This window comes from Columba livia, chromosome 3, assembly GCF_036013475.1.
Source record: "Columba livia isolate bColLiv1 breed racing homer chromosome 3, bColLiv1.pat.W.v2, whole genome shotgun sequence".
NCBI lineage: Eukaryota > Metazoa > Chordata > Aves > Columbiformes > Columbidae > Columba > Columba livia.
Genome location: NC_088604.1, coordinates 70,864,112 through 71,122,808, shown reverse-complemented (window position 1 = coordinate 71,122,808; position 258,697 = coordinate 70,864,112). Strand labels below are relative to the sequence as shown.

The 258,697-nt window shown below is 41.6% G+C and overlaps 7 protein-coding genes across 14 annotated transcripts in view; 3 read left to right on the top strand and 4 right to left on the bottom strand.

Moving 5' to 3' along the window:
• Positions 1-47,716: 47,716 nt before the first annotated feature.
• LOC102089381 (plasminogen) lies at positions 47,717-73,513 on the top strand. 2 transcript variants are annotated; one of them, XM_065057563.1, is made up of 19 exons: positions 47,717-47,828; positions 50,551-50,686; positions 51,326-51,432; positions 55,190-55,304; positions 56,339-56,502; positions 57,036-57,165; positions 57,289-57,407; positions 58,826-58,988; positions 59,893-60,023; positions 60,724-60,883; positions 62,344-62,534; positions 63,491-63,639; positions 64,365-64,458; positions 66,374-66,491; positions 67,544-67,618; positions 68,164-68,304; positions 70,204-70,310; positions 72,069-72,214; positions 73,217-73,512. In XM_065057563.1, the coding sequence occupies exons 1-19, from the start codon at positions 47,780-47,782 to the stop codon at positions 73,373-73,375; spliced, it is 2,454 nt and encodes an 817-aa protein (XP_064913635.1). In that variant the 5' UTR covers positions 47,717-47,779; the 3' UTR covers positions 73,376-73,512. The 2 variants fall into 2 exon arrangements, with proteins under 2 accessions (XP_064913635.1, XP_064913636.1); XM_065057564.1 differs by lacking the exons at positions 63,491-63,639; positions 64,365-64,458 and having other exon boundaries at positions 73,217-73,513.
• Positions 73,514-81,153: 7,640 nt separating this feature from the next.
• Positions 81,154-103,923, top strand: PLG (plasminogen). Its single transcript, XM_005507615.4, has 19 exons — positions 81,154-81,292; positions 83,559-83,694; positions 85,441-85,547; positions 88,784-88,898; positions 89,761-89,900; positions 90,581-90,701; positions 90,826-90,944; positions 91,808-91,970; positions 92,567-92,697; positions 93,433-93,598; positions 94,318-94,484; positions 95,388-95,536; positions 96,748-96,841; positions 98,261-98,381; positions 99,958-100,032; positions 100,425-100,565; positions 101,212-101,318; positions 102,196-102,341; positions 103,225-103,923. The coding sequence occupies exons 1-19, from the start codon at positions 81,244-81,246 to the stop codon at positions 103,384-103,386; spliced, it is 2,409 nt and encodes an 802-aa protein (XP_005507672.1). The 5' UTR covers positions 81,154-81,243; the 3' UTR covers positions 103,387-103,923.
• A 4,368-nt stretch (positions 103,924-108,291) lies between these two features.
• On the bottom strand, positions 108,292-138,121 carry SLC22A3 (solute carrier family 22 member 3). Its single transcript, XM_005507617.4, has 11 exons — positions 137,388-138,121; positions 124,873-124,976; positions 122,718-122,872; positions 120,142-120,307; positions 119,001-119,118; positions 113,529-113,626; positions 113,188-113,402; positions 111,171-111,279; positions 110,814-110,926; positions 109,332-109,431; positions 108,292-108,537 (listed from the first exon to the last, which is right to left on the bottom strand). Exons 1-11 carry the CDS (start codon positions 137,799-137,801, stop codon positions 108,480-108,482), a joined length of 1,650 nt encoding a protein of 549 aa, XP_005507674.2. The 5' UTR covers positions 137,802-138,121; the 3' UTR covers positions 108,292-108,479.
• A 16,764-nt stretch (positions 138,122-154,885) lies between these two features.
• Positions 154,886-179,064, top strand: SLC22A2 (solute carrier family 22 member 2). Of its 4 annotated transcripts, none has more exons than XM_065057558.1 (13): positions 154,891-155,240; positions 160,275-160,760; positions 162,310-162,413; positions 165,605-165,759; positions 166,565-166,733; positions 167,382-167,496; positions 168,050-168,156; positions 168,323-168,537; positions 170,411-170,519; positions 171,169-171,281; positions 172,249-172,348; positions 173,715-173,776; positions 176,687-179,064. In XM_065057558.1, the coding sequence occupies exons 2-13, from the start codon at positions 160,350-160,352 to the stop codon at positions 176,737-176,739; spliced, it is 1,713 nt and encodes a 570-aa protein (XP_064913630.1). In that variant the 5' UTR covers positions 154,891-155,240; positions 160,275-160,349; the 3' UTR covers positions 176,740-179,064. The 4 variants fall into 4 exon arrangements, 3 of the variants coding, with proteins under 3 accessions (XP_064913631.1, XP_064913630.1, XP_064913629.1); XM_065057557.1 differs by having other exon boundaries at positions 157,760-160,760; XM_065057559.1 differs by lacking the exon at positions 176,687-179,064 and adding an exon at positions 176,302-176,585 and having other exon boundaries at positions 154,888-160,760.
• Positions 178,082-189,448, bottom strand: LOC102089755 (solute carrier family 22 member 2). Of its 2 annotated transcripts, none has more exons than XM_065057560.1 (10): positions 186,859-189,448; positions 185,677-185,780; positions 184,568-184,722; positions 182,311-182,479; positions 181,207-181,321; positions 180,999-181,108; positions 180,672-180,886; positions 180,133-180,241; positions 179,666-179,778; positions 178,082-178,619 (listed from the first exon to the last, which is right to left on the bottom strand). In XM_065057560.1, exons 1-10 carry the CDS (start codon positions 187,267-187,269, stop codon positions 178,507-178,509), a joined length of 1,614 nt encoding a protein of 537 aa, XP_064913632.1. In that variant the 5' UTR covers positions 187,270-189,448; the 3' UTR covers positions 178,082-178,506. The 2 variants fall into 2 exon arrangements, with proteins under 2 accessions (XP_064913632.1, XP_064913633.1); XM_065057561.1 differs by having other exon boundaries at positions 180,999-181,105.
• A 229-nt stretch (positions 189,449-189,677) lies between these two features.
• On the bottom strand, positions 189,678-248,791 carry IGF2R (insulin like growth factor 2 receptor). 3 transcript variants are annotated; one of them, XM_065057554.1, is made up of 48 exons: positions 248,542-248,791; positions 240,194-240,327; positions 234,252-234,376; positions 232,503-232,601; positions 231,970-232,099; positions 230,753-230,873; positions 228,783-228,897; positions 227,134-227,296; positions 226,801-226,981; positions 225,856-225,959; positions 225,200-225,364; positions 224,717-224,857; positions 224,202-224,348; positions 223,205-223,336; positions 222,660-222,807; positions 221,295-221,472; positions 220,596-220,711; positions 220,032-220,194; positions 218,312-218,491; positions 217,238-217,339; positions 216,454-216,555; positions 215,659-215,833; positions 214,310-214,477; positions 213,705-213,848; positions 212,915-213,093; positions 212,468-212,555; positions 210,785-210,991; positions 210,278-210,408; positions 209,463-209,560; positions 208,490-208,626; positions 207,722-207,912; positions 206,962-207,088; positions 206,468-206,590; positions 205,754-206,016; positions 203,957-204,169; positions 202,402-202,551; positions 201,051-201,212; positions 200,273-200,480; positions 199,725-199,871; positions 199,057-199,291; positions 197,935-198,071; positions 196,794-196,908; positions 195,727-195,873; positions 194,336-194,520; positions 193,649-193,835; positions 192,458-192,622; positions 191,775-191,844; positions 189,678-191,347 (listed from the first exon to the last, which is right to left on the bottom strand). In XM_065057554.1, exons 1-48 carry the CDS (start codon positions 248,691-248,693, stop codon positions 190,946-190,948), a joined length of 7,452 nt encoding a protein of 2,483 aa, XP_064913626.1. In that variant the 5' UTR covers positions 248,694-248,791; the 3' UTR covers positions 189,678-190,945. The 3 variants fall into 3 exon arrangements, with proteins under 3 accessions (XP_064913626.1, XP_064913628.1, XP_064913627.1); XM_065057556.1 differs by lacking the exon at positions 248,542-248,791 and adding an exon at positions 245,226-245,484; XM_065057555.1 differs by lacking the exon at positions 248,542-248,791 and adding an exon at positions 240,523-240,665.
• Positions 248,792-256,829: 8,038 nt separating this feature from the next.
• The window catches only part of MAS1 (MAS1 proto-oncogene, G protein-coupled receptor), a 7,497-nt gene continuing 5,629 nt past the window's right edge, over positions 256,830-258,697 (bottom strand). The window contains exon 1 of the mRNA XM_065057553.1: positions 256,830-258,697. This exon is cut by the window's right edge and continues 5,629 nt beyond it. The gene's annotated coding sequence lies outside the window, so the exon portion shown is untranslated.

Here is a 258,697-nt window from a genome sequence, read left to right as displayed (position 1 = left end):
ACCCATCTGTTTTCTGTGTGTGCCTGACAGTGCAATTTAGTGCACAATTGCATGCAGCTCTGCCTGTTCTCAAGCATCTTGCAAGTTTCAACGCTTGTTTATATTAAAAGTTTTAAAGTTATACTAATTATTTCCAGTAACCCAGAAAGAAAAAAAAAAACAAACAAAACACATGTTCCAGGCTAGATATTTTAATATGTCTAGTTCTGCATCTGAGATTCTTTCTCCTTACATCAGCTGCACTATCCCAGCAGAAAACAGCTGTGAGATCTATATCAAACTTCCCTGCCTAGGGATATCTTCTACAGCTCCTGTCCATCCCTCCTCCTTTCAACAGCTCTTCCTATAAAGTGAGAATAGTCACAGAAAAGCAGTGTATCTGGTGTATTCCTTTACTCCAGCACTTCCTGGCTGTTGCATCAGCTGTATGGAGGTATAAGCAGCCATGAGAAAATTTTTATCTTCATTTAATATTGATTCCTGCAAACATTTATCTACACATCAGTTCACTTATGTAACAGACATGCTGACATCAATGGGACAACCCTGGGAGAACAGTTACTCATCTATAAAAATGTTTATAGGATCCATTTCCTCCTTCTGCTCTGAATCATCTGGAATAATTTATCACCCACAACTTCGCAAGGTGAGTTTCGTGGTCTAATCCTGCTGATGGCTCGGTTCTGGTGAAGAGCAATAGGAAGTAGGATATTCTCCACTTGTCGTAATGCCCCCCTAACTAGAGGACAGCAGTATTGTAACTCATTCTACAACTCCCAGTTGTCTCCAAGTCTGCAATGTTTCAGGTTTTAGCTTACACCTTCACTTCTGTCCACTTCATTACTTATAAAAAGCTGTTACCTCATTGTGAACATAACTATTTTCATCCTTCTAAATTCTTACACAGTTTAAAACACTCTAAATAGACAATTGCCTGTGACATGACAGTATTTCAATGCATTCAGAGTTTTTTGTTCTCATTTTAGTCTTATTGGCCCCTATCATTATTTCTTTAATTGTTTTGGATTTCTCTTCTTGACAGGTATGAATGCTTATTTTAAGACACATCCCTGCTAGGAAACATAGCACACAGCACTTGAAATAGCTGCTGAATGATGTGAGCTGATCTGCTTTCCTGGCAGCAGCAGCCTCTCCTGCTACAGCCAGCTGAGGAATCCAGTTTATGATGCTTGTGTTAGGGAGCTGAGATCTGTGTGACATTCTCTGCTGAGCAACTACAGAAGAGGTAGCCTCCATGCATTTAGCACCTCTGTGAGGCAGTTCAAGAGGAGTCATGGGTGTTAGTTATGAATGACACTACTTCTGAAACATTCCTAGACAAAAATAATGGAGAACCACAAAGTGCAGTGTTGGAATCTCTGGAAGAGCTACGAAAAGCTGGACAGCTCTGACTTTTTCTCTTGCCATGTTAAGCAGCAACCTGTTCATCTCATTAGCCACGAGTCTCACTAAGGTAGTTTAGAGAGGCTTGTGTCTGTTTAGTACTGAGCAGACTAAGTGAGCAGGTAAAGTTTGGTGATCTAACAATTTGGTGATCTAACAATTCCTATTATCCCAGAAGCATAAGAGGGTGGATTAAAAAAAAGTAAATTAATAATCCCAGTTATCTCAACCATGTTAACTGTAAGATCCATAATATATGCAGGCTCTCTCTAAGAGTTTTAGGATTTATTCAGCATGGCCTTTGTGCATTTGTGAGTAAAATAAGATGCTGTATCAAATATATCTGTGTTCATTGCCTTTCTGAAACCTACCTTCAAGTACTCTACATTTTGACCTCTCCTAAGGATAGGTTCAAATAACATGGGTCAGAATTGAAAGCAATACAAAGCTGACTGTCTGAACCACGACCAAAGTTACTGAAGCATTGTGTGGCTTCTGACTTCAGAATTCCTGTATTTTCATCACTAAATTCACAACTGTAGTATTTTGGCACTGGATTGTATGTGTATCATCTTTTGAATGAGACCGCGTATTAGCCAAAACAAAAACCTCAAACATTTGACCAGGTGCTCTATGGAGATGAAGTATTAACATGTATCACGGAATTCAAGTGACGAAATTATTCCAGAACAAATATTTTTAGTGCAAAGACAAGATTTTTTATCCCTGTGGCTGCAGAATCTTCTTATGGAGCACAACAGAATTCTATAGTTGAAATGAGCACAAATCTTACTCCAGTTACAGCTTTTTCTAACATCCTTCTCACCCGTTTGCCTAGGTAATGCTACATGCATCCATCGCAGTTGCAGAGGCTACACAGAACCAGCAGAACTATCTCTGTAAGTGACTTGAAAAAGTTTTGCCTTTGCCATTGGATGCCCTGTGGAGTTTTATAAATTGCTGGTAATCCTATTACCTCACACATGGTATACCAGTTCCTTCTTTTTTAGTTGTTGACAGGAAAATATGTTACAGATAGAGGAAATATAATCTACTTTTAATATGCTGGCTCACACATAATTTAGATTTACCCATGACATGTTTTGAAGAAGGAAAAGAAATTCAGGGAAAATTTGAAAAATATTGTTAGGTGTTATTTTAAGTATTTTTTATTACCATAGCAATGACTTTAGTGAAAGTATGAGAGGGTACATAATTTTATTTTTTTCCCTAGGCTCATAATTTTCCAAAATCTTCACAATGAACCAATACTTTCCAGATTCAGACTCCATTCAAGAAAGGGTTTTGTCCAAATTTGGACAAAATTAATTTAACAATTTGGAATCCCACTCATGTTCTTTCATTCATAAGAAAAAAAAAAACAAACATTATGGATTGTTTTCATCCTTTTTTTCCTACAAACCAGCATTTGAAAGACACCAGTGAAGTGGCATCAAGATAGTCCAGGTGAAGAGCATCTGAAAAAAATCATTTGCCGATATAACCATGTGTGAAAATTTACCTCAGTCTAAGGCCAGTGCAGTTGCTGCTTTGCGGTTGCTGGCATACTAATGCTCAGAGAAGAGTAGAATATCAGGGATGTAATAATTTCAAGTGCATCTGCCAAAGGAAAGTTCAGTAGCAGAATCTGAGACAACAGTGTCTGCTGACAAGCATTAGATGTTTCTATTGTTTTGGTTTAAGAGATGAAGACGAAGTTCCTATTATCTTTATGGGTATACAGTTAGTCTTATCAATATATGACAATGGTATCACTGATACCATGAGTGTGTTTTGCCTGAGAGAGAAAACAAAGTGATGTCACAGATTTTTTAACCAATTAAGATGTTAAAATACTATCTAATCCAAAGATAACTTGTAACTTTATTCTGTTTTTCTTAGCACTGAGAATGCTTTTGAAAATCCTGTTTTTTTAAAAGGTGGTTGCTATCAGTGTCTTTGGGTGGATTTCACTATGACTGTGAGAATACAGTGGGTTTTGTTCTATAAGAGTAACTATTTTAACTCTAAATTGCACTCTGAAGCCATTCAGTTCCACAGCAGTTATCTCAGATGTGGTGATAATCAGAAATACAAACAAAAGTGTCAAAATGTTGTTAGTTCTTGTTTCTATCCAGGGATAATGGAATGAGATAGTGTGTTGGTGGAGAACAGGATGACCTTGTCGAAGCAGAGGATTTGTCATTGCTCAGTTCCTCCTCTCTTACAGGCTGAATACTATGGCATATTTGAGCCCTGTTTCTGCTGTTTATCTATAGGTAGTCTGAAGTCCAGTAGAGGAATTTTCTTCATCCTTAATCCTAGTGCAGTCTAGCAGTCAATTAGTCCTGCTACTTAGCCTAGACATTAAGACACTAACATAAAATATACTGAGCTCAGCTAAAAGACTCCAGCTTTCTAACAGTGCACAGATGTTGCAGCACCTAGAGCTAGGAAAAAAATTGTTATCTGCAGATTCAGCACCCAGCTTCCAACAGGGTGAGCACACACTATTCTTTCAGTAGTACTGGAGAAGGCCTGCTGGCAAGAGCTTGCTTGTTCGCCTGTTGGAAGCATTCAGGATGGGTCAGGTGCAAAACTTTATCACACGTTGCGTAACGGTAGCCTGCCTGCAATGAGATCACAGAGTAATTTGCCTTCTAACTAACTCTTTAGATGGACATTTGAGCTATAGCACATCAGTTCGAGGTGGTCTCTCATGGTCTTCATTAGGCATAGATGACTACTCACAGGACGAGAAGATATGCATTCCATAAGGTATGGAAGATGACTCTAATACATATTATATTTCTAAAGGGACACTTAAGGTTCATATAGGAATAAGACTGTTATTCTTATCTGGATTTAAGAATGTAGAGAAAAAGATTCAGTTAAAATTTTTGCATTAAAATGTAATATTTGCACATTTATAAAACACCTCCAAATGACAGCTGAGTTCTGGGCTCCCCAGCACAAAAGAGACTTGGACATGCTGGAGTGAGTTCAACAAAGGACCACAAAGACAATAAAGTATGTGAAGCATCTGGGATCTGAGGGGAGGCTGAGAGAGCTGGGACTGTTCAGCTTGGAGAAGGCTCAGGAAAGATCTTACCAATGGGATGATGGGGAAGAGTCAAGAATGGAGCCAGGCTCTTCGCAGGGGTGGCTGCTGAAGGGATAAGAGGCAGTGAGAACAAACTAAACCACAGTAAATTCTGTTTAAACATGAGAAAAACTTTCCTCGTGATGAGGATGGTCAAACAATGGCATAGGTTGCTCAGAGAGATTGTGGAGTCTCTGTCCTCGAAGATATTCAAAACCCAACTAGTCGTGGCCCTGAGCAACCTCCTTCTGCTTACCCTGCTTTAAGCAAAGGATTGGGATGATGTGATCTCCAGAGGAACCTTTCCACCTCAACCATTCTATGACTGATCTCACAAATACTTATAAATTACAAGCAATCTCTAATACAATCTCTAATTTTCATACGACTATTTAAAAGCACACAGCACGACAAAACTTTTAATATTATTTATAATTTTGTCACAAATTGTGGGCTTTTTAGATTGTGGATTTTGAATAAAGACAATTGCAGGTAAGAAGTTATTCTAAAATATATAATTCACACTGCTGTTATGTAGCCACTTCTGCATATCAAATTATAACTTCCTGTCAGAAGAAAGTGGTCAAAGACTGTTTATGTGGATGTAAGGACAGCTTTGTGAGCAAGTCCTTTTTCTCCTCCTATTCAAAGTCGTGTCATTTCTTATTAATGAAGTTTTATGGCCAGGCTGACTGTACGATTTTTTTTTTTAATTTTATTTTATACTTGGACTGTAGGTTAGTTAAGAAACTTTTAAAAAACCATTAACATTAACAATGTTTTTTGCTTTTATATTTCAAGTGATACAAGATCCTGATATTCAATTTGTATAAATTATAAACAGTTGCATTTTACATGTGAAATAACTAAGCCTGTCGTCATTTGGATGTGGTCAACTTTACTGGTCTGCAAAAGTGAATGTGACACCCTTATTCATTTGAATGAAGTCAGATTCTGAAAAATCTTAGCCTCCTCTGATTTCAACAGTTGTTTTCCCTCTGTGAGGTTTGCCAAACCAAGAGACAAATTAGTTCTGTGCTATTCCCCATTAATTGAACTGCACCTCAGCTGAGCTTTCTGATGTATTTTAATTATTGCCTTGCCTATATTTGAAAACAGCCTATAAGCGTGTTTAGTGTGGCAAGTACCTAAAGTCCAGTTATATTACCGATATGTTTCATAGTTACATTTCATGCTACATTTATTACAGCTGTTCCAAATCTCCTTGCCGTATCCACAACAGCCTGCCAAACAGAGTGTTGAATAAGGATTTAACGGTGAATGGATCTCTCTCTCTGAAGTAACTAGCTCACATAGACTTCAGAAAGGGATGTTTTGCCTGCCTCATCACTTGTCTAAAAAGGGTAAGGGCAGAGCTATCAAAATTACACTCTGATGTAATGCAGTGAGTATGAGTCTACTAGAAGGCTGCAAGTTGTAGGTGTCACAGCCACAGCTTGTAGCGTTGTCATCACAGAGTCCAGTTTCCTGTGAACTGTAAGGTCAAATGATCTTTATGTGAATTTAAAAGATTTCTGCCTGAGAAAGCAGTAACAAGCAACCAACCTTTAAAATATGCCATTGAATGCTTTTCCTATTTGATCATCAGCATTTTGGTCCACAGCTCAGTAACTAACGTGTGCTGCCAAGTTTTCTTCATATTATACTATTTGCAACATTTAGTGCAAACCAGAAGTGAATCTGATTACTAGCTTGACATCTACAAAGCCTTATATTCATGCATAAATATGAAGATTCAACATAAACAGTTGTGCTCATATTGGTCATCAGAGTCCTAGAAGCTGATTAGGAAAATGCAGGTATTTGCATATAAAAATAATCTGAAATATACTGTTTAAATGTATATTTTCTGTATTCAGAGCTACATAAAGAATCAGCCAGCTTACCTACATGATATTACAAAGCAAGTCTGCTTCTTTTTAACATACTTCATCTTCTATTTTTTTTTTTTAATTTAGAAATATAACACTCTTGTATAATATGGTTGGGGAGGAAATTAAGAAATATGCTTAGATACATGCAATTACAGCCATGACAGGGCACATCCAGATATGATATTTAATGGTAAGTTCTGTTATGAATATTAATCATAGTTATATACAGCAGATATAGAAAGGATGAAACAACAGAAGCAAGAGGTACTGCCTTTCTAGTGTAAACTGAGCCTTATACTAACCTGATTCAAGTATTCATTTAACAACGGTTGAGTGCACTGAATTTAGTTAATTTTTTTAATTAAAATTAAGAAGTCTGCCTTAAAAATAACTTATTGAGGTTATTGTGTCATTTATTACAATGTGTTTATGAGCCATGTTTCTCACCTTTGTATAGTGCTTGATTTTTCTACTTCCACATGTTTGGATTACATAGCACTTTTTTTCAAAGCATTCTCACTCAGAGAGTTCCTAAATTCTGTATGATCTGCCTAGCTGAGAAAGGTTTTCTCGGTGTATTTATATTGGGGAAAACTGACAGAACTATAAATACAGCTCCAGCAGTGCTTATGAGCATAATTGAATCTCTTTCCATTGCAGCATAAAACTGTAATAAAGTGTCCATTTTTTACCAGCATAACTAAATCAATAATGGAGCTGCTACTGGCATACATCATAGACACCCATCATTAGCTTACTGTGAAGGTCTCATTTATTGTGCATACAAGTAGGTTTATTCTTACCAATAAAACAAGACATAGCTTCAGTGCCAGAAAGATGAACATTTTTTTTTTTCTGGATCAAGGAACTCTCTAAGGAACAGGCTGCACAGCTGAGCTGTTGAATGCTCATCCAGCTGCGTGCTCCCCATCTGCCAAATATATTATCAGAACAGTACCCACATTCCCTGTCTATAAACAAAAGCCCGGGTGTTCTCCGTGCCACCAGCAACCCTTGATATTCAAGGTTTATATTTCCTTAAAGTGCTGGATAAGGAAATAAATTTTTCCAAATTTTTCCAATTTCCAAATTTTTCCAAAAGTTTCCCAAATTTTTCCTAACCCACATCCAAGTAAGAAAGGTAATATTAACATTTTTTTCAGCTACTTAAAGTCATTAAACCAAGCTGACCTGTTTTGTATTTTCTGTGTGAAATGCAAAATCACACAGGGAGTTGCAATGTTCAGTGTCTCTGAACACCTTTGCATGGTATGTAGCTATGCATTTAATCTGCATTAGGTAGGGCTTAACCTTAAAGAAAACATTTGCAAAATCAAAGAGCTGCAAATTCAGCCCAGTGACCTGGCAAAGAAGTCCCTGTGGCTTTGCAGGAGGATGAGGTCACAGCAGAAGGCCAGGCATCTCCTAGGCCAGCCTATTTTTGCTGCAGGCCTCCTTGCTCCTGCTCTGCAGAACGCTGACCTGCCATGAGCCAGAGGGGGAATTGCACCGCAGAGCTTCTGCCTGCCTCTCCCTTGCCCAAGTGCTCCCTCCCTTTACTTCCATGGGCAGTAGCAGAGTGCATGGCCCATGCTGACTTGACTTTCAGGTTATTGTGGTGTGAGTCATAGCCCTGCTACACGCTGCATGCTATCTGCAAGGTACAAACAGTGTGACCGGGAAGTTGCTTTGCCTCTTGGTTGGATATAACACTCAGCCACAGGAAGAAAATCCAGAAGAAATCGTTCAGGGATTCTGGTTCTTCCCCCTAAGCTCTCTAGCGTGCTTGGAGGAGTATTCAGGTTACACTTGTTTAGGGAAGCTGTAACCTCTGACTTGGGCTGCCTAGCTGGCTCAACAAGCAGGAACGGGCCAGGGTGATGCAAGCCCTGCCCATGCCCTTCCCTGCCAGACTATTTGTTCCCTCACAGGTATCAAGCAGACTCTGAAGCTTTTAAGCAGCGGGGAGGGTAAAAGACACACAACCATCTTTGAGAGCTACAGAAAAAGATGACCTGGCATTATTACAGTATTTTTACAGAAATACGTTTGGTTAATTTATGTAGGCAAAAGGATGCTCCTGTAAGGCAGAACAATGAATTCGTATGAGCAAGCAGAAGACAGAGCAGGTATTCAGTGACTGGTTATGAACCAATAATCAGATATTATGGTACTAGTACAAGAGTGTTATTTTTCAGCAAAGATCAGTTCAGAGTCTTGAAATAGAAAAAGATGCTAAAACCATTTTATAGAAGGGAAGCTTGATAATCTGCACTATTGAAAAGGCCAATATATTCCCTGTGTATGATTTTGTTTTTGAGGTGTTTCCAGGAAGTATACAATAGTGAATAAAGGGTGGTTCATCCAGAAAAATATATTTGCAAGTGCTCTTAGAAATGAAACAGTCACCAGCTCTAATGACACTGATTGCTTAAAAATGGATCTTTTCAAGGGAAGAAGGACAATAAACCATTCTTGCAGGAAGTCTCAGTTGCTAGCAACATTGTCCAAGTTTAAAATTTGCTGGGAGTAGAAGTTGAGGATGTACTAAATCATTTTGTGCTTAAGGTTACAACAGGACAAGCAATATATTGTTTTCATGTCACTAGACAAAGTTAGTTGTTCTGCTTGTGAGCTGCTTTTAAAATTGCAAAACAAAGCATAAAAACCCTCCCAAATGCGTCACCAATTGGAAGTACTTGTGCAAAACATTCATCAAACAAGTTTAAGCTAATGCCTGTTGCAAGTGTTCCTCAGACTATTTGACATTTATGCCATGATACTCACGTGCTGTGTGACATTCATGATGTATTTGTGCTGCATGAGTAAGTGCCTCACTCAGAAGATTTCTGCTGTTCTGCTGTGGGTTAATTAATGTCACCCCTGTACTGGGAGGCACTGTGCTCTCCTTCTATCAAATCTCTGAAAACAAGGGAAGGTACGAGATGAGTGGTGCTTCCATCCTCTGCTGGTCAGTCCCCTCCCTGGTGACATACCTGTGTTTAAGAAATTTCAGCTACCAGTAGTTTACAATGTCTCAGAACACCAAGAAGAATTCTCCAAGTCCCAGCTCCAGGAGCCATGTTAATTACAGGCAAATATAAACTCAGATTAAATTTCTATGTACATTTTTGGAGGAAAGTTCTTGAATATAGGGCCCAGAAGTATTCTAAAGTTTCAGTAAGCAAAACAAACAGACAGCAAATAAAAAAAGATCTACATACTTAGGCCAGCCTCCTCATTTTGGGGACCTGAATCATGACTTCTGAATGCTTGGGTTAGCAATTCTGTATTTAGCAGTGACCAAAATGTTCAAAAATAGCTTCTCACTATTTATGCAGCTATATTTATGCTTGGTAAAAGCCATGCTAAGATTCTAAAAAAAAAGAAACCCAGACCTTGGCAGTTAGCAGGGCATGTCCACAAAGATCAATATGCAACATTGCCTGTAGAATCTGAAGTTCCCTACTCCACAGTGACAGACTGACAGAAGCTGCTCTGAGACACTCCTCCTCCTCTTCTTCTATCACTTGTCCTTTAAGTGTGATGCATAAAACAACAGTATTCAAATATATTGAACTTCCTAAAGGGCAGGTTCACCAGGCAAAGATCTTATTTCCTTTTAAAGTGAGAAATCCTCTGATCTCATAAGCTACATAATTGGAAAACTGTGGAAAGTGTTCCTGACTGGACTTGCATTTCCTGCTCTTGTCTGCCCTGGTCTGATTTATTTGTTGATCTTATCCAGTCAACATACGTTTTATCTTTTAGACAGCTTTCCTTTTATTTTTTTTTAGACAGTGGTGGATAAGCTGGCTGGATTTTTTCACTTGCTGTATTTTGATTGTTAAATAAATAATAATTTTGGTCAATTTGTAGTCTCAGAGTTGTGTTCAAAGCTATAATAGGAAGCAAGTTAAGTACTGGAAATCAATTTGTTCAGGTCTCTATCAGGTGCCTTCCTCATTCCAGATACAGGGTTTGAGAGCTGACATCTGCAGTGCTACAGATAAGTTTTCTTCTCTATTGTGTGTTCCTTCTGACATATATATGTACTTTAGATGCAAATTAAGACTCGTGTTAAAAATGTGTCCCTCCTGTTCTGTGTTGGCAGTCTCAACACTAAGAAACTCCTTAAAACTCCTCCAGTCCAAATTCTAAATATAGGCACTTCACCGTCCAGAAACAGAACCTGGCCAACCCATACTCAGAGAAGCAACCAGCCTCTTGTCACCCTACTGTGGCTCGTTTAAGTGCCACCCAGGCACAGCCACACCTCCCCAGGGCACCAGCTGCCCCCGCTGTGTGCCAGCCTGGGAGGGCAGGACAGACCACAGGTGGGTCTCTCATTGTACTGATCAGTACAAACCAACCTCTAACCCAAAACCAAAGAAAAATACTATAAAAAGAGAATGCATACTGCTCTAATCAGAACATGGAACTCTTGTGGGACACTCTTTCTCTCTAAAATAAAACAGCAGTATTGCAATATACTGGCCTGCGTGCAAGCCTGTGCCTGCACTATTGCCTTGAAGACACTGTGATGGAAATTTCTCCATGTCTCATTTTGTTTTTCAAGTGACATATTCTGCCTAGAATTCCTGCATGTCCTTCCTTTCTAAAACTTGTATCATCCTGTCTCTGTGGTGAAAAATCGTGTGTTGTGTCATTTGAGCTATTTATTGCTATCAGTGCATTTCTCATTTGTTCATACCTATGTGAATATGTTACATATGCTTTAATGGGACGTGTTTGTAAAATATACATGTGTATGCAACTCTGCTCATGAATCTAAAGATTAACAGGTTTAAAACTATGCCAAAGGTCTTCTGGATTACTATATTTGCCAAATGTAGCTAGCTGTGTAATGATGTTTTGATAGCTGCTACATGACAGATTCTTGCACATTATTCAATAGAGCTTAACTTTTCATTAGATATGTACAAGAAGGACATGGAAGCATCCCTGATTTTTATCTCTCTAGTGTCCTTCAGGAATCAGCTGCCGTTGTTCTGGATTATATGGGTGACAGGATCTTAGAATACTCCATTTTACACCATTAGTGCATCAGTGAGAGGTTAGGACATATTGCCAATTAATGTACCTGGTTAGTGTTAGAAATCACAACTATGTGTAAGATAAAGTGTGCAGTGTGAACTGTGCAAATAACTATGCCATGTGGCCCACCACAGCAATCCTTCTGCATTCAGTTCCTCTGAAGTCCTTCTGTCATCTGAGAAGTTGTACTTCGTCCCCAACTTCCACCCTCCCCTCCCCTCAGGGACAACCAGCTGCCTCAGCAGCAAGACACTGAAAAGCAAACAGGTCCAAGCCCCACAAGAAACAGAAGGGGGTTTCTGTCCTTCTACGAGTTAGGTCTGTAGAAGTGAAATCCTGCTCTTCAGTCAACATTCACACCGGCTACCTGGGGAATCACCCTTTCAAGATTACCCACAAAAACAACAGTAAGAGCTTTTCAGTTGAGTTCTTTCAGCCTGTTGCTGAGATATATATATATCTTTTTTTTCAGACGTATAAATATTGAAAAAGAGATATAAAAATTGCAAAATACTTGGCTGTACTTTTTTGATATTTGTATATTCAGTAGCTCTGTCATTTTAGAAAAAAAAAATTAAAATCTTTATTAATGGTAACTGCTATTATGCTGCTCAGTTGCCCAATGAACTGCTTTAGAGTGAAATGCAATACCCACATGCTCTTCCAGAAGATTTTAAAAATGTGATTATAATAACACACAGTCTGTTTGTCAGTCCAACTTCCAACCCAGTACCCAGCAGGAAAAGTCACAGTGAACGTAAGCATGGAAAAAAATATGTAAAAGGTCCTTGCTAGTATTACATTTGTGCATCTGTAGGGACAAGGATGACAGCCAAGTGCCCTGAACACTCAGTTTCTCCTTTGAGAGAAACTGTGTTCACAGTTTTTTCTCCACAAAGACGCCTCTGAGCTTGGATTCTTTCCTATGGTGCTGAATGCAAGCTTGTTCTGCAAAGAAAAGGAAGGGATTTAAAAGGACATGAAGCTAAAAGGATGACTTCTGGATAGATGGGCAATCACAACAAACGAAAGTTTGCATTATCTAGAGAAGCAGAACTTCTTACTTCATTGCAGTATGTGCACAAGATCATTTTATTTCTGTTAAATCATTTCTCTTGCTTGTAATGCCCTTCTTGTGTCCTAAGTGACTACCTCTGAAACTGAACAGAAGTTAGAATAGCAGGAGGCGGCCCTCATAAAAATTGTATGACGCAGCTTATTTTTTTTTTCTTGTAATAAGACAATATGACCGTGAGAGACCGGCTGAAAGTGTAGAAGACTTTTCTGCAGTTCTTGATACCTGTGAAGTGTTTGCACTATTTATTTTTATTGTCTGTGTTAGACCTCTTGGTTCCCTCCCAGTTTGTTCTTCACTGCTTAGCCCTGGGGTGGAACATCCTGAGGCAGAACTGGCACCAGCAGCACAGCCCAGGCTTTTATTGCCCTCAGCGAAACAGATGGGCTTCTTGGTTCAGCTTGTCCACCCAACTTCCCCTGCACTGACAGGTCAGAGCAGCCCCACAGGCTCCTGGAGCTGCAGCTCCGCACTCAAGCCAGGAGAATTTGCACCTTTGTCCATTTCCATCCAAACCCATCACACACCAAGGACAACTCATTTTCCTCAGACCCTATCACAAGTCAAATAAGAGCCAGGCTTGCTGTATGTTTGCTTTTACTCTCTGGGGAATGATTTACTGCCTGACTCTTTTTTGGGCAGCAGCCCTCCTGGGCAGAGGGAGACAGCTGAGGTATCCCAGACAGATGGACACCCCCTGGGTGGCTGGGCCTGGCATTCACAGGACATGCTGGGGCAGGAGCTGAGCAACCAGCAGCAGAGGGACAATGGAGCAAAGGCGATTTATAGAAAGGAGACTGCTCCTTCCCACGCTGGTCTGTAGCCAGCAGCAAGGCCAGGCAGAGGTGACTCACTGAGGTGACTCAGAGGTGACCTGTGACGGAGTTCACATCTGACAGTGTCTGCTCTTCTGATCAGAGTTATTATGGATGACCAGCTAAGAAGAACAGCCACTGTGGGGCATTCCTCAGCATTGGTAGGAGCTGTGGGGTTGTCTTTGGCATTGGGGAGACTTCACCTCCCTTGCCCTTTGGCACACACCACCCTGCTATCTGCTAGAGAGCACCTCTGGCAGCTGGTCTCCCCAGTTAAACCCCACGTGTGGCTGGAGCCCAGCCCTCAGGCTGTGTGTGTGCAGAGCACTCACAGATCCACTGCTGGGATGTGCGGGAAGGAGCACCCACAGCAGAGGTGTGGGAAGCAGTCACACCTCTGGCCATCAGAGAATGGCCTTATCCCTGTCAGACTGTCAGTCACACAGCCTGGTACGTACCGCAGCCGCTGACTGCTGCTGTAGTCATGTCTGCTACCACCCACTGCAAGTCACACCACCCAGTCTCTTCTGCTGCCTTAGTCACTTCGATCTGCTTTGTAAAGGGAGGTCAGGTGAACTCTTATGATGAGCTGGATTAAAAGATTATCATCCCAGCTGTGTGCTGCTGCTTCACTGCTCCCGTGCTTTTACTGTACAGCTCTTTTGTGAGGTTGTATGAATGAGAAAACAAACAAACCTGTCAATGGCAGAATATGGAGGGATGAATTAATGGTGTGAAGAGTCTTGGGGATAATATAGTTCCAGAGACAGCTGAAACATTTTATCTGGCTGCAATCTAAGTCACGTTTTATTTGGAAACAGCTGTAATGGCTTAAAAAGTGACCATTTCCTAGCTGTCCCTTGCAGTGTACTGTTTTTCTGCAGATGACTACTGCCCATAGATAATTGAGATTTAGGCAGTCAGTTTAGACTGAGACACAGCAGACAGGGCTTTTAAACTCAGCCAAGCAACTTTACCCAGAGGCTGGCATGTAGGACTCAGATAATGTGTTTTTTTAGGAGGGTGTTCCCTGAGAGAAGACAGCCGAAAACAAATGGTCAAAGGTAGGAAATAGTATCATCAAGCACCGAAGTTGTTTGTATCATAAAGGTTAAGTCATCCTGTTTGGCACTTTAAATTCCAGATTATCTGAATTTTATATGTACTTGTAAAAGGAATGTTTTAATAATCAATAAAAGTAGCTTTACAAAAGCGAAACATATTTTGAGTATTTTGTGGATATAGAATGATTTTTTTATGTTTGACCTCATATACCTCTGAAAATTTCCCATTTGTACGTATTGCATATATCACTCAGAAAAGCTGAAGTAGACCACATTGGATTTATTTGCCAGCAAAATCCCCTCAAAATGCTGAAATTATTTAAGTTCTAACTGCACTGAGATAAAATTGATGGTTTGCTAACTTTATGTAAATAACTGTAATATTGCACAATAATAATATACAGGAACTTCAGTCATTTTTTCTAGGATGCAGAGGGCACTCTGAAATTTTCAGATGACAGAGTCTGATTGCTTGTTCTCATCCATAGGGTAACAAATACACATCCCAAACACCAAGGAAAGAAAAAAAGAAAAAAGAAAATTATTATCTGACTTCTCCTAAGAAACAGTTCCCAACTTAGCCTAAAGCACCTCTGGAAATGTACAACATCATTCAGGCTCCCCAGATTAGGAAAGCATGAACAACCAGAAAATCATATTTCTCGATCAGAAGAGGAGACTTCACTTTCTACTGAAAATACAGAGGTTAAACTCAGTCCTGCACTCACGTGGACAAAATCATAGAGGCTAGTCATTTAAAATACCAGCTTCCCCACATGTTCAGCAGGAACACATCTTGAGGCGCACCAGTAACCCTGAGCATGTAGGCAATATTTTTAATTTTTAAAGCTGTTAACAAGTACAAACTCATTACCCAGAATCAAGGAAGCAGGTAGGCACTTGTTGTCACCCTCATTTTACTCACAGGGACCATAAACGCTGCTATATCCAAAGTGGGTTGTCAGGTGCTGGGGTTAAGCATGCAGGACGCAGGGTGCTGGCCCCAGCTGGTGGTGCCACCCCACAGGGGCTCCTGGGCCGGGGGTGCCCATAGAGGGTGGCAACTCCCCTCTGCCTCCTCCACTCTCACACCCTGGTGATGGAAAGGGTGGTGGTGTGGAGTTGTGAGAGATGTTATGTGAGAAAAACAAACAGTGAGCTACAACAAGCATAAGTGACCATGGGGTTTGGCCTTGCAACTCTCTTGTTGCCTAGCCTTGGAAACTTCTTTTTTTTTTTTTTTTAATTCTTCATACCTCCATCTCACCTTCAAGGCCCTTTTTTCCTGGCCTGCTTGGCTATACAACACCAAGCCCTGGATCCCAATCTCTGCCAAGAAAGCTCATAGCAATACTAATCAGGATGACAATAATGACTAAGAGGAGATAATTCTTTTGAATGTGACATCTTGCATAACAGAAGAAAAAAGACCTACCAAAGCAATCAAAAAACTCAGGCAAGACTGGAACCCAAAGAAAGCAAACCACAAACAAACAAAACCACCTCTCCCCCCAAACAAACAAAACCCCCAAACAAACAAACAAACAGAAAAACAAGATCCAAAACAAGCAAATAGCGCCCCCAAAAACAAACAAACAAACAAACAAACAAAAACTTGTCTACTTACTGCATATATAATTGCTTCTTCCAGAATTGTGCTGTGCCAAACATATACTGAGGTCCAGTGGCTTGGGTGGAGTGACAGAGAGTAAGAAACAAACTGCAGAAGTAGCAGGAACAGATTTAAAGGTCACCAAGCTCATTCACTTTGGAAAACAAGTGAACACTGCGATACTGCGAACAACACTGTGCCTACTGTCTATTACACCACTCCCCGTGACTGCTATCCTACTCCTTTTTCACTGCCATTACAATATATTTCTCAGTGGAGAACTGTGAAATATCAGATAACAGAGGAAAAAATGCAGAGTAACAAAGGAAGTAGCTTGAATATGTGTCTGTGGTGGAAGGGCAATGAGCAGGTACTAACACTTCATGGAGACCATGACTTGCTGCTGGCTCCATATTACAAGTCAGACTGAGAATGTATTTGTACCCAATGAAGAGGTGGGTATTGAAATAATTTTTCCTACCCTAATAAAATACGTTTTAAATGGAAGCTGTGTCTCATTTTCCATTTACTTGTCTTAAAAATACTGCTGTTCCCTTTTATGTTCCCTATACTCATTTTTCCTCCAAGGTCCTGCAAATCTGTTCTAAGGCATGAACACCAGACAACAAAAGGCTTGGCAGAAAGTCCATGGAAGCTGCTGGAAGTAGTTCCTTGCCACTGCCTTATGGTATTTGGTGAAATATTATAACTCAGTAAGGGAAAGGGAGCCCCAAACCCAGCTCCTGACGGGGCTGTCACAGGGCAGCTTATGGGCATCATGGGCCAGGTGGGAAACCCATCCAGATGAGCCAAGGGCTGGGGGACTCTCCCCAGAGCACTTTCAGATTGAAGAGAGGTTACTGCTTAGGGAGCACGAGACTCATGACGGCATGCAGGGGAAGAACATCTTAGGTTTGTACAAGACTTATTTTGGGGTGCTTAGGGGAGGAAACAAAGGCAGGGGATGGGAGGTTTTAATGTCATTTGGGGAGGAACAAGTGTGGCAAAATAGAGGGAAAAGAGGAAAAAAAGGAGCTGATAGTGTGTAAACGGGTGGGTGGTCAGTACATTTGTCTAGCCATGCTCTGTACCTGATCAGTACTGCCTGTCCTGTCTTCCCATTAAACTCCATTTCTATTTTTCGGGGTGAGGGAGTCTCTATTCTGTGTGCACATATGTGTATGAAGGTTTAAGTGCAGCAACTGGAGTGGGAGCATGGGTCATAGTGGCAAATCGAGAGAGCAGTGTGTGTATATTGTGCATGAGTGTCCATGTCAGTGTGTAGTCAACAGTGAATATCAAGCCTGACTAGCCAGTAAGAAGGGTAAGAGGCTTGGGAGCTAGTTATCATAGCAGATATCAACCTGGGCCTGTTACTGGAGAGATCAGAGAGGCTGAGAGCTGGTTACCAGGAGGACAAAAAGGTCCCATGATATGTGTATATATGTAAATGTATATGTGGTTGTGTGCGTGTTGGGAATATATGCTCAGCCTCACTCCTGGCTGGACAGGCAGCAGCTCTGTCAGGCTAATGGATTTGGCAACCGCTAACAATAAGTATATATACCTGTGTTTAAAGTCAGTGAAACAAAGCTGAATCATATTTCCTATTGATAAATTGTTCTGAATCCTCATCTTTCCCTCTGATACACCTCATCATATACTTCACATTAATTTGCTGCAGTTATTGTGAAATTTAGAGTCAGATTTTTGTGAGCAAGTTTTAAGAACTCATAAAATTCATTTGAGACCCTCAAATACATGTCTTTTCATTTCTCTCATTGTTTTTTCCCTAAAATATCTTACACATTAAATAAAATGTTAATGCACCTTTTGGAATTCATGGGTACTGAGGTCTTCTAGTTCAAATTGGTCTGAAAGCTTGATTTTTGGCCTGCTTTTTTTAAGCATTTCATAGCATTTTCATAGCTTCGTCTCTTTTTGCCCTTTTGTTGTCAATGTCTGTATCATTGCTTTCCTAATTACTTTGTCTTCTACTTTTTATTTCGTGTTTGCTCCTCTTTTCTCACCTGTGTTATTGAAGAAGGAATCTAGGAATATATTTACTAGGGTCAAAATTTTGCACCCTCAAGAGTAGGACGAATTGAAGGCAAAGCTATCCTGAATATTTCTCGTTTTCATAATCAGTTACTTTCCTATGGAGAGAAAGTGCCAGTGATTTAGTTATATGGATTTCAAGCTGCAAGATATGAGCAAGACCTTGAATCTTCTTACATTTACTTGGACCTTCCTCATTGCTGTTGCTCGGTTTATTGTTGCAGGCTGGTTCAAATTATCAAGACACCATTTGTGTTATGGGAGCAATCCAGCTCTGGAAATAATGACCACAGTTCTCTGCAACATTCCTATTATGACTTTGCAAATGAAAACAGGTGAAAGTCTGTCTCTGAGTATCATGTTTAAATTCTCCATTGCACAGATCTCCTGTCTTTCCAACAGCACTGACATTTCAATCTTGAATCACTTCTTTTCCTTTATGGTCCTTTTAATCATTTCAACAAGGGAGAAAGAAGCAGAAGGAAAAGAGAAGGGACTGGAATCAAGTTTCCGTATAAATTTAGCTCAGTGGAATGGGCAAGGAAATAGCAAAGGAGTTGTGAACTAGCTCAGTTAATAACCAAATACATCCTGCCCATGTGCAACAATGTAGTTACTGGGATCTTTATAATTTTGGATCTTGTGATGTTATACCTTTTTTTTTTTTCAAATAAAATATCATAAGCAGCACTCTTCCAGACATCCACAAACAGCACTTTTTAAAAGACAGCTTGTACAGAAGTACTGTAAGATCAAAGGACAGATTGGATCAGCAAAAATTCAGTTTTGATACTTTTAAAAGCAAAACCTATTTTAACTTCCATCCCTTTGGCTGGTCTGGAGACCGCAGCAGATTGAGTGGCAAAAATGTTTCAGGACTATCTTCTGCTCAAATTGCAGTATGATTTCAGATCATATGTCTATACTTATACTGTAAGACTTTTTGCTGCCTAAGGACAAAAATCTGGCTCCCAAGTTTCTTATATAATGCTCAGTTAATTGCAACCACAGTATAATATTTTGTAAATTGGAGGCAGACCAATTAGAAGGTACATGGAAGGTACATGCATTTTATTCCTATTTTTGCTTTTTCCCTCAGGAAGTAAAAACAATTTGTGGAGGAGGAAATTTTCATTGACGTTGCACATTCTTGAGCTGTGATTTTCAGTCCTCACTGTCTGCAGTGACAAACAGCAAATACAGTGGGCATGACAGAGAAATGATATAGGTTAAAAAAAAAAAAAAAAAAAGAAAGTATAACTGTTGAAATGAAAGAGTATCAATGGAAGTTAGCCATGTGTGTGTTAATGCCATACCTGTGTGGCCTTAAATTGAGAGATCTGCAGAGGGATCTGGATAGACTGGAAAAAAGGGCTGATTCCAATGGGATGAAGTTCAATAAGGCCAAATGCCAGGTGCTGCACTTTGGTCACAACAACCCCCTGGGACCTGGGGGTACTAATTGACAGGAAGCTCGACATGAGCCATCAGTGTGCCCAGGTGGCCAAGAAGGCCAACGGTATCCTGTCCTGTATCAAAAACAGCATGGTCAGCAGGACAAGGGAAGTGATCCTTCCCCTGTACTCTGCATTGGTGAGGCCACACCTGGAGTATTGTGTTCAGTTCTGGGCCCCTCAGTTCAGGAAAGACATTGAAGTGCTGGAGTGGGTCCAGAGAAGAGCAACACGACTGGTGAAGGGACTTGAACATAAGACCTATGGGGAGAGGCTGAGGGAGCTGGGGTTGTTTAGTCTAGAGAAGAGGAGGCTTAGAGGTGACCTCATCACTCTCTATAACTACCTGAAGGGAAGTTATAGCCAGGTGGGGATTGGTCTCTTCTCCCAGGCAGTTAGCAATAGGACAAGGGGGCATGGGCTTAAACTCTGCCAGGGGAAATTTAGGCTGGATATTAGAAAGAAATTCTTTACAGAGAGAGTGGTCAGGCATTGGAATGGCCTGCCCAGGGAGGTGGTGGACTCGCCGTCCCTGGAGGTTTTTAAACTGAGATTGGACATGGCACTTAGTGCCATGATCTAGTAAATGGACTAGAGTTGGACCAAGGGTTGGACTCAATGATCTCTGAGGTCTTTTCCAACCCAGTCGATTCTGTGATTCTGTGATTCTGTGATCTCCAGCTTCCTTGAAAGAAGAGGATCTTCTTCCTTATAGACTTCACATGCTGCCTGCCAGAAAAGACCTGAGCTTATATCTATGTGTCTGTGTTTCCAGTGGAAAAAAAAAATACTTTGAGACTCAGACTTGATTCCTGGAAGAGATATTGAGAAGATTTCAGAAAGATGTCTGTAATTTCTCAGTCCAGTACCCCATACATACAGTAAAAGAATAGATAAAAGGGGCAACCGAGATTTTTGTCTTATTTGTGGAGACTGACTCAAGACATCCTGAAACACAAAAACTGAATTTGCCCACAAAGAGGTATATTAATAATACACAGGCTGTTTTAATATCAGGATAAATATTCTCAATAGCAGCAGTGTACACTATTATTCTAAGGAAACAAATGATGGATGATAATGTCTAAGAGATCTTTGTGGCCTAACTTGAGTTTTACAGGTGTGCATGAGTTTCAGTTTGGATGGCATACCTTAGATGGTAGATATATTCTTGAGAAAATAGAGTATTTTTGTTAACAGCCTCATAATTATGCTTTAGTAGAAGCATAAAAAATTACATTACTATGAACTGAGAATACTGATATATCATTGCAAATAGATCTGGTATTATTCACTTTCTTTTATTGACAGAAATACATTTTAAAATCTGCTCAGCTGTATGTACCATATTGCTGAAGATGATATTTTGACCTCATTGAAGTCTGTGGCAACTCCCCTTGATTACAGTGGCACTTTGATGATCTCATTTTCCTGTACACATTGAATGACATATAGCACTCTTCATTTATTTGCCTGTTTAGCATTTTTATTTTGGTTTGTGCAGAGGAAAGAAATTCTAACCAGTTAACGATATGTCAATAAAAAGCTAAATAATAAAAAGAATAAAGTGATGAGTGATAACAAATGGAAATGTCAAAAAACCTGTTTTGATAGTGTGAACATATCTGTAACATGGAAAATGAGGAATCTTTGTCCAAGTGTGATAAGTGCCACTAGCATGGAAAATTGTATAAATGAATGCTATATCAATTGCACATCCTGACTCAAGACTTTGAGTGGCGAAGCTCCTTAGATATTGCAAGGGAACATACTTCACTTTGTTGTTCTCTCAGTTAAATTCTGCTACCTGGTTTTTAGGTAGTTGTCTGCTTATAACTTAATGACATGGCTGAAGCATTAGGCTGCCTAGGCAGGAGAAAGAAGAAACATCAATAAAAATAGAAACGTAGCACACAGAACAGTTTCATATACAAAAGCTTGCATTATGGCAGAAGAGACTGCTTGAGTACCTTATCCAAACAAAGGATGTGTGGTCACAGCCTCCCAAACACAAGGATCTTGAAGACAAATCCATGCTCCTTTGTCTCTCAACAGAAAAAAAAAAAAAAAAAAAAAGAAGAAAGAAAAAAAGAAAAGAAAAAAAAAGAAGAAAGAAAAGAAAAGAAAAGAAAAGAAAAGAAAAGAAAAGAAAAGAAAAGAAAAGAAAAGAAAAGAAAAGAAAAGAAAAGAAAAGAAAAGAAAAGAAAAGAAAAGAAAAGAAAAGAAAAGAAAAGAAAAGAAAAGAAAGAAAAGAAAAGAAAAGAAAAGAGTAAATAAAAAGTTCCCGAAGTTTTTCCCATGTCATTAATGGTGAACATGTTGAAGTGGAAGAACTTGTTCAGCATTTTCTTGAGAACAGATGGAAGTAAAGTAAGCTCTCTGAATTTCAGTGGGACTATGTGCACTTTGGGTGGATTTATCTGATCAAATAGAGAGATCTACAGTGTAGATGTCTCCTGCCAATTTCATCACACACTAAATCCTATTTGTAGTTAATGAGAAAAATGAGAATTCCCAGGATGTGGCTCATCCCAAAGTAGACATTTATGTTTAGTCAGACAAATTATTTCCAAATACATATCCCTCAACTGATTGGAAAGGGAATCTGAAGGGTGAGTAATCAATCATAGACTAGTTAGAAGTCAGCATTTACCTAATATCTTAAGAAAGTTGAATTCCACTCTGCATTGCTTTTCTACTAGGAGCAAGACTCCCAAAGAATGGTGCTGCCATTTCACCTGATTGTGTGATTGTGTCTGGAGCAGAGGTACTGAGTTTCAGAAAGTCCATCTATTAATCTCTCTTTTGGAGAGTCCCTACAGCCTCCTCTTCATTTTCCATGGTTGATCCTCTGTAGTAATCCTAAGATCCACTATTTGAACTTGGTGACTTCAGTAAAAAAAAAAATAAAAAGAAATCTTATTTTAGTTGTCCTTTCCAAAGCTCAAGTCCAGAGGGTGTACCCTGTTTTTCTGCTAATTTAATTTCCCTGATATCCAGTAACTCCGTAAAATGCTTTCTTAGGGCAGAAGAGGTAAAACATTACAATGGCAAAATGAGCTTGTATGATAAGATACTTGCATTATTAGGCAGCTTGATAACATACAGATGAGTTTCTTGAAATCTCCTCAATAAAATTTGAACCTTCTTCAAAGTTTCAAACTTTGCAGTTTGAACTTTAAACTGGAACAAGGAAATGAGACATGGAGAAGTGGCCCAAGACACAGTGACATCTGTTTTGGAGCTTGTGGTTCCATCCTTGTTCCAAGTGCCAGATAGCACAACTTCCTGGACTTTTGGAATTCCAAAGAGCTAGCCCCAAGATACTAGAAAGTTTTAGAGTAAAATTGGTTATCTGTTCTACTTCCTTGTGCTGCAACAGTACAACTTTTTCTACATCAGTCCTATGAGAAGTTTGTCCAACCCATCCTTAAGACATTTTTTCAGATGATCTATTCCAGGACTTTCTTGTTGTGCCATGGCAGGTTGCTCTTCTTGTTTGTCCTGAGTCTTTCCAATTTAAATTTAAGCTTATCTGTCATGGAAGTTTCTATCATGTCTACCTACTGCCACATAATTTCAACTTTTCTCTTAATGGCAAGAAACCTACATTTTGCAGACTTTCTTCACAGATAATATTTCAAGATAATTGGCCGTTCTTAGTGTACTCTCTCAAACTGTCTTTGGAAATGCTGTGCCAAAACTGGGCAATTTCGATACTAAGCCCTCTTCAGCTTGTGAACAATGGAAATGCTCAGTTTCTTTTTCACAGACTTGCTCTACACCTAGCCATTTTCTACTCCATTTTGCGTAATTATTTTGCCTGGATAAAACTAAGGTCTTGCACTTCCCTTTTTTCTTAACTCTCCTCCAGTTTACGAAAGTAATGCAGAATGCCACTCTTGTCCTCGAGTGTACCTGAACACAGTCAGGCTTCAGGTCAATGTTAATTAGTCCATCAGCTGGGCCATGGAGACTCTATGTACTCCGCGTCTGGTTGACAGAGAAATTTGACCTTTGAGGTCAAATGCCAAGACTATTGTGCATTTTGCAGTGTTTTTAATCCATCCTTGAAAACTGCAGTTGCATAACAGCTACACATTGTCAAGCCAAAGGACAACTGAACATTATGTACTGCTTTTTCTCCCTCTGCTCAGCTGTTTTTCCCAATCTGTGACAAGTCTGGCTTTCAGGTGGCACCTGCCTCCCTAGACTAAAGCATGTCTGTCTGTGGAGCTAGGAACTTCCATAAATGAAAGTCAGTTTTAATAAGCTTCTGGGACTCTGGGGAGACAGGCACTTCTCACCTTTGTCAGGTGCTTTCAAATAGTTTTCAGTGCAAACAAGCTTCTGCTGGGAGTTCCTATTAGAGAAATTTAAATTAGAGAGTTCACTCTAAATTCTGTGAAATTTCACAGTCTTGTGAATAATAGCTCATCCATCTCCTTCCCAATTTACATCAGTCCTTGTTTTCACCAGAGCTGTAAGAGTTAAGAACAGCCTTCCTGGTTGGAGTAGTATGCAGGAGATAAGCTTTCAACATATACAGTTTTACAATGGATTTTGATGATTTTTTATGTGTGATGGCATGGTATAACTCTCCAGTTGCAGGGAATTAGACTGAAGTGCCTTTTCAGTCCTGTATTCCTTATCTTGTAGGTAATCGTTTTGTAGCACAGACAATTGGAGTTGACAATGCAAAGTCCAGGATTCTGCTTAGAGACATTATGCATGATTTTCAGCAATATTATCCACATATTTAGTTAAACAAAATGAGGCATAGCATTTTCAGAACAACAGCATGTTTAGTAAGATGAGAGTGCCTTCACCTTTTTCAGCACCCAGTACAAACATTTAAATATTATTTTATAACATCTTATGTTCCAGGTCATGTTTGGAGGTTAAAAAATTGAGTTTGGAACTGAGGAAATGATTAACTTAATTTACCACATTTGTTTGCTGATGCATAACTCCAGTGGGAATCAATAAAACTTTACGTACTCACTCACACAGCTTCCAGCCCAGCTGGCTGGGCCAAAATGGGGCCGCCTTTCTCTTGCATTTCTATGCTCTGGCAATATTTCTTTGCCTTACATTAGAATTAGTAAAGTTAAAATGAAACATTTTCAAAATCAAGCTTGTGAAGTCAGGTTGTGATTTTCAGATTTGCTGACCATCTGTCACAGTCACTGCAAGAACATCAGACCCATGGTAGCTGAGGACTGCAAAAAATCAAGGACCTTTATCAAGGTGTCTTAAGTTGATATATGTATGTTTGAAGCACAAATGCTGGTAACTTTGTTCCACATCGAAGACTTGTATCATATCAACAGAATCTGTAGCTGTCATCTTGTCTTTGAGAAATATCTTTTGTAGGGGCTGACAGAGGCATGAAAGTGGGGGCCACACTCATAACAAGCTGCTGCAAGGTTCTATATACCTTAGGGATGGGCTTAAGATGCAGAACTTCAGTACCATGCAGTATCAGACTTGAGAAATTAAGCTACAATCAAGGTGACATGAAAATGACTGTTTGGGACAGTGCTAGAGAAACTGCTATATTTGGATATCTTGTTACCCAGAGTCACTTCCTTGGTTATCCCTTTGTAATTACTTTTGGAGAAATGATACAGTCTAGACAAGGATGTCTTTCAGATATTCTTAGAATTAGACTTTAAAAGTCTACGAGAAAGCCCCATTTCATTTCAGCTACAACATATTGAACTCCTTCGAAATGTGGGTTAGGTCCAGTATCTGTTTTTTGCCTCTGTTACTATGAAATATTTCACAATTTAGCAATCCTAATTTTAATCTTCCTTTTCTGAAATAAAAACTTTGAAAAGCAGCATGAGCAAAGGCATAGAACATTCTTTCTTTTGTGTGACTACATTTTCATGAGGCTTTCTTATTGCATTTAAAATGGGAGCAAAACAGGCTTTTAGCAGATTAAAATATAATTTTCAGTTGCTTAGTTGATGCAGGATTTGCTTTTCAATGAAGTATGAGTAGATTTACAGCGTGTTGAGCAATACAGAAAACTTTTAAAAATATATATGTTGCTTTTTAGCTTATCCCTAAAAGTTTTGGGCCTTTGAAGTAAACATTTCAGTGGACACAGTACCATCAGATTTGATGTCACATCAAAAAATGATAACACATTTCATTTAGACATTAGATAAGCCTATTATACTGTTGTAGCTGCCCTTTTAAGATACAGTAACAAATATGTCAATACGTCTTGTACAATTATGTAGTAATTCAGAAATGACATATGACATAAGTATAGAGAAAAAATGATTAAATATAGTGAGAATGTGCTGTGAGTATGCTGGCTTATTAAGGAAGAGTTATATTATCTGATCAACCTTATTACTTACAGATAATGTTGTATAGTGCTTGAGTTGAGCTGCCTTTAAATATTTTGTATTAATCCAAGTTCATTTCTAAGAGAAGTGTCCATAGGCAAATAGATCAGTTTGTTTTTATGGTTGTCCTGATCAATTTTCTTGTGCTATTCCTGTCCTTATAATAGAATGGGCTTCAAACTACAATGACACATATTGCTTATGTTTTGAAATCAGTTTTAAAATTTTTATTTTGAAGTCCTTTTCAGACAGTTTAGGTTACATTTTCCTTCTCTTGCTGCTATTTAGAGACTCAATTAAGTCTCTCTCCCATTTGAGTGTGTATCCCACCCAAATTCTCTTCTGTTCAGCGTGAACCAGCTAGAATACACAGTTCTTCATAAGCAAAAATGAATGAGTAGCTGAACTGGAACCATTTTGAAGAACAAAAGGAATTAGAGATTAGAGATCGAGATAGTCACAGATGGCTTTTTAATTCTGTAAGGGGCTGGTATCTGTCTCACTGTTTAGGTACTTCCAAGGTCCTCCTTGCTATCACATTTGATTAATTCATAACTTTGCATGTATTTATCTTCATGACTCCTCTGTAAACAAGGCATTTAAAAGATAAGGAGCTAACATGTAAGGAAACTACAAGTGAGATCTAAAGGGAATAGTGCAAAGTCTCAGGGCATTGATTGGAAAAACCCTTCTGCCATGCACTAGGCTAATATTTGTTTTCAGAAGCAATACCGTGTACTCCTGAACTCTCTGTCTTTGCCCTGCCTTCTTCTATGTTCCTCACTACGTATTCCAGCAGCACTGTCCTCTAGCATTCCCAGGAGAGCAAGCTTTATTCAGTCTGACACCACTAATACAAATGAAATAACATTTTAATGAAATTATTACATGGGAAGTTTGATGTAAATCACACACTGTCAGAAACAGCCTGAACAAAGTGGCCTGTTTTTCTTTTTATGCTGTCCCCTCTAGGTTTCAACAAGGCCTTCCTGCTGAAAGCAGGACACCTTTAATGAGTTTCCTTATATAAGTACTCTGTTAATACCTCTAATTTTCTTTCATTGATGAGAATGGAATAACATGCACTTTTGTGTAGGACCGAGGTTTGAAATTTGCTAGATATAGTACAACAAGTGCAGAATGCTGGCTAGGTAAGACATATGTGAAGTCATATTGATTTGTCAGCAGTGTATTTTGCTTCAGTTGATCTTTTAAAGCACAAGAAATGAAACGGGGGAGGATTACGGAGGAATAAATGACAGAACTCAGAAGGGGGTACTATGCTAGAAGTGGATGGGTAGCCCATGCTACACATCAACGTTTGGTCTTCTCATATTTGTCTAAATATTATGAAGGATTCTTTCTGGACTATCCATTAATAGTATGCCTTAAGCAATTGTCTACCATAGATTATCAAATATAGTTACTTATTGCTGAGGTTAATTTATATGAATACTTTCCTTCCTATATCTCTCACTCTGACTTTGAGCAAGACAGAAGTGCTTTTAAGACATTGTATTCTGTCCCATTGTGATTAAAATGTCATCATATGCTTCCAGGTTTTGTCGTCCTTGTTCAAACAAAACACTCACTAGGGAAAAATAGCTCTCACTTGGAAAAAAATAACACAATTAAATGGGGCCAGGATTTTGTTATTTAGGTAAGAGATAGAGGTGAAAAATGAAACCAAAATAGTATCATGTTGATGAGTCTTTTCACTGCTAATGTTACTGTTGCTACATGAGAAGTGTGCAAGAAGGTCCATCTGCTCTTTAGGTAGATTCACACAGGGATGGCATTCGTGTTACTGGAAACCCCGTGTTGTTTAGTCAATGTCCTCTCTCCAGATCTTCCAAAGAAAAGGTCGCAGTTATTTGTGTGAATTATTAGTCTTTTAAACCTCGTCAGTTAGAAACAACAGATATGACAATAAAAGTTAAATATGTCAGTTACATGAAAAACACACTTCAAAAGTCTAATTATGTTTGAAAATGTATTACAATGGTAAAATCCTCCCCGCGAAAGTCAGAGTATGTCTCCCCGTAACTGACCCAGTCCAAAATCCACCTGAGATTGTTGAGCATTATAAATATAACCCAGTCTTAGTGGACTAGTCAGCTGTCACTACTCAAACCTTGCAGAAAGTATATTTTACTGCAAGCATAAAGAAGCCGAAGCACGAAAAACTAATCATCTAACATCCAGCCAAAGAACATTTATTACAAGGTTTTCTGATCACTTCTAAACCAGTAGTTTATTGAAATAATGTTTCTCTAGCATGAATGAACAGCAACACTGGATGATGTTTTACCTGTGATGCGGACACTCTAGTAAATAAAACTAATATAAAACTGGCCAGGAAAACACTTTACACCTTCATAAAACAGCTGGTTTCAGACTTCCAGAATGCCATTATTTTGATTCTACATTTCAGGAGTTTAGTTATAAATCATTGTAGGAACCCAGATGGTAAGAGGAGGCCCTGGTGCTATACCACCACTGACACGATGTGACGGTTTTATTATGGCATTCCTCAGTGTCCAGAGACAGCAACAAAAAACCCTGAGAGGATGATGGGGGAGGATACAGCTGTGCTACAGAAGCACAAAATGCAATGTAAGTTGGGTCATTTGTGTTGTTAAAATCTCTAGTAAAACTGCTCACTGCAATTGATTATTGATCTTGTGTGCATGCTGCAAAGCCTTCTCAGTCACGGGTAGAAAGTAGGTCTTTTTGATTGCAGGGGAATAGACACTAGAGGTTTTAAGTCTGCTGATAAACAAATTACAGAGTTCTAGTTTTATTTTCCTATATAAGTAAATACAAGAACTTGTCAGAAATGAACACAACTAAAGATATATGATAAAAATAAAAATACTGGGTACCACTTTTCTTATTGCATGTATTGGGGGTGGCAGAAAGAAGTGAAAATGAGGATGAAAAAAGAAATAAATAAAAGGATATATTTTTTTTCTTTAAAATCCTGAACATTAATCTCCTAAATCTAACTCATGAAAAATCACATTTTAAGAAATTTTAAAGCTGTATGTGAAGGTTTTGCTTCCCTAATACAAACAAATGCAGTGTGTGGAAATGAAATTGAAATTCAAGTGCTCCTACCAAGTACCATCTGTTACATGAAGTCATTCCAGACACCCTTACAAATGCCTTCTGGTCTTTATTCTCAAACATTCCTGTGACTGCTTACTAATCTGATTGATTTTCCTAACTCAGTTTTACCTATTTCCTGAATGCTGTGGAGTTTTGCTTGGTTGGTTTTGGTTTTGGTTTTAATTTAAACACATATATGAAACCAAGGGTTTCTGCGTTCATTACGGATGCTGATCTATCAACACAGTGTTCAAGTCCAGAGGAGTGCTATCAAGAGAGGGAGGCTTGGATTACCATGGAACAGTTCATTTTACTGCTGAGGGAAAGAAATGCCAAGCCTGGAGCTTGGTGATGCCACATCATCACAACAGAACAGCAAGGGATTTCCCAAATGTGTATGTTCGTTCTGCATTTTTTGTTTTGTCTAAGCCAGTTGCTCTTGCTTTCTACTCAGTTGCTTTACAGTACTTAAAAGTAGAAAAGAATGTGCTTGATTAAAAAAAAAAAAAAAAAAAAAAAAAAAAAAAAAAAATTAATGTGTCCAAACATTAAAAATGACCCTTGAAACTTTATTTGTGGACTAAATATAAATAAAGAGGGTCCCTTTAAATTGCCCTTAAAAATTTTAAGAGTTTTTGTTACTCTTCAAGACCATATTGAAGAACAGCCATTCAGACATATGGCAAAATAGCTATCTGCTTTCCAAAACTGTCTCTTTATAAATATTTGAGAGAGCTGCAAAAGCCTTTATAGTGCTTTAGAGAGTAATAGATGGAAGAATTAAACAGCTTGACATTTATCAGTGGCCTGGACTGTATTTTATATGGCAAAGCAATCACAATGGCTAGCAAGCCTTCCCTTAGTTGTAAACTGGAATGGAAATGATAAGACTAATATAATTAGTTTAGCTGACTCCTGTACTTCTCAGCTTTCTCATCTGTCATTTTTTCCAAAATCCTTCCAGTGTATCATTACTTCTTCCCACATAAGTCTCTGTTCAAACCTGTCAACAGCTCATGTCTTGTTTTCTGTTCCATCCCAAATCACACTTTTTAGATCAACATTTGTGTGTGTGTGTGTGTGTGAAAGGTTTCTGTTTGTGAAACTTTTCAAGATTTTGTGATTGTTCTGGTTCAAGATGGAGAAATTAGTTGAGCTTTTTAAAATTCCCGGGGAGAGGAAAACTATTCACCTCACTGTCCCATCCAGCCTTCACTGTGCAAACACTTATGTGGGAAAATGCCCACTGAATTCAGTAGAGCTATTGCTAGATAAGAATCCCTACTGAAATTCACATGCATATATGTTCATGGGTCCTTGGACCTAAAAATTATACGGGACTCATCTGTTTTTTTCTCAGTTTCTGACAACGAAAAGAAAAAATACGGTAAGCTCTTACTTACAAAATATATGGTTCAATTCAAGCGTGAAGGAAAACAAATTGGATATTTTCTGCAGTTGCATGTATATTCTAACTAATGTCAGTAAAGAGAAATACTATGCCATCAGGTGTTACTCAGCCAGCTGGAACATTTGTACAGTCTGCTGTTAAGACGCTACAAACTTTGCTACATTTCGTTAAGAATGACACAGACATTTACACTGCTTCCTGGGAAAGTCATTAGACTCCGTCAGCCCCCACACTCCATCTTGGCATTGTGTGAGACCATGCCAGCCAGCATGAGCCAGAGCTGTGCCAGGGAAGGTGCTAACAATTAAACAGCTTGCACCATCACAGGATGGTGTGCAAGCACAGGTTCTGCCCATGTTTAGTTTCCTAGCATAGATGTAGACTTAGTCCCCTCTTCAACAGATGAAGGACATCTTGATACTGAAACCATTACCAGTCAGGCTGGAAGGACTAGGGTTACTGCAAGCACATTCCAGCATCAGGATGAGTGGGGGACAAGGAGGAGACTATAGGTATTTGTCCAGGGAGTTAGCAGTACACACAGCTCTGGGCATGGACACAGATCACCCTCTGAGATGGGTTGTGGATGTAGTTGCTGAGGTGAAGATGGTCTTTTGGGTGTACTTCTGAGTCAGCAAGTGTGATCTGGGCACCCTGGCAGGTCTGTCAAGAGTGACAGATGACTTAGAATTGGGCAGTGTGTCACAGCAAGGGAGGTGTCACAAGGCATAACCACAGCTTAACAAAATGGAAACAAACTCAGAGACAAACAGAAATCCCTGTCATTCCTCAAATTCACAGGAGCAAAACTCTCAGTGAAGGGGCGGGGGGAGAGGAAGGTAAGATTATCTGAAAAATGACAATATGGCTAACAAAACATTCCCTTTCAGTAGTGCAATAGAGAAAGGTTCTCATACTTAGCCTTTGTTATGCACAAGTATATACGTGCATAATTGTTTATAACTGGCCACCTGGACAATACATCGCACTACTGAAAGGTAGGAGGGAACACAGATGGTGCTATTCTTGCCCTTTGGAGGATGCATCCCTCTGCCTATCAAATGCACCCCTCTTCAGCACTTGTCTCAGGCCCCAAAGCAATTTGTAGAAAGCAGATTTGACTGTAATGTGTGTAGATGTTGAGACAGCAAATGCACTAAAAATAATTCAGGAATTAACTAGGTCAAGTTTCCCGGGATTAAATACAGATTCCTAACCTATTACCACCTTCCTACTACAAACAGCCAGTATGCTTCCCTTCAACTTTGTAGTAGGAAGTTCTTCATCCTAACCCACCAACTGTGCTTATCTTTCCCTATCCTTATTGCAAGGCTGTAGACTTAGAAGTTTATTCTTCTAGCTCTTTGGTCCTGTCAATATATCAACTGTTTTCCTGCATTACTGTTTATGACTGTAGTTCAAGTTTCTGCTCAATGCTCTATGCAAATCCAAATTCTCTGTTAGTCTCTGTAGTTCAGTTCTTAGATTATTACTCAGGTGATATATTCTCTATCATCCACCTAAAATGTAAGACCTGAAAGGTGTGCACTGTGCTTGGTTCTTCCCTTTCTAGTGTTCAAACTATATGACTGAGCACCACATCATACTGTTCTTTTTTTCTGCTAAATGACTGGGAAGACAGGCTGTAGAAAAAGACCACCCCATTACAGCTCTTGACTGCTAAATGATATAAAAGATCTGTCAAAAAACTAATTAGCCATTGCTAATCAGAAATAACCCCAGAGACCTAATGAGGATTCTGGAACCAGTGTCCCTTGTGCCCCACCTGTGATCCTGGGCACACCGCTTGGATACACAGAGGTCCAAAGCCAAGAGGTGCTTGTTGTGCATGTAAGTGTAGGAGTGTGAGCAATAAAGTTTATGAATGAGTTTGAATGGGTACAATGAATGCCTTTAGATGTTTTGTAAAAGAAATCACCTTCTCCTTCTGTGATTTTTGTTACATTGGTCTCCTTCAGTGCAGATTGCAATGCAGTGCAACAACAGCTCCAGGTGAACTTGTGTCAAAACCTGAGCTGCTGCAGTAAGGACTCACTGACTCCTGGGAGCACCACACTAGTGCTGCTGCACCACCTCGGGAGAGGAGCCTGTGTCTTCTCTGGTTTCCAGCAACCATGAAATATGATGCAGGAACATGCTATCTTAGACATGCTCGGGAGAACCTGTGCCAGATGCTGTTAAGGCTAATTACTTTAGCTGCTATATCTTGTTGATATAGATGGCTGCCCTGCTTTTTACTCCAGAGCAGAGTTCAAAGCTCTCCTGGGTGAATCACATATTTGGCAGAGACACCTAGAGGGAGAACAGGGAGGACTGTAAAGGAAGAAAAACAGCCTAACTCATTTCATGCCATTTGCAGAAATAGCCCCTCACATTGTTCTGTAAAAATATGAAATTAAAATATAAAAAGCAATGAAATGAAATGAAAGGCCAGTCTTAGCTCCTGGCTGCCTCTAGAGCTTTTAGCATACCGATTTACAACATTTGTGTAATAGATAGGGAGAAGACTTCTCTAGGTGAAGTTCAGGTTATGCTATTTATTTGCCTTTGTACAGCTGTGGTGATATACTTGCTCGACTTTTGTGCCTCCTTTTTGCACATTACTGAGTACTAATGTACTGGCAGAAGCATATTTACATTCTTTCTTCTTCAGGGAAACAGTGGAAGACCTTTAGTTTGTCTTGTCCAGGACAATTCTGTCCAACATGCACATATCTCTTCAGGTCTTGGTTATGCCCTGCTCAAGAAACTTCCTGTCCTTGACAGAGTTTCTAGTTACACTTGGATTAAGAACTTGATGGGAACTGATCCTGGGAATGGAGTGCCCTCTACTGTTAAACACTATGCATATTCGACATGCGAGATTCCAAGTGCTACGTTAAAATTGTATTAAATTTTAAGAATAAAAAATAAACATGATCCATTATAAGTTACTGTAAACTAACACTCTGATAAGTAGCCAAACTGATTACTTGTTCCCCTCTTTCAGTATGCTCTGTATTTCAGTGCATTCTAAATTAAAAACAGATAAGGCATCCATTCAAAACATCCTGTTCTCACTGAATCTCACACCTATTTCTGGCTCTCATAGAGGTTGTATTGTTCTAGGTCTTTTGTGCTCTCAACAGCTTCACTGACCTCCTGCACTATTAATGGCCACACTTCCAGTTTTCTCTCAGGGCCTCTCAGAGGTCATGAAGACATCAAGCTGAATTGTGAGTGACAGAGATTCTCTCTAGGCAGGTACTGTGAATGCCTTTCAGACAGCAGTGTGTGGCTCTGGTAGTCTCCGTACTCTGGAACTTACCTAACAGCCATCACGGCAATTGCCAAGCATGAGGGTTATTTACTCCTCTAGATACTAGGCAGAGAAAAGAAAAGAGTCAGCAAAGAACCCTTCTATTTTAGAGGTATCTCATACTTCACAATCAGCATTAGGTAGGATTTTCGCAGGGCCTGGTTTGGAGGAAATGGAAGAGACTTTTTCTTCCTTTTTGTGTATGGCAAATTCAGCACCGTTACCGGGTCTCAGTGCTGGAATACACATGGTGCAGTAACGTATCAACTGGCCAGCTCGGAAACTTCTCCGTTGGACAGGTTGATACAAGTCTTCAGAGCTCTTCTGTTGTTGGCAAGCAATTACAGTGCAAAGTAAAAATGGCATCAGAACCTTAGTAACCACCATATTTCAGTGTATAAACATCAAAGGTAGGATTTAACTGTCCCGATATAGATGGCTAAGGTCACTTAGAAATTTTCAGGTTCTGGAGACATGTGGATGGGGCTGGCAAAAATATTAAAGGAAATGGAGAGCCAGTCCTTTCTCAAGTGGCAGCTGAAGTCTCTGGAGCATTCCCTAGGGAGTATAAAAAGGTATTAGATGCTTTACTTAAACAAGTCCCAGCCTAGCTGTAGCTCTTCTGCCATATTTGGAAAGAATTAATATCACAGTGAGGCTAGTGAAGGTTTTTACCATTACCTATGAAGAAACATATATACATTTTACTGCTCCATGATAATTTAAGACATGCAGCAGAGGAAAAGAAAACAAAGAAACTGTAATACATTTGAATCTTTGCCATGCCTTCTAATACTAAACTAAAGAACCATCAGTTCTCACTCTAGCTATATTAATGTTTTGCTTTGCACTGGCACATTCATTCTTAACTAGCCCATTCCATCATGGTCATTCCTGCATCCAAACAATACAATTTCTTTCAGAATGTGCCATAAATAGCATTACTTTATTTCTGACTATATAATGAAGAGCCACCTTTAAGAAAAAACTGATGAGCTGTCTAGAAATGTCAATACACTCAAAAAATCATCTGCATTCATAGCCTCAGGAATAATTTTCACACTGTTTTTAAATAACAGGCACCCTGGACTAGATTCAAATATTCATTGTGCAAGACTTTCATCATCCTGCTCTTCTCCTTAGAGTGCAGAGAATAGATAGAAATCATTTTCAAGGACTTCAAACTGTTTGAGCTGTGAATTTTGCTGCTTGTGGTTTGGTCACATTAATTATAATTTTTTTTTTTTATACATGCTTTGATCATCTCCCTGCAGAGTCAACAAAGATACCAAAGACCAGCCTGACTCTTATTTTTCCTCTTCAGCATCTGTTTTGTACATTCCCCTGACAAAATCTTTATTGGTTACAAGGACATGTGTGGCAGGAAAAGCATTGTTTCTTCCCAGTCCTAAAGCCAGTTTGGCTGTATAATATTATCTGTTAAAATATTACTGTCTTTTATCCCATGTTCTCACTTGCTACTTCTGCTGGTTCACTATTGCTGAGAAAGTTTTTGAGCAATACTCCAGTTATTTCCCACATTGAGTATTCTGTACAGATGAAAAAAGGCAATTGAACAGCTACTCCCTAAAAAATTAGTGTAGAAGTTATTAGATTTATTAAAAAATGCACATTTGTATAGTAGAAACAGAATAATGGCATAGGACAGGTATTAATATTGAGCAATTTTTCTAACAAAATAAAACCCTGACAGCTGTTACCATGCCTGTTATCTTGGCAACAGCTAAGCAGATGATATGTATCAGAGAGAACATTACTGCAACAGTTCATTTTCTAACCAAACAACCAAACTTGCAGTTTTTATTGTTAAAGTATCCACTTTATACCTATATTTCTATGCAGTTTGCATCAGTAGATATACCCACTAGACTCTGGTTGTCTTGTTTGGTTGGATAATATTGTGTTTTCATCACTCATATTATTAGAAGAGTAACAGTAGTCCAACATGAATTTTGCAAGTATCTTGGCTTTCTTGTCTCATAAAGACACAAGGCTAAAACTTCTGTGTTTCTTGACTTACAAAGCTTTCAAACCCAATGCATTAAGGCATTGCAAAACTAATTGTCCATATGACTCCCCTAAAAATATCACCCCTCTTTTGTCTTAATCATTATGCACTTATTGTCTATGATTTCACTTGTGCTGTGCTTAATAATCTTACACGTATGCAACAGAAACTGATACAACTTTTAACTAGGTCTTTCAAGAGCCTGATTTGTTTCGAAGTTGATTCTATCTGCTGTTTTTGCTAAAAGACAATCTAAATAACAAAGACTAGAAGAGGGCAGATATTCTTCCTTTTTTCTTCTCATATGAAAATTCTATAAAATGAAGAGAGACAGGGAGAGAGAGGGAGGAAAAAGCCCAACTCAAATAAAGAAAAATTACTTTGAAAACCAGAAAAATTTGACAAAGGATGGTTTACTTACCCAGGCAGATTTCAGCATCAGTTTACACAATTCACTAGAGAACTAGATGGATTTAAGATTACTAATCCACTTTGGTTTTATGTAATTTTTTTCGTTCTATTTTGCCTTTAAGGACAGAGTACTGTATTAAAGTAGCCTACATATTTCTTCATTATGTATTGATTTAAAAGGCATAGGCTGCATAACTCCATAGTTTTTCATCTTCTGTAGAAGGCAGAAATATTTGACATGTCAGGTGTCATATTAAGGATTTTACACCTGCCTCATAACCCCTTTCTTCATGGTGGGTGCTATAGCATCAGTAACTGGTTTTATTGATTAGTTCATTGAGTTACTGTATTGCATATCTCACCCTTGCCTGTGAACTAAGTTTTCTGGTTTATCATGGTTCTAAATGTGAAATATACAATTATTTTGATAAAGATTTTTTAAAGTTGTTGGTGGCTTTTAAGACAGTTAAAGTTAAAAAAACTCACACCATTACTGTACTGATTTCTTTATAGCAGTTATTGTACATTGGTCACAAAATTGTTCAAAATACTGTTTTGCTCTTAAACAGACATATTCTAGCATTAGTCTCTTTCAACCAGATGGTTTTTGTTTAGAAAAGTTTGGATTAAATCCAGTCAGCAGTTTGGTGTTCTGTGTGTGAGATCACTCCATTAGGGAGAAAGTATTAATCTGTTACAGATTCTGTTTTTCTTAGAAAATGAATGGAAAAGAAAAAAGTGACCAACATTGAAATACACATTGATGTATTATTCCAGGATTGTCTCAACAGTGTTGGTGTTTATATTTACTGTAAAATGGAATTGGTTATCTAGATCAAATGTTAGTATACTGAGTAAGCCTTTCTGAACGGTCTTGCTTCAAGTAAGTAATATGTTCTTACAGTATGTGTGAACCAACCTGCTCTATCTCACTCCTGTGCATCTTTGGTTCTCCTGCTGCCACCAGGGCTGGCCCAGCCTACCACCTTTAGCAGCCCAGCTGGCATGGCTGGAAAAGTTAGATGAGCTTTTAGGCATGTTTATGCTTGTAGCACAAAAAAACTTGCCTAATTTTCACAACTATATTAGTTGATCAAAGAGTAAATATTAACTCCACCTATATATATATTGCTCTGCCTATGTTCTCAGACCACCATCACAGCAAGAGCGAGCAGACAAAAAGCCTTTTCCACTTTATTTGCATGAAGTGGAACTCTGTTCCACAGGATTTTCAGTCCCCCAAATGATTTCCACCTCTTTAGAAGATAACTGAACAAATGGACTTTTCCACCGTAACTGTTCTGATGTAGTTAAACTGACAAAAATACCCCCAAAGTAGGTGCAGTTATGGAAGAGTTCATACTAATGCAGATTCTGGGTGTGCCCCGCCCAGCATAAGCTGCAATTCTATGTACATTTTTTGCTCCTATATATTTATCTTTATGAAGGTTTTTACTGATGTGGCTTTTCTAGCTAAGCTTTGTAAAGGAGATCTATCCACAGCCTACCTGTGACTTTTTGCTTAAGATGTACATAGATAAATCACTATTCTGACCAGGAAAAGTGGGTCCCCTAAAAGTGGATGAAAAAGTCCAGTCTTTGCTCAGTGGGAGGAACAATTTGTTGAGCAAGCCACACAGCTGAGTTGTTGAATTTTAAATAGTTTTCCAGTCCAGCTGCATGTTCTATTTATTTGCCAAACATATTATCATAGCAATGCCAAATATCTTTGGCTATGAACAAAAGCCTGAATGTTGCTTTAGTAGTAATCCTCTTTCCTCCCTTCTTTTTAGCACTAGGTAAGGTTGTTGAAAGAAAACACATTTTTCAAACATAAATAATAGTTTGTGTCCCTGTGTAAGGGGTAATTAAAGATAATATGCTTTCTGGAAGGATTACAAATACAGACAGCTAAATCCACTTCTAGCTCACCAGATCAAGTGCAGTTGTTTTGCTTTATTAATGTGAAGTTCAGGTGCAGAATAGGGATTGCATTTCTACAATGCCTCTGAGCACCAAGGCCTCTTTCCCAGGGTCCCTAAGTATGCATTTAATTGGAAAATGTAGGGCTAAACCTTAAAAAGGCATTTGCAAGTCCCCAAATCTGCAAGTTTTGCAGATGATTAAGGGGCTTCAGTGTAGGGCTCCTGCTTTCTTTACCATTGCCTGAGTCCTCTGTCTCTGGGTTTGTTCCCATACGTGGTTTGCAGGGGAAGAGGAAAGGGACACTTTCTGCAACTGTCCTGCCTTTAGGAAGACAGGTCTTTCATCCCTCTCACCCCAGGCAGCCAATTTAGAAAATTTTTTACACAAATATCTCCTCCTAGTGTCTCTAGCCAAGAAGCAGAACTAGAGATTGTACTGTTTTTGTGTCCTCCAGGAATAAAGCATAGTGTCTGAAGAAGGAAATCTGCATAAGCTGGCAGTCTAAAACTCCAGAAGCAGGGGAGAGGCCAGAGGACAACTTGGGCGACAGCTGCTCTGAGGACAGAGGATCATGGTGCTGAGAAGCTGTTTGCTAACTCACCAGGGAAGAATGTGGCATGACCTCACATCAGAAAAGGGAGGAGAATAAAAATAGTTCATTACAGCATGGGTAGGCCAGTATGTCCTAGTGTAAAGGCCAGTAGCTTCTGCCTGTAGGAATTTAATGTCAAGTTGTTTCCAAGGAAAATAAAACTGTTATTAAAAGGCCCTTTATCCAAACACATATATTCTAAAGTGGTTTTAGAGGTGGAACAGTTTCAACTCTTGTCACTTCCTAAAAACATGTCCTTTACTGGAAAGAGAATAATAAGGGTTTCTTTTTAGTGGAAATTCCAGTTAACAACAACAAAGGCTAAGTTTCAGATTTGCTGGAGGATGGGAGCTGAAGATGTCTTAGATCATTTTAGGCTTACTGTTACAAATGCTATATTTTCATTTTACTGAACAAAGTTAGCTCCTACTTGTGTTCTGAGCTGACTGCTGACAGTTCATTTAAATTATACATATGCAGTCATCACAATTGTTCAGCATTAAATTCATGCTAGTGAATTTCAGTCACCAACAACTGACCTGTGACAGGACATGCAGCTGGTCACTGCACATCTACAGAGGGAAAGGAGGGGTTTGGGTGGGAAGTGTTCCCTTCAGATGGGAAGGAACAAGATTCCCCTCAAAAGGCGGCACAAGTTAGGACAGAAAAATAAATTTAAACATAATATCTGAGGAGTATGGAGGAAACAAGGTGAATTTAGGGTTAAATAGTCCATATGTTGTGCATTTAAGATATTGTCCAGCCTTATAGCTTGCTGTGTCTTATGTACAGTTTTGACATTTACTTTAAATGCAATAAAACATATACTAATAGATGTCATAGCAGATTATTATCTCTGCTCAGTGAAATGCCTCTGCGAAATGAGTGAGTTCTTCCCGAGGGCTTAAGAGGCAATTTCGCCAGTGCTCTCTGTGTCAGTCCAGTGCCCAGTCCTGCACTGTGCAGGAAAAGTCACAGTGGATGTAAGCATGGAAAAAAAATTCAGGAAAAAAGCCCTTTAGTGGTGCTACATTTGTGCATCTGTGGGCACAAAGATAAAGTCCAGTGTCCTGAACTTTCAATTTCTCCACTGAAAGAAGCTGTTCCTACAGATTTTTCATTACAGAAATGCCTCTGAGCTTGGACTCTTCCCCATGGCACTGCTTGCCAGTTTGGTGTGGGGACAGCAGGGAGGGATTTAATAGACATGAAACTCGATGGGCTTATTCTGGACAGATAGCATTTGTAACTAAACAAACTGTGTGCAGAGGAGAGAGACTTCTTAGTTAGGGCACGGGTGCAAGACAGGGAAATAAACTCCTGTTATCTCAGTGCCCTGGCCTGTAGCTGCCAGGGCCCTGATGGCACCATCAGCCCTGACTGTCCCTGCTCGGCCCGCCTGGGGATCTCCCACAGCCCAGAGCCACATGTCAGCCCCCGGGTCCACCAGCCCTTGCCCCAGCAACAGCACAGCAGGGCCAGTCTCTAGCTTCCCACAGCCCTGCTCAGCCGTGGCCCCTCTGAGCCAGGCCCACCCGTGGGCCCATGTCCTAGCCTTGGCCTGTTCCCATCCCCAGGGGGGTGTCCACTGCCCCAATGACCCCAGCTGCTCCTGGCTGGGGTGGGACAGGCCCTGGCTGCCAGGCCCTGCTCCAGCGGACACATGTGGAGTTCCTGAAGGAGCTGAAGGGTTTTCTCCATGGTCCTGGCCATCAGGAAAGGGCTTGTGCCATCCTGTCCGATACACTGCTCACACTTTGGTTCTCTCCAGGTAGTGATTCCCCTGGTGGGTTGAGAAGCGAGTCAGAGCCCGTACAGCATGCACAAGAAGTGTCTCTCTCGTTCAGGTGGGGCAGGTGGAGTGACCAGTTCAGCTCTCCAGTGAAGCATTGTCCCAGCTGGCCAAGCAGAAAAACTTTGCAGATTTTAGGAGCTGTCACACTCTACATTTAGCCCAGCAGTACTTACGCTGTCTCCAGCTTTGTCTGAGCATGTTTCACAACAGGAGTAGGATAGACACCCTCATGTGAAGTCACCCTGAGACTGGCTTTTTCCTGAACTACATTTCTGGAGGAGAGGCCTTAGCCCAAGGTTTACTCTCTGTCAGGGCTGTATTTATCACCTCACACGCCAGAGTGCGGGCAGGCCTAGTTTTGTCTACGGCTACAACAAAGGTGATCTAGGACCACTTGTAGGGCAAAGATAAACATGAACAATGTGGGAAACAGCAGGGCTGTAGCCCTTCTGGCGTTGCCGATGTGCAAGCTTTGTGGGTTTAAGGAGCAGCCTGTCTGGTACAACTGGAGCACAACTGGAGCACAGCTGGAGGAGTCTGGGGCCATATGACACAGGGATGGCTGTAAGACTGTGGCTTGGTAGAGGGCTGTGAGACACAACAGTTGTCTCAATAATGTCAGCTCAGATACTTGCTCTCTAACAGATTTTTGAGCCACTACTGGCATACAACTACTTGCTTTGATAATGCTGAAATTTATAGTTAATAAATAAAGAATATATATTAGTTAAATGACTATGAATTAATATGTACTAGTTATATGTGTTTTACTTGAGTTATTCTGCATGTAGTTCAAACTTAATATTGTATCCAGTTGTCTGAATGCATTTCAAAAAAGCCTGCCATTGTATTTTTAATCTAAACATAATCCATCCGTGCAGAGGAACTACTAGAACTATTAGGCTTATACTATTCTGGGTTATTTTTTACAAATCTGCTGTTCTACTTGATGCCTTGCTGGTTTCTCACATACTGTAAGATGTGAGAGAACTATACTAAAGCAAAAAGCTCTAGGTTAGAGATCAGGAAAGCCTTAACTGTAAGAACAATTGTCAGCTGCTTTCCTGAGAAGGGTGTGGAGTTGCCATCCTGGGAGGTTTTTAATCTGTGGTTGTTCAGGCAGCAGTCAGGAAGGATGTGGTAGAGTTGATTCTTTTTGAGGGAAGGGAGATGGACTAGGTTGCTTCTGGAGATGCATTTCCATCCCTTCAGTTGCTATAGTAAAGGGCACAAATTCACACTTTGTGTGTATGCAGTACATTTCAAGTTAAAGATACAGTTGTTTGTATCCACGTGAAGGAGAAGAAAATATGGGACCAAGCAATTGCAGGAGGAAATGAGCTCCAGCCCTTTGCCTCCAGCCTTCCTAAAAGGCAGCAGTCTATACAGACTTTCAATTTTGGAAGCAGTGAGGCCTAGACAACCAGCTGTTCCTGACTGTTGACAAGGACATTATTCCTCTGAGTATGCTCCATCAGTGCGCTCTGTCCTTTAGGTGGGTCCCAATCATATAGCAATATGTGCAGGTCATGCAGGTCAACATGTTTTTCTGAAACATTTTATTATCTGATAATTTGTTATCTGTCTTTTCCAACTAAAGAGCTTTCAGTGGTGCTGGGAGTGTGCTGGTAACACTTATGGTGTTGACGCTGAGGGAGGCTGGATGGATGAGAGCCTGAGGTGGGAGAGGAATCGCTGGGTGGGAGCCAGAGTGCCAGTTTGGTGGGTGCCAGGACAACACAAACCAGCTGCAGGAGAACTGGCAGAGGACAGGAGATCAGGCCTAAACAAGCCTGATTTGCATGTATTTCTCATCATAGCTGGGGGGCACTCCAGCTAAAAACAACCAAACTGTCAAGGTGAGGCAACTCCAGAAGTTACAATTATATTGTGAAAAGCAGGGGCAAATCAAATGTGCCCAGTGTGCCCCTGGGCAGGGGAAGCTGTCACTTGAATGAAATGATGTTGCTTGTAGGCTCATACTGGAGGTATATTGAGAAAGGAGATTTCTGAGTGTTCCCAAAGCGGTTTGGAGAAGAAAAGAGTTTTCTTTTTTCTCTGAAGGGAGTTATTCTCAATCAGTCTTCCTCGGGCAAGGATTCAATGTGCTGAACTCTTCCCAAAGGACACAAAAATGGTTGAAGAGATCACCTACAGCACTGAACTGCAGCCTCCTAATTGAGCAATGTATGTAGATATAACCAAGGTGGTTAATGGGGACAGTGGCTGCGGGAAGTTCAGTATGTAAAGCTGTGGGATCCTGGAAATGCAACATTTCCTCTTTTCATGTCTATGAGCAGTGAGAGAAGAGCAGTGGAGCAGGAAGGCAGGAGGTACAAAAGCCATCCTGAGAAGAGCAGGATTACTGTCAGTGGTGTGTGGACAGTTGCAATACAACCGTTTTGAGGAATTGTTTAAGTGTCGCAAATCTAATTCACAGAATTAGAAGAAAAAGACAACAAAAAGAGTGGCATAGGAATACATACAGACCCAAAACGTCTGTCAGACACTTATCAAGCCTGTTCCTGAAACTTCCAATCATGAAGATCCTACTAGTCAAAATTCCAGTACTTCACTCTCCTTCACATGAAAGAGATTTTTTTCTATTCTTGATTTTAAATCCATACTGCTTGCATTGTTCTTCACATTATGATGAATAGACTGTCTACTCTTCTTTGTAGTAATCATTATATATGTATATATATATATATGCAGACACATACATACATTATACTAGAAATAAATTTATGTGTCTATATTTGAAAATTCTTCTTAATCATTTCCCTAGTGGTATAATCTCTAGCCAGAACAACCCACTCTCTTTCATTCTGTCTCCCTTCTTCTGACCCACCCCACATGGCTTCCCATCGAGTTCTATCTGATTTGCAGATCTTTAACTTGGAAGGAGTAAGATGTTGCTCTGCCAGACAGCCTTATTTGATTTTTCAAGTGTATGGATGAGGCCTCAAGTCAGTATAAGATTGCAATACTTACCTATAGGTTTTGAACCACACCTGCCCCACAGCCAAGTAAAAGGATTTATGCTTAGCAGTTATGCCATCTTTTCCTTTAGACTCCAAAATAAGCCTGAATTTACTAATCTCACGGCAGACAGGCAGTGAAGTATTTGCTGTCCCTGTTTCATAAACAGGGAATGTGCTGCAGTGTTTTGTCCAGGAGACACTGTCAGTGGGATGGGTGTTAACATGCATATGCCTCAGAAATAGTCCTGAGCTCCTGGTACATTTTAAGCAGACCCATTGCTCCAGATGGGGAAGAAATTAGCTTCTTGTCTTCTCATCCCCTTTCCCACAGACATTCCCTCTGCTAGGTAGAAACTCAAGCAACAGGCCATTGCATGGGAAGCCAAGGGCTCGTATGTAGCAATTTCTGGACCGGGCAGAGGCAATGTGGATTTGTGACTGTGCCACTGCCTTGGCCATGCCATTTCATCAACCTGTGCCTGATTGCAGAGAAAGCTCTTTGGAGCTGAGAAAGTCTCATATCTATCTGAGCACCTAGTGCTTGGGCTCTGACTTTAGGTGTAGGCTCTGATATCAATAGTAATCACCATCATCAGTGGCATCATCTAAAAAAAATGTACGTATCCATGAGAACAAGCAAATGATCGGTAATGGAGCCCCCAATAAATGAGGTATCAAAGTTTATAAAAATGTCTTCTAAATGTTGCAGATGAATGGAGCTGAGTCTTGCTCTGTGCTCATTGTATCTGAACAGTGTCCTAACAGTCTACTTCATTCAGGTTTGTGTCAATGGACACAATCTACCATGAAGCAGGAAACTGTTAGAGAATTAGAGGACACTGCACTCATTCTCCTTGGAAACCAGCTTGAGGTTGGGAATTTTGTGACTAAGCATCGAAGATATCAAACTGAAATATAAACAAATTGGCTAACCAACACAGAACCTGTCCCCACCACTCTCTATCCACTCTATTACTTCTTGTGGTTGTTGTTTCACCTGCTACTCCTATCTATGTGTCTTTATCAGGAAAGGAAAAATAGAGAAAGTACAAAGTTCTATAGAAACTGATTCACCGGAACACATTTGCATCTGAAAGGAAATTATAACTAATCTATATTTCATGGAGCTTGTGACTCACGTATTCAGTTTGGGAAAGTATAGAAATATGGGTTTCAAAGGAATTGTTCTGTTACTATTTACTCATGGAAGGAAGTGTCCTTCATGAAGGATATTTGATTTCTCACTCACTTGTTTGAAGTCGTAATAATTTTATTTTCTATTCCTATATTTTTTTCCTCCCAATAGTCTTTATCTTGATTTTAAGAATTAAAAATTATACAAGGCCTCTCTACAAGCCCTCTGCAGTAAGTAAAAGTATTTATATTCCACTGACAGATTTTACTGGATAAGAGATTGGAAGTATGTCCTCAATTAACTGATAAATCTTTTGTTCACCACTTAAAGAAAATACACACTCCAATACAGCGGAGCAGAGCTGTTAGCAAAGGTGTAGAATGAGCATGACTGTACAAATCTCTCTTTCTCCAAACAGAAAGCCTAATGAAAGTATTTTATAATTTGACACTTGAAATTCAAATTCTTTTTTGTTTTCATTATTGTGCAGCTATATATCTATGTGTTTCCAAATTAATTTAAGAACATTTGTTTGAGGTCACAATTAATTTATTCTTTTTATGTATATTTATTTTCCTTTCCAAGGGACTTACTTCTTCTAATTTTTCTAATTTAGACAAAATCCATGTTATGCTCTCCTAAATTTGTTGTTGTTGTTGTTGTTCCAAATAGGTGCATCTATTTTTCACTGTCATAACCTTTACTATGTTTTTCAGTATCTTACAGTGATAAAGTTACATTTGGCTTTTTTCACTCGCTCTTTTTCATTCTATTTTTTTCTCTGTATTTCATACTTGCATGCTGTCTTTCCTACATGGAATATGGCTTTGAGAAAAATAAAGCTTTTGAACCTATTAATATTATATAAGTTCAAGCCAATCAACTGTAAGCCTAGTTTATTGTGCTGTGAAGGAAAAGAAGGAACTGAGAAAGAAAATAAAATAATATTTGCAGAAGACAAACTTCCTTATAAGCTAGTGCTGTGATATGAGCAACAAAATAATAAATCCCTTGGGATTTTTTCAAGCTTATGGACAAACATCTCCTGATCATGAGTATCATTCATGAGTGCTCACTGACTTCTTCGCTTACGCTGGGGTTTAATGTCACCCACTTTGTCAAAAAGTGTCATCTGCTGCACCCTTCTGGACGTTACTGGGACAGCACATTCTCTAGAAAATCCCAAAGAAAATCAGGTAGGTTTGGAGCATAGTTTTCGTGAACAAAGATGTGGCTTCCACTGTTTCTAATAGAAAATGGGCATAAAATCTCTCAGCCATTGATCGATCTAATATTTAAATGAGATCCAAGTGAATAGACTTTTCCATGCTGTTTGCTAGCAGATCTAGAGCGGCTTCAGTCTTATGCATCTACAGCATATGGCATTTGCTGTCTGAGGGCAGAGCAAGTAATGCAGTCAGTGGCAGAACAAGCAAGGTTTGGCTCCACATGGTTTATAGCCCTGCTCATCATGCCCCTCCCAGACCCGCTCTCCCTCGCATTTCTTGTTGACCCCCCCTTTCTCCTAAATGAAAATGGGAAATCTTCAGGTCCTCCATGCCCTCCTCACTCCCAAATGGTCCCCTGATTCTGCTTCTTCCCATCCATGTCCCCACAATTTCTCTGTGAGGTACTCCTGGCTGCCAGTAGGACAGCATGTCTCTTCCATGTCCATGTGTATGAAGTGGATGTTTCTGGAATTCACCTATGCATGTGCTGGCACGCTGGTTGGAGGGTCCAGACCTGCTGACGGGCCACGCAGAGAAGAATGGTGCTTTCTTCCACTGTGACTGTCATTATGGAAAACAAATTTTGGTTTCTTTTCTCTGTTTGACCACTGATTTTCTGAAGCCTTGTAGGCATATTGGAGTTCCATCCCTCTGCCAGGTGTGGTGGAGTTTGAATGATATGCTCAAAAAGTGACTGTGGAGGTAGGTTTGCAGATGAGCTGTGGATGCAATGGTACATGGAAACAACTGATCACCAAACAGTTACCAAGACCAACCATCTGTTTTCCTATGGGCATCACTATGCCCATCCTGACTACAGGCTACCCACTGGCTCCTGATTGAGAGGCCTCTGCAGTGTCTCAGAGCTGAGGCAGAAAGGCCACTTCACCACTGCCTCCCCACCGGCCCAGGGTGGATTTCCCACCTGTGCCCTGAAAGCACGTACCTTTTGACCACTGCTTTTACCCCAGGGGACTCATCTAGTCACCAGTGCTCACAGGCGTGTGGCTGTTGCACATGGCCTTTCTAGAACCATCATTCTCCTAACACAAAGGTGAATATATGGAACTCCCACCTTGCTCCGAATTTTTATTCTTCTCTGGCCCTCCAACCCTTCTGAAGGCTGTACTGACTTGCCAGGGAAACCAGTTGAAACTCCTGAGGACACTCTGGCTGAGAATGCCTCGTTTGCCTTAGCTGAGCCATGTGGGAGTGATGGAGGTGGTGTTGCTAAAATGCATGGGGCATCTTGCATGCACCGTGTGGTCTGGGCAGATCAGAGGTATCAGGAGCTTTGCCTGGTGGGCAAAGACACATTATACACTGAACCACAGTGAACACTGCCTCCCAAGTCATGAACAACAAAAATGAACACAGAAATGGGGAACAGCTGAGGGAAGGATGCTTCTTTCCCCTGAGAAGGACACTGATGATTGTTGAAAGAAATTCTGATACAGAATTGGCATTATCAAGGTCTGGTTTTGGGGACTGGCTTACACAAAAGCACAGATCAGAAGCAGTTCCAACCTCAGCAGTTGAAGTCTGTGACTGAAAATACCATTGGGACTTAAAGCTGAATATACAAAACTACGTAGAATTAGATTATTTGTGGGTTCCCATACTGCCCACCAGCACGATCCTCATCTTTACCTTAACAAAGTGGGACCAAGCAATCTGAGAACAAAAACATGCTCCACAAAACAAGAGAGTGCCTTCACATTTCCCAGTATCCAGTACAAATGATTGAGTCTGATTTGGTAATCCATCCAATTCAAGGTTGTTTGAATGGCCACAGCAAAGGGGGTCACAGCACAGGAGAATTATTAACTGAACGTACCTGCCTTGTTTGTTTGATGCTGCCTCACTCCAGTGCGAGTCAATAAAACTTTGTGCACTGACACACACAACTTCCAGCACCCGCCAGCTGGGCCAATATGGAGATTAGCAAAGCTGCCTTTCTCTTTCTTTTCTTGCTCAGCTCAGGTAAGAGTCCTTTGCCTTCTGCTTGCCTAGGTGAGATGGGGGCCAAACATTTGCAATTTCCATCTGGTGAAGGTAGGTCCCCAAATCCCCGTGTCACCACTTACCCAGAGCTGCTGTTGAACTAAGCGAGAGCTGTGGTTGCTCCAGTGTTGTGTTTGTTAGAGACATCAGAAGAGCAACAACAGCCTTGGTATCTGTATGGGGAACAAATGCTAAAGCTGTTTTTACTGCCAGGCATCGCTAAGCACAGTGATCCTGATTGTTATCATTTATGACACAAGTTTTAAAGTTTTTAAATTAAATATTTAAAATGAAATTAATTTTTAAAAAAGCTCCATTCTATTCCAGCAATTTCACTTCTTCTGTTGTCAAATACATATAAGAAAATGTTCTCCCTTGTTTTCCTGGGGGTAGTAAGTAGAAATTTAATCTTCAGTAACCTAGATCAGCTTTTCCAGGAATATGCCTAGATTACTTTTTACAAGTCCGAAAAAATATAGGTGTTCAACTAAAGGTAAGATATTATTTTCAAGCTCATCTACAAATTCTGTAAATAAATATTCCACAGGTAGCATTCATTTCAATCAGATTTCAGTCAGATACTCTAGTACTTACACCATATTCTCTAGTACTTAATATTGCAGATCATTGTATGGCCCTTAAGTGACTTTTAAAAAGTACTGTTAAAAATATATCAGTACATTTTTTATGATTTTTTAATAGATCAGACATTTAATGACAGAATAACAAAGATATATCATTGTATGATTGTATTGAGTTATAAAAGACAGATGATAAAGTTATTTTTATTTGCTCACTGTTATCAGCTCTAACTTGCTCCTAAGTGATAGTCCACAAAACTGCCTTAAAATTATTTATGTCTTCTGGATGAGTACTGGTCAAGTCTGGAAAGATACATATGTAAAAGAAGAAATTGGTTTCCTCATATATGTTTGACTATTCTGCTCAGTTATCACGTGTCATGTTTGGCTTTATAAAGACTTGGACTTTAGCCAGAATAATACATTCCCTGCTGCATTTTTAAATCTATTATATTATTTCTTAAGTTTACACTTTGCATTGTTATTTTTTTCAGACAACTAACATCACATTTTCTTTTCTGTTATCTAAGCTTATGCTAATCTGTGCTGTCTTTTATCTTATGCATGTCATCCAAAATCTCATGTGTTCATTCTTAAACCAACTGAAAGAAAACTTGTTTTATGGTCACTGAAAAGGAATAGTATGCAAAGTAGAGCTCTTTGGATAACCATTCAGTTTTAAGATGAGTCAATTAAGTTTGGAAAGTAATATTTTCCTGTTGTAGTCCCCTGCAATTCTGGAACAGCAGACTCAGTTAGCTTAGGAAGAAGGTCAGGAGAGGAAACATTTGTTTGCTGAGTCCATCAGGAGAGCCTGTAATAATAGGATTAGATATGGGAGGCCCCAGTGTCAAGGATTTCTTAAGACATGCGGATTTTGTAGCATTGAGCCAACTCTGCAAGCAGTCACAGCAAATTGTCCTCAGGCAATTAATCATCTTACTTTCATTAGGAGCCCAAATACCTTTTATTATATTTTATATGAATATGTGTCGTGTGGAGGTAGGTGACGGATGACCCATATGTCATGGGAGTTAATTACACTGGAGTGATGTTGCAGTGAATTGAGCCTAAAATGGGTATTTTTATAAAAGAAAGATTCACAACATGACCTGTGAGAATGCTGTAAAGATTATTAATTTACTGTGTCTGTCAATAATAATCTAGCTTGAAAAATGAAATAACTAGCCATATCACTTCTGTAACTTTGTAACCTGATGCTGGATATGGAAATAAACTTCTGTAGAAATTAAGAACAGAAACACAGAATCTTTATAGACATAAAAGGAAAAAAATTGATTAGATGGCAAACTCCATTGTGAGCAAGACCACTTTGGAGCTAAGTGTTAAAAGTATTAGCAGGTACACCATATAAATCTTATACACATATAGCTGTCAGATATAATACTACTAATTTATTTACTAATTTATAATCATGGATTAATTTGTGCATCAGAGATGCAGCCTGGCAGATTCATTAGTAAGTCTGCTCAACCCATTACAACATAAATATTGGTGACCATTGTAAGAGATTATATAGTTATTTAATGATTGGGGTCTATTGGTCCGGGGTAAGACATCTTAAGTTAAACAACAGTTTAGTGACCAGTAAAACTGCAGAGATTGTACCATCCACATGGGAGGTCATAATCTCACATCTTCCAATTAATGTTTTTCCAAAACTTAAGTATTTATATATATCACTTCCCTTCATCTTTCTCTGACTGACTAAATGGTTTGGCACCATTTAGTCCCTCTCTTCTGTCTTTCACTCTTGTTTCACATTCCTTGTTCTCAGCTTCAAACCCGTACATAACTCCATTCAGAGCTACTTCTCTAAATTTCTGCTGGGTTTTTTTGTGGGTTTTTTTTGGTTGGTTTGTTGTTGTGTTTGTGTGTTTGTTTGTTTGTTTGTTAGTTTTGTTTTGTTTCTTTGGCATGTTCCAGTCATACAGCTGTGATTGTGTCAGGAGACAGACATTTCCTCAGAGTTTATCATGTTTTACCCAGAATGAATGGTGCTTTCATCTGTCAGCACTAAATGAAAAATGGCACTCAAAGTCACAGATCTTCCTAACTGCAGTGTTCTGATTTTTAATGTCTGATTCCTTCCCTTGTAGGGAAAGGAGATATACTGGACGACTATTTAAGAACAGATGGCGTTTGGATACTTACTAGAAATAAACAGTTTTACAAGACAAATAATGAAAAAGAATGTGCAGAGAAATGTGAAGCAGAAAGAAATTTTAATTGCAGGTAATTTCTGTTGCATTTTAAAACTATGTCATTGTGGGTGTCTGCATATCGATGATATTTTCCTACCATTGCTCAGAACCAACATCCTCATGCTGCTGCAGCATTGTCCACAACAGTGTTGCCCATGCCTGTGCCTTTAGCTTGTAGCTCATCTCCATGCATAAATTACCACATGGTCAAGTAAAGGGTGGAATTGCTATGTATTACTTATTCTATAGCAAATGCTCAAATTCCTGCTCTTATCCAATGTTAGATGGAGAGCTGCTTATGCCTCTTTAGCTGGATGCTGCCTTGTTTCACAAAAGAATGGTGAGGTGTCTCTAATTCATTGTAGGGAAAAGCAGGAACCCGAGCAGCTAGAATGTTGTTAGTAACATTTTGCCAATTCATTAACTAGCTTCCCACATAGTAACTTAATCACATAGTCATACACCCTGGAAAAGTCAGCCACTTCAGGGCAGTAGAAAACTTCAGTCTCTTACTCAAATATCGAGTGCAGAATTTGAAACATATAGATGCATACCAAACAGTGCTAATAAATTAGTAATTTATAGAAAAATAATTATGAGTTGAATAATTTGAATGGAATTTGAAATATTGCTTCCTATGCTAATATTGCTTCCTTCTCAATTTCAACAGGGCCTTCCTATTCACCAGGAAAAAGCTACAGTGTTTAACACTGGCTGAAAATGCCAAAACGTCAGTGATGTTCAACAGCACGGATGCAGTTCTTTATGAGAAGAAAAGTATGTATATAGCAAGGTAGTAGATATTTACACATTAAGCCTGTTTTAACTGCATCTTTGCAATGCCTGTTGCAGTGCTGGTGCAAATCATTGCAGGTGATGACAGTTGCAGTGAAGCTGGCCTGCATGAATTATGAACTGAACTGAAACTGTTAGAGAATTTCGCATATAGGATTAAGGCTCCATATATTTGAACTTCTATTTTGCCCATTTAGTCATATATTATTGGGACAAGGCAGAATAAACGTACTCCAAAGCAAAAATTATGCATTTTTCTGCCCTTTCAGTATTTGCAGTCCTCTGCTTCATGGAGCTAGCGGAGTCCCTGGTCATGTAAATTTTCAGGACTACAGGATTATCTACTTCTATGTACCCACTTCTCTAATTTTCTGTGTAATAATTCAATCAAGAATTGTTTGACTCAACTATTATATTGGCTTTTATATATTTCAATCAAACCCAAAGTTGATGTTTAGTTAGCTCCTTTTTTATGCTTAATTAATCTTATATTCCAGGCTTAGATAAGGGGTTTGGTTTTAAGATTATTTTTGGCATTAATTAATTAATACTTTGCTAAGTTTTGAATAGATGCTATATAGCTAGCAAAAAATATATATTTTTTTAACTGGACTATCTTCATTAGTTTTGTGGGAACATAAATAATGCAGTCACAAACACTAAATTCAATGTCTTCTGGGAAAAAGGAAGTTCCTATTGCTAAATGGTATGTAAGATGAGTAGTGAACATTTCTTGTAAGAACATTTCAGTTTGTTTGAAAAGACAATTGTTTTCGATGTCTTTACAATCCTGAAGCGTTTGAAAGATATAGAGAAAATTGAAACCGCATGAATAATCATGGTGCAGGTTCCCTTTGCCTTATCAAAGTTTAAAAGAGAAAGTGGTTCATGTCCAAATTCTCAGCTACTATAAATTGATACAATTCTGATGGATTCATTAACTTCTGCTGGAGATCTGGCCCAAATATAACAAAATGCTAGAATGTTAACATTTAAACACCTATATCTGAATTCTTCTGTACTAGACCGGATAATGGATTGCCAGGTTCATGTTATCAGGTGCAACTCGGTTTGTAACAGCTATTTTCAGTAAGTACTATCTTAACCTCCAGCTGATTATCAGCCAGTGACATTTTGTTGTTACAGTGTCAACAGTAAAACCTGCCTGGACACATTCCTGTGTAGCCTCATCTAGGTGTTCCTGCTCCGGCAAGGGTATTGGACTAGATGATCTTTCGAGGTCCCCTCCAATGCCTAACATTCCGTGATTCTGTGATTCTGTGTGTTCCCTGGTGTATTCTTTCTGTGCTAATGAGAAGTGGATTTTCTCAGCAGTTTTCCTGAGCTTGCAGTTTATGTTTAGCTCAGCCTTAAAAGCTAGAAATTGAAGCATACTCCTTGATTCTTCAGTGTTGTTATGATCAGATTCCTTCCTTTTTGTAGTCTCTGGATAATTCACATTGCAGCATTTGCTGTCTGTAGTGGCCCCAATCCACTTCAAACCAGAGATATGTCTCATAAGGCTGCTAAGGTGTATTCTGAAAGTGAGACTCAGCTTCCTAGAAGAAACCTTGTTATCACAGCCAGCATCACCCAACCTGAACCTGCATATGCAAATAAAGACATTCAGTGTCCTTAAGCCTCAGAAAGGTTTTCTGTTGCCACCATGACTCCTCGGTACCAGAAAATAGCTGCTGTAAAACTCCCTTCTGCTGAGATACTATAGAATCTGTTCTGCTTGGAGGAAGCAATCTCCAGAACATTTTACAACTGCCACTCCCTGAGGCACATGTTGACTGTAAAATCTCACCTGTGCCTGAGACCTTGGAGTTCATAACAGCTACTCTGGCACCAGTCTTTGCCAGAGCTTATTTTCCTTGGGATTGGATACAAAGATTTGTACAGAACAGCTACTTCAAAGACAAAAGGTTTACCCTTCTGTGAGTATAAGAGTTTGTCTGGCTGTGCTGGGCCACACAATGTTGTACACTAACATTTTACCCCACGACAGACAATTTGGGATCTATGTGCAGACCATACTTTGGATTGTCCATAGTTACAAAGGCTCCATGAACAGCTGGCAACTACAGTTTTCCTTTCTCTGTGTTAATGGCAAAATCCTGCATGAGGAATCCTCTTCTGATTACAACTTCCTTATTAATATAGGAGTAATCCACAAGGCACAAATGCACAGCTTTTGTAGGCTACACACACTACATTATGTTGAGTCAGATTTCTTCCCACCCACACCTCCAAAAGTGCTTTTTCTTGTGATAATAATTGGCCTCTCAGAGCTTAAGAACCATGGCCCTCTTTATTAGCTCAATGGCCATCTGGGATGCTTACCTTCTTCTGTGGGCAATAATCAAAGATTTTGCACTTGGTCACTGAAAAAATCCTTAAGAAATTGGTTAGAGACTTCTCCCTCTTTACAGAGCAGTTTCCTTAGGCAAACTTTGATTTTGTCTTTACATGTAGCTTGGCTCTTGATCCTATCACTCTTTTGAAGAACACAGACTTTCAGGGGTTATAGGCCAGCACAGTAAAGTCATGTACAGGATGGAAAAGTAAGAGAGACTTTGGGTGTCAAGTGGAAATTTCTGTCTAAGAGGGATCAAATACAAAGGTCTAAATGCATGGTGGTCTCCACGTGTCATTTGAACAGGGAAGTTACTTGCTTGTCTTCATTCCTGACCCAGCTATACAGAGCCTCCACCCCCCCTCCCTAGGTGCCAGATGAGTCTGGCTAAGCATTTAGACATGCTAAAATCATTTAGGAGCTACCTGGCAACATCAGAAAGTCTATGGGCAAGGCTATTGGCCAGAGGTGGTCATGCTGGAACCTGCTACTGGGGTAGCAGTAGTTGAAACAGCAGTGACAAGACTTTTGGGCACTCCAGGAGTACCCAGACAACCAGACAGAAGCTTCAAGAGCATGTGCTGGTAAGACGTGCATCATACACATTTGTAGTCCTAGCCACACTGTGATGACAGTAACTACTGCAAGACACTTGAACAAGCCTCAGCTTTTCCTATGAGACTGGTTTCCTGTTCTGCTCTAACATCTCCATTTTATATTTGAGGGCTCAAAGCATTTCTTCTTGTGTAAAGAAATTGCTGAAAGGAGAAATGAGGATCACTCACCCCAGTAACTGGAGATTTTTCAGTCTGTTGCCAATAGAAGCATCATAAACATGCTTTCCTTCTCTCTGCCTTGGAATCCTGCTAGAAAGTACCTGAGAGTCTGAGGCTAAGAGGAATCAAAGATGTGGGGACCATTTATGTGACAAACATATTGTAATAACTAAGAATTCTCTGGCTTGAAGGGATAGTTGCATGTTACTCATACCGCAAATGTGCTTCTGAACAATAAATTTCAAAGAATCTTGAGCTGCTGGTGAAAGGCCTTCCTTCTTATCCCAGTAGTAGAGTGTATAAACATACATTTTATGCATGTCAACAATTGTGACTTGTTCTGTTTTCTTAAATTTATTTGATTAGCTTTATATAAATGCTTCAGGAATTTTCATCTGTAGTTACCTGCTAGTTGCTAACTAATTTGTTTTAAAATATCTTATAGAAATGCATCTCTCTCTTTGCATGCCCAAGAGGTTCAAAATGTGGGTAAAGCATGGTTCATCATAAACTGATGAACTCCAGACTTATATCTGCAGATTCTCAGTTTCAAGAGGTGCAGTGTTGTAACACCATTGACTTAACAAAGCCAATTCCATTTCAGTTTACCTTCTACAATGTAAAAAAGGGATTGGGAAAGACTACAGAGGAACAGAAGCCAAAACTTGGAGGGGTATTCCATGCCAGAAGTGGGCAGAAAAAACACCTCACAAACCAAAGTATGGCCTTATTTATATTTGTTTTCATGTGGTTCTGAATTTTTTCCAATCTTCCCCAATTTCATGTGTATAAACAACTTTATAGTGCATGTTGTCAAAACCAGTTGTCAGATGACTTTTAAAGACAACTTTATCTTCCTCTGTCTTGTTACTTTTGACTCTACTGGCAGAGAACTGCAATGATCGGGGTAAGGAGAGGGTGCATTGTCAGCTAGAGAAGTTGTGTTTAAATGCTGGTGAAGGTGAAATGCTCTGTCTATCAACCCATGATGAAAATTTTGGCATAATTTCTCTTCTGAATGAAGTGCAAAAAAAAAAAAGTGCTATCTGTCCAGCTTTATGACTTCTTGCCTGCTATCCAGCGGCAGTCAAGAATAAACCTCCAGCAAAACATCTAAGTGCCCAAGGGACCTGCCCGGGTGGATTTTTCTCCGGGCTGGCTGTCACTGGGCTCACTAGAGCACATGTGGAAGCAGATAGCCTATTTTCTCTGATACATGTTGGAGTTTTATCTGTTTAAAAAGTTATTTTTTTGTTGTTATTCTAGTGAAACTTGGATATGCTTCTTTAGATTTTTGTTTAAAAGCCATTTAGTCTTCCCTGGGAGGATTGCTTTAGGAAGAAGCCCAGGTTCACTTGCTTCAAAATCTCTGCAAATTAGGATCCAGTTGTGTTTGGTGAATAGTCTCTAGAGATTCTCCACTTTTAAAGTAGCTGCATTAATAAAAATACATGACAGAGCCACAGGCCACAGTGAGCTGACTAGATCAGCTAGATGCAAGTATTAAACACAATTATTGTCCTTTAAAACTGTCACAGTCCTTACAGCCTGTAAACTCACCCATCATTGGCAACTGGGATCTAGAGAGAAGCTATTAAAAACTGTAGTTATAGAATATTTTTCAGATTTCATTTATGGGTTACAATGAGGAATCTGTCTCATTTTTACTGTGAATGGAGCCCATAGTTAACTTAGCAAGTCTTCTGCTTCACTAAATTTATGGAATTAAAATAGAGTTTTAATACTATTACAGTTATACACCTGAAAAACACCCCAATGCAGGGTTGGATGAAAACTACTGCAGAAATCCTGATGGAGATGAAAATGGACCCTGGTGTTACACAACAGATCCTGCTACCAGATTTGATTACTGTAACATCCCAGAGTGTGAGGGCCAAGTCATGCACACTGGAGAAGGTATATTTGTGTTTCAGAGAAGTTTGAGTGTTTCAGAGTGTTTGAGTAGCTAATGTTATTCCTGCTGTTTGTTCTTGCTTTTTTATTGCAGATTGGTTTCAAATGTAAATTTAGATCAAGCTGGAACTTAAGAAGTCCACAACACAAAGGTTGTTTTCCTAATTGGCTCCAATTATCAAAGTAATTTTGTAAATATAGAAGAACTGAATTTTTAAAGAATTTACTAATAGCGTCCTGCTCTTACCCCTAGACATTGATTTAACAACAGTAAAGACTGATCCAAGTCCTATGTTACTTACAGAACTCCCATTGGTATCAGTACATACAGATATATGACAAAGTCCTCCCTCTAAATGACATGTGTCCCTAAAGCTTTATTCATTTGGTTAGGCTGTAGTGCATGATCTTCTGGATTCCTTTCATCATTTGCTGGAGCAAACCCCTCTTTTCCTTTCAGTGTAGTCTTCCATTAATAGATCAGGATCAGAATTCACAGGCTGGTGTGAACCTTGCTTTGTTTTCATTATGCCTAGGCCCTACAACAGAGTGCATGCAGTGTAATGGTGAAGACTACCATGGAGAAGTTTCCAGAACAAAGTCTGGGCTTGAGTGTCAGCGCTGGGATGCCCAAGAGCCTCATATGCATGGATTTACCCCAAAACAGTGAGTCATGCCCGGTGCTGAATTAATTCCCACAGTGCCTGGGAGACCCTGCCTGCAGACAGCCCAATTGCTGCAGCCAGCCATAGCTGACTCACAAGCTTCTCTTTCATTTTCAATGTGCAGCTTTCCAGAGAAAGATCTGAAGATGAATTATTGCCGTAATCCTGATGGTGAACTTCGGCCCTGGTGTTTCACTACTAGCCCTACTAAACGCTGGGAATATTGCAGCATTCCTCATTGCAGTGAGTCTGATTTACTGAGATCATTCCAGAGGGCGGCTCTTCTCATTAAAGTGATGGAGGAAGGGGAAAGACAAGAAATCACAGTTCTGAATAACTTGAGGAAATCCTTGTGAACCATGCAAAGTGCACATTAATAAGCAGAATCACTCACCAAATTTCTGTTACGTAAACTCATGTAAGGTCAGTGAGGATGCAAGTGTAACAAAGTGCAATAATAGCAGAGGTGTAATGAAAACTGTAATTTGGCTTCAACCACCTTTTTAATTTACCTGAGAGGCAGGATATTCAGGTTAAATCAGCTGACCTGATAACTCATGGAAAACACCTAAACCACCATGTGATATTTTACCTGTGTCTGGCCAGCACAGCCAGCACTGCAAGGGAAGAATCCTGAGAAAAAGAGTTCATGCCTCATGAGAAAAACCTGTCTTATCAGTGAGCTAGCTTAAAACATTGAGCTGAGCACACTAAATCTGGACATTTCCAAACCACTGAATCATAAGATTAGCATTACTGTTTGTAGAACTGGACTGCACTTTGAGAACTATGTTTATGTTTTTATCTCTAGAGCTTGCTTTCTCGTGCATCTGCACTTGCCAGTGCTCTAAGTAGCAGCATGTGTTTGCTAGATGTAGTTCATATCAGCATGCTCAATTACAGGTGGAAGAATTATTATTAATAGGCTTCTGTATGCTAAAGTAAATTATTAAAATTATCATAGCATCTCCATGTTGTGCTTAAAACATAAAGAAAGTTTAAGGAACAGAGTCGTACGTGTCTCCTCAGGAAATTCCAAAAAAGTACATATAATTATTTATAAGTATAAATAAGATGTATGCATTGTAGATTCAATTTCTCTCTGCCCTCTGCAGGTTCTGTGTCTCTGATCATCACTCTTACTAACTTTGCTGTTCCCCACATGCCAGATGAATTCACTTTTTTCCCTCCTCTTTCTGCCTCACTTTCCCGATTCACTGGCTCCATAGGCTCAGCTCTGAAGGTTGTTTTGCTTTCTTTCACAATTTCTTCTTGGCCCTTATCGTCTCTGCCCTTCCACCCTACCCATGTATATTATATGAATGTGGTCCCTTCACCCCACTTGCTTTTGCTTGTACAGGACTACTTACTGACTTTCCAGCTCTGCTCCCAGGGGACTGCAGGCACAAAATCTGACTCAACCCAGCAAACTTATTTGTTGACTGCTGTAAGCGGGCAGACACAGGACATCTGTCTGGCAGCCAGACCGCTTGTGAAAATGTAAACTTTAGTTTTGCCCTGGCTTTCAACCAATGTCACCTCTGCTGAAGGAAAAAATGCATGTTCGACATTACAAAAAATAGAGGGTCTTTTAAAATATATTTGAAAGCACTGTCTAGTTGTGCTTTTTCTTTTATTTTCCTTTTAAAATCCTTTTACAGCTACACACCCACCAGTCTCTGGCCTGGGCTCCCAGTGTCTTTCAGGGAAAGGAGAAGACTATCGAGGCAGGATAGCCATCACTGAATCAGGAAATACTTGCCAACACTGGAACACACAATTTCCTCACAGACATGGCTGGATTCCTGACAGATATCCCTGCAAGTATGCTGAGCCTCATCATTCTAACAAATATGAAAGAACATAGTTATTCCTTATAGATCCAGATGCAGGGGCAAGAGTAGCACAGGTTTTCTGCAGCTACCTTGGTAAGTTGTTTTCTCGCCTTTTGTCAGCTCTCAGTACTTCCACTCAGATCTTGCTCTTAATTTTTTTCAGCATTTCTTTTTATATCAGCTACCTTAGCCTCAGGTACTTATCTCGTCTGTTTCCTGTGCATCCAACTGCAGAGTTATAAATATTTACTACTCTTACATTAAAAATACCCTGGCTATGTTTTGGCATGCTTACAATACATTACTCTTCTGAAGACCAATGTCCCAAGGTCCAAGATGCTCCAATACATCCTCGTGCTCCAGGGTCAGAGGAGCTGCCTTTGCAGAGTATTATCAATGGGCAAGGGTAGCTGGGACTGACCAGGCTTCTAGCTCTGTATTTTGATCCTGTGGATTGTGAAATGAATCCTGCAAGTTTTCCAGGGCATGTGAAACCCTGCCCATTATCACAGGGCATGGATCAGCATGCACTGGTGCTCGTACACAAATGCCTCCAGGATCAGGCTGAGACATCCAGCCTCACCTGGTTCTTACCGTAATGGTCAGGTACACCTGTGGCTTGTGATTTGAAGTCAGCTTTTATGGCCGTATATTGGCCTCAAAAGCAAGAGCAGAAAGTGTAATAATTTGAAAAGTTCTTAATATATTATCAGCATTTAGACTGTAAATTTGAAGGCTGTTGATTAGGCCCAAAATAGTGGTGCATGAGATGATCTCTAAAAAGAAGGAATGTAACCACCGAGTTGAGTTCTGCATGCGGTAGTGTTTAGTAGTCTTGTATGCAACTCTTCTCAATTTCTATAAGTAGTTTAATGCTGGTGTTTCTGTTTCAGGGGCTTAGAGGAAAACTATTGTAGAAACCCTGATGGAGAGAAGAGGCCTTGGTGCTACACCATCAACAGCAGTGTTCGGTGGGAGTATTGTGCCATTCCCCGCTGCGATGGGATAGGACAAGGAATTGCTGGTATGAGTAGTGCACTGTACTTGAGAGAAGGACTTTAAAGCAGTGGGAGTCTTATTGTTTCTCATTGCAAATGCATCAAATATTTTTTTTCCAGTCACTTTGTCACTGTTTTAATACAGTTTTTCTGCTTGGCATATTATAAAACCTGCCAAATGTTGGACTTTCAGTGGTTAAGGAAGTGCAGTGAAGGATGGAAATCACCAGCTGACCCAACAGAAGAATTGCAGGTTTAATTTTTTTCCCAAATGTAAGGTATTTTTAGCAAATTAATTAAAAAAAGAAAAATAAGCTTAAAGGGATAAAAAAAGCACTAAATAAAAGGAAGACCCATTTTTTTAAAGTGGCCATAATAGAGAGGACGGGATCTTCCAAAGTAATAAAAATCTCATCTGAAGCATCTGTCCATTTAAGCACAAAAATAACAAGATCTGATCTTTAATTCAAACGTTCACATATATCAAAACGAAATGGAGGGCATCTGAGCAACATCTGACGTATGAGTGTAACCTGTGAAAGTTTTCTAAATATCTTTGGAAAGGTCTTTCTGCTTTTCATGCTGGCTGTGATGCTCTTGTTGGACACTGTCTGTATAAATAAGTCATTCATTTTTGTCATCTTAGGTGTTCAATGCTTTCTTGCTCCTACTCAGTAAGAACACAAAATGGTGATGCAAAAGATGGGTTTCTGTTGTTTGCTACAGATGTGCCTGTGCAGGTTCCCCTGTCAGAGGAGTGCTACCGAGGCAAAGGCCAGAGTTATCGTGGCACAACTTCCATCACTGTATCAGGAAAGAAATGCCAAGCCTGGAGCTCCATGTTCCCACACAGGCATGAAAAAACCCCAGACAGATTCCCAAATGAGTATGTTTATCTCAACTTTTCTTGCTTTATCAGACAATGACTCTGATTGCTCATTCTATTCTTTTTGCACATCTATGCTGTAAAAGCCTGCCAGGGAATACACCTATAAGTGAGAAAATTTCAAGGATGTGGAAATATCTTCTGTTAGTCTGATTTTTAAAATGCATGTTTTCTTGTTATTTAAATTCTGAGTGTAATACAGCTGTGTCCCTTTACTCTTAAATCTGAGCTTCTGTAACCATCACTGGGAGATTTGTATCCAGAGTCTGAGCATCTGCTGAAATATGCATTTTGTTTATGAGTTTGAGACCTTTGTGGTGGCCTTTCTACTTATTTCATCTGGGGATAACACAGCATTTATGCTGCAAAACACAAAGGCAGATATATTACGATTAGAATGACCATTTAAATGTTCTTTTTAGTTGGAATTGGGCACTCAGAATTGCATATGCTGAATTTTCTCCCTTGATTTTTCTTCTTAAGACTTCCAAAACTAGAGCAGTGATGACTTAGAGAGCTAACCATAATTACTAATGTGCCAGTCATTAACAAGGGTAGGAAAGCAACAAGGCGAAAATTGCTAGGAAATCCATCATTGCCAATACTTTAATATTTTTTTGGCTTTTTTATGATGTCACCCTAAAGATATTAAAAAAAAAAAAATAGTAATATTTTGACATAAGAAATACTGAAACTGGAACATCCTCAGAGGGGATTCTCATTTTCACAAACATTTAAAAAATAGAAATCAAACTGTGAAAATGTAGGATTAACGTGTTGCAGCATATTCAGAAAAATAAAAAAGCATTTCAGTTTTATAATGCTGTGACTGAGATGTGATATAGAATGGGGAAATACTGCAACTCTTCAAATTATTGAAGAGAGCTACTTCCCCCTCCCTCAGCAAGCACAGTCATGGGAGTGCTCCCACTGCATTTAGTAGAAGAGGGTTTTTTTTTGGAAAGGGAGAATAATTTGCGTAAGTATTTATTTGCTGTTGTTCTGAATATGAGAAAGTACCCTTTGACATTTAAAAAATAAAAGTTTTGGAAAAGCATAGATACCTAGCAATAGTATAGATCTTCCTGCATATTTATTACTAATTCGCACATTCACACAATTGTTTATGCTTACATATATGTACTTAGAAATTAAATTATTGACATATCAGGCATTTATTTAGCTAGTCAGTACATTGACATATTAAAGCCAGAATTTAAGCCAGAGGTTGAATTATGTTTCCTCAAATATATTCCTGACACTGATGTACATGTGAACTGTAATTCTCCACTCTAATCACAAACATAAATGTGTTTGCTCGTAATAGGATATCTGGCAACAAGTAAAAAATCAATGAATGTATTTGCTTCTACATATTACAGATCCACGTCTTTTTGGGAAGATATTCCTATGATTACTTTCAGCCTTATGCAGCATGACTATCGCAGCTATTTTTGCAGGGATTTGAGGGACAACTATTGTAGAAACCCAGATGGTGATAGCAGCCCATGGTGTTTCACCACTGACCCCAGCATGAGATGGGACTACTGCAATCTCAAGAGGTGTGACGACTATACACAAGAGCCTGCACCAAATGACCCACCTGCAACAACGGCACAAAATGTTGGCCTGACTATACCCACCACATCTGGTAACAGCTGGCTATAAGTGTCACCTCCTGTAGAATCTGTGCGTAAAGGACATCATAATCTATCAAAATTATTCTTGAGTAAGGTTGCAATATGAGTCATCTCTCCTCCAGCTTTCAGACCTGTACTGTTGAATTTTGCATCAAGTACTCTTTAGTCAGTTCATATCCTGTAACCTATACCATTTTACAGTGCATTCTTTAGGATATCTTTTTAATTTCAGGGAATAAGAGGAAAATAGACAAAATTGCAGGGGTTTCTGTAGCTGTGTGCTATTGAAATACAATCAGAGTGAATTTTGTTGTTATATGCATTTTGCTTGTGCTGTGCTTTGTATTTTCAGAAGGTTGACCTTAACTTGTTGTGTTGTTCATTTTGTTCATGTTTTACAAAATGTATGCATCAAGAGATACAAGGTTTTGCTTTATCCTGCTTTGTTTCTTTCTTAATAGTCCATGTTGATCAAAGTGGTGTAACTTTTCTGAATGTGTAGTAGAGGTCTCCACAGATTATTTACTTTGCAAAAGAAGGTGACAGGTTTGAATGAAAGATATGTTCCTAAATGGAGCTGTGTACTCTTGCTCAGGTTCAGCAGAAGAAAGTACCTAAAGCAATGATGTCCTAGGAAGAAAAAGTTGTCCTTTCAGTCTAATGGGTTGCTAGTTCTGAAATATTCTTCTCTCGTGGAAGGTGCTTCCTGATACAATTTAGCAAGAATCTTGGAGTCTTTTCAGATATTTGTAATATGTTATAGAAAACATTACCCTGAAGTTTCGTGAAATTTCTTCCAAGTCAGTTACTCTGTACATCCAGGAAGACATCCATCTTGACAAACACAGCAGTAGGCACTAGAGAGTATGCAAGTCCTAAAGGTACTTAATCTGGCTTGTTTCTGCTTACCACCACCACATACAGATTCAGCAGCTAACAATAATTCCCTTTTCCTCTTTTTTCACAGACTGCATTAATGGTAATGGTAAAGACTATCGTGGCACAGTAGCAAAAACTGGAACGGGCAGGACTTGTCAAGAGTGGAATTCTCAGAAACCTCATAGCCACAAATATTTCACTCCTGTGACCCATCCAAGATCAGGCTTGGATAAAAATGTAAACAGCTGTTAATGCCATTGGTGTAACTGAACATTATCTCTGTTCTCCATGACCCCTCAGTAAACACTTCATATTCAGTCTTAATAGACCAGGATAAGCATATCTGGAAATCATCATGTTGATAGCTCAGACCTATAACAGCATTGAAGAAGGAAGGATGCATTTTACATTACCTTGGGTATTGGTACTTCAGGCCTAGAAGTATGCCATGGGGTTGATGCTGACAGCAAGCAGCACAAAATAAATCATATAGGGCTTCCCTGATTTCTGCAAACCCCAAAGCGATGCCTTTTGCTGTCTGTCACAAGCTAAGCAGGCTTCTGGGAAATTCTTGGAGCTGACCTAACTTGCTGTCATTGACTTTAGGGGAAGAAGGACTAAGTCAACAATAAATGTTTCAGTGCAAAGCATTTAGTCATCCTGTGTCAAACTTTACTTCTCATGAGGCCTTAAAAAGCACTAGAGAAAGGATGACTCTTGGTTTGAAGAAAAAAATCACAGCAATTTTAACATATTTTTCTTAAATTTCACCTAATGGTTTTAAGATACAGGAAAGAAATTATTTTGTGATCAGAGTAAATAGAAAGCATTTAACATGCAGTGGAAAAGTAGTTGGGGAAATGATTCAAAGTTTTAGTTTAACACTTTTTTAAAAACACACATTTCTTCATTCTGTGGCTAACATTTGGAGTCTTCTTTCTCTGTTTTTGTAATTATTACAGTATTGCAGGAATCCTGATGGAGATGTAAATGGTGTTTGGTGCTTCACAACAGACCCAGAAAAAAAATGGGAGTACTGTGAAATCCCGGACTGCTGTAATTATCCTTAAAGACTTTTCTGTCCTCCCTTTCTAGAACTTGTTATGATAGTTACAAAATGTTTTCAAGCCAACCATACCAAAAAATACATTTGAACTTAGGTCTGCATGGAATTTTAACACAATCAGGCACCTGTAACAGCTGAAGTTTAGATAACCTGGTGCTAAGAATCATTAGTAAAATTTCATAGATAACAGTCTCTATCACATTTGTGGTGAGTAAAGCTAAGCACTCAGAGCTGCTAGCTGAATTTGAAATATCCAGTGAAGCTGTGAAGAGAAGTATCCCTTCCCTAGACTCCTCAAATGCAGGAGAAGATTTCCTTGATATTCATGTTAGTCTTTGTATGCACTTTGTGGCAGGACTAATGCCTCAAGATCCCACTCTTCTACTTTTCCTATTAGTTAGGAGAACCAGAGATTACATCCTTTGAAACCCTTTTCATCCTCTACTGACTCTTGTTTTATTATGATCTGGATGTTAAAACAATCTGTCCCTAGATATTTTGCCTTTGTTTTGGGGTAGGGAGTGAATTTGGTCCTGGATATTTTACACAGATTTTCCTTAGGTGTGCTGGTTGCTGAAAAATTGAGCAGGGCAAGAGATTTTACTTTTTGTGGTTCCCTGGAAATGGGCATCAATAACAGCTGTAACATAGTGGTAGAGCTGCTTGGCACACCTGGCAGTCATCTCATTTGCTTTGCTTTGCCCTTCCCTCCCTTGCCTGCATCTTGATATATATATATATATTTTTTTTTAAATATATCTGTCAGGAATATGAAAAGTCTATTCCTTCTTGGTCTCATGCATCATTTTTACTACAGTAACATCTAGAGGTCAGGTCCCTGCTTGGTTGGGCAACGTAGCAATACAAAATAGTGAAGAGTGGTCACTCCCTCAGGAGTATGTGATATTCTTCACGCTGGACATTGATTGTGTTCCTCTAAGCACCAATGCATTACGATTGTACATGTTAATTCTGTCAACCAGACCTAAGAGCTGAACAGGTAAAAAGAGGGCAAGGTATACAAACAACACGTACCACAGCTGTAAAACCCTGCTCCCTGGAACTGCTGTGCTGGAGCTTCACTTTGAGATCTGATCTCTTTTCAAAACATCCTTTGCATACCAGCTTAACGGTGTAGGGGAACCTTACAGTCTCTTGCCTTTGATTACTTCATTAATTGTCTCATACTGGAACTAACAAATTTAACATCTGTAGTACCATAAGCAGCTCTGGAAAGTGTTACTTGGGTCTTTACTGAGCACCCAAGCTCAATCCATTCTAAAAAGTTCAGAGAGGTCTGGATTAGCAAGAAAGTAGTAGAGTGAGCAGTGTGAGGGTAAAATTGGAATATCTTGTGACAGAGGGACAGTGACTCAATTTTACTTACAATTTAGGGATTATTTGAACTCAACCAAGGTATAGACTTTAATGTTTAAAATAATTTAGAAATTGTTGTAATTGTCTGGGCAATAAATTCTAGTTTCTTCAGCTCTCTTTTCCCTTCAGCTTCTTCCACTTTCTTTAGCTCTCTTTTCCATTCAGATTCCCTACAGATTTTCTTGTGGGGGTGGGGCTCATTGCAATTTTACTTATGTTATTTGACTACATCCAAATGCTTGATGTAATTAACAATTTTTTCCAGATAAATTAATATTTTGTCTTGTCAAATGTGGTACATTTGCTGCAGGTTTAAATGCTCATGGTAATTATAATATAATGGAATATAAAGGTTCTGGCTGTTTTTTTTACCCTTAGTTTCTATTAATCAATATAAAGAGTGAAAACCTAAGGAAGACTGAAAAAAAAAAAAAAGGCTTATGCCTTTCTCTTTTCATCTGATTGCAGTGTGGATGGCATTAAAGTACTGCTTTAAAAATCTCCATTGTAGCTTTTTTCATTCTGTAGCTTCTTCCAAGAATGACTGTGGAAAAGTCCCCACAGAGACTGAGCGAGCCTGTGAGCAATATATCATGTGTGATGCATCTCCAGGATCTTGGCCTTGGCATGTCAGTCTCAGGACGAGGTACTGGTATTATAGTTACTGCATCACCATCTGTGAGAACCAGGGTATCACTGGGAACAGGTGTTAGAAAGACACTGACAGGAAACAATGTGTATGCTTCTGGAGACTGGACTTGGTTTCTATATAAAATGCCTTAGCATGTAAAATGATTTTTTAAAAAAATCATAATGTTGACAGATAGGTACTTATTGGGCCATTAATCCCAAGCTCTCTGCTTTCTCCTGAATCTTTAGAGGACAAACGTGAAATGCAGACATTAAGTACACCTTTATTTACTGAAATGGGGAAGGAATAATTTCCACTGAGGATAATGACAACTAATTGCGTTCCACAGTGAGAGATTTAAGCTGAGGAATAGAGCCACCAACCTGCAATGTGTATGACTGAATTTTGATTATCCCTTTTCACCCAGAATCCAGTCTGGTTCAAATGTAAATTGATGCTGTGACCACCCGAGTTGTGTTCAAAGCCATAGAAAGACCATCACCTCTCAGTATAAAAAAATGATTATGAATAGCATTTCTGTAGTCACAATGAGAGTGGCTGAACAGCAGATTAAGTGCTTACAGAAAGACTATTGAAAATTTCTAGAGTTGTTGACAGTCACCATGATAAATATTATCCCAAGAAAAGTTAAAAGTCCACAGTAATGTTTATTTAAAGAACTAGTCTAAAGCAACGCCACAAATCAGAAGGATGTGTCCTTTTATTAATTGCTCATCAGGACAAACTCACTACATCATAAGTGAAATCATTAAGAGATGTATTTATTTTTATTACATTCCTGAAAGCAAGAGTGCCCTGCTGCAAAAATTGCATCTGGGTGTTAAACTTCTTTTCATGTCTCTTGTGTTCTGGAGCAAATAAAGCTTGTCCTTTGAAAATCTGCATTTGGTTTCTCTTGCCATTGGCAAAAGGCAGACTGCGACTGGTAAAAGTTTTGAATAAGGGACATATTGCAAGTTTGCTAATATTTCCCATTGTGCACAGCATAGATGGTAGAGAATTGACTATGCAGTTTTAAATGAATGTGATTGCCTTCTCTGTTTTAGTACTGACGTGCACCATTGTGCTGGCACTCTGATACATCCACAGTGGATCCTTACTGCAGCTCAGTGCTTGCAAGAGTGAGTATCCAGTAAAATGAGTGACAGGCATTTCCTAAATCTGCACAAGAAAATCAATGAAGGAGCAAGATGTACCCAAAAAGGCATTTTCTTTACTCCTTATTTCCTGTCTTTCTTGCCAGCAAGCTGTTTTTTATCTTCTGCTCCTGTCTCCTTCAAACAGCAGCAGAGCACAACAGAGGTTACTTCTGTCTCTGCCCTCTCCCCTGCTTCAAAGTGTGCCAAAGAAGGTGCTAATGATGTGCTGGTGCTTGGAAAAACTGTGGCCAGCAGCTGGCCCTTAGGGCTTTACAAGCTGTGAACACTGCAAGAAGGTGCTGTATTATTTACAGCCCATAAGATTTTTCACAGTCATAAAAAATCAAACTGTTAAAAAAGTCACATTTTCCCTCTCCCCAAGAATAAATGCGGGCATCTGTGGTCAGAAACAGAAGCCTGACCATCTTGTTAATTGCAGTTCTCCAGAGAAATCACTGAATTGTTTAAGAGTGACATTCCCGATTACAGGTATGGATGTTTAACCTTGCCACTGTCATTTCTTCCAGGTCAGCACAGCCTTCTTCCTACAGGGTGTTTCTTGGGATACAGAATCTCAATGGAGCAGAGCCATCCCTACAAATCCAAAGTGTTCAGAAAGTATTAAAAGAACCAAGTGGAGCAGACATTGCTTTGTTGAAGTTGAACAGGTATGATTTCAGTCAGAGTTTTCCACCCCTAACACCTTTATTCTGAAGTCACAAATTGGCTTAGCTTGGAGTTAGTTCTCAGGTGTGATGGAGGGTGGTATGAGAGTGTGAATCCCTGCGAGTGTTAGCATAGGTTTCTGTTCAAAGGTGCCTTTTGAACATTTCTCCTACTGAATGGCCGCATTGGCAGAACATGTGTGAGCTACTTACACAGTTTAGGAAAGACAAGGACCAGTTAGGATGGAAGGGATCACTATGGAGAATTCCTGCTTGCCACCTGCTAGGAGCAGCTCCACTGAAGCAGGGAAAGTGGAGGCAAACTAAAGAGGAGTCATGTCTGGAGAATCTTCTGCTTGTAGGATGTTCCTGCTGTGAGCCACAGCTGAAGTTTTGGCCAGGAGGCATCACAGCTTCTGCATGGAATGAGTAAAAGGGTTCAGTTTCCCTGGCAGTGCTCCAGGTCAGGCCACATGCAAGTTTCAGGAGCTGCAGACTTGGCCAACAGCTCGGTAAAACCAGATCCTGCTTGTGATATAGTGAAAAATCTAGTGCATAACTGTAATTACCTGAAGCCCTCTTTTGTGTCTTGCTTAGATGTGTGAGCAGTCTGCACTGAAATGTGTGGAGTTATTACAATGTTATTTTTTCCCTTTTGGAATGTTCCTGAAACTTCTGTGCTTACTCATTGTTTTTCCTCTTGTTATTACACTCACCACACATGGATTAAAGATCATGGAAAGCGCATGTTTCACCTAAGAAGACATTTCTTTTTCAAAATTCACCATACAGCTTTAATGAACTTAGGACAACATAACTTAAATTTCGACTCAGGTTCTCTGGTGTTGATTCGTCAAAATCCCATTGACTTGAGGCAAGTAGAGGAACTCATGCTCCACCAGTTTTATTCTTGCTAGGGCTTGTAACTGTGTCATTCAATTCCTCTTTCACTGGGTGCTCTATACACATTTGCACTGTAAATGCATGCTATAGCACTGCAGTCAGTTTTGCATTAGCAGCACTCACCATCTGAACACATTCTGCATGTGAGATGCCATAAATAGCAGATACGGACATTATAGCCTTCAGTTTCTAGCTTAGATCAACTTTGCTTGTTTTCAACTTCATTAAATTCCTCCTTCACATTTGTCTTCATCTTTCTTTGTGGACCTTATTATTTCCAAATCTTCCCTGTCTGTTCATAAAACAGATGATCCAAGAAAATACAATGTGAGAAGACTGGTTGCTACTCCTATACCTACATTTTATGGAAACAGACAAGACTTGTCAGAGACCAGATGCAGCTCTGTGAAGATCTAGACAAAAATCACATTAGTGTGGTATTTACTTTACTGAGGTTCTAGATATACTAATGTGATAAATACTGCATGATATCACCCACAGTTATATCACCAATGATCAGGGGAGAAAGGACTTTTCCACAGCTTCAGCTGTGTTTGCTCATTACTTATTTTTCCATCCTTCACTTCGCCTGTGAAGTCCTTGAAAATGTCCATGACCTCTGAGGCAGGGGGGATCTGAGATAAGTCAGGATCACACCACCTGTAAGGGTTTCTATGGCTGGGCTTGGGCTTGTGCATGTGCCCATACACAGCTCAGGGGTAACCAGAGATCAGCGCCCTAGCACTGTGCTCCAAACACAGTCACACTGTGGCTCTGCCCACAAACAACGTCCCAAAGATTTTCAGTTGCTGTAAGCAACATCTGTTTCACTAAGCGACCAGGCACCATCTTGCAACAGTCTATACAGTTTCAAGGCACCATCATGTTCTCCACCCTTCTCCACACCATTTCCATGCAGAGCCTCCTGACTATGAAGACTGAACAAGCTGATGGTAATCTACCTAAGGATCTTCTAATGATTCTTTTTTTGTTTTCCAGTCCTGTAACAATTACTGATCATGTAAAACCAGTTTGTTTGCCTGAGACCAGTCTGATGGTAGGAAGAAACGCAATATGTTTTCTAACTGCCTGGGGAAAAACAAGAGGTAAAGAACATTCAGTGTGATTGAAAACTTAGGAAAGTTTTCAAATACTACCCCAAAATGTGTGCTGTCATGGAACCTGAAAAAGACATTTTACTAAAGATTTACCTAAGTCAGAGGTCACTAGGCAACATTATTATTTTTATTTCCTTCTCTCAGATCTTGATTTTCCCCTTCATTGCTCACATAAATTGAATTCATTAAACAAGAGAAAAGGGAGAGGAAAAGTAGACTTAAGACTTTGCCACCTTTTATCTCTGTCTATTTATATCTTTCTTCAGCTAGGCTATGCACTGTATTACAGAAAATAAGGACAATATTCAAATAATATCCTTTCCTGTAATTTTGACCTTCAGATATACATTTTTTAACATCCAAATGAAGCATTTGCCTTCCTGTAGTGACATTACTGCCTGTATTGACTTCTGCAGGGACCTACATTCACTCCAGACAGAAAGGATACATGGGCAAGCACTAGCCTTAACACCTTGTATCTGAGATGACAGCCTGGAAACCGTGGTGCCTTTGAGTCAGAGCTTGCTCAAATCCAGCCACCTTTGGGTCGCAAGCAAAATGAATTCAGGATGAAGGTTTTTAATATCAGTAAACCCCAAATGTCAAAAACCTCCACCTGTGCTGAGGGTCGAGAACACCCAACCCTCTTTGATCCACTTTTGCTGCAATAGGAGACAATTCCTCATACCTGTGGCTTCCAGCAGTGATGCCGGCATCTGCCCTCAGTCAGTCCCAGCTCCCACATACACATTTGGCCTTGCTGAACTACATGCAAGGGATGCCTTCCCACCTCCTTTACCAGGCAACACCTTATTAATACTCCACCTGTGAAATTAAGCGAATGATTCCTCTTCATGTGTGGATCCACAGAGTTAAAAAAAAAAAATGAGCAGAATGTGTCCCTGTCTCTGAGTTTTACCATAAAAACCTTTCACATAGGTCGCGGTATCTTTTTCTCCCTCTTGTGTCATTTAGCTACAAAATCGATGCTATGAAAATAATGCTTAAGAATAATCACTTTACTATTAGTGTCACTCATCAATATTATTAAGAAACACTTTTCTCCAGCATAGACAGTATTTACTGGCTTTCCTCTCACTTATTTCTTACCCTGCATTGTTTTTTCTTCTGTTCAGCTTGCCACATGGTGGCAGCTGCCTCCTATGTTCTGGTAATCACAGCCACAAAAAAATGGTACAGGCAAGATCATTAAGATGGAAAAATCAACAAACCCTTGTGGCATTTAGGCAGTAGGAAAGAGGGATGTGACATGTCATGCAACTAGTTCATGAAATTGGCAGGGGAAGGGGAGCAGAGCCAGAGCCCCACATGTAAATAAAATGTGTTTGGGGAAAATTCTGCCTTGGCTTCAGGATAATCCTGCTTGTCTGAAAAATGCTATCTTCAGGCTTGAAGTGGTTTGAATTAACGTAAAGTGAACCCAGGCTAAAATTTTCCCCTGAAACAAGCCATTGCTACTGCACCCTAATGAAAGCCTTTAAAACAAAACAAGGGCTCAGAATCTATTTGTTTTTCAACACTTTGCAAAGAAGAATAACCTCTGCTTGTTGAGTGTTGGTGTGAACCAAGTACAAAGTTGGAAGATTTAATAAGGTACTTCAAGGAGCTCAGAGACTATAGAAGACCTGGGGATGGATCCCAATGCTTTCATTACTGAGGCTTCACTGGAGCACAATGACCTGGCTACCATTCGTAACTGTTATATTTTCTTGGTTGTTCATAAAGGTGCTGATACAGACAACAGATTAAAAGACGTTGAATTCCCCATACTTGAAAACAGAATATGTAATCGCCCTGAATTTCTGAATGGAAGTGTCAAAAATCATGAATTTTGTGGTGGATTTACTTTTGGAAGCATAGGTAACTGCGAGGTAAGAATAATGTAGCTTTGAGCATAAGCAGGTCGAAAGACAATTTATACTTTCAAGGCTTGAAAATAATTTCAGCAATTCAAGGCTTCTATGTGAAATGTAAGGACTGAGGTATGCATAGCATTTTTTTCTTCACTCACACAGTCAATGAGAATAGCAGGGAAACTGTGTATGGGATTTTTGCCTTCCTTTCAGAACTACATGCTGATATATTCTACTTATAGTAGCCTGGTGTTGAGAATACCCCATCCCACCTAAAATGAAGCCTGTGACATGCTACCTGGCCTTCCTTTTGTTCCTAATGACTGTTTCAGGTGCAGCCTGGAGATGTACCACATCTTTATTAAATGAAATGAAATGAAAGTAAATTAACCTTGAAGTGCTTCCAGTTTTCTAATTTTCACAAGCATGTGTTTTTCTTCATGGAAGGTATTGTGTTGGAAGCTTTTCAATAAAAAGCTGGTAGGTATTTAGTGACAGAGTCAGAAAGCAAATGCTGATCTCTCTGAGCAGGCATTCAAGACTGCTGGTGCAAATAAGGCCTTTGAGAGTGTGGACAGTGCATTCATTGATAGGCAGGCAAATCACTGGACATATGTATTCATCTCCTGCCATGCCTAGATTTTAATAAACAGCATTATAACAATTATATTCATTTTGTCCAGGATCAAGCAGGTCAGAGGATGTGGAAAATTGAGAAACTTCCTTTTGGGGGTAATTGGCTTCACAGTGATCTGGGGGTGTTCCCATATCCGTGGCTGATGGTTGGGTCTCTCTTCCTCAGACCAGGGGAACGGCCTGCATGCTTGGAAACAACATTTTCCCCCCTTGTTTTTTACTCCAGCAGGTCTAACAAAACACTCTCCCTCTCTCTACAGCCCTTGCTTTAGTCCTATTTTGAGTCCTTCAGAGTTACCTCAATGTTATTCCTACTGGTATCCTGCTGTTTGCATGTCTAGTGTCTCCTTCACTAGTGACTTTATTCTCCCTTCTCTTCCCTAGGCTGAAGTTGGAGGACCTCTGGTCTGCCAAGATAACGACAGGTTTGTCCAATACGGAGTCACCTCCTGGGGACTGGACTGTACCCAGCCATCAAAACCTGTTTTTGTCCGAATTCCTAGTTTTGTTTCTTGGATCAAGAATGCAATGGTTGCTCATTGAATCTGGATGCAGGCTAGCTTTTATTGGAAAAGAAACAAGTGTCAGAATCAACTTTCAAAATATGTTTTAAAAATTGTAATAATTCATAAGAATCTTAAATAAATATCATTACCACCAGAGCATAAGTAGTTTTTGCAAAGCAATAGCCAAGTTGACCAATTATTGCTGTTTGTCTGTGTGTGTGTGTGTTGTGCCTGGGTAGGTCAACCATGTTGCATGTGGCAGCAGCTGTGAGGTTCCTGCTTCACACCTCTCTTAAAAATATACCCCTTCTACTCTGTGCTCTGACCCGGAGGAGCTGGAAATGATGGTGACTCTCTTCCGCTTTTTCCTATGTGATCAGCTGAACATGGAACAGGCTGTTACAAGGGAGCATGTTTCAGGCTACAACCACTTCTACAGCCTGTTATTACCATTCACCTCACTTAATCAACCTGTGAGACAGTGTTGGAGAAAAACCTCAAGTGTAAACCCAGAAACAGCTCCTTTTACTCTGTCACCAATATAATGCACTCTCTAGTTGCACAAGTTTTTTACTCAAGTGTAGTAATTGGTGCTTCTCTTCCTAGTTCTCCTGTGGTAATACAGGCCCAAAGGCCTTTCTTGAGTTGCATGCTCAGTTTACTTGGAAACTTTCAGAACCCAGTTGAGCGCAAGTTTCCTAGGAGCACATGAAAGGCTTGCTGCCATCTGGCACTTGTTTTCCATTCCCCATGTACTGTTGTTTTTGTAAGTTCTGCCAGTACTGCTGCTCCTTGAAAAAACATTGGCACAAAATCTTTGTAATAAGTGGCCAAACCCAGAAATTGTTCATGTTTCTCTTGGTGCGTGTAAGCCACTCCTCAGTGCCTGTAGGCGCTGCCTGATGGAAACTTCAGCTATTTGATAACATCTTCTACTAGCAGATGCTGCACTATGCCTCCTGGGGACCTGCCGACCTTGCCAATACTGTTGCCTGCAGAGGTTTTGCACAGTCTGCCTGTCACTCACAGATCGCAGCAGCACAGGCACAAGCAGCTGCACGCTCCTCATGGAACCCAACAGCCTCCCACATTTTTCACTGAAATGCTGCTGCCGTTTCACGTAAACCAAAGGCTATTGTTCTTGATTTCAAGGTTTTAAAAAGGCCGTTCTCCCTGGATACTCTTGTCAGAGTACCTTTCAATATTATTTGGTGAAATTCGAGGTGATCATCCATGTAGCTCTCCCTGGACGCTCTAATAAATATGACAGTTTTCATGTTGCTATGGAAATCAGGTTTCTTTCCCAGAAATCCATGTGATAATTAGCAGTCCACTCTCTTGCTAGAGGCTGTTTTCAGGGGCTGAAGACTCTCTTCAGTCTTCACTTTACAATATTCTCTGAATGTTCTTTGACTTCATTCTGCAATTATTTATGTCTTTTTTAGGTGTCATTTTGTGACTTGGGTTTTCAGTATTTTTTTTTAGCATTTGTTGGAGTACGGTCTGGAAATCCTGTACAATTTTCTCCAGCTGAGAAAATGACTGCAGTTTTAGCCGTTCTCTTGCAGCGTGGGAATTCCTGATTTACTATCAGTCAACAGTCTTGGTTTTGGCACATAGTTATATGCTACTTCTGGCAAGGCTTCTTACATTTCCCAGTCTTTTGGTGTGTCTAAATAATAAATCTATTTTTATATTTACGGTGCAATTCATTACTGCTAGGACTGTGTCAATACTTTGTCATAGAAGTTAGGAACTTGAACCCCAATTCTGATAATAATGCCAGCACTTTGTTAATGGATGCCACCATGCACCCTTAGAACACAAGTACCATCCTCTTCATTTTAGACATGCTTCTTGGATTTGCTTCAGTGCACTCTATGTTCTTACTGTGTGACACTTGCAAATGTACCACTGGATTTTTTGTTTTCCTGTACCTTAGGCCTGTAAACAACTGCAGCACTTTGAAACTTTTTGAGTGCTAGAAGTGCATTTTCTTCAAGAAGCTATCTTATACAAGATATTACAAGATTAATGGGCAGTTTGTAACTAGAGAAGGTGCTGCAGACTTTGAATACAAGTTTGGAAAAAAGTTATAAAATGAACTCCAGTTACTCACAGCATCATCTGTTTAAGTTTTCATTCCACTTTCATTCACCTTCCACCTCATTGTTTGTGACGAATCTTATATCTACGCACTTGCTTTGGCAAAAATAGGACATGATATACTACAGTCTTTTGGACACATAACATATGTAAGTGGCATATCTTTCAGAAATTAAAATATATTAGGAACAAACAATAAAGCTGATCAGCAAATTTTCCATGATTTCTAGTGCAAAATTTCCTGATCTTAAGAGTTTGCATGAGTGTCAGGGAAAAACAAAAAACAAACAACACAACTTTTCTAATGCTGCCTCCAGCAAATGCATGCTGTGGAATCTAATCACAAGGTCTTTTTGCATAGGGGCATAAAAATTATTTATGTTATGTTATATATAAAGGATTTTTATACAACATCTATTAAACTGAAACCATCATAAACACTTTAATAAACTGCTTGTAAAGGAAGATGTTATCCTCACATACATAAACATTCACACATGCACACTCGCAGACACACAGTCTGCCAAAATATCTGAAGGTAATATTCTCACCTCACTGACATACTGTTGAAAATCATTGTCTCAAGTGCTTGGACTGATCCCATTCCACACAGTCTTGTATGGAATATAACATCATCGTTTGCTGCCCTGCTCCTCTAGCATTTTATTTCATTAAGATTTAACAGGTTAGAATGTACTTCATTTATGCAAGTTAATGACTCAAGAACAAGCATGGAAATAAGCCTACATGTAAGTGACAAGTAGAAATTGCATTGGTAATTGCAATATATACATTGTGTGGAAAATGGAAGATGCTTGTCCCTCTTTTCTTGAACTGTCATGGAAGCAAGGAGTCATAAACATTCAGTCTATTTCAGTGATGTTTCTAGGCAGCCAATTTCATCGCTAGCTATAACCATCAGTAAACAGTGCACTGTTGCAGGGATCATTGTATAGAACTGTGTAAGTGTGTAAAAAAATACCAGAACAGCACTTTACACATAGCAGGCATTTACTGAGGTCTTTGGAAGCATTTGGCCAATTGTTGGGTAAAATGCAAAACGTCTCCACACATTCTCTCCTCTGCATTTCTAACCAGAAGTGGAGTAATGGTTATGCTTCTTTTCTTCATTTCCTCTTCCACATTCTGCTGCCAAATAGCCTTCATCCAAGGACTCCTCAGTAACTCCAGACGTTGTTAACAGAGTGGTCAAAGGGTTAAGCTGCACCATTACATGTGAGGGGAATAATTGATAAGAGTTCAACAACCCTCCCTCTGCCTGGGCTCCAGAACAGCAGTCACAGCTGAGTCCTGTGATTTGGGGCAGCGGAGACAGGAACTGCTTGCCTGCTAAACCCCAGAAAGTGTCGACATGACCTACCAGGTACCAGTCTTTGAGGAGCCTGAGTACAAACTGATACTCTCTTATAAACTCTTTCAAGCATAAAACAGAATTAAAAAGAAAAATAGACATACGGGTTGAATTTCAGGCCCTATGGTGTGCAGCCTCTCCATTTTTGTTGTTCAGCCCCACATGTAAAGAGTGACTAGCACTTGCAGGCAAGATGGTGATTGCAATACACCAGGAGAATAACAAAATTGAGGAAGGACAAGGTTGTGTGCAGGACGTGTGTTTCCAGTAACAGAAACATGAAGTAGGCTATGGCAGATCACCACAGTGGTTTTGCTGAACTATTTCCCAAAGCAGTGCTAGTGCTGGGCATTACATGCTGGGACACTTGGTCAGGACTCAGAGCTGCCCACTGGGTCACCCTGCTGTACACCATCCTTCATCTTAGCTTTGGTTTCTCTAAAGATCTCTGCCTAGGACCTGGAGAATGCTTTTGACCTCCTGCTTACCAGTGACATGATGAAATTGTCCCTCATGTATGAAGAGTTCTAGCACACTGTGTGCTAAACACCACTGTTGCTGAACTGGGCGCTATTTCTAAGTATTTACAACTGAATTCACTCTTCAGCTGCTTATTTTTAAGGCAGGGAACAGTACAGCATTTTCTCTCAATCGTCTTCAGTAAAGGCTGCTGTTGGATTCTCTATGGCATTAATGCTCTTCACAGCTCTGCTAAGGGAAATTGCAGGGTCCCTGCTTTTCCAGATATTTTTTCAGCATTGCAGAAACCTCAGTAGTTAATTCTTTATATCTTTCTACTATAAATGACACTCAGTTTGTTCATTTGCTAACCACTCTGCTTCTCATATGTCTGTCTGATTTTGTTCTGCTGATCTCTGATATTTGGCAGCAGCCAGAATAAATTAATGTCTCAAAGACTAAAACTTTCACTACTGGAAAAATGTTCTCTCTGTCTCTCCTTACTGTCACCCTCACTTTCCTTTCCTCAGGTACAGTAGTTTCTATGGCCAGAAGTTGCAGAAATGAGCTTATCCACCAGATATTCTGCCCTCTATATTTATTCTAGTCTAGGACAAGGACAGAATTTATTTTTAACTTGGCTACCTTTTTCCTTCCTGAACCCCTTCCCACCTTACCCGCAGGAGCTCCTGCTGCTAGAAGCCATCCACATTATCCCACTGGGGCTGCCACCCAAAGTGTCCCCCAGCTCTACAAATCAGGGCTATATAAGTCTCACTTTGTCACATGTTCTGGTTGTCTTTGAAAAGAAAGCAAACATACCTTCCTTATTTCCCAACTGCCCGTGGATCTATGCCACACCATTACCCTTTGGAGCTCTTACATCAGGTTTTCTAGTTCATGCTCACCCCAGTTTTGCAGCTGTACCCTTTCTTAGAGCAGCCTTTTGAGATTTCACCCCCCAAACACTTGAATCTTGCCTTTGGTCCTTTCTCCTCTTTCCAAAAAGCTGATATCTAAGGGTCTGTTTTTTAACTTTTTCTCATTCTGAAATTTAGGGGAATTAGTTTTATGTGAATTTATTCAATAAGGTGTGACGTGTTCTGACATTGTTTGCAATTTCTTTTGCAGGGCATCTTTCTAAGCTTACAGTAAACCCAATTTCAAGGGTCAACTTCTATTTAAAAAAGCCTCCTACCATTGTTTATATTTTAACCACTGTGCTAACTAATGTACCCTGACTCTGAAATAAGATCTGATAAACTTCCACCTATGGTGGGCCTCACAATGGTCAAATAAAAGAGAACAAACACCACAGAACCAGAGCTGGGGAAAGATTAGGCACTTGGATCTTATGAGGAAAAAAAAGTAAAGAAGGGAAGGCACAAAAGGAGACAGTTTATAACAGGTCATTTCAAACATGATGCCTTGTGAGGTTACGTTCCTGTCACAAAACAGCAGTGGTACATGCCAGTCTGGCAGATGAAAGACACTTCTACTGTTTGGACATATTTGCATGGAAAACCTACAGAATGAGAATTTTTATACCAGGATCAATTGCTAGCAATATCCCCATGTCCAGTTCTCCAGGATCAGATCCATTAAGACAAAGATGTATAATATTTCTCCAAATCCCCATTGTCATCATTGAAAGAAATGGCAATACAAGTGCTTTTCTGTTCTCTCAGAAATAAATCAGGGGTAGCTGCACTGAATCAGATGCATATCAGCCAGGTTTAAGGCAATGAAATTGAGAGAAGGACCAGAACCAAAACTGAAAATGGAAACTGCCGTAGACCTGAAGGAGTATATGTGGACCTCTAACATTAGGAAAGCTTGCAAAAGAATGCTTGCTCACATGACACATACAGAGGCTCCCAAGCTATCCTGGACACAGTGATATGTTCACACACCTTTGGCTACCACAATTAGCTCCTTTGGTTTTGAAAACCTGTAGTAAAAGATGATCTGATTAAAATCTCTAAAACATTGCATTTATCAAAGAGTTTTACGAACTCAATTAAAACCCAAGGCTTTTCAAATCCTCTCCTGCACAGGAGAAACAGCTGCATTTAACCCACATACAGAGCTTTTTTCTTACACTTTAACCACCAGATGTGTACCATAATGCAATAACCCAGTGAATACCTTAGTGGAAATCAGGTATACTAAAGGATGGGGAGGGTGCCAGAGGTGCTGAGGAGGGCAGGGCTCTGCAGAAAACAAATTTTTGCACTGCAGTAGGGAAAAACCCACCATCTGATAATATGTGAGGGGAAGGAGCCACAGAGATTGGTAAGCAGATGCTGGCTGTGGCTGGGGACAAGACGCGGCCAGGGAGTTGGGGGATGTGGAGCAGGAGACAGGGAACCCAGGCGCTGGTATGAGAATTGAAGACGGTGTTAAGATTGTTAAAATTGTGTGGGGCTAAACAAGAACTGAGTAGTTTTCAAAAGCCTGTTTGCTAGCAAAGCCTTATTTGTATTCTGCCCCTTCATTTTATCCTTCTTTCCCCATGAATAATTGTTTCTAAAGCCCAATAAGCCTGAGCCTACATGTAATTGCACAGTATCCAGCCCCTTCTCTCTGTCACACTTTAACTGTTCCTTGAGCTGAGTCCAGCTCCCATCAGTTCCTTTCTTGGCGCATTTGCTTTGCTTCCCTGGCCTGGCATTGGTGATCTCCCAAGCCTCTAAGGATATCCCATGCCTTGCTGTTGTTCACAAGTTGCCTTAAAATAGCTTCTAGCACAGAAGACAACCAGATAACATGGTATTATAGCACCCTGCAGAGGAAAATAGCACAGGGTTACAAGCAGGATCAGCTCTACATTTTTCACATAATCTGTAAAACAGCATCTAATCCGGTTCCCAGACTAGAATGTCTCTAATACATATTTAGTCTTGCACTCTTAGCTTTATCCCGAACCCTCAGTACAGTGCAATTTCTATTTAAGGTAAGTGGAAGTTCCTTTTAGGAGGAACTCATGATTCTATAAACTTTTTGCCTTCAGTTGCAGAAGTCTGAACTGTGTGACCCAGCAGTTTCCATTCAAGCCTGTTTTCCTCATCCAGTATTCAGCCCCCTCCTGCCTCTGGTGAGTCACTAACACATTTGATTCAACAAGTTGTTTTGAAGCAAGACTAGTGACCTAATATGCCAGAGGAGCCATGAAATGGTGCTGCAGTGCAACTTTTCTAAGGCAAAGGCCACTTGGGAAATGCAGAAGGAGCTGATGTGGAAATAAGGATAACACATGGATGAGCAAAGTCTGACACTGGATGAGTTTATGCATGCAGTGTGAGGTTAAATGTCTGGTAAGGAAGAACACTAAGTAGCCATCTGTGGGTGTTACCTTACAGTTATGCTACTGAACCAAAATGAACTCTAAGTCTTGCTCCCAAATATAAGAAAAAAAAGGAAAGCCTATGTCAAGAAAACACAGGAGAGAAGGAATTCTTTAATTAAAATGTAAAATTTAACTGTTTTACAGACTTAATATTATCTGAATCTGATAATCATGATTACTCTGAGATTAAGTGGAAGTTGGTCCTTATAAATTATTAGGTATACATGGCTGAAATTATTATGCCATTGGGACTCTAGTGTCAGGAGATATTAGAATTCTGTTGGACCTACGATTTCGCATGCTTTCCAGCAACATTATTCCTGTCTGCTCTCTAGCAAAGAAAGACCTAACCATTTGAGAACAAAAACATGCTCCACAAAACAAGAGAGTGCCTTCAAGTTTCCCAGTATCCAGTACAAATGATTGCGTCTGATTTGGTAATCCATCCAATTCAAGGTTGTTTGAATGGCCACACCACAGCAAAGGGGGTCACAGCACAGGAGAATTATTAACTGAACGTACCTGCCTTGTTTGTTTGATGCTGCCTCACTCCAGTGCGAGTCAATAAAACTTTGTGCACTGACACACACAACTTCCAGCACCCGCCAGCTGGGCCAATATGGAGATTAGCAAAGCTGCCTTTCTCTTTCTTTTCTTGCTCAGCTCAGGTAAGAGTCCTTTGCCTTCTGCTTGCCTAGGTGAGATGGGGGCCAAACACATGCAATTTCCACCTGGTGAAGGTAGGTCCCCAAATCCCTGTGTCACCACTTACCTGGAAGACAATGGATTTGGGTCTTCCTTGACCACCAAGAGTTGCTGTTGAACTAAGCAAGAGCTGTGGTTGCTCCAGTGTTGTGTTTGTTAGAGACATCAGAAGAGCAACAACAGTCTTGCTGTCTGTGTGGGAAACTAATGGATCCCAGCAAACCTGCCCCATGGCCAGAAATGGGGGCACTCTTGGAAAGGAGCCCCAGAGCCTGTTATAAAGACATGGCTGTCTCTGGTTTTGACAGCCTTTTTTCCTAGCGTTGTTTCTTTTCTCTGTTATTGCCAAGTACTCTAATCCTTATGTTCATTGTTTTAAGATTTGTAAATGCGTTGTGAAAAACAAAACATCAAAGAAAGGAAAAAGTTGTTCTACATGCTAGAGTTTCAGTTTTTTTCATAGTTGCAATCTTAACAGGAAATTTTTCATTCCATGTGATAGGGAGGCCAAAATCTGGTCAGCGTTAGTTTCTGCAGTATTTTTGGTGCTGCAGGACTAGTTTTGTGGAAGGCAGTACAAAATAATTTGTAACACACAAGAACTGAGTAAGGCTTTTTACTTATATCTCCGTCAGTTTAGTAGATTGTAACTCTTTTTGAAATTTGAAATAAATATTCTCTATCCTGAAAACTTTAAACTTAATGAACTATGTGAATCAGATGGCACATCTTCTTTCAGGCCTCTGTATAACTACTCAGTTTGTTGTAATTGCGGTTAAAAATACAGCTATAAGTGTGCCAACACAATAAAAAAACACAATAAAAGACACAAGCATTTTACAGATATAGTTTTAAAATATAGATTAAAACCAAAGGTGACAGAAAGATATAAAGGGTATATTTTAGCTAGAAATATTAGAGATATGACCCAGCATTAAAAATTCTAGTTATTATTTAATGCTAAGAATGATCACTGTAATTTTAATTCTTGTTTGTAAACTTTGTTTTTGCAGAAAATGAGCCTCATTCAAATCAAATACACTTCTCAAATAAGTAAGAATTTTATAAAGGCTAGGAAAAAAAAAGATTTTGGCTTTGTCTGCAAGACTCTGCATTTGTTTGCAAATACTTTTTCAAGTGGCTGTAAATATTTGCATTTTTCTTACAGTAGTATGCCCTGCCATGTAATTATAACAGAAAAGGGGAAAAATATATTTATGACCCAAATCAATTATGACCCTGTAAATATTTTAATAATCAAATGCTGTAATTATAATGACAATATTATTGCAAAGTGTCAAATAGAACAGAATTAAGGTTGCATGGAAGGTGTGCCATAATAGGAATTCTTTACTTGTATTTCTTGTATTTGTGGAGAGTATTGCAGCATCCCTGTGGTACTGTTTTAAGCTAGTTTAATGTTTTCTCCCAAAACTCATTTCTTCTTAATGCCACTTATGTTTTGAAATAACTAGTGGAATCAGTGATTCATGAGCCTGTCACATGAAATTTTATTGGATCCTTTTTCACTTTATCTTTTTTTTTTTTATTTTATTTTATTTTTTTTAAAGCAGCTATCCTTTTCCTTCATGCATTCCTTTAAACTCTCAGCTCTTATAGCCAAACTTTTCCCTAGCCTGTATACAGAAAATTATTAAGTAATTTGAATACAGAGTTATTACAAAAATGATGAACTGAAAGTGGTAACCCCAGTGACTGAGGATGGCTTGTTTCTTTCAAGAGTCAGAGCATTTGAAAGAGGAAGCGATGAGATGTCTGATAATACTGAAGTCGTTACATGTGGGTAGATATCACCAATGGACAATCATTGTTTCACATCCTTCTTGAGTCCCATTTCTCCACTTTCTGCAAAGTATGGGCCGCCAATATTTTGTTTCTGATATACCTCACTTTTTTTCACTCCTTGGGTTGTCTTCTCTGTTCCTATCACTTTATACCCTAGGTTTGTGTTTCTTCTTATGACTTTCAGAATGATACAAAGCACTGTTCAAGCCAGTTCTCCATCCTGTATTACCTTGGCTTTTCAGTGATACTAGCCTTTCTTATACTAGGAAGGCAAGATTAACCCATATTTTGTCACCGTTAACAATTATTCCAGCATATCAATGATGATCTTACTCAACCAAGTGACAACAATTTTAACACAAAAAATTGAAATAATCATATCAGCATTCTCATTTTAACCTCTTTCTCTCTTTTTCCCTGTAGTGGAAGGAAACATACTAGACAACTATGTGAGAACAGAGGGAGCTTGGCTGCTCAACCCAAAGAAGCAACTTTATAAGACAAATAGTAAAGAAGAATGTGCAGAGCGATGTGAAACTGAAATTAAGTTTAACTGCAGGTAATTTCCACTGGTGCACATGTACATCTTTTATTGCACATTATGGGGCAGTTTGCCTTGTGTATGAGCAGTCTGAACTTCTGAGTGATTTCTTGAGAGCATCTGTGTCTGATGTTTGCTGGAAAAACAAAAGGTGTATAGAAACAGTGTCTGGGACAGATTGATAAAGACAGTAGAAAAACAGAAATCAGGAAAATTATGTCGCATTTTTATTGGAAAACATCTTGAAACCTTCATGCACATCTTGGCATACTGAAAACCAGCTTGACATGTTTTTTCAAGACACCTTTTGCAATGAAGAGTCATATTTAATTGCTTGGAAAGTTAGGGCAACAATAATGGCATGGTTTATGCTCATTGCATTACCTCTTGTCATGCAGATACATCCCTTATTCTGAATTTTTATAGATTTTGGACTTGCACATCTTCTATTTACTTTCAGAAAGAGACAGACACCTAAACATTAGCAATCTGAAACCCTACTTCCATCCAAGCCCTCTCTCAGCACTTGAATTTAACAAGTTTCATTTCTTAGCCTCTACCTCACGTCTGAGCCTACCATCATCTGAAGCTGTAATAACATCAGGATTGTGTTTTCCTTGCCTCCCTAATCAATTATATGATATCTATTACAATCAGTGAAGAACAGATGTTCTCTGGCAGGGAAAGATTTAGGGAAAGAAAGGTAAATGTCAGGCAGAGATTGAAGATCAGGCCAATACTGCAACACTCTCACATCAGTGCTCCAGATCAACAATTTCAGATCAGTACTTCAGGCTTGTTGTCCCCCCTTAGCAGTGTGTTGGACCATGCTTGTTCACTACATCCCTTCTTGTAAATCTGAGATTACTGAGAGCTGGGCTTGGATCGGGGGGAACAGTCCCCAGTGTATTTTTGACCCAGGACCATCAGAAATCCCCAGATAACTCATGCACACTGTTCCCAGCAGCCCAGATGTGATCCCTCTCCTCTGGAGAGACTGTGAGAATTTACAAGACCAGGCACAACGGGGTCATACCAGTTGATCTTATGGCTACAGAATGAGCTTTGTCAGTATTTACATTCCTGGTAGAGAGCCACCAATGGAATGCCGTGTTGCTACTGCTCTTTTTTTTTTTTTTTTTGGTTCAGAAAAGTTAGCTGTTGAAATGAGACAGCCTGTAAAGAGTTTTCCTCAGATGCTATTGTGAAGGTCACACTATCTGCTCCGGTTTTGCAGATGTATAAACTAGGTTCTTGCTGAGAAGACAAACGGCAGAGTTTTCCAAAGTGCTTAAATTACTTCACTTATGATGACTCAGAACAGTTATCGCAAGGTAATTTAAGGTCCTGGCTTGTTGCATTGTACCTGTTCCTTGGTAACTGCTGAATACCACAGAATGTCTCATTTCTTGACTGACCACCAGTTTTTTTGAAATAAGGTCAAGGTCCCTTGTACATATATCCTCTTCAACATGTTCTCTTGAGACTCTGGCACATTATAAATCTTCTTTTATCCCTTGTCATAATTGGTTCATGTAGCTCCCTTTCAACCTAAGTCTGGTAGAAAGACTTGAGAGTCAAAATCACCACTGAAAATGGGAGATGTGATACTCAGTGATTTGTGAAACATTACTCAATCTCAAATATCGCTGAAGTGCAGTGCTTGCTAAAATTATAACTGAATACTAGAAAAGGTGTTTAGGACAATAATGCACACATCCAGCTATTGTTTCTTACATTGTCCTCTCCTCTTAATTTCAACAGGGCCTTCTTATTCACCAGTAAAGACCAACAGTGTTTAACATTGGCTGAGAACACCAAAACAGCAGTGATATTCAGAAGAACAAATGCAGTTCTTTATGAAAAAAGAAGTATGTCTGTGTCTATTTCTTTTTTATATTATTTCACTGAGATACACTTTCCAGTGAGACTCATATAACCCTATTGTAAACTGGGGCTGGATCAGATGAAGTGGGTAAGTTAGGCCTTACCTAATACCTGAGTTTTGCCACATTACTAGTATAGCAGCAGTACCATTTTTTCTTCCCCAGATTAGTAATCTAGCATATTTCCTGCTCCCTAAATCCTAGAGTCCACAGGCAAAAAAGAGCACTGTTGCTCAGGGAACACAGAAGGTACTGGGAGATCTGTGTCCAGCTCTGGAGCCCTCAGCACAGGGAAGACATGGTCCTATTAGTGACAGTTCAGAGAAGGCCACAAAACTGATCAGAGGGCTGGAACACCTCTGCTATGAGGACAGGCTGAGAGAGTTGGGGTTGTTCAGGCTGGAGAACAGAAGGCTCTGGGGACACCTTTTGCAATCTTTCAATACTTAAAAGGGGCCTAAGAAAAAGATGGGGACAGACTTTTTAGCAGGGCCGGTTGTGATAAGACAAAGGACAATGGTTTTAAACTAAAGGACGGGAGATTCAGGCTACAAATTAAGAAGAAAATTTTTACAATGAGGGTGGTGAAATGCTGGCACAGGTTGCCCAGAGAGACAGTAGATGTCCCATCCCTGGAAACATTCCAAGCCAGGCTGATGGGGCTCTGAGCAACCTGATCTAGTTGAAGATGTCCCTGCTCATTGCTGGGCGGTTGGACCAGATGGCTTTGAAGGTCCCTTCCAACCCAAACTATTCTATGATTCTATGGTTTTTATTATGTGATTCTATGATTTTTATTACACCCACAAGCTGGTGGGAATATCCCAGAATCATGATTAATTAACGTTAATAGACTTGCAGTTCCTATTGTAGAAGGAAAACTGAATGGATCAATTAACAAGTTACAAAGCTTAGAGACTAAACAAACAACTTTCATGTCAATAATCCTTACTGATTTTGCTTCAGTACTGTGAGCAGGAGATAGATCATGATTCTGGTTTACTGTTGAGACATTCCTTGGATTTGCTGAGGTTAGAACCTGGATGAGAGTCCTGCAATTTTCAGAGAGGATTTGTTACTGCATCCTTTTAAGCTTTTGAGATCATAGGCATGGATACTGGTGTCTTGGAAAACAGAACTCCATCAGTAAAGGTGTGCAAAACTGTAGTTTTACACAACTGAAGTGTCTGAAAATTGCACATCTACTTGAAGAAAACAAAAGATGGACATATACATCATGAACATCAAAACCACATCCTATTGTCCATGTGTCAGGTGTTTTTTGTGTTGTTCATCTCTTCATTTACAGAGAATCTCAAATAATCATGTGTCCGTTCTAATGGTAACATCCATTTAATCTGCTACAGAACAGAATGGAAAATATAGCTGGGCAGATCACATCACTGCCTCCAACTGCTGCTGCTGTCCTGAGACTTCAAGGAAATTCCTTTCCCATGCCCAGATGCTTTTTGTAATACTGTTGTTGAAACCAACATTATTTCTTCAGTTGAAGCAATTACTTGATGAGACCTAATTGCTCTTTATGATTGCATTCAAGGAAAAGCATGACAATTGGTTTAAAATGCAAAGTTTTCGAAATAATTTTTTCTATGGTGTGTTCTATAAAGGAGAAAGTTAACCTTCTCTGGCTTACAGAAAAAGTGACAAGAATTAAAGCTAGCATTTGGGAATAGTTATCCACATAACTGTTTGTAAATAGTTAACCCAAGGAACATGAGTTGATTTTGAGGATCAAAGTTGGTTGTTAGTCATCAGACTGAAAAAAAAAACCTAAAGGTTATATAAACGGTCAAAAGATTATGCAAACACAAGGAGTCAGCACTTGACTGTTTCAATGTTCAGTTATTGAGGTTTTTATGTTAATATATTGCAAAACTGTTTGAGGGATCCAAATGGCTCCCAGCTAAATTTTTCTAGAGTAGACATGCCCATATATACACATTGAAATAAAGACTTGCCTTTAAATACACCTATATATCCAGATCTAAACTACCTATCAGCCCACAGAAGAGCTGGACCTTATTCCAGGTTCAAATATTAATTCTTTTCACTTTTGACAAGACAAATTTGTATTTAAAGGGTGTAACTTTGGTATAACTTTGATGTGAAGAAAAACTGATGCAAAACCGGGTCTCTACAAATATCTGATTTGGACACTGCTTAAAGATATTGAGACAAGTCAGGCCAGAGCCTAAAAGACAGATTGCTTAATTGTAGCAAGAAAGGAGGAACCGGCTGATGAAATATACCTTCTGCATAGAAGAATGTTAAATGAGTTTCCTGCGTAGTTTTCCAAGCCAGAGGACATATGGCCTGACAGTGACTGTCCATAAACTGCAGATGCAGAAGTGCTGGAGGAACGTGCCAAGATCTGTGTTCCTTCAGCGGTGCCTGGGCAGAGCCGCCCCTTGCAAAGCTGCTCTCCCCTCGACAGCCACCAGCTCTTTGCTGGGAAAGGTGATTATTCAGTCCTCCCAGGGAAATCCTAAAGGCTGCAATGGGGTTATGGTTGCTCCCTCCCACTGGGGAAAAAAACGACAGCATCGAGGTTTCAGTTCTCATTTAGCTTATTGATTAATAATTTTATATAAGTTAATGTTTTTAAGGCTACTGATACAACCCTAAGCTTATTCAACATTAAAATTCCCTTTGACTTATATCAAGACAGGATTTCATTGTTCATTCTTTTTCACTCCTTCTTTTTCCTTTTTTCATGAATATACTATTAAGTTCCAGCACCTAAGAGTACAAAAGCATATGTAATATGTATCTTCAAATAACTGCCCATTTTATCTTGTACAACAGAATGTAATTGTTTTAGCATATCATGAATCACTTGAATGAATGAACTTGAATGAAACAATGTCATCCACATTTATATGAACTTAAAAAAAATTGGTTATTTAAGTTGGTAAAATGTTATGCATATGCATCTGTGATTCTGTCCTGTTATCTTCTTCAGCTGAATTCAGGTGTCTCTCTTTTAAGGTCTGATTTTAATTACTGTGCATAACTATAAAAACATCATGGGAGGCAATGAAAGAAAATGTGTTTCTATTTTGTTATAGCACATATTTAAATGTTAATAGCATATTTTATTATTTAAATCTGCTGTTTAAATGTATTAGGATGATTTTTTTATATGTTGAAATCCAGTGGACATGTCATGATACTGATTAATTAAGTACATATAATTTCAGTTTATCTTCTAGAATGCAAGAAGGGAAAAGGAGTGGATTACAGAGGCTCAGAAGCCAAAACTCAGAAAGGTGTGCCATGCCAGAATTGGGCTGATAATTCCCCCCATAAGCCAAAGTAAGGCATTTTTGTGTATGTTTATATGTTTTTTTTCTCAAAATTTGCTAAGTTTGCTAATTTATATGTGCTAGATAGTCTTTGAAGCCATTTGTTCAGTGTTCAAAGTCTTCTGATAAAGTGTTTTTCTACACTTATCTAAAATAAGATAATTCTCTAATCTGAGTTGTAACTCAGAGACCTGCAATTTAGGCTGCATGACCAATAGGGACACTGTCAGTTGCACTTGAATTTTGTGGTCATTATGTGAGCAAAACTCTAGACAGGAAAGCACCTGGTTCTGCTGAAATAAGCATTTTCCATTAATCTCACCAGGGCAAGAACAATGTCTCTTGGCTGAAGATATAACATGTGGCAGATGAGAGAGTGATGCATCAATTTTTCAGTGAATCCACAGACAAATAACAGGGCAGTATTTCTTCAATGAAAAACACCCAACTGGGTTTATTTAGGAACTTCCTATTGAGAAGGCATAGCAACCAGGTTACAGAGAACTCCCACATTTCACCAAACATCTTCTTATTGCATCTCCCAGGGGGAACATGTCCCAGAGGAGACTTTCCTCTATGTGCCACAGGGTACCTCACCTAGGCAAAAGTTACTGGAAACTGAATAGCTGGAGTAAAGGCAAGTACTAAACTCATGACTGGTCTTAGAGGCACCATATTTAGACTACACTTCTAACTCTATAGCTAGGCTACACTTTCAACTCTTCAGCAATGGCACGCTGTAACAATTAGAAGACTTCTAATGAAAAACATCTACAAAATGGTCCTCAGATAAAGATTTAATTTGTAGAGTCCTCAGGTGAACCATTGTGACACTCTCCTTGTTCTCTAATCCTGTTTAAATTCTGTTCCAGTTACACACCTGAAAAATATCCCGATGCAGGACTGGAGGAAAACTACTGCAGAAATCCTGATAATGATGAAAAGGGACCCTGGTGTTACACAACAGATCCTGCTACCAGATTTGATTATTGTAACATCCCAGAGTGTGAAGGTCAGGACACGTACTGATTTCTTTCCCTTTTTGGAAGATATGTTCAAGAATGTGAAGCTGGTCATAGAATCACAGAATCATTTTGGTTGGAAGAGACCCTTAAAATCATGGAGTCCAACCAAAACCTAAATCTAGCACTAAACCATGTCCCTAAGAACCTCATCTATACATCTTCAAACACCTCCATGGATGGTGACTCAACAGATTCCTTTGTTTTTAATTGAATATTTGTTCCAAACTTGAGTTTAGTTCAACCTGATACTTTCCAGAGACATTTTCACCAGCAATCAGGAAGACATCAAAAGCCCTCCAAAACAGATCTGAGAGTATTCATACATCTTAATCCTAGAACTGAACCAAATGACAGTTGCTAGTGTAAAAGTCAATAAAATGTGACAGCAGCAAGGCACAGCTTTTCAATTATAGCTCAGAAGTTTTAATTTAGCTCTTTAAAAAACTATAGTCTGTAATGTTGGGGGGTTTTCTTTAAATGGAATACTATATACACAATCAACTAGTCGCAGTCACCTTACCAAGAAAAATAAGCTTTTACTTTGCCAAAAAATGTCAATCCTTCAGCCTTGTGCTCTGATCAAGCTCTTCAGCTTCATCTGAGATGAGTACGCAGCTTCTCAGGGAGTTTCTGTCTCTCTTGTCCTCATTGTGCCTTGCTCCTACAGTGGAGTGCATGCACTGCAGTGGAGAAAACTACCACGGAGTTGTTGCAACAACAGAGTCTGGGCTTGAGTGCCAGCGCTGGGACTCCCAGCAACCTCATTCTCATGGATACCTTCCGGAAAAGTGAGTCAGACTCTCTGATGGGTTGGTTGTTGTCAATGGTGGCCTGAAGACCACCCAGCCCCAGACCTGATAATTGTTGCAGCTATTAGTGACATTTAAAAAAAACAATATTTTTCCTGTTCAGTTTTCCAGAGAAGGATCTGAAGATGAATTACTGCCGTAATCCTGATGGTGAACCTCGACCCTGGTGTTTCACTACCAGCCCAACTAAACGCTGGGAATATTGTGACATTCCTCGTTGCAGTGAGTCTGACTTCTAGAAACAAAGACATGTAGGCAGCTTCCATTCACGGTGGTGCAAGGAGCTAGAACAAATGGAGGAGGCCTCGAAGATAAAAGAAAGAATAAATCACTGATTACTTTTACCTCAAAGAAAAAAAAAACCACAAAAATATTCCCCAAAAACCCAACCTTGACATGAACCTCCGATGGCTCTTCTGAGGCTAGACATTTCTGTCATAGGCAATTCTGAGCACGTCTCCCTTCCTTGATGTTCAGTGGTCTCCGTTCCTTGATGTTCAGTGGTTCTGGTGTTTCTTCTGATGGTCCTCTTTTAATGTCAAACAGTTTCACTCTTCCTGAAAATCTTTTGGCTTTTGTTTTGCTCTTCCAATTCAATTCTCCACATTTACAATTACCTTCTCCCCTAAAAAGCCTGCCCTTTCCATGATACTTTTCCTTGGGGCTTCTCACCAGACCTCTTCCTTGCTGTCTCTAACTCTGCACCTACACCCGTACCCCAGCACTGAAGGACCTGCCACTTTCCCCCGAGTTTTCTTCATGGTGTTACCACTTGTTCACTTTCCAACTCTGTTCTGGTGGGGCCACTAACACCTGGTTGTGTTGTCTCCTGGCTGCTGTGAAGGAGCAGATGCAAATGCCCTTCTGGCAGTCTGACTGCCTGGAAAGATCTTGAAATAGAAGAACGAAAAGCTAATAAATTTTTAGATCTTTTCTCTACCTTTTGGCCTTTCCAGACATTTTGGTCTTTAAACCTTACCTGCAAAGAAAGTTAAAAGCCTGCTCAATCATAAAGCTCAAAGCGGTTTCGGTTTTTACGATGTCTAGAAGGAACTGCTTAGTTTTAATTCATTTTTCTGCAATAGCAACACCTCCACCAGTTCCTGCTCCGGGTCGTCAATGTCTATCAGGAAGAGGAGAAGACTATCGAGGCACAATATCTATTACTGAGTCAGGAAATACCTGTCAGCGCTGGAGTTCTCAGTCTCCTCACAGACATGCTCGCACTCCTGAAAACTATCCCTGCAAGTAAGTGAAAATCTTCCATTTTTCATTGTCCATTAATTCATTTTTCTTCCACTACATTGCAAAGTTCCTTGGTTACACCAGCATTCATCACCTGCTGGATTCCATCTTTTCTATTTTTCTGCACATTTCTTTTTGTTCACTTCTTTGTTCTTGGATACGAGTGTCTCCTCCTCTGATTTTCAAGAGCTGCTTGATTGACTTTTTCCTTCTTCATTTCCTCTTTTTACGGTATTGTTGCTAAGGTGAAGCAGTGTGGAGTAAGGAATTTACATTATGATATTTGCTTGGGGCTAGATTCTTTCACCCTATGTTTCTGCCATGCTGCTCTTGGCCTCAGAGTGCTACACATACAGTCTCTTAGTAAAGTAGTATAGTCTCTTAGTTCATCCATCAATCTAGCAGGTGACTGGTTAGCACATCTGAAACACCACTGCGTTGCAATTATTCGTCTAGTAAATGGCATCAGTAAATGACAGTAGCAATTACCCACCAGTAAATACAACAGGAAACTAGGCAGCAAGGTACCTTCCCCTGTTGTTCAGAACCTTTACTAGGTTTCCAGGAGAGGCTCTTCTTTGCCAAGTTTTCTGTTTCAGGAGCCTAGAGGAAAACTACTGTAGAAATCCCGATGGTGAGAAGATGCCATGGTGTTACACCACCAACAGAACTGCCCGATGGGAATATTGCACCATCCCCTCCTGTGATGGGACAGAACCAGAGGCACCTGGTAAGAACAACAATAGACATCTGGAAGTGAAGGGTCATCAAGGTTTATTTTGAAAAATCTCAGTTGTATTATTGCTGTAACTCTTGGTACTGCTATGTATCAGCTGAACTCCTGAGCCTTGCGTAGAGCCCAGGCTGGTGTGTTCAGTCTAGTGGATAAGTGCAGAAGGTCTTGAGTTACCTGCTGACCCAGCTCAGGAAAGTTACAGTAACACAGGTCTTCCCATTTTGCCAATTTTTAATTTTTAAATGTTCCATGGAAAAGTTAGTTAGCTTTACATGCCAGCTCCTGAGAAACTGAATCCAAAGCAGAACCCAAGATAATTTAAGAGCACTGAACCAAGATTCCATAAGAAAACAATTAAAAGAAAATTCTCCTTACACAAGGCAGGCTTGTTCCACAGATGCATCTGTGGCAAAGCCACAGACATTCCCCTAGCATGGAGAAGTTTTGATCCATATGTGAACGATTTGGTTCATTAGCTGGAAAAAGTCCCCATGTCTGACAGCAAAATTGATGTACAAGTGCTCTTAATCTAGCCTATCATGACATTTTTACAAACATTTTTTGAAATCTTCCTTCTGATCTATGGTCTGAGAAGTATTCTGTTACAGAGAGTATTACATGGCAGTCAGTGAAATACTCTGGCTTGTTGTTTTCTGTTGCCTTTTTGTGCTCATGTGTAAATATCAAAGTATCAAGATGCAAGGGACTGGTTTCTGTTATTCACTACAGCTGTTGATGTGCCTGAGCAGGCTCAGATTACTGAGGAGTGCTATCAAGGCAATGGTGTGACCTACCGAGGCACAGCTTCCTTTACTCTCACGGGAAAGAAGTGTCAAGCCTGGAGCTCAATGTCACCGCACCGACACAATAAAACAGCAGAGCAGTTCCCAAATGCGTATGTGTATTTCCCATTTCCACATTTCATTGGACAATGACCATTCATAACCTTGTTTTGCTTTGCATCATCTTTACACAACATTGATTTTAAAACTGGGAAAGGAGTGCACTCAATAAAAGTAATCTTTTTTTTTTTTTTTTTTTTAATGTGGAAACATTTTGTATTAACCTCATTTTGAAACAAACCACAGTTGTCACTACATTGCTTCTAAAGGAATTAAGAGTTATCATCATTTTTCCCTTATACTGTAATGAACTCTTTCTATACATGAGCTTCTTCATGAGTTTGTCTTTTGCTTGCTAGTCTGCAGTTCATTAGAGCTTTGAGGAAGGGTTGGGTTATTTTCTTATTCCTAATATTTACTATTTTTTTATTCAAAAATGCAAAACAACTACTTATTCTTAAAAGCTATTAATGTATTTGAAAAAAAGTAAAAATAATCGTATCTTTAATATACATATGTACATTTACTTATCTGGATTTGTATGTAGTATTCTAGAGTATTTTAGTATAAGTGTTAGTTACTGAATAAGTATCTCACATATTTGAATATTCTGCATATGTTTCTTGATTTCTATATGCTGGAGAAAGAAATTCTGTTGCACACTGTACAGGATAAATGGTAACTCTGTAGCAGAGCTGATTTCTAAAATGTTCTTTCAAGTTCTCCTCAGAGCAGTGGCATGGATGGGCATACAATATGCTTACATTTGTAGGGACCTGAGGCAGAATTATTGCAGAAACCCGGATGCTGATACCCGCCCGTGGTGCTACACCACCGACCCCAGTGTGAGATGGGAGTATTGCAATCTGAAGAGGTGTGACATTCACGTACCAGTGACTTTACCAAAACCTCCTCAGACAACACTGGAACCAAATCCTGGTGAGAATACTTTCCAGTTCCCCCAGAAATGCTCAGAACCAGTGTTTTATTAAAACGTCATCAAGAATATAATGAGGATGAAAGACAGGAAACTCTAGATAATTACAGAATTTAATATAACACTGTGTCTATTCTTTTCATTTTCTAAACTTTCTTCTAGATTTTTATACTAGGGTTTCTGCTTTTGATTTTAGATTAATATCACATATTTTATATACTACATCTGGCAACACTGGATACACAAGGAAACAGATGACTAGAAGTCTCCATGCTACTGGGAATGGGCTATTAGTAACGACAGCAAATATAGAAGGAATGGCATTTTGCTGGCAACTGTTCTGAAAAAAAGTCTTTTCCTGTACCATGCATTCACATTTCCAGGGCTCCATTTCCCACCAGAGAACAGCTGGCTTTTTTTATTCAGTTCAGATGCAACTTTTTTATGCAGTAGATGGTTAGAGTGCTGCAACTTTTTTTTTTTGCTATGAGATGTTCTTCTGGTTAGGAGGCTAATCATTTTGGCTGAACATGTATTACTGGTTTTTACCTGCTGTAAAATGTGGCAATGGACAGATATCAGTGTCCATAAGGAAAAGACTTTATGAGGGCATGGTCTTTGTGGTCCTGCCTTCTGGAGTCATGAGGGGTCAACTGAATCTAAGCTTCTTTGATTGGTAACTTTCATGATCATGAAGAAAATGTCTCAAATGCAAGGAAATTAAAATGTGATTGTTAGCCATCATTGACACTACGGTGTCCTTCTTTCCTTGTATACATACTATGTAGGGTATGTAAGTCCTAGTAGCATTTCCTCAAATGTATTTCCGCTTCACCACTATAAAGTGTGGACGTGGCCCGATAGCTCACAGCGAACAATCATTTCCTTTTCCTCTTATTTCACAGACTGCATTAATGGTAACGGTAAGGATTATCGTGGCACAGTAGCAAAAACTGCAAGAGGCAGGACTTGTCAAGAGTGGAGTTCTCAGAAACCTCATAGCCATGACTATTTCACACCCATGACTCATCCAGGGGCAGGTTTGGATAAAAATGTAAGCAACTCTTCATTTAATACTTGCTTTCATTGAGCTTTGCCCATCTTCTTCATGGTTCCTCAGCAAGCACTTCATGCCAGGTCTTTGAAAATTAATTTATTTTTCTCAGCTCAATCCAAGAACCTGATCATGGTAATGCTTGTCAACATGAGCAATCCATACTTCTGTGGGGGACACAGATGCCCAGAAGCTCTGTTGAAGGCCCCCATCCACTACTAATTTGCCTTTCAGTCCTCCAGCTTCTGTGGCAGCCCATCTTACAAGGTTCTACAAGCATCTGACCCATCCTGTAAACCATTCTCCATCTCTAACCTTCATCTCCATACTCATAACACACGTACTCATCACTAGTTCTCTAGACTTTTATCACCCCATATATAATACTTGCTTGGTTTATGACAAGCAATGTAGGCAATAAAAGAGCTTGTTTCATTATTTTAGTTCTTGCTTTAGCCAATCCTCTGGTGGCATCACATACCTTGTATTGAATTCCAGCTCACATTGGGGAAATGCCATCCAAAAAGCTGCCTGTCACAAATGTTTGGTTCTTGTATTTGGCAGAGACTCTTGCGGAAAGGAAGCAAACATCTTCTTTTTTCATAAGAGATGGGATGTGTTTCAGAGTAGGAAAGGGATCTAGAAAAATATCTGGTAGCACACAGTTCTATGAATCAGTATGGCCAGTAAGACCTAAAGAGTGATTCAGCTAACCAGGCACAGCACGTCAGGCTGAGTGCTGCACCCCTGCCCCTGGGACTCATAGGCATCACCAAGTTGTGCAAAAGCAGCTATGCAATAACCACTTCCCCAGAGTCATGCAACCAGAGTGGATGTGAAAAGACCTCAGGGCTGAGCCTACTGCTCCTACAAACTGCAGTGGAAGCAGGAGTAGGAAGTTTAGTGCTTTAGAAAACCCCATCCTGGGTCAAGATCTCCTACTTTTTGAGAGTTCAGAGGTCCAAGCTTGCACTAGTGAACCTTACTGCCTGAAGACAACTTAAGAAGTTTCATTTTTATTATCTTTTTCTAAACTCACAGAGTAAATAGAAAAATGAAACTAATTTTGACAAAAGGAACTGGAAAATACTTATCAGTAAGGAAGCAAAAATAAATATTTCCCAAATTTAATTTGATTTTATTTTGAAACAAGCATTCATAGGCTTTTTTGTCCTGTGGTTAATAGCTGGTGTCATTATTCTTTGTTACAGTATTGCAGGAATCCTGATGGAGATGTGAATGGTCCTTGGTGCTACACAACAGACCCAAGAAAAGCCTGGGAGTACTGTGACATTCCTAAGTGCCGTAATTATTCATTTAAAGACTAGTGTCTCTCTTTCCAGTAATCTTTCATGACAACTGGAGGACATCCAGTGATTAAGACAGTGCAATAACTTTAGATTGGAAATTCAGGCTGTGGAGAAGTGATGTTCAAAATCTGTGTTCGAAGTCGTAAGAATGGTGTTTATTCCTTTGAAGTCACAAACCCACCACAAGTTGTACCTGGAGCCCACTGAAGCTCATGGGGCTTTTGCCGTATGTTTCGAAATAGGTTTGTTCCTGCAGAAGTTTCCCCTGCTCCTGGCTGGTCACTTGGTGTAACTGTGTGTGTGGCCAGGCAGGGGTGCTCTTATCCTAGTAAGATTTTTTCACCCATGCTCCTGTGGCTCTGGTTCTGTCCTGGATATAAAACCAATTTTCCCTCCTCTGATATGGTAACATATCAGATGTCCAGGAAGTGCATCTGGCCCTAAATAGTTAACCAAATTCCATTGCCTTTGTCACTAGTAATCAAGCCATTCAGCACTCTGAGTGAAGTGGTGTGACAAAGTGTACCGTGATAAAGTTCTACAAAATTTTGGGTTGAAGTCCTTCCATATCCATCAACAACAAAAGCTATGCTGGGGAGAGATGTAGTTCCCACTCAGAAGAACAGTGACTTTCTTGCTGCTCTATCCTCTCTGCTGGCATTTTCACATGGTTATATTCATTTTGAAGGTCCAAATTATTTTTAACATTAATATGGGGTTTTTTTTCAGTTGTTCAGGTAAAGAACAGAGAAAACATAGCCTTTCCCTTTAATTTCACGTGTTAGCTCCTTTTGCTGACAAGAAATTCTGAATTCTGTGTTGATAAAGAGTCAGTTGCCCATGGCTAAATAAGAACTACCATTTTTTAATAACTCAGAGACATCTGAAGTACCAAAAGATCCAGCGATTATAGTGGACAAAATTTTGTTCCACAGAGACAGTAATTAAATTTCATGTGCCACAAAGACTAGTTCAAAATCAGCTGCCAGTGCAGCTTTTTCATTGGTGGCATCTGTAAGAGTATATTTAATGATGTTTGGAGAATTTATTTTTTCTTTCTCTCCATTTCTTTCTCCTTCCCCTTCTGTTTTGTTTTGGTTTATGTCTGTGTGGGGTTTTTTTTGTTTATTTGTTTTGTTTGTTGCTTTTTTATGTCTGACTGGAGATGTATTCATGTGTCATTCACTGACTACTGAGAAGTGTATGTGAAAAAAATTTGCCAGGCATTTTAAAGTGTTCCAGATGAAGGTAACCTAACAAAATATAGCTGGTGTGTGGTATACAATTGCCTACAGAGAATCAAAAGCTGAAGTGATAAATGTAACAAGGTTACTTTCTACTCTTCAGAGTGCATAGTAGATGTATAGTGAAGACGCTAAATTACGTTATAGTGATTCTTTTTCTTCTTCTGTAGCTCCTGCTCAGTATGAGTGTGGAAAAGCCAAGTTCAGACCAAAGCTGTGTGCACAAAGGATTGTTGCTGGGTGTATTTCCAATCCACACTCCTGGCCCTGGCAAATCAGTCTACGGACAAGGTATGGCCATTCCCCATTATCTTTATGTGCAAGGAAACTTGGTCTCTTATCGGATGTTATAATCTGTGGTTGCAGAATTCTAAACTTGATTTTAATTAAAAAAAAAAAAAAGCGCTCAAGGATCTGTCTTATGTGTGCTAATCTTAAAGGAAGTCTTTTAAACAATCAAGAATGCTCTGTTTTGTGATAAATACCTATAGAATCGATACAACTGGTAATTTCAAAAACACTTTAACTAAAAGGCAGAATGACTTTATATCTGTCACTATATCCTATGGTAGAATCAGTATCCTATGAGTAGAAGTAACCATTTGAAGTACAGCTAGTACAGATCTTGATCAGTCCTTCTATGTGAGTGTTTGATCCTACTGGTGAAGTCATTAGCAAAACTAGGAATCAAAGCCAGCTTCATCTCTTTCTGTCTGTGATCAGAGCTAGATAAAAGCCAGAATCTCTAAAACGGAATACATCACTGCAAATAAGCGTGTCCAGTAATAGAAATACTGGTTAAGAACACATATTCAGATGTTTTCACACAAGGCCTTGTCACGGAGGCACCCCAAAGTCAGTTCTAGGCAGACAAGTTCCAAACCAGACTTTATTCTAGCCAGAAAAGTGTAGCCAATAAACAGACTAGAAACAGGGTTTATACAATTAGTTAGCACTCCGACAACATAAAATACAGGTTCAGATATCAGTTGAGGAGATTACTGGGGTACAACAACATAAGAATAATGAGGATCCACAACATGCATGAATATACTCACAAGAAACAAAACCAGAGGCCTGTCACTCCAGGGTACCCACAAGAAATAATCACTCGCTTGGGTTGGATGAGGGCCTGTACTTGCTTGGGTTAGGCAAGGACTCATTCAAGGACATATCCAGTAAATAACCATTCAGCCAAACGAGGAGGTGAGGTGCTCTCAATCCTGGGAAGTCTCCTTAGACAGCATCCCAGTCTAAGAGGAGGACTCCAGTTCACAGACTCACTGATTTGAGAAGACATCTCAAAGGGGTCTTTGGCGGGGACCCCATTTTATAACCTGGTCAGATCTGGCTGTGGGCATTACAACATAGTCCAGAAGCTTTGCAACTACCCTGGGCACCTTTTTTGTTAATGGCCCTGTCAATTGACTCAGGGTCCTGTTAAGAACCCTGTCAATTGACCAAGGGCCCCACCCCTCCTGCCCCACCAGCTGAAGTCACCCTGCCCTGGGGTAGGGGAGGATGTGACTATCAGCACCTTGATAACACCCCAGGAGTGTACATGGGGACAGGCACAGTGGGGCACAAAAGGTGCTAAAGAGCATCTTTAAAATGCCCCATTGAAGGCTCCAGATCTCAGGGGGTATGTGCAACTGCCACAGGCCTTAAAAAAAGTCCACACAACACACTACTGTCATTGTAAGAAATATTGTTCAAAGAACGTAAAATGATTCTTAATGAAAACTTGGAATAATGTCTTTAGTTTGTAAAGGTGTACATGTTAGAAAAATTACCAGATGAACTGCAGTAGAATTAACTTTCCCACCTTAAACTAATGCCCTTTTCATGCCTCTCTGCTCTATTACAGTTTTGGCCTGCATTTCTGTGGGGGAACTCTGATAGACCCTCAGTGGGTTCTTACTGCTGCTCACTGCTTAGAAAAGTAAGTATCTGTTATCACCTGCACCTGTTATCACCTGCACAGGATTTTCTCACGTTAGGAAGAAAATCAGAGGAGAAACAAAATGGACCAAACAATCAACCTGAGCTGTACCCAGTTGAGAATTGAGCCAAGTCAATTCATGATTCATTGAAGCAGAGTTTTGACTGAAGAAACAAAGAATAACAAAGTGATAACTTTTCCCAATTTGATTTCATATGCCATAAAAAGGGATTAAGAAATTAAGTTTACACCAAAGCTGTTTTGGTTTTGTGTGGTTTTGTTTTGTTCTGTTTTTTTCTGGTTTTGACAAAAAAGTTGCCCAATAACATCATAAATCATCTACATCCTGTGTGTATGTTCTGTAACTCACCATGTGCCGTCATTTCCAATAGGTCCTCACGGCCATCTGCATATAAAGTATACCTTGGATTACACAGAGAAAGAGCATCAGAGGCATCAGTGCAAAAACGAGATGTTGAGAAATTGTTCAAGGAGCCACACAGAGCAGACATTGCTCTGCTAAAACTGAGCAGGTATGCTTTCACCTGAAGTGTTCCTTCATTCTGATGAGACAACTAGTAGTTGCTGGTGTCAAGGAAATGTGTGTTTCTCTAGATGCTTATGCTGCTTCTGCTTTGTTTTCCACGGCTGCAATGCAGGTCCAAAACAGATGCAGGGTCAGCACAATTCATATGTCTCCTTAATTGAGTCTTAGCTGCACCCAATGGCATGTCAGACTGACTCGGGTTCTGCTGCATACTTAGTGTCCAGTTTGAAAGTGATTTATAAATAGTCAGACTGGATGCAGACAGAGCAAGTTAATACCTGTGTGTTAAATTCCGCTAATTTTTACCCCTGTGTAGCTTTCTAATTAGGATTTGTTGGCTATGCATTAACCTAAGCCAAAGCATTCTCTTAGATTTATATTAGTAATTTTATTATCAAAAGACTCTAACTGTTCACCTTCTCAGATCTTTCCACTTTGTGTACCACATTCTGAGGGATCAGAGCCTAAAACAAAAGGGGCTTCGCACATCAGAAAAACCATTTACCTGAAGCTCAAGATTTAAAAGAAAAAAGACTGACTGTATATACAATCTTTTATAAACCTGAAGGTGGTATCAGGGATAAATGTGCTAATGATTGTTGCTGTACAAGTATCTTGTTTGTTTCTTTCAGCCCAGCAGTCATCACTGATCATGTAATCCCAGTTTGTTTGCCAAAAGAAAACACTGTGTTGGGAGGAAGAGAGGAGTGCTATGTGACAGGCTGGGGGGAAACAAAAGGTGAGACAGCATTAACACAGCTGAAAGCTCTGTGTTTGGAGATTGGTGTATACTTGTATCCAAAGCACATTCACACCCCACACAAGCTTGCAAGCCCACCTATTTCATCAAAATTCATCAGGTACTGCCATTTTTTCCACTGTCTCCCTCTGATTTAGATTCTCCTAAACCACTCAGAGCCATGTGAATTGAAACCACCTAAGCCAATATTAAGGGAGGAGAATCAGACCTAAGAAGCTGCTAACTCTTATCTCTCAGTCTGCTCTACTTTTCCCCAGTCAGCTTTCATGTAGTCGGAAGGAAAGTTTTTCTAGGTTTAGGCTATTTCTTAAGTACATGAAGGTGAGTTTGCTCATTCTCTTGAATGATTGTTTTCTCCCAACTTGCCTTGTTCAGAAGATCTCCCACAAATATAAACATAACTCCCAGTTTCTAAACCTCCCACTCTGTCTTGATTGAGAAGGGCATCAGTACTTCTCTGCCTCCTGACTTCTGCCCATCACACAACTTTTAACTGCTTGCTTCCTACCTTCTTTCTTCCACAGAGAAGAAAATGCAGATACAGAGAAATAAAAGGGCTTGGGAATGACTGCCAGCAGTACCAGTGGGTAGTGGATCCATATGGATGTACTGTGGGAGCAGGAATGTCAATCAGTGCAGCATGGGTTTTGATTGGTGGTAGAGGGCGATAAGTACTATGATACTGATGATGCTTACTGATTTTGATATCACTTCATATTATGCATGGAAAGTATATACATAAGGCATAAAGACTATGCTTATTTTACAGCTCAGATATATCTCTATATTTGTATTGTGAAGATGTTAATTAACCTCTGTCATTTCTTGTGTTTTCTTTTTGTTTTTATTTGCAAAGGAACTGGTGGTGATGGTTACTTGAAGGAAACTGGTTTCCCTGTAATTGAGAATAAAATATGCAACCGCCCTGAATTTTTGAATGGAAGGGTCAAAAAACATGAGCTCTGTGCTGGGAATATTCATGGTGGTACAGATAGCTGCCAGGTAAGAAGGTCTCTGAGCATCAGAGTTGGTTGTAAGCACATTCAAATCAAATAATGCATTGAAAGCAGCCTTGTAGAGAAGGACTTTGGGGTACTGGTGGATGAAAGACTGGACATGAGCTGTGAATGTGTGCTTGCAGACCAGAAGGCCAATTGTATCTTGGGCTACACCAAAAGGAGCATGGCCAGCAGGTCAAGGGAGGTGATTCTGCCCCTCTACTCTGCTCTGATGAGACCCCACCTGGAGTCATGTATCCAGCACTGGAACCCTCAGCACAGGAAAGACATGGACCTGTTGGAGACAGTCCAGAGGAGGTCATAAAAATGATCAGAAGGCTAGAACACCTCTCCTATGAGGATGGGCTGAGAGAGTTGGGATTGTTCAGCCTGGAGAACAGAAGGCTCTCAGGAGACCTTTTGCAACCTTTCAATACTTAAAAGGGGTCTAAGAAAGAGATGGGGACAGACTTTTTAGCAGGGCCTGTTGTGACAGGACAAGGGGTAACGGTTTTAAACTAAAGGAGTGGAGATTCAGGCTACACATGAGGAAGAAAATTTTTACAAAGATGGTGATTAAACACTGACACAGGTTGCCCAGGGAGGTGTTCGAGGCCAGGATGGATGGGGCTCTGAGCAACCTGGTCTAGTTGAAGATGTCCCTGCTCCTTGCAGGGGGGTTGGACCTTTGAAGATCACTTCCAGCCCAAACTGTTCTATGATTCTATGCATAGAGAACCCTGCTCTGGCTAGAGCTCCAGTGTTTGCTTTTAACTTGTGCAGCCCTCACAGGTGATAGTTACTTCTGGTTTTGTGCCTCCTGTGAGAAGGCCAGTCTTGCACTTGGGGCTGTCCATGAAGGAATCATCCTGTTCTTCTCTGTTTAGGGGGACAGTGGAGGACCTCTAGTCTGTCTGAACCAAGACAAATTTGTCCAACATGGAGTGACCTCTTGGGGCCTTGGCTGTGCCCAACCCATGAAACCCGGTGTTTATGTTCGAGTTTCCAATTATATTCCTTGGATTAAAAGTGTAATGGAAAGCTACTGATCCTGGGTATGGACCGCACTCTTCTGGAAAGCAGTATGCACGCTAGAAATACAAGATTCCAAGTGCAATACTAAAGCTACAATCATTCGTAAGAAAGAAAAATAAATATGATCTTCTATTTTAAATTGCTATAAATTAACAGTTATTGCCAAGAAACCCAACTGATGGTGCATTACCCTCTTTCTATATGTTTTATGGTTTGCTGTGTTTGACAATACTCCTAACCACCTCTGAAATATGTGTCAAAATTCCCAGTTTCAAGCATAACTGCACATCTGCCTTTCGATCTTATATTAGGCTCTACAGTGACTTTTCCTTCTAAGGCTGACTTTCCCAAGATGCTGTGCTTCCAGCAAATGAAGAAAGGAGAATACTTCTCTTTTTCTATGAGTTGTATGAGCCTCTTACCAATTTAATGATACAAACCAAAAAAGAATCTCACTGTACATGTCTCATATGAATGTGAAGTTTTGTTAGATAGATATGATAGCATTAAATACACAGGATGGGGAGGTGAAAATAAAAGAAGTAAACATATTTGGTTTGTGTTTTCATATTTTTATTTTCATAGAAATCTGTGCATCAGCAAAAGTACAAATGTTGTATCAGAGATATAAAACAGTTAATAAAAATAGCCTCATCCTAAAGTTAGTCTATAGTGAAGACAGAAAAGTAACTGTCAACCATTAAAGCAAGTAAAGACAATCCATTTAATGTATTATAAAATTTTATTGTTCATAGTACCCATCTGTTTCACTATATAACTTTATCCCACTATATAACCATTAAATGTACATTTTTCTTCTCCAAAAGAAGGTGTTGTACACATGCCTGTGGTTAAAAGAAGTGATAGCTCAGACCTTTAAATGTGCTGTCCAGGGAGATCTTGGCTCACAATTGCTACCTATGAGGCCCTGCTCTCATCCTGCACCCCTTGGATATCAGCCAGAGAGCACCCCACAGGAGCCTGGCAACCCCCGGCTCCACATGGCATCCTTCCTGCATCCCCAGGGTGTGCTTAGTGTGCTCCAAGTAACACAGCTGCTTCCTGGGCTCGAGCTTGTCTCGCTCACTTTCTGCAGTGCAGAGGCCCGCTCCCTGGCATGCCAAGCTGAGCATCATTTAATTTAGACTGTATTTTTATTTTTTTGTATGCATGTAGATACAAAAGGGATGGGTTATGTTCTAGGGGTTCTATTTTTTTTCCCACAGACTTAAATGGAGATAAGGGCTATAAAACAGAGTTAGGTGGCAGGGTGATTCTTAACACTTCTACACCAGGATTCTCATTCTGGGAGAAGCAATGATCTCAGGGCATTGCCTTCCTGAGCAGGAACAGCTCTGATAAAGCATTCCTTACTCACCTCTTTAGCTGAGGGGGTTCACTGGGCACAAATACCCTCCTGCATATTTTCTCTATCTATTAATTTGGATCATTATGTCAGCCAAGAAATCCGCACAGTACTTCCCTAACAAGAAATTCTTTGTTGCATCTTTGATTTGTAAAGCTCTTCCAACATGAACTTTTGCAATTATGGTTAATAATTGATAGGACGAGAGAAAATGGTCTGAGGTAGCACCAGGGGAGGTTTAGATTGGGTATTAGGAAAAAATTGCTTCACGAAAAAAGTCATCTAGCACTGGAACTGGCTGCCCAGAGAAGAGGTTGAGTCACCATCTCTGAAGGTGTTTAGAAGACATATAGATGAGATTCTTAGGGACACGGTTTAATGCAAGTGTTAGGTTAATGTTCGAACTTGATGATTTTGAAGGCCTCTTCAAACTAAAATGATTCTATGATTTTAAAACCTGGCTTGTAGTCAGACAAATCCACCCCTGCTGCCCTCGCCAAACCCACCAGAAACGCTTAGACATACCTGATGGCTACAGAAGTCCCACCTCATAATCTTTTTAATTATGTAACTTGTGATCTTTTCCTTCTGTGAGAGTGACAATGGCAATAAAAATTACCACTTATCACAGACCACTCGCACAGACTAGATGAAGTAACAAGGCACATTTGGTGGCAGCGGTACATTTGGACCAGGTAGCGCATTCACATGCTTGTTGGTCTGGGGAATCTCTTTGCAGGCAGGACGAACGCAGCTCCTGGATTTCTGTGGTCATGTTGAACATGTGCCTTTGGCAGCAATAAGGTGATCTTTTGTGTGCTACACACATCGCATCTCTCTCTGAGCCTCTGAAGTACAACACATGCAGGACAAAGAAAGCTGGCCATGTTTGGCCCCTCCAGAAGACATGCCTCTCAGAGGTGGGTCATGACAGCCATTGTAGAAGTTTGTAGGACTCTCCCATAAGGCTCAATATATTAAGTGGCTGGAGGCACGTGGGAATTTATAACAGCTCCTTTTAAACAAGCAGCCTGTCCAATGGTCTGCAGGACCCTAGCTGGTTTCACCTAGAGTTCTCCCTCCCTGCAGATCTTCCTCCTCCCTCACCCACAAGCAGGTTACTGTCCACATCACAACCTTCATGAGGCAAACCAAAGTTTCACAGAGACAGAAGGATTTTCCATCTTATAAAATCCTTGTTAGGGGTAAGAGATAGCACAGGAGCCATCACCAAATACAAACTCTGCCTGAAGTTGTTAAGTACTTCAATATTAGAATTCAGAACACACACATAGGTTTTCTGCTGCTGTCCTTTACATAATGAATTTTTAGAAAATAAATACATCCAAACTTGTAAGACTGCTCCCAGTCATTTTACAATCTGAAATATCTCACTTATATTCTCTTCTCAGCAGCCCATGATGTTATGTAAAACAAAAAACAGTGTGAAGGGCCAGAAACAAGTCTTTCTGTCTCTCACTTCTCAGCACATTTTAGTTGTCCATCAACAACAGCAGCTGGCAAACAATATTGACAAGTCTTTGGCAAGCTGTAGCTTTTAACAATGTTCACAGTCCTTCTCAGAGTGCTTTAGGGTTTAAGAAACTGATTTAAAAAAAAAATAAATAAATTCACGAAGAACACTAAAAGGAAGAGGGAAGCTCAGTTCATACAACATGGCATCTGACCACCTCAGCTGGGCTCTCCAAGGTCGGTGCCTGCATTGTGGGCCGGACGGCTGTAAGGAAGGCCGGGCTGAGCCCTGCGACCGGGCACCTGAGCTCCCATCCTGCGCTGAGACGTGGCACCTGGCCAGTGCAAGCCCACAGCTTCCAGTCCAGGGCTGCTTTCTGCCAGACAGCCCCAGGGAGTTCACGGTTGTCTGCAGAAGACCGCAGTGGTGTAGGAGAACTCTTCTCTCTGCAGCAGTAGCTCCAGTTTTGGCATGTCTTCTAGATATCACCAATGAGCCAGATATATTATGAGATGCTAATTTAGTTTCGTGTCTTTCAATCACTGCTGGCTTCAGCTAAGCATCTCATTGACCGTACACTATGGCTCAGAGAGAGTTAGAAACAGCCTTGAAAGACAGGCCTTCATCGCTAAGTGCCCTAAGTATGCAAACATTAGACCAAGATTACTGTTAAAGGTGGTGTTTTCTTCCAGCATGGGCAGTTGCTGGCAAAAGGCGTCAGGAGTTGTTAAAATGCACGGTACAGTCCCCACCATAGGAAATACCCTTGTGCAGGCACTTGCTTTATGTGTTTTTCAGATGCTGGGACTGGAGCTGTAGTCATTCAGCTGCACTGACCATAATGTTGACATTTGTGGTATGAACCTTCAGAACTCAGCCCTATATTCGCTTATGCCAAATCACTTATTTTCTGAGCTTATGAGGCCATTTACAAGAGCTCATTTGCTTTCTTTTGTTTATTTAATTCTCTGTTGGTAACAAGATAGCTTTCGAACAGCACATCTCAAGTCCTTCACTGTAAGGAGTATATTGGTTACCTGTCAGTGGCCAGGACCCAATGCCTGATGAAGAAGGTCAGACAGCTGAAAGGGAAGGCAGGCTGTCCCTGCTATCTGCTTGCAGAGACACAGACTCAAGCTATTCTGATACGTGTCAGCTTGGAACAACCAGGACCAGTTAACACTTCGCTCTATAACCAAAGTGCTTGTCTCATCCCTGCTCATCTTCCCAAGACAGCTTAACATCCCCCTCAACAACCCAAATAATTTATCCTCAGGAGAGAAAGATGACAAATAGTAATAATGGACATAAGAGAGAAAGTGAGGGTCACCTTGTCAGTGGTCAGGGAGAAGGAATTTTGTTTGTAGGACTGGGCAGAGAGCATGTTTTAGAAGGTAAAAGATCAGCTCTTGAAAGAGAGAGTTGGAAGAACACCCAGTGGAGGTGAGCAGACACAAACTCTTCCCTCAGGAGACACAGGGGTCCCTGGCTGGGAGACAAGACAATGAGGTGGCACATGAACCCCAAATAGGTCTGCAAGGATATAATAATGGGCAGCAGGATGAACTGACCTGCAGACCTAATGCCCTGTGTGGGATGTAACACCCACATAAAGCCCTGGGAAGGAGAGGAAGAGGACTGCTGCCATATCTCAGAAAAGAGGGAAAGAAGGAAGCAGGAGTTTTGTGGCAGAGGTTTACTGGGGCAGTGGGGCAGAGCAGGGTGAAGGTCTGCTGATGCATGCATTTGATTCTCACCCCTCCCAACCAAATATAGGACCATCCTGATCAGCATCCTCATTCCTGAGCCATCAGATCTTCTGTTTGTCCAGATTCTCCATGGGCAAACAAAAATGGGTTGAAATATTCATCATCTCTTCCTCAAAGTCACCCAGATCTTAAGCAAGCAGTACTGTTACCAACCCTCCTCGCCCAAAGGTAACAATAGGAATGAACAAATTGCTCAAATATATAAAGAAATAAATAAAAGCTCACTGAGCTGGATAGTGCATCTTTTTTTTTTTTAAGCTGTTCTGTTCTCAACCAAGAACCACAGAGCGGTCCCTTCCTGCAAACAGCATACTCAGAAAAAATGAATTTATTACGTATTTATAGAAAAATACACTGCTTGTTTTAAATGTCCTTGTGCTCAGAAGAAGAACATGGAGCTCAATCCATATTCTGCAGCAAATTTTGAAGTAGTGGCAGGTGGAGAACAAATTCCCAGTATGGGAAAATGGTTCTTTGCACAGTGCGGTCCTTCAAAGTTCAAATATAAGAGTTGGTGTCCCGGTGTTTCTGTTTCTTGCCACATTTACCAAAGTGACTGAAGAAACAAAAGGGAAGAGGCTTGTAAGTGTAAAAGAAACAGGAAAATATGTAGACCAAGTCGTAGTCTTAGCTGCAGTACTGAAACATTCACTTTCCACATAGAAAATTTCCTCTTTCTTCTCTTTGTACATTAAAGCAGGCAAAAGTTGTTGATGTAATATGCAAAGCCACTGTTTGAAACATTAATTTATAGCACTAGTTCCTCAAGAAATGCCAAGCTTGCCAAGCAAGCCAAGGTGTCAAGGTTCCCTGCACACCTGGCATGCAGTGAAGAGTATGGCTTGCCATGTGCCAGGAGTGGAAAGTTGTGCCTGTAACTCTTCAGCTATAAATTAATCTTCCACATTACTTTTCAGTGACTTCACAAATCATGGATATGCTACCATGATCAAGGCCCCTTACATCACAGGATGCTTTGAGGTAATGGCTGGTTTTGTTGAGCAGAAAGCTGCAGGTTAGACTTTGCAGTATCTCTCCTACATGCTATTACTTCTGCTTCTAGAAGTGCACAAGAAAACCTTGTGTCTCTATGAAAAAAATATAGATTCTATTCCCATGGAGTTTTTTAACAATCTGCATTAATAATATTGGAAGGTTCACATTTCTATTGAGGAAAATACCACCTGCTCATAACATCAACCTAACCTGGGAATTTACTTTCACACTTGGAAAACATCAATAATTTATGACAGCTGACAAGGTTGGAGGAGAACACCCTCAGAAAACCTCATCCAAGTAAATGTAAAGAAAATACATATCCAGGTAAATGTAAAGAAATACATATCCCACCTTGAAATTTGCTCCACGTCCTCCACTGTCTCTGGTAAGGAGATTCCCTTTGTCTCTGGTAAAAGAAATACTAGGAGCCCACAGACAACTGCAAGAATACCTGCGATGGACATTAAAGAAATATGAAAGAAATAAGGGTTTATCCACTGAGGAAAGTTTATTCAGATTAAGGTTAAAGAGAGATTTTAAGAGTACATCAGCTATTTCTGATTACCTTACTCTTATCAAACACTTTTATTCTACATTAATTTAACCTATTGAAACAGCAACCAATCAACCAACCAACCAACCAACCAACCAAAATCACTTAGGATTAAGGTTTAACTTGCAGCCTGAATTGCCCCAAAAGTGAGATCTTAGAAGACAAAAACTTGAGATAAGTGCATACGGGCAAATCCCTACAAACTGCAAAAAAACCAGGACGGTATTTCTCACATAAGACAAATCCGCCGTTATTCAAGGGGCTCTATCTCATAGATGTATCCATGTTTCTTGAAGCCATTGAGATTTTCCTGAAATACTCTCTTTGTGGCCCAAGTAGATTATGTAATTCAGAATAAAAATTCTTCATTGGGAAAGAACACTCAGGTAGAGAGCCAGTCTGAAGTAGCACATCAAGAATCGTTATTTTGGAATAATTTCTGGCGCAGATACAATTTAAACAATGTAATAAGTCACAAATAGAAAGGCTGGAATTAAAAGTAAAATCTCGGACTGTTGCACAGTCCTCTTTGTTCCTCTCTGATTCTCTACATGTAACTCAATTCAGCAGCAGCAGAATTTTAGAATTAGATAATGTATATACATTATCTCTATACACATCTATTCTTTGAATACTGGTAATTTTTTTAAAATGTCTTTTGTCTTTCTGTTTTTGTTTTCAAGATACAATTTTAATTAGCACCAGTTTCCCTTCTTATTCTATACTATCCCTTCTGCTTTTTTCCCAGTCACATCTATCTTCTGGAAATCTAGTTTAGCCACAGATTCCCACTTCCATGTTAGAAATAACTGATTTTATTCCACAGGATAAAACCACAGGGCTTAGTTTTTCCCAAAGGTAACTGAATAAAAGAGTTTGACAGGAATAAGTAGCTATGAGTAATACAACATCCATGGTCAAAAAACCCAAAGTAATACTTTTTCACAGGACGTTAACGTCTACTGTTGGGAGATAAAGCTTATTTCTCTTCAGTTACAGAAATTAGCTGTAAGGTTTCACAGTCTTAAAGCACCTCACATGGTTTCTTTTATGCTCCTTCAGCCAAGTCACCCAAGCAAACCTGAGCTTATCCATAGTGTGCCATGAAATCACTCCCATTTCATTGATTTTCTGTTCAGCCCTTGCTCTAGGCATGAAGGTTGAGAAGGGCTGGTTTGAGAGGGACATGAAGGCACACACTATACTCTTTTGATGCAACAGAAAAGCTCTGTTATGAGGAGGATATTTAAACCAAAAGTACATTTTAAATCAAATCTTACTGAAAATAATTAGAGGTAGCTCCAACCAAATGGCTGCTAATCGGAAAAGCAGGAACGGGGCTATGATCCCACCTAGGTCACACAAACTCGAGCACAGGGAAACGCCAAAGTTTCTGCAAAAGTAAAACAGTGTCAGACATTTGAGAGGTGCTACCAAACAGATAAACCAACAGTTTAAGGAGAAAAATGTAGACTTAGCTCAAAAATTTTCTCAGCAGAATACACTATCGACATTGAGCAGTGGCTATTCAGTTAGGAAACTCTGGAGAAAATGGAGTTTTACTAAAAGGTTGTGAAATAGGGAATGGGGAAAAGCAGAGGGAAAAGTTGAAAGATTTCTGTGAGCTTTCGACATACCTCAGTGTCGTAGGGTACAGTTCACTGTTCACAAGATAGACAATTTCAAAAGACATGGTGATGCCCAGTCTTCCCAGCGTGGCAACCGTCGTTTTGAGCCATGGCATATCTGTTCATTCAAAAAGAAACCTGGGTGAAGCATGCTTTGCTGCACCAGCAGGGTATTTCTGATAGTCCCAGGCCCTGTCAGCAGAAGCTACGTCACAGAAACACTGGATCAGTGCAAATCAGACTGAAGGGCCACTGCTGTTGGATATCAATCTATACTGGCATTTTTTGCTTTCCAGCATCACATGAGGCTGCTTTGGAGAATCAGAAATCACTTCCAATTGATTGATTCAAGATTCTGGTGTGGCATAACAGCATGTGTGGGGGACTGAATGTTAAAAGCTTCCATGACCACATCCAAATTGTGCTCTGGGAAGGAACATTTATTTATATAGGGAGGTTATGCTGTAAGGAACCCCACTGAGTCACCTTCCAAAGCCTTCTGGTCACAAAGAAGCTACCTGTAAAGGTACATCTGCAGCAACAGCACAATAATTCTCCATAAAGAAGGCCAACTACACTTCATAATTTGTCTAGCCATTGCACATCAGACATGTTCCTAATAATGCTACTCCTGGTCATCCTCCCCCTTCCCTTCCCTGGTGCTTGGCTTTACACATGGGACAACTGGCCCAGGGGCCTTACACTGCCCTGGTGTCTCTGCCTGGCCACCCTGGCTCCACTCGAGCTCTGTTGTGCTGCCAGTGCCATGTACACATCAGCAGGGAGCCCATACAGATCAGCTGGACGTGCGATGGTCACATCCACACTGCAGGGCAGAGCCATCTCATCTCACTCTGTGTGGCTCCTCAGCACTCTGGAGAGCCAGTGACCTCTGGAGGGGCATCATAAAGCATGCAAGAAGCACTTCTGCAATACTCCTAGGAGAGGACAGTCTAACCACAGCTAGGCAGACAGGGAGGCAAGTGAAACAACAAGCCTGAACCTGGCACGAAGGGGACCTCCGCCACCAAACAGGGCTCTGGCAGTGATTGTGTTTTTTCAAAATCTCAACAGGAAGAACAAGAAAACATTTCAGTTTACACTGAACCAAAAAATGAGATGCCTGGGGTAATTTCCCTTACAAAACAACCAAACAAACCCCCATCAGATTTCATCCCATGTTGCAAGACACTGCATTTGCCCTGAAAAGTTCTGTTTTCAAACACTTGTAAAAAAAGCAAAGGCTAGAAAGACAAAGCAAATCCACAGTGTCTCATTGGCATCCCCTTCAGTCCATCAGAGCCCTGAGGTGAGGGTGACATCCATATGCTTCCTTCCTCTGCCAGGGTACTCAAACACTCAAACTGTGTGAGCACCCCAGTGCGACTGATAAACAAACAAACAAACAACACCACAGGATGGAAAACAATTTAAGAAAAAGACAGGAGTGCTGGGAACCCTGTGTGCAATATCAGACCTTTTAGTTGCCCTTGAAACCAGACAAGAATGACTTAATCAAAAGCCATACATTTTTCTCCAGGCCCTGAACACTGTCCAAACCCCGGGGAGACTGAGGGCAGGGCAACAATCCTCACAGTGTCTGCCGCTGCCCCTATATCATGTTGTGGTTTGCATTGCTTTATTGGCAAATGAGAAGACCGCCAAGCTGCCTCAGCTGAATCACTGATTTCTTACATTGTTGTCTTCCAAGTCAGGGAATGTATTTTCCGTTTGTGTTTGTATATGATTCCCTTGCATTTGCCTTCAGAAACAGTACATGGCCTTTATACGCGTTTTTCTTAGACTACACCCAGCTGTTTCTCACCTCACATCAAAAATACAAACATAACATGTCCCAGGGCATTCTATAAGCAAATAAGGTTTGTTGTTCCATGACTGTGATGCTGCTTGCATCAGCAGACAATTTTGCTTTTATCTACAGTTTTGTATGGCCTTCTGTCCTTGCTTGAGGAGTGTCAGAGAGAAGTCATTGACCTAAGGAGCCTGAGGTTGGGAAGGGAATTACCTTCTGGCAAGAAGGCAGTAATGAGGCATGCAATTCCTGCCACAATATTGCTTATTCCAAAGGGAAGACGCCGGCCAATGCGATCAATTGTCAGTAAAATTAGAAGTGCAGCAGGCAGCTCCACTGCTCCTGAGATGAAGAAGTCTAGGTACAGGTTTCCTCCGACAATTCCTAGGCGCATGACAAGCCCTTGGTAGATCAGGGCACTTGTGAACCTAAACAGCAAAGGAAACAAACATTGAGAGGCAAACAAATTACTACAAGCAGCTGGAAAGACCCTAAAAGTCACAAGGGAAAAACTCCCTGCCTTGGTGACAAGGTGGACTGACATGAGCACTCACCATGCGTACATAAAGATGAGCGTGTTTCTTCTCATCCTGGGAGTCCTCACCAGGTCAAGAAAGGAGGGGTTGCTGACTTCCTCATTGCTAATAGTGATCTGAGGAGAAAAGTAAGCAGTAGAGTCAGCTGTCAGTGGTCAGGCAGGTGCTGGGGCAGAGTTTCTATGTAAACATGGTGCTCAGCAATATTCCAGTCCAACAAGCAAATGTGCTGATGAGCCAGCTTGCTGCTTTTAGCACTCCAGAGCAGTGCACAGATACAGGAAATAGCTTATAACTGGACACAGCTGTGGGCTTTCCTTAATGATGATCGTGCAAAAATCAGAAAAAAAGTCCCAAATCTTGACTTGAGAGTGGAAAAATTATTTCCTCATTGTAAACTGAGACAAGTTGACCAGGAATTTCTTGGAAGGTAATAAGCGGTCGTTGTCACATCAGGGTCACTGGGAGCAGAGCTGTCTTCTGCCAGAGGTGACAGAGAGGAGGAGACCGTGGCAGGAAGGGCAAAGCGATGAGCTGTGGGAAGCAGGGAGAGAGGGGGTGAGCAGCAAGCAGTGGGCTTGGGAACACAACCAGTGGCACAGTTGTGCAGCAGGAAGAAAAGAGGAGCGAGAGAATGGGCAGGTCTGTGAAGGCTCTTGGGTGCTACAAAACAGCTGGTGAAATTCAGAGGGTCTTAAAACCCACAAGCACCATGCTGAGTGTGACTCCTACCCTAGAAGAAAAAAATCTTGCAAAGTATGAATTAATGGTGCTCATACTGCCTACAAAGCATAGTAAATCTGTTCATAGCTTCCTCCAATACAGTCACAATGAGGCACTCAATGAAATAATTAGTTAGAAGGTTTAACAATGACAGCAAAGGGCCAGATTTCATACTGTGTTTAAACTTTGGAGTTCATTGCCATAGGATATTATGGATTCAGAATATTAGCAGAGCCAAAAAGGGGTTAAGCACATTGATGGAGGCTGATTTTAAATGTGGCCAGCAGATTTTAACCATGATGCCCAAGCCAGGTGGCAGCCCTTTTGTTTGTATGTTGATTTGGCAGGTGAGGAGGACAAGGAAGAAAAGGCAGAAGTGGTTTTAGGCAGGGGCAAATGGTGAGATTGCCCAAGAACTGGCAGCTGTGGCTGGGATTGCAGTTAACTCTCAAAGCAGCTGTGGGAAACATAGGGTTAAACCTGCTGCGCTCTTTTTAGGAGGATTTCAGGTAGCCTGGCTGCTCTGACTCTCAGTTATTGCCCCCCTCCTGAAAGGACGCCTAAGAAAGCAAAGAGAGGAGTAAATCCCTCTCTACCACCATGGTGCCCACTGCCTGCGTGGGCGCAGGAGCCCAAGGAAACGACCCCAGACAGCAAGGAGATGTGGGTGAAAGGATGGAGAAGCACATGGGAACATGCAGATCTGTGACAAGAACAGGAGTAAAGCCAAGGCATTGCCCAAGGGTCTTCTCAGCTCAGCCAGGGCTACACCCAAAGCTTTTACCCTGTATTCGTTTTTCCTGTCACAAGGTAGCACAGATGTTTTTCAGTGGGATTTGGCTGGATGTATTTATGCAGGACTTTTTCCTAAGTGAGTGACACAAAACCTTGTAAGTGGAGAGAAAAACCTCACATTTATTTGAACTTCCTTCCTATTCCCTCTTGCTTTTCTTCTGTAACCAGAGCCAGAAGATTTCTTCAAAGTGCTGCCACTTCTGCTGCATGCCAGAGCCCTTTCTGGGGCATGCAGAGGTTGCTGTGATTCTGCACTGGTCTGGGACTCTCTCATATTATGGTTATAAACCTGCCACGACTGTGTTTGTAAAAGCAGGCTGCCAGCCATCATTTGTGACTTTGTGCAAATATGGTTTTAGTTTTCCAAAGGACTAAAGATAAATTCAGCATGGCTGCTACCATATATTTTTATGTCTTAATAAAGTCACAATAACCCCAAGCATGACTGAGCACTTTTTTATGGATGAAAAAAAATCACTGCAGAAAGTCAACCCTTCGTCGGGAAAAAATATCCTCTTTTTGCTCTTTGAAGTTAAGGAGAGCTTTGCTATTCACACCAATGCAGTCAGGAATTCAATGACAGGATCCATGTTTCCAAAGATATGCTATCTGAAAACTCTGGAGGAAGTTTCATAACTAACTTCCCTGTCATTTTTATGTCCCACCAAATTACATGTCAGTTTTTCTGCAATAATTTTTAAAGAATTCTCATAACATAGACATATAGTTCTGCACAGGACATTATGTCCATGCATGTCTATAATACATATGCATGTAAGTTAACATATACTAGAAATATATATTTCTATATATCTCTATATAGTAGAAAAATGTATAAAGGGATAGGGGGGTTTGATTTACAGCAATCTCAAGAAGCAGCCTTTACTCAGCTGGTTGCAATCCATCCTGCTTTTGGACAGAGACCAAGAATGAAAAAATTATCTTGGAAAAAAAAAACATGCTAGGGTAATTACAAGTAACTGGGGAAAAAAAGTTTATAATTTATAATAAATTTAATGAGTTCTGGACAGAACTGAACAATACCAGTGCCGTAACCCACAGTAAAAAAAAGAAGCAAATGTTTATCTGTTTTCATACAGAGGTCATCTGTGGTCTCTGCATGCCAAAAAAAATGTAAGGCTGCTACATCCAAAGCCATGTAAGGGACTTGAGCAATGAAATTGTCACAGTCATACTGGAAAATCTTAGCCAAAATGCACTGGTAGACAATGCCTCTCTCTTCTCCCTTCCCCTCCACACCTGCAGCACTTTGCCTGAAATTAAGGAGTTGTTTCGTGAAAGTGAATTCTGACGTGAGTTAATGTGAGAAATACACCTGATCCATGACTAATGTGCTTTCTGGAGATGCTCACTCTCCTCTGGGCACAGTTCCAAGGATTACAGATATTATATACATCTGTAGGAGCAGATCCAGCACAAATCTGGACGCGTGGAGGTTAATCTGCTGCAGCTGTGAGTAGCTTAGGGTCACAAGCAGGGACACTTCTGAAAAAATGTAAATGTAACTTAAAACAAAAAGCAGGGAAAGACACATATCTCCATCCTGATCTGACACCTTGAAAACGCTGATGTTGAGAGAGGGAAAGTGGGTGTAGGAACTCGGGGCTGAACGTAGAGGGGGAGTTGCAGCCGCACAGTCTTCCTACTACGTGTCTCAGGCCACACTCCACAATGGGTAATGCCGATCAGACTGGGGGAATCTCACCAGTGTGTATGCCCCAGCCAAGGACAATAAATGGATTTACCCTTTTTTCTCTTCCTTAGTCTGTCTTTTCATTTTGTTTCTCTTGCACTGGTTTTGGTCTGCAGTCCTCCAGTTGTATAAGATGCTAGTCCAACGTGACTAGAAGAGTTCATTCTGCACTGTGGGACAGCTGAGGGTGATTTCCTAACCTTGGCTGGTATCACAGAGATGTCTTGGCTTCCATCAGAAAAATACTTCACTAATTGCTGGCTTGGCTTGTTGCTGCTCATCAAAACTCCTTCTGTCATGTTGCTCCACTAACGTACAACAATATAATGCTGTTTCTTGGCCAAGTAAGTTATATACACCCTTTTCCCTTGATAAACCCTCCCTTCCCATCATTAACCTTTATGTGGTCCCCTGAGCAACATAACACTCATAGAAATGCCATTATAGCAATGTTATGGCAGTTGAGCAAGTTGTTCATGAGCAATGCAGAGGACTGTGGTAATGTATATTTCATTGTACTCTTCTCTGCTGATAGGTCTAGTTTTGACTCTATAAAATCATTAGTCCAGAGTAATGAATTCCAAGAGGCACAGAATAGGTTAGGGCCCAGCTTCTCTCTGGAACCTGTTGTGTGAACTTTAAGTTGCCAGGACTGTCATTAACACACACTTACTGAAATGGAAAGATAATGGAATATTGGTATAAATCAACTGGCTATTTCGATACTTCTTCTGTTATCATATACCTCTTCATGTGTGCACTTCATGCAAGGTCTATATTTACAGCAGGCTGGTCCTGAATATACAGAGCTACTTGGACTGGCTGGATGATTCATGGAGCCTGTCTCTCACCAAGGGAATGAAATACTATGGATTTGAGAACAGCTATCTGGTGTTTCATAAGAGTGCAAATAATAACTGCTTGGATTTCATCCAGAATTATACCCTATGACTCTGGTGAAACAACACCACTCTTTTAGATAAGCTGGGCTAAATTCTCAGATTCTCCCTTGCTTAAGAAGAGCAACGGGAAAGACCTAGGTAAGATACTGTGCTGTGGGAACCCAGGTTGCCAGCTACCTCTTACAGAGCACACACATCCCTCTCTGACAGAATAGGACACACCAGTCTCCTCCAGACACTGCCATCCCAAAGTCTTTATCTTTAGTCTCAGTGAAAATTTAGTTAAAAGTCACACATCATAATTTTGTATATGTATAAAAATGAATGTCTATGCATATGCATGTATGTAAGCATAAAGGATAGTATTGTGTACTGAAAGACAGACATTTTACATAGGTCATTGCTTTTCAATAAGAACATCCCAGTTTCTTTCTGAAATTATTGTATGTATTCCATATTCCATCTCTGGCCTGCTGTGTGCTAGCAATTTCCAGGTGTTTTCCTTAGTTCAAATAATGATTTCTAACATTACTATAGCTACCATTTAGTCTCCAGACCTGATTTGTTGCAAAACAGGAACCTTGTTCACATCTGTTGTTGTCACTGAACCATAAGGCAAATACCATGGTAAACATGGTCTGAGAGCCAGGTAATGCCACGCAGCACAGAACAAGGCAAATGCTGCAATGACACAACAGCATTATTTGAAACACATCAGTCCTTTCAGTTCCATCAAGACCACTTGTCAAAGGCCAGTAATTCTAATATATATTGTCCTATTTTGTAAATAGTGATCTCAGTGCTTCCTGAGTACAGGGACTAGATGATCTTTCAAGGTCCCTTCCAATCGCTAACGTTCTGTGATTCCATGATTCTATTTTGAACTTTGGGGCATATTTTCCCCCTATTGGGACTGCTTCAAATTTATATTTAAATTCCAATTTTCTACTTCATCTTCTCTTTGAGTCACAAAAGGAAGTTCTAGCGAAGGAGCCAGGGAATTGGATCCTGCTGTGTCCATTCACTTTGTCAGCTAAAATAGCAGCTGCTGTGAAATACTGTTGGTGCTCAGGCTGGTTTCTGATATTTCCTGCAAGTTTTTAAATAGGAGTGTTGCAAATGAAAGACCTGATTCACTCGTTCGCAAACATGTTTTTTCATGCCATATCTTTCCAGCCAGTTCACTTTTACCCTCATGCAATTAGCTAAGCAGGTATGGGACTGACAATCTTGTTCTGGTGTGACACTTGAGGAGTGTTGCCCATCACATAAACAGAATTCATTTTAACACAACTGAATTTTCAAAAGGTTAAGATAGTTTAGGAAAACGCCTCTAGCTCAAACAGATGACAGTACCTCTGAGTAATGTGGTGAGAGATATTTCCCATTGTGTTTTGCAATGTTATGCATGATTTTTAATGCCTTCTCTCCTTTTTTTCGTGTCAGGAGCCAACGTGGAGATTCGGGAACCACCCTGTAAGAACACAGAAGTTGTAAATAGGGATTTTGCCCTTTAACATCACAAACAAAACAAAGTCATTTGCCTTTTGCATGTGTTAATGCACAACACACTGATTTTGCAGTATTTGGGATACAGAAACTCTTTGATGGACTGCTTTTCCAGTTGGTCTCCTTTAAAACACCTGATCCTTTTGGGCAAGAAAAAAGAAAACATGAATACTCTGTGAAGGTGAAAAGTAAGAAATACAACTATTGTATTTGCATAATGGATGTCAAAGGTATGATAACCAATAAGCAAACAGCATGACTGTAGAACAGCAAGGAATAATGGAAGTTAACACTAAACAGATGTAGTACCAAGTACAGGCAGTTCAGGAAATTTCTAGATGTATCATTATAAGAAAAACACACACACAAATGTATACAAATTTTATAAACTGAACACAAAGCAATACTACTGATTAGTGTTTCTAGCCTAGGGTTCAGATGATTCACCATTAAAGCATTCACAACATACAACGTTGTGAATAGTGTGCAGGAAGAGGGTGTGTGGATTAGATTATTTGAATCTAGCCCATGGGATGGCTGCACTTCACTGGCACTGATTTCACCACAGCACAGTGCTCTGCTTTCTCATTAGCTGTACTGTCTGACACATGGGAACTGTAGGGCAAGTTCAGACTTGAACTAAGTACGTAATTAGGGATGAAAGTGGAGTCCCATGGCTGATGGGAAAAGCAGACTTTGGTCAAGTTAACTGGATAAACAGCAAGCCGTGGGCTGAGCAGGAGCAGAGCAGGGTTCTGTGAAGGGGCATCTGTGGCTGACAAGAGAGGCAAACCCTGGGCAGGAAAAGGAAAGTAATGAATGTCTGCAATTTGCTAAAAAGAATCAAAAACCCAAAATCAACAATATGCAAATATCCTCTTTCCAGCCTACAACATCTTGCACACTGGAAACTGGGCACCACAGCAGAAGTCTCAAGATGCTCAAATAGCAATAGCAATAATGACAAGAGCAATGACTGCAACGTTACCAGTAATAGAGCAGGAAGAGGAAGTTGGGTAGTGAAATGACCAGCTGGATCCCCTGCCAGGTGGGAACCAAGTATGCAATTCCAGGGAGAATCATAATTCCCAGGGTGAAGAACACCTGAATCACGATCCCAACAATCCGCTGGTCTGAACCAACAATCTCTGTGACTGAGCAGAGAGAAAGCCAAAATAACCAACACAGAAACAAACTGAACTCAAAAGAAAAATATTAGTGATGGAACATAATGAAAGATAGTTGTATCTCAGATTACAAGTCTGTCTAGCCCAGCATCTTGTCTTCAGCAGTGTAAGCACATCACCAAGGCTGTCCTGGGCAAGCAGACGTGACACAACCTCATCAATTCACCCACTGTTCTTCAGCTAGAAGGGTTTCTGATTGCATGTTTACTAAGGAATTACATCTGGCCAGAACAGGGGTGTGAGACAGCATCATGATCATGCTTAGTGGTAAACTGTTAGCACTCTCCCTGGCACAGTTTTGGCCCATGCCCCAGACTAGAGGATCCTTCCGTCAGTGGCTGCTCCCAGCAGGTAATATGGACAAGGCACCTGTGGGGAAGAGAGTTTAGCCATACCATGCTGGCTGCTCTGAGATATGGGCCACAGTTTGTGCTATTGACCAGAACAAACATGGCCTTTGTTGGGATTTTTTTAATCCTTTGGAGGATTTTTTTATATTGTGAACATGCCTAATCACTTCTGAAACCCCCATAGGACCATATTGCTGTCAATATCCCATGGCCATGAGATCCATAGTTGAGATAAGCAATGAACGAAGAAGTGTCTCTTGTTTGTTTCAAAACTGTCACCACTACCTAGCCTTCAAAGTAAAAGCAGAGGGGTTTACCTTGTTGGTTTTTGTTCATTTGCTTGTTTATGTTTGGTTGGGGTATTTTTGTTGTTTTGTTTGGGGTTTTGTTTGTGTTTGTTTGTTTGTTTTGTTTTGTTTTTTCTTTTGGTGTGGTTTTTGTTTGTTTGTTTATTTGTTTTTTACTGAAGGAGATACAATTTTACAAGTTACAGTGATTTGTTTCAGCTGTCAATGGAGACAGATATGACACCATTACTATTTTTATTGACTATTCATCATGTCTGCATGGCTCAGGGGCAACCCAATGTAGCTGCTCAGCACTAGACCGGGAAGAGCTGAGTTGTATGTAAAAGCAAATGGAGGTTCTTGGGGAAGCCTGTTGTGGTTCTGAAACACAGATCAGTCACTTGGGAGATGTATTAATGGTAACCATCCTCCTAGTGCAACGAAACCAATGATCTGTGTATACCCCTTAAAAGATGTTACATTGGTAAATATTCTGGGTGACCCTGGGACGTCTCGTCTCTAGTAGGATGCTTTCCTCAATGTTATGCTATTTCATGCTCTAGAGAGGAGTTTCCCTTTCTGAATCTGGCTGTCATTCAAGATGTCACAACAATACCATTTTATTGTGAAAAGTAAGGTTGCTATGCTAGGAGCTTCATTGCTGGACCATGACTATAACCTATCAGAAAGTCTGCATGCCTACTGTTTTGATACTATTTATTAAAAAAATCTTTCCTTCCTTATCCCTTTTCAGGAAAAAATAATCCTAATCTGGACCCTGGTGTCCAGCCTGTCACTAAGCAAAGCCTCCCAGCTAAAGAATGAAGAGCAGCCACCCAAGTGTCTGTCTTCCCAGTGATGAAAAACAGTTAATTCCTCTGAGCACTTGCAGAAGATACTCAGATTCTGCTAAAATTAACCACGTCTTTGTTTGTGTATCGGGTTTATTTGGGACTTGCTCTGTAGATTTTGATCCTCTTGGTGATCTTCTAGGTAATAAGAAAACCTTTTTATCTACACATTTCACTCTTCCACCTTTTAATTATTCATGTTAATCCCTCCCTATTGGAGTACGTAGATTAGACAGCCATAAAAGTTCTCAGATAACACCAACAGAAAAGGTTACATTGGTTCTGAGTTGCCTATGGTCAGCTGCTCACAGGCATATCTGAGTTTCACAGTGATGGGTATGAAAGGAGAGCCTGGACAGTTCTGAAGCACATGTCAGTCTTGTTAGTCTGCCCTCATGCATTACTTCTTCCTCACTCTTCTTCATGGAATCCTATGAGATCAGGAAGGCATATGCATGATGCTCATTTCCATCCTATATCAGTCTGAATATCTGAAAGATTTTGCACTTGCTGCCATTCTCAGAGGCCACCTCTGTACCAGTAAATTGGCAGACATTGACAGGTACGGAAACACTATAGTGTTTAGCTGCCAGCAAGGTCCCCAGAACAGTCTGGACAAAGGCCAGTGACTGCTTTCCAAACTTTCAGTTCAGGCATGAGCCCAGATCATGGATGATGTCAAGTTGCAATTTACATTCAGTCACCTTGTCTTGGAAAAACAAATGCATTAACTAGGATGGAGTCGGGTTATTCACTGTGTGCTGACCCCAGGGCTAGTGCTTTGTTCCCAAGAAAAACTATTATGAAGAGCAGATGTAGATAGACTCCTTGTCCTCCAAAAATCCCTCACTTTTCCTAACCAGAAAAGAGAGAAGATAACAGCTCTCACCAATCACGTAGCATGTCATCCAGGTTCCCTTGCCAAACATGCCTTGGAGAAAACGGAAGATCAAAAATACAGTAAAGTTTGGTGAAAATGCCACTATGATACCACATATCCCAACCCCGAGACAGGAGAGCAGGTAGATGAGGAGTCTTCCATATCTATAGAAAAAAAAAAAAAAAACAACACAGTGAAAATCATTAAAAGACACAAAGGTTATTTTTTTCCTGGCATCTCATTTTAATGCTAGATCTAAAAGTGCCTTTTTCAAGACCAGCCTTGTTCCAAAGGAAGGCTGCCTGAATCTTTGTAGGGTTGGCCCTTGGGATATAGGACTCTTTCGCTGTGGTAGTTATCACTGCTTTTATGTCACTAATTTTAAAACTGGTGATGTCCTATCCATGTTCCCTTTTGTTTTAGAAAGCAGTTTTTCTTTTTGTATCTAACCTATGGCCCATGTCTTACAGTTCAGATTTTTGATCTAGCTGCAGTTTCATGAAAACTATGTCCTTGGAATACAACTAGAATTTCCATTCTGTTCTCTTCTCCATTGTTATTGTTGCTGTTTTAAGAAGAAACTGTGGAAACTGATGTAGCTGTTTATCTTACCAAAAAGTATTTGAGAGTATATTTGTTTGTCCAGTTTGCTCAAAAGCTTTTATGAGAACAATTTATATGGGACAAAAAATAGGGTATTTTCAACCAGATCTGTTCTTTTCAAAGCTGTCAAGGAGACAAGAGTCCACTGGTCTGACTGCAGCACATTCCCCCAGTGCTATCAATTTACAACATCCACAGTTGCATGACAATTACATCATGCTTAATACACAAGTACTCCTAGATGTATTTTTTCATTTTAATAATTAGCTGTAGTACCTCTACTCTTACACAGTGCTAAGGTGCTAGTATCATAACTGTCCAGCCAGACACTGATCAGAGATATCTTAAGTTAGTGAGTGCCGTCTTTTCCATCTTACTTTTTTCCTTATTATTATATCCTTGAAAAGATTAGGTTTTCCTTGAAAGTTCAAAATTTGTTATCTGAGACAACATTCCAGTTAATTTTTTAAGTATTCCTGACTATGAAGAAATAATACCTTAAGTTATTATTAATATTATTACAGATAACAAAGAAAAATGAGGCAGAAAGTATTATATGAACTGAAGAAACACGCCCTGCCATTGCAATCATCAGTGGTGGTCTCAGTCAATGCATGGGTTGACTTCTGTTAATTATCAGCACAGAACACAAACCAGGCTCCCTCCTTTACTCTAAGAGGTAGAGCTTATGGGAGCTTCCCATTCGAGGGCAGGTTGGCTGCTCAAGCCTGAATATCACCCACACCTTTTCCTTAGTATTCATCCAGCTCTAATACAGTTGAGGACAGGCTGGAGGGAACTATGACCTTGGTGGTAAGTGTGTGAATGGAGAAAGTTACCATACTGAGTCCCGTCATTCCTTCCTCAAGTAACCGCTCTCTTCTCAATGATGTCTATTGAACATCCTCCAGTAAACACCAGACCATAAACCTCCTCTGAATGCTTGCTTTTCAGTTCTGTGTCCTTCTGCCCTTCCTCAGTCCAGATGTGCTCAGAAAACATTGGAAACAACAAGAAAGCTCTTTTCATGACATTTTAATGTCCAAACAGGATGAGTAAGTAGTATTGCATGAAGTTTCCAGACCAAAAGGAAGCAAAGACTACATTGTCTGGATTTTGATAACCCGGTGTCCTAATTTTGGCTGGGTTAGAGTTAGTTTTCTTCCTAGTCGTTGGTATAGTGCTGTGTTTTTGATTTAGAATGAGAATAACGATACCCTGATATTTGGTTGTTGCTGAGCAGTCAGATTCTCACACTGTGCCAGGTGCACAAGAAGCTGGGAGGAGGCACAGCCAGGACAGCTGACCCCAGCTGACCAAAGGGATATTCCACGTCATATGACATCTCATTCAGTACATATTTTTGGGGAATCTGGCTGTTCGCAGAGGTTCCGAGCAATGGCGTTTGTCTTCCCAAGTAACTGTTATGTGTGATGGAGCCTAGCTTTCCAGGAGATGGCTGAACATCTGCCTGTCCTCCAAAGTGTTGAGGTATGCTTATTGCAGGTGACACTACAAGTGATTCACCTCTGCAAAAAGGACAGCAGTGGTTATACAGTACCTGTCTGCAGCGTAGCCCAGGGTGAATGAGCCGGTCAGAAAGCCCAGACTGAGGATAGCCTGTGAGAGATCCAGCATCCAGGCATTGCTGCACACTAGGTTATACTGTGGGAACAAGGGAGACGCATAAACACCCCTGGTGGGTTACTCATCACCCTCAAAACATTATAGAAATTGCATAGGGCCAGGCAGGAAGGGGAAAGAGAAAAGGAAAGGGGAAGGGGAAGGGGAAGGGGAAGGGGAAGGGGAAGGGAAAGGGGAAGGGGAAGGGAAAGGGGAAGGGGAAGGGGAAGGGGAAAGGGAAGGGGAAGTTCCAATGTGCTTGTTCAACCACAAGCACCTTCCCTGGTCAGGGAAGCGCAGCTGTAGCAAGCGCTCTTCAAGCTATCAAGAAGACAGAGGGAGAGCTTCTCCTTGCCAAAAGGATTCTGTATTTCATACATCAGTTGTCCAGATATGGAAAGTAAACTAAACACAAAGCCGTTAAATATGTTGCCAAGGCAAAGCCATGACTTTGTTTAGTGCAGAATAAGGCAGCGCAGCTATATTCAGTGAAAACATTAACTTACAGAAATAGTTTAATTCTTTTTCTTAGTGCCTTCCAGATAAAGGCAGAACCATGTGGTCTCTGAGGAAACTGAAAACAGATCTCAGATAAGTTTCAGATACATTATATGTATTTTCTTGACAGAACTTCCCCAGACTTCTCTTTTCCTTATATTGTAGCAGCCATAACTCCCTATCACGACATTACATTGGTGCATATCTGAAGAATTCATTAGCAAGGATGGAGATGGGGATGGGCAGGGATGAAGGGAGGAGGAAAGTGGGTGAGAGGAAGACAAAGAGACTAGGAATTAAAACTGAAATGAAACCAAAGTAGTTATCCAGACAGCATGTCATTGGAAATTACTTTAGAGATTCTCTGAGAATAAATACCAACTGCTGCCTGCTGAATTCTGCAGACCTTATGGGAGTTGGGAGGTTTTGGTCCATACCTGGGTTACCTTAAGGACAATGTGGCTTCAGGACCAAGGGAAGCCACAGACAATAGCAGTTGCCAGCATTTAGCCTAGAGAGACCCTTTTGCCTTCGGACATGAGTTGTAAGAAATCTTTTTATCACTAGCAAGGTGCTGGTTGCTGAAGCACACACAGCGTGTCACATTTGTGCTCGCCAGCATGTGTACCACAATACTAGTTCTCAAACACTGTGCTGGGATGGGGTAGCCATGGGGTGGGTTAGAGAGAAGATTAACATTCTCTTCTGTCACTCACAGTTCTCCAGACTCTGAAATTTAGTGTCACAAGCCTGAGTTCCATCTTAGCCCATGTGCATGCTGTAATGGTCAGCCTGGGACTGGGACTTGGATTTTGAAGGTGTTTGTGCAGGAGAGACAGAGGACACCCAGAATAGGATTTCACTGAGCCTGAATCTGACCAGAAGCCATAAAGTAATACTCTTAAATGTTTATTTATGTACCTAAAGAAGAAATCATTTATTTCAATATTCTGAAATCCACACAAGTGCCATCCACACTAGTATCTATGGATTATTCTTCACTTTTATAAATTAAGCTCCTCTGTTTTGGTTCCAGATAAACTATTAGCACTGTCACTGACAGCAGAATCACTGTTTTTTGGGATTTTTTTTGAAGCTGCCAGTCTGGGAAATCTCTGACTGAGATCTGCAGTTTCCAGCTCTTGCAACTGTGAAGAAAAACTTGGCTAGTGACCTCTTAGGTTCCCAACATGATAGATGTTCCACGCCCAATGACTTTAAACAAAGTCATGGCTTTGATGTCAATCCAATTAATCTGGGGACTCTGACTGGCCACCTTTCAGTCAAGCCAGGCCATCAGAATCTGGCTTCTACTTCTGTAAATCTTAAGCAAGAGCTGCAGAAACCTCAGCTTCCTCTGAGATGACTAAAACCTGCTCTCAGCCATCATAGTTAAGAGCTATTGCAATGCTTTCCTAAAATAGCCTGAACATGGAGAAGCACTTTCAGACTTCAAGTGTTTCTTAACCTAGTGCTTTTTGAAACTATGACAACCTTGGCAAATAGTAACAAAAGATGCAGCTTTGCAAAGCAGAGCTTTTTCACGAGAATGGCCATTAAAAGAAGATTTTAGAAGGCAATGCAATTGACTGTGCTGATGGCAGAGGTTGAGGCTCTCAGAGGAGCATCTGCAGCCACCTACAATACAGCTTACCAGAGGGCTCAAAAAACAGCTGCAAAAAAATACCAGCTTCAAAAGTGTGCTGCTGGTGTGATGGAGAAAGAAATTATCACATGGAGAGATAGGCAGAGAGGGCAAGCAAAAGGAGTGGCCTCACATGAGCTCAAGGAAACCTCCCGAACTTAGCCAGAGCTGTATTTAGCTAGATGCCTCACAGGACACATGCCTGGTGCAGGTTCCACAGGCAAGACCCATGCTGGACACACTAATGCTGCCATGTATGCACCATGGGGACCAACAAGACAGCTGCTGGACTTGTATATGCATGGAGAGGTACATACATTGCAAGGTCAGCAGGTCACTGGCACATCTTCTCTAGCCGGCTTGGCTTGAATTTCAGGTGCAGGTGAGACATTCAGGTGCTGAATGTTGCTGATCAGCTGAGTTTTCGCACCATGGAGCAACAGTTCCCCCAGGACCTCAAAGCACAGCATAGACCTTTCACTCTCTTTGCCTGTCTCACCACATAGCTGCACCCTTCCCTGTGGGTTTTTGGTCAGACCAGTACTAGCAGGAGATGCCCCATGCTCTGCTGTGCAGATGACAGCTCTAGTGAGAGGTCAGAGCCCAATGCCACAGGCTGTTTTACAAAATGTTCTGTCATCTCATGTCATTTTTTACTGGTGGCTTCAGAGTTGGCTATGATGCACTGGCTTTTCCCAGCACTTTACAGCGATGGAGTGTGACAGAGGTCAGTCAGCTTCAGCCTGTCTGTGCTCCAGCTCTGAACACTGCTTAACACAAACCTTCGCACCATTATTTTTGGCTTCCAGCAGAGGCTGTGGAGTGACCCTGGGAGCACCATTCCCCAGAGAGGCAGAGAGGAGCCCTCATACCTCTCTCCTAGCAGTACCCAGGAATAACAGAGATCTGAGCACCTGGGCTGCAGGCTGAGTCATCTCCCAGTGAAGGTTAATATCACTCAGCATCTCATAAGTAGCTTGGATCTTTGACAGATCAAAATCTTGGAGAGAAATATCAGGCTGATTGATAGATCAGCAGGGAGGGCTTCAGATAAGACCAGGTTTAAGAGCCCTTCATAGAATTACCCAAGTCAGAGAGCAAAACATTCTCTGACGGTTATGATTGCTCCTGAAGAACACGGTCATGAGCAAAGACTCTCTCTCAAAAGCCAAAAAAACTAGGAGAGAAAGGGGAAGGAGTAAGAGTATTATTGCTTTGCCAGAAACAGCAATAGATTAGTGCGAGAACAAAATTTAAATGGGCATGTAATAACAAAAGCACTATAGCAATGTCAAACTGAGATGATGCTTACACTGACATAAAATCTGTAAATATAAACACTGTAGATCACTTAAAATCCACTCGTCCCTAATTTCAGTTGTTGATTTCAGAGACCAAACCCCAGATTTCTAACACCTATAAGCTTCATGGGGATTACAGCTCCCCTTGAGCTGACACATGAGGTTTCCCAAGACCCAGGAAGCTGTCCTGGCAGCCCAAGTGATGGCAAAGGGAGTGCCAGGACATTTCCCGCCCTGCCGTGGGACAGTGCCGGCTCAGTACCTTCAGTGCACTGCAGAACTGCTCTCCCGAGAAAGGAACCTGTGCTTGGAGGAACAAAGGGGAAGCTACAAAGCTGCAAAGGCAGCAGAGGAGATCAGGTTGTGGGTGGCGGCGCTGGAGTGGTGCCCATGCAATCAGTCAGCCTGCACACAGCTGCCAGGAGGGACCAGCTCCAGCATCCGCTGCCAGCATTGGCCTTCAGGGTTTATAATTTTGATTGTTTTTCAAAGAGCATATTTATTTTTTTTAAATAATTTAATCCCTCTTTACTATAAACAGGCAATGAATAAGCTGTCATGAAAGAGGGACGAAGAACAAATGCATGCCAGAAAGAGAGAGAGGGAAATATCTTTACTGGAGAGGACTCTTTTATCTGAACAACAGTTTCAGATGAGTTAGGCAGCAGCTGAAACTAGTTTTTGGCTAACAATGTGTTTTAAATATTCTGGGAAATTGGAAAATACAGAAAACTTCTATGAAACTACAAGCTTTTTCTGAAGACATTAGTGACAATATGCTAACCGCGTTTCGCGTTTTCCCAAATTAGTCCTGCACTTTGTTATTTTCTAAGTACTTAAATAACTTCTGATACAGATAAGCATTCTCAGACCTTTTCTGTTTGCTTGACGTAGCACCTAGCATTTAAGTCATCACCCTGGTAATGTCTTGCTTTTCGTTTGCAAACATAACCTTTAGAGGGGAATGTAACCTTTAAAAGAGAATTGCACACTCTGCAGAGATCAATTTTTGATCCAAGCTGCCCGTCAGTTCCCCATCACCACTTCAGCTGTGACCTGGTTTGATTGTGCCTGATAGTTGTCCCCATCTGCAACACTTGGAGGAAAAGTACCTGCATCTGTTCACCCAGGATTTCAGCTTGTCTCCAGTTAACCAGTAGTCCTCCTATGTGACACTCCCTCAAAACATCTCCCATGTCTCTTGCTAGCTGCCTCCTCAAACAGGAGCAGAGTGGTGCCTCCTCTCTGTTTCTGAATGGTCATATGTCCACCCATGCATGGGCTGATGTTTACACTCCTACCACATAGGCTGCTCCTATGCCCAGGCAGATTCGTCCACATAGTGAGGAGCTCAGCAACCAGGAGTACTTCCATGCAAATATTGGGTGGCATCAAGGAGCAGAAGAGTTATCCCTGTCAGTAACCGTCTCCCACTGTGAGTAATAGGAGATCCCATTCCGTGAAAGTACAGGTTCTTCTCATAACATACCAAAAAAATCCCAGGATATGGTCTTTAAATGTCCCAGACTATGCTCCTGTGATCCCACTTGGTTTCCAAAATTGGTAACATTAGAGAAGTAAAAACTCTAGGGCTCTCTGTCTGTCTAGACTACAGCTGTCTGACTTTGGTTTTCTTTTTTTTTTCTTCCTGAACATTCCAGTTTGGTGCCTCAAGAGAGGAAGAGCTATAGCTCACACCAACTGAAAATAAGCCACAGAAAAGAGAACATGGGCTCATTGATAAGCATCATACAGCCCTTGGCAAGCTGCAACCCAGCACAGGTTTCCCCTCAGAAGCATCACCTCTACAGCTGCAAAAGCATACCCCTGCTGCTGCAAAATTTGGGACATATTCTGAAGAAACATTTAGGAGATGTTAGTGAGGAGAGCTTACTGTCCTGTCCTTCGTGTGCATTTGTAGGTGTCTCTGACCACAAACAGAATCCTTGCAGTGCATGTCTATGCCATGAAGTAAATATTTCTGCTTTCACTTGAATAATTTCACTGCTCACCCAGGACAACATAGCAGAAAGGGAATGTCATTGTATACTGTGTTCAGTTTCCTTTCCTGCAGAGACTTGAAATGTAATTGCTAAAACATTTACTGCAGTGTGGGAGGAAGGATATGGAAAAGGAAAGCCTTAGGGGTTTTTTGCCTATTTATTGACCTGTATAGCACTGGCTACACCTAGATCCTGTTAAAACCTAGCTAGCCAGCTCCTCATTGCAATCATCAAGCAGGTGAACTAGCCCAGCTGACCAGTTCAGCTCTCCAGTGAAGAGCACATCCTCTTCCTCAGCATGGCTATGCTCCCTGCTCACTGCACAGGGGCATGCACCCAGCACAACCCTGCAACTCGTCTCCCCATTCAGTGCTGTGCTCACCTGCATGATTTCTATCCACTGTATGACAAAAAGTGGTGTGTGCCTGAACACAGCCTCCTTCTGTTTAGGGAGTTGACCAAAAAAGGTTGTGCTGCCCAAATTGATAAACAATCTATATCTGCACTCCTTTCCTCTTAGCCTTGGCAACGAGCTGGCATCCTAAGCAGAACTGGGTGCTGCCAAAAGAGACAGGCAGCAGGAACCAGCTCCTTCAGGACACCCCCCACTATAGAGTCCTTAGCAGACTGGGGAAAATCAGTCCCACCCTGACAGCCTCGCAGTACAGGCAGACACACACTCCTGATTTGACATACATCCCTGTGCTGAATGTTTTCCTCCCACCAAAGGCTTGAACATCAATATAAAATCCCAGTGCAGATTTATAGTAGCAGTGGTGTGCCTGGAATGAACTGGGCTGGTGCACTTTGCAGCACCAAACCACCTGAGTGATCTCTCTTGGAGAAGGAAGAGGTTTTGCACTGTTACCCTGTAGTTCATTAGTGGAGTAATCTCTGTAGAAAGGAGTGGGAACCGGCTGGGATGGGAACAGAAGAAATATTCATACATAACTACTGGTTGGGAAACACGGGGGCTGTGGCAATTTCCCATTTCTTCACAGCTTTGGCAGAAGGCAAACATTTTCCATTTTAGTTTGACATGCAGACTAATCACAGGCTTGTAATTCCTGGTAGCTGAAAGGCCTTTATGCACCGAGCAAGTCCCAAAACACTGCAGAATACCTATCCCTGTAGAAATGCATTGCTTTAAATGACAACGTCTTTAAAACCTCCTCAAAATGTAGCAACTTAGAGTAGGAGTTTGGAAGCACTTTACTGTCTGTTACAATTTAATTTCAAAATGATGGATGAAACTTTTTGCTTGACAAAGAGATCTACAGTGATTCCTCAGCCCAATTACAACAGCATATTGAGAGTACACACATATATCTTAAGTGGCATTCATACAAGTGACCAAATGGAGGCTGGTTTACCCTTTCACTCCCAGTGACAAAAGGTTTTGGGCAATATTCATTCATTGTTTAAGGAAATCTGAGAAGGTGCAGATTGTTCCTGCATGTTCTTTATTTGTTGCTGGGCAGCTCTTCTCCATCTGGCTTGTCCTCTGGGCTTTCAAACTCCTATCTTTCACACATCCTTACTGCAGCAAAACACCCTGCAAGTGCATGCAATGGAAAGAGAGAAACTACCTTTTTTTTTCTCTTTCTGACAAAGGTTCTGTCAAAGTGCTAAGGGACTAAGCAAGGATACTGTCCTCTCCATGTCTTGTTTTAAGCTGAGCACTTAACAAGGCAGATGGAGCCAGTGATTACCCTGTCCCAGGGCACTGTGGCTCAAGGCATGAGGAACAGCTTAGTTTTGAAAGCTTTGAAGTTTTCTCTCCTGTGCATGGCCCAGATGATACTTTTGCATCCCTACCACTCAGATCACCTAGAATCATTGAGCCTTCTAGGACAGAAGACCTGTTCTGTCCTTGTATTTTTTCTTATGTCTATCCATGTCCAAAGAAGAGGGAGGTGGATAAACTTACAGCCTCCTAAATGGGGGAGAACAGCAGATGTCCTAAAAACAGTAAGAAAAAACACGGCCCAAGCCCTTATCCAGTACCAGCTGGCTCAATAACAGTGACAGGAATCACAGCCCCACTGGCATAACCCATGCAAGGAACTGTTCCAGTTCCTCTCATACAGTGAAAGCTTAATTAGACCTTCATAAGAAATTCAGCAACTGCTGCTCCCTCTGCTCCTCTGTGTGCCCTTTTCCCCTTTCCCTTCAATACTTAATATTAATCTCACCATGATGGTGGAAATAAGACAGGGTACTGCTGTGCCAGTGACAATAATCACATTAGATCAAAACTTTGAAAGTGAATTGTGTTGCATATTGCCTTGGTGGAGGACAGCAAAAGGACCAGCTGCGCTTTCTCCACCTTGAGCTTGACTACCATGTCATCTCCTCTTCTGAGGGACTGTAAAAACTATGAGACAAACATCATTGCCTTGCTTACAGGTTTCTCTGCAAATGCTGGCTGACTGCTCTTTTCTGAGACAGCTGACAGAGGAGTAAGAAGATTTATTTCCGGCAGGTGCAATAGGAAATGTTCAGATGATCATTTGTCCAGCTCAGACCTCACACTTGGGCAATAAATTGTTGCCAGGTCTTGAAATGACATCATCTATGACATGAAGGCTTGCTGCAGACAGGACATATTGGAACTGGTCCCTTCTGCTGAACTCCTGCCAACAAAGGCTGCTAATAAGCTTAAAATATGCCAGCTGTGCTCTAACTGCTTCTGACCATGTAGACTTCCCTCTTCCTTTCATTGCTACCAGAGGCCATTCAACCTGCAGACGCGACTGTAATTCACGCACGTGCCTCTAGGAGTCATCAGCACCAAAAATGTCAATAAAATGGCTACTGCTTTGCAAACTGTCGCCAGCTACCTTTTTGCAGAGTGTTAGAATTTCTCCACTGGGACGAAAGTGCATAGTGCCAAAACCCAGAAGTATTAAAGGTTAGTGTCTCAGTCTTTAGCACAGTTTCCTGGGGAAATTAGGTTTATTGACTTTGTATATCCTGAGTATATTTGTCCCTCACAAGGCTCACCTGGCAGGAGGTGGCAGGCAAAATGCTTCCTACTTCAAATGTTACAGGGTGCAGGGAGTGACCTGGGCTCCCTTCCAGAGCCCCAACCGAGAGCATGAGGCTGTAGCTGCCCTGGTCCATTGCAGCCCTCTGGCATCCCGGCTCTTTCTTCACCATCTGCTGCACAGAAGGGCTGTCCTTTCCTGCCCTCCTCACCTTGTAAAAGGTGCTGCCATCACCCGCCTTCCCTCCCAAGCAGCACCAGCCACCTGCTATGACCAGTATCGTTTCAGATGGTATCAGCTGGCACGAGCCAGGAATGGATTTAGCTTGATAATTATGCCCTCAGCCTCCATTGCCAGGCAAAATCTGAGAAGCCACTGGGTTCCCACCCCACTGTTGACGCATGCAGCTGCATCTTCCAGTTTCACAGGGAGCTGAGCAAAACGCGCTCAGTTAAACAGGAGCAGATTGCACTGAGCCAAGGTCCTCTGTGCAGATCCACCACCTGTGACACCATTGCGTCAGAGGCATGGCTGCCAAGTTTTACACATAGTGGAGGACATTGCTGATATCATGAAACCTTTACATCATCTCATCTCTGGTTTGCTCAGCTCTAATTCAAGCACCACCGTGCCAGGCTGTGTGTGCAGCACCAGTGAACAATGGCTACTCTTTTGTGGATTGCCCTCATGGAAAAGCCTGACCTAAAGCAACAGAACACAGAGACCCTTTGGCATGTCATTCCAGAAATAGGGACCTCCTCTCAGAGCCTGCTAGATATCAAAGGGAAATTTTAAAAGGGAAACTTTAGCAGTGCTCTGTCACCTGTCACTAGACCAAGCTAACTGGCTTTGCCATGTGTTGCTTCTGTGGTGATTTCTTGATAGATTTTGCTCTTCTACTCAAATCCTGGAGGAGAAAAGCCCTGGTACATTCTCCCAGCATCCTGCTGTACCCCAGCACTGAGACTCGGGAGTCCCGCAGTAGCAGGTGATGCAGCAAGCACCTCAGGTACTGCTTACAAAACAGTGCGTGCTTTTTTTTCAGTCCGCATTCCCTCTTTTTCCTCTGCTTCCTTCTGCTGATGCTACTGTGAACACCTTTGCAAAAGGTAGGTATCTAAGATGAGAGAATGGCCAGCAAGCAGCATGCTTCAGTCATGCACAAATCAGAGCAATGAAATCAAGTTCTGCAATACCCTCCATTTCACAACTCCTCATAAATCAGTTCCTCCAGCCATATGATTTAGCTTCTTTAAGGTGCTCAGAACTGATGGCAATAGCCTGTGGTTTGGCTGCCAGACTTGCTCTATGATACGACATCTTTTCCCAACAAAGGCCTTTCATGCCTGCATTTATCCTCCACCTCCCCTGTCACACTGCAACCCCACACCGGATCTGCCCTTGCCATAAGCATAGAAGAACCCCTTCAGCATCCTGATTTCCCCCCACTTCCCTCTTTCTCCCTGACCATATGTCCTTCAGATTGTCATATAACTCATCCTTTTAACTTTGTGCCCCTGGTCACTTTCACAGCTGATTCAGCCAGACATAGAGAAACAGAAATTTTAAGATAGTTGAAAGAAACAGAAACATTTCTACACACATGAACAAAATAAAGCATTTACAAGTAGATACATGAGTAAATACATCTTTGGTGAGCTGATTAAACAGATCACAAATCTGCTTAAATTATGTTATGATTTGTTAGAGTTATGTTATGATTTGTTAGAGCCTCAGCTAAGTGGAAAGAGACTAAATTAAATCTGGGGTTTAAATAGCCTTTACTGAGCATATAACGCATTAATAAGATATCAGGCTTCTTTTAATAGCTGATCTCAAAGCAAATGAGACAGGGTGTGCATGCCACAAGCTTCCTTTCTAGATTAAGAAAACAAACCTTGTGGGAGATGATTTATCTGCTAAATGTTGCAAAACTGGGAACAAGAGCAAAGACCTGCAGGTCGCAGCTGAACGCCCTCTGGCTGAGGTGCCCCTGGCCAACCGGAGTCCCTCTAGGAGCTGCAGTGACACTGATGATGTTACCTGCTGCCAGGGGACAGACAGTCCCAGCTTGTTGCTACATGCAGATTGTTACTCTCTGGCTTTTGCAGACTGTTGCTCCCTGGTTTTCACAATGCACACCTTTGGGAGCACAGGTAGAGAGTGCTTCCCAAGCATCCTTTCATCCCTTCTCCTTCCCCTAGCCTTGGAGGATCTCCTCAGGGGAACAAAGTGTAGGTGAATGAAGTCTTCACCAGAGGGTGAACATTGAACCTTTCACTCTCGTTTATTGCTGCAACACAAAGAAACACTGGTTTCATCTTCTCTTACATGTACCCGGTGGCTTAGTGCTGCTGGAAAATCACAGTGGCTTTGCTAGACACACAAACTGCTGCCATAAACAGACTGTGAGTACAATCTTCTAGACACAATTTATATGCTTTCACCTACAGCAAGTTTGAAGGGAGAAAGAAATAAAAATAGTGTGGGAGGTGGAACAACAAAATAAAAGGAATCTCTGTTTTATTTCTAATAAATGAATGAGAATGGCTTACACAGATTGCCCATGTAAAAGACACCATTACCTAACCACTTGCAGTTCCCGAGCAGAGGTACCTTGGGGTAGCAGCACAACCTTCCACACAGCTGCTTCCCACAGGTTGCTCCAGAGACAGACTGAGGCTCCTGGACAGCATTCGTCCTCCTGCCCACCCAGCCATGGCTGCCACTGCCAACTCAGGCAGAGATGCATCATTCACAGGGCCCAGAGTTTGACAGCAGCTCCCTGCATATCACTTGCAGACCTCCAAGCAGCCTTGATTTCAGCAATCAGATGCAAAAGCCAGTTCTGAAGATTTGTTCTAAGACAGCCAGGTGCTCTGATTTATCTTCTCCTGGCCACAGATCTTGGCTAAACCTGCTCAGGTCAGATGCCATGTTCAGCGCACAAAGCTGCTGCTCTGAAAAACCTGAAGCCTGCAAGCAGATCCAGCAGTCCCAGCTGGGTGGGGGAAGGATGGTGAATTTAAAGGTTGGGATAGGTACAGCTTTTCAGGTCAGGGCTTGCTTAGGGCTTCACCTGCTGTGCCCTGCTCCATGTTTCAGAGGACACAGCTCCAGTGCAAGCACTGGGTTAAATACCACAGTGGGACGCTCATGAGACAGGCAGGAGCCAGAGACCATGGCTGTGTTGACACATTTTGCAGTGCACCTTGATGATTTCCTAGCCAGCTCCTCTAAGCACACTTCGTAGTTTTCATCACTGCATTGGTGACAGTTACTGTCAGGATGACCTTAAAACACACACTTCTATTGTGCAGCCTGCATGCTAGAGCCGGGCCACAGTACATCCACAGCACAACTACAGATTACACAGAGGATCTCCTAGGAAAGCATCTTAAATAGCCTTTCATGGTCTCATTAAAAAGACACTACATTTGCCAGCACTTACCACTACTGGTAACAGCCTGCGGTTCTCTGACATTTCAGGAAAATTTTTCTTTACTAAGCATAATTATTTCTGCCAACTCCTGTCAGATCTCAGTAGCACAGTCTGCCACCAGTTTTTTTATTACCTGCAGATATAAATGTTCAGTACAGATAATACAGAGAACAAATAGCCTACAGTGACCCAGATCAGCAAGTGGTTTCAGTCAGCTACGCTTGGGGTTTACACCACTAAAGTTGCTGGCCCAAAACTGAGCACCAGGCTCTTCAGCTGCAAGGACTTAACTCTTTATTTCAATCTGACATTCCTTTAGTGACAGAACAATCTCTGTGTGGGGTGTTTGGTTTTGGGGAGCTACCCTTCAGATCAGCTCATCTTTCCCTGAAAGCTTGATGCTGACACTTGGTCAAACTCATTGTTCCAACTTGCTTGTGACTCAGAATGAAACAAATCCAGAAAGGAAAGCCAGCCACCAAAGAAATGACCCTTGCAGCAGCAATCCTATTTTATTGCCAGAATCCTGCACCGGGATGAAAGCCACTAATCAGAGGAGGGGGGTTTTCCTTACCTCGCTGACGATGGACGAGTGGGGCTGTTTGTACACCCAGTTATCGTGACATGCAGCAAGTGGCAGATTGCTCACGCTGTGATTGCCGTAGCGGGTGAGCGGGCTGGTGCAGCTGACGGAGTTGTCCCACACAATGTCCAGCCTCTCACACTTTCCGCTGGAGGACCCATTCGCCAGGCGCAGGGGCAGTACCGTAAGGTTTTCTTCCTCTTCCAGCGTCCAGCCACATCGTTCGCTTAATTCAGCTGCCCCAGGGATCCTGCACCAGTAGCCATCCGGTGCCGGCCCAAGGAAAACCATGCTGGCAAACAGGAAAGAAAAAGTTATGCCTGTCTGGCAAAGGAGGAAAAAGACTCTCTTTTGAAATCTTCCAAACTCCCCCGCTTCCTTCAAAACTTCATCAAAAGATGGCATTATGTGAGGCGATCTGTCCACTCAGAGCAGTCCAAGAGGTGGCAGAGTTTGTTTTCACACTTTGCAACAAATGCTGGTGCTTCCTATAAAGGTGACTGTCTCACCTCCCCTCGCTCCTCTCCTCTCATGTGCGCACAGACACACAGACACACAGACACGCAGGTGTGCAGCGCCAGTGACATGAGTGGGGCGGGAAGAGGGCAAAGCTGCCAGTAGACATGCAAGCGGGCACCCAAACACACACACAGGCACACATGCGGAGGCTCAGGGCATGTCAAGTGGCGTGGGGCTCACACACAGCGGGGAGGAGTGCCATTTAAAGTGCACAAACACATCGTAGGAGAGGAGGGGCGTGCGTTTCCTATTCATCCCGAATGTTAAACAGATTATGTAATAAACCCAGTTAACTCTTTCAGGGTGGAGGAGCCACAAATGCCAGCTCACACCATGGCTGTGATGAATAAATAGGTGCACGATAAAGCAGAGAGTTAAACAGGAAAGAGTGCAGAAGCTGTTGCAAAAAGCAGCAGTGAGGGATGCAGCCTCTCTGTGGGACAGCAGGGTCAGGAAGAAAGTTGTTTCAAAGAGAGTTATGAGGTCTTTCCTTCAGCAAATAGAAATGAATACTGGGACAATGTTTAGTTACTTCTCCAAAGCACTACTTCAGCACTTATATAGGTTTAATTTGCAAGAGTCTTTCCTCTCTGTAGTGTAAATAAGCGAGGCTCATAAACTGCACCAGCCCAAAATCCAGGATTTTTTTTTAAGTTGGATCTACACCTTCAAGAAGGCTTTATTCTGACATTGTTAATGCTAATTTCACAAATTCTTCACAATGTTTAAAAGAGAAATGACCAGTTTTTCTTTCTCAAAAATGAATGGAAAACAAGTTATTTCACTTTTCTCTTCAGCTGTTTTTTTGTGTGGGGGAAGAAGAGAAGGGGGAGGTAGGACAGGATTGCATTTTGTATGCACATAAGCACATCTTGTGCATAACTCCCTGAATCAAATCAGATATGCAACTGTATGTGTTTTGCACTTTGTTCAGGATCATGAAGTCCATGGCCACTCCCTTCTCCTGTGAGAAGGAGCACGGGGCAGCACCTATCAAGGATGCCTCCTGTAGTCCCTTGTCTCTGGTTACCTACAGCTTGGACCATGGGTGTCTATGGTTTTGAAGCAAAGTACAATTTCCAAAACAATTAGATCCAGACCAAGGAAGGCTTTGATTGCTATACAGGCTATCAGACATGGATTTTATAACAGACAGGTGCTGTGGTGTGAGCTCAGCAAAGATGTGGGTTGCTAGGTGGATACGCTGCTGTACTTGCGTCAGAAGATTATTTTCAGGGAATTTTGTCTCCTGGTTCAGGTGTTTTGCAGTAATCAAGCTTAGAGGCCATGAACACATCACCTTTGAGTCCAGGTCTGTGTCTGAGGAGTGGGGATACTCTCTGATGGTTAGTTTCAAACAAGGGAAGCTCTTTTAGGCAAACAGGGCTAATTGGGGTGCCAATCATGCTGAGATGTTGAAGGTCAGATGGTTTATCCTGACAGCTTCCAGTGACTGTGGAAGAGATTTTCACTGTAGGGATCACCACAAAGACAAATAAATGGGGACAGAGCATGATAATCAGCCTGTGCACTGCTCTTACAGGTCTGCTCAAGGGTGTATTAAGCCTCCACTGCTCCTGAAACCTTACCCCAGTAAAAATGTTTGGTTTATCCTTGTCGGGGATTAACTCAATTCTGAATCATAAGGGTTAGTCCCCTGTAAGCCATGTACCAATGTAGCTGTGCTCAGCATTTTGCCTGTTTCACAAACCCATTGGTGCAATTACTGTGGCCACCACTTAGATAATCAGTGGAGCTAGACCAGATCTGGTTGAGTGAGAATTCAGTCCACTATTGCAACATTGGTTCTGGAGCTACTTTCTTTGCCCAAAGGAAGCATGATCTAGTAGCTGGTTGTCAAAACGTCACACGTCTCATCCATTATGCTCTTGTCATGCACAGCATGTGCATCGCAGTCTGACAGACCTGAAGCTAGAAGACCTAGCAGCTGAGAGAGATCAGCACTAATGTCATGGCATAGGATATCTGGGAGTTTTCCTAATGTTTCCCACAGTTACACTGCTGGTCATACAAGCAAAGATTCATTCAGTAAAATCAGTTCAGCTGTCTGGCATACATGATATCAAAGTGATCTTGGTTCCTCAGTGTTCACCTGTGTTTTAATTTGTCTGTTCAAAAATGGCATCAATATTTACCACCATATCAGTGTGCTGCAAGACTCAAGTTTGTCAAAGAAATCTAAAATACCCCAATGACGGATGCATGAGAGTGTGCATTAGTGCATTTATTCTACAACAAGCAATTCTCAGCTTCCTCGAGGTTTTCCTGGAACTTCAGCTCCACGTGCTGTGAGAGCTGAACACATCTAAGGATGGGAAGATGATGGGTTTGTATACAAAGCCTGCAACTGTAACCTCTTGAGAGAATGCCTTTAAATCTTTGAGGGCAGTTCTCAGGGTCAAACCAGCATTTTAAACATTTTACCCTATACATACAGTAAAAAATGATGCTCTTTCATACTGGGAAAGAAGCAAGGGAAGAAAGAGCCAGGGAAGAAATTGACTGATGAAGACAGGGACAGTAAAAATAGATGCAGAGAAGAGAACAGAAAGAGGGAGGGGGCAGAGTGGAAAGGCAGCAAGCCAAGGAAAGAGCAGAGGCAGAAGCGGTGATGAAAGGGGATCAGAGGGGAAAGAGATAGAAGTACAACTAAATTACGATCATGAGCATTTTCAGTTGGAGCTCTGTTTGCAAGCCCAAATGTCACAGCTATTTCGGAAACAGAATGAAAACTATGTAGTCTAGAGGGGAAGGTGCATACATTCTCTGTACACCCATGGCATTATACTACCATTTATACATGTTTGGGTGATAGCATGAGACATTTGGATTAATAAGTAATCTGACTGAATCCTGCAAAATTACAATTTTAGCATCCTGGGTAACCTTTGCTAGTGCTTCAGACAAACACTTGAAAACCTCAAAGTCCTTCTTTGGGACACTGTAAGCAGCAGAACAGTGACATCAGCCAGTCTGCAGACACCTGAGAGCAACATCCTATGTAACAGCACCATTTCTGTTATAAAGTTATGCAAAAAAAGCATGACCTAGGCTTTGGTCTTCTATAGCCACGTCTCTTGTTAAAGAAAAGAGGGTCTGGGGGCAAGCTTGGGCAGCTATCATCCATCCTGCCTATTGTCTCATCTGTTTGATGCAGCTTCATATTGCACCAAACATTTGGCCTCCAGACAAATCTACTATAGACTAGATAGCCCCAAGCAGAAGTGGTGCAGACCAGTCAGCATCACATCATCCTAGGGACAGGAGACTGCCTACACCAGCCTTCTCTTCAGCAATCCATGCAAGGAGAAAGAGCGGGTGTCTCCACAGCCCTGTATTTGGGGATCACCTTTACCTCCACTGACCAGTGACCCCATGAAGAAACTGCCACAAAGAACAGACAGCAGTAGCTCAAAGTGTGTTGCACAGATCTTAGTGGCAAAGCTCGTTTCACAGCAGAAGATGGTAGGGCCCTTCATTGTTCTTCACCACTCCACCTTTCACACACCTTCCAGCTGCATCCTGTGGGTTTGGCTCTCCCATGGAGGAATCATTGCTCTTCCATGCTGGAGTGCAGAACCCTGATGCCAGCCCCAGAAATACCACGTGTTCATAGGGCTCACAGTGTTACAACACATCTCCTTAAGAAGCTGGGCTGGGGAGGATATAGGAGCTCAGTTTTGAAGATTAAATAAATAGTGGATTTTTTTTGAGATAAGAGCGAGACCTCTTCATGGGGCAATTAGAGATGTTTATGTTCCCCTCTCCCACAAGCGGTACAATCGCATTCCAACTCAGAACACTGAATTTATGTTTTGGTTTTTGTTGCTGTTGGTTTTTTTTTCTCTTCACTTTATTAATCTTTCTTCTTCCTCCCTCCGCCCACTTTCATAATCTTCTTTTATCTCCCCATTTTTTTCTTCCAGAGTTCCTTTTTTCCCTTCCAAAAGGCAGCACCTCTATTCAATGGAGCATGTCCTTTCCCAGGCCAGCAGATGAACTTAGTTAACTGCAGGCTAACGTTGAGACATGGGAAAAGTCAATTCCAATCAACAGGGTTTCTACCGTTTGGCAATCCATGAAAGCAATGCACAATGCATTATACTCCTCTCCCTCATTATTTCCATGGCCTTTAGGCTATTTTTACCAACTTGGTTCCAAGAACAAGTATAAATAAATGTAGTTCTAGGAACTGTAGACTACAACAACCAGGGGGACTCTGTACTCATTGCTAGGACAGCAGCTGAAACAGCAAAGGAATATGAGGACATGGGGAGAGAAGAGAAAATCCAAATGAGGAAAAAAAGTGGAAAGTGATAGGAAAAGCAGAACAGGATCAAAGAGACTCCTGTTTCTCTCCTCATCCTCACACCTTCAGCTTTTCCTTCTGCTGCCCCAGTGTAGAGGGGGGAGGGCAGACAGGGTTTAGGTTCTCACAGCCCCTGGAACTCCTACAAGGTCATCCCGCCCCGCTGCCCCACACCTCTCCTTGCACAGGCTCTTTCTGGGGGTAAAGTGTCACCTGCCACAAGGCAAATGAGATCCTGGTGGGTCTGTGTTTTCTTACCCAAACCCACTGCTGTTTCACCACCCTGGTGCTTGCACACTGTTCCTCCTTGCCTCTCAGAGATGATCAGTTGCCACACATTTGGGTGACTGTGGACAGCCTGTGTCTGTTCCCCACTGACTTTATTCCTCCTCGGGGAAAGCAGCAGAAACCTGTTGCTCTCCAACCACATCCAGGCACACCTGCTCATCAGGATTTCAGCTCAGTATCCAAGGCAGCCTGAGGAACCAAATGGGCTCATCAGCTTCTCCAAGGCCAGCTGAAGGAAGGGCAGCCAGAGGAAAAGGAATTCCTACACACACATTTTTATTGTTTGTTATGTGGCTTCCCTCATCCTTTTCCTCTTCACCCGGTCACTCTGGAAGTCAGCGAAGAGTCTGCACCACATTCTGCCTTCCTGTTCAGATAAATATGCCATAATCCCACAGCACATTTGTCAGGATCCTTGCTAATGACTTAAAATAACTGAGCATTACAGCCACAAGATAAGACAACCTAAGTTTACCACAGGCTATTTTACACAATGGAACAAACAGGAATATTTTCAGAGATGGGTGTAAAGTCCTGATGAAAAAGCAAAAATGTCCCCCTGTATTATCAAACAGCTGTGAATCGCAGGATTGCTTTCTCTCTCAGCCACACCTGCCTCAAGTCTGCCTGGAAAGATGAGGGAAATTACATCAGTTTTGTTTGTGATTTTTGTGGTTGTACATCCCTCCCCAATGGCGCAATTTCCATCAAGTTTGGAAGGCAACCATTTCTAATTACTAAGAAAAGGGCTTTGCATGCAAGTTTCCAGCCCAGTTTTGTGAGAATGAGAGTGAAACATATCAAAGAGGGTGTCAGTGCAATGAAGGTTTCTGGGGGTGCCACTCACTAGCTGCCTGTTTCTCTCACTGATTCTGAAGTGGAACTTTGACTAAAGAAAAAGAAAAAAAAAACTGCGAAAACCCTTGCAGAGTTTCTAACATTAGTCTTTCCTGCCATTTCTCAGTTTGCTGTTACATCAAATATTTCCAACAAGCTTTTTTTGTGACCTTTCTCTTGGATGATTTCTGTTGCTGAGAACTCTCTGGATCTTTGAAGACCATTAAGCTGGTCAGCGTAACAAAAATTCTAGCATTCATACCTGTGAGAAGAAGGTAATAGAACAATTCTTCTAGATCACCACTTCCCGTCTTATGGACAGGTTTGGGTAGAAGCAGCCTGACTTCGTATTAAAGACAATTCAGGTTCAAAATAACCCACGAGCCTGAATATCTAGCTGATCATATTCCATCTAGGAGAATTAGTATACATCTCGTATTTACATTAAAAAATTATTTAGCCTCAAGAAATTCCTGTTTCTGGATTTGCAAGAAATATATATGTATATAGATATATATTTTTTTTTTTTACAGACACTGAAAAAGAACCAAGATACAGCTCTGCAGCAAATAAAAAAGGCTGAAGGAGCAGGGTAAATTCAGAGCTGCAGCACACTCCAAATGCACCAGCAAAAGTTTGAGTCATCCTGGAAGGATGGATGGGAAGCAGTAATTCCTCAGCGCCGTTCTATAATCTCTCTGTAGTTGTTTTCGGAAGCCTTTAGTGGTGACAATCTATTTATAGTTGACTGGTTTTGTAGTTTATCTCTGCTATAACATTGTGTCCTTTGTCCTAACTGCACAATACCAACCCAAAGGAATTCTTTACAGCTGGTTTCACACCTCTTGCTTGATTAGCATGCTTTATTAATAGGGAGAGGGACTGGGCTACTTTAATCAGGCCGTTCAGCTGGGCATGCACCCTTGCTATTCACGATCCAGCACCTAGCACACTACTTAAAATGGGCATTTTTGGATATGAGGACCTACCACAGAGTACTTCAGTTGCTCAGTACTTTCAGTTGTTTTAATGCTTATTTGCTTTTAGATGTCAGTATATTTATTACACAGGATTTGTTATATTTTCCTTTCCCTGGTAAATGTTCCTGAGTGTATGTCAGAAAAAAAAATACAAATATGCACATGGAGACACAAAGCAGGAATGATTCAACAAACATTTGAAAAATAAAGCATTGTTTATATTAGTCTGAGATCTCCAAATCATGGGCAACAAGTTGAGCTGAAACAAAGACCAGTTCAAGCTGAGTGTATCTGAAAACACTGTGTCGTTTGTATCCATTTTCCCATGAAACAGACCTGCAATGACTGGATGGAAAGCCTAACACTTGAGTCGTGGGAAGCTGAACCAGACAAAATGATGCAGGTGGCAGAAGGAGTCCCTGAGATGGTTGCTACATTTCTAGGCTGAGCTTTTGGTCATCAGAGTCTACATGCCAAGCCCATACTTTGGCCAAGGACTTTATGTAAGGGGACAACAGTGATCAGGAAACTCAGACAGGTGGACCCTGGCAGTGTCACCACAATGCAAAGTATGGCAGCAGGTGGAAGGGCCTGAACACCAGGAACTGGAAGACGTCATCTGCAAAAGACTGTTCTTCCAACTATGAGGTTTCTCCACTTGACAGCTGGTCACAGCAGAAGCTGTGCAATCAGCCCTTGTAGTCATGCAGTAGCCAAGAACTGAGGCTACCGAATGATGAAGGGACATGATCAACGATGGACAAAGGAAGGGACCACAGCTCCCCCCTCCAGCTCCACATTGGCCGTCTGCAGTTGAATAAGGAATTGGGGAGCTTATGGAAATCCTGAGGCAGTGCCATCTTCTGCTGTGTAGAGTGACATTCCCTGGGGGCAGGCTCACCATCAGTCCTTCAGGGCAGGGCAATACTTTCAGTCCAACCTATTTCCATGCTAAGATGAGGAGACAGGGAAAGGACCAGCAGTTCCAGTGAATAAGCAGTTACTGAACTAACTGCCAGCTCCTTGAAACTTAGATTTAGGAGACTAATCCAAAGATGAGCTTTATGAAAACGTTATTTAGAGGATTAGTTCATATGGTATTTTTAGCAAAATGATAGCTGAAGAAAAGCAAAAGGGATTTACTTTGGGTTTGTTTAATAAATGAAAATAGCGATGTTACAATATCATTTCCATATATGCATCAGCACAGCTGCTGGCACCATCCTGACCCCTCAAATAACTACCCCCCTCCGGCACTGTGTACAACAACAAACTGTGCCTGGGCCAGCGGAGCCAAGGAGATTGTTTCACTCCTGCACAGTGAGCAGGCATGAGCATGGACCTCATCCTCTCCTCATCTTCAGCAGGGCTGCAGGCCTCACTACCTTCCCATGGGGCTGAGGTGGAACTGAGCCTGTCCCAGCCCCACTGCCCATCCAGCCCAGGCTGGTGGAGCAAGGGTGCAGGGTGATACACTTGTCAGACGGGTTTGTGCATAGGAGGAAGGCTGTCTGTCACACACCTTGTGCTTTGAAGGTCCTCGCTGTCACTCTCCCAGGCCTCATCACAGCTTGGTGGAGGCTTAAGGACACCTTCACCAACCTCCACCCTCTGCACAGTCATTTTGCAAAAGGATGATTGACAATTTTCTATCAGACCAGAGCCTTGGCACAACTAACATGCAAAAAAAAAAAAATACCCCCTCTCTCTCTTCCTTTCTTTCAGTAATATGATTAATATGGCAATTTATTCTAAAGTACCAGGAATATGTCATTCACATTTTTCCTGGTAAAGTCTTTTGCTCAGAGGGGTGGCACTAGCTAAGTAATATGTCAGTTTTCAGCAAGGAAACCCCTTGTTTATCTTCTGGAATTCTATGGTCTCCCCAGCTAATCCTTCACTGACTTTTCTGTATTCAGGGAGGTTTCTCCCTTGATTTTCCCATCACATCATGCTTTGTTCTTATTTTATTCTGCTCCACCTCAATTTTCTCTCCTCTGAGGATTAACCTTTCAGGAAATTCCAGTCTTCTCCTGGATAGATCAATAAACTGTGCAAAATATGAGAAATCCCTCCTCCTGTTACTCTCCTGTTCTATAAAGCCATCAGTACAGGGGGAAACACCACCCTCATGACCTACATAAGGAGGCTTAGGACCTTGCAACAACAGTCCCAGCTGTTAGTTCGTACTGTGACAAGATGTTTTAGAGATTCACTGACTCAGGCCGTGTCCAGCCTTACATGTACAGAGGCTGTAGATTTTTGCCAGGAGGGAATTAAAGCACAGTCTTAGGACAGATGTTTGAAGACACAGTATTCACAAACTGAAACACAGAAGGTTTCATCTGAACACTAGGAAACTTTTTTACTGTGAGGTGACTTAGCACTGGCACAGGTTACCCAGAGATGTTGCGGAGTTTCCATCCTTGGAAGTATTCAAAAGCCATCCAGACACAGTTCTGGGCTCCAGGTGGCCTTTCTTGAGCAAGGGGGGTGGACCAGATGACCTACAGAGGCCCCTTCTAGCCTCAACCAGTCCATGATGACTCTGAGTTTCCTTTTCCCTGCAAAGCTCAAAGCAACTGCAGCCTACTTTACCTGTGCAAAGCCATTCATCTCTCTGCTGCTGGGAAGCAAAGGCAAACTGATTTTTTATACCTTCAGCTCTGTTTTCTTATGCCTTTGTCAGAAAATACCATGTGCATGTGCAAACAACTATAGTAGTGCCAAGTAACAAAATTATTCCTGTCAGTTGCATGCTGTGGTGGTACCACACCGGTTTTGTTCACCATACCTTAGGTCTAACCCCCACAGTGCCTGCAGAGATGCTTACACTAACAACACCTGAGCTAGACTGACCTGTGTTTGCCTCCATGCTGTCACAGCTAGCTTGCTCTGTTGAGGAATGCATGCAAAAGTCCAAACCTGACCTGTACCTACACAAACAAAACAACTGCGTGAGAAATTGTAAGGTAACAACGTGAGAAATGGCAGAAAAGAGAAGTATTCAGCATATGATGAAAGGGAAGCAGTAGCTTAAAGGAACTGCTGAACCAGGTAGAAAATATCGAGGCTACACTGTATGCTTTCATACCGCAGATACCAGATACTACTGCAAAACCAGCAAAATTGGGGGCAGAGGGTTAAGAGCAAACCGGGCAGTCTGTATGGGAGTGGATGACGATGGAAATAAGAGCCTGGGAGAAGAATATCATTGTCTGCTGCTGGTTTGCTCTGGGGTCACTGGCTGGCTCTGCTCACTCTCACCAGGTCTCCTCAGTTTCTTCTTGTCCCAGGCTGGTAGCTGCTTCTGCCTCTGCCTTTCTCCCTGCCTGCAGGTGGGTTTGACTGTTGGATGCCTTGCTGAGAGCGAAGAGAGGCTTGTGGAACAAAGACCTGTTGAAAACACTGTGAAACCATGTGACCTGGGCAAACACAAATGTGTACAAAGAATCCACAGATGAAAGGAGAGGGAACAGGTTAGCTGGTGCAATGACCATGCAGGGCCAGGTCCCCAGGGGAGAGCTCTGCCTGCCCTGGATAGACATGAAAGAGCTGGAACCAGTCAGAGGGCAAGGACAGGGAACAAAGTGGTGGCCACTGTGGACAGCTGGTCACACCTGGCTCTGCGTTTGGCATCGCTTCCACCTCCTGCTGTGAGTCCATGTGAGTGAAGGCAGAGACACCACTGTGCCACCTTCCCCAGAGCCATGACAGCCACAGAGGACTCCATCCTCACCAACACAGCTCATGCTGGGGTTCAGAGGTTCTTTTCCTTGCTGCTGCAGCCTTCAACTCCTCCCATGCTTTGCAGCCATAGAGTAACTGTAAAGAAGCTGAGTGAGGTCTGGAGCCACCTCTGAAGGGTTCCAGCAGGCAGTGGGCCTGAGTTAGACCCTCACTAAAGGGCTAGAGGGGAGAAGGGCTTCCTGGTGGGCTAAGGAGGCAGGAGACACCCTTGTCCCTCAGTCCTCCAAGGACAACTCAGCAGACTGCTCTCACTCAGCATTGTCGTGCCTATCCATGACCTCAGGGTAGAAAATGTCTGTCTTCACCAAAGCCATGAGTGTCCACAGGGTCTCTCCAGCACTGTCACTGCAGGCAGTATTTCAGAAAAAGTTGGCTTCCTATGCAGGGAAGAACAACTTCCGAGATGTGGCAAAGAATATGCTGTCCCAGATAGAATCCAGCATCTTAGTCTGCTGCTGTGGTGCCCGTGAAACAGTGGCTGAGGTCAGGCATGCAGCTGATGCTCTCCTGGTGAAGTGGGTTTTCCTTTAGCACTCATTTTTCTCAGAGGAATAAATTAACACTCTATGTGTATGCATATACATGTGTATATTTGCCTTTGACTGAGGCTGGATGAGGACTGGTGGTGCCACACCAGTGGCTGACAGTGGCAGCAGGTGGTGGCAGCAGGTGATGACCAGTCCAGGTCATGGTAAGATGGCGCAGGCCAGCTGAGGGTCAGCCGAGGTGACAGTTTGCACACAGATGCCTGATGCAAGATGAGACCTGAGGCAAAGGTCTCTGGCTAGAAAAACTCGATCATGAGGAGTGTTTGCAGAAGCAGCAGGAATGCAAAGCACTGAGCTTGAATGGGGACATGATACATGGGCAGTGTGACCATGGGATCAGGGAGCAAAACAAGGACATGTAGGAATGGCTGGAAAGCCCTGCGGGGAGTCCTACACACATGGGCATCAGTTCAGCCAGCACTGAGTCACATCTTTCTAACAGCAAAACCCTCACCACATCATGCTCTGAACTCACAGGGAGCTGTGACAGTGAGATCAGGGGTTTGCATCATTCGGTGTCACCACAGTGTTGTGGGCACTGCATGGGTGAAGGCTCCTGCCAGCTGCCATGCTGTGGGAGCAGGGAGGTCTTGTCCCAGGAGGGGACCAAAGGCAGTCTCAGGAGTGGGAGGAAGCACAACTGCTCATCACTCTCTGGCACAGATTAGCAATGCTAAAAATGAGTGTTGTTGATTATTAATGCCGAACTAATAGTGCCACCACCTCCATAGGGCATCCATGGGGACGTGGTGTTCCTGCGGTCTCACATTCAGCCTGCATCACTGATCACTCCTGGCACCTGCTTAGAAAACCTCGGCTTGTTTCTTTGGAGCTCCTGAAATTTTTCAGATGTCTTTCAGCTTCCCACTTGCTATGCATCAGTTTGATTTAGCCAATCTACAGGCTATTTTTTTAAAGATTTTTTCATAGAGTACACTGTGCCAGGAAACCCCAAGATAATCACAGTGCTGACGGAAGTTTAAACAAAGTTCTTACATTCTGTCATCTGACTTGCTTAAAAGCTTTTCCCTTAACAGTTGCCACCTGTAATTGCCTAAAAGGACACACAAGTGTTACAGGATGTTCTTGATAAGATCAGACTTTGGGAGTCTGAGGCATATTTTTTTCCCTGCTTGGTAGCTGTCAGATTGATTTTGCATTGGGCATGGCTTTGAGGTCTGTTGGCAGTGCAGATCAGCCCAGCAGAGCACATGTGTGAATCACTGCAGTCTTCGGCATCACCTGTCATCCCGGGACTGGCCTTGAAACTGATGTAAAAGCATAAAATTGGCATAGACCCTGCGTCATGTGCACTAATTCAACAGAAATACGTGTTTGCCTCCAAGTGATTCAGTTCAGTTTTGTGTGCTTTGTGACCTGGGAACCAGCACTGGTGTTACTGGTGAGGGAATAACTCTGTTGCAGGTCACAGCAGAGACATACCCTGAAATCAGGTGGAAAAGCTGAAATCACTGCATCTTCTGCTGTGACTGAGGGGCAGATGCAATTAAATATTAATGTTGCTGGGATGTAGCTATGGCCTGGCCAAAAAAATCTATATAATAGTACATACTTCATATGTGTGATTAAGAATAGTTCCTCACCTGGGTGGTCCCCACAGGTATGACTAACCACCCTGCCACGCACTTCTACTCTGAGGGACTCATGGAGTTATATTTAATGATGATTTAGGCTCAGAGTTTCCTGGTGCATTCATGGTCCACTCACTCTTGTATTTATGGGAGCAGCCCAATAATTCAGAAGTTATTGAGAACCTCTTGTACTTAATGAACAGCTTGCTCCAAAGGAGGGCTAGATCGTACATTTTACAAGGTTACTCCGTCCAAAATACCTTCCTGGACAACAACCTGTGCTTTGTAAAACTGCCTGTGCTGCCAGCTCTGCCCCCTCAGTCTTGAAAAACCAGAACGGGACCATCTCTCTTTCCATGGCTGGCAACACAGGTTGCAGAGTGGCTGTTTGTCCATCACCCACTGAGTAGTGCAAGACTCTCCCTGCAAACACACCACCCCACATGCACAAACACAGGGACACACTGCTGTTCCTGTACTTGAATTTGTGGCTCCATCTGTGAATGCTTCCTGCACTTTGTCCTTGTTTTTATCTTTGACTTGGAGGCTGAGCTTCCGCAGTCAATTAACATGAGTGACACAATGCCTTAGTTGTAGTCCACCCAGAAGGGCTCTTCTGCAGGGAGCTCCCCTGCCTTCACATAGCCAATTCCTCCCTACTCAAGAGTGGACCTGCTCCAGCCCAACAGAGCCCCTGTACTGGATTTATGGTTCATCCCTACGAAGTGCCAAGTCCAACAATCTTGTTCACCCACACTCCCTTCACTATATAGCAGCTAGGATTTCCTATGGTTATTTCACTTCAAAAGCTACTTGTTCATGAGGTGGCCAATGCTGTGGATGCTCAAGGGTAACAGCATGATTTCACTGAAGCAGGTGGGCAACTTCTTCTCACCTACCAGTGTCCCAAATGGGATATCTAATAGTGACCACCACTATCTCATTGTTTCTTCCACTGCCAACATCTACCCATTGCCTCATTTCTTACACTGGAGGCAGTCATGAAGGCACCTACTTCAATGGGAAGTGGAGCACCAAAGCCTGTTGGCCAGCACAGCAGGACAATTAGCCACTGCAGGGGAAGACTCGACCAGAAAACATTGGTCTTTATTTCCCAAGTCCTGTAGCACATGACATATATTTAGCTTCAACCTTGCCTTCTAGCTAGTTTCCTTGATCTTGAATCTGACCACTCTTAATTCTCTGACCAGCCTCTTTTAATCTAGTTAGTCCCACTGAAATTTCAGCAGTCCTGGGCATAAAGTGAGGCGGAACTCTGTCTACTCTGCCGAAGGCTGTCCTGGGGAGCCCTGTACCCCTGAGACCCCGGATGAAGCCAGGTCAATGGAGGAGTTTGCTTTAGTTGATGAGGACTGGGTTAGAGAGCAATTAAATAGTCTGGACATCCATAAATCCATGGGTCCAGATGGGATGCATCCGCGGGTGCTGAGGGAGCTGGCTGAAGTCATTGCTGGACCGCTCTCCATCATCTTTGCCAAGTCTTGGGAAACGGGGGAGGTGCTCGAGGATTGGAGGAAAGCAAATGTCACTCCAGTCTTCAAAAAGGGCAAGAAGGAGGACCCGGGTAATTATAGACCGGTCAGCCTCACCTCTGTCCCTGGGAAAGTAATGGAACAGCTTATCCTTGGTGCCATCTCAAGGCATATCAAGGATAAGAGGGTTATTAGCGGCAGTCAGCATGGCTTTACCAAGGGTAAGTCATGCTTGACCAACCTCATAGCCTTTTATGAGAATGTAACAAGGTGGATGGATGATGGCAGAGCAGTGGATGTGGTCTACCTTGACTTCAGTAAAGCCTTTGACACAGTCTCCCACAGCATCCTCACAGCTAAGTTGAGGAGGTGTGGTGTAGACAATAGAGTAGTGAGGTGGGTTGCAAACTGGCTTAAGGAGAGAAGCCAGAGAGTGGTAGTCAATGGTGCGGAGTCTAGTTGGAGGCCAGTATCTAGTGGAGTGCCTCAGGGGACAGTACTGGGGCCAATATTATTCAATATATTCATTAACGATTTAGACGAGGGAACAGAGTGTACTATCAGCAAGTTTGCTGATGACACTAAGCTGGGAGATGTGGCTGACACTCCAGAAGGCTGTGCTGCCATCCAGCGGGACCTGGACAGGCTGGAGAGTTGGGCGGGGAATAACCTAATGAAATTTGACAAGGGAAAGTGTAGAGTCCTGCATCTGGGCAGGAACAACCCCAGGTTCCAGTATAGGTTGGGAAATTACATATTAGAGAGCAATGTAGAGGAAAGGGACCTGGGGGTCCTGGTGGACAACAGGATGACCATGAGCCAGCACTGTGCCCTTGTGGCCAGGAAGGCCAATGGCATCCTGGGGTGTATTAGAAGGGGGGTGGCTAGTAGATCGAGAGAGGTCCTCCTTCCCCTCTACTCCGCCCTGGTGAGACCACATCTGGAATATTGTGTCCAGTTCTGGGCCCCTCAGTTCAAGAAGGACAGGGAACTGCTGGAGAGGGTCCAGCGTAGGGCAACAAAGATGATTAAGGGAGTGGAGCACCTCCCTTATGAAGAAAGGCTGAGGGAGCTGGGTCTCTTTAGTTTGGAGAAGAGGAGACTGAGGGGGGACCTCATTAATGTTTATAAATATATAAAGGGTGAGTGCCATGAGGATGGAGCCAGGCTCTTCTCGGTGGCCAACAATGATAGGACAAGGGGTAATGGGACCAAGCTGGAACACAAGAGGTTCCACTTAAATTTGAGAAAAAACTTCTTCTCAGTAAGGGTGACAGAGCACTGGAACAGGCTGCCCAGGGAGGTTGTGGAGTCTCCTTCTCTGGAGACATTCAAAACCTGCCTGGACATGTTCCTGTGAGGCCTCACCTAGGCGTTCCTGCTCCAGCAGGGGGATTGGACTAGATGATCTTTTGAGGTCCCTTCCAATCCCAAACATACTGTGATACTGTGATACTGTGAACTCTCTGCATTTATGAAGAAACTGTAGCATTCAGTCCCAATTCTCTACCAAAGGCCATCTGCTTGCCCATGAATGTTGGGTCTGTATTTTCCCTTTGGACTTAAACTACTGACAGTTTCTTGCTATTGCTCCTTGGCAGCTTGCTTTATCCTTGCAGACTCTGAGAGATTGTTTGCATTCTCTTATTTGTAGCTGCAACTGGATTTGTGCCATCAGTATGTTTCATTATCTCCCAGAAGTGTAGACAGATGCCCAAATGTTCATAAAACCAAACTACAAAGCATCAAAACCCCAACATTTACAGCACAAGCTAAGATATGGAAATAAAACTAAAGGGTGGGAGCTCTCATCTTCTCTAGAAGAGAAGACCTAAGGCCACCTACCATGACAAGTAGTCTTAGATACCACCTCCTTTACTGGGGCAGCATCTCACTTGCACCTGAACGGTGTCAGAGGCAGCAGACCTGATCATGGAAGCTCACAGACAAATGTTCTATTTCTCAGCTACAAAAGGGCTGGTTTTATGAGAAATTTGAACAGAAGCAATAGCTTTATACCCTGCTGAGCGGAAAGCCCTTTAGAAGCATAAATATCAGGGCTAATAACAATTGTGTAAACAAACACTGACAAACTGCATCACAGCTGTGTGCATATGATACTTAACTCCTCAAAGATTCATGCTTGCAGAACATATATGAACTTTTTTTGCTTTTGGAAAAAATATGCTCAAACTCAGAGACCAAAAATCTGTCACTACATCTGTTGCACTCATTTGTCCCCATTTATAATTTTTCTAGGTCTGTTTTAACTGTTTCACTTCTCTTTCTAATGAGTGCTGTGTCTGATTCCAGACTTTCTGTCATGAGAAGAGCAATTTATAACCATGCCAGAAGAGATGGGTGTGTTCACTCATTTCATAGAAGTGCTAAAATGATGCTTTAGCTGAGGACCTGTGGTGGATGCACTTGAACCCCCACCAGCCAAACCAGCAGCAGTTTGGTCCAGGCTCCAGAGGAGATAAAGGCTTGAGCCATAGCCAGGCCAGGAACTCCTTTTGAGAAACCCACAAGGAAGCAGAATGGCACACTGAACACTGACAAGTTGTGGGTGCAAAGAGTCTCGTGCATACCTTTCCCACTGTATGCAATCTGACTATAAGTCAACCACTTTATTCTATAAATAGATGAGGCCTCTTTGAGCTCTCCCTGCCAAATAAGCTGGCTGTATGGCAATGGTTTTACAACTCACAGGTCAGTGGATGAGCCCTATTTAAGTTTCACGTTAATAATTTTTCTGAAGTAAATGCATACTGAATATAACGAATCATCTAGAAATATAAAGTTGTGTGATTTTTAATATACTCTCTGCTTCATGTTACTTAGCAAGCTGGATTTTCTGAAATCTTAAGCTGTAAAGTTCTGCTTGTATTTACCAAAAGCAACAATGAACGACATTGAACACTTGCAAGATAAGGCCTGTTTTTCACTTCGCTGAGAAGAAAAGGATTTATTCAAACAAAACAGCACCTACAAGGCTATGGACTATAAACAGTGCCTGCAGCTAAACAAAACAAAGGCACATATGAGGTCAGTGAAAAAGATCCAATGAGAAGCAAAAAGACCCCAAAGTGAAATATTGCTGTTGGACTGAATCACGGTATGAATGGTCTGTAGAAATATAAAAGTCTCTGGTTTTCTGTGCTCGAGTTGGACCTCTGTGCAAGTACCCATCTTGAGCCAGCCTTCCTGCTACTTTACTCCATTAATATTTTTTTTCTGAGAATTTTCTTTCCTGAAAGCCTGCTCTGCATACAGTTATCAGGCCTCCCCTGAAAGTTTGCCTCTGGAGCTCTAAAATACAGACTCCAGAGCGAACAGTTATCAGGGCAAGAAGAATCCTGAAAGTTTGCACCACGATGGAGATAGGCCTCACCTGAAAGTTGGCATCCGGAGCTCCAAGACACAGACTCCGGAGTGAATAATTATCAGGGAGGGAAGACGCCTGAAAGTTTGCTTCATGAATGGGTACAGACACCTGGAGAGAAGGTAAGCAGCATTTGGATTGGCCTATTTCTTCCATGCAGTAAATAATAGAGTGAACCTGCCACCAAACTCTTTTTAAGTCGCACTTCTCTTTGAGAAATCCAAAGATTGTTCTGCAGTGAGCAGAACCCTAAACTACTCCCTTGCAGCAGGACTGTACAGAAAATCCAAGAATAATCTGCATAATGACACTGAAGCTGAAGACTCTGGCATGGTGTACATGGGAGATTGTGTGATTGCCTCTTATTAGCCCACAATCACACCAGTGATCCTTTTAGCTGCATAGTGATACACAAGGAGCAGGGCTGTCAGAAATTCAGAAAATCAGGTCACATCATTTTATACCACTTTTTATGCTATTGGGGCTGGCTTGAGACAATGCAGAGCTCCAGGTAATGGTACTTGGCTGCCTCAGGGATTGAATGGGATTTCAGCAGGAGTCAGGCCAGGGGCAGGCACTGCAGGAGGAGTCAGGGGAGTCTGCTGCAGGTTGAAGCAGGGCAAAAAGTGAGTTTGGGGTCTTCAAAGAGAACCAATGGTCTTGAAGGACAAAAGCAGTCATGGCCTCCTGTTCCTTTCAATCTTCCCAGGGTCAGGACAGTTTGCTCCAGTGCAGTATTCTCTGACAAGCCAGAGAGTCACCCTCTCCTCCATGCAGCCACCCGTTCCCCCCTTTCTCCCTGGCCCAGTGGGACCCTGCCTACCTTCGCCACCATCAGAAACATATGTTATGCTGCAGCCTCAGTACCCACATTCACTCCATTCTCGCTTTTATCAAGTCCCTTGTGTAGGCTCTAGCCTTGTAATACCTCACTGTTTGCACTGTTTGTCTCATATCAAGTTCTGCTGTCCTTACAGCAGGTATCAGCAGTTCACCTACACAAAAGAAATAACAAACCCAGGACTTCAGCCGCAAGTCTTGGGGATGGGGCTTGTTCTTTCCAGCCATACGTGGTCGCTGACCTGGGACCTGTGTGCTTCCCAGTCACATCAGTCGCTGTGACAGCAGGCTGGGTTGAGACATGAGGATGACTGTGGACAGCTTGTACTGTGCCTTTGCTATACCATTCCAGAGGTGGGAAGGCTGGTCTAGCCAGGTCCAGCATCAGCTCTGCTGCTGGATGTCATCCTGTCCTCCAGACAGCTCCGGGATGACTTTCTTATACTCAGGAAAAAGGTCTGATCAGTATTTAACAAAACTTGTGTGTTTTTCCTGAAGTGCCTAGCACACCCTTCAGGCTCTGTGCCAGTAGTTACAGGGCTTCCGGGACTTCTTGGCTCCCCTTGGTAACCTGCTATCACTGCCCCCTTCGATAAGAGCAGCTGTGCAAATGCCAGGCACATTGTGGGGTGACCTTGCTGTCTCCTTGGGAACTCAAAGCAAAGCAGCAGGATCCTGGGGACCATGACAGAAGTTCACAAGAAGCCAAGCTGCCCCAGGACCAATTCCCTTTCCCCAGGCAGCTCAAGCATCCCTTGCCATCCTCATACAGCTCTCAGGCAGCTCATGCACCCAAACGCCAGTGCCACAGTGGCTCAGCAGCACTCTGACCCGTGGCAAAAGCTGTGCGACCTCGCAACTGTAGAAACGAAACATTCAGAGAACAAACTCCAGCAACGTGTCATGCTCTATGCCGTGGCAAAAGTCAAGGAGCGAGGACTGCGCACTAAGCTGTCTTTGTAACCGAGGGAGATATTCCCAGGTTGCACAATACTAGGTGGTAATTAGCGTTCAATGGGGAAATGAGCTCAACCTGTGACTTTTGGATCTAGGCACAAATAATCAAAAACTAGAGGGTTTTTGCAAAATACAGCTATTATCATCGAAGAAAAATGTGTTAATAGTATATTGAGCCAACCATAAAGTACGCTTTGTTTCTCTCAGTTATAAAATACGTTCTCATGGTGCAAACAAATACCAAGTGCAAACACATGTTGTTTGAAATAACTCGAGCAGCCTAAAAACAAGGTGTGTAGGCTCCCTCTATAGTCAGTTCTTAGATATTTATCTCTAAGAGCTGTCCCATGACAAAAAGCACTGGTATATTACAGACGCTTTGGCAGTCCAAATTTCCTTGAACATTTTTTGACTGACACCTTTCTCCCAGCAGAATTCATGCATGATCAGGTGTTGTCTGGCCACCCGCAGTTAACTCCATCATGTGCTTGGCACTTTATGACCTGTTTAATTTGTCAGAAATGTTCCTATGTGTCAACACCTCGTCCAGATTAGCTGCGCATTGGGTGGTGCTCCAACTGCTGTTAACAGCTCTGGGTGCACAGATCTGCTATTAACCACTGCTGCAGGCTCCTGCTATACATCTGGATTTATATTTGGAGATACCTGTCCTTCCCTGTTGACTGGACAGGTCTGGACTACAGGCATGGGCAACTAGCTCTAGCCTAAATGCTTAGCTTTTACAAGGCTGATGTTAGATCAGGTGAAGTCCTACCAAAGGCTACATGACAGCTGGTCTCATCACTACAAGAAGGACATCCTGCTTCTTCTCTCTCCTTTCCAGCTTCCCTCTCCCAGCAGCTCCCAGACATGTGATCCTGTCCCTTCCCTTGTGCTGGTTCTTCCTGGTCCCTTCACTGAGCCTCTATGACTGACCACTGCAGGATGAATCTACTCAGATATTTGCTGGGATCAGCCTTGGCCTACTTAGTGAGTTGACTTAATTAATGAAGTATAAAACCAACAGGTACCAGAGTGGGCCATAGGAAAGGGAATGGTGAGTGGGATCTTCACACCAAGAAATCAGGCTGCCTCACCCTGTCTCATGTACCTCCATCCTAATACACAGGCAGTGAACCCAGTGGTAGCACAACTCACTGTTGGCTTGGATGTTTCCAGTGATTTTTCACCACATCTGTCTGAACATCATGCTCAGGTCCATGGTAGCACAGTATTACGGCAAACAGCATCATGCCCAAAGCTCTCTATTAACTGTCTATGCTCTTGTTATACTCACAGGAAACAGAGCTGTGATAAGATTCACACACATAGGTAAGCATGTAACCAAAATCCTTACTAAATGGTGTGGATGAAACAATGACTCACTAGAAGGAATTCAGTGCAGAAATGTTCACTCATGCAGGAAGGCTTGTAAGAAAACATCTCAGGAGGCACCTGAATGGAAATGTCTGAGGCACCTCTAGTAAATCATTTTGGCCTAAACTCCCAAAGACCTGAAAACGAATGTCTCCGAAGAGCTAGCCTGTTAGATCTGTCTGCCTCAGTTTTTTGGTCTTCAGGAGTGATTTAACTAGAAATTTTGTTTGACAACGAAGAGTTATACAGACTATCCTAATGAGTGCACATTGTTTGTATGGATGGATTAGACCTGTCCTGCATCCATATTTTTTTTTCAGCAGTTTTAGCCTTCACTTTGTTCACATTTCACCCAACCTTGTAAGTTTATATTTAAAGCTCAGGAAGGTCAGCATACGGGAATGTTTCCACGAAGTTTTGGATTGCTGATATGTTTTAAAGCAGGCATGGTAATGCTTCACTCCTGTAAACTGAAGGGATTACTGATTATGTGCAGTAAACCTGTCACAGATGACACTGTTTCATGAACTTGCTACTACAGGGCAATATGGATCTTCTGTCAGAGGCACAGCCACCTCCTGCTAACAGAGGTGCTCCAGCTTTGTATACCTTGCACCTCTGGCTGCCTTACACCTTATGTGCTGATCGATATTGTGCTGCATCTGTGCTAATAAATAAAATGGGCAGGCACATCTTTTATTGCTGAGGCATAGGACATGGCATGGCTGGCATCTGTATACACCGTCCCCAGTCAGCGCGATCTTTTCACCTCTGCCTACCAGAAACAGCCTGTCTGGTGTCACCACCCCACGCCTGCCCGGGCATTCTGAGGACTGTGTCAGTAGGAGTTGAGCAAAACAGTACAGGGAGAGTGGTAAAGATTAAGCAGGGTAGATATGGGACAGTGCTTGAGTCCATACACGGTCCCATTTAGGTTCTCAGTATGGATGTCAGCCTGGCAAGCTGTCATGCTGTCCCCGTTCACTTGCAGTCTGATCCATCAGCAGAACTGCATTCATCCTTACTCCCTGCCCTGTACCCAGTGAAACGGAAAAAAATCCTGCTCCAAAACATCTTAAAGAGATCATACAAACACATTCAGGTGTATCCAGGTGACAAGAGTCACATGCCCTTATGTTGGTGTGATGGACCATTCAGTTCCCCTAAGACTGATGTTGTCACACACAGCAGGGAGTCTTGTCAGGATGTGTGAGGGCAGCTCAGATGTCAATAACAAAAATCTCTGGACATCATGCAACATCTGAAGCTTACTCAGTGGTCGCTCCCACTGTATCACAGTATCACAGTATGTTTGGGATTGGAAGGGACCTCAAAAGATCGTCTACTCCAATCCCCCTGCTGGAGCAGGAACGCCTAGGTGAGGTCGCACAGGAACATGTCCAGGCGGGTTTTGAATGTCTCCAGAGAAGGAGACTCCACAACCTCCCTGGGCAGCCTGTTCCAGGCTCTGTCACCCTTACTGAGAAGAAGTTTTTTCTCAAATTTAAGCGGAACCTCTTGTGTTCCAGCTTGATCCCATTACCCCTTGTCCTATCATTGTTTGCCACCGAGAAGAGCCTGGCTCCATCCTCATGACACTCACCCTTTATATATTTATAAACATTAATAAGGTCACCCCTCAGTCTCCTCTTCTCCAAACTAAAGAGACCCAGCTCCCTCAGCCTTTCTTCATAAGGGAGGTGCTCCACTCCCTTAATCATCTTTGTTGCCCTACGCTGGACCCTCTCCAGCAGTTCCCTGTCCTTCTTGATCTGAGGGGCCCAGAACTGGACACAATACTCCAGATCGGGTCTCACCAGGGTGGAGTAGAAGGGAAGGAGAACCTCTGTGGTTCTACACTCTCTGGGTGAATTAAAGTCCGATTTCAAATGAAAATTAAAAAATAAAGCTTGCAACATGTAGTTTAATAATTTATGGAGTTAGTCTTGACTTTTGGTCAAATGTCTTTGTTACTTAAATAGCCTTGCTGCCAACTAAATATATCAGTGCTGCAGAGAAGACCTAGATGAGGTTTTTGGAGTGGTTTCTATGCCAAAATGCCAACACTAGATGACATTTTAGAGAATGTTGGAGAATTTGGCAGGGTCCAGAAGCAAACCTTCTTTGTGCTGTGTCTGCTGTCTGCTGCCTTCACCCCTGTGTACGTGGGCATCGTCTTCTTCGGGTTCATCCCCGAGCATCGCTGCTTCAGCCCCGGGGTGGCTGAGCTGAGCCAGCGATGTGGCTGGAGCCTGGAGGAGCAGCTGAATCACACGGTTCCCGAGTGGGGCGGCCATGGGACCGGTTTCAGCAGCCGCTGCAGGAGGTACGAAGTGGACTGGAACACGACGGGCATCAGCTGCACCGACCCCCTCGGCAGCCTCGTGGGCAACTGGAGCTCTGTCCCTCTTGGTCCCTGCCGGGATGGCTGGGTCTACGACTCCCCAGGGACCTCACTTGTGACTGAGGTAAGACACAATTTGTCAAGAAAAATCACTTTTATCTGCACACTTTGAAGCTAGAAGATGCTGGATTTGTAAAGTTTGATTTGGTGCACAGCCTGAGCCTGACTGCTAAAAAATCGTGAATATTAGGATTTGCTAGGGATTTAGAGCCAAGATTTATTTGGATAAACACTGGGAAATTATTGCTTTTCCTGGGAGGATGATACTGTAAGTTTCTCATCAATCAGACAGTGACTATTCTCATAATTCAGTATTTCATTCACCAAATTGAGGCTAGCACACCATAGCCCAAACTGAGGAACTGCACATTTGGGTGACAATCCAGATACTCACAATGAACAAGAAGCAGAGGATGGGACTAAATTTGTCAGATAACGAGTTAGCAACAGCAGCCTTGTTTTCTTCCAGCTTGCAGTGTCTAAATCAGATAGTTTAGAAAACGAAAATCCGCAAACCAGTATAAACAGTCTATAAGAAATTTAGAGACCTAAAGTATAGGACAGACCCTAAGAGAGATCTGTTTTACTTCTCCTCCAGTCCCAAATCTGTATAAATTATATCTAAACCATACCTAACAGACAGTTCTGCAACCTGTTCTTAAAAAACTGTGATACTGGGTACTTCACAGCTTCCTTGAGTAGGGTATTGATATTCCCTTGCTTTGCTATCATTACCATTACAAAGCAACTCCACCTCATTTTCCCTTGGGAGAGGTGGGTTGGGGCAGAGAAGAGCACTCCCAGCCATCCTCTATGTCAGTTGAGCCAGGGAAACTGATCTGAGCTGTTTGGGATGACCCCAGTAAACTTGTGCAGGATAGAAAGAGATTAAATAAGCAGCCAAAGACATTAATGCTGCTTTCTGGTTCGAAGTCTTGTTACACCTGGATGAATATTCCCAGCTGTAGAGAAGTTAACACTGTTTTTTCCCTCCTCTGTTCATTGGGTGCAGGCTGGTAACCTGTTAATTGTAAAACAAACGCCAGTTACAGAGTACTGGTTCACTGCAGAGCAAAGTCAACCAGATCCTGGGCGTTTTGCCAGTGCTGTTGAGGAGCAGGACAGTCACCTCAACTCCCCTCCGGCAGGGCTCAGAGCAGTCCCGATGCTTCTCACGCCCTGTGCTGCTTTCACACAGCAAGATAATATACAGCTAGAGACAGGCTAGAGACTGGTATACAGCTAGAGACAGCTAGAGACAGGTATCTGGGAAGGAAGTGATGCTCCAAGTGTCCTCCAAATTTCAAGCAGATGGGTAAAGGAGGAGAGGGTGAGATTTTTCTGAACTTTCTAATTTGTCTGTTCAAAGTTTCTCTCCCTCTCTCCCTCTCCTTATGTGTCATTGTGCAATAATTTCCTAGGGTGTAACTTTTCCATATCATTTGGGAAAATCTAGACAAGATGTATGGCAGATGGTTTAAGAGATTAGAGGGTTTGTTTTCTGGAGCCTGTTTTCTAGTTGTATGTCATTGGTTTTGTTCCTTTATCCTTCCTCAAAAAGCCATGGTTTGCGTTGAATATTCCTGCTTTTCTAACTGTGGTTGCTCATGCAGTTCAACCTGGTGTGTGAGGACTCCTGGAAGCTGGACCTCTTCCAGTCATGTGTGAACGCTGGGTTTTTTATTGGCTCTATAAGCATTGGCTACATAGCAGACAGGTAGGTGGTATGTGAACAGGAGTGAGATGAACTGTTTCCTCTGGTTAACCTGCTTTCTGCACATTACTGATCAACACTCATGATTCAAAGGAGAAATTAATGCACTTAAACCTTGATGCAAAAGGTCCATGTGTCACTTACAAAGGGGCAGATGGTAGCTTCTAAGCCCTGGCTTTCAAAGGCTTTTGTGATACACAGAAATGCCATGGTGGTATTTCACTTTTACAACCTCTCAGTGGCTCCATGGGGAATCTGCACGTTCACAAGTGAAAAGATTTTGTTTTCTTTCACACTGGCTTGCTGCAATGCGAGCTCAGAGTTTGAGATGAAATTCTAACTCACACCCCAACACCCTTTTTCCTATCTTCGTGAAAAATTAGTTTCATGTTAGTTTTAGCAGTATCCAGATGGCCATGAATCAGTTTCAAAATAGGAGTGTTTTTCTCAGATACAGAAATAAAAGAAGTTGCTCCTTCTTAAATATTCTTCAGTACCCCTTTTTTGTCAGCTGGTTCTGTATGTAGCTGGATCTAGACTTTATTATCTCTCGCCTCTTTTCCATCATAAATGTCATCATGCTATAAGTCTGTCCACTGGGGTTTTTTTAGGTTAGACTCTAAACAAATGTAATACTTTGTAGCTGACCTTCCTGTGGGTGTTTCCCAAATTTTTCAGTAGAATGGCATGAGAGGCTAAAACTGGAATTTGAAGAGGTGGAGGTAACACGGGGTAAACAATCCCATAGAGTTAGTCTGTCTTGGAGAAATGGGCTCTTTTCCTTGTATTCTGAGAACATACAAGAGGACAGATGGGCAATAGCCTTTTCCTCCCATGCTGACCAGGCCTCAGAAACGTCTCTGCTGGACAGATATTGTCACCACTCCCTTCTTTTCATTTCTCCCGTCCTCCACGGGGGAAGCTCTACAGAAAGGGTCACAGCGATCCCCCACAGCCATGCCACAAAGTAAGGATGGGACTGTGTTTGTCTCGCTGGTCCCCGCCCCCATGTTTCACTGCAGGCAAAAACATCATCGGTTGGGTTGTACACAACGCCTTTGTGTGGAAAGTGGCTACCACGGTCCTGGCTAACCCCAGCAGGTTCCTCCACACAAACAAACCTGCTTGTGAAGAAACTCACCTATACATGGACTGCACAGACCACTTTCCAGTCCTCAATAAACCATTGTCTTACTGCCAGTGCACCAGACCATGTTGGAAGCTTTCTGCTTAAAAAGATTTGTCTTCAGAAGATAGTGATTTATCAAAGCAATTATTTCTGGCCACATAACGTGTCTTCAGTCCTGGGCTAGAGTCCCCTGATTGGAAGGACAAGGTTTGACACATGCCAATTTTTGCTTTTCTTGACATACATCTTGAAAGGTCTTGGTTTCTTTTTGCATCAGAAAAGTATGTCAACTCCTCATCTTCTTTTTCCCCTAAGCCCAAATTCTTGTTTTCTGTCCAGTCTTCTAGTGAATTTGAAAGTATTCAGCCCTTTTTCCCCAGAATTGACAATCAGAAAATGATGCACAGCTCATGAGAGCAAAGGAAGGGATATGTATCAGCTGCTTATCCAGGCATGACGGGACATGAAACAGCAGCAAGCAGATCATGTAACCATCAGAGACACCACTCTCCAAATCACCTTTTCAGCACAGAGATGGATTAAGCAATAATGTTCACTAGCAAAGGCATTTCTTGGCAGTGTATGGCTGTGCAAGCCAATAGAAACAGGAGCTCCCAAACCCACAGCCAACTCTATCTGAAATGCTTTCTCTCCATGTCAAAATACCGAAGGATCTTTTTACTAAGGCTTATTATCATGCAAAAGTATGAAAAGACTTGAGGGAGTAGGGTATCATTGCTGCTAAGATAACGCACACGCATGCCATAGCATTGAGGATTTTTCTACTGCTCTACTCACTGCCAGTCTCCCCCAGTTCACCATGGTCCTAAAGCACTGCAAGCACCCAGGAGCAACACAAAACCCCATACCCACAGAGAGTTGTGCTTAGGGCAAAAACAATCCCAGAGGCCTCAAATTTAGTAGAGGGAATGGGGAAAAGGCCCATGAATCTTGTGTTTCCTAGATTTGAGATACTCAGCCTCTTCTTGTCAGAGAGCCTGAGTGCAGCTGGAGAGCTAGTTTTCCCCTGCATGAGATTGCTGCAACCTGCTGAACTCAGGACAACTCCTGCAAACATTTTAGATGCTTCGGGGAGGTTTCATAAGCTCTTACCAAACATGCTTCTCTCTGAGGGATTAGGCCTACTCATTTACGTGATTGGCCTCTGGGCATCCATCCAGGCACTGACTTTGACATTCGACAGTCATAGGTGCCTTGAAATGGCACACCTGTTTCCCTAGACAGCTCTCGAGGTCAGTGCTAACACACAGCACTTGCACCCCTGCCATTCAGAGCTGTGGCACTGGGAAGCGGCCATTGCAGGACAGGGGTGCTCTCGTGGTCTGATGAGGCTCTCTTGTGCTGGACTTTAAGGCAACTCAAAAGTGTCTGCATATCAGGCTTATGACAACATGAAAGTTTGAGCGATGTGGTCTGCTGATGTTACTGCAGAGAACAGAAGACATTTGTTTTGGCTGGCATTTATTGTCATCCTGTTTTTGTTAGAGGACATTGACTAATTTAATTCATTTTATAAATCATACTTCTAGCTGAATATATATGTGTCAGCTAGAAAACAAATGTCTTTCCAGTATTCCAGTAAGTTTTTCCTTTTGGGACCAATTTTTTTCTGTCAGTGAGTCATAGTGATAAAAGAAATGACAAAGAACAGAGATCTACGAAACCCTCTTCAAGACAAGCTCAATAGTCAGCCAATGTTGCTGAGAAAATAGGTAAAGATCACAGTTATAGAACAAGATTCCCATTAAAATCTGTGGTATCTTTGAAAGATGGGCTGAAGAGACATATCAGAGCATTTCTTAAACTCATTAGCTAAGTCATTAACCAGAAGTGAGGAATGACCTGAAAACACAGGACAGAGGAGTCCCCTGAGCTTCCACTGAGATGAAAACTGTTGCAAAGGGAAGAGCAGATACACATTCCTATTCAAAATGAGCAGAGAAGAAGGAGACAGGGACCATCTCCACCCTCTTCCAACCCTTTGGTTTGCCACCTTAACTACCCTGTCGTCAGCTGAGCCTTCTTTTCCTCTTTCCCTCTGCAGGTTTGGCCGCAAACTCTGCCTCCTGGTCACAGTCCTCATCAATGCGGTCTCAGGGGTTCTCATGGCCTTTGGGCCCAGCTACACCTGGACAGTGATCTTCCGCCTGATACAGGGACTGGTCAGCAAGGGGGGCTGGCTGACAGGCTACGTCCTCAGTTACGGCACCTCGCAAGTACACTTTCTGGGCAGGAACCCCACATTTAACAGCAGGGCTGACCCCTGCTGGTGTCATCCGATTTTTAAGGAACCGTGTGTAACAAAAGCAGACAATGACACTGGGTTCTTTACTGCCAAACTGCACCTCTTTGCTTAAATACACGTGTTTATGATCAAAGTTGTACCAGCTCATAGCCAGAAATTGAATAATTAGGGGGCATCTCTGAAAAGTAGGGAACGTTCATACCTGGAGAGGCTCTTGCCAAAATGAAGGGCAAGGTCTAGAGACAAGAATGGATTGAAAACACTGTGAAGACGTATGAGACTTTCCTGGGACAGGTAGCAAGTGGTGCTGTGAGAGAGAACACTTGTGGCCTTGGTGCCAAAATGGTTTTTGCTGTCCTGTTTCACATGTCTGACAGGCAGAGAGGCTGTGTTCCCAAAGCCATATAGGAGGAGGGAGATAAGAGTCAAGCAAGTGCCAGCTGTCATTTTATTTTCCCATTTAGTTCTTAGCTAGGAGCGGGAGGAAGAAAGCAACTTTTGCCCTGTGTTGATGGGTGAGGGCCTCACACCCTCGAAGGCAGGGGCAAAGTCCTCAGCTGACAGGTGGAGGAGAAGGGTTGGGACTCTGATTTACACAAGGGACCCAGAGCTGCTCTGCTTTCCTGTCCAAAACCATGCTCATACACCACAAATAAAAGACAAGGCTAAGCACAGGGGGTCCATGTGGTTTTAGCTGGCAGGAGTCACATTCCTGCAGCTCTTCAACTCAATTTATTTGTGCTCATGCTGTCTTTGCAGTTGCAGAATTTGTTGGCTCAAACTATCGGAGGACAGTGGGCATCATGTACCAGCTTGCCTTCAGCCTGGGGCTCCTGGTCCTCACTGCCCTGGCTTATGCACTTCCCCACTGGAGGTGGCTCCAGCTCACGGTCACACTGCCCAGTTTCTTCTTCCTGCTCTATTATTGGTAAGTGCCTGCTCTTACAACTCCCAGCAATGTTGAGCCACACCGATAAAACCAGGACATTGTAGCCAAGAGCTACAGTATATTACCCACTGTGAGAAGTTTTTCTAATCGTTTAATAAAATTGTCTTCTCAGAAAAAAAAAAAAAAAATGCAACAAACAGGCTTTTGTTTGCTACTTGTAGAAAAACTGAGTGAAAATGCTCCTTAGAAAATTCCATATCAAGATCAGGGAACAGATTTGGGAGGGGTTTTTTTTCTGGTCTTTTTTTTTGAAAAGTTATTTTTAGCATAGAAGAGCTTATGGGTCAGGTTTACAGCTATTCCTTTTTATATCCACAGACTATTAGCCATTTCTAAAACATTTTAAGAGAAATTATCTCAGATTTATTTTTCCAAACTGTAATAAATAGGTTTTAGCCTTAAAAACAAAACAAAACAAAAAATAAGGCTATGTTGTCATTAAAGTGGACCACAGATCAGAGTGCAATCACTGACAGCCACAACTACCACTGAGTTCAGTACCACCTGTGGATATTCAATACACTGCAGCATCTTAGCCCAAGAAACTCTGTTCCATTTTCATTTTCTGCATACCAGTAATGTGCATTTTCCCTCCCCATAGCTGTCATGCTTTTATATGTGTTGCAGGTGTCTGCCTGAGTCTCCCAGGTGGCTAATAGCTCAAAAGCAAAATGACAAAGCTCTGGAAGTTATTAAGCGCATTGCCAAGGGTAATAAGAAGAAGTTATCTCTCTCTTTCCAGGTGACTGAACTGCATTTGTTGGTAATATGCAAACCTGGGGACAAATAAAGTTACAAGTTTAGGATTGTTCTGGGTTTAGAGAGGGTCACCAAAAGCACTGCAGTTCCCTCAAGCAAAAGCAAGCAAGTTTTCTTCTCTTTGACTGCCTAGAACCCTTTCAGAGCATATGTGGGAAAAGAAGCTTGAAAAAATAGCCAGTAGACAAGAAAAATTCTTCCTTTAAGTCATATCAGTCAACAGTAAACTTGCGAATCTCATGACTGAAAATTCCAGAACATCCTTATTTATTGTTTGTGGGCTTTTTAAAATGCTGCTTCATGCCATACAACAGCCTTATACACGTGGCTGCACAGACATGAAGACTGTCAATACAAATTTTTATGTTTCCTTTCCCCAAAACACTCTGGAGAAGTTGTTTTGCCCTCAGTTATTTAACTGGCAAATGAAAATCTTCAACCTTCCATTAATCCAGAGGAAAATATTAATTGCAGTGCTCACTACTCCCTCTCCTGCCCACTGTAATCTCTTGTCCTTTTGTTGCTTGTGCTCCTAGAATCTCAAGTCTGAAGATGAAGATGCAGAAAAGCTGAAACCTTCATTTCTAGACCTGGTCAGGACACCTCAGATTAGAAAAAACACATTCATTTTGATGTACAGTTGGTAAGGGAAGGCTCTTCCAGCCCAAATGAAGAAGTGTGATTCAGTGCCCTAAATTGTTGTCATTGACTGAAGCCTGTCTTGCTCCTGATCAGCTGCAGATCTCAGTTCTTTGCATAAACTTTCTCCCAAAGGGTTAGGCTTCATTTGCATCCTGTTCTCTGCCCAGGTTCACAAGCTCCGTGCTCTACCAGGGCCTCATCATGCACATGGGAATAGCCTCTGGGAACTTGTATCTGGATTTCCTCTATTCTGCACTTGTCGAGTTCCCAGCCGCCTTCATCCTCATGCTAACACTGGATCGGATTGGCCGTCGCTACCCCTGGGCTGCGGCAAGCGTGATGGCAGGTGGTGCTTGCCTTGTTACGGCCTTAGTCCCAGACAGTGAGTCATGCAAACCTCTTCCAACAACGAATTCTCTCCCTGTCTCTTGGTTATTGCCCCAGAAAATGGACAGGAATCCTTGCTAACCTGGCCCATGTCAGTACTGTGATCCAATGAAGACAAATACTATAAAAGCTAAAGTATGTCCCACCATCAGAATTTATACCAGCTAATGAGAGGCTGAAGAAATGAGGCAAACTAAATTTCCAAAGGGCATCAAATCAGATGACAAGTCCACAGGTGTTAGGTCCTGAGAGATGTCACGTTAAGTCCACAATTTTTGTCTGGCCTAAAATTTGGATTTGAATGCATAGTTCAGCTTTTTAATCCAAAACTCCCTATGATTTCTGTTTCTGAAAAGGAAAAATGTATGGTCACATGTATACACTTAAACATCATCAGGGTACAATAAGTGCTTTCTGCATCTACACATGACCAGTGTTGCTGCCATAAATGTAGGATGTTGAGCAACCACAGTGACAGGCACTTGGCTTTTGTTTAGTTAAGCATTGTCTCCAGGGCCACAGTCTTAAAGCAATGTGTCCCTTAAGGGCCACAAAATGAAGCATTTTTTCTTTGTAGAATACAAGTAGACAGAAACCACAGACATAACAGTGCCAAACAATATCAGTTCACAGGGGGACAAAGACAAAACCACAAAATATTACAGGAAAAATGTCATAGGCAAAAAACCCCAAAGTGTCCAGACAATACAAATTCATTTTAACAAGTGACTGGGGAGTTCAGGGTCTTTGCAAGGGACCACTGGGCTTCACTGGGAGAGCGCAGGGGTGGGAGTCCTGCGGCCCCACAGCTGCTGCCTGTGCTGAGGTACAGGGAGCAGCAGTGCCTGGGGCAGCATCTCGCCCCAGGGACAGGCACAGCTAGTGAAGATGCTGCTGCCAACCTGGCTCAGCCCAGGGTTTAACACCCCGTGGGGCTTGGCAGAGGTACCCACCAGCATAGACTCCCCAGCCTTCCCCACTTGCCTCTGCCAGCCCTTAGCTGAGCCACCTTCAAAGCCCATAGCCCAAAGTCCAGCCTTCCAGAAAAGGGTTTTTTTCACCCGGGCTGGCTCTGCGGGGACACTCTCCCACAGCTGCAATCTCAGAAAACCACATGCAGCAGTGGCTGGTGTCTCAGCTCTGCAGAGGCTCTGCTAGCAGGGGTCACCAGCAGCTGTGGGTCAGTAAAACATTGCCCTGGGCTTGATGCACCCCTCAGCTGGCTAAAAGGGAGAAACAATGCTTGAGTGTGGTAACAGCTAAAATAGCTGAAGCCATCATCCAAGGTCAGTTTGGGATCTAAAAGCCCACATGACACACAGTGTCCTGGACTGACTCTACATGCAAGGCTGGGATATTTGTTATTTGCAGCAGACATCTGTAGCTCCAGGTGTGAAAGCAATTGTAGAGATCACACCGAGAGACAGGGGACCAACACGAACTTTTCCCAGCCTGAAAGCCATCAGAAGCCTCTGTGCAAAAGTACAATCTCTTGCTGATAAACAGGTTTCAACTAGCACGCAATGCAGCTGCCCTCCATTTAGTTTTATTGCAAGCAAGAAATGATATCTTTAGCTTTCGGTTAATGTACTAGATAACCCAAACTACTTTGTATAATTGATTTCTTCTCTCTGTGACAGCAACATAGCATAGTCTCAAGTCTTGGTTACTTGTTTGAATAACAAGCAAATTGCATTATAAATGTATTATTGAGTGAACTGGAACACCATCATGTGCTGTCATCTTAACGTTTCATGACAACAAACTTACTGTTTCCTTACATTAAATCTTTAATGTTGTTTTGTGTCAAGGCCAGAAAAAAAACATAGTTTTATATTCCATCCTTAATGTACACAATGTCTTTTCAGCTCTTTATTGGCTTAAAATGACTCCAGCATTCTTGGGCAGGATGGGAATTACTATGTGCTACGAAATTATTTGTGTTGTAAATCCTGAGCTGTATCCAACATTTCTCAGGTAAGTGCGCTGTCTTCTGCTAGCTCAATAGAGCATTGGGTGTTTCTCTGGAAGAGACTGGGAGAGGCCAACTCAAGTCTGTGTATACAGCTGAGGAGCCTGTGGCTCATGCACTGCCCTGGAAAAGGAGCTTGCATGTGTAAAATACACCTTGCAAAGGTGGAAGAGAGCTGCTGGGTGGTGCAGCAGAAACCCACCCCCTTCCCCAGCCATGCCCCTTCCCCACTTCTGAGCCCAGCACTGACGTAGCAGGTTTCTGAGGGAATGTGTAAAAAACCTTCCCCAACACTATCCAAGCTTCCCTTCCAGTGCAGTTCAGTGAATCAGGAGAAGTCAAAAGATCGTTCACATCTCTCCTCCAATACAGAGCTAGTCTTAATGTCCTGCCTTGTCTGAATCTTTCCCTTCTCACCCATTTAATCTTGCAGTATTACTTCCTGGGAGAATGCTCTGCCCGTGCCCTCTTTTGATTACGTTCAGCACAATAGTAGCCGAGCCCTTTCTAAGCCCCAGGTTGTTCTCTGTCTTTTTCTCCCTGAGGCTCCTGGTCCACCTACCTGCTGAAGTGCTGGGGTGCAAAGCTGTGGGAGGCATCCTCAGGCAGAACTGGTGACATGGTGCATGTGCATGCCTGCATTCCTTCTTCCAGGAACTTGGGAGTCCTCGTCTGCTCATCCATGTGCGACCTTGGTGGGATCATAACACCCTTCCTTGTGTACAGACTGGTGGAGCTCTGGCATGAACTGCCGCTGATTGTCTTTGGTAAGAGTTGTGAGATGGCTTCGTTGGCCACAGCCTAGATGAAAGAGTGAGTTTGGTGATCTATTTCTTGCCTTTAAAAAAAACCATAGAGAGATGTATATGCATGCATGTGTGGACACATGTAAGGCACAGCTTGGTAAGTCTGTTTTATCTGAGTGTTTGGAAATGGTGCCAAAGTCACCCCTTAGCCCTTCCTGCAGTGAAGGGGACACTGTGTTTTTGGGACAGCTCTTTCAAGGTTTGTCTTCCTACTGCTGAGCCCTTCCCAAGGGAGGAAAGTCTTTGGGTTCTGCCTCTCTCACCTGCACATGGTTACAGGACCTGAGGTCTGAGCAGGATAGTCTCCTCCCTCTGTACCAAAATGTTACTCTCCATCTCTTGCTGGCACCTTAGGGGCCCAGTCTGTCAAGGATCCCATGGCAATTTAGCATGGCAAAGCAGCATGTCAGCCCTAATGTTAAGACTAGCACACTAAAAAAATGGCCTTCCTTGAAAGTCTGCTGCTGCCTGTGTTCAGATCAGTGTGCCCATATGAACCATCTGCCCTCACTATGGTCATAGCAGGCTCTAAAACTAGCCAGAAGGTGAAATTGGTCATGTGGGCTGGTAGCAACCTTCTGTGCATGTCCTAACCTAGCCAAAAGTAGGGATGACAGCTAGCTAGTGTCACCCCAGTCCCATGCCAGCCAGATGACTAGAGCCAGTGTGCACAAAGCAAGGGAGCCAGACCACCTCTGGGTCCATGGCCCAGGATGGCTTTCCAGGCTTCAGATGCACTTCAGAAATATCTGCAATTACTACAAAATGAGAATGATGTAGATGAAAAGCCAAGTGTTATTACCACTTTGAGGAGTCCTTATTCAATTGTTAGGACAGCTGTGTCTCAATGAGAATTAATTAGTGACTTGGAATTAAACTCAGGTGTGACTATTGCATTGTCTTTTTGATCCTTGTTCTGTGTTTGCAGCTGTGATTGGCTTAATCAACGGTGGCTTGGTTTTGCTCCTACCTGAGATGAGGGGAAAAACTCTGCCTGAGACCATTGAAGATGCTGAAAATTTGCACAGGTATGACATTAAGGAACCTCCCATGGAGCAAAGCTACTCTCCTTTACATCCACAAAATTTGCTAATAAAAAACAGTTATTGTACATCTCCGAGGATCTGTTGGGTTTTGTTACATAAATACAGTGAATGACTGGTGGGTAACTCATCCCCAAGTAGCAAGACCAGGCTTTGGACTCTCCTGCATGATCTGACCAGAATCCACTAACACCTTATGTGGGAGCCAGACAGTAAGAGAAGGCATGGAGGGTGGTTTCATGCACCATCTGAAAAACATCGATCTGGGCTTCAGTCACTCCTTAGGCAGTGTGTACAGCTGCTCTGCCTTCAGAGGTGTCTGTCAGCACAGGGAAACATGTCCTCTTTGCCACAGCCAGTTGCCGTCAGCAGGAGAGCACAGTGGCAGGAGCTTTTGGCATCTTGTTTAGCTGTCCTGCCTGCCCAGGGAAGGTGAGGCAGAGGGGTAAAGGTACAGCTCCTTGGGGAAAGGTGAACAGGTTGATGGCACGGAAACCCTACTTGAGCTGGCTGTTGTACCTGTGAGAAGTGAAGCCAGGGAACACAACCGTCAGTCACACTAACCTCCCAGAAAGTTAGCAATCCCATCTAAGCATTTGTGGCTGCCAGCTGTACCCTGTTTGTGCCTGGCGATGCTCACCACCCTGGTCTCACCTCCTGTATGCAACTGTGCCAGTGAGGGGACTGCTGGTGTTGCTGGAGATATACACAACAGGACAAAAATGGCTGAGGTGTGGTTTTAAATTTGGAGAAGCAATGCAGGGAATGTGCTGAGTTTTCAGTGCTTTCTCCTCTGGCATGACTCGCACGTGCTAGAGCAGCTCCCACGGTGAGGGTAGAGCTGCACGGGGATTGAAGGAGCTGCTCAGATTTACTGAAACTGATGTGGAGCCAAGAGACACTTGGCCTGGTAAAAAAAATAAGGTGTCGGGGTGAAAGAATCCAGCCCGGCCAGAAAAGGATGGCAATGTAGCACAGGGTAGAGCATAGAGAGGTTGCCTCTAGGAGAATTTTAAGAAGTTCATACACACAACTGCACACCCAGCCATTACTTTAGAAACCACATAGAATGACAGTTTTTACAGCAGTAAATGCCAGGTTAAAGTTACTAATGCTACTATTGTGACAGGATTTCCAGACAGCAGAGTAGCTACAATGAGGCCACAGAAACTCTCCAATTTACTCCTTATTCTGCTACTCTTCAAAATAATCTGACCTCATTTGAAAAATTATCAGTGATGAAACATCTGTTAAACCTAATTTTCAATGAATATACACATACAGATTATTTGGTGGATCATGGTGTTAGCCACCAGGAGCATCATCTGCCTGTCCCCCTTTCCTTCCACAGGCAAAAGAAAAGCAAGGAAAAATTGATTTATCTACAAGTTCTGACTTCTGAAGCTGCCCCAGGTAAGAATCTTAGAATTATAGAGTTGCTTAAGCTGGAAAAGACCTTTAAGATCATTGAGTCCAACCATTACACTAAGCATCACATAGCTGCCCACTCACTCACCCCCGGTGGGATGGGGGAAAGAATCAGAAGGGTGAAAGTCATGAGTCGACATAAAGGCAGTTTAACAGGTAAAGTAAAAGCTGCACACATAAGCTAAGCAAAATGAGAGATTCATTCACCGCTTCACATGCGCAGGCAGATGTTCAGCCATTGCCAGGACAGCTGGGCCCCATCAGGCATAACTGTTACTTGGGAAGACAAATGCCATCAGTCTGAACATTCCCCCCTCTTTCTTCTTCATCCTCCAGCTTCACATACTGAGACCGACCTCATATGGTGTGGAATATGCCTTTGGTTGGTTGGGGTCAGCTGTCCCAGCTGTGCCTCCTCCCAGCCTTTTGTGCACTCCCCACATTCTTGTTGGCATGCCAGTATGAAAAGTTGAAAACTCCTTGACTGCTTGGCAACAACTAAACCAGCAGTGTGTTATCCACGTTATTCTCACACTAAATACAAACCAGACCACTATACCAGCTACTAGGAAAAACATTAACTTTATCCCAGCTGAAACCAGGACAAATATCCAATCTAAATCTCCCTGACATAACTTGAGGCCATTTCTTCTTGTTCTATCACTTGTTACCTGGGAGAAGAGACCGACACCCTCCATGCTACAACCTCCTTTCAGGTAGCTGTAGACAGCAATAAGGTCTCCTCTCAGCCTCCTTTTCCCCAAGCTAAACAGCCCCTGTTTCCTCAGCCACTCCTCATCAGACTTGTGTTCCAAATCCCTCACCAGCTTCTTTGCCCTTGTTTGGACTCACTCCAGCACCTCGAAGGACCCATTTTGCCCTGCATCTGATGTTGTTGGGGCAGGGAGGCAGAAGGGGGCCAGCAGAGCAGCCACAGCAAGCCCAGACATCAACCCCACATGCAGGGGACAAGCCAGGCCAATGCGATAAGCTTTTCTCCACTGCACTGTCTCAGCTGCCAGCAGTCTGCAGCCTGGGGTATTCCAGTCAGAGGAGTTGGAGGCAGCAAAGCCTCAGGACCTGAGGGGCTGTGTGCAACTATGTCATCATTAGTGATCAGTGATGGGGTGAGGGGAGAAAGACCCATCACAGTGACCCACTGGGAGTAGCATGAACAACAACAGGACACCATGCCCTGCATATTAAAGCATATTCTTGTTTGTGTTTACACCTGACTGTTTTCCTAATGCCATGAGTTTGGGTTTTTGTACAGCCAAACTTCAAAACAGTTATAGGAGACAAGGACCAAGGCAGGGATGGGGGCAAGGAGAGGAGGGTGGAGTAGATGAGCCAAAAAAGAAGATATGGCTTTCTGACTAGATCTCTCTTAATAACATGCTGGAAAAAATCACTCCTGTAGTGCTTTTGAAGCTTGAAATGTCCTCTCTATAGCCATTGGAAAGCACTTAAAAAATAACTGACATCATATTCATCAACTTGCATATATTTTCTAGATTTGGGTTTGTCTCCTGGCCAGTCCCAGTTCTAGGATAAGGCCTAGTTTCTTCATATATTATAAGATTTACAGAATGTAAGATGACCCAGTGCCATACAGTAGTGACGGGATTGGAGCAAGTTGCAAATAAAATCTAGCACATGCATTGCTTTGATCACACAATAAACAGGGGAGCTGTAAGGCACACAAGCTTTGTACTGGCCTGTAGGATGTGATTTTCTGCCAAGTCATGAACACATGCATTCAAGAAAACCTTGACAAAACAGCCACGTCAAAATTACAGCTTGCAGACAAGAAGCCTTAATAAGTCTCTGATACACCACAGAGCCCATGGTCACATTTGATGGGGTAAAATTAGCAGTGGGGTCTCCAAATAGCAGTGGTGGTGTTTGGATATTGATGCTGACAGCAATAGCAGAGCACAAGAACTGTGCTTAGAAAGTGCTGCCCTGCACCACAGCTGCAGCTAGGCTGTCCGGTAGATGATGGCAGGGAGAACACCAGAAACTTTGTAAAAGTAAAGAGCAATTCTTTCCCCAAAACAGTAACTCAATGCTATTGGGTACCCTGAAACAGAGATTTTATGTTCTCTTTAGGCACAGTCCTTATATAGTCCAGTTTTAAGTAGTTGGGTGAGGGACAGGGTCTTTTTAAAAGGCCAGTCCCACTTTCATTAACCCAGATAGAACCCTTGTCCATGCACTTCCTGGGCTGTGTGAGCCAGATGATGGTTGAAGCTCTTTCCCAAGCTCCATGGACAGCCCTGCCACTGAGCTAGTGATGCTTCGGCAGTCCTAGGAGCAGACAAACTTCAGCTGCTATTAAGGGGAAGTAAAGCTGGCAAACTGTTGTTTTATCTAAGGCAGGATATGTACTTGTCTTATACCCCAGAGGAGATCCACTCCTACCACATGCCCAGGACATAAAGGCTCTCTGCCTCTTGAGAGCAGCCAGAGAGCTGGACTAGGTTTGACATGTTTTATTGACTTTCCAGCTCCAGAAAGCAAAACATGAATGGACAAGGTTACCAGCAAGGAAATCAATGAAGCACATTTGCCCTTGTGCTAGTTAAGGTGCCACCAGAAGCAAATGCTATTATAACTTGTGTCTGTCTGTGAAGTGAAGGCATGCCAGAGCTTCAGGCAATAGGTCCTGCTGTGGCAGTAAACAGTGCTTATGGAAAGAAATGCCAGAGTTACAGGTAAGAGTGTTGAGAGTTAGCTTCTGTAGTTACTCATTCATCCCAGTATTTGCTTTGCTTAACTTCTTGCTGCCTCCCTCTTCTTCTTTCTGCAGAGTTTTCAACAGGTTTCAAATCAATGAACTGTAATAAAGACAGCTGCTCTGACAGATTTTTTTTTATTTTATTTTTTTTCCAGAGCAGAGACATCTGTGCAACCACAGCAGGACACCAGTTCCACAAGACACATAATTACATCCTCACTCTCTCTCCTGCCCACCTCAGGACCAGCTTGTTCCCCTCTAACCTTGAAGCAAATACTAGTTTTGCAACTGCCAGGGTAAATACTGTCAATCCCAGTCTGTCCTCGCTCTTCTCAGTGCAACCTCATCATGTCCCTGCTTTACTGGACAACATGCTTCCCTGTCTTTGTGGCCCTCACAGCAACACTGAACATCAACTGCGGCTCAGGCCAGTTGAAAGCAAGGACAAGATCATCGTACTGCCACACCGGGAAGCAACCCTGGGGGAATTTCACCCTTCCTGCCAGAGTCCAGAAACACTCTGCTCAGCTGGGAGCTCACCCTCTGCAGAGGATCATTAAAGGGCATCAGTATCCTGTGCCCTGCTTACAGCATCCTTATTGAAAACCAGCATGTACCAGCAGTGTCAGGGATCAGCAACACAAACAGTGCCAGGGAGCCACTGTGCCATTGTGCCTGTTTTCTTCCGCAACCACAGGTTTATTACAGTTGCTCAATGGGATGGACTAGGAAATTTGTGAAAGGTATTGGATATTTCCTGGCAGACCCAATGTTGTCCCCCAGGTGAATCTGTAGTCCCATCCTAAGTCTTCGGTGGAGCAGGATGCTGGTAGGCTCTCAGCTCTGCACCTCTCCCCCAGCACCTTCACACATTTATAATGCTGTGGAGGCATAGTAAACCAGTTTTCTAAAAAAACCAAAAAGTCCCACTATAGATTATCCACTATGAAGATGTTATTTAGCAAGACAAGAAAATTCAGTGGTTACACACTGAAAACTAAACAAGGCTATTACCTAATGAAGGATTATGAGCCTTTCTCCCATGCACTTCTTTTCATACTCTGAAGTTGCCACATACCCACCCTTGTGAGTGTGGGGATAGCAAATAAGATGCCAATGAGGACTACTGTATAGGCATACGGACTCACATGAACATAACATATAAGGGCCAGCAAAAAAAAAAAAAAAAAAAACAAAAAACAAAAAACAAAAAAAAAAAAAAAAACCTGCACAAATCTGTTGCAAGTCGTAACAAGATTGTACCAGGTTTGTAGCCACCTCGTTTCCACAGCAAAGGTAAATATCAATTGTATTATGTTGCCTCTTCATGAGACAAAACAACAAAGTCAGACTTCATGGAGGTTTATAAAGTTTCATTTGGATGGACTACACCATCCCCACATTAAGATCTGTTGCCATGTTGAGGTCCACCCAGCTGGTATAAAAATTACCCAACCCTAAAATATTTGTTGTAGTGTACAGAGATAGAAGCAGCTATACAGTAACAGGGACAAACCCTGAGCATTGTAACTAAAGGACAGACAGGGGAAAAAAAGAGGCAAGACTTTTAAGGGAGCATTTATTCCAAATTGCCTTTCAATGCTGGTGCCCTAAAGCAGACTGTCCAGGAAGAGTTACGCCATCTTCAGTCATGTGATACTTCTGACATTTGGACACGGAGATAGATTTTTTTGGCCTTTGGAGCACTTTGCCTGTAAAAACAGCAAGACATGAGCAGCAGACCAGGAATGAAGGTATTCAGTGACTAGTGAAGTTATTCACAGGCCAGTAAAGGCCTATGCTGCTTGTTTTCAGATGCCTAAGTAGGCAAGTTGTAAAGAGTCCAAAAATCTATGCAGCTAGAGTCTAGGAATTAATTAGCAACCTGTTGGAAGTACAGGAGGCAGCCAGTAACCCCTGGGCTTCCCCAAGAAAGGATTTTGAACAATTTCAAATGAAGGCTGCTAAGAATTCATCATCCTGACTCACCTTTTAAGTTTTCAACATCTTCAACAGTCTCAGGCAAAACTCTTCCTTTAGTTTCAGGTAGAAGCAACACCAATCCACCCGCGATCAAACCAACAACAGCTTCAAATCGAACAGATGCACAAAGGGCTTGTTAGCATATACCAGTTCCCAGCATAGATACCACTTCCTACTGCCTGACACAAAGGACCCATAAATGGTGTTTTATTTCCATACAAGATGTGTACATTCAGGCTCTATATGCAAAACTGTCATGCCACTTCTGAACAATGCGGCTGCCACATGGAGACAGCAATGAGCCAGGTTCAGTTGTGAGTCATGCACTGAACTAGAGCATCTCAGACTGAACACACAATCCTTTCTTCATAGAGAACCCTTTCCAGTGTGAGAAAACCATGCCAGGAAAAACATTCAGTTTTACTGTTATTAATATAAGATTAGAAAATACATACAGAATGTATTATCTCCTACACAATGCAATTAACTTATCCATTGATAATTTCTTTTTCCCACTTTGTACATTAAAAGTACTGAGCACCCTCCTAAATGTCCTGTCTGTTAAAAATGGTGTATTGCCATTGGATACATTTTTCTATAAATAACATGCTGATCTAAAGATTCAGAAAAGCTTTGCAGACCCTGGCCTGAGAATTCAGGTCACTAGTCTGCAAACACTCATTCTGCATTTATTTACCAACCTCTTTCCAAATAGCTGGACAATAGCCAGTTAACAGACTGTCAGGAGAGCTGAAGTGCAACAGCCACATTTGTACTCCATTAAATAGGCAATTATGTGAAATCCTAGGTTTTTGGCTCCTGGACTGAGACAACATACTTCATGGAAGAGCAGATTTGAATCCTTCAGATATTAATCTCATCAAAATGTTTCTCAGCTCTTTGCCATCTGTCAAATCTGTGTTCACCTCTAACTTCCTTTAAAATGCAAGGGATGATAACAGGGCAGAGAACACATGAATGTATAAACAAGCTCCAGGCTGTTATAAACCAAAAGCAATACTCTGTAGAGACAGCAAGGGGCTTCTGCTGAACTTGGGGCAACTGCCTCAGTGGCTTTTCCCTCCCGTTGTAACCTGGGCCCCACTGCTGTACCCCAGGAGTGGTCAGCAAGGAGGTGAGGTGGCACTTACTGAAGACTATCAGCGGCAGATCATGCCAAATTTCCACCAGTCTGTAGACAATGAATGGGACAATGACTCCACCAATATCACACAGGGAGGAGCACACCATCACCCCAAGGTTCCTGATTCAACAGCAAAGAGATCACATTAGCATCAGAATACTGTAGACAGAAGAAGATGGATCACAACTCTGACCCTTGTGCAGGAGAAAGATACCTCATCCACCCCAGTAGTCTCCGCTTTCCCCTTTATTTCAGTCACATGAGTTTTCTCCTGACTTAAAGTACAATGTTTCTGTTTATTAAACTACCTTTTTAAAGTATTTTAATTCTACTCCACCTATGTTATATTCAGCAGTACTTATGTAGTTCTGAAGCATTTGAGGATAGTTTAATTTAGCATAAAATATAACATACACCTTGGCTTCAACTATTTGTTCCCAGGCCAAATGCCAATGGGGAGAAGGATGTACCTACCTGATGTATGTTGGATACAGTTCAGTGTTTACAAAGCAAACCATTTCAAAGGCCATTGTGATTCCCATTCTCCCAATGCAAGCAGCAATCACTTTTAGCCAATGTAGGTCTGCAGAGAAAAACATCCAACTCATTTAAAAGTATCCCAGTGATTTAATGGGTGTCAATTAACACACCGGTGTTATTTTTGGAGGACCTCCGATCTCATGTCACTTGATGTTAAGGGGCTTTGTTTCATCTCTGTGAATGAGGGAATGGGAAGAGTCAGCATCACATGAGCTGCAACATGGGAACCCTCCCAAAGTGGCATTGGGGACACTCAAGTGCTTTGAGATTTATTATTAGCGGTCCTACAAATCAACTAATTTCACTTCTGCAGCATGAGGAGTACCACTGAAAATCAGGGAGGCAGCACCTGATAGTGGGCATGGGTTTGTGGACCTTTGGGGCTGGACTTCAGGGAGAAAGAGGTGGGTGCTGTTCCCCAGGGACAGTGCCAGGGTGGGAAGCCACCACCAGGCCTTGCTCAGCTGACTCACCCTCTGGGATTAGGGCTGTGACAAGGCAGGCAGCCCCAGCCACCAGGTTTGCTGCAGCCCAGGGGTAACGACGGCCGATGCGGTCAATGGTGACGATGATGATGAAGGAGGCTGGGAACTCAACAAGTGCAGAATAGAGGAAATCTAGATACATGTTCCCAGCAGCTACTCCCATGTGCATGATGAGCCCCTGGTAGAGGACGGAGCTTGTGAACCTGGGCAGAGAAGAGCATCCCAGCTTTGTTAGTCAGAAAACAGAGGCCTATGTCTTACTGGAGCCTTTGTAAACAGAGCTTCAAAACCAGCCCTCCAACTTTATCTTCTTACCAGTTGTACATCAAAATGAATGTGTTTTTCCTCATCTGTGGTGTCCTGACAAGGTCAATGAGTGAAGGACTCTGCTTTCCACCATCTTCCTCTTCAAATTTAATATCCTGCTGAAGATCCAGTACAAAGTACAGTAAGTTTCTACTGAGAGGAACCGATAGAAGGGACTATCATGATGCTTACAAGTTCAAGCAAAACCTGAGCTCACCTCAAAATGGGAAGGCATCTTTTTCTGATTTTTTTTAGCCATCTCTCTGACAATATTCATAGCTTTTGCATTTTTTCCTTGAGATATCAGCCACCTGGGAGACTCTGGGAGGCACCTACAATGAAAATGGGTGCTGTTATATACCAAAAACATAAAGCCCACATAGTGCTCCTGTGTATGTAGACTGTGGAGAGAGGGCTTTGGCTAAATAGAGGCAGGTGGATTTTTTGGTTGGTTGGTTTCCTTTTGGTTTTTGTATGTTACCCCCACCTCCCACCCACATCAAGAAAAGTAGTGTATGCTGCTTCTGAAATGGGAAGAGGAGCAGGTGTGGTAGTGGCTTTAGTCAGAAATGAGTTTACTAAGGATTAATCAGGGAAGGCCTTTGAATGACAGTAGTGTTATCATTTTATTCAGTCTTTTCACCACAAACTGGCTCCTCTTAGAGAGCCATTTTCCAGTTGTAGTAAACAGGTTAAGTAGTAAACAAGTTAGAACTGGCTTACCAATTCAAAAATATGGAAAAAAGAAGACAACAAATCTTTCTACTATGTCTAACCTCTCAAACCATCCAGACAATTTCTCAAATCAAAGCACTCCAACTGAAAAATATCAGTCAAAAGAGAGGAGGTAATGCAAAATACAGGTGATCCCACATGCCTTCTTCTGGTTGAACCACAAAAAGCTGCAACTGTTTTCCTCAAAGGAACATGTAAACAACCTGTTATATTAGCATTCAACAATCTCTAAATAACCATCTTTTCCATGTGGGATTCACTAAATTATGTCCAGGCATTTTTCCTTTATGTTTAAGAAACGTTTAATGAAGATAACATATGATATTAAACCACTCTCCTCCAGTCTTTTGCAAAGTGGTCTTTCTTTTAAACAGAAGTCAGGTGCTGCACACAGGCTAAGACTCAATGAAGCCTCAGTTGCTGAGGGGTCCTATTTCCCTCTCCTTTTTGCTGTGTAACTCCTCTTTGCACTAAGAGGAACATGCAACCGAAAAGCAGTGCCAAATCTCCCTCATGATCAAGCCTTGGGAGGCAGAGGCAGCTGGGTTTGGGGTCATGGGCAGAGGTACAAGGAAAGCTGGTTTACCAGTAGTAGAGCAGGAGGAAGCAGGTTGGCAGGGTGACGGTGAGCTGCAGCCACCGCCAGTGAGGGATGGCATAAGCGATGGCATCAAAGAGCAGGAGCCCAACAGAGAAGGCCGTCTGGTAGAGTATGCCCACCGTTCTCCGGTACTTCGGACCGACAACTTCCGTCACTGCAATCATGCACAGAGACAGGTGAATGACAGCTCAGCCACGACAGCTCGGTGCAGCGGTCACTTGTTCTGTAGAGACACTGGAAGACCAACGTTGTGTTGAAGCTCTGAAGAAACTGTCATGGTAATCCTGGGCTTGCTGGCATAAAGCCTCTGTACAATAGTCCACTGGTGTTTGCAGAAAAAGGTTTGTTTTTCTATCACCCAAACTCCTCAGCAGAGGAGTAAGCACTGCACCTGCTCTTACACTGACCTAAGGCATCCAGTGCTGTGCTCTGTCATGGAAATCTCTGAGTAAATAAATTCCTCGAAGTGCATAGATGGATTTTGTTGTAAAACTTAATGGCAGCCTACATAAAGTCTCCAACCCAATAACAAATAATATTATTTTGTTTTCTAAGTGTGCCTTTTAAGCATGCTTCTCACCCCAAGTGTATAAGAAGTGTTTGTACCACAGGATGGCATGCAGCTTCCCAGTCAGGATGGATGGCTTCCTACCTCATCTACACTTCCCAGCTGTACATCACAGGGTAGCCCACAGGTAGTCTTATTAATACAGAGCTAAAACTAATTATTCCAGCAGGCAGGCACAAGCAAACTCAAAACTTTGCATCCAGTTGTGTGATTTGAAGAAAGAAAACCAATTAGAAAAATAACAGAAAGCAGTTGTTTACCAACTGAAGTGCTGTGTTTTGAAGCCACAGATTAGCTAACACTTCTTGGACAAACAATGCACAGACATCTCCTTGGGCTCAGTAGGACTGAGCCAAAAGCAGCTGAAGGGTAGTACAAGTGTCCCAGGGAGCACAATAACAAGGTTGCTTGGTCCTTGTACCCTTCCCTGAGCATTCAGTATTGGCTACCCTTAGGGAGAAGAGACAAGTTTAAAGGGGCTTTGGGGCTGATTCTGTGTGACTTGTCGCTCATGAGACAACTTCAAGGAGAATCTAGAGGTAACAATGTATAATTGAGGGAAAATAACAGAATAGGGCAATTCATTGTCCTGAAAGGGAATTTTTGCTCTGAAATGGCATAAAATTCCCCAGAAGAGGTGATGAAGTCTTAACTTGTGCCAGGAAAAAATTTTCAGAGGCCAAGCAAGCATCTACAATATGCACAGGAAGGAACAGTCATGTCTTGGCAGAAGACAATCTAGACTACGGGCTAGATGTTTTTATTTTATTTGTATCAAACATCTGGATAAGTGCATTAGCAAGCTGTCCCCACAAAAAGACTCAGCAATTTAGAGTGTTGACATTTACATTTTTACCACCATCCCAGTTAACTGGATCACTTGGAGCCATTTGGTAGAGAGCACCTGCCATCCTGCTCCAGATAAGGCTCTACCAGGCAGCATTTAAGTTTTTTATTTGTTGCTTCGGTCATTACTTGGTGTTGAGTTTTCCGTTGGGCCTTTTTTTGGCAAGAACCTGAATGCCACACCAGAGAAGTCAGAGAAGGTGGCTCTACCATGCACCACAAAGTGGCCCTGAGCTGGCTCTAACCCTGGTGCTGCACAGTCCCCCAGACAAGTGTACAGATACACAAACAACTTATATTTTTCTCAGCAAGTACCTGCTGTTCTTCAGTTACTTTTAGGCTGTGAAGGCTCTGTTTGCCCTTTAATGGTGCTTGTGTCATAAAAATGTCTCCAATTTTCCCCACCTTCTGCCTGCTTTTTTTAATGGCCTCCTCTGTCAGGGCTCCACCCGCAACTGGGCTGGAGCAGCTGAGGTCTGTCCCAGGGCCATGGCCTTCCCCAGCCAGTACCTGAGAGGAGGTAGGGGGGCCTGGGGGCCCAGATCTGCAAAAGGGAGCTGCACTGTAGGGGAAAGCCTGTCTTGAGGTAACACCTCTAATATACCACTGTTTGCTTGAACTTTAAAGGCTACTGTTGCTTCTCCCTAATAACAGGGCTTGAAAAAATCCTAAGTAGTCAAAGACGGAAAAAAAATCCTTGATAGCAGCTTGCATATGTGATTTTTAAAAGCCTTGGGAGCTTTTTTTTAAATGGCTTTTGTTAGGGGGCTTTTTTTGTTTTGTCATCTTCTGCAGCCGGTCTTGCTCTTGGGAAAGGTCTGAACTCACCCAGGATGTAGCCTGCGGTCCAGCAGCCCTTGCTGACCAGCCCTTGCAAGAAGCGGAAGATGACTATCCACAGGTAGGTGGGCACAAAGACCAGAAGGATTCCACAGACAATGTTTGCAAGAATTGTACTTAAGAGGCAAAATTTACGGCCAAACCTAGGTTGGAAGATAATAACAAGTAAAGCCAAACAGTAGTCATGAAAACAAACATTTTGAAGTATTAAGAGCTCCATGCATCTTTGGAAAAAAAAAAAAAAAAATCCAGCTTTGTTATACAAGGCATAGGTGCATATTGATTTTTATTCCTAGCCCATTACTCACTTATCTGCTTTTCAGTTCCGTGAAAATTTACTGTGCCAATTGCCCTGCAATTCTACAAAGGCTTTCAGGTGTCTCAGAGAAAGCAAGATTTCCCAAGTTAAAGAGCAGCAATAGCCCCATATTTACATGCATTTGGGCTGTGGCTGTTATCTCCAAATTTCGGAACAGGCAGTTTAATAACCTGACTTTATATTTAGGCTATATTATAATGGGATGAAAAATCAGTATGGCTTAATACTATGATTCTGATAGGTCTGCATGCACTAGGATGACAGATTTATATACCTCAGTCTTAACCCCCAAAAAATGTTACACATGTGGATCTTGCTGTGAGTGGGCTGCACTTCACAGCTGGAGCAGCTCAGACCCTGCTGTACGAACAGTCTCTAGGCAGGAGGGAAACAAGGGGGGAAAGGAGCTTTCAAATATCAGCTACTATTTCAAAGTTTCTCTAAAGAAAACAAAACGTTTCCAAGCTCTACATCATCATTTCCTGGCTTGGGTCAACACGCCAGGGCTCTGGTGTGGCGCACAAGGGGTTCTGGGCATACGGTCATAAAATAGTCATCACGGGCTCTGCAGGACTTACAGAGCATAAGAGATCTGTGTAAACCACCAGGTAAGAGACAGAGTACTTCCTCCTAACATTGTGACTGAAGATCCAGGTGGCTAACTTTGTTTTGAGCATAGATGATACCGGTTGCACAACATTTCACTGCCGTTGCCTAGGCTGAGTTGCTGGATCCTGATAAGGGAGGTCAGAGGGTTTCACTGTCGGCCCACACATACCTGTCTGCTATGTAGCCAATGTTTATGGAGCCAACAAAAAACCCAGCGTTCACAGAAGACTGAAAGAGGTCCAACTTCCAGGAGTCCTCACACACCAGGTTAAACTAAAAGAGCAACCACAGTTAGAGGAAAAGTGTGAAATGCAGAGCTGGCTCATATCCACAGCTCTCCTTCACTTCAGTTAAAGATTTAAACTTGTTTCTGGGTCAATGCCTGTTTTATCAATACCCAGAAACCCTACCAACTTCATTAAGTGTCCAACATTAAAACCAGGATCAAGCCTTGAGTGGTTTCCTGGTATTTCCCATTCATGTAATCTCTTGTTACTGGAAAGAACATAACTGATATTCTTCCATATTTTTCCTTTGAGCAAAGTAACATGCTTTACTCCGTGCTAACCTTTCCCTCACTTGGCTGCCAGAGCAAGGGACAACATAACAGAACCCAAGAGCCTTCATGGAAAGCAAAACACATTGCCAAAATGCATGCAGAGGTGTGTGACGTTTCATGGGTACCCTGCAAAGGAACCGACCCATGGGCCTGGCTTTGTACCACCTTCAGAAGAAGAGGGAAGATGACTGACATGAGACCATTACTGCATCAATCCACACAGACTGCAAGTTTTTCAGACTCAGACAATCTCAAGAGATGATGGTAGGGCCACCTGGACGACAGCATCTGCTCTAGCCTTTTGCAGTGAGATGTGCCTGCTGCACTGCTGCTTGGTTCAAGTCCTGGGTCACCTTCCATCGAGGGGTGCGTATCAGACAGTCTGAAAAGTTTTGGTGCCTCCTTTCCTCACTTAAATATCACACAGCCCCTACTTTGTGGAAAGAAGCATACTTACTGTATCTACACATCTAAAAATCTATCTCCAACCTCTTACAAAACCATAAATGCAGAAGTTGCTGGAACACTGAGTTTACCTGCTCTTGTATTTGTGTCAGATATAGGAAGGAAAAATTTCAACTTTCACGGTCTCTAAAAATTTGGTGAAACTTTCTGTGTGAAATTTGTCATCCTAGATCCTGATTTATTTTTAAAGTGAAAGCCCCCAAAACCCTAAAGTATTCTAAGTAGCTTGAATACCATTTTCAATTTATTCAGCTACATCAACCCTCTCCCGTGTCCCTCAGCTTGTCTGTAACGGAGAGGCAAGGGAAGGAGGACATTTGTTTTTACCTCGGTCACAAGTGAGGTCCCTGGAGAGTCGTAGACCCAGCCATCCCGGCAGGGACTGAGGGGGACGGAGCTCCAGTTGCCCACGAGGCTGCCGAGGGGGTCGGTGCAGCTGATGCCCGTCGTGTTCCAGTCCACTTCGTACCTCCTGCAGCGGCTGCTGAAACCGGTCCCATGGCCGCCCCACTCGGGAACCGTGTGATTCAGCTGCTCCTCCAGGCTCCAGCCACATCGCTGGCTCAGCTCAGCCACCCCGGGGCTGAAGCAGCGATGCTCGGGGATGAACCCGAAGAAGACGATGCCCACGTACACAGGGGTGAAGGCAGCAGACAGCAGACACAGCACAAAGAAGGTTTGCTTCTGGAACCTGCCAAATTCTCCAACATTCTCTAAAATGTCATCTAGTGTTGGCATTTTGGTGTAGAAACCACCCCAAAAACCTCATCTAGGTCTTCTCTGCAGCACTGATATATTTAGTTGGCAGCAAGGCTATTTAAGTAACAAAGACATTTGACCAAAAGTCAAGACTAACTCCATAAATTATTAAACTACATGTTGCAAGCTTTATTTTTTAGTTTTCATTTTAAATCGGACTTTAATTCACCCAGAGAGAATTTGTGTTTAACCCTTAACAGAGCACATATACGTTCATTTGTTTTGTATTTTTATTAGCAAAATCAGCTCCTCAAAGTAGAGGCATTTCAAGGAGAATGTGTAGATGGAAAATTCCACCAACACACAAGCAATGAAAAGTTTAGTGTAGCAGTTGCTGGGCATCACGTGTAAATAAGGCTTATCAACTGGTCTCTATAAAGAGGAGGTAAGTACATTGTGAAATAGAAGTATCTATACATTGAGCCACATCATGGCAAAAGAACAGTTGTCCCACAAATTCCAGTATCATGTGTCTCACCCCTCACTCTCCACACTCTTCCATTTCCAAGGAAATCCTCTGCTGCTGACATCAGGGAAGACAATTTTCACCTGACCATATTTTTTGCAGTGATAGAAAAGAAAAAGGGTTCACTAAGGAATTATGTACTGCAAACAGCTTTGGGAAATCATAATATATAATACTTCTGGCCAAAACAGTTGTTTCTTACCATAGGAGGCCTGTAAAAGACTTTAGGTAGACTGCATTGTGGGGCACCCCCAAAAAATCCAGTTATATCAGGCTCCAGAAGTTCTTCATGCTGCTTATGGATAGGCAGTAAGCTACTCCATCACCTTTTGCTGACAACAGCTGCTTCCATCAGAAAGAAAAGCATAAGTGAAGGTAACATTTTAAAGATAGAAAAAATGACATATGGTCTGGAAAGTGATTTGCACGGTTCAGGTAACCATGCAAAGAAATTAAAGACCTCCTCCCAAGACAATCAGAAAAATAAGCCGGCTTAGAAGGCCACTCTGCCCAAGTACAGAAATAGAACCCATTATTCACCTGGTCTCACAGCCATTAGAGCAATAGTGGTCTAAGCAGCTGTGAAAGCCACTTTGCAGAGCAGGATCATTCCCTGCATCACACAGATGTGTCCCCTCCTCTTCTCCAGCAGGAACAGCTGAAGCAAGGGAACAAGAACTCTGCTCCTGCGGCCACCTACAGCAGTGTTACCAAGCCTGGGACATCACATCGCACCAGACTTTCACCTCCACAGCTGCAGGGGCTCCATGAGTAACTGGGGATGGGGACAGGGAGACACAAGGGCACTGTGGCCACCACATTCCCAGCCTGACCTCACAGCCACCCCCGGCAGTGGGATGTGCACAGACACCAGCGGCCAAGGAAACCCAAAATCAAAGCCTGCCTGGGAAGTGGGTGAAGTTTAAAGCCATTAGGCTGTATCTTAAAAACACACTAATGAAACCTTGCATCACTTCTTTCCTAGCTTTTTTGTTTGTTTGTTTTACACAGTTGGTAATGGTGTGCACCAGATCCTCACAAAATAAAACAGTCAGATACAGACTGCGATCATTTTCCCGATTTCCCATAACCCTCTTCACAGTCCAGACTGGGTGGCACTGTGCCATGCAGGTGGGGGTCTCAGAGGCTCACCTCACAGAGAGTCATGCGGTGACTGGCACCTTCTCTGCACCTGGCTCAGCCATTTACATGTATTTGTCTAGTCCCCACTATTCTCATAGCATGTTCCTCCTTCTGGTGAAGTCATGGACCCAGCTCTAAAAAAGAAAAGGTTCAGTTGATCTACCTACAAATGCCTGGATAAAAAGTAGGCAACAGTTCCAAGACAAGACACTAAAACTCAGTGCTACCAGCTGACTTTTAGAAATACATCGATATTGTGCAGATAAGCACCCTCAGGCAGAGAACATATGTTTTACCTAAGCCTTGTAATGCACAGTCACAACGAAGAGACCATGCAGTGTTATCCTTCAGTATGTGGGAAGTCACTTCATGCAGCAGTTCATGGATCAAGCAACTCCAAGATTCCAGCCTTGAGGACTTAGGGAAGTGGCATTCTTCAACACGCACTCAGAGAACTGTTGCAATGGTAACCGACAGTACCAAAACTACAATGTCAAGCCTCTTGGTTCCCCCAAATCAACCTAATGAGAAATATGAAAAATGCTGCTTTTAAATATGACCAGATGCAGCTTTAGCTGAAGTGATCTACAGCTTCACTGGTAACAATACAAGAAGAAGAAAACCCAAGTCTCATAAAAGAAAAAATACACCATTGAGGCTTACCTATATGTTCTGATATTTGTCAAACATCAATTATCATCTGAGTGATGCTATTAAAATATTAGCTATCACCAGACTGATGAGCAACATTACAACTACTGTAAGAAAGATTCCAGACTTCAGATGTGGGATTTTGAATACCCACTTCATACCTTTTATTGAAATTGCTGAATACTTTATATTACACTATTTTGATTCAAAATGGAGTTTTTATAAAAAGAAACCATTGTTGAAACTGAGTAAGCCAGCCAAAAGGAACAACAAAAAGTTTCAAAAAATTCTGCCCAACGCATGTACTTGTACAATGCTTTGAAACCCTGTCATTGCCCATAACTTAATTTAGGAAACACCTGGAGAAAAGCAGGGCTGCTAGAGGAAATTTGACTTGCATTCATTGCCAGCAACATTTCAAATCAATTACCATGGCCAGGACCGTAGCGTAAGAGCTATAACTTAGGCTATCAAAACCCATTGGCCCAATTTTTTTTTTTAATTAATACAAGAGAGGTATTGTGCCGACTAGGGCTCCTCTAGTTTCTGGGCTTTCCTTGGTGATGACAAACTGGGCAGTACAGATTGTATTATAGGAATTCTGCCTCTGTCCTTGGAAACTCTGGTTGTCAGTGCAGCTGGCCTAGTCCAGCCATAATCTAGGGAAAAAAATCTTTGGGTGCTTGTCAGCTGCTTCGGCAAATACTGATGAAGTCAGTCATATGACTAGTACCAAAAAATGTCATGCAAAGAACAGCAATCATTTCAGGCTAAAGCTATACAGAGTTGTACCTTTCAGTCAAGACCTTTGAACCAATGATCTGTTTAAATTAGAAAGGATATTCAAATTTACAGGATAAATTAGACCAGTTCCAAAATTTACATCAAATCATCCCAACACACAAAAATTATATTTTTCCTTGTCTTACAATGGGTGAACCCATGGAATAATACCCTGCCGGCAGGAAGAACATGTTGCTATTAAGCAAACCTGAGTAGTGAGGATCAATAAATACAAGGAGTTAAAATGCTAGTAGTCAGATAACTTGAGTCTCTGGAGCCAGGGGATTCAGTAAACCTTAATCCTTTCCTTTCAAAGCTTTCTCTTTTTTTAAGCAAGCACTTAACGCTTATGCTGAGGCTTAAAAGAAAAAAGTGTCCTGGCTAGAGAGAGTCAACCTAACTCAGCCAACTGGATCTTAGACATCCAGTCATTACTGAACAGATCATTGTAAACAACCAAGAAATCTCTCTCTTCTTCCCTTTTCAATGGTTTCTTGTTAAAGGCAAAATTCAGAAAAATCTTTCAGGCTGAAGTCCTCATATTTGGTTGGAAATGTTGTCCTGTTATATATATTCTCTCTATATATACTTGATTAGGCACAAGAGGGGTTATTAAATATTCAACAAGTCCTCATCACTATCATCATGAAACGATACTGTATTTGTAGAGTTCTGTGCCTGCTGCTGGCCTGGCTTGGCTTTTGCTTTCCTTTCCTTTCCCCCATTCAGCAAATAAGCTTTGTCATCGCTCCCAAGATTGGGTGGCTTCTTTTGTGGGTGCTTGCTCTTGTTGAGTCCTCTTCCTGTCTGAATCTTTACATCTGGAATGGTTAACACTTCATCCTCACTGTCCAGGTCATCCACATGGAGAGAGGTAAAGGCTCCAGATGTAACAGACTTGGTAGTAATGTGACCATTCTCCTGCACTCCTTTTGCTGTTCTTTGATTTGGTGCTGCGACTTCCTCCATAAGCCACTCTGTTTCATTCTCATTAGCTTCTTCTTCACTGCTTATCTGCAAAAAAACCCAAAAAATAAAATAAAAAGTGCAAGAGGAAACTGCGTATGCCACTCTAGGCTATGCCACAAGCTGATCTCCGCAATTGTCGGACCCCGCACCACACATGGCCTTGGGATTAACTTAGTCATAAGGCTATTATACTGCAATAGCATACTGTTGTTATCAGTTTCACTTTATCTTCCTGCAGATTTATGTGTTATTTGGCTATTTACGGACCGCTCTTCATTCATCCACTCTATTCCCCTTACCCATTTCACAATATAAATGTAGATATCTCAGCTGCATGGCTTTCCTGGATCCACACAGTTTGGTTTGCACACACTGAAACAACCAGGAATTAACGAGGTTTATTTATTAATAAAAGCTTCATATTAGGAAAACTTGACAGGAAACAAAACCTTCAATTTTGCCACTGTATTACCTTTGTGTATTTGTAGGAAACCCCAGATGTTCTCCTGCAGCAGTTCGTTATCTTGTTTATTACAATTTCCCTAAAGAAGAGGAAGAATACTGCATTAGGGAGACCATACCCCCCCTATTAGCCCTCACTTTTCTTCACTGGATTTTTACATAAAGCACTTCACCAAGCAAGCTGCAATCTATCACATCATGACACTTGACCCTGAATCACTCCAACAAAATCCAGCCCACGACAATGCACATCTTCTCCCTTACCACAGCTTCAGGGTTACTGTTCTGAAACACCTCTGGCCTATGTGTCTAAGGAAAAACAAACAAACCAAAACTAACTTGTCTGGAAAGCAGAGAATCAGCAGGACTTGCACTTTGTTCCTTGTTGCTGTTTTATGGTTCCAGCTTGACACCATAAAAGGAAAGAGATAAACACTAACCATTTTGTCACATTGTTTTATCCTCCTTAATTAGCGGTTGTCCACAATAGAGACAACCCAATGCAATTGTGCACTCCAGCTCCTTTTACATGGACCTTCAGGCAGCAATGGGGAATTCAAAAAAACCACAGTGGTTTGACAGCTGATGCTGCCAACTGAAAAACAGAACTGCAATCTCTAAAGTTCACTACTTCCCTTTCACTGAAGAAAGCCCTATGGAAGAAACTTCTAAAGCCTCACAATCATTTCTTACCTCCTCTCTTTTTTGTAGAACAGTAAGATTATTAGGCATGCAGTGAGAATCACCAGGAGGACACTCAGCACAGCACCGACTGCCTGACTTCTCCTTGAAAGGCCTTTATGTACTTGAGCCTCCTGATCAGTCTGGTGCTCATTGCTTCCTGGATCACTGGTTGATCTAATAACATAAATTGGGAATAAAAGGACAAATAAGATCTATTGACCACTTTCAGCAAACTGGATTAGAAACAACAGATTCAAAGAAAATAAATACACTACACCATTCTACTAGTCCTACCTAACAGCTATAAAGAACTGAATTCAGGGCATTTCGTTCTAACTGGGAAAAAAAAAATCACTGAAAAAAAAAATTATGCACTGTGCCTACATCCTGGTATGCTTTCCAACAGCACATAAAACTGATTAAGGTTAAGACTGAAGATTAGGCAGTCTAGAGCTTACACAGCAGCAGCTATCCACACAAAGCTGCTGTTTTAGAACCAAACCTGCACCTGAGCAAGCTGCAAAAGCTACAGCAACTATTTACCTTCCAACTGACTACGGCAGTACATAGACCTCAATAGTTAGATGTCTGTTTAAACCAGAATAAACAGTTTCCCTGTGTCTTGAAGCTAGCAGCCAGAATGTGAACTGTCCTAGGAGGCACTCCATTCTTCTCAGTGAGGCTGCCTGCATGTCAAGAATGCCGGTAAGCACCTAGATATAGTCACTTTGCTTTTAACACTGTCACCTCATTACTCCTTTCTGGATCTGTACACAAGATGATCATAATTAATTGCAGAAATACCTCATTATTCCTCTAAAGACTTTAAAGTCTTCCAGAAAGTAAGGCAAGGAGGGAAAAAGCCTTACCCAAATACTGGATACTTCTCTTCATAACATGAAACAGCATGTTCTCTTAGCTACAGTATGTTTTACTTCGAACAACAATATCAAATTCTACCCTGCCTCTCCATTTCCCGTGCAAACAAGCAGCTTTATGTCCAGATCAACTTGGCAAGCTTTTATTTAGTGGTCAGGTGTCAAACATTACATACATAAACACCAATTCCATCTACCCGTGAGTCTACTGCTTTTTTGGCTGTTCATTTTTTCACAATCACTGTGATAAACAAATACAAAAAAGCCTTTTAGCTGAAAAGTGCTGACAGGAGCTTCTTTCAGAAAATGGTTAAGCACTCACATTAATGGACACACAGCAGCTGTGTACCAGGTAAATAAGTACTGGCAATCTGCTGTCTCATGAAGGAACTCAGGGATGCCTTCCTTTACTTGTGGACTGCAGTGGAAGAAAATGGTTGAAGACACAAACTTTGATTTATCTTTACCGCATCTGGAGTCTGATGAAAATATGACATCCAAGTCATCATCTACAAAGAGAAGAAAATCTTGTAGTTTAACTACATCCTTGAGAACATTATTAACACTAGACCCTGGAAAGTTCTGCATTCGTTCTGCAGTAACATCTGACACTTTGCAGTATCTGCAGATGAGCTTATACTTTTACACAGCTGATCCCATCAGTTACTATGGAACAGCGGGCTACTTCACTAGAAGCAGCAGCCAGATAAGGGAGATCACTGCTTATGCAGCACAAGCACAGAGGAGATCAGGGGACCAAGCCTTCTATTATATATCACATTGTTTCTACCAAAGTCTTTCAACAAGTGTCAAGCCCAAAGCCCATTAAGGCCACATTTGCAACTGAGCTGACACAACAAGAAAAAAGAATAGCCTAAATTCTGCTAGACAGACTCTGCACCCCTTTACAAAATGGATTAGTACAGAGGTTGTGAAACAAGAACCATTTTCTGATGAAGCAATTCACACAGAGTATCAAGCAATTCTGGTTAGTAAGACAAATACTTACCGTCAACATAATACCTAGCATTTGTGGCAGAACCAATTCTCCGAAAGCGATGTTCATTAGTTTTAACCTGGCAGATGTTTGCTCCAGAGCATTCTGGGAAACTTGAGTTTCTGATACCAGAAAGTTGAATGTCATATACATATTTATCACCATTTGTCCGTATGTCACCAGAAGCTGTATACAACCTGTGGAAACAGAGGGCCGGTCTATCCTTAAGTCTGAACTTCCAGATTTAGATTATTGCCAAGACATAAGACTGGCACCAGTGGTAGCTGCTACCACTATGGGATTCCAGAACAAGTTGAAGTGACTGATCCAGCAACCAGAAAACATGCAGGACTGCGGCTTCCTCCCTAAACATAGCAAATCAGGATTATATTTAGCATAAATCTAATCATCTTCAGAAAGCACAAAAGTAAGCTTTTCTGGCTTTAATGCCCTCAAGGGTATGTGAACATGTAAATACCTCCACAGGATTAAGACAAACTGAAGACAAAAGCATGATTCAGCAGCTCATACACAAGCTAGCCTACTGATCTTAAGAACCATATTGTGTGATCTGTAGCTATATTAATAAATAGCATAGCTTAGCTGTCCTCTCCAGAAGGGAAAGTAGTTCTACCATAAGTTTTACCTAAACACTATTTACAATTAGAATGGTCTGAGATTCACAGCTATTTGTTCTTGCCACCTGCTCAAAGGCTGACCTTGCTCAAATATGGTTTATGCCCTGCAAGCAGAGAGTTTATTCTTCCCATAGCACTGGAATAGGCAGATTTCCCTCCATAACACTAGCATTGGCGTTAAATATAGTAGTTTATAAGAGATTCTGGATCAGAGTTACACACACTGTGTAGTACAGTGTAACTGCTGGTCTTCCCCTCCCTCTCCTGAGTTCAATCACGCTTGACCATTCCTCCAGAGCTGTCCTTCCTCAGTTCTATGGCTTCTGAAGCATGGGTTCCTACTTCCATATGGATCTTCTCAGCAGCAATACAGGTGCTATTTAAAAAGCTAAGGAGTAAGTAGCCTGGGTGAAAAACATCAAGTTCTCTGGCACTGATGTCTATAACCTATGGAAGACAGCAATACATTACAATAAAGAGATCTAACAGCAAGGTGAGTATGTGCAGGCTTTAGACTAGCCTTGAGTACACACGGACATGCTCAAAGCTATAAGCCCAGCTGTGAGCTACACTGTTAAACAGGTCTTTAATTCAGTCATCAGTACACAGTGAATTCAGTGCTATTTCTACTTGACAACAAAGAATATTTACACCAAGCTCTCTTTTCCTGCAGTACAGTTCTACAGGATTAAGGTGCTGTGGTTTTTGGTTGCTGTTGGCGTTTTGTTGGTTTGGGTTTTTGAGGGGGTTTATTTTTTTACTTACTTGTAATAAACATCCCCTAAAGAGAAGTTTTTGCCAGTTGCAGGATTAATAACTGTTCCATTCACCACCTCTACTTCCTGCTGCTTCACAGCACAAGCTGCACGTGTGTCCCAAGTGATGTAGTAAGCACAGTTTTCTTCATCAATCCTACCAAAAAAAAAGACACCTCATGATTCCAGGAAACAGTAACAAATACTTAGTATCTTGAGAAAGGGAAAACACACAGCTGCTAATCCATGCATGGGAATGTCCTGCCTAAGCATTGTGCCAAGAAGCTAAAATAGTCAAGTAGCACTCAAAAAAACCCACTCAAATCATTGCACTTCTCTGTAGTTCCAAGATCTAAAAAGACCTGGCTGCACTTGAACTTCCTCCTTCAGAAGTTCCAGGAGTCACACAGTGTATCAGAGGGTTTTACCAAAGTGTTTTAGCTAACAAATACATCAGGCTTCTCTTGGTAGCTTTAATGTGCTGCACATTATTTAACTAGGACAAAGAATATAAGCTAGTCAGATTTTGCTGCCTATTTCTTTCACTCACACAAAGCATATTGCTGAGTTTCCCAATTCTACAAACAACATACAGTTAACCAAAACACAACTAAGCAAAAAGCCATCAAGCTTTCTTAGTGTTTGTGATCATACATATATGCCTCGACTATGGACAGTTTCTAATTAAGTAATCTGTATGAGGCAACAATAAACCACATTTTATTAGCTCCATCACATATACGTGGTAAGTGTTCTCTACTAAACAGATTTTGAACAAAGTTAAGGGTGGTTGTACTACAACTGACATTGAAAACAAGAGCATCCCAGCACTGTCTAATTTGGAAGCAGAACGCTTAAGTTTTTGCCCAGAAATTTTAAAATAAATGCAGAATGCAATCATTTATGGAAGCAAACAGGTGCAGAAACTCCAAAGATCCACATCTTACAAGTACAGACCAAGGATTATTTTAGGGACTATCCAACAGAACAGACAGTCACTGTCTCAAGACAGAGTTTACTAGAGAGGGACAAAGGAATAAACCATGAAGAGCAGTGGTATGTTAATTGGTTACCCACCTCTCCAGCATGGGCATGCCAACTGTTGTTGCACACTTCAGTTCTATAATCGTTGTTACTTTCTTGTTTTTCCTACATTCCTGCCCGCTGGAATAACTAATATACACTGTATCACCTAGAAGAAAAAAAAAGTGGTGACACTTAAGGCTTTCGTAAGCAGCTGTCAGAAATTCCCTTTGCTCATTTCTCCAGGCTTCGTTACTTCAGATCAGCTTCTGGGATTTTTTTTTTCCTCCCAGCACAGACCATATATCAATCACAGCACTTCAGTAATTTGAGGCCTTCACACTTATGATCATTTAAAAAACCACTCCTCAAACATATCTGTACTTACATCATACTGTGTGCTCAGGTCACCAGTATGGCCATAACAAATGTTTACGTTTAATACATCTTTTTTTCAACGTAAGAGTAAATGAAGATGATAACCATTTATAAATGAACTTGGGCAATAAACACATGCAATACATACGATTGTTTTTGTAGCTGGATGGAAAGTTTCCCTCAATTTCACAAACTCAGCAGCAATTTCAAAACTATTCTTGAAACTGAAAACTTGAGTAAGGTTGAGATTTTTTTTTTTAATACTTTTAAGAGTGAAGCCAATTAGTCATCTTTCATATCCTGCCTTAATGGAAAAAAATCGTGGATACAGAACAAGTCTTTCAATACAGGATGAACAAAATAATTCTTCCTCCTACAATTATAGAATCACAAACTGCCTGAGGTTGGAAGGGACCCCTGGACACCATCTGGTCCAAAGCCCTTGCTCAAGTCACCTTGAGCCGGGTGTCCAGGATCATGTCCAGACAGCTTTTGAGGATCTACAAGGTCACAGACTCCACAACCTCTTTGGGCAACCTGTGCCAGTGCACAGCCACCATCACTGTAAAAAAGTGTTTCTTGACAGACAACTCATTTTTTACAGTTTTAGTGTCAAGACTGTTTATTTGCTTCAATGTTTTCTCATAGCTTAAACACCACTTAAGTTTGAATAGTAGTGTTTACTGCTTTTGTTTTTAAACAGAAGATTCATTGGTAAAGATATTTCAAAATAAAGGCTTCACCGTAATATAACACTATAGCTAGGTTGTAAGATTTAACCATCTCTAGCTCTCTACAGAAACAAAAGTAACTCTACCTGTCACATTCAGCTTCTGTGTATGAACAAGTCCAAGAACTTGAACATCTCCATTGTTGCTCTTCCTGCAAATACTGGCTCTTTCAGGGCAGCCTGTGGGTCCCTCATGTACCCTCTGACAGAGATTCACATAGTACCTATAGAGAACACGGTAAACAAAAGTTCTTTCAAATTAATTTACATTAAACTGAAAAAGTGAGATATAAGTTTTAGAATCATCATGGAAAGCTAGATAGATTGAAATAAACTAAATACTTTAATTAGCGGACAGAATAAAGCACGTACTAAGGTTTAGCAGACTAGTTCTAACTATCATTTTCAAGTAAATGACTGTGCAAAGCAAAATTGATCATTTATCAGATCAGTTCACTAGTTAATTTTGACGTAGGTCAAAACCAGAAATTGGAACTGAGTCAAGAAACACCCAAAAGTTTTTTTCAGCTATTAAGGTTATAGTACTATGCCAAATTCAGCATCTCTTTAGAGCTACACCAGTTAAGTTTTATTAAAACAGAGGAACTAGTAGTTAGGGAGTGAATGAAACAGTTTTGTTACCCTACTGTTTATCATAAGTTCATAATTAGTTGCTTTCATCCTTGCCAGTTCATTTATAACTGGAGGAAGGAGGCTGGAGGGTTTGATGACTTCCTGCCATTCATATTTTCTTTTAAGTTGATGCTTAGAGGAACGAGGGGGGAAAAAAAGACCTACTTAAAATTTTAGTTAAAAAGTTACACACTTGAGTCAAAAGACAGAAACTAAGTCATTAAGATATTTGTTCAACATGATTAAGAATCTAAAAAATTGCATTTAAACTACAATTTATTATACTTTAAGTTAGCAGTTTTTTAAAAAAAAGCCTTTAAAAAGCTTTTAGTTTAGTCTTATTCATCCTTTAAAAAGGGTTAACAATAGACAAGATGGTAACTATTCATCCTCCTTAGATAAAATGGTTCCTTTGGTTTTTTTTGGCTATATGCAGTGTTAAGCATCGACAGTTTTAAGACACTGCCAGCAATTTAACCAGACTCTGAAAAGGGACAAAACAGAAGTACTATACCACATGACAACTTCAACTGCACTGATTAGCAAGCTGTGCCCTGGGAGTTGCTCATTACTCACGAGTTCCCATTATGGAAGAAGATCCATGACCCCGTCAGGGAAGAAAGCATTCTCAAGTCATACGTTCTGTGTTTTTGGACAAACTTGCACTCCATCTTCTTGGGAGGACAAACAGCCTGAGTCTTCCATTCAAATGTCACAGCGCAGCCAAGTGTCTCACTCAGAAGGTAAGGTCTCCCAACACCAGCATTTTCATCACATGTGAAGATAATGGTAGATTCCCTCCTCGCAGTTGCTGTAAGGGGGAAAGTGGGCATTAAAAAGTTCCAGGTATGGATTTTAGTGTAGCAATTCTGTGGTATCAGCAAAAGTCTTGATCTGGTATTGTTTCAGAAAGCAAAGAGGCACAAATGCTTTCCCTAGCATTTTTATTCCCTGGGTTAGCTGTCATGCTTTTTAAAAAGTAGTGTTCCTTCCAAAAAAAATGACTTCCATCAAAGCAGAATCATCACTTATAACCCAAACAGTCATGATCTAAAGACATGAACTTTTTATTTCAAAAGTATTTTACTCACTCAAGGTCAGACTTGACCCATAGAGCCCTTATCTTGCCTACTCCTGCCCCTTTACTTCCACTGTATTGCATCAGAGGTCTTGTGCCCAGCCTGATAATGGCCAACTCCCTGCATTGGCTCAGACCCTGCACACAGAGTATAGGAAGTTCTTACCGTTACTACAAAATCCCCACTTTCCATCTCCCTGGTAGTCTCCAGTTGTAGCACACCATGGCCTGTTCTTTTCTTCTGTAATACACTCCTCATAGCTCTTCCCTTTGTACGTGAAGGGGAACACACAAAGCTCTCCCTTTTCAGTCACTGGGAAGGAAAGGTATATCCTCTTAACATGAAGTAGAGTAGCAGGTACATGCATATGCAGGACCATATCCAAAGACTACACTTCAATACTAAAGAAGAGTTGTAAGCAGAGGCAGACAACAGAAATACTGAAATATTGAGTCTAAACCCAATTAGAAAACTAGGATGTAGTATACAATTAGCTATGATCATCCCTACAGAAAAATTGCACTCGCTTTTCCAGAAGATACATGTTGATGTTGCACATTAATATGGCACATGTGATTTAACGAAACCACGTTTCTATTAATGTATGCAAAACCCATGTTGTTTCCCTGCTATCACAACAAAACCTTGTATTTAAAAAGTTAGAAAAAAGCTGACAAGTTTTTGCATAAAGAATTGGTCTGCTTCAACCTCACCTGGAGGGCACCAATCACCTCCTGTATACTGCAAGATGACAGTTTCATCCTGGTGGCTATAGTCCATTTTCATTTCCTTTATGTTTCCAAAAGATGATGCACCACTTTCAGATGTCAGACATACTGCTCCATCTTTGCATTTTCCCTGGGGCAAGTCTGCTGCTTTACTGCACACACCAACATGGTAACTGTTGGCTCCAGAAAATACCTGTGAAGGATCCAGAAAATACCAAGAAGGATCACAAACAATGTTGCCTTAAAGCCTACAGTCAATACTTACAAAGAACAACAGAGTGCCTTATAAACCAAGTCTCATGCAGTACTTGCATAATGAAGAAAATAAGATAATTTTGCAAATCTGGCCTTTCTTAATATGGCAAAACTGCAGACAGTGTACACCCACTGGACCAAGGATATAGTCTGTTCACTAGACTAGATTTCATGTTCAGGATTCTGTCACAGGTGAAGACTTCTTCCTTTCCCCATCAGTATATCCATTAATTTCCCTCAAACATTAAAAACTTAATGTTATTTTGTCTAACATTCCCCTTGTCAGAGGCCAAACATATCAACACTGATCACAGCTGCAGCACATGCTTCAGTTTCCACTCGCACCCTAGGATGCTCAAAAGAAACCCCTGCTTCAGTTTTTAAATGTTCACTGTGTCAGGCAATAAAAAAAACAAACCACAAACACACCACTAAATAACAACAGCACCACCACCACAAACAAACAAAACAAAAAAACAAAATAAATCAGGCCACCAGAAGGCATTACCTCAAATGATCTTCCAGAAAGGCTGGTCAGGTTAAAAGTATAGTGTAGCTGTTCATCAGTCACAGAGCAGCCTAAAGTTTTCACTCTATCAGGACATACAACCGGAGTTTCCCACTCAAACACAAAACTGCAGTCAAGTTTCTGTATCATCTTCGGCTTGCCCTGTTACCAAAGAACACAGCAAGACACATTAGGTTCAGTTTTTGGAGAGTTTGTTCTTCTTTCTATATTTTCACCACCCCAACAGATAACCTCAGTTACTACTGAGGCCAGACTGACTGTAGAACAAACACCACACCTTCATACTGTAAGCAGTATCAAAAAAGCAAAAGTGAAGTACATTCTACCCATCTCCAGAGAACAATCAAAGCAGTAATTGAAGTATGCAAACTCTCTTATTAATTAGGGTCAAGATTTTGATGTTCGGCTTAGTTGCAAGTAGGAACAAAAGCGTGAGGGAACTGTGTTTCTCCATAATAGACAACATTAAGAAAGTTCACAGAGTTAAGGTTTAGAAACAATGCTGTGTCCTCTGTTAAAATATTAAATAAAAATTTAAGTATTGCCTGTGTAACATTCAGAGCTGCCTAGGGTTTCAGCTCACACCCCATTTTGACAGAAAATGGTTCCACTGAGTATCTGCAACAACCTCTACTCACTGTTGCCTTCAAAGGTCCCAATGTAATTTTATGACTGTATAAATGCAGGAGTAGTTAAGTGAGGCTGATGCGGGCCCTGGCAAAAACAAGTTTGACACCCCTGCTCTAGTTTGTCGAACATCATACCCAAGTGCTTCTCTACAGTTTGCTAAAGCGTTCAAAAAAGTGTTAGATTCTCACCACCAGTGTTCAGGTGTCACCACAGAATAAAAACATAAGTAACAAATGCAAATTTTTAAAGCTGTGTAAGATTATGGAAAGAGTTACAACACAGTGGAAACATTTCACAGTAACAGGTTTACAGTTATACTGGTTCTTGTGCCAGTTTGTGGTAGAAGCTTTTGGACCTAGACAAGGTGCAACATAGCATTAAGTTTAACGCCAGCAATACGTTATCGCTACACTACTTCAGTGGAATTTGATCCTTGAAACCATCAGAAGCTGCTACTCTCAAGCCTAAAGTTCATGCACTCTACAAAACTTTGACCAGTTAAGAATATAAATACTAAGTATTTAAGTATGAAGTATTTAGGTAGTTTAGAATACAAATATTACGTATATTCCTTGTCAAAACAAGTCCATCCTTACACGCTAGAAACAAGTCCTTGATTTAGTTTTAGAAAAGCTAACAGTGGTTACCACCCACTTCCCATTGCACTCCAGTATCAACAGAAGTTTAATAGATGTCTTACCAGACTAGTTCCTTGGCTGCAGTGAAATACAATAAGAGAAGTATAGTTCAATTTGTTGTTTATCTGACAAGGAGTACTGCTGTTGTAAGTGATGTAAACTTCATTTACTGCCTCATTTAACTTGGGAGGTTCAGTAACACGACCAATATCCTACACAAGCAAAGACATGTATTAAGACACATATGGGACACATCTAGAGTTCAGATCAGCCCAGAGATTCAGATCAATCCAAACTAATGTGTTTGTTTTACACAGAAGCACAATGACTGCACTTTTCAAAACTGCATTCTATATTCAAAGAACAGTTATTTTTCAAACCTAACAAAACACAAATTGGGCAACTCAAACAAAAAGCCAGGGAGGTTCTGATTCTTACAGGTAGATTCTTCTTTAAATCATTGTGACAAAACAGGAGAATGAAGAACTGCCCACTATAGGAGAAGATCAGGTTTAAGACCATTTAAAGAACATGAGGTACACAAACCCATGGGACCTGATGAGATGCATCTGCAGGTCCTGAGGGAACTGGCAGAGGAAGTTGCTAAGCCACTATCCATCACATTTGAGAAGTTGTGGCAGTCCGGTGAATTTCCCACTGACTGGAAAAATGGAAACATAACCCCCCATTTTTAAAAAGGAAAAAAAGGAAGACCTGGGGAACTACAGAGTAGTCAGCTTCACGTCTGTGCCTGCAAGATCATGGAGCAGATCCTCCAGGAAACTGTGCTAAGTCACACTGAAAATAAGGAGACTATTGGAGACAGCCAACATGGGTTCACTAAGAGCAAATTCGACCTGAAAAAATGTGTTATCTTCTATAACAGAGTGACAATACTGGTAGATAAGGGAAGCGCAACCAACATCATCTACCTGGATTTGTGCAAAGCATTTGATATTGTCCCACACAACATCCTTGTCTATAAACTAGGGAGAGACAGACTCGATGGATGGACCACTTGGTGAATAAGGATTTGGCTGAATGGTTGCACTCAAAGAGTTGTGGTCAACAGTTCAATGTCCAAGTGGAGACCAGTGAGAAATGGCACTCCTCTGGGTTGGTACTGAGACTGGCACTGTTTTACATCTTTGATGGAGACATGGACAGTGGGATTGAGTGCAGCCTCAGCAAGTTTGCCAATAACACCAAGCTGAATGGTGCAGTCATATACTGTTATATAAAGTTATATTGCAACAGGCTATCATGGGATCAAGCACACCATTTCTGTGACACAGAAGGGCAATTTAAGAGGCATTTTGCTTCCCAAGCTCCATAATTGGCACACAGCACTACAGGAAAAAAAAATTTCTGCGGTAATTTTTCATATTTGTCATGGTATGGAATCTTCTGACACCCAAAGAATTCACTGGGGTTCAGGATAGGAAAAAACTTCTTCACAGGAAAAAGCAATGAAAGGGAATTTTGCAGGATAAACTTTGTGTTCCATTTCTTTAACCCATTGTCAAGCCTCTGGTTCAAATCAGGTCTCTAAGCAGGGATACTAGTTTAAACTAGCAGAGAAATGAACATTTCAGTGATTCCAGGCATAGTACTTACTATTGGTGACTCATTAACAGGAACCATGCAAACAGCTGCTCCAGGTGGGCAACTGACACCTTTGATAGGATTGAGAGGCTCACAAATGTTGATGTAGAAGTCTGGAGAAACTTCTGTTATATCTTCATCCACAAATGCCTCATAATACCCAGTGCGATGGATCAGAGGAGTCAGGTCAATGAGGGAACTGCCGTTCATTACTGAGCACTTCACCTACAAGAAAGTACTTTTTACTGCTCTATTTTATTACTTTCTCTAATTTATTCACAATCATCCTGGACATCATAGGGCCAAAAGTGGGGCTGCACTGAAAAACTTGAAATTTAAGTAAAGCAAAATTTGTCACAATTTTCTGTTTATCTATAGACACTAATCACTTACAAGCTGCATGTGAAAAACCTCAATCATTTAAATGCTCTTATGGAATCGAGTCCATATCAGAACAATACAAAAGTATAAAGCTCTGATATGCAGACTCCAGCACACATAGTCACTGTCTTCATAAGATCCTACAGTTTCTTCCTCTCCACATCTCCCCTACATCATTGGACCCCCTCTAGGTAAACAAGCCTGGTCATAACAATGTAAAGTTATTGTATTGCAAGTTGATGGCTTGAGCACTGCATTTCTTCAGAACCTATTTCATACGTTCTTAAAGGACATAAGCTTACAGACAACCTATTTGGAATTTGGGAGGTCTATTATTTTTTAGGTATTAGACAAGGCGCAACTACTAAATTACCATTTAATTTCAGGACAAATAATTACCAATGCTACCTACCTGTCAACACACTGAACTAGTTAGGCCAATTGTGGATACACTGTGTAAAGCTATCAAAAAATACACAAATGATGACTGAATAGAGTTAATGGGCTGGAAAACACAGTGGTTTTAAGCATTTTTGATTTGTATTGCAGCACGGTACACACCACTGAAGAGGAAACTAGAGCAATACATAGCAGAACTCATACAAAAAGAAGGAGACATGTGTCAGTTCCTGTCAGGGAAAACTAGGAAGTGTTTTTCCTAAATGGAAGCGAGAGCTATGGTAGTATTGAGACAGTGATGAGGAGGAAAAATAACTTGTCACAGAGAATAATGGTCACACTAGAGGTAATCAGGGCAGCAAAGAGAATGATTAGGCAGATTCACAGAAGGTAATGTTCAGGTGTTAAGAAGAGATCCAAACTGATGCTATAGTTCATTTAGCCTTCCATTACTATTGCTGGCTTTTACCCTGTGGACCCACTGCTGGTAACAATTTAACTAGTTAAAATTAACTAAAGTGAGACCAGCTCAAAGTATTGTCTGGAACACCAGTTCATTTAGAGTTAACCAAATTAAGTTATTACTGCACATGTTAAACAGCAGAAGCAGATCCTGATGTACAACTTGCCTGGCTGCTACTTACTTGCTTAGCAGCAAAGACTGTCCCCATGCACAGAGATGCTATCCATCCCCAATTCAACCTAACCTCTGTTGGCCTGTTGCACTGGAGGATCTTAATTATCAATTCCCAAGAAGATGCCCTATGGCTTTCATTTGAGCTGTACACAAAAGCAGCTAAGTAGGTTCCACAGAGAGGTTCTTCTGAAGTGCTACAGGTTTTAACTTGGTTCACCATGCAGACCAGAAGTTTACCAAGTATTGTTCATCCCTGCTGTGTCAGTAAAAAAATCTGTATGTACTCATGTTCTGTACTTTCCCTCAAGGAATTTAAAACATATGCTGCTATTATGCCTAACTTCCCTGGAAATTTAGTCCCACAGGTGTTTTCCATAGAATTAAATTCTTACCTCTTCCTCACAAGCCAAGGAAGTATGCCAAGAGAAGTAACTAGTGCATGTCTGCTCATCAAAAGACAGAAAAACAGGTCGGCTGTCATCTCCAACATCGGACTTGCATACAAAGCTAAAATGGCTTTTATGCTTCAGGTCAGGGTCTGCAGGGCAAGGATCTCCATCTTCATAGACAAGCTTTAACACCTGATCTTCATAAGTTAACGTTTTACTCAGTTTTCCAGCATTAATTGGTTTGGGGCCACCCGTGATGCAGACGGCTGAAGTAAAAAAGAAAAATTAACAAAACAGATCAAGTCTGATGTAACTTGCCTCCAAAAATGCACCTTTCAACATAAACAGCGGGAATCTTCATATTTTAGTCTCACTTTAATTTTTCTACCTCTTCACAATAGTCAATAAATGCATTAGAAGCACTCCTTTCCCACGCCCATGTCCAAAGGAATACCCATCCATTTAGACCTAAAAGGACTGGACTGGAAGTGAGCCTATTTAAGATTAAGAATGGAGTTTTATAGGAATACATCACTTCATTTCCTAAAACAGTTTTAGAATATTTTCCTAGGCAATTCAGTCACACAGCTGTTCTCTTCACTGTTTCTACACTACTAAAACCTGCCCCTTGCATTTTATTGTAAAATGGAGCATAACTATTTCCTTTGGGTTTTTTATAGTCAGTGATTACAGTATCAAAAGGGATGAGCTACTTACCAGCTCCATTAGCACATGAACTTTTAGCTTCAGCACAAATGTTCAACTCAAATTTTTTGTTGTGTGAACCACTGATGGTATAGCCAGATTCTCGCTTTAGTGATGTCAAATCAAAGAGGTGGCCTGAAGGCAGATGAGGAAATAATTGATTTATTTTTTTTAATTAGACTGAAAAGCAAGGCATTTGTTCCTATTAAAAGCTTTGGTAACTTAATTTAGTAGGAAGGTCAACCAGTCTCCACTTGACTGCTAGCTTAGAAAGGCAAACAGTTAGTATTTCGTATTAATAATCAGAGGTAAAACTAGTTTCAGAACTATAGACTATTTATGTTCCAAAGGACATTGCATTTCTATCCACCAATAAGCTTACTGGTCACTTTCCAGAGGACACATCACACTGCCCTTTTCTAAAGAAGTCCCTCAAGAACACACACACAGTAGTGACACTTCCAGCAGCCTCTTCCACATACAAAATCCTGAGGCCTCCTCCCTACCTGTTGCAGGATTGGTTACCCGGCAGTCATTTTGCACACTGCTTTTAAGAGGACACGCAGCTGCGGTGAACCATAAGAAGGTATAGTCACAATCCTCAATGGCCGTTATAAGTTCTGGCTTCGATTCCTAAACATGAAACAGGGGAGAGAGTGACATCTCTACTGAGCAGTACTGTAAGATTGCATGCCACAGCTTTATCCCTGAGCCTCTGGCTGAGCTCAATGTGAATGCCAGTCCTAGGACCTAACTGCCCATCATGGCTCAGTGAATTAACCCAGAGTATTTAACAACGGATATTTCAAATATACAAGCAGTACAAAATCACTATTAGGAGCAATGAAACTGATGAGAAGAGAGCTAAAGGCAGTCTAGTTGGGCAACAGAAAATCCAACAGGTGAGGGTAAGGCATCTCAAAGAGAAGAGTACTTAACGGTAAGGTGCACAGATGTGTAGGAATTAAGAACTACACAGCCAGTAATATTATTTACTACTTGAATACAAATGTGTTGCAGGTTGGCAAGTGCTTCAAGGCAGAGAGAGACAATTTGAAGCTATAACTGATGATAAAAATCTGTGCTGGCAAACCATACGAAATGATCTCTCAAAGACTGCATTGCATCTAATGCTTACAAGATTGGCTTACATCCAATTACAGACAATTAGGGAATGGATGAGAACTGTGTATAATTCTCCATACACATACAGTGATATGAATAACTCACAAAAACATTAAACTCCACCAGGAGAAGCCCACTTACAATTTTGCTTTCATCACACTTGAGGCGTAATATTGTTGTTTTCTTGCGAATTTTATCTGGACACTGCTCCCCATTAATGTATTTCAGAGTAGAAATGCCGTTTTCCCACCGGGGACCATCAGCCACTTCCCCAAGACTCGTACACTTTGCGCCCTCCATGAGGGAGGCAGCAGCATCAGCAGGACAGGAACCTATACAGATTAACAAAACCTGCATTATAACTCCCATTGTTATTAAGGCTTACTTGCCTGAAATATAACTCCACTCCTCTATTTTCAGGTATGTCATGGCTGATCTATCTCCAATCCACTGTCCAAACCATACTCATTGGGGTGCTGGTTTTCCTCCCAAAAGTAGTAACAGCTACTGGGAAAGGAGACTACTACAGAATGAAAGGTTGGAGTCTGTCCCCTGGTGTTCCACTGTACAAAATGTGGAGTCAGTCAGAAGATGCCATAGAGAAAATTCTGAAGTTAACATCTTGCACCAAAACAGTATTTTAAAGTTTAAGAGCTATAGTGGAGTTTGGATACGGATGGAAGATCTAGAGTGCTGAAATTATCAAAAGAAGAGCTGGTAGTTGATCTCATCTGCCAAGCAGATGGAAATCAGGCCCACAACCTACTTTTCCTTCTGGTGCTGAAATTACATCACTGTCTCCAAATACCTTACTTTGTGATTTTTTCACTCTGAACAACAGCCAGCAGTACCGTCCTAACACTTGTCTCCCCAAGCTACAGCAAGAATATATTTTTATTTTGCTCTTACGTGCAGCACCATATGGTACTAAGGGTCTGCAGACATTAATATAGTATTTCTGTGCAGAAGCAGTTAGAGTGATTGCCTCCCAATTCTCTCTATGCCGTGTCAGAGATGAAAAGTCATAGAAGTTTCCTTCATCATCCCTGTAAGAAAGAAAAATTATTCAAGTTAAGAGGCACTTAAAAAAAAAATCAAGTAATTATAAGTTACAGTTCTTAAGTTACTGCAATAACTTTTAAGCAGAGTATCATGATGGAAAAGAAATCTGCACCAGACTTATCACTCTGTACAAACCTCTAATTCAGTACAGAGAGATACCATTGCGCCATCAACCCCTCCAGTAACTTTCCACATGCACACAGCCCTTGGCCAAAGCAAGAGTAATTCTGACCTCTCACTGAAGCCTGCAGGCTTTCGGTGCATGGCAAGCACAAATGCATGATTAAAGCAGATTGTTTTACCTTAGCGTAGAAAACTATCATCATGCCAGATGTTAAAACTCTGGGAAAATTATTAGCCACATTTGACTCCACTTAGCAAATCTTAATGAGCTAGTATTTGGTTGTGACAGAAAGAGATTACCACTTTCCTGGAGCTTTGTTTGGAAGTTCCAAATAGACAGCAGTTGTATTCTTGTTTAAATTAGCTATAGTTAAATAATAATTAGACACTTGTAACAACCTAAACATACTAAAGATTTCAGCCATCGATAACTGCATACCAAACAGTTTGCTTTGATACTAGGCTTATTCCCCAGAAGAAGCTCAAAGCATTTTTCTTCAGTGAAATTAGTTTTAGGAAGTACAAATTGCAGAAGTTACTTAAAATATATTGCACTGGCACTGAATGCCACATCAGTTGGTTACTGGCTCAGTCAAAACTCAATAGCTGAAGTGGCAGTATTCCAGTGAGCTGCAATAAGGCTGTATTTGTTTCTGCCATCATACAGCTCCATTTCAAGTTTGTGGAAAGAACTCACTTGTAGGAGCACTCAGTAGATTTAACAGGTGGGCAAGCATACTGCGTATGCCACTCAAACATGTAGGTGCAATCTGGAGTTTCCTTCAAAAATACAGGCTGAAAGAACAAAATACAAAAGGAATTTACTTTCTCATTTAGTTACACCAAAACTACCAAACTCTCTCATTCTTGCTTCAACAAGATCCAGGAACTTGTATTTACATATTATATCAGGAGCCACACTATGCCTTTGCCCTGACCAAAGCAGGGCTTCTCCCAAACCAAGTTTATCCACATGTACTCTTCTGGTATAAAGGGCAGCAGCCATCAGGTGCTTCTGCCTCCTCCGTGAACAAGGGGAAGAACAAAAGTAACTCTAGGCACCATTGTTTTAAAAACACAAAGGGAAGCACAAGTATAGAGAGAGACATAATACTAAGAACAAGTAATCAGCTTATTTTGGTCCAGCCATGTAATACCTACTTTACTCCAGATTCATCCTCCTAGCTTTTATTTCTCAGAAAGAAATGGCTGTTATTTCTGAGAGAACATCTCCTCCCAACATCAGCAAGAGCTTTGCTAATAGCAGGCACCCCTTAAGGGAACAATATGCCCTGACTTTCCTAGGGCATGACAAAGGTACCTTCCATAAATAGGAAACATTCCTCATTTCTATTACCTCACAGTACGTTTCAGTCTCCTGCCTAATCTGTAAATGATTAGGCAGTCCTTGAAGGAAGCTAGATCATGTTCTTCACCCTACCCTCCTACACGTTAAGAAGAAGGTAACCCTGGAAGACAGTACATACAGGAAGTATATGTTTTGAAACTAACCTCAGATGTAGTCTTGTCACAATAGAATAATATGGCAGTTGATCGTTCATATATTTTATGACATTTTTCTCCACTGGTGTAATTAATCATTATTAAACCATTTTTGAAAGTCAGTTTTTCTGTAACCAAGCCTAGAAGCAAAGAGTTAAGAAAAGTAAACAGCTAATCCAGTAAATACACATGACTGCAGTAACTCTTCTGGCAACAGTGATACATAACATGCACAATAAAATATTGATAGAAAGATCTCAACCTTCCTCTAAAACTTGTGGCCTAGTTACCGAATGTGTACTACTCCACTACAGCAGGCTCGAGCCCATTCCTAATAGTGTGTCAAGGTAACTACATACACGACATTTTATCTGCACACAAAGCAAAAGCAGTACATCTTACGAGATAAAGCACCCTACAATATCAGCCAGAACCCCTGTTGTGTCACACAGATGCTTCAATCCCATGCTGATTAATATTCCCATTCTGTAATTTCTTTCCAATCAAGTGCTATACCTGCTACTTTTCTCAAAGTATCCTCCATCTTCTTAACTTGACACGATGACACACTGTGAGCCTCTTTTTTGCAAGGTACTGATATTTCTCCACAAACTCTGAAGTAGTAGTCATACTCATCTGTACTCACTTTAATGTCTTTATTGGAAAGCGGCTTCAGGTTATAAACATGACCGTACCTTGGATCTTTCACCTTGCAATCCTCTCCTTTAAAGAAAAGTTAAGAATTTAAAATACAATTTAATATCTACGAGCCATGCCAAATACACTTAAGACAATTAAGGCTTACTGGAACAAAAGAGGCCACAAAAATGAGTACCTGGCACTTCAGAGCAGTAACACTGAAGAACCATTTTAGTCCAGCTAAGCAGCTTGTTTTGGGAAGTCACCAATATCTAGAACTATGCAACTAAGCTACAAACAGAACATTTATTTTTTAACTGTCATTAAAGCAAGATGCAGAAGTCACACTGTAGTTTAAAATATACCTCAAAATGGCCTCACAGGTTCTTCCCTCAGCCATGCTGAAAGTTAAATACAGAACAAGACACCAAGTCCAGCACATGCTTAATTATCCGGAAAGAACAGCAAGGTCACAAGGCCAAAGCAAAAGTTGTCCTAGAGGTCAATCTTGCGTCTTCTTTTAACAGCTATGAAGTTTGCCAAGTTAGGAAACAACTGATCATAGAAAGCATTAGCTACAGCTTACGGGTCTACCAAGATGCATACAGAAAAGGTTTGGGAAAATTCTAGTTTCAGGAGTCTAATCAGCTGATATACATCAGTAACTTAGCTGCTGATTGAGTCCTCACTTATAAACTGACCCTTTGCTCAATATTCTGAAGTTTTTAAAAAAACTATCAGATTGTATCCCATTATTATTATGCTCTCCTCAACCATCCAACAAGTTGGTACCAAGTTAAAGACATCATTTTCTCTCCCTTCAAAAGCACAACTCTTGTCACCAGTGACCTGCACAGTAACTGTGTGCTACAGAGCAACAGCTTGTAAACATTCCTCTTATGCCACACAAGATCACTGGTGGTTTCAATAACATCTAGGACTGTTGCAACAGATCCTTTACAGGAAGTCTGGATGTTTTGCAAGGCATTATCTACAAGTTGCAAAACAAAGCCTGCAAGGGCAGAAAAGATACCTGCACATTCAACTTCCCATCTAAGAGTCAACTGAGTACTTGAATTAGAACCTGTGATTCCTTCCTGCATGCCCTGAAGTGAACTGTAAAATCCTGATACTGTCCCCGCTGGTTCCTCCACCATTGTCTACCAAGGGTCAAGCTTACAGTGTAGCTTCCAGACATCAGTGGGGGAACAAGGAATTACTTGCCAGGCAGAGGATCAACTGCGTTCTCATGAAACCAGATTTTTTTTTAAGATTTACATGACACTAGGAAGTCTACCTCTGATTTAACAAGGTAGTGCTATAATTCAGAGATGGAACTATTACTTTATCTTCTTTCCCTAGACAGGCAAGTACGTTTGCCTGTCAACCTAAGATGTACTTTTAATGTTAGGTATGATTCTTAGTTGGCTTAAAGATCAGAAGAGACACCCCTCCACATGCCAACACCTTTTACAGAAAGATTCACAGGGCAAGAAACAAACAGCTTCACTTCTTACACAGATTTGTTTGATATTTTAAAGCTCAAATAACTACATTTACCTTCTGCTTTGTGAACAGGACACGCTGCCAAGGTTCTCCAAACAAATACGAACTCACAGTCATCTTCTTGCTCAAACACCGGTGATCCCTACAGAAAAGAGCTATGTGAAGGAGGTTTACTAACAATTACTCTGCAAGTCTCAAAACATATATGCAGAATGCTTTTTTTTTTGTAGTTGCACAGTTCAAGATTTCTGTAATCAAATTTCAGTACTCATTTTCAGCGAAGAGCTTCTTTTGGTGGCTCACAGGATTTCATGATAGAGTTCACTGTAGTATTCTACAGGCTCAGGAAAGCAGTTGTAAGGAGGGACAAGGGAAAAGCCTGTACACAAGATATCACTTCTTAGAACTAGCTTCTCCATTCCAAGAGGAATGAACACTTTTTTGTTACAATAAGTTCAAGCTCTAAAATCCTCATTAATAGCAACTGGCACAGAAAATTACCATTGTTTGATCACACTGGAAGATTATACGTGTCGAATAACGCTTCTTGTCTTTGCATGTGTCACCATTCAAGTAAATAATGCTTAATGACCCATCAGTAGCAGCCTGTGGGCTTATCTGAATGACTCCAAGGTTATTGCTTTTATCAGTGTATTTCACACAAGATCCTATGGCACCACCTACAGGAAAAAGAAAAAGCTTGTATTTTAGTTGAAGGCTTTGACAACCAGAGTTAACTTGTAAAATAACATACTGGAGTAACTTTAAGAGAGCTTTGAGCACTAAAGCAGACTGTCTCAGACTCCTGAAGCAGAACACAACAGAAGTGTTTTCATAGAGACATTGTGTGCCTAAAGCCTTTGAGGAACAGAACAAGTTACTCTCCTGCATTCACTGAAATCTTTAAAAGAGACATGGCATAAGCTTCTCATTCCGGCTTCAGTTAGGAGGCTTCAGTGTTTAACTTTCCCTCCTTCTTTAAAAAAAAAAAAAAAAAAAAAAAAAAAAAAAAAAAAAAAGAGAGAGAAAGAAAAAAAAAAGCAGCATACTAGCAAATACTGCCCTCAATGCATTTTTCTGAAATGCATTTTTCTAAAATGCATTCCCACACATCCCAACAAAAGAGTCCTGATGAGCACTAAGTTTGCTCGCAATTTGAGAAACTCTTTTTATTATACCCTTGACATACTTCACTCATGTCTATTGAAGTTCAGTGACTGAACAGGCATATAGGCATATAAGGTTTTGCATCAGAAGGCATAAGTTCAGAAATGCTTGCCACTTGGCTTACCAGGGCATCCAGGCACATAGGGCAAAGGCTTGCACACATTCAAGAAAAATGTTCGCTTCTTTGCTTCCCTCGAAGTGTCTATAGCAACCCATGGTTCACCTTCTTTGCTCAAGTCACTTAGGTCATACTCATTGCCAGCAGCATCTGAAAGAGATGTGGTACATGCAGTAAGCTGAAAGATGACCTATTAGATACTTGCAGCAGTAGCGGGTTTGAAATCACACAATTCAAAGTAATTTTCAGAATCACATCAGATAGTCATTGAGAGAAGGTGCTGTTGCCATAAAACGTAACTGCACCAAATGTAGAAAAGAGTTCCCTGGGCAGTTACTTCCCACAAGTAACTACTCCACAATTTACAGGCGCATTTTTCCAGAGCCCAATACTAAATTGACCCATTTTCTTCAGAGTTGGGCTGAAGCAGCACCCAGTCATGGTAAGGATTAAAGGTTTTCACAGCCATTATCAGCTCTCTTAAGTTTACCACTGTGATCCACATTAGCTTCTTGCCTGTCTTCATAAGGTAGGTCGTACTTCAAACAAATTACTTCCTCTCCCTCTCCAAGATTTGTTGGACTGAGCCCACCCAAACTTCAGGTACTTACCTGTAACCTGGCAGTCTACAGGAGCAGGAGCACAGGCTAGAGCTGTGTGAAACTCAAAAAAAGTATCATGGATGTTCAATGCACTGTTTATCTCTTCACGCACAAACTTAAGCTCTCCAGGATATGAATCATTACAGATGAAAGTCACTGTGAACGTGTCTGATGTTCCTGCAAAACAAACACTTATCTGCTGCTGGCTCACTCAGGAATATTAAAAGTTCAAGCTAACACTCGACTTCAAAATTTTCTAACAGTTTCTTGTTACTAACTGCTTCAAGAAAAACACTACCTTATTTTTTGTTTCGTTGGTTGGTTTTGTTTGAGGTTGGTGGTTGGTGAGGTTTTGTGGGTATCTTCTGGGCTTTTTTGTTTGTTTGTTGTTTGGTTGGTTTTTGTTTGTTTTATTTTAGCTGCAAATATACAACCCTTCTTTAGACACCTCACTGAGCTGCCTAGCAGCCACAACTGCCCCTCCAAATGGGAGATCCAAATGCCTTGACACATTTCAAGAGCACAGTTACCTTCATTGAACTGTGCTTTCTAGGTCTTTGACATGATACATTTGAAAAAACAGAAAACTTATAAAACACCAAGACCGCTGTACCAGCAACCTGTAAATTACATCACACATAGCAAAGTTTTGGGTTCAGGGGTTTTGTTCGCTTGTAAGAAGTTCAGCGTAATGATTGCACTGATACTATTTAAACAGCATATGTTAAGTCCTCTTTAGTTCTCCTTTCCACAGCCCACAAGAAACGGTAGAATTATGGAGAGGAGTAGTGTTTGTCAGGGTATCTAGTGTTATCAAAATGGTAGAGGCTCTCAAAGCAAAATACAGGAGAGTTGTTGCCCATTGTATATTAGGTACAAAAAAGGTCACAACTGGGAAAATAAGATGTATCACCATAGCCACCAAAACCCCATTTTCCTAAAAAACTTCTGTTGTTAAGATATAAACAACTTTAGAGCATTATTCATGAAACTGCTTAAAGTAATGACCGGACATAGAGAGACAGAGTTCATTTTGCTTGTTTTCCCAATTTAACTATCGATTTCTTCATGTAAGGAAAAATATTTTTCATCTACTCAGTAAGGAAAACAAAATCCTGTACAGTATTTGGTCTTTTTCCAGAAGTTTTCAAATGCATTTGTATTACCAAAAACTGAGCCACCACGATTCTGCATGATCTGATTTCTCCCTAAAATTTTCATATGAACTAGCTTATTTAAGTGACTAAACACCAAGACCTGTAGGTTTTAGTACATGAACAAAGGGAGGAATTAAGACTATTCACAGGAAGTTTGTACAATATCAGAATCCATTGCCACTGCATATTTCCTGAACTCACCTGATTGCACATGAAGAGGACCTCTGTAGGTAAGAGTCAGAAACCCTTCACCAGAAAGATACAGGGTTTTGTCCAATTCTACTATCCTCACCGATGTCAGATTTTCTGCTTCACAGCCAGCAGCTATTTTGCCATTGACATTACCACACATCGGCATGGGTCCACAAATGTTTAGCTAGAAGTTTTAAAAACATGTGGGTGTACACTGTATTAACTGCATCATAAAAATGAGGTCCACAGAACCATTTCTACATCAGTAGAACTCAATTGTTATGAACTATTTCAAACAGCCTGACATGTCTGTAATTTCTAGATTGCAAGACAACCAACTATAATACTGGAACAATCGCCTCAATCTTCATTTACGGGGTCCACAAATTCTCCCCACTAGAAGTACAGGATGTAGTTTAGCAAGTTTATTCTTAAACTGAAACACACTACAGTATTATCTGTGGACAGCCTAGGACAACTGATATATGCAGATCGCATTAAGGCTTCCACTGTCCATTTCTTCAGTATCAGCAAATTAACTGGTATTATGCAACAAAGTCCATAACTGGAAAAACATGCACAGCCTCAAAAGTACAGCTACCTTATGTTTGCTAAGAACCAGAAGTTTGACGCTTTTAAGACCAGAGATGAATCAAGTTATCTTTCTTTCCCTCAAGCACAGTAATTCCCCGTCAACTCAAATTTCATGAAAGGACTGAGTCAAACCTCCACTTGCTCACTAAGACTGGAAAAAATGCAACAACAGCATCTATAAGCAAGAAGCTGTATAGTCAGAATCCTTACCAAGAATTTCTTCCCAATGCCAGAAGCCATATAGCCTTTTTCAGAAGCTAACGGCTGCAGATTGAACAGAAAGCCAGTGTTTGGATCTCGCACAGAGCAGGACTGGAAAAAAAAAAGTATTACAACAGTATTATTTTCTCCTTCTGCATTTCTTCTGCTTAAGTTTTACCTCTTAATTTGTTTAAAGAGCCAAAGTAGTGAATTACATACATTCCTAGCCTGCATATCAATCAGAAACTTAATTTGGGCAAACCAAATACAGCTCTCACAGTAGCAACACTTCATTCACTTCTTTTGCGTCCACTGACATCAGCCACATATCAACACGCAATTTAACAGATGACATCTATCAAGTTAGCTAAGAGAAAGGAAATTTTAACTGAGGGTTGTTTTCACACTGATATGCTTGAGACCTGTGAAGTGTAATAGAAGCAACTGAGTAGCTCAGGGTAAAAAAAATAAAGTGCCTCATTTGATGATCTATGCACAAAGAAACGTATATCCTCACATATGAACTCGGTTTTACTAGCAACCTTGTAAGAGAATGAAACAGTGCCACAGCTAATAAGTTATTCTCTCAAGAGAGCACTTGAATAATTTGGTCAGAAGTTACTCATCTCAGGAACACTTCAAAAAGAAAGCAATACGATATGACAAAGCTCCATCATGATCAACTTCAGACTTCACTGTAATTAGTTTTGTCATTTAAATGCAGCAACCAGAAGAGACAGAAAAAACCCCAGTATGTTGAGACTACAAACACAATTACCTCTCCCTTTCTCACCTGAGAATCATCTTTTGTTTCCTTGATTGGACACGCAGCCTCAGTTTCCCATAAGAATGTGGCCACACATTCCTGAATAGCTATAAACCGTGGGCTGCTACTCTGGAAACAGATTGCAGAGAGAAGACCAGAGTAAGCGTAACAGCCAACACCTTCTCATGTTTGAGATTCCACTTCATCAGAAACTGTCAGGTTTTTCTAAAAGACTTAACTACAAATGCACACAATTCCCATCCTGCTTCCCTCTCCTCTTTGAAGGTCACTGCTGAGAACCTTGCCTAGCGAAACACTTAGCATGTCATGAAGCTTTAGCAAAGAACTGAATTGGACATCCAACCATTCCGATCAAATTCAATACTGAATCTAGACTTGCATAACCAGACTTGCTTCAGTCTTAGCTTCGAAAAGTTTTCCGCTATAATAAAAGGTAAATATTAATTATATACACTTCATTTCAGTGTTCTCAGACAAAAATCAAACAGTTGATAATTGCTCCAAGTCACAGATTTTCACCATACCTCTTGGACTGAAGGTGTCCTTTGTGAAGGGAATAAGACCTGCAGATTCACAAACCAGCAAGAACGAATCTAGTCAAGCTTCAGTCTAATGATCCCCTCAGCCTAAACTTCAGTATGTGCAGTTGTATCAGCAAAAGCTTTATAGATTGAAGAATGTATCTAGAATCAACAAGCTTCAGAAGATGCGGAATCTAAGCCTGCAAGATGCACTTTACAATATTTTCCCTCCCTTAAGAGGGTCTGCAATGTTTGCATGTATAATTCTTCAGTCTTAAGTCCTCATGTATTTTTCATGCTAATTAGACTAGTCTGAAATACCACTGTCCACTAAGGCTGTTTCTTTGTAACTAGTTCTTGCTTATGATAAAATACTCAGTCTGAGGCACACACTTCTTTAGCATCTAAATCAGCTTTGTTTTTATATTTCTATTTTAAGTGCTCAGAAGTCTCCCTTGTCATGCATTTGCTATACACTACACATCTTCATGTAGCTTCACATTATATGATGGAAAACCTATTATGATGAAGCAACACCTGAAAGATCATTTGTCCTTACAAGAGTGCCCCTGGAACAGATGAAGTGGATGGTGGTGGTGTAAGTAGTTTTCTTTCCATCAGCATCAATGCACACAGAGCCATTTGCATAGGTTAGAAAAATGTGTCCAGGTCTTTCAACTACAAGTTCTTTGCTGGCAACACCAAGGTTACTAATAGAGGTGACTTCAGAGTAAGAAACCTAGAAACAAAGAAAGGCATGTCAGCAATTTTAAAGTCAAGTGAGGAACTGCAGTCAAAAAGAAAATATCTACCACAATAACCTTGTCTACAGAAGGTTATCTTGAGAGCCTTGAAGATAACAAAGGTGTAGAGATCCCCCTATATTTCTCCCCAATTCTGTACTTAGGTTTCACATATTTAATAGACAAGCTTCACAAGCCCACGTGGTTTGCTTTTTATTGTTAGTACAATAAGGTGCCCATAGTGCACCTTCCTCATCTCACCAGCTACACAGCTTTGGAATTTAGGGAAGTCTGTGCCTCATGCACAATAAGTAGGATTTAATTTGTACAGCCCTTTAAAATACAGCATGTGGAAGCCTGAGGGCATTCTTAGAGTTGACCTTAACAAAGCCTAAAAAGCACCAGCAGAAACTTTGCATCAGAACAACAGTAGTTGCTAGTACCAAGGTCCAAACTAATCTTAACTTCTACAAGATAACTGGTGTTTCCTACTTTTAAGAAACTACAGGGTGATTCAAAGAGATAGACCCAATTTCAAAGCAATAGTGATTTCAAATTGGGTCCACCTTTTGAAACACCCTATATTTTAAATTAGCAACAGCAACAAACAGAATACACCTCCAAAGCAGCTCTGTCCACAAAGACTTCCACTTTTTTTTTAAAAAAAACTCTGCATTTAGGTTGACCCAAAGTGCTCACTTTTTACTCCAGTGTCTTCAGCAATGAAATCAATGAAGTCCTAATGTGTCTTCACATGTAAAGTAACCAGCCTTACACAACACTGACTAATGTGAGCATGGGGAACTTGTAATATTTTAGCTCAAGTGCCATGATAGTGCTGTACACTCACACATGCTCTTCAACAGTATGGAGGCAAAGGTGTTCTCTCTGTTTTACAGAAGGAATTAGGACAGGTTCATGAGCATCTAGTTCAACTTTCCCTACAGCTTTGAGCAGCACTGAAGCCACGCCTCGGGCAAAGTGTCTATCCAGCCTATCAGCACAGTCTCATGTTACACTTCAAGGAAACTTAGAAGTAGAAGCCCATAACCACCACCACCAGCCTTTTTTTTTTCTTGGCAACTTCTGCCTGATTGTTCCTCAAAGTCAAAGATTGCTCAGCGGGGTGGGTGATGAAGAATATTTAAACACATTTCTTCTACAGATCAACCTAAAACAAGCCAGAAGCAAGACAGAATATCCATGAGAGTAATCTGTTCCAAAAGCAATGCTGGCAGTCTCTGAGACCACAACAGTTTACAAAGAAAAGATGCACTTTGTCTACCTCTGCAACACAGGACAAAGAATCATGCATGTCAAATGCAACATTGGAACACCTGTAAAAATTCAAGTTTTTGTCTTTGAAGAAGTGGACAGGAGGTCTACCACTCTGCAATAATTATGCCAAGATTACAGATCCACAAATACCACAGTATTTTGCACAAAGAAGACACAATTCATGTGCCTGTCTTGTATACCGCTTGATCTCACTCGCTTGGCAAACCAGCTCCAAGCTGGGACAGAAAGGCTACTCACCTGATCATGCCGATATTCCATCTGACAGACAGATGCTCGCCGGTCGCATCCTGGGACAGCGAGCAGTGGTCGACAGACGTTTATGTAATACTTCTTGCGCTCGCTTGGCCTGGAATTATCCATGGCATACCAATTTTCACCCCTCTTCTCCAATTTTGCTAAGCTGAGCAGGAAGAGAAAGTTCTACAATAAGACAACTTTCTTCACAGATTCTGTCTAGCTTTCTCTGTCAGTCTCAAGAAACAGAGCAACCAACCCCTTCCCCTTATATTTAAGTGTTACAATTAAAAAGAATACTTCTTGGAATTAGAGCATGGTTGACAAAGTAATATGCTTTTATTAAGCAAAACCACCCCAAAGAGTCAACTTATGTCACAGGAGGCAAGTCAGTATATTAGAGGAAAATACTGTCTTTTATTTTGAGATACTTGCAGTCACGATCATTAAAACAGATGAAGTTTCTGATGCTGTCTACATAGGAAACCAACTTCATCCAGTGCTAAACCATCAGCCAGAACACTAAACCAGAATAGCCAAGTTACATTGTCTATGTTACCTTCCTACCTTGACAAGTCATATTGATCCATGGTGTTGGGATCAGTCACAACACATTCCAGTGGCATTTCAGGACAAGCATGTTCAGTGTACCACCTGAAGTTGTAGGTATACTTATCTTCTATCTAAAAAACAGCAGAATAGATCAGTGAGGCTTTCCACACAGAACAGTCTGTGAATCACAGCTACTCCTTTATATGGTAAGCTTGTTATTTCCTTGGTTTTGGGATATATCTTCTCAGATTGATATCTCTAGGTCTGTTTTGTTGTAGATCCTCTCATTTCCTGTGTCAAAAATACTCTTTCCAAAAATCATAGAACCGACCAACTAGAGCAATGTAACTGCTGTCTGCTGTGTTACAGGATGCATAGCCCTACTACTTGCTATTTCTCAGTCAGGTTTTGTTTGTTTGTTTCTTTTTTTCAGCTAGAAATACAAGATGATCAAAAGCACCAGTAATTACATTGCCCAGAGACTAGAGAAGAATGAAGAACCTGGATCCAAGTGAAGAGCTCAACTGCTCAGTGGTCAAGCTCTATGGCTGCAATAAGAGGCTGATATATCAAGAGAAATAACTACTTATCTTAGTCTGCTTTATAGATACTGGATATATCTGTCCTTGAAGCTGTGTTTGCACTAGCCTAGCAGCAATTATTGTCAGGATTTGCGGATGGAGATCCTTCCCTCCTTCACATAGAACTTCTTACCTGGTATTCAGGCTGACCTATTCCAGCCTGACGGTCACACAGGAAAGTTATAAGGGTAGATCGCTGCGTTTTCTTCTCATTATTGTATGCTGTACCATTTTTGTAGCTCAACTGAATCAGACCATCATAATATGAAAGTTTGGAACTGGGCAATCCAAGACTCCAAACCTGATCCTTACTAGAAAAGAGAAAGTGGGGTTTGAGACTAAACAGAATGCAAAGTTAATTCTCTCAAGATAAGTCATCTGCAGTAAGCACACAGGTGAGTTTGTAAAAGACACCATAAGACAAAAACATTAAGGTTGATTAGACATAAGCAAGCTAGGATGAATAGAATGCTGCCAAAAAGAAACTTAAAACATGAACAAGTGTCTTTCTTTGAAAAGCAAAGGGAATTGTACCTTGCTTAGATATCTAGATAGCTTTAACACTTCCTTCTCTAGAAGAGTGACAGAAATATCAAGTTCCTGTTCTCCAGAGTAGAATTCAAACTGCAGACACCATAATGCTGTGCTCATACTGGTTCCACACAAATACCTAGAAGACCTAGCACTGCTCAACAGCAAGTCTTCTCACTCACTCAGAGAAGAAAACTGCCTGCACCAGCTCTTAACTCAGGACCAGCTTTAGTTCAGGAGCCTTTCTTTACTCTGACTTAACACTGGTTCTAATAGACTGAGTTTGATCACCTTGCTCTGCAGATTTTCAGTGTCTGCAATGAACTCTCCTTGGCTAGAAGTTAACTGAGATACAGCCAACTATAGCTGTATGTGTTTGCACTGTACCACATCTCTGGCAACAGGCTGACCCAGAACTTGAACTGTAGAGACTATCTCAGACGTGGTTTGTAAAAGGTAAGACCAACAATGCTGTCAGAGTAGAAGTACATGCAGAGACTGGGCCTGTCCAGCACTTTCAGCAATGGAAATACAGAACACCCTCCAAGCACTGGCTCCACCTCTGCACAAGGCAGCCACTGCTTATCCTCAGTGCAGCAGTGCTTCTTTAGGTCAGCTCTTGGAAGCCAGCTGACACTGAATCCAGATTGCGGTTTGGCTTAATAGAACTGCACCAGTTAACCCACAGCTTACAGTCCCTGCGGGAAACACAAGGAGGAGCAACGGACACACTCATTCAATCTCAAAAGCTAGCTGTAAGCAAGATTACATGGCTGTGCACTTCACTTGAAACATCTGGCAGCATAATTACTGCACTACCAAATAATATTTTGCATGCAAATTACCTGAATCTGTTGCAGGCAGCACAGTAATTATTTTACATGCAAATTGTTCACTGTTACACACAGACAACACATCATGCAACAAGAGATCTTCTATTACAGACAAGAGAAGTAGAGTTACTCACCTCTGTGTTACTTGGCATGCTGCTGATTTTGTGTGACACAACTCATCCGGCACACTGCCACAGACATTTATGTAAAACAAGTATTCAGTAGTATTAACTAGATAGTGCCCATTTTTCTTGACCAGAGGTGATAAATCAAAAGAGAACCCTAATCAAGAAGGAATAAACTTCATCAGTTTAATTTCTTCCTGCCATCTCTCACAGATGTTGATTCTATCAGCCATACAGCTAGTTCACCTCCCCCCATATAAGTCTCCTTCCATGTAATTATTGTTCCAGAAACAATCTGGACATACAAAAAGCATGTTTTCTTACAGAGATTTACTAGTTTAAAATATAGATTACACCTATTTTCCTCTACACATACTAGGGGAATATTAAGTTCATGCTGCTCTGACCTTCCATACACGTTCTGAAAACTGCTGTGCTCTAATAGGTGCTTACACTTAGGCTGAACTCGCTTTGTTCTTGCGCATCAAAAGGACTCAGTTGTGACAGAAGTTCTACCCTCATAACCTTTCAGTTTGCTGAACATAAATACATACCTGCCTGAGGATCAGAGACTTGACAGTTGTCCCCTTCAGTTTTAGACAGGACACAGGCAGCAGCAGTGTACCAATCAAACGCGTATGAACAGTCACCCTCAGACATTAGGATTGGAGCACTTTCTAGGTCACCTGGTATCACAAAAGCAAAGTGTTACATGTACAGTCAGGCTGCCAAAAGGAAATTGGAATTTAAGCCTAGGACCACTAACTGCTCCCTAACAGCAGACCAAGATTAACTGTTAAAGTACCTCTCCTCTGCAAATGAGGAGTAAACAGAACCACAGGTTCTTTGTATCCTCTTCCCCACAATAGAAGTTTAGCCCAGAAGTAAAGATGCACTGCTAAGTCTGTTCCTGAGTACTACCACACTCTTCAAAAATTGTTTGCTTTGGTACACAAAGCAACAGCTTTATTAGGATCAGGTTATGCACTACTTCCTAACAGCCAGCACACTTGGAGGATTCAGCTTCCTCAGACCGAGGTAGAGGAATACAGGCTTCCCATTTCCCCAGTAGTTGGTTAAACTAGCAGACTATTACAACAACATTAACAAATTCTGCAAATGCTGCTTCTTTTTGTAAACTGCAAGCAGTGTAGGCACAAAATGTATTTATTGAAGAGAAGGTTCAAGTATCTAATCTCAGTTCAGAACCTATCTTTCCCATCAAGACAATCTATGGATAGAAAGTGCTTTGTATAGCTTCCAAGTATTTGTGGAGCTTTAAATGCTTAAACATACTTTCATCATGTTTGGAAGCATCTTAGTTCAAGAGGAGACTTTAGAGTCTTTAAAAGAGTACTTGTATAAAAGGCGAACAGAGCTAGATACCTGCAATTACACTGTTATAATCTAATAAAACAACCCACAATGCTTCAGCTTTTGCACAGAAGGAGATAAAAGACAAAGGCACATGCTAATATTTAGCAGTCATGCCTGGACATATTAAACTCCAGTTTTTAACTGGATCAGAGAACAGGGTATGGATATTCTCACCTGGTCTGCACATAAGAGTGATGACAGTTTTGATTCTTTTGTTAACACCACAGCTGTCTCCATTTGAATAAGTAAGTTGAATATTTTCTCCAACCTTCTTAGGAGAAGATACAAATGTTCCAAGATTCTGACTCCTGTTTTGCTTATCTGTAAAGACAGTAAATAAATCACTTTTGTTTCCCCAGAAAGAAGTGAAGTTCACGTTAATAAGATAATATTTACTAGCCAAATGGGAAGTCTTAAGAAAGCACACCATTTGGAGCTTGTTTTTACCTCAACAAAACCATGCTACAAACCCTGGAGTTCTTTACTTAAAAAAAGGCAACTTGCATCATTCTTCTAATGTCTTTGGGAACACTGGATAAACATGCTCCTAACTTCTGTCTCCTCAAATAACTGATGGCACCCTAGGCAGCCAAACCCATTTGCAGAGGAAGTGCCAAGCCTTAAAAAAAAAAACCTAGAAAACACACATAAAAAAAAGCACCCCCACACACAACACCAAAACTACTCACCTACAGAACAAATAGCAGCATCATCTGGGCAGCTGGAAGCTCCTCCTCTCTTCAACACTTTATGGCAGACATTGATGTAATAATGCTTCCTCCCTGCCTCTGAAAAGCTACTGTCCACAGCTTCCCAGTTCTGGGCTGACTCTGAAATACAGGGGGTTATTAGGAGCAAGTCATCCAGTTTAATTGTTCTAGCATTTCCATGTCAAAATGGCTTTTTAATCACAAAAAACAACCCATGTTTAAAACAACTTAAGATGACAGCAAGCAAGGCGGTCACAGATACAGCTACTTTCACACGACACTCACTCCCTTTTGGGATGAGAGAAGCAAACCCCAGAAATTCACAGAAAAGCAAAAGCTGATTAATCACAGAATCGTTTTGCTTGGAAAAAGACCTCTAAGATGTTCAGCTAAAAAACTGCATTAGAGACGATATGTAAACTCGGGACAAAAGTAACGGAAAGCTAGTTGTCATTGCCATACCTGAAATGCGGGTCAGAGGTGACAAGTCGTAGTGTTTTCTCTTATCAGCAGCTCTGCAGAGGAGATCTTCTTTTTCTTTAACACATGCGTATTTTGTATCCCAAGTGAAAAAATAGGTGCAGTCCACTTCACCCGTAAACACTGGAGTTCCTCTGCCATCATTGCCTTAACAACAAAGATGGATAAACAGATGTTAGGTTGCCAGTGGAGAGGGGGAGAAAAGCAAGGAGACTTGAGGACCGGTAACGAGCAAGGAAGATAAAAATCCTTTTGCTGCACAGGACCTGCATTTGTAGTTTGTTTGTTTGTGGGTTTTGTTTGTTTGGGGTTTTTGTGTGGTTTTGGGGTCTGGCTTTGTTTGGTTTGGTTTTTGTTGGGTCTTGTTTGGTTGGTGGTTTTGGTTTTGTTTTCTCCTGTGGGCTAGGAAATGAGGCTCTTTTATATCTCAATATTCTTGATCAATGTAAATTCAGAATCTCAGTGCCACTACACAGCACAAAACAATCCTGGCATCCATGGAAATTAGTACTGACTCTACCAATATTAATTCCTTGTGTTAGCTGTAGCTCAAAACATGCATTCCTTTGAACATAAGGTCTACTAGCAAGCACAGAAATCAAACCCCGAGCAGAGTCATCACAGCTTGTTAAACTCACCTGCTGTTTTGTTGCACTCAAAGTTTATGACAGTCATTCTCTGAAAGCCAGAACTACATGCATCCCCATTCGGATAAATTAAAGTGAGATCCCCGTCAGAGTATCTGAGTAAAAAGTCAGTTTTAGATAGAAACACAGGATCAGACACAATCACACAGTGTTCTTCATGTAACAGAAGCCACACTCTTGCTTATTTATTGTCTCAAAGGGAAAACAAATGCTTGTTCAACATTAATACTGATGTCTCTACTGCAACAAAGGCTTGCATCTGCTGATTTTTTTTTGGTTACTTTTCATGAGTTTGTATAAAGAATGTTCTAAAAGCTATTCCAGCTGTGGTGGAATATCTATTCCTATTAGTTTATTGCATGGTGGAGGAAGTCATGCTTCCTGGAAGATCACTCTGACAAGCCTGTCATGTGCTTACAAACAGAACAGAAGATCAGATCTAGGTGAATAATGTCAGCTTTGCAATCTCATGCAAATTGTCTCCATATGCCATTTGGGAATCCTGAACTTAAAATAAATAAATAAATAAATAAAAACCACTAAATCCCAGACCTCAGCAGTCTTGGATACAATTGATGCATGCTTTTGCAAAGAAAGCAGAGATGATCTCTCCTTGAAGAACAGCTCCTAAAACATCTGATCCTGTTACCACTTTACATGCAAAACTCGAGGGCAAGAGGCAGCAGAGCACAATCTGCAATTCTGACAATAATATCAGTGAAAGTTTATTCCCTGTCTAGGCAATGGCCTCTACCAATCTCATCTGCTCCTTCATTCACTAATGCTATCCTTGTATACTGTTCGTTTTTCTACAAAGAACTGAGCAAAAATACTTGCATTTTGTATCAAATATTGCTTAAGTGACAAAAAAGGGCAACAAAACAAGAAACAAAGATCAATTAGACACATCAGCAGGGCTAAAGAGCCTTTACACACCTTAGGGTTTGATTCTCAAATCTTCCTGCCACTTTTTGCTGGTTATTTGAAGATTTTACTTGGCAAGATGAAGTGTATCCTGTGTCATCCTTGCAGTTACCTGCAGTGGTTTTCCCACATATATTCAAATAATAGTAATACTCCTCTTTGTCATCTTTGGCTAAGTATGGCGTGACATAATCTGGATGCATAACAAAAGGAAAAGTGTTCTAATACACAGCAGAACAGATGTAAAAATCCAGATAAATACAGAGAATATTTTTCCTGTCTCCAAACACAGAACTGGAAAACTGGCCGGTAACGCTACATACAAAAGCAAAATAGTGAGCTTACCTGGCAATTGAGTAAGTGGTCTTAAATCTATGGAGATATCATGTTGCTCACTAGTCAGAAGACAGTTCTTACTCTCCAGGTAATCCCTGTGACAGGCATACTCAGTAACCCACTCAATTTCATACCGGCAATTTGTTTTTGCTGTGAGTTTGGGACCTGCACTCTGATACAGAAGTGAACAGAATTTAAATTACAAGTAGACACTTATTTGAAATATGATATTTAAAGCAACAATATCACATTCCTTGAGGGTGAGTAATGACTAACTTCACCTGTAAAGTACTTAAGAGGGTCAAACATTGTTGTCTCTCAGAAGTAGGTGTTGAGAAGAAATAAAACAGCTTTTCTTAACCATGTGGCAAACTATTAGAAGCCTAAATATATGTAAAGTATCAGGCATTAGCAGAAGGACAACTGAAATAACAGTACTTTAAAAAGCACTTTTCCTTAACTTGATGAGATATGTGAGCCCAAACTGCTAAGCAGAGCTTGAATTCTGTTTGCCGCAGAGGAATACTCAAAGAGAGAAGCAGAGATCAAGTGTTCTCTGAAGGCAAAGAATTCTCTTTAGACATGAGTGTTTTAGCAACCTTGAGTCCCTCAGATTAAATCAAGACTGAAAGACATTTGAGAATTCCTCAGCCAACACTTCTGTCAGATGTGTTTTCTGTAGTGAAACATTTTCATACTTCTGGGAGAAGAGGTAGTTGTGGTTTTGCACACTTCAAGGCAAAACATTTAAAAATTCACTTTGTTTCGTAAATCTGTATTTCTGCCACCCACTACAACAACAGGCAGATACACAGGGAAGTATCAGATAAATTATAGGCATAAGTAACGTTAGCAATACTACTCATACTACAAGTGTGCATCACTGCTGTGAGAAAGTACAGAGCAACAGCAGAGAAAGGCCTATGGTTTGTTTCTGCAGCAATAAGAGTGAAGTAAGGTACCCACGTAGATCAGATGAGGGACACAACATTAAACCAAAGATTGGCCAGATAAGAGTCCCTTTTTTCACTAACCTGCAACCAAAAACATCACAATACAAAATAGCAGAGCATGAGCAATAGCCACTCTGGCTCAATTCAAGGAGTATGGGTTGCTCAGATTACCCAGCATCACATCAAAGTGATCATCACACTGCACTGAAGCTAGGCTAGAACTGTGTCCTTAAAAGGAGTTCTGGAGCCTGCTTAGTAAGTGATAGAATTCTGCCATGCAAGGACACTTGCTAGCTATGTTTTTCCTGAGGAAGGCTAGATTACTAAAGAAACAAGTTACAGACAAGAGCTACAAGCATGCTCGGCCTGATTGATGATGGAAAAGTGCTCATTAGCGAGCAATGCTCTACACTAAGGATTAACACTATACTAACTCCATCCTGTTATCAGATAAAAGCTTTGAACCCAGAAAAGGGCAACCAAATTCATGAAGACAAGAAAGAACACACCCCAGGGAAATTTTATTCAAGTTCTAGTTTATTTCTTAAGTTCTAGAAGGACTTTTTGAACAGTATATTTAGGACCTCACACTCTTCACAAGCGGCAAACAACTAGCATTTCTGTTCTCTTCAGCCCTGAATAAAAGACAATACGCACAAAAGTTAAAGATCAACCATTTAAAACAAACTAAAAGAGCAAAGTTACCTCTTCTCCCCTCTTTGATGGGCAAACAAAAGTGATCGTCACTGCTGGGTTATGGCCTAGGCAGAAGTCTGGCTTTTCTTCATCACTATATATTTTCTCATAACTCAATACCAGCCTAGAAACAGAAGATGGCAAACCAAAAATACAATTAAGACACTGTGCACTGTACAGAAAAAGTATGTTCTTAAAAGAACATCCACTGCTTGTTAGATACCCAGGCAGAATATAACTAAGTAACCCTGCTCATGAAAGTGACTTTTATGGAGGTCTTTATTTCCTTATTCTTACAGTTAACCAAAATAAAAACAGCCCCAGAAAAACTACTTAAAACAGCATCCTTTTGCACCCCAGTTCAGACTATGCTCAATGCCTTGCAACCCATATTTGTAGAAAGAATTTGGCTGATAGTCACAAGAACACTTCCAGCTTTGCTCATAAACTGCTGGAAAGCAGATGTGACAAACACTTTTAACTTTGGGACGTAGTAACTCCTCATGTTTCACAATACTTCTAGACTCTACAACCTCTGTACATACAGTCTCTTTCCACTCTGACTCCAGAATTAAGAGCAAGATGAACTCATTAGCAAATGGACAGGAGCAAGGCAACTGGGACAGATCAGACAAGGCAGGAGCAGGAGAATGAAACACAGCAACTATCTGACAGAGTAACAAACAGCAAGATGACTTGGATGAGAGAACAAGGAGATCAACAACTTCCCAACTAAGCATTACTGTTCTTTGCAGTCTAAGAGGCAGAAGACAATAGCTCACAGAAGGGTGACAGTCTGGCTTCAGGTCAGCCACACCTCTGACTGGCCTCTCAACACCATAGGACACATATACAATTATCTCACTCGCCTCTCAGGCCACCCTGGTCTGATTGAGCACGTAAAATTATTTTTTTCAAGCAATTAAGAGCTCTTCAGTCCTAGCAGGGATAAGATAAACTTTCCTGCCAAGCACTTCTATAGAGTACTAGTTGCACTTTAATGTCAGAACAAGCTTGTGTTTCCCCAGATGCAAGCTTCTGCCTTGGTACAGGAGACTGCAGTCACTTGTTTCATGCTGGGGGAAAAGCCCTGCAAAGAAGGACTAACAACTGCCCTTGTAAACTAAAACAAAACCATCAGCCTTATCACTGATAGGCCAGAACCTTTGGCCTCCCTGTTATTAACCTGGTTTATTTTGTTTGTTTTCTTCAGCTTGCAGGAGATAGAAGGAGTACTGCAGAAGTCAACAGGGTACAATTGCAGGCTCAGGTGACCTGAAGCTCAGAAAGATCAGTATGTTAAGTCCCCTGAGCTACACTGGATTGTTTGGATGGGGGTTTGGTGGGTTTTGTTTTAGTCTTTTGTTTGCTTGTTTTCTTTCAAGCTATGCTTTCAGCACAAAAGGCAGCAGCAAACAGAACAGAGGTAGCATCAAGGAAACAGTCTCCCCTCATCCTAGCTCTGTCACCACCAGAAACAATAAGCCTTGCACTGCTTATCTATTTCTTCTATTAAGAACTCATTAATGCAAAAATACAGAAGGGTAACATCTGGCTCTATTCTCTACTTTTGATGTACTCCTGGGCAGTAGAGTGAGCCAAATACAGTGTCTAAACCCACAGAGAGCCAAGTGCATTTACTCCGTGGGTCCTCAGACAGTAGGCAGACATGGTCAAACCTCACTCTTCTGCTTGTGGGCAGAGAGCAGCAATCATCCCTCACTTCTGAGAGTTTTGCAACTCTGTACAAAGGAATCTCTCACAATGAAGAAGAAAATTCGATCTGTTATGGCACTACAACAGGATGCCTGAAAAAGACTCTGCCTTGCCGGTATTTGAAGAATTTTTTTTGCCAATGCTTCAGAATTGAAGTGGTATTAATGTTATGTTTTAGAAGACACACTTTTAACCAAGATTGCTTTTTCCAGCCCAGGTGACTGAGAAGTGTTCACAGAAGTATCACCACAAAAATTACATACCTGTCTTTGTCATGAAGTTTCAGCTGTTCCTGTGGATAGCCAACATCATACACATGACCTTCATGTATCAAGCAAGCAGCACTGCCAGGTGGGCAGTTTATGGTCTCTCTACTTGAACTTCCTGTTAAAGAATGTAGAAAATAGAAGACAGGACTTGGTTTCTAATCCCTGCTCTACCTGAAGCATTTTGTCATTTTATCTGTGGGCTCACTTACCATTCATTGCTTTGTCCTTTTCTAAAAATACCTTTAAAATGGGTTACATGAAAATGTGGAACTGACAAGACAAAACCTGAAGTGCTTAGTGATAGCTCATGATGCCCCAGTTTTGGACAGCAGATTCATCCTTCCTGCCAAAGTAGCTGCAGCTAGTTACCTGCTGCTAATACAGCTGCAGGGTACATAGAGGTTTGAGAACTTCTAGAAGTGTGATATATTTTTTTTCCACAACACCAAAATGATATGAAGTAATGGGTAACCTCTCCTCACAGGGAAGGTATTTTCCCCCTTCTTTGTTTCTTATAAACCATCTTATTTAAAGCTGTCAGCAAAAAAGTTTCAGACTAGTAGGATTTTTAAAAGAATAGACCTGCCACTAAAACTAGAAGTATTAAACCCTTAGTAGGGGAAGAAAATACATATTTAATGGCAGAGTAAAAAAACACAGTGGGAGTATAGACCTAAAGCAGCCTTTTCAGCAAGTTCCAAGTGAGTGATTTTGCTGGTTTAATTCCTTACATATATAGCTCCCAACTGACATGAAAGTGCTAGCTATGCATCACTACCTACCCAAGTACCTAAACTCTGTTTCAGATGCATCTCAGGACATTCACTTGGAACCAAGTAACAGCCTGACCTGGAGCCCAAAGTAATAAATTTAGAGCACATGAAGTGCTATGAACCATCTTGGTCCTATTTGGCAGCAAACAGAAGCAGCTACAAGACAAGCTGAGCTCTTCCACTCAGCCCAGTTTAAGCTGACTTTTCTAACAGTACCCACCTGTCCAGAAGGGGTATATCTCTGAACACCTCAATAGCTGGAGAATAAGACTTGGCTTCACAGAAACCAATCCTCAAATCATCAAAAGTAGCTTGAAACAACAGTGCAAATCCTAAAATACCCATCTTTGGTAATAGGAAAACCTCAACTGAGGCATTGGAAAAGAATCAAGCTACTAGAAGTTCATACGCCAACACGACACAAGCAAGTGTTCACACCTAAGTCTCTGCAGATGTTTATGAACAAGGAATCATCATCCGAATCATCCACCAAGTAGTGTCCTGAAACTTGAATGAGAGGATTCAAGTCATGTTTCTTCAAATCTTCATCAAACACATAGCAAGGGACCTAGAACAACAGCAAAAAGTTACATGCAATCTATGCTACACAATTGGGGAGAAGTTATCAATAGGCACATATAAAGCCAAGTTAATAAGCGGAAAAGGTTTTTCCTTCTGGAAGCTCAAATACTTAAAGCTAGACACGTTAACTGAGGCACCCAGAGTTAGTCTGTTCTGCTCTAGTGTTTAAGGTGGGCTTTACTACAAGCAACCATCCAGATCACAAAAAATGTTGGTGAGTTATTTAAAATTCGCAGCTCCATCAACTTCCAACAGATGCCTTATACGTCTATAAAAAAAAGTTACGTCTATAGAGGTTGTTGGAATTCATTTGGGGTGGGGGCAAGCAGTTTGAGCAGAACTGTCAGATGTTTGAAGAGTAACTTCTGCATGGATAGTACATAGATTACCTCTTTCACAGGTTTAAATAAATCTTTCTTGCAGGCCACAAAAGTCCTCCATTCAAAATAGTGCACACACTCTGTTGCTGTTACAAATTCAGGGGTACCCTATTTAAAGGAAAAAAAAAAATAGTTTGAAGAACATACTTCAGTTTTATTTTACATCTGTAGACAGCAAGAAGTTTCTCCTGTTATTCAAGAGATTAAGAAAAAAAGAATACAGTATGTCACAGAACAAGGGCACGCAGTTTCTTAAGAGCCCTTGTTAATAGCAAGTTTGTTATTCAACAGCTTTGTTGTTAAACTCTGGAAGATACAAGGTGCCAAATCCTTCTCAGTCTGCATACACACCAATTCTCAAATTAACATGTGTCAGCCCTAATATGCAGTAACTGTACTACATCTTTTAGAAGTGCTCACTATGCCAATTGATATTGGCAGAAGCACCAGTCACATCTAGTTACTAGAACGGAAAACACCAATACAAATGCGTATAAATAGGTGAACAGCAAGGCAATGGTTTACCAGTTCCCTCATTTTTATTCTGCAAAGAAAACTGATGAGCAATCTCTTCTGCTACACAGATAGAATATCTCTGATCTCAGCTACTTATTTCGTAGGCTCATGTTATACACATTTGTATCTATTTCAAGATACCATGATTCAGGGCTGGACACTCAACTGAATGTCCCTGCTTAGAAAAAGGCAACAATCAAATTTTTCCGTTCTCCCTCCATTCTGTCAGTTAGAAGCACCTTAGCCTACTTAAACTGATTCCTGCCATGTTTAACTCTGCCATAAGTGTTAGAAACAAGTTGTTCCAGACACTATTACAAAATCCTAGGTCACATGAAGAACAGGTGTCAGAAGTATACTAAGTAGAAATTCAAAGATCATTATGATCTGGTGTTACAGATGGAGTTGAGCAATAATTTTAAATTTAAAGAGTCACCTGCTGAAACTGAACAGGAAGCATTTAACTCTCTGCTGCACTGGCATTCAGTTTGAATTGCCTGGATTTCCAAGACTGGATGTGCAACAGCATCACCAGTGCCAACAGTGGCACTAGTACGTGTTTATGTCTGATACACAAATATATAAACTGATCACAGTCTGTACAGAATACCAAGCTGTGGCATCAGTTAAGTGTGTGGAAAGTGTGACTCCAAAAGCATGTGGAGGTAAACTGCAGACACACACCCCCCCTAGGAACTTTTTGGGGATCTCCATTCACACTTCATGCAGATTCTCAAGAACAACTACTCTCCCAGAAGCCCAGCTGTAAGCACTGTTAGTTCAACTATGTGCAGACAAAGCCTAACACTTACTGTTGTCAGGTACGCTGACCCATAACAGAAGTCAGGCATTTTCTTCACTGCTGTTCTACTAAACAGCTGCACTGTGTCCACAGCTTGGGCACAGCCAATATTTAAACAATAACTCTCGTTGTTACAGCACCCTGTACACTGTTGACTCATTCCTCCATATTACACTACTATAATACTACAGTGCAATCCCTGTAAAAACATAAAAGACCCAGAAGAGCCCATGACCAGAGCTAAGCTGCAGATCTGCAATTATTTTCTACCAGAAATGAATTTTGAAAGCTACCTTAACTTGGTACTAAAACATAACCGGCTCTTTCTTAAGCTATGAAGCTCAGTAATTAGTACATCAAGTACAGCGAGTCTCCTTAAAAAGCAAGTTGGAGGTACATGCCATTTCCACTGAAGATAAGAACACAAGATTTAGACTTACCAGTGTTTTCCCACACAGGAAGTTAACGTTGCTTTGAATTTGGTGTTGACTGCCTTGCTGCAAGCATTTACGTGTAGTGTTGAGCTCCAGAATAGTTTTAGAAACTTTTTGCAAGCCTGTGTCACCTAGGATTAAAAATAAACACACAAGAGAGGTTATCATAATACAGCACCTTCACAGAAGCTCAACAGACAGGCTCCGCCAGTCTTTGAGCAGAGTACAGCTGTGCAGTTCTTGCAGTTTGGAAGACTGGACCCAAATTAAGATAGTGCTTGACATCTCTAATCACTCTTCTACTTTCTCAAAGGTTTTTTAGCAAACACTTTGAATCTTAAAAAGCCAAATAGCAGGTGCCACTACAAACTAGTGACTACCTTAGGAACAAGGGCTAAAGGATTCTATCAGAAAACTGTTACCAACTTGTTTCCAGTACCACAGTTCACTCCTTTCTCCCACCAGCTTCTATTTATCAGCTTCTCAGCCTTTATGCCATTTATACAAATAGCATCCACACTATAAGAGAGTCTTTCATAGAATCATAGAATGGTTTTGCCCAGAAGGGACCTGTAAAGGTCATCTAGTACAACCCCCTGCAATGAGCAGGGACATCTTCAACTAGATCAGGTTGCTCAAAGCCCCATCCAGCCTGGCCTCAAATACCTCCAGGGATGGAGCATCTACCACCTCTCCGGGCAATCTGCCAGTGTTTCACCACCCTCATTGTAAAAAATTTCTTCCTTACATCTAGTTCAAATCTACCCTTCTTTAGTTAAAACCATTCCCCCTTGTCCTATGGCTACAGGCCCTATTAAGTCCCCTTTAAGCATTAAAAGGCTGCAATAAGGTCTCCCCAGAGCTAAACGATCCCAACTCTCTCAACCTGTCTTCATAGGAGAGGTGCTCTATGCCTTTGATCATCTTGGTGGCCTCCTCTGGACTCGCTCCAACAGGACCATGTTCTTCCTATGCTGGGAGTCCCAGAGCTGGACACAGTACTCCAGGTGGGGTGTCACAACAGTGGGGTAGAAGACAAGAATAACCTCCTTCAACCTGCTGATCACCCTTCTTTTGTTGCAGCCCAGGACACAGCTAGCTTTCTGGGTTGTGTGTACACATTGCAGCTCTAGTCCACTTAATGAAGAAGCCACCATCACCTGGGCACAGCTACTGTACTGGTGCTGCCTGCAGACAAGCCCAACACAGACCCACTGCATCTCCCACCCCCTTGAGCACAGCTCACATGCTGCATGAAGGCTGGGGTCAGTGCTGCAGCCCCGCACATCCCTCCCCAGCACCCAACACAGACAGGAAAGGTGGAACACATCTCAGGTTGTGATGAACACCAGCTCAGGCCACTGAAATGTTCCTGTTCAAACATATTTTGGTCAGCATTAAACACCAAGCCCTTTTAGATCTAGCATGCTACCTCTGGCATTTTTGATAGATAGATTTTAATTCTGCAAAGAGTTTTGGTTGAACTACAGAGACTGCTACAAAATGCTAGTATTGATCAGCCTCCCCCTTTCCGTTTTTGTTGATGTCTACACTAGGGAGAAAGCAAGTCAAATCTGTTATCACTGCAGATAGGAGCTTTGCACCTAGGCCAAATGTCGTTTCATCTTAAAAACACACTTGCTGGAACTTCGCCCAGCCTGTTATCTCCTCACTCAAGGCAAGCAAAACTACACTACACCCAAGTAATATAGTCTTGTGAGCAAAAGCAGCAGAAACAAACTGGGCGGGAAGAGGGTACAAGAACCTCACAAATATTCTGTTAGCCTGCAGCAGAGAGAAAGTGACTACAGCCACCAAACTTGCAGGCAAGGCTGAAACAGTGGCAATCAGCGTGGAAACTTGATTGCAACCAACACAGCATCCACTCAGTAGCTCAGGGCTCTCCTGTTCATGCTGCATATGCTCATGCTCACTTACAGGAATGCACATTAAGATGCTCATACCTAGTCACAGCATCCTCCGTATAACCAAGGCAACAAGTATTACTCATTGCTCTATAATCCTCTGCCTTCTCAAGGGAAGGCAAGAGCAGAGACATGCCAGCACAGAAGAATGGCAGCGCAGACACACACATGTGTGTGCAGAATTTGTGCCAGGTTAAGAACCTGCAACAGTGAAGTGTGGCACCACCACTGCAGTTCAGAGCCACCTTCCAGGCACCTGGAGGCCAACAGTGGTTTATATTTCTTTACACACTTCTTATCAAAAGGCTGTCTTCAGGTTTTAAGACTTCCAGCACTGATGCTGGTAAAGGTACCATGCAGCTCTCTTAACCTTAAGAGTTCCATACTACTTTGAAAGCAAGAGTGCTACTTATCACACCATGTCTTCGAAGATGCTGGCAAAGTGCGCTCTTTTCTGCCCTAGATTAGCAGAACGAAGGAAACCACCACAACTTTCTAGGCAAAAGCTGTGTATAGTAACAATATGCACACATGATTAAAAACTCTCCAGTTATAAATGTAAACAGCTATAAGCCCCAATTTAGCGGAGAGCTTATGGCAGCACCATCTGAGGACTTACTTCAATGCTCTGTAATCACTAGTTTTCCCTCAGTTCAAAGAACACACCACATTGTGCTAAAGGCACTTTGTGGGCTGACTCTAATTTCCTCAGTTAAAGTGATAATCAAGAAAAATCAAGTTAAGCCAGCACATCCTGTTTACTATGGGCCAATTTGCATGCTCTCTTCCCCCTTGCACGCTTAGAACTAGTTTGGGAACTTGCTGGAAGTTTTAGCAAGAATCTCTTAATTAGCACATGACTCATCCCTGCCCACAGAACAAGCAGTCTCATGAACCATCAGCTTCCCATGGGCTTCCTTCCAAAGCACCAGTACTGCAACCACCTACCTTTACTGTAACATCAAGCTCCCTCTTTAATGATCACTCACGTTTCTTCCTGACTTTAGAGACTTAACCCTCCCACAAAGAAACACACTACAAATCTACTAGTATAGCTAACAAAAATTAGCATCAGATACTTGACATTATGCAGTTGTGCTAAATCAGTATCAAAGGCACTGTCTACAACATCTTTTGCTCATTCACTCCTCCATCTGTTCAGCTGTTCGGCAGGAGAAAGACAATCATGGAAGACATCCAGTCAGTTGTCCAGAAGAAGGAGGCATTTAGGTGGGAGCTATCATTTCATGTCCAGTCCTTCTACCACTGCTGGACAAAGCGCATGTTTCACCACTCAGCTTAACACAGTTACAATAATACTTCCACTCTTCATTTTAGTAGTAGTCCAGCTAAATGGCACACAAGTCACCAGGTGTCACACTAAGTTAAATAAGTACCACGCCATTTCCATCCTCGCTGACGTTCAAGAACTAAGCATTTGCCTACACCTTGAAAACTTGTAAGGTCAACCAATCAAGCTGAAGAGCTTTTTCTAGGAGAAGCCTTTGGGGTCTCAGCACCAGCCCTGGTACACCTCACTGACACGCAGTTCCTGTTAGTCACAGACCTGCCCTCAGACACCGACTGGTTACTGTCACAGAGCACATGGCCTTACCACACATCAAAGCTGGGAGCAACAAACAGAATCAGTCCCACAGCTGTCACTCCTTGCATAGCTGATATTTAAAAACAAAGATTGTTTGCAGTGATTTTTTTTTTTTTCTGAAAGAATGAAGAAGAGATCTGATTAAGCCCATATTTGAAGAAAGCTTACAACTTAGCAAAGTTTATCAGGCAGCAAATGGCCCTTCTTCCCCCAAATCAAAGCCCTTCAGCTGCACTCAGCTTTGGCATACAAGTAATCTCATATCAGCCTGATAGCTTGAAGACAAGCATGCAGCTTAGCTGTTTTAAGTAACTGGAATCTAAACTGAGTGTCTACACCTGCTTAGACTTGGATCAAAGAGATTCTTCTTTTCTCATTAAGAGTGGGGTTTTGTTTGTTTTTTGATTTTGTTTTGTTTGTTTTTGTTTTTTTTAAACATAAAGAAGCTTGATAACCCATTAGCACAATCTCAACTCATTGTGATGGTGCTGAAGCTCCAATGCAACTCGACGCAGTATGATGAAGCATAGGAGGCATCACTAATAAGTCTCATACTACCCATGAACAAGAATAGAAGAGACAACTTGACCAATAAACCATTGACATTGAATTTTGTTAACTGCACTGCCTTGATTGCTCAATTTATTGTAAAATGGTTAAAAACCTATCTTAATCGTACAGGATTTGTGGCTTAACCCTCAAGAGCCGGTTCAAACAGCATCTACCAAGACCAAGTTACAATTGTTGCCTAATCCTCTTCTATCTATTAGTAGTCAGGCAGTAAGACACTCAAGGTTCGCATACAGTGGAATATTCGATACTGCTCACAGTCATCACCCAGCTCTGTTCTCTCTTCTTCTTTCCACAGGTGGAACAAAACTTACAGAAGCCTCTAGGTCTCACACTTCCCTGGAGAAAACAGGCTTCCTTAGGCTCATTCAACCTACCCCGTTCCAGTCTCACTCAAAAAGCAAGTTAGAACAGGAGCCCAGATGCTGCTTCCTTTGGTAATCCACAGGCAACTGATGCGTGAACCGCATGAGTTGAGACACATCAGCAGGAAATAAAATTCTTCCTGTACCATTTTAGGAATGAAACACACCAAGTGGTCTGAGATGTCATCTTCCTCAAAGCAGAAGATGCTACTACATGCAATTGCAGCCTGAATTCAAATACAACCTAACCAGTCATCCCAGATAATTCCAGAGCTTGCATATACCACACTACATAAAAAAAAACCCACGTGCAGCCATGAACTGAGATATACCCTTTATTCATGCGTCTGGTGATTTTTCAAGCCTGGGTCACAACACTGGTCATTTGTTTGAAAAGCACTGACTGACCACAGCCTGAAACCAAAGTATCTCTACACTTAATGGATAAGGGTGGGGAGAATGGAGGCTAACTAGACACTGTGCGTCTGCATACAGGCAAGAATCATCCTTCTCCTCACCATCTTCCAGCATTTCAAGCTCAAACACTTTTACTGAAGACTCACAGCTTCTCATATCTGCTGTCTGTCAGTGGAAAGCAAGACTGGCAAGCATGTTAAATTCAGACTTCAGATCTGCAGGACTATGAGGCAGCCTGAAGAGATGTAACTCTTCAGAAAGCTATTCCTTTATTCCATTAGAAGTAACAGTCAACTATCAGAAAACCTCTTTATCGGTATTCATATATTACTGTTTCATTAGCTGAAGCACAGAAGCAACCTTGAAAATAAAAAGCATCCATTAAAATAAGCACAGAAATACTGTTCAGAGCACAAGCTGCTTCTGATTGATGAAAAGGTGCAAGCATGCATATAAAAAATAGGCCAGTTTCATATTTAGATCAGCATGCAGAAATTCATCACTCCTCAGGATACCAAGGACATCTGTGAACTACTGAAGCAGTCACCAGATTAGACAAGTGTAACTGACAACAGAGGACCACATGTAATTGACTTCCTTTCTGTGTGTAACAACTTAAAGACAGCAATACTCCAAGACTAAATTACAGAGAGTAACCTGACTCTGAACCAAGAGCTGATGTTACATCACACTAGGCTGTGGTATAGTTTAGAGCTCTAACTCAAATTTTATCCTGTGTTCAGTATCGAGCTCCAAACAACAGTGTGCACAGAGCATAGCCTACCACAGGATAGATGCACTTATTTCTACTTGAGATAGTCTTGCATGGTTTCACACTAGATTACAGTTAATTAGACCTTAAGATAAGTTTCACTGTCCTGTGAAGTGATTATCTGCAATCAGATCAGGTTTGCCCAAATTTCCCTGGTAAATCTAGGACAGAATAAAGTTTTACATTGCTCTGAGACAAAAAAAGTCTTTGCTAACACGTCAAAGTTTGCATCCATGCATCCATTATCATTACTACTCTGAACCACTTACAAGGAAGGACTCTCGTTTACTTACCTACAGACAGATAGGTCTTCTTATTGATGTCATATGCACAGACTGCACTTGATCGTCCACACTCTTCAACACCAAAACAGAAGTTTATTTTATAAAGCACTTGTTTGTCTGCATCAATTGCTTCCCATGTGTGACTGAAAAGGAAAAACACACATCATTTGGTATTCATATTGTCTGCACTGCCATCATCCAGATGTCAGTCCCTGAAATAACCAAGTTATAAAGCAGACAGCACCACTAACTCAAGTTTCTTATTTGTGTTCTATATCTGTAAATACCAGAAACAATTGTTATTGTGTCGGGGTCAAGAACAAAACAGGTTTAACCACCTAAGGACCATATATAGGGTCCATTTTCCCCTTTCTTGAACACCCAAGTGCCCATTGTTGCCCATCAAATCTCTGTGAAGGCCCCTCTGACTAGGCATATGACAAGTGGCGAGCCTTTTCCCTTGAGAGACTGATAAATTTCTCAAACCTCTTCGGCAGGCTGCACACTACTGCACTGTAGCAATACCCAATAACTGCAGCAGAAGTGCTAAGTCTCAGAGGAACAGAGCAGCCAGTATCACCCTGTCTGCCAGCAGCTGAGCCACCTAGCTTCAGAGTCAAAATGGGGGTTGAGATTCTCGCAGCATTCAGACTACAAGATGCTAATAATGCTTATGAGGGCCTAGCTACACATTTATACATTTTAGATACATATATATCTCAATATTGAAAGGACAGTTTCTGAAGGGTGATGTCCAAAGCTGGAAAACTGGGATAATGGTTTTAAACTAGAAGAGGGGAGATTCAGGTTAGACATGAAGAAGATGAGGGTGGTGAAACACTGGAACAGGTTGCCCAGAGAGGTAGTAGATGCCCCAACCCTGGAAACATTCAAGTCTAGGCTGGATGAGGCTCTGAGCAACCTGATCCAGTTGAAGATGTCCCTGCTTATCACAAGGAGGGGGGGGTGGGGGTGGACTAGATGACCTTTGAAGGTCCCTTCCAACCCAAACCACTCTATGAAAACGAGCAGAGTAATCCACAAGAGACTCAGTGAAAGATCACACCAGCTAGCTACAGTCATAGCAGAAATTCAGCTCTCTAAAAACTGGTAAAGGAACATGAAGCTCTGGTTAAATACAGTGGGGAATAAATGAGAGCAACAGAAGAAAGCAACTAAGGACAGTGTAGTTCAGGGCTAAAGCAAGGCCTCGTTTCCCTCAGCACCGGGCTGCAGCAAGATGTGACACCACAGCACCAGTCTCCAGGCAGGCCCAGGTCAGCTTGTCTGGAGTCAGGAGCTCTTAGGGCAGCCTGGCTTGCTGGCACAGTGCTCTGCCCAAGCTCTATTAAAAAGGCACAGTTCAGTAAACATTTGCTGTCAGCTTAGCTCAGCTACAGCTCTATTGCTGGTAGCAGCCTGCATCCTCTGTACAGGGTTGATTTTTGCAACACAAGAGATTCCTCGGCTTCCACTCTGTCACAAGGGGCAACTTCAGTAGGATTTAATACAGAGTTATCACATCAGAAAACTGAGGACAGCACAGTGACTTAGTAGGTGTTCCCATTATTTACAACTCATACAGGGTTTAATGCATCTCTTTGATTCATAGAAGCATTTGTCTTCATCTACAGATTAGTACCAAATCCAGCAAGGGAGCTCAACTCCCTCCTCTCAGCTATCAAGAAATTACAAGTTGACCAAAAGCTTCAGCCACAAGGTTTGTCTGCCTTAATCTCTAGCTCATAAGTGTCTCACCACTTGACGTTACCATACTCCAGATCCCACAGGAGGAAAACTCATTCTTGTCCCACTCGGAAGCCCAGTCCTTAGGTGAAGGAGGGGAAACAGCAGTTCAGCTACTTTACATTTTAAATCCTATGAGAACTCCTCTCAAATTTAATGCATCCCATCTCTAATCAAAGATTCAGCAGTAAGTTATCACATACTTTTCCATTTAATTACTGACTATAAGGTTTTTGGCTTCCCTGTACTACAGCAGCCGTACTAATTTCAGTCTGCTAATGGCTGGAACAAGTTAGGGACAACTACAAGAGAATTCTCTCTGTGAACTGAATAAAATCTTTACACCTTAATTATATCCTTTATAATTAAGGATAGGCTCAAATATAATAACATAAGGCTCAAAAAAATAACTTACCAGGTACTGAGTCATACCTAAAACAACCCATAAAATTACTTTTTAATCAGATTTAAGGACTGTGTCTCAATCCTAGACAAGCACTTGTCGCTATTCTTTCCTCGTAAGCAGGCAGAGCTGACATTTTACAACCATACCGATTAGTTCTCTGAGCTACTTTCTTGCATTTCTGAAGTGGATAAAGACAATTCTGATGCAGGACGATTATGAGAATCAAGCTACAGTACAGAATAACCAAAGTTCAGCAAGAGAAGAAAGCCTGACAAGTCACACACAAAAGTTAGAAGAGAACCTGACTGTACCTTCGAGGGCTCTGAAAAGACCAACTGATTAAGACTAAAGTTGGTTTTACCTCCAGAAGGAAATGCACTTCAATCAAAGTTCAATTTCTTCACAATGAAGACCCAGAAAGCTACCACTACACTGAAAAATTCCCAAGGGCTCCAGTACTCTTTTTTGACTGATTTTGGAAGACAACATAGAGGTAACATACATCACTAAGGCATGAAGCATGAAGTTTTTGATCAAGCTAAAGTGATCTTCAGTGTGGGATTTTTTTTTTTTTTTAAGAATGTGAAAGTTAAAATCTGTTTGTGAACTGAACGAGAATCTAAGCTGTTCACACAACAGAATTATCACTCTGAGAGATTAAGGGTTTTGCTTTCCCAGTTCCATGTTATGAAACAGAGAAAATCAACATCTTCAAGTCAGTTCACCCACATGCCAGAAGCAAAAGAGAAACAAGATGAGCAGCTGACAGAACAGAAGCAAAGCTGTCACTGAAGCCAGCCCTTCCCTCCATCCTTTTACAGGCCCCTGATCATGCTCCAAACAGCACCTTCTGTGGTGAAGAAAAAAAAAAAAAAAAAAAAAAAGAAAATGTAATGCAGTTTCAGAGTAGAATTACTTTCAAGGAAGTTCAAGGGATTTATTTTTTTTTAATGGTTGGGGGAGCAGGGCAGGATTTATTCATTGGGAGTAACAGCAGGCTGGATGCAGCCTAAGCAGCTATTCTCATCAGAGATATGCAAAACACACTTTCACGGTAAAAGCCAGAATTATTTCTCTCACAACACTCCTGGCACTAAATCTGTGCCTGGGAATAGTTTCAAGTTGCTTGTGCTCTACTTTTCAATAAGACACAAGCTGACCTCTCCGCTGCATCCCGTAATGGAAACAATCTGTTAGCAATCACATCGCCCATCTTGACCACAGCTGAGCCAGGCAGACAGGCTTCCTCCAGCCTGGCACTCACCTCCACCAGCCACAATGCCTCATGTAATTACCCCCTCACCAGGGCCTGCCAAAGTTATCTCATTTGAAGGGCTTAAGCTATCCTGGACTCAATGCAGTTGATCTGGTTTAGGGAGCTGTTACACCAACAGCTTTAAAAAGCAACAGCTTTGCTGATGAGGTGGGGTGGATGCACCCTCTGTCCCGGGGGCTCAGTACAGCTGCTGCCTCACAGATGCCATCATTCCAGCAGCCATTTCTGGTGCAGTTCAAAGAGCTGGGCTCAAACCTGGCATCTCCCTTGATGAAAACTGTCCGGTATTTATGCTGAAATCATGTGATGCCTGTTTCCAGATAAACCCAGTTAGAGCTCTGAAGCATATCCCTGTACCAACCCCCCAGTGCAGGCTCTCCTCCTCTCTGTCCCCTCCAAGCTGCTGGCCCCAGCACACGACACACGCTGGACCCAGGGACCGCCCTATCTCAAAATTAACTCTGCAAAAACAACAGGTGTGTGTGCATGTGTGCAGAAAGAGGACTGAGCTCAGCCAGTTCCCACTCTGTCTGGCTGTGGTGTCTGGCTGTGCACCAGTGGCAGCAGCAGGCAGGATCCCCTTCTGAAGGCAGTGCCAACCCCAGCCACTGCTGAAAGCAGTTGTGCAAGCAAGGTCCAAGCGAGTTATATTGAATAACCTTCCTTGCAGGTCAGCCTTTCCAGCTACCTAGCTTTGTTTTTAAGACACTCAAGTGAAGGCATGAAAAAGATAATCAAACTACTTTCCAGCAAGGTGTAAGATCAAGAGAGAGCTCTGCATTTTCTTGACAAAGCAAAGCAGTAGCTGATCGAAAAAAATGAGAAAGGGAAAAGCAAGTCTAGTTCACCTTGCAGATCAGTAGCCCAGGCATTGAAGTCAGACAAGGCGCAGATAGTAAACAGCTGTCACAGCACGTGCGTCCCCATGCCAGAGCCACTTTGAGGTCTCAGCACTACTCAACCACTACAAAGCCAACAGAGCACCAGCAAGACCATTGCAACTGTTCTCCTAACCACACTGAAGTTTTTGGTTCCCAACTCTGACCTAGGGGATGACCACTAGAATGAGGAGCACACCCTGCTCCTAACAGCTATAAAACAGTTAACATGGAAACACATGCTTGCTCTCTGGTGAACGCACCCAAGTGGCTCATTTTGCTGAAGGGGTGTTACATGGACACCGGCATAGAGAGATGAGGCAACCTATAACCAGAGCTGGAGAGCTGATCAATACATGATTATGCATCTACACAATTTCATGCTCATCAGCTCCTCACCTATGGAAACATCACAGAGTTGAAAGCAGTATCTGAAGCTCTTTACAAGCAGGTTCAACCAGCATGATCGCAGACACACAAGCTCAGGAATTATTTCCAGTGTGATCATTTCAAATCTGAAGCTAGCACATCAGATCTACTACTTGCCATAGAAATGACCATTACACATGGTCAACATTTTAGCACAAGTATCTATGGTAAAGAAACTTGTTTCTATATCAAAGCAAGTTCTCCTCACAGAAAATGAAACATTGAATGGCACACAGTACAAAGCTATCACTGCCACAAGAGCTTTTCAATGCATCCCAACTCATGCTTAGCTCTGCTCTACCTTACCTGTCACTTTTTCCAACCATCACGCACAGTACATGTCTTCAGGCAAGTTTTCTTGCATATGCATCATGCGTAATAGCCTCACAGTTGCACCACAAGTTGTTCAGCTTTCTCCGTCTGAAAGACATTTGGTCTTTCAGGCCATACTCTAAACTCCATCTACTACATCATGTTATAGAATGCAAAAGAAAAGGTATAGCAATTTGAAGTTCAAGTACGCAAGAGCAATAGGAAGCTTATGCGCTGAGAAATCATATTTAAGCGATTATAATGGTAGCTTCCCAGACATGTGAAGCAACCATGCTCATATGCAAATAAGTCCAGTAATTACTTATTTATGACATCTCCCACTTAAATATGTCACAGTACTTAATAGAGCTGAGCAAGTTCACCTAAAGGTCACATCTCTGTACTCAGCACTCGCTGCTTCACCAAGGCTAAGCTGAACACCAAACCCAGCGCTTTCAGTGGCACACAAGAGCAGAGTTGTGGTTTCACAACAAAAACTGAAAAGACAGTGTCTGAATTAACAGTACTGTACGTAAAGTGTAGAAGTTGCATTATTAATAACTATAACATTAAATGTAAAGTAGAATTGAGTTACAACCCCAAAATTGGAAATTCTGCATAACAGCACTCCTGTGATGTACAGCAGTTTAAGGAGTTTTCCTTCCACTCACAAGTCTAAAAGTTATAGAATTTATGCACTAACTCCTATCTTTGCACAGGAGATTAAAACATTACCTGTCACCAAATCATCTCTCATCCAGGGTAGATCATCAGGCAAAACAACATATAGAGGAAGCAGTTTGTATTTGCTGCCCCTCATTAAAACTATAAACATTTCTTGCATTTCTTTTTTTCAGAAGTGAAGGAAAATTTTACAGCAACTTCTCCAATGTTACATAGAAGGTGAAGCCAAACTGTCAAGTTTTCTTTTGTTTTTAAAAGCAGATGGATTTAAAGAACAGTTCACAGAATTAACTCCAGAATTTGTTTCTGCTGTGTTGTCACATGAAAGATAAGGGGAAGAAGAAATAACAGCAAAACAGACCAAACTGACTACTAACTTCCTGTATCCAACCAGCTCCCTATATTCTTTCCCAGGTGCTCATACTGCAGCAGTCCTGGTGACATCTCTACACAGAGGATAAAAAGAGAACTCAAATTGCAAGTCACACGACAGCACAGTCAGCTATCAGAGCATACAAGAACAAAGGCGAAAGCGTGATGAAATCAGTCACTACAAGCCATGACATTTGACAGAGTTTCAGAGAATTAAAGCTTTTCTTTCCCCACACTGTCCAAGCTTATCAGCACTAAGGCTACACGAAACAAACAATAAGAACCACTAGCTCAATTTTAAGTAGCCCGCCCCTTGCCGCAGTTCTTGCGCAAAACAGTTTTGACACCCTTCCTCCTCCTTGGAAGACCACCTTCCTAGCCTGAGTATCACTCTATCTGCTCTTACTTAAAGGAGAGTCAGTGCCTCTTCTAATCCCCAACATTTTCTTTCCTTGCCCACCTTCTGTCATTCACACACCAGACACAGATCCTGCTGCAGCTTCATCAGCCCTATTGTGCCACACAAAAGTCAGGACAGTTTTCTTAACTGTCATAAAAGAAATCAAAACCTCATCTTAAGGCAGTACAAAAACAGGTTGGTCAGGAACTAGTCCTGCACACCCATGTTGTATCTTTTGGCTGAAACATCAGCCAGTACTTTAAGTGTTTGCATTACCTAAATGCATCGTCCCTCACTTGGTATCTTTTCTGCAACTGTGCCTGAGATGACACTTCACCACCAACCTCCATGGGGTCTTCCCACCTGCCAGACTGCAAGTTCTTGTTTCATCCTCTCCCCATTCTAAATTACTAGGCATGAGTCCTTCAAAGCAGTTTTTCCCACCATGGCACAACAGTGAGCACGTTTCTGAAGCAGTCCATCTTAAAAGGAAAAGTGCTAATTATGATATCTATTCGCAATTTCTTTTTTAACTTGCCAGCAATAAAAGGAAACTAGCTTCAGTAATTCGCATCCAAAAAGAGACTGCAGGTCTCCCAATGGCACTCCCAAATATGCCTATAGCCACAGACATGCAACAAAACCAAGACAGACATTGATAGGACTTAACACCATTCTCAGAATAGGAACCACTTGAGAGTCAGGTCATTCAGGGTAGAGGGTTTTTTTTTTCAAAAATCGTTAGAGTCAGAGGAGTTAAATTCCCTCCAGCAACCAAAAAACAGTTTCTCATTTCTGTTTCAATTCTACACTTAGGGCGGTCATCTGACAAAACCAATTTTTGCCCCCTCATGGGTTAATCTTACAAACAAACCTACTTTTTCTCTGTTTCATCATTTACCAGTACCATAGCCCAGATTCTCTCCGGAGACCCCATTCTCTCCAGTGACTCAGCCTCTGCTCTCAGCGCCACATTTACTGTGTACATCAGTGCCTGCCCAGTACCGTTGATTGAGATAATGTATTCCTGTAAGTGCCACTGCATATTCTGGCTAATAAACGAAGAAATGAAGACTAGCAAGATACTGTTCCCATGATAAATTCATGGCTGAATTCAGAGTAGGAACACACCAAAACACTATGAATAGTGCCATTTCCACATAGTAGATCTCATTTCTCAAAGCTTTCTTAACTCCCCGGCAAGTAACTTAATGGAATCTGACAGAACCCTTAGTCAAAAGACGACTATCAAGCGACGCGACTTCCAAACCACTTTTAAGTTTGGTTTGGGTTTTTTTCACAGTATCACAGTATGTGGTTTGGTTTTTTTTTCACGCTAAAACGGATGCAGCGACATAAACCAGCAGCCCTGACCGCAGGCGACTTGAACATAGCAAGTCTCCGCACCTTCCCACCTGCAAGTACAGAGCCACGGGACGAGGCCCCACCGGGGGCTGCTCCCCGCCCCAACTGACAGCCCCGGCGTCCGCTCTGCAGCGGCTCCCGCAGCCTGACACACCAGTACCGCGGTGCCTTCGGCACGGACCGAACTTGCTCTTGTGCCCGGAATACCTGCACGCCCAGCCGCAGCTTCCCCCAGCGCTCCCCGGCCTGACCCCCACCAAATGGGCAACCAAAAGACCCTCCCGGGTGGCCCCGGGGACAGCCCCACACACACACCGAGCCCCCGCATTTCCCGCTCGCTCATACACGGCCCCACGCAGTGCAGGACCAAGCACGGGCACCGGGAGACCCGCCTCGCCCGGCACCCCACCGGCTACAGCCCTTCCCGGCGGGAAGACCTTCCCGAGCCGCCGCCCGTCCCGTCCCACTGGCCACCCCCCGCTCGCCCACCTGCACAGGTCCCGGTAGCTGTCGCTCAGGGCCGCAGCGACCCCGCCGCCTCCCTCCGGCCGCAGGGGCAGCGACAGGAGGACGAGGAGTAGCGGGGCGAGCGCGGCGTGGCGGAGCCGCGGCGGCGCCATGCGGGGGGCGGCGGGTGCCATGGGCCGGGCCGGGCGGACGCGGCTGCCCCGGGACGTCAGGCGGCGCCGGCGACCAGCGGCACGTCATGTGACTCCTGCCCGCCCACTTCCCCGGTCATGTGATCGCCGTCATGTGCGGGCGCGCCGCTCACATGATGCGCCCCTTCCCCTGCCGTGGAGTGGGTGGAGACTCCGGCGGCCGCGCCCCGTCCCGTCCCCCCGCCCCGAACCTGCACGTGGTGGGCGTTGAGCGCGTGCCACCGGCTCGCAACGGTGCGCGTGGGGGTGGCGGTTACGCGGCATTATCGCTGCGGCGCGGCCCGGGCGGGCAGTGAGTCACAGAATCTCGGAATGCCAGGGATTGGAAGGGACCTCAAAAGATCACCTAGTCCAATGTCCCTGCTGGAGCAGGAACGCCTAAGTGAGGTTACACAGGAAGGTGCCCAGGTGGGTTTTGAATGTCTCCTGAGTGGGAGACTCCACAACCTCCCTGGGCAGCCTGTTCCAGTGCTCTGGCACCCTCACGGAGAAGTTTCTTCTCAAATTTAAATGGAATCTCATGTGTTCCGGTTTATACCCATTTCTACTTGTCCTATCATTGGTTGTCACCGAGAAGAGCCTGGCTCCATCCTCGTGACACTCTCCCTTTATATATATTTGTAAACATTAATAAAGTCACCCCTCAGTCTCCTCCAAACTAGAGAGACCCAGCTCCCTCAGCCTTTCCTCATAAGGGAGGTGCTCCACTCCCTTAATCATCTTCGCTGCCCTGCACTGGACTCTCTCCAGCAGTTCCCTGTCCTTCTTGAACTGAGGGGCCCAGAACTGGACACAATATTCCAGACTGCAGTCAGTCTGTCAGTCTGTCTATCTATCAGGCCAGGCCGGATCGGGTGCATAACGGCCACCGGCGGCCACTGCGGATGTCACTGCCACCACCAGACTGAGCGACGTCCTCACTACCCGCTCACAGGAAACAAGCGGCCCAGAGCGCCCACCGTCCATGTCCCCCAGCGTGGGTGCACAGGGCAGCCCCGCTGCCCGCCTCAGCTGCCACCCCGGCAGCTCCAGGGACAAGTTATCCCTCTTGCGGAGCACCGGGCGCAGGGGGGACGGGCAGCCAGCACACTTTGTGCTGTTGGGAGGGGGCCTTGAGGCGTTGCGCTGTGCCGGCTGCTGGCCAGCTTGTAGGTGGGGTAGGTCTGCGGGGAGCCACCCTCTGAAAGGCACTGTGGGTGGCAGAGTGGCTGAGTGGGAGGCACACTGGGAGAAGTTACATGGGATTGCTCAAAACGTGCCATGACATCTTGGGAGAGACCAGAAAACTAAACCCGTGAGGGATGGAGACTGAGGAGGCGACAGCAGCAACGTGGTTGGTTATGCGGCTGCAAGAATTGTTGCTACAGAAGGGAAGCTGGTGTGGAAATGAATCCCCCATTTCAAACCATGTGCGGGAGGGCAGGCTTGCACTGGGCAGCAGCCTAGCCAGAAGAAGTGGAAGAGATGTTCTCCTACCACTTCTGCCTCAATGAGAAGAGACAGCCAGCCCAGAGCTTGTACAATAGATCATTTCCAGGATTTAGCAAATTTTAACTAGGATGTTTATGATTCAAAAGAGAGACACAGCTTTTAATTTTTTATGAAACTGCTGTTGAGAAGAAGCACCTTTGAGTGTGGTAAGAGGCATAAAGGCAGGGAGAGTGAAAGAAAAATAAACACTCATTAAGTAGCTGTCTTACTTGTGTGAAGAAATTCTGTTCACTGATGATAAATGCCTTCCAAAAGCCATTTGCACAAAGAAATGTAACAGGCCTATGGGTGAAATTGTTTCTATTTTTCTTGCCCCATACTCTGGCATCCAAAGGAATAAGACAGCTCTGAAGATCTGCCTCTATGCTGGTTTAACCCTCTTCCAAGCTGCCGTGATCTGCTCCTTTCCTCCTCTTTTCCTCCTCCTTTCTCTCAGTTATGTATTCCACTTCCCTCCTTTTTCATAACATCAGTTCTTGTGTAGCAAGGCAGTCGGCTGGTTAGAGATGCTGCTCTGGCTGAAAGCTATCAGACAGTTTTGCTTATTCTGCTCAAGTTTTCAGCAATATCCATTGCCTGACTTCTGTGATTCACTGTGTACCTGCACAAACACTGGCAGCAGCTCAAGATGGGGACAGGAGGGCGAAGCTAGCGCTGCAGGGGAAGGAGGCCCCAAGTAATATCAGCTTCAACTGCTGTGAAATTTCAACCAGCCAGGGCAGCCAGAAGTTACAGCTCAAGTCTAGCCATTTGTTCTCCTCTGCCACATGTGGCTTCAGCTCCCAGTCCCCTCTGCCTGTCTGCTTGCACAAGATGTGCTGGTCCTTGTGTAAAGCCACTCAACTCATGAATTAACTCATGAGTCCAACAGAAAAAAATCACCTGCTGAAAAAAAAAATAAAAGGAATAGTTTTCTGCCAGCTCAGCACTTCTAGCAGCTCAGTGAAGTGATGAATCCTGGTATAAGGGCAGAGGAGGAAGAGGAGGCAGGTAAAACAGAAAGAGGACCACAATGGTAGGTCAGTTCAGCTGTAGTAGCAACTTAGATTCTGGAGTTATCACAACCTAACCTAATAGCAATGTCCTCAGCTGATGAAGAGAGGAAGATGTTTCAATCTTTATGCTGGAGAGTTGTGACATTAAGCGATAATCAATCTATCTTGGCTCAGAACCTAAGAAAAACATTAATGAAAAGGACTGCATAAATGCTGCTATCCTTGGCAGCTTTCTATTACTATATGATGAATTATTGCCAGCTCTTGGTCTTTTGTTTTAGCCTTCAGTGGATTCCTTAAAGCTCCAAATCTGATTATCCAAGAATCCCAGTTATCTACTTTTAGGACTCCAGCCTGTATAGTTCAAAGATGAGCTTGATGGCATGAACTCAAAGGCTCAAAAGAGGACAAAAGCAGTAGACAAAAGGAATACCAAGTCTGTTGTTTCTGTGGTTATGTTTCTTAAACTTTGCTGCTCTGCTGGCAGTTCCAGCATCACACTAGACAGAGCAGAGCAAATACGTAAGACTTACCGGTAAATTCTGTCTGTGCTTACCAAGTTGAATTAAAAATGTGTTGATCATGAAACTCACTGCTGACAGCAGTGCAGGCAGACATACTGTAACTTTGGATCTGATTAGTTACCTGACTTTCTGCAAATAGAGTGTTATTCCTGAAATTATCTTTGTGTACATTTAAGCATGTGAGTGACTTTACTGTTCACCTTGCTAACATTAGGAATACATATAAAGAGCTGCAGTTTCAGACTCTGGCAGTGTATAAACAGCTAATTTCAGTTATCTGATAAGAGCTAATTCAAAGTTGTTTACTGACAAAAGAATTAAGAAGTTTATCGGAGTTACGTTCTTCATTCTGCATACTGCTTTGCATGCATAGGCCCCTATATTTACACAAGGCTCAGATAATACAGAGCGAATTCTTTGCATACAGAGAAAAGTATGTGAGCACCTACCCTACAAGAAGGGAAGAAATTGAAACATCAGGAAAAAATACCAGTTAGAAAGGAGAAAAACAGGAATTCTACTTTCATCTGAAGTACTACTACATATTCATAACAGTGAATTAAAGCTGGATAGCTGTGAAGCTGCATAAATAATGAAATATACATTGTAAATACAAATACTTTTAAAGTAAAAATATAAAGCAAAAGTTTGCAGATTCCAATCCTATGACTGTTTCCATTTCCTGTATATTTTCCTTAACTTTTATAATCTGAGGGATCCAATGGTTCTCTGAAGGTCCATGGAATTTCTCCCATGTTTAAGGCTAAGTACATGCGTAAAAAATGATGTGAACTATGTGTCAGTCATTTTTGTATCCTAAACTATGTGTTACAAATAGACAGGAATGTTTCATCCTGAATATAATATATAAATTATAATTTAAATATTTACCACCCATGTTTAATTATATTGACATCTCATTTAACTGGATACTGTGGGACAGTGTTAGAATATTCTGAAATGTGATCTCATAATCTTACCTTTTCTTTTTCCTCAGCAGATTCAGCACAATTACTGCTAGTTATGTTGAACTAAATCCCAGGGTACTTGAAACTCATGCTGAAACTTCCAAGTTATGTGTGGTTTTCAGTAGTCAGGGTATCATCAATAGGTGATGAATACACAGGTCCTCTAGGATTCTTCCTTGCAGCTTGCCAGGTATCAAATGTCACATCATTTCATGTTCTTCTGATTCCCGCTCTTGCTTCATGTGGCCAGTATCTGCTGTGCAGCACAGGCTGGCTGAGAGGCAGCTCGCTTCTACTGTTACCATCTCAGTTCCCTTTAACCCTCGTATCTGATCTCTGTCTTTTCAGCAAATAGGAACAAAAACTTTCAGAATCCAGAGCTGGTTTTACATTTGATTGTGGGAAATTCTTTCTTCAGTGACATTTAGACAGTTTATTTCTAGCTGTCTATAAGCTACACTGTAATAAAATAATGATTTTTGTACTTTGTCAAAACTCTTCATAAGGGTCTTCCATGGACCTGTGCTGCTCTTCAGAAAGCACAGAGGCAGCACTCACCAAGTTTTTCTCTCTTCTTTGCCTTTTTCTTGCTCGCTACGCCTAAACTTTAGTCTTCCCAATCTTACAAACATTGCCATTATTTCTGAATGCTCCTTGTTCTTTTGGCAGCTTGTTCAGTCTTTCACCATTTCTCTAATTCTTTCTACTCCTTTTCCTTCCTTTTGTGTTGCACTTCTACTCTTCCCTGTTTCTTTAGCATTTTTGAAAGGCAAGCAAAACAAGAGTTACCGCCTGATTTGTTATGATGAATTACCCTGCTTTATAACAATGTAAAATAAGACTGTTGAGGAAAACTGTGACTGATGACCTTGTTTCACAAACTTAGGTTTAGGCTGCCCATGCAGTTAGAGAGATAATTAATGACATTTCCTAATCTAGCTGTTATTGTTTAATGAAACTGTAAAAGAATGTCAGCTTTGTCTAAATGTGTTGATTTTATTTGAAATCTTTGTCTTCTTGAGAAAGTCCTTAGATACTGCACTCAGTGTTTGTGCTGAGAAGGGCACTGGTTCGTACCATGGCTTAGAAGATTAGAAGACGGCACCAGTCAAGGCCAGTCTTGGGTCATTGCCTGAGCAAATCTTTAGGAGCTTTTCTGTATTTCTCCATCTCTTTTCACATGTTTTGTCTAGCTGTAGGAATATGACTCTTGGCTATTTATGCTTGGGTGAGAACTCGATATTTTATAGTGACAAAGAATCTGATTCACCAGCTAGGGCCTAGGTTACTTGGCAGATCTTCACCAAGCACAGCAAGACCTGTAAAATACAAACTACTTCACCAGGGTAAACCTATGGTACTTTCATTGGTACTCAATGAAATGTCACTAGCCCTAGTTTTTTATGTTAGAGGAATATGATTTGATTTCTCTGCTAATCGTGTTTCATTTGAAGCACACACTAGAAATTTATCACAAAAAATTTAACCTCAGAGCACCTTACCGAGGCAGTAAATGTAGAGTGGAAGACTCTTCAGTGTTTTAAACCTCATTACCCAGTCCTGGGCTCCTTTCTTTCAGTGTCACTCTTCACACTTTTGTCTGCTCTTCTCCCAGGAGCTTTTGTCTCAGTGGTCTCTTGCTGACAGCCATCTTTGAGCTGGCCACCATCCTTTGGTTCTGTGACCTATGCTGATACCAGACGGGCATGCAACGTAAACCTGCTCTTGCCAGCCTTGCTGTGTTCCCAGAGAGCATTCTGTCAGACAAGCAGAGGTAAGCATGCTGGTAGCAAACACAGACCCCACTTGTGAGGCAGGCCTTGGAAATGAGAATGTCCCTAAATGTATTTACTATTTCAGAAGTATTTTCTGACAGTTCCCTCTATCCCCTTCCCAACTGACATTTGTCAACAATCTCCCAGGCTGTTATCTGTTGCCATTAACTGTGTACTCCAAAAATATCACCATCTCTTTCCAAATATGATAACCTATTGTTTTTACTCTCCAGTAATTTCATTTTTCCCATCACTTCTTGACTTCCGGAGGTGAAGTGTTTCTCTTTCCTGTATCTGGGACCTGATCTGTAATATGATTATCTCAGTGTAAGTTGCAGCTCAGGACAGAAGGACGTGATAATGGGAAAAGATAACCTCTTGCTACCTCACCTACAGTAGCTGAAAACAGTTGTGGTTCCTCTGCTGTGAGAAGTGCAAGCTGCTACAAGATACATAAAGACCACTTGCCACAGAAGAAACCTGCAGGTATCTCTTGTGAAGCTGAAGTTAATAAATGAAACTTCTTACATCTGGAAGACTTACTGCCCCATCATGCTGTATTTTTATTCTGACACAATAAGCAACTTTTTCTAATTCAAGAGTCACTTCACGTAATTGATTAGTACTATGCATGGCAATAAGTTGTCATTTGTTCCATCTTGATTGTCACAAGACAGCTGATAATTTTTTATTTCATTTCATTTTTCCTGGCTCAGTGTACTGTGACTTCTTTCCCTTGTAAATGAAGAATACTAAAATGAAAACACCATCTTCAGCATCACACTTAAAAATTAGCAGATCAGTTTTGTTTAAATCATTAAGGCTCAACCTACATTTTCTTTCTTCATATTCCTCTCAGGGGAAAGAAGCTATGCAAGACATTTCTTGCATAATGTGCTATTTGTGGAGAACTAAAATATGTGGTATAATTCATTCAGTTGATTCTTCTGTTGTCCTGTCTTGTTAGAGTATATTTATATACTCTGTCCATGTATCCATATTTGTTTTCATATTAAATGTCTTCTCGGTATGCATTTTATTTCCATTACATTTGTCTGTAAAACATTTAAGATATCTGAAGTAGAAGAATAAGAAATAAGGTTACATATAAACTCATTTAGAAGAAAAGTGACAATCCTTTTCTTTAATAATAAATGTCGTGTTCACCTGTATGTTTTATATTCACAAGTTGTTGAAGGAGCTAGGGTAAAAGAAAAAATATCAATAGCAATGTACATCCAAAGACCCAATTAAGCCATTCCAGGATTAATGACAAATAAAAAGATTGTATAAATGGTTCAGTTAAAGATCCACATTAGATTATAATATATTGCACATGTTGATCACAAGATGAGAGGTCTACAAACTGCACTGTTTTGAATCAGTAATAACTCCACCTGAGTCAGTGGAAGTAATCCAGATTTTCCTTACCTTTTTTCAGTTAAGTGAACAGAACACACGTAAATATGATACTGAATGTGCTAAGAAGTATGCATCAGATCAACACAGAATGACAACTGTCTTGAAGAGTTTTGTGGTATTTTCTTATGTACTGACATGAAATTTACAGATATGATAAATGTGATCATGGGGAAGAAAATCTTATAGTTCACTCTTTCTGAAGTGAATAAAAACTGCGGTGGAAAATTTACTAGTGATAAATATTGATATTTCCAGACAGTTATTTCCTTAGCAGCTGAAATACACTAATATTAGGACATACCATGTACGTTCTGTCCCAAAATAGGATGGAATGTTTGCGTCACACAGGAAAGAAAATACTTTTCTCTGTATATTATTTGGTGTAACTTTCACCTTCACAGTGTTCTAATGTGTGCTCCATCCTCAGAGCTTGCGCTCTGAAACAGGTGTTGGAGGAGCTGCTGCTTTGATAGTTCATATTTGAAACCTTTGGTAAAACTACTTGGAGGGATTTTCTTCATCTTTTGTTCTTGCTGCTGCACACAAAGTAATAACGTGGAGAATGACACTGTGTTTGATGATAGGCTGGGCTACTGAAAGCTTGTTCAATCCTCTTGGCAGTGTTTTGTCTCTCTAATGGTACAGGAGGTACATGATCTCATGGCCAAGAGAAGAAGGTCATGGCTGCAGTGACTCTGAGTAGATAAGGTAGGAGTCATCCAACCTCTGCAGAATTTTATAAGTTTTATGCTAAGGATCAAACTGGAGGGAAGTATGAGTAGGAAAACTCGGGATATGGATAGAAAGATGAGAGATATATGGTATATATATTTCTCTGTGACTGCCCAAGAACTTAAAATAGCTGTACTGTAGGCTTAGAAGTCTTCTGCTCTAAGGATTAGGCAAGGAGGAACCCACGGGGTGGCACACAGAGTGGTTGAATGATGCTTTGGGAGGTGACATCAAATCCAGATGGGGAAAAGTACAGATAAAAGTTTCTCAGCACTGAAGGCTGCTAAGAAACAGAGGCCAGTCTTGTGCTCAAAAAGATACATGGTAACTGATAAATGAACCAAAAGAGAGCTTATAACAAAGAATATAGTTAGTAAATAGAGGTATATTTACAGAGGACCTCAGCCGTGCCAAGGTTAGCGATAGAGGTATCGTTCATTGCTCCAACACTGGTCTGACTGGCCCAGCCTGTCCCCTTCTTCAAGGCAGGTCCCTTCCAGACCAAACCCAAGGAAAAAAATATAAAAAATAGCCAAAACAAAAATTGCTGGTTCTTCATCTTTATTTTCACCAAAATAATTACACTTTGTTGTAGTATGTAATTGAGTATCTTCAGCGAGCTTGGAGTATGTGTTCATCTGAAAATCTTCACTTGTAATAAAGAGAACTTTTGTCCTATAAATAATATGTTAAAGTTATATCTGAAACACATGTCGTTCTTTGAGTCAAAAAATAAATCCAGATAGATCAAAGACAACATAGAACATAAAACACCCTTCCCCAATACATTTAAGCAAATGTTTTTTTACTTGTGAGATAGAACAGTGACATCAGGATGTTCACTCCATCTTCTGCAGATAGCTGTTGAAAGTTTTACATCTCTTTGTAGACGCTTTATACATAAAAATACTTGTTTCTAGAGATATTTTAATTTATTGTTTACCTCAACAATCTTTTACCTTTTATCATATGTTTATTTGCTATAAAGTCCAATTTTCAAGGTCCATATTTGTCATAAAAGCAAATTCTTAATCGGATAAATAAATACCTAATTTAAAGTTATTCCTATTCTAAAAAAAAAAAATAAAAATAATAGTTGTGTAGTGTCATTTCTTGCTTAATGGTGTTAGAATGATAGAATCCAAGTGAGAATTTATTTCTACTCTTGAGAACACATCTTCAGGATGACCATGAAATACTAAGGTACAAACTATAGAGGAAAGATACATAGAGAGTGTTAGTGGTGGAATAATTGCAGCAAATTGGAGAAAGTTTAGGATAAAAATCACTGTTACAGATTAACATGTTAGTCTAGATTTCAAACCTGTGGACTAAAATTCCAGTTGGAATTTTAAAAATACATTTTTTCTATTTTCTGTCTCACTGGCTGCCCAGCCAAGGTGCTGAGGGGGACTGTAGCTGCTGTGAAGGCGGAGCATGGGGCAGCGATGCGGGGCAGCAGCTGTCCCATGGCAGCGTGATGGTCACGTCAGAGCATGGGGCCAAGGACACTGGTTCAGGTAGTCACCAACTCTCCAAGGAGCAACTGGCACAGGGGCTGGTGAGGAGAAAAGCATCCCCTGACTTCTAAGTAACATATAGAACCTGGTTCAAAATGCCACTGTCAAAACACTGCTGTGCAGTGGCCACTATAATACAGCCAGATCTTTGCAGGAGTAACAAAATTGTGGACAGTTGCACTCATTGTCAAGAAAGGAGCTCCTTAAAAGCAAGGACAGGGTTTTTTTTTTTAAAAAAATAAAGAAGTCAAAGGAGAAATAGCTGTTGGGAGGTACAAAGATATCTGTTCGATCACAAGCAACACAGACAGGTTGGTCGGAACAGATTGTTAACATTTTTGTTCAAATATAGGAATTAGGGGCCTTAAAAGGTCTAGGAAGTGGCAGATCAAAACAACCTGAAGGAGGATATTTTTCAGGAAACATTTAATTAAGCTGTGAAACAGTGTCGATGACATAAAATACTTGTATGGCCTCCAGTGGAGGTCAGATGTAATTGTTGAAGGGAATCCATTGAAAGTTACCAAATACAAAGATTTCTAGTCCAGGAAGTTTCTGA

Excerpts from the sequence above, each read along its gene's own strand:
- LOC102089381 (XM_065057563.1), top strand. The coding sequence starts at position 47,780 with ATGGAGATTAGCAAAGCTGCCTTTCTCTTTCTTTTCTTGCTCAGCTCA. Across the intron at positions 58,989-59,892 it reads CCTGACAGATATCCCTGCAA|GGGCTTAGAGGAAAACTATT; the intron begins GTATGCTGAGCC and ends TTTCTGTTTCAG. Across the intron at positions 63,640-64,364 it reads GATCAGGCTTGGATAAAAAT|TATTGCAGGAATCCTGATGG; the intron begins GTAAACAGCTGT and ends TAATTATTACAG.
- PLG (XM_005507615.4), top strand. The coding sequence starts at position 81,244 with ATGGAGATTAGCAAAGCTGCCTTTCTCTTTCTTTTCTTGCTCAGCTCA. Across the intron at positions 85,548-88,783 it reads AGTTCTTTATGAAAAAAGAA|TTTATCTTCTAGAATGCAAG; the intron begins GTATGTCTGTGT and ends ATATAATTTCAG. Across the intron at positions 94,485-95,387 it reads AACACTGGAACCAAATCCTG|ACTGCATTAATGGTAACGGT; the intron begins GTGAGAATACTT and ends CTTATTTCACAG.
- SLC22A3 (XM_005507617.4), bottom strand. The coding sequence starts at position 137,801 with ATGCCATCTTTTGATGAAGTTTTGAAGGAAGCGGGGGAGTTTGGAAGA. Across the intron at positions 111,280-113,187 it reads TACTGCCTTCTTGCCAGAAG|ATATGCCATGGCTCAAAACG; the intron begins GTAATTCCCTTC and ends TTGAATGAACAG. Across the intron at positions 108,538-109,331 it reads GACGTGGAGCAAATTTCAAG|TCACTTTGGTAAATGTGGCA; the intron begins GTGGGATATGTA and ends TTGTTTCTTCAG.
- SLC22A2 (XM_065057558.1), top strand. The coding sequence starts at position 160,350 with ATGCCAACACTAGATGACATTTTAGAGAATGTTGGAGAATTTGGCAGG. Across the intron at positions 162,414-165,604 it reads ATTGGCTACATAGCAGACAG|GTTTGGCCGCAAACTCTGCC; the intron begins GTAGGTGGTATG and ends TTCCCTCTGCAG. Across the intron at positions 165,760-166,564 it reads GCTGACAGGCTACGTCCTCA|TTGCAGAATTTGTTGGCTCA; the intron begins GTTACGGCACCT and ends CTGTCTTTGCAG.
- LOC102089755 (XM_065057560.1), bottom strand. The coding sequence starts at position 187,269 with ATGCCAACACTAGATGACATTTTAGAGAATGTTGGAGAATTTGGCAGG. Across the intron at positions 184,723-185,676 it reads ATTGGCTACATAGCAGACAG|GTTTGGCCGTAAATTTTGCC; the intron begins GTATGTGTGGGC and ends CTTCCAACCTAG. Across the intron at positions 180,887-180,998 it reads TTCATTTTGATGTACAACTG|GTTCACAAGCTCCGTCCTCT; the intron begins GTAAGAAGATAA and ends TTCTCTGCCCAG.
- IGF2R (XM_065057554.1), bottom strand. The coding sequence starts at position 248,693 with ATGGCACCCGCCGCCCCCCGCATGGCGCCGCCGCGGCTCCGCCACGCC. Across the intron at positions 204,170-205,753 it reads CCTTGGCTTGTGAGGAAGAG|GTGAAGTGCTCAGTAATGAA; the intron begins GTAAGAATTTAA and ends ACTTTCTTGTAG. Across the intron at positions 199,292-199,724 it reads GTGGGGATTTTGTAGTAACG|CAACTGCGAGGAGGGAATCT; the intron begins GTAAGAACTTCC and ends TCCCCCTTACAG.